Raw genomic sequence first — 279724 nt, 5'->3', positions numbered from 1 at the left:
CTTCCAACTGTATAAAAGTTTTATCCAACCATAAGATGCATTGCATGATATTTAAGGACAAGAAATGTCACAACCTCATTATCAGTCTTACTGAACAGAAGATACTTTCAGCATCAAGCATCATCTAACATCTTATTCAGGCCCACTGAGAAGCGACGTGATGAGTTGCTGGCACCAGATGTGACAGCACATACATTTTTGTCTTCAGGGGTTGACCCAAGACAACCTTGCTTAATTTACAAGATCTTCAGTTCTCTGCTTGAAGTAATTCAGCTTGAAGTAATTCAGAAGGCACAATAATATTATGACTGCAATATGGTTCAGCTAAGAATTCACTCTACTTTTGGCACTTCAGAAGCAAATTGAGAAGACATCCTTGAGTTCCTACTCATGGAGTCCCTCTGCATTTTTTTTTCTGTATTTTCATACAGTTTCTAAACATAATTTGCTGGATTATTAGTATGTTCTTTTTCACATGCAAATATATGTATTCCAAATATTACTTGTGTGTTTTGACACAGTGGCCACGTCTGGAAGGTCAACCCAACTGCAGCAAAATCCAGTGTTTAGGTATTTGAGGCCTTGAGCTAGCCAAAAGAGAGGAGAAAAGTTGCTTGGTGGGAAATGCTGGCAGTGTTCATATAAGAAATAGTGGTTCCTTATGGTATCTGCTGTTGGGAGTTATCTAGAGCCATCTGCTGTTTGGGCAGGAAAAGCTGAAATTTTTTGCCTTACATAGCCTATCTGCTTTGAGACATGCTATGCAGCAGGTCAGAATCTGCTTTACAGTTTCATAACTGTTCACGAGTCTTTTTCCCGAAATGATTTTCTAAGAACAAGACACAGCCCTGTCAATGTTCTTACAGCTGCAATTCCACCTTTTTCCCCAAGAGATAATTAGCAGGTGGGGAGGAGAGGGAGGACTGTTTCAAAACAATGACTGTCTCCCAGGAGAAAAACCCAGTTTCATTCATAGAACAGCAGAAAACACTAGGATAGTGAATATAAACTGAGAAGTAAGGACTACTTAAATTTTATTAGGAATGTAATCTTTTTTGGTCTTTGGGGCTTTCTTTGCACAAGCTACTTAAATTTTTGCCTTAGTAGACTGATGTTTAAACTACCCAAAAAGTATCTTATACATAATCATCACAGAGCGACTTTTACTAATGTGATATCAGAAAAGTTTTTCTGGTACTGTTTTGTATTAAAACCTTTATAGTGTATCCAGCTCAGCTGTGGTTTAATCCCTGAATACTCATTGCTGCAACTACTCTCTCTCCTAGTGAGAAGAGTTCTTTTACTCTGAAAAACATTTTGCATGGTTTAAAACTCCTCTTTTTAAAGGTCACTAAGAAGACTCAGAAAAGGCATCATAATTTTGTTTTGGTTTGTGCTTTTTGCTGGCAGAACTTTGTAAATTGTAAAAGTAAATTGTGGGCATAGGTTAAGAAATGTGAAAAAAGTCGGGAGAAACTCAGTGTGCTGCCCTAAGCAAATTTAAGTGAAACAAGAATACAAGTAACAATAAGGAAGAGGCAGGTGTTAAAATGATAATAAAAATGCAAAATGAAACAGTTACAAGTAACTGCAATACTCATAACTTTATGAAAACATCTGGTTTCTTTCCATTGTAAGCTTTTGGCTAGAGGGGCTCAAACTTCTTTGGACTTTGCAATATCATTCAAAACAGACTAGATACTAGAAACGTAGGTTTAATTATTTAATTTCTTGAGTCTCCTGCAAGAATTATCTTGAATTATGATCTTGAATTATGATCTTGAATGCGATTTTCAATAATTTTTCATTTTTAAAAGTGTCATTGGTGTGTACACTTTCTGTAGGAGGCAAGTTAACAAAATTAATGGTGAATTCAAAGTGCAATAATACTGATTTATTTCCACAATAAAATATTTTAACCCCTTTTGTAATATAAACAATTTATTTTGTGTTGACTTTGTGACTTTGAGTTCATCGATCCACTTATGTACTATTCATTCTTCTACTAAAGACTGTGCATCTCTTAGCAACAACTGATATTAACAAACTTAGTTCTAAATCTTTCAGAGTTGCAGCTGTCATGTATTTGCAAGGTATTAAAGTATTGGTTGAAAATATAATCTAATTCTGTCTCAGTTGTGTTTGGTAGCTGAAGTTAAAAATATCTGTTTACGCCCACAGGGGAAAAATCCCGTAAAGACTTTTTCCTCCACTTTATGTTCAATGTCTGTGCAGCGCATTAATTTTGCATAGGATAATCCTCACATATGAGAAAAAATCATTATAAGAAATTTTCATATGCTGTTTCACTTAAAAAAAAATCTCAATAGAAAATAGCAATGCTAGAGTTTACCATATTTTTTCCTGTGTTATAAGCTAAAGATTAGGTTGACTTCTAGGTAAGCTAAGGGCATTACTCAACATCAGCATGTCCTTGGATAATGAAAGTACAAATCATGTTATGCAATACTAGAGTACCTGAAAGTCGAGTTTGACTTCTCACTGGTACATTTCCATTGTTTGTTTGCTTTGGATACTTCATTATATAGCACAGGAGCTACTGCACAGTTAAAAATCAATGTTGCTTTCCAGTGACACCATGATTGTCCACACCTTCCACCTTTGAAATTTTTGGAGAAATAGTTATTTTGAGATACTTTTATATGGCATTTTATCCTGAGACCATTGTTCAAGCAGGACTGAAGGAAAGAGGTACAGAAAATTAGTTCAGCATTAAAGGTTTTTAAATGCATGCTCACACTATCTTAAAAATAAAATTGATAATATTATTTGATTTTTAAGACTTCTTAGAGTTTCCCAGTGTAATATTTTTTAGATTTATTTCTCTTTCAAATTTCGTGATTTTTTTTTTATCAAGGCAATATTTTTTCTGTGACCATCAGGGACAGTGTTTTCCTGCCCATGACCTGATCTCCATTTCTCAGTGCCAAGATTTCTTCAGGTTTTATATCTTGTTTAAAATGCCACAACTAATACTTAAACTGCTGTCTCTGTTGGAGTGCAAATATCTGAACATCTGACAGCTTTTATGTAAGAAAAGCAACAAGGTGTCTCTTCAACATCAGCATCACTGAACTCTGTGATGGGGCATTTTGTCATGAAGTTCAAAGTAAAGTAAAGTTGAAAGTAGAGTAGTACCAAGATTACTAAGTCTCTTCAACTCCAAGCTACTTTTATCACAACCTTCACCCTGAGATGATGGAAAAAAGGTTTTGTAATCTCTTCTCTTGTTCTCACACTGTCTGCCTGTAGCTGCATAACATTCAAAGATGGCTCTATACATGACAAGATAGCATTAAGTGTTATACAATAAAAGTGCAGCTGCCTTTGACTCCCTGCTCAGCTGCTTCCTCAGGAAAGCTAAGCTAGACATGGAGTGGGAGAGGACTAGGTGGGAGGAAATTGATGGAGAAAATACAGATGGAAAAATGGTTATAAAGAGCTCCAAAAGTCAAGAATTGAGAAGAGGAAAGCACCTGGCAAGTAGGGTCTCAACACCTAAACATTAGTTTCCTGTACCTAACAATGAAACTTCCAGTATCCTACAGAAATTGGTTGGTGTTTTGGTTAGATGTCAGAAAATAAGTTATCTGTAAAAATGAGCTTCCTAATGTATAAGTTTCAGCCTACCATTTTTTCATATTTTTCAGGTCCAGGGAGCAGAGTTGAAATCCCAAGTTTAGAGTATCCAGGGTTTTATGACTGAATTTGCATGTATTTGCAGTATGAGTTGTCAGTCATGCCAAACCCAAGTGGAAATGGAAATTTCTGCTATAAGAATTTTTAGCAATCAAATTTGCTATAAATTGATTTTAATAAGTTGAAGATGTCAATTCAGCAAGAACATTTCTATTATGATAATACAAGAAGATATATAGATATAGAAATGTAGATATGTATAGATATGCATATATACAAGCTTTGTGCCTAAAATCAGGTTTTGAGATCTTTAGATCTTAAGGCTCTTGCTTCTGGGAAACACCTCTACTCAGAAGAGAATTCAAATGTGTTAGATTTGAACATAAGAGTGTTTTCTGAGTTTAGGCAGTAAAAATCACAAAATCACAGAATGGATGAGATTGGGAGGGACCACAGTGGGTCATCTGGTCCAACTCTCCTGCTCAAGCAGGGCCATGCCAGAGTACATGGCACAGGATTGCATCCAGACACATCTTGAGTATCTCCAGTGTGGGAGATTCCACAACCTCTCTGAGCCCTGTTCCAGTGTTTGGGCATCTGCACAGTAAAGAAAATCTTCCTCATACGCAGGCAGAACATTCTGTGCATCAGTTTCTGCCCATTGCCTCTTTCCCCATTGCTTGGCAGCACTGAGCAAAGCCTGGCTCCATCCTCCTGGCACCTCCCTTCAGATACTGACAGACACTGATGAGCTCCCCTCCCAGTTTTCTCTTCTCAAGGCTGAACAGGCCCAGCTCCCTTGGCCTTTTCTCATTAGACAGATGCTCGTGTCCCTCATCATCTTCACTGCCCACTGCTGGACCTGCTCCACGTGTCTCTCTTGCTCTGAGGAGCCAGAGCTGGACACAGCTGTCCAGATGTGGCCTCAGCAGAGCTGAGCAGAGGGGCAGGATCCCATCCTGACCTGCTGGCAATGTTCTCCATAATCACCCCAGGGTGCCATTGGCCCTCTTGGCCACAAGGACAAAGCTGGCTCAGGGACAGCTTGCTGTCCACCAGCACCCCAGGTCCTTCTCCACAGAGCTGGGGTTTCCAGCAGGGCAGCCCCAGCCTAGGCTGGTGCCCAGATTTATTCTTTTCCAGATTAAGGCCCCTGAACCTGCCTTTGTTGAATTCCAGATGGTTCCTTTCTGCCCATCTCTCCAGCCTGCCCAGGTCCTTCTGAAGGGCTGCACAGCACTCAGGGGGATCAGCCCAAAGCTCCTCCCAGCTTTGTGTTGTCAGTGAACTTGCTGAGGAGGTGTCTGGACCTTCATCCCAGTCACTGATGAAGAAGTTAAGCAGTCCTAAAACCAGTATTGAACCTTGGAGGACACCACCAGTGGCAACCTCCAACTAGACCCTGTGTCACTGGTTACAAACCTCTGGGATCTGCTGTTCAGCCAGGTCCCAATTCACCTCACTGTCCTCTCATCAGTCCACAATTCCTGAGTTTGTCTATGAGTAGGTTGTGGGAAACAGTGTTGCAAGCCTTTCTGAAGTCAGAGTAGACAATATCCACTGCTCTCCCCTTGTTCTTCCAGGCAGCTGTTTCCCCATACAAGGTTGGCCAAGCATGATTTATCTTCAATGAATCCATGCTGACTACTGCTGATCACCTTGTCATCCGTGTGAATAGAGGTGTTCTCCAGAATGACACACTTCATTACCTTTCCAGGGATAGAGGACTGGACAGTAGTTCCTTGGGTCCTCCTTCTTGTCTTGTTTGAATACTGGGGTGACATTTGCTTTCTTGCAGTCCTCAGTCACCTCTCCTGATCTCCATGACCTTTCAGAAATGATCAGACTGGCCTCACTATCGTGTCTGCCAGCTCTCAGCACTCACAGAAGCATCCCACCAAAGCTCATGTGTTCTTCAAAAAGTTGCACCTTCTGTAGGACTAACTAAATCAATTAAGAGTTCTGGGACACTAAGCTTAGATTTCTATTTGTGAAAATCATGGTTCATTTTGTAATTATACTTGCATGTGAAAACCACGAGCTATAGCATGCATAGTAAAGGAAATGTATTGCTTATGAATGTAGGACTAATGGCTTTGAGACCAAATCTTCTGTCATTGTAAGTCAAAATAAAGTCATGACCCTCACTGGACTTATGCAGTGTTCATGAGTTTGAGACTGGTTTTGGTTTTGAAATACTTGAAGTTTAAAAGAAGAAAGGTTTTATTTTTTAATTGCTATTTGTTATCCAAACAATGCTTGAATAGGTACACTTAATCCACTGTGTGCAATATAATGAGGGTGAGAAACTTTGTACAGAACTGCTCTTTATGAACACACGGATTGTTTTATGTATATAGACACACAATAGTTTATTTACATATATATGACCACAACATACTGAAATCAAGGTCAACTTTAAGTATTTTCTAACATAAAAGATGTTCTAAACTCAGCCATTCTCTTTCAGGAAGGGCTTCGGTGCCATGTTTTAAAAATAATAATAATTATCCCTTTAGATAATTTTTTGCTGTATTTGTTTTGTTATTAACTCTTGCAATTCTGTTGTCAAATATGAGAACAGAATTTGGATCAAATTCAACTCTAAATTAATTTCAGTAACCCAAATGTAGTCTGTGTGATCTTTTATGTGTTAGTGTGCATGTGTAGAGTTTTGATACATTTACAAACAAGGTCTATCAATATATCAAATTGTGTCTATCAACAGCATAGTTAGAGCATCAAGGGAGTGATTTCTTATGTGCCAAAGACCCTCTGTAGTAGCTTGATGAGATAATGACACATCATCAACTGGAACTCAAAATCTCCTGTCCTTTTTTTGCTCAAGTTTATATTTTAAAAAGGCAATTTTAATTTGGCAGGCTCTGTACAAGTCCAATTATCATTTGGAACTGCAGGAGTATTGCTCTACCTTGATGAGTAACAAGATCCACTGGAATGTGTTGGGATTGCTCTTGCAGTCCTGACAGTTCATAAATAAAGGCACTTGATACTGAAAATGCTTGATATTCCTCAGAGTAACCCTACCTGCCCTATATTTGAATCAACTAGCACAAAAATAAGTAAACATGTTTTTCCTTTCCATTTCCAAATTATTATTGTTGCGAGATTCTGCAATTGTCAACAGTTTATATGCCCCAGAGTTGCATTTTGAGTTGACAGAACTCATAGAGAGACATAAAAAGTAAAACTTGAAATTCTGTTTGTCAGTTGCTGAGTTAACATTTGAAATACCAGAACATATGTATTGGGGAAATCATCAAAGGTTAAAGAATCTAGCAATTTAATTGAAATAAAATGAAATATATACACTTTTGGAAAATGAGATCACATTTTCAAACACAGGCAGATGACTAAGGAAAAGTTATGTAAGTGATGTATCTAAACACTATTACATTTAAAGTACTGACAACATTCAAGTTAGCAGGATTTACTGGGGAAGTACCAGATTAGCTTCTATCTCAGCTTTATGAATATATGCTTCTTTACATTCTAATGGCTTGTTCTGGCCTAAAAATCTTGCACCAATATGCATTGATATTCATGTTTGTTTAGAGCACCTGCACACAGAGATGCATGTTCACCTGACCAAGTACCCAATATCCCATGGAGCTGTTGATGAAAACAAGCCTAGACAAGCAATTATCCAACCAGCTTGCATAAAGATGACTCCCATGTATATGGATATTTTTGTGGGCATTAGTCAGTTGTTATGATAACTTGATCCAAAGTCTGACTCTGGAGTTATTTTAGTGACCAGGGTGCACTATTTTAGTTCTGTATTATAAATCCCTATAATATAATTGCTGACAGAACCTTTATCACAGCATTGCTAGCAGGTCATTTATGATCATTATGGTCTGCTAGAAGTTCATTTATTCATTCAACCCAGGAACAAAATGCTTGATACATAAATTTTTATAATTGTAGCCCTGCCCAGTCAGGATGACCCTTTCCGAATGACTGGAAATTACATGACTCATTCCCTTGTTTTTATATTCCCAACTGGTACATTCAGTTCCCTCCCAGTACTCCTATATTTCATGATCCATAACCATCATTCTCCCATTTCCTTAAGTGAGATTATTTGAAAGAAATCAGGAGATTTATAAATTGAAACAAGAACAGTTGAATGCCTGAGTGTTGCCTCTTGGATGAATGCAAAGCTATCATCCTAATTGAAAGCAGCATACTTTATGGTAATATACAAAGTATACCTTCTGATTATCCACAGAGCACAAGTGTACGTTTAAATTGGAGTCCCTGATGTGGACTAAGAAAGAGATAGCTGAGAATTAAAAGAAAAAAAGTAAATTATTTTCACAGAACTACTGTGCCTTCTTACTTTTTCCTACTCATAGCAAGCTCTTAATTTCTGAGGTTGTGATTTAAGATTACTCATGATGTCAAATCACCTTTTTTTTTTTTTCTTTTCTTTCTACAGTGCCTCTGGGCACATCTTGTTTTTGCCCCCTTAAACATGTTTTGCTCATTTCTTTGGCAGCCAGACTTTACAACTTTGCCTGAAAACTATTGTGGACTTTCCAGACCTCTAACCCAACTTAAGTGAGCACATTTAATGCCTGTCTGAATCAGCCACATGATGAGCACCACAGTGTCCAGCAGGCAAGCCAGGAGCTGCGTGTTTCTCTCTGGAAAATAACTGGTGTCCTGGGAGAGAGGAGCACCCTCTGTTTGTTTGCAGTGACCTCTCAAACACTGTTATGCTAGAAGCCTTCTGTTCTAGGAAGTTAAGGAATAGACTGATCCTGGGCCAGCTCTTTCTGTGCAGCAAAGCCCAGTTTCTATGGGATTTCAGGGATCATTGAGCAGATAATTCACTGCTGAGAAAGTGAGAGCACTGTGTGCTACTGGGTTAGAGGCAGCTGGAGGTGGCAAGCAGTTTTGCAAAGGAGCCATTTGTATTTAAAATTTTAGATCTGTGTTGTACAGTGTAATTTTAAATACACAGGCTTCAAACTTTTGTAACTTAAATTTAGGTGTTGGTTAACAACTGGACTTCATATCTTGTGGGAAATGGATTTCCAGGTTGGGAACTACTCTAACAAGGTAGTTTTCCCATTTACTAAATACAGCTATTAATTTTAATTTGCATAAAGAATATGGATGTATAAGTCCCCAATTACTTTAAAAGCAATGATATGATGAAGTAATTCATTCAATGAGGAAATGATATTACGTAGTGGAAAGCTTGGTTTGCCAAGGATCAATTTGTTGACATTTGAATCCAGCTAGAAATGAAATGCATGGAACAAAAAGTAGAGTATTTGAGTAAAAAGCCATCTCATCAATTTGGTTACAAATTAAAAACATCTCTGCTTCCCAGCCAGAGGGGCTAAGTAAGGGATTTCTCTGCAGTAGAAGACTGACAAATGACCATTTATAATAGAAGAAGAATAGAACAGTGTATCATTAAGGTATAAGGAATGAACATGTTTCTTTATTCCAGATGTAGAATCATTATAGCACTCTTTTCCTATGCATAAAATGAGTATACTTCTACATATGCCACCTTTTATCAGAACTGTGGTGCTTGATCCTGGAACATAGAATTATAGAACAATTTGGGTTGGAAGGGATCTTAAAAATCATCTAGTTCCAATCCTGCTGCCATGGGTGTTTGTGTGTGATGTGCATAATGAATGTTATATCCTCAACTAGGAAGTAAAACAGGAAGGGAAATACCATAACTTTGGTTTACATCTGGATTTCCTTTGCATGATGGCTACAGTTGTGTATAGAGTCATATCAATTCAGTGCATTATCCTTACAAATAAAGCACAACAAAATTTTGTTCCAAGAATTTTCCTGCCTGAAACGGAGATTATAATAAATAAAAATCAAGTGATAACAATGAAAAATGAGTGAACTGCAAGGAAAAGAAGAATATAGCTGTGAGAGATAAAAAAAACAGTTACCATGATATATATATTTTGTTAGTTTGTCTGAGAAGCAAAAGGGAAGGACAAGGTGCTTTTTACAAGCTGGGAGGTTTTCTTTCTGAATTCAAGATAGATGTGAGGGTTGCAGATGTAACAGGCAAATGAAAGGTTACATGAATTATCCAAAGCACAATGCTTTTAGTTATTCTTGAAAATAATAAAAGTTTTAAAATCTTTTCTTTAACTTCAGTTTGAATTGAAAATATTTCACAAAATTTTACTTTTGTGTTACTCCTAGAGTCATATTGCTATAATAAATTAACAAAAGCCTATATCTAAGATAATTCATGTCAGTGTTGGATAAACACCTAGCAAAAGGCTAGCAATGGTTCACTTTGTCATCTAGAGATTGGGTAATCATGTCTGTCAGAAATAAATACATTTTTATATATACATATATAAACCCCCACCCTGCTAAAAACATTCAGACTGTCTCTCCAACTGAAATTGAATCAAAATAGGGATAAAGAAAAGCTCTTTTAACAGCATATAGGTATGCTGCTCAGCAGGCTCAAATAGGAAATGAAGCTATAATATCCAGAATTGAATTGGCAAAGATTCAGTTCTGTTGTAAGAATTAATTTTCAGTTTTTTGTACATTAATCAAATTTTAACTGATGAGAGTTAGAAAAATCTGCCTATATGACCACTTTTTCTTCCAGCCTGGTATGCTTCAGGATTTCTTGTTCTTTCCTCAGAAGAAAACAATTGGGATTGAAGATAGCCTGCTGGAGACAGGATACTGCCTCATCCAAGGAGAAATCTCACCAGCCATGCTTATCTGTTTATCCAAAACATGCACAGATTTTGTGCATTCCAGTGTGATAGGTCTTTTTAGGATTACACAATGAGCAATTACCAGTAGAAAAGAATTCTCCACTTAAAGCCAGAAGAGGCCCCCAGGTGACTGAGTGCTGCCTTTCTGTGACTGCACTCCAGTGGATGAGCTAGGTCAAGTACTGGACTAGCTCTGGCTCACCTCATGCTTCTGCTATATTCTGCTTTCACCCCTTTTTGCAGCTTTGACAAAATTGTCTCAGAAGTGTTTCAGGCTGACTGAGATCATTCATGTCTTGCTGGTTGGTGGCTTCTGGTCTCTACCTCACACTGGAGGCAGGACCAGAGCACTGGGCTCTGCCTGGGCTTCTGCTTCCATGTGATCCTGGTGGCTCTCTTTGCATCAGCAGTCAGAAAGGGAAGATTGCTTCTGGGTGGCTCATGTGATCCTAATTTGTCAGTTTTCTAATTTGTCAGTTGTTTAATTTCTAATTTCATGTTCCTAATTTGTCAATTGTGAGTTTATGCCATTTTGAAGGTGAATAACTGGGGACTGATCATGCATGTGGTGAAGAAATTCCATTGAGTCTGTGTGGATTAGATGGGTATTTAGAAACATTCAACATTCAACAGCCTGTTGAATCTGCATACCTGTAATAATGGTAACAAGCCCACAATCTCTGTTGACATTAAGTGATTAACACTCTTAGTAATAATACAAAGCATTGTGAGCTGTGGAAACAATCAGCAATTAATTGTATTTTGTATTCTAGAGACTTGCCACAGCTAGGTTAACAAAGAATGACTGCATGCCAAACCAAAAGGCTCCACAACACACCTGTGCAGCTGGTGGTTCTGACACAGCACTTACAGAGCCACTGCCAGATGTGTCAAAAACTGCCTCGGGGGAATATTTGAAGTAGGAGAAAAATATGCCCTGGGTAGTCTATCATTCCACCTGTGGCTTGGCTCTTGGAAGTTCGTGGGGGGTGGTGGAAAGCCTACAGCACAAATTATGGGAGACATTTAGATTAGGCAAGTGTACTCCAGAGGCTGCCCTCACCTGTGGTAGCATATATCCTCTTTAATTTATGTATTTTCTTGGCTCTCTGTTGATCTTAGAGACTTTCAACTCACAACTCTGTTCACTACTCTGTCTTACTGATGTGTCCAGTTATTTATGAGTAACTCCTTGAGTTTTAGAAATGCATCTTTCACTGCACTTTTTTTTTTTTATTTTCAATAAATACCTATTTTTAATTTCAATTGACTTAGATCTACATAGTTGCTAGTGAAGAGCTCTTGCCAGGAAATGAATTATTACTAATTCTCTAATTCTGACATGGATATAAATTTTGTGTTCTTGTCTGCTTGTAAGAACAATTTCTCTTTGAAAAACTCACTATGGAGAAAATCAAAAGATAAACAGATTTTAAAATGTAAGTAGATTTTAAAAGAAAGGCATGAAATTCTTTAGGAAAATGTAAACTAAATATTTAACTAGACTTTTATAAAATATTTAATAAATTAAGGGTCAAAAATAAAGTGTTTTGGACACTGCTGAAAAATCTCACTCTCTTTAGTGTAAATCAGCGTTAACTAAATCACATAAGCTCAAACCCAAGGCACCAGAAATCTTTAATTCTCTGCTGCCATCTTGTGACCTGCTGGTGTATAACCAAATCCGAGATACTTTTTCCCAGGGAAGTGCACCTGTAGTGAGGTGGAGGAACTTCAGTTGGAAGAATTTGTGGCAGGTAGCTCTGGTTTGGAAGATTGCATAGGGAAGAGTGAAAAGTTTGGTTAGGACAACACCGTGGTATTGAATTGCTTTAAGTATTTTCCACTTTCTTTGTTCACCTTCAGCTTTGATCAAATAGTGCATGATCATGGTGGATTAAGAAATAATGTTTTGTAGAAAGTAGGTGGAGCTGGTTTTTTAGCACATGCAGCAGGTCAGGTATGTTGCACTCTGTGTGCAGGAAAGTATGTGTTTTATATACACAGATGATGCATGTATTACCCATGTTTCATGGCTCACCCATTTGCTAAACTTCAGTGAATGCAGGGGTGCATTTCATGATGTATCTGAGCTGACATACTGAGCACATTGTGTACATGGGCAGAGTGGCAGTTCTTTTTTTCTTTTAGAAGGTGTTTTCAGACAGCCTGAGGAAGGCATCTAGTTAATTGAGTGGCAGAGATGAAGACTTCATTGAAGATTAACCGTTGAGGAAAGTAGAGGGAGCCAGATGTTGCTATAACAGATATTTTGAAATTATTGAGTTATAACACAGCAATATGTAAAATCAGTGTAGGAGAGGTGTGACATTTAGAAGATCTTTTGAATATTCCACTGGATGTAGTAAAGTAAAAATACACTTCCATTTACAGGTGCTCAGAAAGCACAGCAGGCTGGAGATTGATGAGGGATGTCAGACAAAGGAAATTAAGCTCTTGAACCTGTATGTACCATAATGTTCCTGCTTTCTCATACTTTGCTTTGACAAATTCTAACAGAATTTGCTTTCTCTGAACTGCAGTGGGCTAGTGGTGAGATACATAGCTCATATACCAACTATAGCTTCATCCTTTTCTGAACCTACTTTGTGGTTGGAAGGCAATGCCATGTGGTAATAAAACTGAGTTGGTTCTATTTATTGAGTCCTCATGGCTGTGGAACCTTTTCTTCCCCCTGTACCATTCTCCAGGTAGCTCTGCACACCTCCTGCATTCTTAGAGATGCCTCAATAACCCAGCTGGAAGGTGACATGCAAGTTGCAGCCATCTCCAGAATCCTAACTTCTCTGCATGTGCCCTGCAGTTCCCTGCATCTTTGTCTGAACTAGGCTGTGCTGTGTCTGGATGTGCTGCACCTTGGAAGAACTGGGGAGATTCTGCCTTTGCTGCTTCCCTAACAGCTTGAACAACAGGGCTAAAATAATTGCTTGTTAAAGTAGTATATCTTTTATCAGCCATAAGGTTTAAAAAAAAATAAAGGGTTTTAAAATGTATTTTGATCTGTTGTTTTGAGTGGAATGGTTAAGTTTATTTCAGTTTTTGAGGATCACAGACATTAGTGATACCACTTAAGAGCAGGCTACATACTCATAGTTAAGTGTGACAACTTTCAAGAAAAATACCTGGTTTGCCTGAGGTCATGCAGTTATTTCAGTATCACTATTTCATTTCTTTTAACTTTACAAAATAAATGTCTTTTTTTTTTTTTTTTTTTTTTTAATAATTCCTTTTCCTCTCAAGTTTTCTGAAAGTTTTCAATACTTGCAATACTGACCTGTGACTCATTTAACAGAGGAAGTTGCTCTGCTTTTACTGCTTTCTCAAGTTAAGGATTTGTCAAGACTTGTCTCTCATTTCTGCTTGTGTTTGCCTTTCCTTAAAACTCACTTTCATAACCTGAAATTTTCCTAAAGTCTTCTATTGCTGCTTACTCCAGCTGTCTGCTTGATAATTCAGAGTATAAGCGGTCTATGTACTTTTCCCTTTCTAAAGTCAGATTCTGAAGTCAGTTATCACTTTCCTTTCTCTTTTGCTGCCTTACTGCTGCTTCATTTATGTTCTCTTTGTTATATCAGTTTGCAGGAGACAAACACTGTTATTTTTTTCCTACTCTGTACAATCCATCAAACACTATCTCCTCTGCCCAGATTCAGAGGGGTCAGCAAATAAATGCTTGTTGGTGAGATTTCCGTCTTCTGCTCAATGTTAATTAAAATGAGAGAGGGGATGGCCTCAGCATTAGGGTTAGGAAGAAGAATGTGTGAATATGCATTAATCAAACAACATTTTTCCAATACAAAATCCTCCTATAATACAATAGATACAGCAAAGTTCTATGAATGTGTTCTTCCCTGGTTTAGGTTATGTAGCCTGAATACAGGTGGATCATAGGCAATGCAACAGTTTTTCCATGAATCATTTCCAAGCAGTATTTGCTATCCTGCAATGTGTGTAAGGAAAAAAGACAAGACAAGCTTTCAGGCACATGATTATTCTTGGGATGTCCTGCACAGGGCCAGGAGTGTGACTCTGTGGTCCTGGTGGTTTCCTTCCAACTCAGCATATTCTCTCATTCTGTAAGAGCAGAAACCAGGCAGCATGTATGAAAATTAAGACAAAACAAAATGAGAAAAAGAGAATAAAATTAATATTTATTTAGTCAAAAATCTTCTCTATTAAAGCTCACAAGTACAGCTGTTAGGTTTCAGGCATTATTTCAAGTAGCAATTTCTGTCTCTTATCCTTTCCTCTCAGTATGGAAATGAAGAACTAAACCCAACCATTCCTTTTACCTCTCTCCACCCTCATCTCCTTAGTCAAGTATGTAACCCAATTTTTGCATCCATATTTTCAGAATTGTGGTGATCCAGATGGCCTCATCTGGGCTTGTTTTGACTGCCATGGTGCTTTCTCTTCCACAGTGTAAGGATCCTGTGGCCTGCATCTGAAGACAGGATCAAAGACAAAGCATCAAAGACAGGAAAATATAATCTATGAAGCAGTAAAAATCAGTAAGCTTCACCGTGAATCCCTCCACCCCTTGTTTACACTCTTCCAGATAGCCAGGAACATCCTGCTAGATAAGATATTTTAATGTTATCTCCAATTTGTATTGCATTAGACAGCAAGGTAACATGGTCTGATGTGTTTTTACATGGTCTGATGTGTTTTGCTAGGGATACATTCACTGCTTATTAACTGGAAAAAACCTGATATTAGCTTGGCTTTGTTTAATTTCTAATGTTATTTACTCTGTGATAACTGACTAGCCTCAGTTAACATTGTGAATTGTTTGCCCTGTAATGACCAGATATTCCATTACATTATGTAAATTATTTGCATAGTGATCAGGATTTAATGATATTGGTAATTAGAATTATTTGTCTGCTGGTAATGCTGTATTAATGATCTGTCATTAATCACAGGGCACACCTTACCAAGAGCTCTAATGAGGAAAGCTGCAGTTTAATGTCACTAAACTATTGGTCTCATCTGGGCCAGTGTTTTACATCACAAGGAAGTGTTTTTTGTATTTATTGATCATTCATTGACCATTACCATAAAGACTCAGGGCTTTGTAAATGTCTTTATTCTGTGATGTAAAATATCACTGGACTGAGTTGCAATTATTAAAGCATGGAGCTGATAAAACTTGAGAAGTTTTCACACTTGCAGTTTTAAACCACATGAGAAGTTCTTTCTCTTGAGAAGGAAGAAGTTCCATAATCCACACCTCTCCCATTGGTACTGGTAGAGCCAAGGACCCACCTTTACCAAAGGAAAATTAAAAAGATAGAGGCTGATGAGGCCTCATGTTAACATGAGCATCATGTTAACCAGGACAAGACACTGCCAAGGGGAAGTTCTTCTGCCCCTGCAAAAAGCCAACTGAGAAATGTTATTGCTCACTTTTATTAGGAACCACTTTGATTTACTGTGTATTCTTCTTGCAAGAAACTACTAGTAAACTAGTTAGTGTGAAGAGTAATAATAATAGACTTAACCTCCTTCCTACTCCTATTTAGACTTTGCTATGCCAAGCAGAAGCTCCCATACTCTTGTAAAGCTGAGTGGCTGTTTAAAGCTGGGTGCTGGAAAGGCAGAGCTCTGAGCCCTGCAGGGTGTAAGAGCAGCAGCCACACTGCAAATGTGTAGTGATCATTTCTGTGTATAGAAAACAGAACAGAACCACTAACTGCCAGGATCTCATGGGTAGGAATTAGATGTTAGGGCCCCCAAATCAGGATTTAAGGTATATTTCTATATCCTGGAGCTCCATGCATCTCAGCATGTCATATGAAGTTATATGAGAAGTTTGAGGAAGACTTTTGCACACCCACAGTAAGTGTAAGGCTTGGATGTTTTATCTTCTCAGGCTCTGAAGTTACTTAAAATCAGAACTATCTAATTAACTAATGTTAGATAATGAAGTTCTCAATCATCATTCTCAAATGAGACACTTTCTGAAATAAGAGCCTTTCCTATGACTTAACTGCAAAGTATTTCATGTAAATACTTTTCCTGAGTATCTGAAAGAGCTAGAACTGCATATGAAAATGCAAATACTTGTCACAACACTTTCTGTAATTTTTATGGAATAAAGAACTGTTTACCTATATAGTGATTCATTCAAATTTCAATGCCTGTTTATCATGCTAAAAGATTTGAATAGTTTGAAAGAAATATTTGTGCTGAAAAGCTTTATTTAAAATCAAAAGGAAAATAGCTGAAACCTACTGAAGCAGAAAATGTATGCTAAGGAAAATCAATGTAAATAAAATATGTCTTTTAATATTTTATCAGGGGAAAAACAGCTTAAAAATGTTATTTTTAATTTTGACCCTCTTTAATGGTCTTGATTCTGCCTGGTAAAGTGAAACTAAAAACTTAATCAATTGTACAAGGGAAAATGGATAATAGAGGAATATGAAGAAGAAATTAATATATATAAAAGGCTAATTGAGGATTTGTTGATGCAAATAAATATAGAATATGAATGACTTTGATGAGCTTTCCTCATGAAACCTGTATGCTTCATAAAAGCTGAACTATTAAAGTCAGTAAAAGATTTGGAAGACAAGTGTTCTTGCCTTCTTAACAAATAAATACAGAAAGAAAGGGGTGAATAAATTTCAAAATCTTTGGTATCATTTGCAACAGTCTCATAAGATACCTAATGACAGAATTAAGTAGGCAAATGGTGAGATGTGCACACAGCAATATATTGGAAACATGGTGGGTATTCAAAATATAGCAGCTACCTTTTTTGTGTAACCAAAAAAATAAGCAGTTTGTCCACTAATATTGTGCTTTTATCACATAAGAACATTATGTTTCTCCAAGTTTTTTGGTAGACATGGACCAATTGTCCTATAATAACAGGAAACTGAGGAAATACATTCTATGAGTTCTGTGAGCATTTTGCTAAAATAGCAGCAAATTACTTTTTCTATGAATGTAGGGATGAAGGTGTTTTGCATTTTAGTTCATTTCATTTCACTTATTTTTTCATCAGCAAATGAAACCATGGAAGTGTATATTTTTAAATTTAGAGTTAGATTTTTTTCCTTACAGTGATTTGCACAAATGTATTTCAATTTAGGTTAGAATAGTTCCATCTATCAGACAGTGCCTTCAGCTAAAAAGGAATCCCAAAATCATGGGCACTAGGGAGATGCAATAGGTAGCAACAGACCTGCTGCAGATCAGCAAAGAACAAGAAAACCAAAGACACAGATACAATTTAAAATGTGGAAATCCAGACTCAGATTTTAGCTTTATCAGTGTCTGTGACTTTTTCCCCCCCTAACTTGGTCAGTTAATGAGATTGGAAAATGCCTTTGTGGAATCCTCTGAGTCTTTGCACATAGGCAGAGAAAAATAGCAGGGAGCATAAAAAGGCATTGGAGAGGAGGGGCTCATAGTTTCTTGAGGTGTTTTAGAATGTGTTTAATTGGGAAAACAGTGCAACTACACCCCTGTATTTATTCCCTTCCAAACCTGAGAGTTTACTACCAGGAGTTTGTATACAAAAAGCATTTGAGAGGGAAGAGCCTTATGGTCTGGATGATGCTGTGTGTGCTGCATCCACCACATCCCAGACCCCTCCTGATGCTCTTGGCAGTGCAGGACCAGTCTCTGTGCAAACTGGGGCACAATGATTCATCCTGCTGAAAGTCTCTTTTGCTCATTCTCCCTGAAGAATCTAGAGGATTTCTAGCCAAGCCTTTCTTCTCCAGGCTGAAAAGACCAGTTGATTTTTGCTGCTAGATTAATGTCACACTGCAGAGACTGAAAAACTCTGAAAAAGCAGCAAAGGAATGGAATTATATATACATATATGCTAAAATATAGCCTGTACAGAAACTTGCATAGCACAATTAGGGAAATAAGTGCAAGAAAATACTGACAAATTTACTCCATAAAAAGTCTTGAATTTACTAAAAAAAAAAAAATATGAAGTTATTTACAAGTACAGGCACGTGTGCATGTTATAGAACATATGGCACTCCTCTAACTGTTTGATTCTGAGAAATATTGACCAAACTTTGCTTGGCCTTCAACTGAGAAGTAAAAAAAAAGGGAACATCTTAGTATTATTTGTAATATTACCTCAGTGCCTTCCTAATCCAAAACAGAAGCATTAATCACTGTGTCTTTGTCATGGCAGCAGGGCAGTTTGCAGTCTCTCTGAATACTTGATTTATGAACAGCTGATGGCCATTGAACTGCAGCAATCCACCTAACAGTACTTGCTCCTGCTTTGAGTATAAATGTAACAGAGCACCAACATTTTATTCTGTCTGATATATTCAAGGTTAAATTTGTAAGCTCCTTAATTTTTGCCTCTCTTTGCTCTGGTTTTCATGTCTTGTTTTTCCTCCTCCATCACAAAAGGCATTGTTAATCTCAGACCCCCAGCTCACCACCTTGCTTCAAAGTCTGCACTTTGCTGTGCTCAAGAGCACGATCAGCACTCTTCTACCTTCCAGTACAAGGTGAGCTCCTGCTTCATCTGAGAAAGAAATGGCATGGTCCTCCAGCTTATTGTCCTTCACCTCTCTGTAGGTTTCCACTTGTCCCATGAGTTTCATACAAAATTTGGAGTTTGTAGTGCAGATCCTTTTGGACATAAGTGCCCAGTATGGCCAAACTACATAGTTCCTTTAGAAGGAAAAAGGAAAGGGACTAGATTTGCTTGTTGTTCTTTTCCAGGTCCCCAAGACACTCAGCTAGAGCTGCAATTTAGAGCTGCATTCAGAGAGTGCCCTGACCAGCCCCCAGCTCCCATTCCTTGCATGCAGAGCATGTGTCCTGAGTGCAGAAACATCCAGCTCCAGTCTCAGCAGTGTGTGGAGGGGAAGTGCCTCCTTACCTGTGTGCACCTCTGGCGGCACAGCAGCTGTGGGAACCCACACAATTCATTAATGTGCTTTCTCTGTGTGTCATTTCTGTTGTGGTCTGCCCTCCAGAGAGACTTTACCCATTTTTGATGAAATATCTGTGCCCTCCCTTTTGTGATATTGTCTCATTCCTTAGGCCTCCTCTGAGCTCTTGTCTGCAATTTTAAAAAGCCAAGGCTGTCTCCAAATTTCTATTAATTATAAAACTGACATAGCAGAGGTTGCTGCATTTGGTAGTGCTTAGGAGGGTATTGCTTTGTAAACTCTGCATTTCTATTCACCATCCCCTGTAACAAAGCATTTTTTGTTGGTTAATAATGCCTGGAAAATAATGGTTAAATTTAAAGCCTCTCCAATTCTGTAGAGTGTATTAACAAAAAGAAAAGAAAAAGGCAATCACTAGAAAAGCTTAGGTTTTTAATGCTTTATCTCATGTCTCTTGGTAAGAGAATGAGGGATGTGTTCACAAATATTTGAAGAGTGGCTTGAAGAGATAGTGCTGCCCTACAGGAACTCCTGGCATCAAAGGGGATATATCAAGGCATAATGGGATGAAATTAGGCAATAAAGCTAACCAGATAAGTAGTCTTTCATCCTGCAAGTACATTCCAAGTGTTGCATAAATGAAATAGCAATTGCAGACATTTTTGGGGGAGGATTCCTATCAGTGAGATCTGCCAGGTGTGGTTTGGGACAGAGCAAGGCAGGGGAGGCTGAGCAGAACCCTTGTCCTGGCCAGCAGCCAGGGCTGCCAGCCCAGGCAGGTGGAGCTGAGTTCATGGGGTTCATCTCCCAGAGCCCTTCTGCCAGCCCTGATCCCTGTGAAGCTCAGCTGAACCAAATCTCTGTATCAAGGCTCACACTGGTGGAAAAATGCCTAGGGTAGGACCAGAACCAGGCCTTGGACCAGATAGCTCCATGAAGCCCTTGTGGCTCCATGGGAGCCCATCGCTACCCCATGGGCACCGTGGCAGAGGCAGGGAGAGCAGGGCAGGGCAGGGCAGGCAGGGTCCCCATTCCCTGCTGGGCACACCCATGGGCAGAGCTGGGCTCACAAGTGGGGACATGGTGCATGGCAGCCTACACTCTGTCCTGGTTTGGAGGACAGGTGCCTGCCAAGAAATGCAGTAGCCTCTTTTTGAAATGGAGACTGTAAACCCCCTGTTGCAAATTATTATAATTTTGAAATTAAGGGGCTTTCAGGCAAAGATATGGGAAATAGGAATAACAGTTATTTGCTAGGAAGATTTAAAAAAAAAAAGTACAGTATTACAAAGAACAATCTCAAAACACTGACAGAGTCAGAATACAACCTGACACCCCGTCAGTCAGTCAGGGTGTTGGCAGCAGTCCCATTAAAAGGTGGCTGCTTCCTCCTGCAGTGGCAGGTGTGGTTCAGCTGGAGCAGTGCTCCTGTAGAAGGTGCAGTTTTCCTCTGAAGGTCCAGAGATGATGTGGAAAGATCTAGTTTTCCTCTGGAATCCAGTGGAAAGAAGGCTGCTTTGGTGTTCAAAATCCCAGTTTTTATCTAAGTAGGAAAGGCTTGGCTCCTCCCCCTGGCTGGAGCATCTCCCAATGGCATGATGTAATTATATCAGTCACACAGTGGGACTCAAGGGCCCATTAACAGAAGATACTTTCCTGAAGGAAGGATGGGTTGTGAAAAGATAAAGATGACTGCCCCACCCAGTTTTAACAGGTGCCCCTTAGCAGATAATATCTCCCACGGAGATAAGGATCACTGCCCCACCTCCTCTCAACAGATGGTAATTGAATACATACTTTTGGTCATATCCTGTGTTGCAACCCAAGACAATTCATTTGGGCTATAACCACGAGTGATGAGAACAAATTACTGGTCCACCTCTAACAAGAGAGTTTGGGAGAAGGCGTGGGATGCAGCAGAGGCATGTCAGGTCTTGAGGTTGCAAGAGATTGTGCTAGTTTGCTTTACCTCCGTCGATTTGCTGTTATTTTTCAATAAAGAGCTTGTATTATCGTATTTAAAATGCCTGAAAATTTAAGGAATAACAATATTGTGGTGAACACAAAACCACGGCACCTCCATCACGCCCCACTAGATGGAGCTCGCAGCTCAGGAGCGGGGCGATGCTCTTTGTGTCCCCGAAAAATGAAACGGTTTCACTCTCACCCTTTTCTAATTTTTATCTTTTGCTAATATAATGCAGATTGGTCTTATACATTATTTATGGAGCCCAGAACTAGTATAGGGAATGCTGTCACTCATTTTAATGATTTAGATATGTTTTTTATTATTATTATACTGTATAGGCTTTGGAAAACCTTCATTTGGATCCCATTTAGAACACAGGAAGTTGCCCAAAGCTTGGATATGAACCTTAATTTACTGAAATCCTTGTAAGGCTGAGAATATTTACTGCTGGCATTTATTGCTCCTGTGAGAGTTAGAGCGAGAGAGTTGGGGGGAGAGAAAGAGGAAGGGAAAGACAACAGTAACTTCAGCCAAAAAAGCAAAGAACATATGTTGGAGTTGTGCTCAGCTGCGTGCATGCAGAGCTGGGTGATCTGAGCTGCTCTGCTGGGACAGGAGGAGCCTTTCTGCCTCCCAGATTCAGCAGAACCCCACCAGGGCTCGTCCTTTGAGGAGCTGAATCTGTTTATCCTAAAGCTTCTCTTTATAAAGTGGGGCTCACAAGCAATTCGGTCATGCAGTTTGATGCATCCCATAAAGGACTGGGTCCTTTTTGCACTGCAGCAGGAGTCTCTTTGGACTTCCCACTGTGCTCTGCAGATAAAAACCACAGGGATTTTAGCTGAGCAGAGTTGCAGAGGTTCCAGGGGTGCTCAAGGAAATTATGATGCATGACCCCAGGCAACCTTGGCTGGAGACTAGGGAGAGCTGCAAACCCACCACTTTCTTGGAGAAGGTGACCCAGCAACCAGCAGTAATAGAGGCAGGAAAAGATCTCTTAATTTTCTTCCTCTTCCCAGTTACTTTGTGCCTGCACAATAATAAATAAGCCTATTCAACCTTGGTTGTTAAAACTTACAGAGAAATATATTCCTAGGATGGGTCAGTCTTTGTTCAGGTTATGAGTGCAGGCGATTTCAGCAGTCTCCAGCCCTTCAGAAAAATCAGAGTTCTGCACTTCAGGAGAAAAAGCAGGTGCCTCAGTAAATCACAGAGCATTTTTTACTTTAAAGAAAAGCAGAAAAAAAAATATTTTTTAAAGGTATTTGTTTTATGCTCCCCTGTTCCTGCAGCCCTCTTTCATTCAGCTGTTTAACCTGCCTTTCAGCTGGTCTCTCTGGTGGCTTGTTTGTCCTGCACTGCAACAGCTAAAACAGCTAATAAAGTAGCTGGCAGGAGGGTGAATGAAAGGACCATGCCAGCTACTGCCCCTATTGTAGAAAAAAACCCAATAGCAAAGATTTTATATGTCTACCTTGAAATTTCCTCAAAAACCTGTATGTTATGAAGAGTTCTTAAATGGAAACATTGTTTTGTGAATCTCTAAAAAATGCAATATATTTTTTGAAAAGCGGCATAATTTAAAAGATTGCCCATTTACATGAAATACCCACAACTGTTTGTTACTATTATTATTGAGAAAAGCTTTTGATGATATATTGTCACTATTTTGTATTTAGTTCTGCTTTGTTAGTATTTATTGCTGGCACTGTGAAAGGATCAAGGTGTTACTCAACAAGGCACACCAGTGTGTGGTGAGGAGACAGCTTTTCTCCAGGAGCTCACAGCCAGAGTTTAGTCCTGAAGGAGGCAGGATGGGGTGAGCAGCACGGAGAGGGCAAAAGCAGACAAAGTCAGTCTGTGGAAAGTTGTCCCCCTCTTAAGGGCTGGGTGGGGCCCAGAGACACAAGATTATTGCCAAGGTCTCAAATAATAGTGAAATAGAGAACATGATTCAAAAATCAAGTACGTAAAACTGGAAGATGTGTGTTCATGATACACTATCTGGATGCTTAGTGTATAATTCTAATCTCAGCACGAGATTTCTCCCGTATAAACATCCAACATCTTCTCAGTAAAGGCCTCCTGGAGAATCTTGAAAGACATGCAGGTAGTTCAGATATGCAATGCCTGCTCATAGAATTAGGGAAAGGGAAATGAAGAGAAGGAATTTGCAATTTCTTGTAGAGCTGGAAGGTTAGGGATCATTCTTTATCTCTTGTGTGAGTGAGAGGGCACCCATCATGAACAAACTGCTAGGCACAGTTGTTCATTTTTGCATTAAGATGTAATTTCACATTAATTTAAAGGACTCCAGTGCAATATGGTGGTGGCATGGTTTAATTCTTAATAATCTCATAAGAATTGCAATTTTGAGAAGATATTTAAGTGTTGGAATAGATAAGGAAATTGTTAAAATTCAATCATTAGGACTGTTTAGAACAAGTTGGACAAATATCTGCCAGGAATGACATAGGTATGGTTGATTCCTCCTCGAGGCAGAGAAATAGACAGGATGACCTATTTACTCTGTTTTCAAGGACTTGTGTGCAACAATCTGCAGGTGCTTAAGAGCAGAAAATATTCTGTGTCAAGTAAAAAGACCGATTGCATTGAAATAAAGTTAAATTTAAGCTCAAGATGAACAAGAAGTTTGTAGAAATCATATAATTATGCAAAATCCAACATACATAATACCTAAAATTTCAAAGGAAATTGACCCTTTAAGGAAGTACATAGAAGGTAGCATGGGAAATGCTCAGAAACAGCATCCAAGAAAGCTCTGCTAACATTATCAAATAAAATAAATCATTCCAGTGAGGGGCATTTTGTGTTTCTAGTTCCAGATTCAAATGTTTGCCTAAAAATAGAATTTATTTTTTCTCTTTGTGTCATCATAATGTTGCCATTAAGAACATAGCCAGCAGCTACTTTCATTAAGAGCAGCCTGTGATCTCAGCTGCAGGAAGAACAATGGAAACATGCTGTTCTTCTCAAAACGCCTCTGTGGATATAAGCTTCTTCTGCTCTGCTGTTTCATCATGAGCTCTCTGCACACCAGCAGAGCTCAAAGCAGCCAGGGAGGAGCAGGTGAGGCTGGTTCCTGGGTGCCTCTGTGCTGGGGCTGTGCTGCAGGATGCCCAGGCTGCTGCTCTGCTCTGCTGCTGCCGCGCTGGTCCGTGGTCTGGCTGACAGACCTGCAGGCTGGACTTCCTGGCACCTTTCCTGGGAGGAGACTCAGCTGTACCTCACACCATATGCTACAGAGGTGGCTGGCACTGATGGGCAGCCTGTTTCCCACTGGGACAGTGGGGGCTGAGCTGTAACCAGCCCCATGCCATGGGTCTGCCCTCAGAGAGCCAGGGAGGGCAGTCTGGTGGCCTGTGCTCTGACTCTGAGCATTGAAGCACAGAACAGATGCAACTACATACTGGGAAGTCACTTCCATTAAGGGAAATGCAGCATTTTGAATGAGAAGTTTTCCCACTACCCATGAAATTTTCTGCAGAAGAAATTCTAAAAACAACATTTAAGAGGGGAAGTGGTTGTTGATCCTACAATGCTGTGTTAGAGGATAGGGCACAGTCTTTCATAGTTCTAAGTACTTTGAGAGCATAAAGAATCCCCTATTTTACTAAGATCAGAAGAACAGAGCATTATTTTTACTCAAGATAATCTTTTAAATGAAAATTAACTCCCAAACTGACTGTCCTGGTTTATTTATAAAACCTTAAAAATGTGTAGTTATTTTGTACTTTCTCTGTTAGCAAGGTGGGTTTATCTGGCAAGGCTGTGACCTTCTACTATTATTTTTTGAGATCTTCATTGGCTGCTTGATGGACCTCTGAGTTGACACTGTTTTACTTCAGGATATCAATGGCTAGAACGACATTGTCTTGTTGGCTTCACTTGATGAATTCTTGCAGGTGGGATTCAATCAAATGTGTAGCAAGCAGTGTACAGTGACCTGATTATTTATCTTGTCAAATGGAGTCCCTGGACATAACTATCAAGCTGCCATTGACACTGGAATGTAACCAGCTCTGTATTAAACTGTCCAGCTGTGATGTGAAGAGAGCACCAATTTACTTAAGAAGCATAACACAGAGTACTGTGGACATTTGAGAGACTTGAGAGCCTCTATAGCAATAACTGCTGCCTCAGTAGCCTTTTTGAGGATGGTCCAGTATCAAATTCTCACAACACTGCTCTAGAAGGTCACGCTTATATCATATTTAGCACAAATTCATGGAACATGCTCACAACTGGTGGGTTTTTTTTTTTTTCATGATTTCATCAGTTACTTCATTCAATGTAGCAGGGTATGATCAGCTAATGGAATTTCTAGATCTTGCCCAACAACAGCATTCATCAGGCTTCTTTAGCACAGTTGTGGTACCACTGCAGCTTGAAGGGATCTGCTGCTGGTGCAGCATGCTGCAGTTTAACCTGTCAGGCAGCTAAACACCACACAGCTGCTTTCTCACCCTCCTGCTGTGAGATCTGGGAGAGAGCTGGAAAAAGGGTAAAACTCACTGGCTGAGATAATGACAGTTTAATAGGGCAGAAAGGCAAGGGAAAATAGCAATAATGATAAAGGGATACACAAAACAAGCTCTGCACAATGCAATTGCTCACCACCCACTGGCCAATGTCCACCCAGTCATTAATGTCAGCTTTAGCCAGTGAGACTGGTGCAGAAAAATGTACTGGTACAGGAGACTTGACAGCCCCTCCTAGAGCTGAATCCCTTCATATCCAGCAGTTTTGGTGAAGACCAGCTGTAGAGGAGGAAGGGGACTGGCTACATTGCTGAAGTAGCTCCACTTAAGGGTTAACCCTTGACTTGACCCTCTTGGCATCCTGCATATTTACAACAATTAGATAAAACAATAATTAGCAACTTATCTTAACTACAATCTATTTTTATACAGTACAGCTTGTGCACAAGTTTTTGATAAATTTTAACTACATGGAGAGTTGAGAGAGTCTGTAGTTTTAAGATTATTCAGGTCAAAGAACAGATGTTAAATTTCTTTAAATAACCAGTTTAATTTTAGCCCAAATTAACAGATTTGTTTATTAATGCTCAGAACGTTCAACCTGTTTTTAACGGATGAGAATTGTAAGATTGGAGAGGTGCACTCATTTTTTGTCCATAATAAAAATGGTAAGTCTGTGCTCTAGAAGCAATAGAGAAATGTCCCTAAACCATAGGGTTGTGACCAAGGTCTTAAGAGCACATCTGAGAACCTGTTAACTTTGTGAGCAGTTGGGGCAAGTGAGCATTTTTCAAGAAGATTCTTGAAGCTGAGACATTTTTCAAAGGATTTCTGTGAATTGGACTCAATGGAGGGAGTCCCTGCAGTTGCACATTGTCTCTTCTCCATCCTCCTTTTTCTGACAGGCAGCCCAAGAGCAGGGGGGCTGCACATCCCTCCAGTGCCACACTTCATCCCTGTGGTACCTCCACAGATTGTTTTCTGCTTATCCTTTAAGTACTCTGGTCATCATAAACTGGTGTGTGATCCCAAGCTATGAAACCACATTTCATTTCAGACACAAGAACCAGCTTCTGGAGGTCCCCTAAGTTTGCAGAAAATCATCAAAAAATGCTGTATATTAAAACCTAGCAAAGTCTGTGATTCCTGGTATTCATGGGAATTAATTGGCTGTGTGAAATTTGAGAATTATACAGGTTCACTGCTAGGAGTAAGTCACAATTAGTGCCAAGTGCTTTTACCACTAAAAAAAGCCCCATGGATTAGGCTTTCAGAAGAAAGAAAATCTGCTTCTGAACTTTTTGCTGCAGTTGGATACTCAGTCATAGAATAGTCTCCATACTGCCAGTACATTTACAATGTAAACGCTTTCTTTTCAAGGTCAGGGTTTTAAAGCACTAGACTGCTATTGAAACTGCAGGGGCAGAGCCTGAACAATTCCACTGGTTTTCTAAAAATAAGGAGCTTTATAGCTAAACTGCGGGATGTATTTTAAAAGAGTCTCAACATTTTTCTTTTTACTGCTACTTGTATCCCTTCTCTAGCAATTTTTACTTCTTTACACAAAGGCACATTTATTGCAAGGCATGGCATAAAATCAACACTCTTCCATTCTAGCAGTTAAGCCCCATCTTATAATGTTTGTGATGTGCCACAATATTCAAATGCATTAAAACAAAACCTGACCCACCAGAGGGAATATGGATTTATAAATAAATGACAGAAAGGGAGAATGCCTACTTTGCTAGTTCAGACTTCTTAGCTGCAACTACTGTGTTGAATTTTGCATTTAAAAAAATCTCATATTTTCATTTAAAACTTGCATCCCTCAAATTCCTCATGAAATACTGCAGGACTCTGAGGTGTGAATGGTCAGTTCTATTATAAATGCTTAATTCTAATCAATCAGGGCTTAGTATTACCAAACCTTTGGAGCCCTCCTGTTTAGCTTTTGCAGTGCTTGAAAATATTTATTGACCAAAGGATAAAATGCTGTTTCTTGTTATTGGAAAAGATTTTCTGTTAAAATACTTAGGACTAATCCTGTGAAAATACTGAGGACTAATTTCTGGTCAGTTTGCAGCTAGGTGTACTGACAGAAAAACAGTGAGGTCTTGGCACCCACATAAGGTTACAAAAAGATTGTCCAGGGTTGCAAGTGGAAGATCACATATGTGCTCATATCCATACTTTCCTGGAGGCTGTGACAAAGGGTCCTGTGCCTTCAAGTTTAGAGGGCAGCTCAGTGTGCACTTGGTGTCCTTGCTCTGGGTTTCAGGGTGAGCTGTTGTGCCTGTAGCCCAACTGCTAAGCACTGTCCCAGCCAGCCAGTGAATTTAAGTGGCCTTAGTTTTGCCTTCCTGGTCCTCACTGAGCAGATGATGGTGAAAACCCACTCACATGGATAACAAAGACTCATCTGTCACTCTCTTTTGCAATGTTTTCTCTTTGGCTTTTACTACCACATTTAAAGCTGAAATACTTAACCTCTCTTTTACAGACATCTGAAAATCTTATTCTTCAATTCCAAGAAAATCCAATACTGATGCTGTGTTATTTGTCATTAGCAAATGGAGTAAAAGGGTAAGTTTTACACATAAGCTCTGTTTTTTCTTTTTTCTCTTCTTTTCACTTAATCAAAAAATAGAGATATATATGGAGATACTGTACAAAAATTTTTTAAAGTCAGACAAAGTATGGTAATTTAATTGTCCCAGTCCAAGTATGTCTTAGCTGAATTTGGGTACTGGAGTGTAAAACTTCATTTCCATTTTCTAAACATTTTCAGTCGCATCTGTATCTTTCAACCCTTTTTTTCCTCTTTAATTGATTCTATTAAAATATAAAAAACATAAAATGGGAAAATTCTACCCATTCTTTTAAAAATAGCAGAATTGTAGTTGACAAAATTGATCCAACTCTTAGGACAAGACTCAACTAGGAAATATTCCCATTCTTTAGCATATAGAAACATACATATGGTTTGCTATCACTGCTGCCCAGCGCCAAAGCCAACATCTCAGTCTGTGCAAAGAAACAGGAGGACAGTCAGTGGGTGGGCTTGAAGCATGAAACAGAAGGAGGGAGAGGGAGTGAGCGGGGGAGAGACTGTGTGCATATGTCCAGAGGAGTTGGGTAGCTAGAGCTTCTGTATGGGAGATGAGGAACCAAGATTCACACTCTTCCTCCCTGTGATCCACAAAATGTGCTTAAATTCAGCTCTACCAAATCCCCATGGGCAAGTTATTTGGTTATTCTGCACCTTCCAAAGTCACTTCTTAGAGATATCCTATTATGAATAAATAAGAGCTATCCCCTGGAGCAGGAGTATTGTGTTTATGTTAATTAACAGTGTTCTGTGTGTTCTGCCTCTCTTCGTTCCTGTGCTAACTACACCAAGTGAACAGCAGCAGTGGGACAGCTGGAAAGTTTTATCCTAAAGTGCCCCAGGGGATGGAAAATGCTGATTGAAGTTTGGGCTGTGAACAGGGGCAGAGCCTGGTTGCAGGATGTGTCTCATTCCTTGGGATCCTACAGAAGGGGCACTCCTGATCTGAGTTAGGTGCCCAAATCCAGGTGCCTCAGCCTCTATCTCCTGGGGCTGGTCTTCTCCTCTGGACTGCAATTGTACCTGGCAAAGCAGCTCTCTCTTCTCCCACAAGTGCTCTCTGCTCCTACCAGTTCCTAAATCAGGAAAGGAGATGGTCTTAGATGGCAATCATCTATGAGTAAGATATTTTAGTGGCTAAGTTACTTTGAGGATTTATTCATAGCTTTTACTGAAATCAGGGGGAAATGCTCATCTAGATTCCTCTGCAAGTCAGCCCTTAGGATTTTCAATGGGAAAGGAATGTCTGGGCATCATCTGTGCTATAAAATTTTATTTTTGATGCCTCCATAGATTTTATAGTTTTGCAAAAAACACGTAACAAACATGGAATTTATTGCTCATAGTTCATCCAGGAAATGTGTCATAGTACAAGATGGACTGAACATAAAAGATGGTTAACAAGTATACAGCAATGGTCTGTAAAACTGTTAAATAGATCAATAAATAATTCCAGTGATAGCATATTGAATTTCAATAGTCAGAGAAAAGCAACAGTTTCAAAATGCTGAATTTTGCTATTCTAATGACTAAATCTGTGTCACTTTACCATAAATACTCAACTTTAGTAATTATCATCAAGGCCCTATTTAACAAGTTTCTAATTTTAACAAATGTGATTTACTGTGAATTGTTGATACGATACCTAGTCTTTATTCCTTGATGAGTTTTACCCATAAGTTGATTATATAAGTTAAAATGTCTGCAGGGACTTTCTCAGTAAGCCTAAGGAATAGCATGGGGGAGTAAAGCAGTGTTTTTATACTCTGGGGATACAGAACTGAAGATTCCCTGATCAATGTAACAAAAATAATGAATAAAATATGTAAAAAACAGCATAATTTTATAAATGTAATAGAAAGAAGCCTATCACCAAAATTCTTTGTAAAAACCAGTAAAACATAGTTAATATGGCCTAAGTTTTGTCCAAGACTGTTAAGATATGAGGAAGTGAGGATCTCTTTTCTCTGAAGATGAGAACCTTCAACTGTAGAGGACTGCTGCTGTAAGATGTGTAGATCTTTATTATCTAGTCATTAGGTCTTTGTTATACAAACATTAATACAGGCTGCATTGTTACAAGGCAAATGGATGTATTTCCAGACTAGATCTATGTGCATTGGTGTGCATTCTGGGATTAGCTAAACTAGCCTGATTTCAGACTGTGATCAGTCTGGTTCATTCCTTTTTATCACCTTGATTTTTTTTTTAATTTTTTTTTTTTTTGGTCATCTCTTCTGGCAAATTGGGTTACTTTTTAAAACAGGCTTTAAGAAAATCTTGTAAAATGTGCAAACATCTATTATCCTCAGTTATATTCTTTCTGCCTAATTCCTTATGCCAGGATCAATCTCTTTGTTTTTTAAGCTGATATATGTATAGCACCCAGCCTAACAGGGTTGTGGGTTCTGGTTTCTCAGGTGCAGCTGCATGGAGCAGTAACCCAGCAGGGTGTATGAAGTAGACAGGCATAATTTAAAGCCCTGGACAATGAAAAATGGAACGAGGAGCTGAGCAAAAGCAGAAAAAACACTATTACCCTCTGAGGTAGTCAGAATTAACCATCAGACCAGGCACCAGACAGGTTGCCAGCAGGGACTGTACCCATCAGATATGTTCATATTAGGTGTGAAATATATCCTGACAGTGCCAAGAAGCTCAGAGCTCTGGGTGGTGCCTAAACAGCACCAGATTAACTTCTGTTAGAAGATGAGAGTTCACTGTGAGCTAAAGGGACTTCCCACAGTGGGAAAATATTTCTGGTACAAGTTTATAGTGAAAAATAATTTAATTATAAGTTGTTAATTTGGACACAGTGCTCTGCAAAGCTCCTCTGTTCCATGAGTCTATTCTTAGGCTGGAAATTAAAGGGTACAATTATAGCCACCAAAATAGAAAACCTCAAAAACAGATATGTCATGCTTTCTTGTCTTCAACCCACTCCATAGCTTCCACAGGTAACCAGACTGGCATATGGCCTAAAATTTACACTCTCCTATTAGGATTAATTGTCCAATGACAACCTTTTAGAGCTTCCTTTTCTTTCACAAATAATAAATTGATTTGCCATGCAATTCCTCTTCATATCATGCTGTTATTCATCATTCCTGCATAACATTGCTTTCTCTGGATAAATAACATACACCAAGTCTTTATGGTTTATGGAATTAGAGCATTTTTCTAGGCTGACCTGGTTGTTTTCATGCTGGTTCATCCCATTCCCCATCACCCTTCCCAACCCTTCCCACCCTTCCCAGCCCCCCAGACCTTCTTGAGTTTTACAGTAACACTTTAATGGTTTTTTGACCTACTCAGCATTGTGGAATGTGTCTGGAAACTATAGTTCACTACCTATATTTTAATCCAAATGGAGTAATTTAATACAAATATAGGGTTCAACTTCTAGATACATAAAGTATTTTGATGTTGTCAATGAGTTACTAAAATCATTTCAGTCCATAGGGAATTAATTATGTATGTGAAAAGTAGAAAATTCTAGAAGAACCATTTAATGTAGAGAAAAAGTATACCAGCCCAGTGGCTATTGCAACAACTTTTTCATTATAACAGCAATAAATTTTCTGCATGCATGAGATATGCTGATAAGGCAGAAAGTTTAGTAACTTATACTGCTGAAAGTTGCATGACCATCTGTAATCCCATTGCTTCCAGTAAGAGTACTAAGTACCAACTACTTCTGAATAAAAGGTCTATGTGGAAAACTACATTTTTACTTCTTTTTGCCTTACACATTATTTAAACAAGGATTTACACATTCATGGCAGCAATTTCTGTCTCTGAAAGCAGTATATTATTAGATCTCTCTAACAATAATAGAAGAAAAATGTTATTTTTTGTATTTTTAGATGTTTCTACATTATGAAGTATTAATGCCTAATTACACGTTTCAGCAAATAATCAAGTTTAGTTTCACAGTACAAATATTTGTACTATTTGATTTGTCTTCATAGTTTGTCCTCATTTTGCATAGTTGTATCTACCCTATGGTAGTCAGCACCAAGCAACTCAAATTGGCATGGAAATATTACCTCACAGGTACATTAAAATGATTTATCAAATGGAATCAGTAGTAAACCCCAAGTGGACTATTTATCACTGAAAAAGATCATAATTTCTGACATGTTTTTTTGGTTCATTTATATATCCTGAGCTGCAGCTTTAACTGGAACTAACTTTTCTTGCCATCAGCAGAGCTGATCTAGCAGGAACAAATCATGAACCAAATCTTTGGTCTTGATTCTAATTTTGGTGCTAACTGAAACTGTGAGCTGCTTTTCCAGTTGTTTATCTCCATGTTGAATCTGGGGCAGACCTTTAGGAAAGTGGGCATTTCCCTGGAGAATAGAGGTTTCAGCTCCACTCTGGGACAGTTGTAAAAATCTTAACAAAGGCCTCAGAGTTTACTAGTGTCACTCTTCATATAAATATACTTTATTACCATAAATCTTAAAGAGGTTTCTGTTGTTGGGGTTGTTTTTTTTTTTTTTGTTTTTTTTGGGGGGGTTTGTTTGTTTGGGTTTTTTTTACTTTGTTTTTCTCTGTAGGTGCTTCTGCTACTGAAAGATCTTTTTAGGGAATCTGGATTAGAAGATATTAATTCAGAACATGTTGAACTTTTCTGCTCTACTCAGAAGTACCCATAGCTGTATAAGACCATGTCATGTTCTGTCACCCAACACCACACAGAAATTTCTGAACTTGTGGGGGGACATTACTGTGTTTGTGGCATGTTCTTCTCACTTCTGGTCCTGGAACAGGCTTGGACTGGGGCTGATTTGTGCATTGCTTGCACTGTAATTCACTGAGCTGCATAGAAATATCTGTATCTTGGGATGATCCAGGCTTGGATATAAACCCAATCTGATCCTTCCAAGAGGGAAAGTTTTCCCATGGACCAAATCCTTAGTTTGGGATTGCCTTCTTCATGTTGCAGCCTGGGTGCTGACCCTTTGATGACCATCTGTACAAGATGACTCTGTACCAAATGTCATTTTCACCCAAATCAAATCATCTCAGCTACTCTTCCCAGCCTGGGTCCCTAGCTAAACCATCATCAGAGGCTGTTCTGCCTTCTCTGTGCTGCCCTTCCAGCCATCAGGCTTGTCAAGTGGAGTCTTTTGGGTTTGTCTTGTGGGGAAGGTTGATGCAGAGGAGCACACAGCCATGGACTGACATTTGAGGGGTTTTGCTGCCTAAACTTCCAATCTGTTCCCAATCTGAACCTGACTCTGACAAATTACTCAAGGGGCAAATCTCAAAGGGAAGGCTGTGAATCTGTCACACTTGTCCAGTTTGATGTGAGAGAAAAGGAGTTGCAGTGCTGCAAGCCCTGGCATTGCCAGGTGCAGTGTGGATCTCCCTGAGGTTGGTTCCAATACCTGAATTCAACCCACGCCCCATCTGCAGTGGAATTTCACTTCACCTGAGTGTGTATTTTGTTTCAGCCTTCTTTTCCTCTTCTGTTTGCTTGTCTTCATGTGAGTATGTAAGGAGGGCTTAGGCAAGGAAAGGAGCAAGTGCCTAGTCCAATCCTGCATGCTGTTTGGATGTGTCCCTGGAAGTGACACTGCTGTTCCCATAGGATGCCCCAGATAAGTCAGCAGTGCTCTGCTGTCAGTGGCATTAAAAAAATACACCTTGCTGCTGCAGCAAGGGCTCCTGCCCTCCCTCACAGATGAGACAGCCAGTGCAAAGGGCTCAATTCACCATTAGTAGGGTGCAAACTTTGTATTCTTTTCTGTGTTCTTTTAGAGTTTGTAATGCATTGCTCACATATACAGATGTTCTCTTCTGCTTTGGGAGTTTCAAGCAGCTCTAAGTTCTATCAGTAGATGAGTTTTCACTGGATCCTTTCTGCTCTGCCAAAATTCTACTGCCCCACTTTGGCCACAAGCTGCTGGTTTTATTTGCTTTTAGGCACATTTGCACAGTTTGTTAATACACTATAAAAAGCCTAAATATTAAATTACACAATCTTCCCATTTCACTTATGCACTCTTTAGCTCCTTACAAATAAAATGCTCTGCATCTTATAGTCCAAACTACCTTTGTGTGTGGTCTCTATATTTGCTGTTTATTTAGGAACAAGCTTGGGGAGTATCAGACCATTTCAAATGCTGGGTTTGAAATATACTCTTGGTATAATTTTTGGATTATTCCTTTTTATCACATCTTAACTTTGAATATCAGAAATTCTTCTCCTGTGGATAAGGGTAGCTATTGCCAACCTAATTTCAAATGGACTTTAAAAATTCAATCTTTTTAGCTCTTTAGGTTTGATTGTGCATGGCTTGTAGGATTATAGCTTCTTAGTTTTAATGTCTATTTTTGAATGCTGGTTTGGGGTCAATGGTTAGAAACTCTTAGTGTCATTTTTAGTTCTAAAATATCCTTTTGATTTACATGTCTGAAAAAAAACCTCTTATTGTTATCATTTTTTGAAAAATTGCCAAGATACAGCCAAACCTTTCACTGCTTGCTGCACAGAACTGGTTCTTGCTTTCGTGTACTGTAGAATTCATTATTGTAATGCCTTGTTTACTTACATTTCTTTCTGGTGATAATAGGCTTTTCAGCCTTCAGCATTCAAGGCCTTTGTCCACAGAGGAAAAGAAAAATCAGGAAAAACATTAGGCTCTTTCATGAAGCTTTTCAAATCTCGTTTTAAAAGTTTGCTGTTAACCATTTCAGCATCACTATAGAGGAACAAAAACCTTCACAATAAAAGATCCAGAATCAGAAACACCTCTGCAGGGAAACAATTTTTGTTCCTAAAACTGTTTTGATGCAAAGCATATATTCCAGATGCATATTCCCCTTTCAGGTGTAAGGGCTGCCTACCTTCACACACCTCCTCCAACATATTGCTTTCAATAAAGGCAGAAAATAATGTAGTAGCATCCTTCCTATTGGCATTTTGTTCATAGTAATAAATCCAGGAAAGTACCAGATTTAACTACTGGTCTGTACTTTCCTAAATGCATGACTTTTCTTTTCCTTTAGGAATGGCAGCCAAGGCTAGTTGGTTTTAAGCAGCTGTTGAATAACTTTAAACCAATTATATTTATTTTTAAACCCAAAATATTATCTGAAAAAATTTGCTGACATTATTACATCATATTTTATTTAAAATGTTTTTTACACTTTTTAAAATAGCAAGGGTTTACAAAATATTATTTTTTAGCTGTAAACATATTTTGTGTGGCCATTAAAGAAGTAAACTGGGCTTTTGTTGCCATCAACAAACCTGACAGCACATGGAAACTTAATAAGTAGGCTTTTGTTTTTCAGGCAATTTTTTAAAGTTTTGATTGTTTGTTTGGTTTTTTTTTTAATAATAACTTCAATGCTGTTCTAGTTCCACAGGCTTTCCTATTTTAATACCTTCTTCATGGTGCCTTGAAGTTTGTGATATCTTGCTGGTTTGATATCATTGATGGCTGGCTCAGAAGAATGTTTTAGAAACTTCTTTTTCATATTAGTGCACACAAATAAGTGCTTTCAAAGGAGTATGCAAAGGCAAATTTGTTCTTCTCACATTGGACCCCATCACATTTCTCCAGAAAAGATCTGCTCACCAATTGAACCTTGCTCATTTGGGCATGGTGGTGGTTCAGTGGGAGGGAGCAAGAGAAGTGTGTCATCAAGAGTTTGAAGATTACATTGGGCAAACTAAAGTTCACCAGTTTTCTGGCTGCTCAGTGCTTGGCTTTGCACCCATGAGCTGTCCAAGCCTGTCTCCATCGTCATCAGTGATTTGTGCCACTCCTATTGTGAGCCCTTATGATTTTGTCAAACATAAAGCAGCTGCTCTGAGGTGTTCTGTGCTTCATTTCTGCCCCATGTGATACTTTTTGGAGGTCTTGGCAATCAGTATTCACATGGCTTTTCCAGAATTGGGACAGATTTCCGGCTTTTCCAGAAGTAAAAATCCCTTTCTAGAGTTGAACCACTACTTTTAAAGAAAGTCTCTAACATATTCATAATTATTGCAGAATTTGAAATCTGTCCAAGAGGGTTGGTTTGGTGTCAGTGACACTCATTTTTTTCAAGCTCATGAAAATTCATCTGTGTTTTCTTCTTGCCCTGTTGTGGCACATCAGAGTTTTGTGACCAGTTGTCAGTAGATTTCCCCTACACTGTGCAACTCCATCTTCCTAAATGTCTGCCAGTTAGACTGTTCTGTGCCTGAGCCCCCAGCCTAACCAAAATTATTCACTGTGAGCTGCCCAGACTTCCCAGCAAGGCTGCAGCTTTGTTGAAAGCATTTGCCAAGTGACAGTTCTGGCACAGTGCATACCAGCAAGGTGCTGCTTCTCAAAGACTCTTTTCTACAGCAATTGTGCATATTCCCATAGATTGATGAGGACTGTCAACTCTGAACCTCTTGAATTTATGGTTAGTTTGGGGTTTGTTTACCTGGTGCTTCAGCTCTGGCTAGACACTTTTAAAATATCCAAGCTCTTCATATTAATACCTTCCCTTCCCCGTACAGCACAGTCCATTTGGAAACATGTCACAGGCCCCATAATTATAGTGGGAGAGTATTTTTCCTTTTCCCATCACTTATGTAGCATTTACTGATGGCTAAACACCATTAGTTGAATATCAGGCTTAAAAAAGCAGAAGTTTATTTAAATACGGAATTTGAGTATTTTAATAAATTGCACACATCTGAAAGTAGGACATGCTCATATTTTACCATAAAAATAAACAAATCTTTGTGAGTTAAGGTAAGAATTAATGAAAACAAACATTACCTGGTGCTTTATAAGCACCTTATCAATGAATAATAAACTCTTTTATTTCAGGAGTTTTATAATAAAATAAGGAGTTGAATCTGTTTAGAAATGTATTCTTTAATGAGTGCATGCTGCAAGCACATCCATCTGTAAAGCTGAACTTTAGCATCCAGGTAATAACTGTGCTGTCAGTTTGGCATCTATCTTATGGTCAGCACTATGGCAGTAAAATAATTGAGAAATATTGAGTGTCTTAAGATCCTCAATTTGAAATATTACATTAGAAACAGTTTTCCTTAGTTGTTTTTCTTTTCAGTGTTGGCAGATAAGTTTCTTTTCCTTTAAGGCTCCTGGAGCTTGGTGAAGTCCCTAAATTCTGTGCATTCCTGTGGATTTTGAGTTGCATTTAATGGGTGAACATATGAATATGTAGAAATGCTTTACCCCCTGCCATAAATTATTCATACCAATAGGCCACTCCTGCTGCTTCTGCACAGGCTGTGGAAGTTGGACACATGGACAGACAGATATTTCTAAGAGCTTTAGCATTAATCATGTTGGAGAGGTGTTAAAATAGCCAGCAATTTCCTAAAGATGGAGTGCATGTTCTTTCTTCTTGGAGCATGTGCTCATAAGAAACTGTCAACTTATTCCCCAAGTAGAATGCATTAAAAAAAAATCCTTCTGTGTACATAAAGTAAAACACTTCAACCTTCATTAGCAGGTCTAAAAGACAGCAAGAACATTAAAGATAATACAAACAAGTTAGATATGATCCTGAGCCTGCAACAAGCAGCTTTCAGGAGGCATTAAATCAGGATGGAGACTGCAGCCTGTAAAACACCAAATTTGTCTGGCAAAGAGAAAGGGAGAGAGGGAGAATGAGTGTGAGGCAAGGCAGAAAGTTCATTGGTGCAAGGATGCTGCATCTCCACAGCCCAGAGCAGCTGAAGCAGGCTGGCTGGGGCAGTGTCCTGGGAAAAGCAAGCAGGGCTCTGCACGTACAGCTGGTAGTTTTCTGGTTATATGTCAAAGTCTTGGCTATAGGGATTTCCCCCCCGTTTAGTTTTGTGTTGTCAGCAGCTCCCCATTCAGCAGAGAACTCTCTATGGATGGGATTTGTACACATACACAAGTGCTTTGCTGAGTTAAGGCAAATGGCACTGATGATACCAGCGTGGGAAACCAGAGTAGGGGTGTAATTAACTCGTGAGCCAAAACTCAGAAAGCTGGTGTTAAAAACTCAAAATTAGTTAGCATTTTGTCTTGGCACCCTCAAGCAGTGGAAGGCAGATATATGAGATTTTAAGAAAGGACTCTAAAGAGGTCTTTAATTGCTTTATTTTTTTTAAACTTTTATATTTTATGTCCTTGCTTCCTTTTTACTCATGTTTTTAAAACTAATAACAGTGTTATTTAAAATAATTTTCTCTTACACTGGAAGACATGAAACGCCATGACATAAAACCAAAATAATTATTTCTGCCATTAGGAATTACTTCTTAATGAAAAAAAACCCAGTATGTTAAAAGAAAAAAGATTGAGTTCTTCAAATCTTCAGTCAGAATCAGAGGAAAAAGCCTCAGAAGTGAATATCCATTGCACAGGCACATCAGTCTAAAGTATAACTCAATGTACTTGTGCAGAATTTACAGATTACTGTAGGAATCTGGATGTTTCCTTTTCTTGGTTTCATGATTGCTCATCTTAAAATAAAACAGATTATAATTGATTGAATTTCCTTACATTTATGTAATTAATATATCCTCATTAGAAATCACTTAGCTCTGATAATTCCCATTGGTGCCATGGCTGATAAACTAAATGCCAATCAGTGTAATAAAAACAGTGAAATATAATTTCTTGTTGTTCCAAGTGATGATCAACTAATCAGCAGTAAATTTAATCAGAACACATTAACATCAATCAGTCATATTAGTGCTGCAAACTGTAATAACCAGCTACATCTGACAAGTTATGGAAGTTTTTCTATAAACAATTCTAGGCCTTATGCACATTTAAGTATATGGTTTTTTTATATATGTTTGCAAGCAGTTCAAACATATAAGAATATAAAACTTCCATGAATGAAGTACTTAGCCCTGTAGTAAATGTCTGTTACTTGAACAGCCTACAGTTCTAAAATCTGTACTGAGCTTTACTGTTAATGGATCCAAGAGACTCTTATAATCAATGCCAGCTTTTCTGCATGCCCTGTGGATGTGTCCAGACTGCTTGTTCAGACAGAAAAGCTTTAGTCTCTTCCCCCTTGCTGCTGGCCAGTAAGTAGGGAGAAAAATGGACCAAACCGATGCATTTCCCTGAATTTCCTTTCCTTATTTAAACAGTAAGCAGGAGATAAATGTGGATCCCCAGCTTTACAGGACCTGCCCATCAGTGGGGACTCAGGGCTGCAACTGAAATGGCTTTTAGGGCATTCCTAAATTTTTATTGGGTGTTTTCATCCCAGCCACCACAATTCAATATATTTAATGGAGAACTTGATTAACTTGATTTTGAATTTATTAATTTCTACAGTGTAAATACAGGCATCACCATTCAGGCCCTGACCTTTAAGATGCACATATTTGCAGTGTTTAATTCTGCACCACACATGTTCATGGTAATGACTGAAGATCTGAAGATGCATTTTGAAGGGTATTTATTTGACAGTAAGAGAAGAACTTTAATTTGTCTTCAAATAGACCACAAGTGTACATCAGAGTAGTGTACATCTGTTTGGGGTTAGTTTTTATGGTTGAATGATTATTTTGTAGTAAATAACCTACTTAATTGTTTTAACCTTTCTCTGTTTGCATATGTTGTGAAGATGCTTTATAATTTTCTTGAATTGGTGGAAATTACTCTTTCAATAGGTTCTCTGAATATTACCTGTAGATTGTTTATGTTTGAAAGACTCACTATTCAAAATTAAAAATGTAAGATAATTTTGAACTTCACTTGCTACATGTCATTATTTCTATTCACAAATTAGGAGAGATTTCTGATGAAACTGCTCTGAACTACGAGTTTAAATTTTCTTGGTGAATAGTGTCATTATTCTCAAATATTCTTCAACACTCCTGCCTGTGAACTCATCTGCAGGAATAGTCACAGAAAGTAAATGGAAAGAAGACAAACAGCCAAGACACATTCACTGTTTTACTTGAGCGAATATTCTTAGAAAATATTTAGAAATATTGGCTCTGTTATTAGTTATATAAATATTCATACAAATCTGTCTATCAGATTGCCTCCCTGAAATTACTCAGGCCTTTTTAGGAACTTGGAGAGAAAAGTCTCTTAAAAATATATTTCTGCACATTTTCCAGACATATAATAGACTGGATATGGCCTTATAAATTACAGGCTTTCCCATACTCATCCAGTCATGGGGCCAAATCTCAAAGTTAACTTTAATGGGATTTTGGCTTAGCAAGGTTGGAGGAAGGGCAGCAGAATTTAGCCTATGATTTATACTGCTTTCAGAAATTGCTCAGTGAAAAAAAAATATACAGCAGTGGTACTTAGGTAGTACAGTTGCATGTAATTTATTTTCTGCATAACCCACATGAAATTTAATAAGATATAAAAAAGTCACATTTTTGACTGAAGTCTTACAAATTCTGGCTTTAGTGAAAATAACTGGCTTCTCAAATGAGTTGATCAAGTAAAGCAAAAAGTGAAAAATATATATTCATTCAAAAGTGTTTTATTTGATTATTTTTATTAAAAAAAAAAGAAAAAGGAATTTCATTTCACAAAATGCATGAACATATGATAGAAATTAGGAAATGTGCTGTAGCTGTGTTCTCAGCAGGGATGAAAAATGAGAACGCTCTGGCAGTTTAGGGAGATAGGGTTCAAACTCCAGGGCCAGGAGCTATATTAGTCTCTAGGATAAAAAGACTGATTTTCATTAAAGACAGTGGTACCCACTGCCTTCAAAAATAAGATAATAATATAAAAACTTTTGTATATGTAGGAACTTCCTCTGTGGAGTATCATTGGTTGGCACAATTACCATAAAGAGAACTTTAGTGGGCTATATCATCTTTGGTAACTTTTCCATGGATTTTTATACACACCTGGGTGTGTTTGATGACCAGACACCAAGATAAGATGGCAAAGATCCTTGATGTCAATTCAGTGTAGTCAATTCAAACAGATTGGTAGCAAATAAATGGAATTCAGTGAATAATATTGTTTGTTGACTTCCTGAGGTAGATCTTAAAGCAAAGCAAACCAAAAAGCAAAGCAGGAGCTGCCTGCAGCCACTGGGGATTGCACCCAGCCTGCCACCCAAAGGGGAGCTGCAGCCACAGAGGCTTTGTTGTGCACCTAAGCAGTTAAGCATCCTCTGTAGAAGAAAATGATACAAAACATGCAATTATTTATATATTTACTCACAGCATTATTTCTTTTTATGGAACACATTTATTGATTACAGACCCAGGGACTATAAAAAAAGCCAAATCGTACCAAACACAAAAATGCCCCAAATTTTAATTGCCAGCAGTTCAGCAAAATTGTGCCTATTGTTCTCTGCATCTGGGAGACACTGGGCTCACATTTGGATGACTCAGATTAACATTGAAACAGGCTGTCTGGGGCATCATCAGTGCTGGAGATCTGTAAGAAGTATTTAGATAAATACTTGTCAGAAATGCAATAGAAATGGCTAATCCTGCCTTGGTGCAGGGGGCTGGCCCCCCATTGGCTTCCCAGGCTTAGGATTTAAAAAACAAAGTTATGTATATAAAGCTGCACCATATATTTAATAAACAATAATTAGGATATACTCACTATTATATTCCTTTGACACCTAAAATTTGTTTTAAATTTGACCTAAAAATTTATTTCTCTAGAGGTAAATACAAGAACAATCACAGATCCCTTTTTTTTTAAACAGGAATGCTGTTGTTTTGTGCTCAGAGGTCTACACTAAACATTTCGAATTCCACTAAGGGCAAAATCTCTCCCTCTCATGCAGTGTTCTCAGAAATGAGGTCAGGCATTTCTCAATCCCTGGCAAGAAAACTTTCTGACTCATTACTTCACCACAATTCATCCAGAATTTCCCCTTGGGTCCTAGTCAAATTGTTCAAATGTTTTGGAAAAATATATCTTTGACATCCCAAGAAAGGGAATTTAGAAAAGATGTCCTCCTAGCGTGAAAGGATTAGAATCCTCTTAGATTTGAAGCAGAATTTCTTGCAGTTTCCAAGATATTATTATTTATTAATTCATGCAGTGGGCTCCACAAGCACTGAGGTACTTTATAGAATTACAAATTCTATTGTAAAAACACAGATGTGGAAGTCCTGTTGATACAGACACTGCTGAACCGTGACCAGCTTTCTTGGAGCACCCAGATATCTCCAGAAATCCCCACTAATTTGGCACTGAAATGGCTGAGCTTCTCAGACTGATTGCTGAGGACTTCCAAGTTCCCCAGAGCTTCTTGCCCTGAATTTAAGACATCAGGTGCTCACTTCAAGCACTTTGAAGGCCTCCAGTATTTTCCTTAATGATTGAGCCTGTGTGCTTGTGTCCTGAAACTAATGCAGCTCATCCAAGCCTGCCAAGCAGCACACAGGTTTCTGGGAGCTCTGGGATCCATTTCTGCATCATGGAACCTCACATTCCATTTTTTGACTGTCCAAGATCTGAACTGGGCACATGCATTGCAAGAACATGTTGATGCATGTTGATCCACCCTCCCTCCACACTCAGACTCCAGCAGCTTTGAAGGGACCTCTGAAGGTCTTCTGGTCCAGGTTCTGCTCAGAGTAGGTCCAACCATAACTCTTGTTTCCTATTTTTCCAAGGAGCCTGGCTTAAACACTAACTTGGTTCCTTCTGTCTACTTCTTCCCTTTTTTTTTTTTTTTTTTTTTTTGTTTTTTTTTTTTTTTTTTGTTGTTGTTGTTGTTGCCAATACATTTACATTATGTAAAACTCCTGAAAGAATTCCTGTGGACAGAGATGGGCTTGTGTCTGCCATGGTCATAACCATGCAAATAACTCAGGCAACTGGCACTGCCACCCACTTTTGTCTTTACAGAGCCTTTCTGTCCTGAGAATGGTTACACAAGAGGTGTCATTCTGAGGGCTCAGGGTTAGTGGGGAGGAAAGACAAAGATGATGAGGAATTAATTTTTCCACATCATGTATCCCTTTGAAGAAAAGGGGAAAAATGGGGTAAGCAAATGTCACTCTCATTCTGTTGGACTAGAGAAAAATTAAAACCTACTGCTCAATAAAATGGCAATACTAAAAATAATTGATAAACATGTAACATTGTGGTTTGTGAGAAAGCAGGCACGATGTCCTGCCCCATTGGTGCTGCAGAGCAGCCACAAGTCAAGTAGCAAGAAGAAGCTTTGCTGAGAAGGGAAGCCCTTGTACCTGTACACAGCTGATCACCACTGCCCTTCTGTCTCTTCTGCATTGCTCCAATAAACTGCAACACTGACTTTGGTACTGGATGAACAAGGATAAAATAAAATGTTTGTAGGATCTCCAGGTGATCCCAGACACCACACAAACCTCTTCAAATATATTTGTACACCTACCTGGTGGTGGTTTCTGTTTAAGCTTGAAGTAAACCTGTACCAAAAATCAATTAGACTGAGATCAATTTGTGATATCAAAAATGCACAATTATCCTTTCACAATTAGCTGTTTCTGTGCTGAATTTAGCAAGGCATAAAGCAGAAGCAAACAGCTCTGCTTCACTTCATGCTGGGGACTTGTCCTGGAGCTGGAATCCAAGGGCTGGAGGGCTTCAGGGGGGCTTAACACCATTTCATACCTCTGTCCTCACACACTAGAAAGGCCAAATCTTACACATGTATCCCACTGTGCCACTTCCAGCCACCACATCGTGCAATCTTGTCTGTAAATTTCTCTCTGACAAAACCATAGCTTTTCCACCCCACTGATTTCATACTGGAAAGCAGTAACAGAAAATCATTCATTTAACTCATGATTTTACATCAAGGGCAAGTGGCAGCACACAGCTTTAGAGAAGGTGAGGTGTCATGCTAGCATTTTATATTCTGATATTAATAATTTGACTTAATATTTAATATCGCTTTTTAGTGTTTAGATAAGAATTCAGCAAGCTTTCTCAGCCAATCTCCCACACTTCAGTGTCTGGAATGTTGCATGCCCTGTCCCTCACAGCACTTATTCACACGTTAGGAAAATATTGACATGGTGTTGTTATCCCATTTGTGCAAAGGTCTCCTCTGCTGCTGCCAAGCCGTTCCTTCAGTCAGCCATGAGAGTGCCCATGTGTCACACAATCAGTGTCAGACATTCACAAGTATGTAAATTGACCCAGTGGCTCTTCAGCATGCACAGATCCCATTGACTGAAGTGGGAAATTTTATATGTTTAAGGGAAGTAGGATTGGAGCAGTTCCAGCAAATAATCCCTGCCTGCATTCACGAGGACAAAATGAGAACTCTTGACTTTCAAATAGTGTCACAGGGACTCCCTACACCACATTTTTCATCCCTTTTTTATTTTATTTTAGTGATTATCCTCATCAAGAAAGGGCTCAACTATTTTTTCACTCAGAGTGTCACAAAAACTTTTATTTTCTTTCAATCTACTACACTAGGAATTCAGCCCCCCCAAGGTTTCCAGAATCAGGCCCCAATTCATATAATTTCAGGAACTCTCAAGACAAGAAAAAACTGGCTTTCTGCCAGAAAAATGATACACATAGATATTTTGCTTAGAGCAAAAAGATCAGGCCTACTGTCCAGAGCTTCCTGATTAGTTAAAGATGTGCCTTTTCAAAGCACTTTTATCCCAAAGTAGCATTAATATTTCCCCCTTTTTTACTGCTCTGTTTTTGCCATTAAAAAGTCTGGCACATAGTTGCTTTCTCTTTCTGAAAGAGCTTTTTTCCTTATTCAAAGCAGTTTAAAAGTGTGCCCATTATCCCTCACTCACACAGAGTACAGCCCAGGCAATCCAGCCAGGAGCTCCCTGAGCTGCTCAGCAGACAGGCTGGACAAACTCTCCCTGTCAGCTGCACTGCTGATGGTTCCTGAAGCAGGGTTTGCGGGAGAAAGCCACCAAACCAGAGGTGCTGAGATGTTACACAGCTCAGCTGCTTCCCCTGCTCTTGCAAAAAGGATTGTTGTTACACTGGGCACTGCACAGGACTGTACTGGTAGTTTGCTGGGCTCACAGTGCTTTTTATAGCTATTGAGAGTTTTCAGAAATTTGTATGAAAACAAAATCTCACCGATTTGTCACTATTCTGGTTTTACTACCTCATGATCAATTCATGAGCCATACCACAAGACAGACACATTACATGTTGTGTTAAAATGACAGGGCTACTCCTCCCACCTTAGGCAGCAAACTGAGGTGCTAGGGTTAATGGACTAATTTTACACTTCTTACCTGAGCAATGGATTCAGGTGGATGTCTCTGGGGCACTCCTTGGATTTTGGGTTGGGCTGAACCAGCTAATAGAAAAGCCTCTTTTCTCTAACAAAGATGTTATCATCTCCAAACTTATTTTTGATGAGAGACTGAATACTTAAAGCTCTTCCCTCATATCCAGACTGAGTGTAGAAATTCTGAAAGACTGGAGAAAACTAAGGGAAAAAACAGGACAACAATGAAGGAGTGGCAAATAACAGGCCTGGGTACACCATTCTAAACAAGGGTTTTCTGGAGGCTGTATTTCCTTTTTATGGGGTGTGTGTGTGTAATTTAGACTTTGTTTAGCTTTTAAGCTGCCAGTGAGAGAACAAAACAGGGAGCAACTTAAAACACAGATTAAGCTGGGCTCATCTTACCTTCAGCACTCTTTTGGTGCTGTGTTACTGCATTTTAAGAAGAAGAGCTACTGTAAGGGCATAAAGATTTGATTTGGAATTGAAATTTCTCAAAGCTTCAGAGTATGTAAGGTGAAAAATGTTCTTCTGAGGGGGTCAAATGTAGACCTGAGTTCTCTTCACATTCTGGCATAGTCAGGGGTCTGGGTTTTCATTTAACCCTGTACACATCTCCTCAGCTCCTCTCTTCTCTCCTGGGGATGCAAGGAATGGAAGGGTCGAGGGGGAGAGGAACTTATTTCATTAAAAACCAGAGAGATTTTATTATATCTTTCTGAAGTGCCACAAAATTAGAAAATGCATGGAAGGAGCATTGTCTATGACATCTTGTCATTGCAGCTCTGCCTTTTCTCCAGCTGCCATGGGCTGCCCTGAACGTGCTGCTATCTGCAGATCTGTAAGGTATGAATCATCTCACACACTGCCGAGGTGGAACCTGGCAACTGCTTAACAGCACTGCTGCAACACTATGGAACATTTTAAGACAGGAAATTAAGAATACCTGAGCCAACTAAAACCACAGGGGGAAGTTTAGATGGACAGAATTTAATTACCCGTTTTGGAATTCGGCCAGGACACCAAAACTTACACCCCAACCCTCCTGTAAAGTGCCATCAGATCTTTAATACTAACAACTGTTCAAAACATCAGCCTTAGATCTGCTCCAAATGAGAACAGCACTAGAAGTCATCCAAAACCTGTTAAGGTATTAATTTTCTACTGACTGACAGGAAGGCTACAACATACTGATTCACACAAGCAAGCTAAAGCACAGTGAGCAAAATATCACTCCTATCAACACTGGAGGCTTAATGTTTTTAGGAGAATGCAGTGTATTTTCAGAAATGCATCAAGTAAAAAAAACCAAACAACTTATTTTATTATCTAAGCAGTCAAAATATCCTTGTGCCCCCTGTGCAGAAGCCCCAAATGTATGTCAGTGCTCAGCCTCTTGTTTGTTGCCTCTTATAGCATGGAAAAGGAACACACTGTAGTGAATAACAGTGTGTCAACTTTAAAGGGAAGATTAAAGCCTGAAAGTCTATACATTTTCATTTCTCACATTTTTCTAAAGCAAGCTGTATACTATTTAATGTTTATTTGTGGTGAAGATGAAAAATTCTTTCTGTGGGTTATCTTTTCAAGAAGAGTAGGATTTCTATAAATCATGGTTCTTGAAATTCCTTAGGCTGAGGAATTATGTCAGCCCTGAAAAGCATGGGTTCATTATTCACATCGTGTTTCTCTGTTGACATAATTCCCTAACAGACTGGGACATGAGGTGTCCCATTTTGATACTTCAACCAACAGCCACTGCTTTTGCCTCCTCTAAATAGTAAACACTTCTGTCTCTGAGTTCCTGTCCTAAAAAATCCTTTGAGCAGTATATCTATATAAAAAAGAAAATCTGGGTTAGCTGTGGTCCACCAGCAATTTATCAAGCAGCATTAGTTATGTCTGTGGGATATTTTTCATTATCTGAGGATTATTAATAGACACACTGTATACATAGTGATTATTCCTTGACTAATAATTGAGATAATATCAATATGAAGCCTAGTTTCATTAACACCTTAGTAAAGAGACTATGATGTGAGGTTTGTTTTTTTTTTTTTTTCTTTTATTCCCTCCAATTTGTAATCAAAAGTTATTTAATAGTAGAATCAGCCTTTACTTATAACTGAGGTTGTGGACTTTGGGAGTTGGCAGAGCCAGCTGCTGGGCTGCTGGGAGCCAGACTCTTTTTGATCTTCATATTGAATGGTTTCCTTTGATCACCTAGACAATAGATCATAAAAGAACAGAGCTTTTACCCATATCTGCCTAAATTTGCAGGTAAATAATGAGATGGTCTGAACTCAGGCTGGAGTGTAAGATTTTTAACAAACAATTCTCCCCTTTGAAGTAGACTTAGTAAAATTAGCATATAAATGAGCAATGCTGCTACATAAGGACATGTGGCTGGAGTGGAGGGATAATTGGACTGAGGGGCTGGTTTCCAAATGAGGTCCTTTGCTGAATGACCAGCACTGGGACTTCAGGTGTGTTCTCTTTGAGAACTAGGACCAGAGCTGAATATGGGGCTTGCTCAAGCTGGGGACCATGGCTGTGTGGAGAGGAGCTTTGTACCTGGGCTGGAAAGTGCAAAGTTAGATGGGAGGCAGGCAGAGACAGACCCTGTCTCTGCAGGGAGAGCCCTTCTAGTCGGTGCTGTGGAGTCAGGCTGGGTCCATCATCCAACACTCTCCTCTGTCACAGTCAGCTGTGCTCTGTGGTGTGATCTCCATGAATCTCCTCAGAGCTGCCTTTGCTGAGCCTGTGAGGAAGGACCATTGTGCTGAAATACTGCAGGGCTGGCTGCTGACAAGAGCTGCATGAGCTGAATTCACCGACCTCGACAATCCAGAACTAGGATTTAGTGCGGTGGGAGCAGGTTAACATTAAGATTTTGAGTTTCACAGCTTTTTATTTCACCAAAGTCAGTGGGATTGCCTGTCCCAGTGGGAAACTGCCCATTGTTACATGGTACTTTGGATTCCCTCCTCTCTGCATGAACAAGGCAGCTCCCCTGGGAGAAAACACCCTTGTCCTTCCATGGCAGGGACATGTGGAGATCTCAGCAGCAGTGCTTTCCAATGTACTGAATGAAAAAGAAATTAAATTAAGTACTGATGTTTTGAGTCAGCTTTCAAAATATTTCTCAGTGTGCTTGAAGGAATCATGCTCAGTTCACTTGCTTCTTTATGCAATTTAATAAAAATTAAACTTGAGATTTACAGAGGACAGTAGACCATGATCCCAATGGCACCTGAAAAGCAAATAGGATAGTGTATTCCATGTGGTACAAAAACCAAGCTCAAATTCCCTGTGACTTGCTTTAAGGATAGATGCAGAGAGCATCAGCATACTCTGGAGGCACTCTCTGTCCTTTGGCCCAGATACTACTGGGATCAGCTTTACCCTTCCACAGAGGTGAGATCAGCCCCTCTCTCAGTGTAACCCTCGTGTAACATGGGAGGCTGAGGGATGAATCCACCCTTCTACATCTTAAGTGAATTTTAGGGACAATATTTTTTTAAGTGACATTTCAGTCTCTTGTGAATGGATCCTGAAAAAAGAGTTTCTGCACATCAGATATTCTCTCATCATAATATTCCTTTGCTTCCCTTGGGGGCCTGTTAGGACAGGACTTTGCACTGCTGGTGAGCACAGCAACCCTCTGGAATCTTTGTCTTGCTGCTGGAGCACTGCCTGAGGCTTTTCCAGGGGAAAAGTGGGCACAGTGGGCAGCAGCAGCCAGTGCTGCTGGAAAGAGCCAGCACCTGCTCTGCACAGATGAGTGAACCAAGAAGGGGCTTTGGGGAGGATTTTTGGAGGTGCTTGAATGTGGGGAGCTCTTGATGGGTTTGGACAAGGGGAGTTTAATGCAGAGCTTTGGAAAGATGTGGGGATGGCAGAGGCTGGGGGCTCTTCAGCTGGCATCTGGGCATGTCCATGATAAGGACCAGGGGATGGGGAAGATTGAAATGGATATGTTCAGAAATAGGAGTTTTGTCACAGGAGAGGCAGAGAGCTGGGGCAAGGGCTGGGGTGGGAGGGCGATGGGCACCAAAGGAAATGGATTTATTAAACAACTCTGACTTGGATGATGTGTTTGGGGCAATCTCCTGACCAGTTTTCCTTCTCCTCTCTCCTTTTTTTTTTTTTTGTTTGTTTGGCTGGTTGGGTTTTTTGTAGGTTTTTATGTTTGTTCATGTGTTTGTTTGTTTGTTTGTTTCCTGCTGGCAAAAGGAGTAGCCTAGCCCAACCAAACAGAGCTGATTGGTTCCAGAAAAATTGATATGAGTTTTCCTGCGCTTCTGAAATCTTTCTGTCCTCACCTCTTATATTTATTAGTTCAAAGTTATTCACCAAAAGTTGACCTGAATTCTCAAGCTAGTTTTCTTCTGGCAAATAAACTCTTCACTAAAAACATATGTGCCCATCACTACACTAAATGCAGGCAGTCTATTTACTTGCAGTTTGGCTGATAGCTGGCCCCTTCCCAGCAGCACAGAGGAGATGGAAGGCATTAAGAAAAGCTCTGAATATTGCTGGCTGAATAGTCTGCAAAAAAAGGATAAGGATGACAGGAATGAAATCCTAGCACTGCTAAGAGACACTTGGAAGATTTTGCTACAGTTTCTATTAAAAAAAATATTCAATGGAAGTTACACAAATAAAAACCACGCACAGCACTTTGAAACCACACCAGTGTGACACTGTAAATACCTGGGAATTAAACAAAAATAATAAAAAAGGACCTTAGTAAAAGGCAATGCGTTTAATGGCTTGGCTCAGTGTGGAATAACCTCAAAAATACATTCCAGAGCTGTTTTCTCCATCACATGGAAGAAAGTGGCAAATGGAGCTGCAAATAGAGAGGCACAGCATCTGCTAGGATTCACTGCCTGGCCACTGCTCCAGCACACTTGCCATCCCAGCTGAGCATGTTTCAAGGTGGGGCAGATCTGGCCTTGGGCTGATGGGCTGTCTGGAAGCTGCAGGCTCAAGAGCTGGGCAATTTGATCACCTTTGTGAAAGCAGGGGAGTGGCAGAGAAGCTGAATGTGGAGCTGATGTTCAGCAACTGTGTTGATACAAGATGTAGGGGCTCTCAGTGATGTTATGTGTCAGCCAAAATATTTTCAATAGTGAACAAAGGGTGAAGAGACAGAGAGCAACAACAGCCTCCAAAAGGAACAGACCCATTGGCCTGGTATGGGCTGGGACAGAGTTAATTTTCTTCATATGGCAAGTGCTGTGGTTTGGATTCAGTGTGGAATCATGTTGATAACACACGTGTTCTGGCTGCTGCTCAGCGTTGCTTACCTTAAATCAAGGACTATCCACTGTCCTGTGCTTTGCCAGCCAGCAGGTGCACAAGAAGCCAAGAGGGAGCATGGCCAGGAGAGCTGATCAAACTGTCCAAAGGGCTGCTCTATTCCACAGCACATGCTGATTATATAAACTGGGGGGAGCTGGCTGGGAGGCACCAACTGCTGCTCAGGGATGGACAGGGTATGGGGTCAGTGAGCAGATGTAATGGGCATCACTTGCTTCTCTTGGATTTTATTCCTCTCCCTCTCTCATTCTCATTAAAATTGTTATTTTTGTCATCAAGATTATTATATTTTACTTTTAATTATTAAATTATTCTTTTCTTGGTCTAGGGGTTTTATTTTTTTTCCTTGATTCCCCTCCCCATCCCACCAGAGAGGAGGTGTGTGTGGAAGGGTTGGTGGGGTGTGAACAAGGTACTGTGGTACCCAGTTTCCAGCTGGGGTTAAACTGTGGCTGTTGTGCTGTGCCAAGCTTGATTTGGAGACACCAGCAAGAATTGTGTGAAGGTCTCCTTGTCTTTAGGGTGATGGAATAGCATTTAAAAGAAGATCTATATGCTCTAAATGCATTTCCTGGGAGAGAGACCACACTGTTGGCTCAGGCAGGTGAGACAGAAGGGGGAGTTTCCATTCAGGGGGGTACAAAGCAGGTAACTCCTGCTCTTGGGGCCTCTACAGATATGAAAACTTATCTTGGGTGTTGATGAAGAGTGGAACAAGAAAGAGCTTTTTTTTTTTTTCCATACAGGGGAATCCATTTGGTGGCATTGTGAGGGAAATATTTCACTGGGAAATAGGAATAGTCATCAAGGAAAGATATAGGAAACAGAAAAATCACAGGATAAAGTAGGCTTAGTAGCAAAACAACTGGGGGGTTGACAAATTACCAGAAAAGTGATATTCTCAAAAGTACAAGCAATATCACAGGCTCCACTGAAAACGAGGTTAGTTTTGGAAATTAACATCACATCTGTCTAGTTCCAATAATCCTTGTCCATTTTAAAATGGAGCTCATGACACAAGATATCTGCTATAAATAATCAAATACATTATAACCTGGACATATCCTCTACATCAAATAATCCTGCTACAAAAACTGAGAATAAAGGAATTTGCTGGATGACTAGCACTCAAAAAATTGTTCCCTGGTGTGTTATTTGCAGCCTTTTCTCTACTTCAGTAGTTTATGTTGAATAACTCACAGCTGTGGAAATACCTCCACAACAGAATTTAATACTGCTAATAACAGGATCCAAATTGGCCCAGCTCCACTCAAGACTCATAAATGTGAAGACATAGAGATATCTTGGGCTGTGTAAAAGGCTGAGAGGCCTTGGGGCAGACTGTGGGTGCTCAGGCAGAGGGGCTGTGCCCAGAGGGTGGGATGGGGCTGTGATGAGCCAGGCAGAGGAGTGCCCTGTGCTCCTCATCAGGGCACTGCTGGCTTCCCACCAGGGACCAAGGGAGTGCCACAGCCCAGGTAAGCTCCAAAGCCTTTTGGTTTTGTATAGAAAGTGAGGTCCTCAAAGCAGTCCTTTTGTGGGAATTATAGGAAACTGTGCTTTTTATGAACTGCTTGCTGTGTTGTGTGCACAGGAAGTGCCACAAAGCCACACGTACACAGTGGGCACAGCCCAGTCAGGGTTATCCAGAACTGGTCACATGTAAAGCAGCAGCTGACATAACAGCACCCTGACACCAGCCCTTGTAAATGGAGAGCCAGAGCTGAAAAGCCTTTGCCACTTTTTGTTTTTGTTTTGTTTTAATTGCAAGTCTCCTGGATTAGTCTATTTTCAAATATTGAAGGGGATTGGGGAAGGAAGGAGAGGAGAAAGATGGAATAACTGATGCTTTGGGTGACCTATACCACTCTATATCATTCATATGTCCTTCAAACTATCTCTCTGTAATGTTTACAAGCATATTTCTGTAGGGAGCTGGGCAGGACACATCTGTGTAATTAATTCTTAAGTGTTGGGGCTTAGTCAGGAGCCTTGAGAAGGGAACCTCATCAGCCAACCCCTGGCTAGTTTAGAGCTGCTTGCATTTGATATTTTACTGCCAGCTCCAGAAAATTTTAACTGTTTGTTTTAAACTGAAAACAAACTTGTGGTGCTTGTAGTTTCATGACAATCACATCTGGAAAGAAAATTATCAAAGTAAAACTTAAAATTTCAATACTCGGAACCAAAAGGAAAAACACATTCCAAACAAATTAAAAAGTTTTGGTTGAACAAAAAAACAACCAACCAACCAAAAAACCAAATAAACCAACACAAAATATTAAAGAATCATTGTCTTGGGTTGCAATACAGGATGTGACCAGAAATGTGTATTCTATCACCACCTGTTGAGACCAGGTGGGGCAGTGATTTCCTTATCTCTGTGACACATACTATCTGCTAATGGACTATCTTTAAAACCAGGTGGGGCAATCATCTTTATCCTTTCCACAACCCATCCTCCCTCCAGGAAGATATTGTCTGCTAATGGGCATCATGTCCCACTGTGTGACTGATAAAATTACATCATCCCACTGGGAGATGCTCCAGCCAGGAGAGGAGCCAAGCCTTTCCTACCTAGATAAAAACTGAGATTTTGAACAGCAAGTTACCTTCTTTCCACTGGATTCCAGAGGAAAGCCAGACCTTTCCACATCATCCCTGGACCTTCAGAGGAAAACTGTACCTTCTACAGGAGCACTGCTCCAGCTGAACCACATCTGCCCCTGCAGGAGGATGCAGCCACCATTGAATGGGACTGCTACCAACACCCTGACTGACTGACAGGGTGTCAGGTTGGATTCTGACTCTGTCAGTGTGTTTAGGTTTGTTCTTTGTAATACTGCACTTCTATTTTAATTTTCCTAGTAAAGAATTGTTATTCCTAATTCCCATATCTTTGCCTGAAAGCCCCTTAATTTCAAAATTATAGTAATTTGGAAGGAGGGGGTTTACATTCTCCATTTTAAAGAGAAGCTCCTGCCTTTCTTGGCAAACACCTGTCCTCCAAACCAGTCATGATTTTGAGAAATCATTATTTCTGTACATCTACCCTGAATATTTCACAGCAGCCATACAGGCAGACATTTTGAAGTGGTAGTCAAATCACCATGAACTTGTCCTGAGGAAGATGCTGGTCTGGAGGAGACTGTGGGGTACTCAGATGGAGGGTGAGGTGCGGGAAGATGGGGATAACAGACCCAGAAAAGCTGTGGCTGCAGCCAACCTTTTAGTGTGACAAAATGACTCTACTGGTTTTAAGGAAGGGCTGTCCCTGTGTTTTCTTTCTTTGACCTCAATGCATTTTTTAAATTAATGTGCCTGTTAATCTGATAAAGGAGGTTGTTACAGTTTAACATTGGCATTGAACAGCATGGTCACAAATGATTAAAAATAAAACAAATGAATAAAACTAAAAACATATTAAATAAGATCCATTTTCCATTTTCCCTTTGAGCCTTGACCTTGCAGCTGTGTGCCCATCCTGGTACCTGGAAGTGCCTGCATGGGGCCCATCACTAGAAGGTTTCCTTCATTACTGATTGCAGTTTTCTTCCCCTGTATATGGCCTTTTCTTGGAAACTACTGTCTTGTAGATTGCCACTTTCAGAAGCCTCAGAGTGTTTGAAGGCAATTATTATACAGACCACTCCTTCCTTCCCCAGCAGTTCCCTTCCCTACTTGAGCCCTGGCCATACTGTGGGTCTCACTGAAAAATCATAGGACTCGACAACTCTCTTTCCATTTTAAAAGCCCATATCCTACTATTACATGGTCTTGAGCTCAAAAATGTTGCCTCCCTGTGGAGTGCCACTGTTCAGCCCCTCATTATAACCTGGCCATTAGTATTTTTTCCTCCCTCTCAGGAATGCAGCCGGCATCTACAGTAAAGCCAAATCCTGCTGCGTGAAATTTGAGTTAGGCCCTGCACAAGGAAGTCCTGACTTCTTTGAAAAAGGGGTCGTATTTAAAAATAATACATTTTCTGGAAGAAAGAAGGCTGATATAGGGTATATTTTTTTAGTTTTTAGGCTGAAATAGCAGCAAAACAAATAAAACCATCTTGAAGCTCCCCATCCCTGTTGACACAAAGACCAGCAGAGGAGATAGCTGTGATACGTAAGAATGAAATTGCATTACTGCTGCAGAGCTCAGGAACCACAAGAAAGGTTTGTGGTTGCTGTCCAGGGACACTGTAGCAACAAGCCCAGCTCCTGCAGCACTTCCCACCTGATTCACATTGGAGGATGATGGTCTAAGCACAGACACAGAGCTGCTGACAAACTCAAATGAGAAGATAGCTGTCTCTGTAGTTCACCCTTTGTTACCCCCCTTTGGAACATGGGCTTAACCTGGAGGGGAGATTTCAAAGAAAACAGCTGAAAGTTCCCTTTCAGAATGCAGTTTGCAGTCAAAGGCAGACACAAGCCCCAGTATCGATCACAGTTCCTAAATTTCACACCTTCTGTTTGCTGAATTTGATCTCTCTTGGCAAGCCCAGAGCAGCCCACCTTGGATTTGATGGGTTTGTCTGTGTGGAGCACATGGGAGTCCTGTGTTCTGTTTTGCACATGGCCAGAAGAAGATGGAAAATTAATGCCACTGTGTAAAATCACAAACAAATTTTCATAAGTTATCAAAGAGAGATGGAAGAAAGTAGAATTGAAAGAAAAAATCCCCAGCATGTGAAAGCACCAAACACCAGTTTTTAAAAGCTTTTTCAGTACTCAGACACCCCCAAGAGATTACTCAGGGAGGATGAAGCTTCATGTGATGAAATGAGAGTTGCAGTTGAATGTGATAAGGAGTGTTAAATGCCTGCTTTATATCAAGCATTTGCTAAAATGTCTCATAATGCATTGCAAAGGAGATGCTAACCTTATACTTTACAGCAGTTCAATACAAAATTATACATAACAACTTAGATGAATTCAGAGTTTTTGAGACAGAGCTATTAATTAAACTGGGTGATACACAACTTGAGTATCTCCAGAGATCATGCAGAGTTTCTTTTAATATAATACAAAATACTGCTACACACACACTCTAACATGTGCTCTGCATGTCACCTTCCAACTGATATGGTCTTGGACATCTGAGAAGTATTTACAGGGCATTGATAAAGATTGAAAAAGAAAAAAAAGAAAAAAAGAAAAAAAGAAGACCCCAAATATTCCCAAATTAAAAATCTTCATCCTCATAAAATCCCCACAATCACACGCAGAAAATGAAGCAAATGAACCTGAAGAAATTTGGACTCCAGCCATGAGCACTGACCTAAAGGATCCTGAATTTGGTTGTCCAACAGGTGTGGAGGCACACTGGGTGGGCATTCACCTGGTTCAGCTGAAGCACATTCCCTTGCTAATGTGCAATAACCTGTAACCTGATTTATCAGGGATGAATTCAGACTTATTCAGACTGAAGCTGATCAATCTCATCCTGATCCCTGTAAAATTGATGCAAACAGAATTGGGAATTTGTTGGGCAGTGTTTGGAGCTGGAGTGTTTGTGCTCTGTTGTAGATGGATGCTCTTTATAAAGTTTTTGATTCTGTATGCATAAGTGAATTATTTCCTGATGTCATCTTTAGTGCATAATGGTGTTTTAAAATGTGCTTATGAATTAAGACTGCCCATAGACCCATTAAAAATTATTTCTTGATGTGAGGGATAAAGTTCTTCTATTTCAGAAGTGATTCACAGGGTCATGGAAGAAATGCTTTTACAGTTAGATTGCTCCATCACTGTTCCTAATAAAACCTCTCCCCTTTAAAGCATTGATACTAGTTGCTGTCAAAATAACATGGTAAATGAGAACTGATTTTAATACAGTGAGCATTCAGTGGGAATTCATATTTTCTCAAGAAATGTATGAGTATGGTCCATAAATTTAGAGACTTCCATAAGTGACTCTCTCTGAAGGTACCACCTGCCATTCTGCAATGCTGGGGTACCACCAGGCTCCTAATAGAGCATAATAACCTGCTGGAGTAACATCAGTTCCATGGGATGTTAAATATTCAGTAGCTCCTCTTACATAGTGGAAGATTCAGGCCTTAGCCTTGTATAAAAATATGCTGTCAAAAAGCTAGAAAAAACATACAAATCATCCAGTCCTGCTCAGTAAAACCAGCTTCTGGGGTTACATGTGCCCCAGGGCAGCTTTAATTTGGACATGCAGTATATCACCATAGGGCTACTTGATCAGAGTTGCAGTCTCAGGAAATATTTTCAGGACTATTCAATTTCCATTAGCAATTTCTCCAGGATATATCAGACACAAACTGGGTTTTCTTCAATATCAATCATTCATGTTTTCTCTTTCATCCTGTCTTTGCTAAAATGGGATTTTCATGGAGGCTGTGAAATTGCAAAATTTAGTCTGTTCTATCATTTAGACTCCTTTAATGGTGTTTTGCAACCATGGCTGCGTAGGGAGCCTCTCTCCACCCCAGTGTTAGAGAACACCCAGTGGTGTTCAGGATTTTGCCTTTCCCTTTGGAAGTTTCCTCCCCGTTTAACCCCTGTGTCTTCCTACACGTTTAGACTGATCATCCTCAGCTCTCTGGTATGGGGTGCTTTCACTCTGTTTCCCAAGGACACAACTTGGTCACTTCCCAAATGTTTGAGGGCAGTAACTTGCCCAATACCAAGGCTAAAAATTACTCATGGCTTTCACAGAGGTCTGTGATGCTGAAAGAATGCAAATACTAGCTATACCTCCCAAGGTCCCTTCCAAATTGAATTATCCTACCACATTATTAGACACATACATATCAATGCAAAGATGATGAAACCTGAGAAGACCTTTCTGAAGAGATTACAAATTTGTAAATGCTGCTTAGTTTTGCTTGTTGTGAAAGAGAGAAAGAAGGAGCTTTAGGAACTGAAATGTTCTCAAAAGGGGCAGCTGGTGAAAGCAGCTTGTGATTCATGGGAGTTGGAAGTTCTTTAAGAAATTGACCTTGCTGAACAAAGACTCCCCCCCAAAAATAAAAATCCTCAAACAAAGCAAGTCAAAGAACAATCAAAACCCACCAATGCTCATTGCATGATTTAAATTCTTTGTAACAGCAACCAGCTTGGTTATCAGTGTTCGTATTTGGTCACTTTAATAATTATGTGATCCAGCTTTTCCAAGTAAACTCCTGGAATTTCCTCCTTCTGATTTGCACGAGCACTTCTCAGGGCCAGCATTTCCCTCCATTTAGCTAAAACAAACAACAGCTTTCTTTTTGAAAGTATTTCAACATCATGAGATAAGAAGTTTCCTTCCTCCTTTTAATAGCTTCAGGGCTCCCCAGGGGGAAGTGCCAAAAACATTATTTCCTTCCAAATTCTAAGAGAAATACAATGTTCTGGTAGGTGGTGAGATTAGATTACAGTAAAATTAACCATTGGTTTCCAGCTTTCATTCTTCAGGCTGCAGCCTCAGCTCTTACAAACCTGTTGCCTCAACTCACCTGTGGTGTTTATCCACCTTTCCCACTGCTCTGTGCCAGGCAGCCATGGAGCACATGGAACCCACAGTGTCACTTGATGACAACCCCCCATCAAAACCCATAAAATCCATTAGTTCATGTGATCACTGTTCTGTAATCCTCAACCCAGGGGGACAATTCCTGAGGACAGGGCATGAGCTCTTAGGATCAGAATGGGATCACAGGCTCTGTCTTGAATCTACCATGTAATTTCAAACATGAAATAAAATCTCATGCAGCAGCCCAGGGCACGGGGTGAAGGATGCAGCAGTGAGGAGAGTGCATGTGCAGCTGCTGCCCATCTCAGCCACTCCCTCAAGCTGGTCCCTTTTGGACATTTCTTTTATGAATAAATAAGTGAATGAATAAAATCAGCTAGCTGTGCCTGTTGTTCACCCTAACCACAATAGGGTGGATTGATAGCTTGCAGATGAGGGTTTTGAGGAGATATGGAGAAAGTGTCCTTGGAGATTAATTCAAGGACAGCACTCTAAGGAGTCTGTTGCCCATTTTTCAAGCGTTCCTGTGTTTATTTACTGAAACAACAGGAGTAATATCACATCATAAATCTTTTAAAAATTGAAATAGTAGTGCCAGTCTTGAAAGATTAATAATAAGGAATGCCTTTTAGAGTGTGCTCATGGAGATGTAATATGAATGATTAGTGTTCTTGAACATTAGAATTACAGTTATAATTGTAATGTTATAGTGGTTATATAGAAGCCAGAGATCCCTTAATGGAATATGTTGTGAATTTAATTATTTACATGGAAAAATCAGGGCTGATATAGACACTATAGGGCTGATAAAACCACAGTTTCCTACATTCTGAAAGTGTTACAAAGGAGCAGCATGGCAATCCATGTTTGTTATTTAGCTAGTTTAAAATTCTAGTTTATATCCTTTGTGCTCTAGAGCTTGGAGTGTCTTTTAGGCTATCTGCCTGCAAGGAGTGCCATGGGTGCCAAAATTCCTTGAACAAGGATTTTGCTTGCAGGAGCTTGGGCTCACATCAGGGGCCAAAGCTGGCTCCTGGGAGCTGTCTCTCACTAAAAAACAAGTGGTCACACAGGCTGCTTTGCCTTGTATTCCTTCTGCAGTGGTGGTTTCAAACCTGTTTGGTAGAATCATATCCAGCAAAGCATGGTGAAAAAAATATGTATGTATGCTAAGGAGATACATATCCCTAGGCTGTCTTCTGGGTATATGTACAGCCACTCAAAAATACCTGAGGAGTTCTTCAGCTGCTCTTACAATGTCAGCAATATTGGAAGTAGCGTTTCAGGGAAGAACAAAACACCACTCCCCTGCACAAAAGGCAGCATTGTGTAGATTCAGCACCTCTCTGCCAACAGTTCTCCCTGTGTCTGCCACTCTCAGGGTGCACCTTGCAGGGCTTCCCAGGTGCCTGGGTATGTGGGTGTGTGCCTCAGTCCTCCAGCTCAGCCTGGGCTGTGCCCAGAGCTGCACCACTGCAGGGGTGTCACCGGTGCCTATGAACAATTGATATGATAGCAAAGCAAAGAAAGGAGGACTTTTAAAATTCTCTCATCACCAGTTGAGGGACTCATCATAAAACTATCAGACAGAATTCAGCAGAGTGGAATCCCTGCTCTCATAAGCCCTGGAAGGCAAGGGATGCAAAGTTCAGCATGGAGCTCCTCTGGCTGGATGCCCAGCACTCCCTCCCAGCTCTCACTGCTGTAACTCACCTGTGGTGTGCACATTGGTATTGTTAGAACAAGAGCATCAAATGGAGCTGCAAGCCATTCACACCAAACCACAGGCTTTCCCTTCAGCAGGAAAAAACTGCAATTCAGTGAAACACTAATTCCAGAAAGTGCCTGGTGCATGATCCTGAACACAGGTGTGTGTGTTGTGCATGCAAGGAACTGTAAATGCACTGTGTAAGAGCACATTTGTTAACACAGTTTATTGGCACACTTATTGGCAAAGCATACATAAAATACAGTTGTATTATATAACACACTGACTCACTGTGTCTTTACATGATGAGTTGAACATATTAATATGTAAATGAAAAAAATTAGTTTCTTTTATAAAGTTTCACATAAATACACCGGAATAAAAAACAAAACAAAACAAAAAAAGTAAAACAAAAAATGAGGGCTTTACAAAAATATTATACAAGAAATATACCATGAAAAGAAATAACAACAAAGCCAACTCAGATACAATAATAAAAACACAAAAGTTTTAGATTTATTAAGCTGCCCACAAAGTTAATGGATTACATGGCTTTAAAATATCTGGATCGACAGCAATTTTACAAAGCATAAACTCTCATAGGACTGGGTGTCTTTTTCCACATAAAAATATTTCTCATGTCTTCGATGAAAAAAAGACATTTCTTGTTTCAGTATTTTTATTAAATGATGGATAGAGTATCTACTGGCATCAGCTAAATGTAAATTAAAAATGCTGGATCCTTTAAATGATTAACTGATGAAAGAAAAGAATGAACAAAAGTTACGTTTAATTACTTTTCCTTAAAAGCTGATCTTTTTCTGAAACAAGAAATTTCAGGTGCAAGTTGAAAAGCAGAAAATATATTACAATTGTAAAAAGTTTTACATAGTTATGTTAATGAGATCCTGAGCACTGATGACTTGTTAAAATATGGCCATTGTTTGATGAGGAAAAAAACAACCCCTTCCAATAAAATGCACTGTCAGAAATTTGCCATGAGATGCTGTTTAATTTTCAATTATTTTAATTGAGGTCAGTGCCAGTATCTAGTTGTATGACAACACTTCCAAGAAATGTATATGGAAGTTTATACAAGAGTTTTCCCTAACAAAAAAAGGTTGGATAGCTTTAGTTTAGAAATAGATACTGTATAATTTGAAAGGTGTTTCTTTTAAATTTTATTTTGAAGAATGCTGTGAAACAATAATTCATAGCCCACTGAGGTACATTGCAGTGGGCACTGCTGCAGAATAACCTATTGGGAAGCTTGTGGTGTGGGGTTTTCAGATTTAGTCTCCTGGTTAGCAGGAGGTTTGCTGTTCCACGGGCTGTTATTTCCCAGTGCAGGTGAATTGTTGAAATCTTCTTCATCATCCATGCCATTTGCTGCATCATACTGTGTGTTCTCTAATCTAGTGATAAGCCTTTCGTCTTCATCCCCAAATTCGCCTCCCATCAGAGTTGGTTCTCCTACCACCATCACATCCTGTGAACAGCACCCAATATTTGTTATATGGAAACCTTGAGAGAGAAAAAATCAACTTAAAAAAATTAGGTTAGAGAATTTGCATCTCTTTAACTTTGTGACATTTGAACAACAGAGTTAAAAGTTCCCACATAGTAGGAACAAGGACAGAGGCTTACACTTTATTTCTAATATAATTAAAAACTATAACACATCTCTATAGCTGCATGCTCATGGCTCTGGATCTCAGAAACCCCAGAACTGAAAAGCAGGTAGGCTGAAAAATATGCCTGATTTTAAGCAAATAAACAGGCTATGAAACTGCCTTTAAACTTCTTGAAATATGTAGCCTTTATGCAGTAAATCCTTCCTGAGCCATTTTCTTTGGAAAGACACCAGGGTGCATCTCAGTTGGAACTTGGTGAAATGCATATTTTAAAAGTACTTTAAAGGAAACCACATTTCTTATCCTCAGACTTCTCAAACGTGGAGCACAGCACTCTAATAAAGATGGTAACTCTCTTATCCATAGCCAGCCAAGCCCTTTTACGCATCCAATATACTTGACATTCTGCTACTTAATTATGGTAATTAATTTAGGTAAAGTTTTCGATAAAAACAATGTTCACACTGATTTGACAATTTGCATAGCTAATTAAGTCATTAGCAAAAACCTGCTGATTGCCAACAAGCCCTGAATTTACCATCTGTTATTTCATGGTGCCTGTCACCTAACTCCATGTAGGCAACCCTGCCGCCAATCTGTGCAGTATGAGGACCAATCTGTCCAGCTGGTACCGTAAAAGCAAGATGAAGACTGCTAATTATAATTACACTGATGAAACTAGTACTCATCAGAAACTAAAGCATGCAGGAAAGAAAGAATTCATCTAATCACTGCTTTAAGTACAAATTGTCCTTCCGTGAAAACAAGTAAACCGCCCACTGTACTCCAGTGCATCACAGATTTGCTGCAAAAAAACCTAAGCAGCATGGGATAGAAAGGTGCAAACTTGAGATTGGAAAGCAAAGGTGCAAAGCCAGAGAGCTGTCTCGTTCTCCCTGTTCAAGGGAGATCAGGCTGCTGTGCTATCAGCTAAAGAAATATGTGGGATGCATCTTTTCATGCAGCTCAGGTGTCAGGGCACCAGGTAGTGCTTGGTAGAAGTGCAGTAATTCCAGATGTGTAGCTTTGTTCCTGCTGATTTAACAAGCCTTCCCAAGAATCCTAGTGAACAACAGTTTTTAGAGGATCTGTTCCTCCTTATGAATGTTAAAAGCAAACAGAAGACAAATGTTTGCATTTAATAAGGTTGCTTTTTAATCAGATATCTACCTCCTTCTCCACAAAACAATACAAATTATTGCCTGCAAATGTTTACACTGTTTCTAGATACCCATCAGCAAAGGCTGGCATGTTACAAAAGAATGTTTGTGCCACATTTTCAGCCTGTGCTATGTAAAAAATTGTGAGTATATGAAAATTGTTACATTATTTATTCTTTGTCTGTTTTATTACTCCATGTATCCATAAACTGCTTGGTTAAAAAGCCTCACACACAGCTTTGTGACATAGAAGTTTAAAAGACAAAGGTGTTCATAAGCAAAAGTTTATTATTCTAATTTATCCCATCTCTCTACACAACAGGCAATATTGAGTGTGCACTGAGCCAGCCCTGATCCCAGTGTGCTGCGAGAGCATCAGTGACAGCAGAGACCTGGCAGAGGACAGCGAGCTGGGTGTGGTGATACAGGGCAGGCAAAAGGGACCACAGTGGCTGGAGCACAGAATCACAGACCGAGGGGGCAGCAGCTCCTTTCACTTTGGCATTCCCAAGGACAGGCCTCAAGCTGCAAGGGGTCAGTGACTCGGATGAGACTCACACAAACGCATCAAAAATCACTATGGGGCTGCAACAGCTGGCTGGGGAGGCCATGTGAAAGAATTCAATATGTTTTATGCCCACAAAATGATTGGGAGGGGAAATATGCTTAGCAGCTGCAAGTGCTGAAAGGAAGACAATCACTCTAGGCCAATATGAGGAGATGTAGACTAGGCTACTAAGATGGCATTAAGTGGACAAAAATGTAATCCCCACTGCTAAGACAATATTCCTGTTCCTGATAATGGCAGGCTGAGGATTAGTGATCCCACTGGAACAGGGCTAGTTTTTACTGCTCAGGTCACCTAACACTAGGCTGGGAAAAAATCTAAGTCTATGGTAGGAAACATTTGTGCATCAGTGGGGAGATGTTCAATGACCTTTTGAGTATTTCTACCTCTAATTTCTCAGTTCATTGCAAATATTATTCCTTTCCTACAATGACTCCCCCTGAGAAAACAATTTGCACTTGTGTTTCCTTCTATGCTATTGAGTCTGTCTCTCTGGGAATTGAACTACAGCTATATTGAGGTTAGTGGAGTTTTCCCTCTATTTAAAAGATAGATATCACAGCACTCGTTACAGGACATCTGAGAAAAAAATCTTGACAATCTTGCCACTTATAGTTGTATCAGGCAAAAATAGTGTCTCAGGAAGCGCACATGCTGTCTCCTCCCCAGAGGATTCTGCTCCTCAGACTGAAAGCTGAAGACCCCACCAAGTGCACCCCATGAACCTCCACTCACTAGATCCCGTGCAATGACCACCAACCTCTGAGGAGGACTGGAAGTGACTCCTTTTAGAGCCCCTCAATGCTTCTCCTTAAATTGGCCAGTGGGGGTCACTGCTGTTGAATGACACAAGGCTCCATCCCTCCCAGGGTTGAGGCTGCAGCTCTGGAGTGCTCCTAGCTCCTGCTCATGGAGTGAGAAGCAGAATCCAAGAATTAAACCCTAGTCTCTTGCATGGCAGCACACACTGCTATGGCCTAGTTATGGTAGAACATATTTGACTAGATTAGTTTAAAAAAATTTAGACTGAAGTCACTCAATCTTATTAATTGACTCTGTGATTAGAAACAACATTTTTGGTCAAGGAATGTCTCATGATAGTAAAATATGGTTGTAGTGAAGCACTGTAAATAAAGCAGTGGTTGTTTTACATTATGTGATAGAAATGTAGTATTTTATAATATAACCACAAAAGCAGCTTTCATGTATATCATACCTTTCATCCTGTAATAACCCTAGTTGCCACCCAAACTTAAATTGATGCATATAAACTATACACAGAGATCACTTCACACAACACTCAAATGCAAGCACTTCTATTTAACAGACTGGTCATTTCTAGGTTTTTTAATTTTTTTTTATACCAAGCCTCAAAATTTAGCTCTGCCCTGCCCAGTTTAGTGACTACACTTTTAAACTTGGGATCATCCTACGTCTAAACAATGTCTTAGTGAAATTTGGAGGTAAAAATATCTGGTGAGCCACCTAAAATTCCACATCCCTGAACCTGCCATCTTTGCTGCTGTTAATACATAGCCTTGCCCAGTGTGTTACAGTGATCAGTCCATAGCTCTGTTGTCAGAGCCTACAAAAGTAGACCAGCTTCACAAGCCTAGGTAATTAAAGCTCTTAAATGTATAATTCAAGTATATTTCATCCTTTCAAGGTCTGAAAGTTGCACTTGTTTTAGCTGATAGCATACATCTGAGTGCTAAGTCAAAAGAAGAGGGGTTCCTCGTCCTGCTTTCCTTCTTATAGAATTGTGTTAGTGGTATTTATTTTAATAATTGACATTTTAGCTCCTTGGCACAAAAAATATTAATGACTGAGAGCCCTGCTGCTGCCCACACCCATAATGGTCACTGCTTCCATGAGAAGAGCATCAGACTGATGTTGGTATTGAAATGATCTTTAGAAACAGAACTGATATTTTAATTAGGTTTCAGAGTAAACACTTTCTAGAGAAAAGGCTTTCACATCTCATCATAATTCTCACTGTTAACTTGACATTCTGTCCTTGTTTGGAATGTTTTTCCTAAAGCACAAGAACTGGAAACAAAGTTATTCTCTCTCATCTCCTTCCTACTAAATCTCAGATTCTGAGTGGCATGGTTTTGAGACATGACACTAATCTCTGGCCCTGGAACTGCAGCTCTGGTTCCACAACATCCATTACAAACCACCTAAACCCACCCCCTTTCTGAAACACATAAGAGATTGTATTGCTCCCTTCCACATCAGCATGTTTATTTATGGATTTGGCTTCTGAGGAGCTTACAGAGAGCTACAGAGAGAAAGAGAGACTATTGAGATATGTAACTTCCTTAAAGAGTGCAAGAAGTTTCTACTTAACACTCTGGATGGAACAAAGAATGTTTCATTTACACAGTGGCATATAGTGATGCTTTATTCTTTCCAACACATGATATTTCACTGAGTTCATGGTTAGAGCACTACACTCATCTTCTTTAGTAAATGAAAGCAAAATCCACCTATTAATTTCTGTGGTGATGACTGGGAGCAGCATAGAGCAATGGTTCTTAGAGTTTGTGAGAGTTATGGATAGCTATCAAGTTTCAAATATAGGAAAATGGACCAATTAAGCTTAACTGTTTTAATTACAATTAACAGAGTAACATTTAGGTGAAAATAGCTGTATGGACCCCTTCTGATGACCTTGCTTAAATACAAATCACTGCTCTAAAGTACAAGGGTTTGGGCTTTGAAGAAAATTTTATTTGAAACAGAAGAATATGAAAAATGCTAAGGAATATTATTTTAGCCAGTAAGAATGCCTGAAAACTGAGCAAAGGCTTGGGAAAATGTTGCAGCTAGCTTCAAACACTAGAGGAAATGTGTAAGTGGTAAGACAATGACACACCCAAATTAGGTAACTAACCTCTTTAAAATGATGGGAAGGCTAACATTAGAAAGGCAGGTTTTCTATGAACCTTGCAGAAGGACTCTTGCCCAGCTTTGCTCTTTGTCTAGAGTAAAGTAGAAATTGGTAACTCCAGTTTCTGCCCAATGAACCTTCCACAGATCAGATGTGATTGAGAATATGAACAGATCCAAGTTTAAATTACTGGCATCTGCTGAGACTAAGGCAGATGAGCAGACTACAGTTTCTGGGTGCCTGTCCTGTCTGTTTTCTTCCTGCACTAAAACCAGTCAAAGCATCCACAGGAAACACTGGCAGTACTGAGCCTGCACACATGAGAGCCTGAGAAAAGAGAATTTCTGTTGAGAAAAATGTTTTTGTACTTTTGCTATTGGACTGGCTTTAGCAGCACTTAGTTCTACTTTCACCACACTACAGTGTGTTGCCTCAACACCTACAGATTTGGGACAAAAGCATCACTGGTCAAGCAATGGGCCAACCTAAGAATGAGTTGTGTGGTGCAATCATGTGGCACACTGGCTTACTGCCTCTGTATTAAGAATGTAGGAAATATATAATACATAGAAAAGGTGTTAAACAAGGGACTTGGGCCAGAAGAGTCATGTTGACAAGAGATGCTGAAGGTCTGCAATCAGAAGCCTGAGAATCAACAGAATCACAGGAACCACAGTTTATCCCACCATCATAAGAGAAAATGGGTGCAGTAGAGTGCATGTGACTGTCAAAAGGAGAAAACTTTGTATTTTATTTATCACAGTTGAGAAAGTATAAACAATAGTTTGAGATAAGAGGACAGACAGAGTGAACATTTTCAAATTCCTGATGAGAGGGAAGATGCCCACCCACTAGCAGAGACCCTCCAGATGCCTTTATGCATTGTCACTAGAGATGGATCAGAATGTGTCAGCACTGTGGAAGTGCTAATAGATTTAATAAATAAACTAAATAAGAAATTTATTAATAGAATTAATAAATTGAAGGCAACACAAGGAGCACAAATGATACTGATTGATTAGGCTTCAACAACTGAACTTCAGGATGCAGTGCCAACCTGACCCATGCATGGAAACACAATCATGTCATTTCTCTTTCTGAGCTTGGCTCTGCATTGTCCTCACTGTCCCTGCCTGGGCAACTGATCAGAAAATAATGCAGGTGGAGGAAGTGGCACGACCTTCTCCTTCTACTAGTAGAGGAATGTCTCAGTGACAAGTAACATTCCCTCATTAATCAAGATTTTCTCAGACCAGTGTATTTATCTGAAGAGCAGGAAGGGGATGTGGGCAAAATGAGAAAACTCTGAAGTTTCAAGTTTTGCCATAGCTGATGTTACTTCTGTTTTCTGGACACTGTCCTAAACATGGGACATTGGCCTCTCCAGGCATGAAGACCTCATCAAAGAAACAGAAGTTAATGGTGTGAGTGAGAAGTGTGGATGAGGTGTATGGTAAGTTCACATATTTGTCAGACTGTATGCAGCATTAATGTAGGAGCAAAATGGAATAATTACTAATGTCCTAAACCAAGAAACATCACATGGAACAGAGGCTAAGAAAACACTATTTAATCAGGATTAATTTACTATCAAAGTTAACACAGAAGCATAAAAGAGACAGGAAATTGGATGTGATTATGGTGGAGAGACTGACTTTGCTGGCAGGGAAGAAATCATTGGAGAAAAAGAGGAAGTTGGAATACAGGACTTCATATTAGTCCAGGGTTGATATAGATATGAGCTCATTGGGGGGGTCTCCAGAGAGGAGGATGAGAAAAATGGAACTGAAACTAGCTCTGGTTATTTGAGTAATCTGGATAGAAGATGCAGTGATTCCATTCCTCTTCTCTAATAAGGAGAGGAGAAATGCTTTTAACACTGAAAGTGAATGATTTCAGTAGGGGTGGGTTTTTTTCTACTGAGCAGGAAAGTCCCATTCATAGAAAACTCTACAGCCAAATGAATATTTTAGTGAATTGAAAACTGCCAAATTGTATTCAAGGATCTCTTGTCTTCTTTGCATGTAAGGGACACAAAATCTAACTACTAAATGATACACTTTAAGGTATAAGTTATGGGAAAGAAACAGAAAGCAAGTTACTGCTACCTGCAGCTATCTTCAGAAAGCAATGGCAACAAGGTCCACTTCAAAGAATGCATAATTTTGAAGAAGCGTGGGATAACATTTCTTTATTAAACTGAAAAGTGTTGAATAGTTTTACACCAAAATATCCTCATGCTAAAATTATTTTGAGTTCTTTCTACTCTACAGGGTGGCCAAACCATCAATTCCATCTGGTTTGCTATCTTTGCTGTGGGGAAGATGGGAAGAGCTGTTAGTATGTCAAATCGAGCAGTTAAGCATTTTCCCCTTTGCAGATGGAAAGGAAAAGTGTCCTAAAAACGGAGCCTGATCCTCCATACAAAAGAGTTTGGGCCATTTTGCTACTCTGGTACAGAAAGCAAAGAATATTGAAAAGCATTGAGTATGCAACATCCTGAAAGTAAATGAAGGCTAAAAATCCATCCCTCATCCCATAATAAACTTCACCAATATGTCTCAGATGCTCAGCTGTCATCTCCATCAGAAGAGCAGCCTTGACTACTTCATCTGTCAGGAGTGGCCTTCAGCACCTGAAGTCACTTTCAATACCAGTGGGAGTGACAGGTGACTATCAGAGGGCTCAGTCACATTCAAACATTCAAGTACACACAGCTACCACTGAAGGCAACAAAAGTCCTCTCTCCAGGGAGGAGCAGGCTGAAGAGAGGCAGGGCTCAGATTCTGGTCCTGCTGAGCTCTGAGCAGGGTGTAGCTGACAGAAAATTATTCTACTGTCCTTTAAAGTTGGAGGCAGCAGGGAACTAGCTGGTTGCTTGGTTTTGCACTTCATTGTAGTTTTTTCTTAAATATGGTTGAATATTGATCCAAAGGTTTTTCTGGCAGACACCATCAGTGGGGCAGAGTGGTGCCTGCCACCAGGAGATCAGGTAGTCAGCCTTCTGACTGCTTTGTGCTGCCAGAAAAACACAGAGATGCCTATATTAGGGAAAGAATCTGACTCTGGGGGTGCGAGCCAATTTTAATATGACAAGGAGGAAATATGAGTTTAATGTACTGAAGACCAAAGCTGTAAACTAGTGGATTGCTAAATCAGTTGCTAAACAAAAATCTTCATTTCATTTCACTGATGTTAGTCTACCCCTTTTTTTTTTATTTTATTATTTTATTTTTTAATCTGGATATTCAAGCTTCCTAGGAAGTATCTGCTTTGTGCTAACAAAAAGCCTATATTCTTTGTCAGGTTTCAGAGAAGACCTAACCCCATCCTATCTGCTGATCAGAAATCCAACAAAAACACCTGCATGTTATTCCCAGGATATGACTTTATGGTTCCTATAATATCGAGTTAATTTCCCCAGTTTTAAAATGCATAAGCTATTTCCTTATTGACTAAGGCACACTTTGTCACAATTTGGGGTCTGGTTACAATATAGGGGTCTTACCCCTGTATTGTGACTAAGGCAGTAAATGTGACATTATTGAAGTGCTGAGACAGCTGCTGCTCTGGAAATGACTTGGTGTGTCCCTATACCATTAGATGTCAGCAGTTAGAGCTAGCAGGGTGGGTAAGCTGAGAGCCACATTCCAGAGAATCTGCCCTCTGCAAGTGGAGTGGACAAAGAGATAAGCTCTGCAGATAAGTAAAATCATAACCTGTTCCTGTTCAGCACCTGAACCTGGCACCAATTAGAGGTAAGGTACAGAGAGACCAGCAGCTTCCTCAGGTGCAGCTGTCCTGCACCTCTGGGACACATCCTCACCTAGCACCTGGCAGATGAGTTCTGCAAGGCTCATGCCGTGTCTAAAAACACGAGGAATTTTATAATAATATGAGTCCCACCACTAGGGGAGGGGCTCCCCCTGACAAAAAGGGAAACTGACCTTTAAAAAATCACATCTGATCCTCTGGACACTTCTGTTGGAGGGTCCTGCATTAAAGCCGCACTGCAGAACAGCTTCTTCACACCTCTCCACTAGTTCCCCAGCTGCCACAGCACACTGTGCAAGATTGCCTTTTGCTTGTGATAGTTTTGGCTCAAGAATGCACCTTCTTTACAATGTATGCAAAGATTGAAAACACTGTGAGTGATTCAGCCTAAAAGGAAAGTGAGACTTACAGGTACCTGACTTGATAGACTCAGGTTTGCAGCAGCTGACTTTTTCTTGCTGTTGGTACTGTTTGCATTGTTCCCAGCACTACTGTTGGAAGTGCTGCTGGTAGAGTTTTTCCTTTTTCTCCGTTTGGTTGTTGGTTGTCTTGTGGGTTCTGCTGCAATAAAATGATAAGAAGGAAAGCAAATGGCAGATACTGTAAAGCATGAACTAAAATGATCCATAGGAAATGCTGAAATATTAGTTTTAAATTTCTAAGTTTAATAGTAGCAGTTGTGTTAGATTTAACATGCAAACCATAGAATGATATTTGGACCCAAACCAATGGAATCTGCTTTCATTTTTTTCTAATGGATTAAAAAAGCTTATTGTCCCAGCACTGTCTATAAAGGTATTCAAAAGCATTTTACAGATGGGAGTATAATGATAATGATTAATGTGGTCCAAGTGACTGTGGAACTTGCTGAAGGTCACACAGCAAGAAATGGTGCAACACAAAAAAGCAGGTCTTGCTGTGATGTACAGCCTCAAACATCTCAGCCAGAGAGAAAGGCTGAGAGAGATTTTTACCCCACTGCTGCCATCCATGCAGCAAGCAGCAAACTAACCACCCTTTGAGTTCCTGTGTGGGCTTCACCTCTAAAACTGCAGCTCCCCAGAGAGCCCATAAAGTGTGCTAATGCTACTGCCCTGCAAGCCTGCAACACTCTGATCCAATCAGGACAATTACACAGCTTGGCTTACACTGGCAAAGCACAGAGGGGCAATTGTTCTTCTCAAAATTTGGCCTGGGCACCCATGTGAACGCTCTTAGATATAAAAACCTTTATAATCTGAAAAAGAGAGTTATTATTTTGAGGTGTAAGAGGAAGGAGGTTAGGTCCAGGCCTGTAAATAACTTGATATTAGTCTCAAAGACAATTAATTATGAATTGTAGCTGTAATTTCAGAGTCACAGCAGGAAGCAGGATTACATAAACAATGAATTCTAATGGAGCCAGTAGGCATTTTGCATTCCATCTACACATATTTTTGTACTAAATTATATCCTAGCCACGGTGAAGCCATCTCAGTGTGCACATCTATAAATCAGTTGTGTCAGACTGAAATCATAAAATATCAGAATAATTTTCAGGCTTGCTTTGGAAGCATTGTTAATTTTTATTACTTTCCTTTATAAGTAAACTTTCTCATTGCTTCTCTGTTAATTTTACTAGAAAATAAGTGGAGTATTGGAAGTGAAACATACCTGGTGGGGCCACCATTCTCTGCCATTTTTGAAATAAGCAAGTCTTCAAGCAGTCTCGAGGACTTAGATTGTAAGTTTTATGTCTTGACATCAGTTCCTGCATTGGCTCCAGTATTACACACAACTGAAAGAAAAAAATCAGAGTAGAATAATTTCATCCAAGCAAAGCCTCCATTGATCAGTATTTACATAGCTGGAAATTATAATTGTATTTTTGGATTTTTTTTTTTTTTTTACTCTTGCTAACAGAGCATGTCTCATACAGTTCAGTTTAATCTGCACTTGGATTGCAAAATCAAAACTCTGAATAGGGAAAACTTATTCTTGCTATTTATTATCCTAGGTAATTTTTGGATGCATCAGATAAACTTCAACTCTAGTTTTCCAGTCTACAGAGATTTCAAAAGACTAGAAAATGTTCATGCTTCATTGCCAAAGCTGCAAAGATTAATAAATAATAAAATGCCCATTGTGGATTATCATTCCCCTACAGTAAAATGTGTTCTGACCTGCTGCACACCACAATGAGAACTTCTTATAAATGATATTTTATTTTGATATTGCATGCCAAATAATCCAGATAATTTTGGGCTTTTTTTTGTTATATGAGGACTATACACTCTCTTCCTACCACATGAATGACACTTATGAGAAAAAAAAGAGAAGCATTTTATTTTTCTTGTCTGCTTGGACGCTGAATATATAACACAGAGATTTCTGAAAACATGGAATTTCAAACATCTTTTTTAAAATAGAGTCCTATATATTTTCTATCTGTTCACTTAATAATAAAATTATTGTTCACTGCTTTCTACTCCTGTTAGATCCAGCAGAAAGAGAACTGCTCTGCTTTCTATTCTCTTCTGTTTATAACCACAGGATCATTTCCCCATTTAAACCTCACTCAAAGCCATAGAAGGCTACAAAATTTCACAAGTGCAACCAAGGGCTTACTCTTGTTTGCCAGAGCCTTGTATCTAGTCATCCTAAATAAGGAAAAAAAAAAAAAATCCAGGTTGATCTAAAGATTCTACCTGAAATTTGCAGGGCTTGTATATAGGAGGAAATGGTTCCTTACTTGCAAACTGAGCACATATTCTGGCACAGAATAAGCATGGAGCCTGCATATAATTTTTAGTCACTTTTCAAAGCAAACTGCATTTAGAAGCAGGGACAGGTTTGGCTTTTTTTACCAACAGAAGTAGGACAACAAGTTGATCAAATTATTAGAACTCAGAATGACAACTGAAGAAAGGTATAACTTAAGCAAAATCTTGTTTTAATTATTTATTTAATTTTCTGAAGTTTTGCTGAAGGAGTATCCAGTATATACTTCATCAGGAGATGTTTTCCCTTCATTATTTTACAAATATATAAGACAGGAGACAAATTCTTCTCGCTGGGCTACTTGTTCCACTCTCCCCATGTGCACCCTTCTCTCATTCATATAAATGGGGATGCAAAGTATGCAGGAAAAATAGTTGAAAGGGAGCTGCCATGAAGACTGAGACTAATTCAGCATTTAAATATTACTGTGTATTGGCACTGCTGTTTGATGAGCCTTTCATTAACAGCAGTTAAAACAGAGATAACATAAAACAGCAGGAAGAATGAAGAGCTTCAGAATGAGAAATTATTTTTTTTCCAAGTGTAGAAATTGAATCTGCTGTTGCCTCATTGATGTTTTTCTTACACAGTTTTTACATATTTTTTGTAAATAAATATCTACAAGATAATCTAATAGACAGAAAATGCTATCAGATAGAGCACTCTGGGCTTGGATTTTCATCTAGTTAAATATTCTAACAAAAATTAAGATTACTAGGTCCTAAAATATATGCAGGATCCAGTTTATGCTGTGAAAAAGGTGTTGTATTTTGAGTTCATATTCCTTTATTCTGAAATCTGCAGGTGCTTGCTCAGGTTTTGTGCATATGTGTATGTGAGAGAGAAAGAGATTTGTGATCATAATGGACACCATTGTTTTGACTATCAAAAGTTTGGGTTTCTGGCACAGCTGTCTAAATTTTCTCATTAGGAGCTGATAGCAGCAAGCATGAAGGAGATATTTGTGATGATTCTGAACATACTAGTTACTCTGGGCAGAGCACTAAACTCACATAGCTCTACTGCTGCTGGGACTAAAAATATGTAAATATGTATGTAGGTTCTTCCAACATTTCCTTAGGGACACTTTATTCATGATATACTTACTCTTCCCTAGATATTCATTATTGGCAACAAAGAGAATATTTCTTCTTTATCATCTTGGCAAAGATGTTTGCTATTGTGCTCTAACCATAATGTGCACTGAGAACTACTCTACCCCCACTGCCTGTGGATATCTCACTGCTAATACTGTATATAATCTCTTTCACTTCACACACAAGATTAAAATTCAATACAGACCCAATATGTAGAAATGCTTGACTGATCTCACTTGCATAGAGAAAAAAATATGGGCAGTGAGGTCCCTACTTTGGGATATGGGAAAGACTCTTGTTCTGGATACTTGGGAGCTGTACCCACTCACATGAATTCCTCTGGTTTTTTGGGAATTCACAACCATTTTCTTCCTCTAAAGTCTGAAAATTTTAAGGTCAGCTTTGGATACTTGAGTAATAGGAGGGCATTGAACTCTATAGTTTTAAATGCATCTAGCTCATGTGAATTGGGCATAAGTGTAAAATGAACTGGATTAAAAATGATTGATATCAAATCCCAGAGTCTTTTTCGGTGACCTTTGAGACCTACTTGAAATCTAAAGTGACTCAAACCCAAATCCTTGAAAGAGGAAATGATTGTGCTCCAATTATCTTAAGTCCAAGGAACTTGCCAGTGACAATCAGTAGCTTGGTTTTTTCAAAAAAGCTGGATTAAAAATGTGGGGACAAGATGAATTAAAAGCTTGATTGGCCAAAACCACCTGCTGTCTTTAACCACTGGTGAGCAGGTAACTGGCAGGCTGGGTTGACAGAGTGAGTTTTTAAAACAAAGCTAATGAAATGTTTTATATCTTGCATTCATTGGCATATAGAAGAATTCTGAGGCTTAATCTGTCTATTCCTCACAGATCATCTAGTCTCCCTCTGTGAGATTTCTTCAAAACATCCTTTTTAACATTATTTTTAAAGCACTGGATAATACCAAAATGTACAAGTTTATACTATAATACTATATTAATAATGTTTGGAACACCAACAAAACCAATCTCTTCTACAAGCAGTTTCTTCACAGCTTGAAATCAGTCACTCAAGAAAATAGCCTAAAGACATCAAGAATTTAGTGTGGTGACAATGTATGATTACAGAAATAATTTCTACATTCCTAGGAATACAGAACCTTTAATGGCAATGCTTGACAAGACAGATATTTCTGAGTTCCACACTTAGGCAATACTAGAGGTGGGATCCATATGCCTGTGCACAAGTGTCTAGTACCAGCTGAAATGCCCTGGATGATGCTGGATCTGATCCACCAGATCACTCTTGCTGTCACAGAAGGACACAAAGATCCATGTGGATGTTTCAGGCACTAGAATGTGTCTAAATTGTGTGTAAAGCCTAAAGTTCAAAGAAAAATTATGTTTATTTTAGCATTTAAAACATATTTGATACAATGTGTATAATTTCCCTCTGCAGTACTAAAACCCATTGAAAGAACTCTACATTATGGTTAATAACCCTGTGTTATTAGTATTAGTTTCTAGCCATCTTATCTGAGCTCACTGTGTGATGTCTGACCATTACTCAGAGCCATTACTGTTTCACTGTCAGAGCTGTGGGGTGGAGCACCTCACACTGAGAGATCACTGGCATGAGCAGCCTGCATTTATGGGTGCCCAGTGCACACATTTTGGTACTATATAGACTGGCAGTGACTTTCCTGGAGTTCCATATGGATACTGTGGACAATTCATCAATTAGAGGGCTTGGGGCTCAGGGAAGTGAAAATAGTGAACATAACAAGGCATGTGTGGGGGTTTTCTTTTCTCTTTGGTGTTAGTAAAACATCTATAAGAATTTGATTTATTTTTAAAATTTTTTTTGGAGATGAGGACTAGCATTTACAGGTTTCAAAAACCAGTGTATTTCAAGAAGGAACTTATATGAGAAGACAGGAGTTAAAGGGTTCTGAGAATATGGATCTCACATAATTTCCTGTAATACCTCAGCTATCAGCAGAGAGCAAACTGGCCTTCATCAGTGAGGGGTCATATTCAGCTCTGGGATCAGTCCAGTCACACCAAGAACAGTTTCAGCCTTATGATTTTTGTTCTAATGCTGGGTTTTTATTCTGCGCTGAGAACAGATGCTCATTCTGGGAGCAGCACAGATTAGCAGTAAAGACCGATGAGGAAGCTCTCTTTTACCTTTTGCATACCATAAGCTAATGTAGTCTGTTTCTAATTTAATTAGCGATTTCCAGGAGGGCTCTGGTGGGCGGCGGGGAGGCTGCTCTGCGGGCAGTGCGCTCCTCCCGGCTGAGCTGCAGGTGGCAGAGCTGCCCCAGCCAGCAGCTCCCCTGCCAGCAGCACAAAGGAACGGCTGCCCTAAAGCTGTTCAGAGCTTTCTGCCTTTTAAAGAAACCCTCAGCCTCCAGTCTTGCCACATTTAGCTGGTGACACTACATAATCACCCAGCCAGTTTCTTTAAATCAGGAATCACACCTGGTCAGTAAGCCATGTGGTCAAATCTCATGGGCTACCAAAATAAGCAAGTTTTAAGTCTCTTCCTATGATTGCCCAATTTGTTATGTATGCCCAATTTGTTTTATGTATACATAAAAGTTTCACTAGCTACAATTTAAAAAATGGAAATAGCTGAAGTTTTTCATGTAGATGACACTTACAAATGTTAATGTATAATGTAACATCAGTTTTTCTGAATGAGCTAGCAAGGAAGCAGGCAGCAATGAGAGTGCTCCCTGAAGTTCTACTGAAATGTAGTTTTAACTCTTTGATGCTTGAAACTTCTCGTGGTCAAATGCCTGTATTAATCACTTGAAAATTACAGGAAATGATGCATATTCAGAGCACATGTTGATTTACAACCCCTCCTAAAAGTGACAAAACCCTCACTTGAATGGGAGTATTAATCATTAGCTAATATTCAGGTAGGATGTTGACAGTGGAGGTATACCTGGAATACAATGTGCAGCTTTGAAGAGGTTCAGTTCTTTCTTTTAGAGCTCATTTTTTATCCTCCACAAAGACTCTGAGTTATTAACCAACAAATCTAAACACAACGACATTTTATTTCTATGCTGAAATGCAGTCTTCCCTCTGCACACCCTCTGTGTGCTCTAGAGAAAACAACTCCAGTAAATGATGCTAGAGAAATTCTGGCCCCAGTGCATTTCCCTGGGAAAGGTCCCATTTCTTCAGTTTCTTCTGAAAAGAACTGAATTGTCTCTGCACATCCACATCCACAGTTTTATGCCCATCCACAGGTACACTTTTCCAGATGACCACAATATGTTACTGGTACACCTGCACTGAGGAAGGGAACACACTATGGCTATTTTTTCAGGCCCTGTAAAAGAACTATACCTAGAAGTTTGACTTTCTGGAGTAGTTTCAAAACCCTGTATGAGTGCCCTGAACACCCAAGAGCATGGCACTGAAACAGGAAAAGCATTGCTGCAGTCCTCAGTACAGTTCTTTCTTTGGAGTTAAAAACAGAGAAAGCTTATAGCTGATTTTAAATTTCTCTGCTCATGCTTGTTTTTCAGAATTAATGTAAGTTTCATTCCCCTGCAGAACAGAGGGAGGAATGAAAATTTCCTAGGAACATATTGCTGCTTCTTTCACTGGCCGGCTTGCAATTCACTGCTCAAAATAGCATGTGTTTTTTAAGAATCACATGTGAATACAGAACATTTTCATCTTTAAAACCACCTTTGTTTTCCATTAAAAACATGGAGATATAAATGAGAAATGTTTTGGGGTTTTTACGAACTGAAAGAAATTAGGTGTTTTTTTTCATACTTGTTTTCTAGAGGGGAATGCTTTGGCTTTGTTTTAAGCTCCTGCCCAGTATGTTAACTCAAATACAAGTCTCTTCCATCAGTGCATTAGGCTATATCCACGGTCCTTCCCTGCAAGATAAACTTTAAGCCAAAAGAAGGGGCTTTGAGATTCCCATCACTCAACTTGCTATTCTTGCTGCTTTCCCTTTTTGAAGAGCCATAGTGCACCCCTGCTGAGATGTGGAACTAATAAATGTTCATTCAATTTTGACAGTAACTAGTGTAGCAAGCAGCGAATACAGAACTGCTTCAACTCAAATTATAAACTCAGTTATTTTAACCTGAATATTCAAAATCCAGTCTGCACGGGGTCATTTGTTTTAGTGAAACCTTAGATGATCTTTGGGACAGAATGAAAAGCCAGCTCTTAACCCCAATAGCTTAAGCAGTCCAATACCACAGAGTAATCCCTAGCTTGTTTACTGTGACTACTGTTCTCTCCATATTTCCAACTCCTGTGCCAAAGATTTTTTAAATTGGCTGTATATAAACAGACTGAAGTCCTTGGGTTTGCTAATAGGTAGGAAACAATATGAGTTTTGAAATCTACAAGGAGGTGGGAAACTGCTTGGAAATATGGTATATGCACACTAACTGTGTGTATTTACTGTTAAATTAAAGACATTTGATTTAAATAGATAGTAATGGAAAGGTTTTAAAACTGTCACTAAAAATAATTTCTTTAGGCTTTGACTTAAAATCTCATTGAGATGATCTTTTTTTTTCAGAGATCACACCTCTGAAAGAAAATGTTTTAGACTAGATCAGGGTTCAGCAAGACAGCATTGCATCAGGTTGAACTTGGCTCATATTTTAAATACATCTCCAAAACCATATGGAGTCCATATTTTGTGTTAGCTTTAAAAAAATATAGGATGAGTTTCTGCAGCACAATACCATTGCAAAAGCAGATTCTGGGACAAATTCCATAACTTGAGATTTACAGGGTTTGGGATATATTTAATAGCCACCTCTCAGCACGGGAGAAGGTTCCATGTTTTGTGTTACCATGCTGAGTCAAGAAATATTTGTATTTGCCATCACCTAAGAAGCTAGGAATTAGAATTTCCAGCTTAACACTTGCAATATTAGTGATCATTTCCATCTAGCTTATTATTTGTACAATGACAGAGCTATATGTATATTTTTCAAAATACTGAGCTTCTTCAGTTCTAAAGAGATTCTTAACTGGATAAGAGGTAAAATACTAAGCCAGGAATAATTTGGCAGCAGACAGGTATGCACATAAAAACAACAATTTCATGCACCTATCTAGACACAAGTCCCTTAGGACTACTGATAGATATTTAAATGATTCTCACATTTTGAAAATATGGCTGTTTTGCCTGCTGCATGTCATACACAATGTCATTAATTTCATTGATAATTTGGTTATTTAGGAAACCATCCTGCCACAAGGCTCCTGGCATTGTCTGTTCCTTTGGTGTGTGTTGCCAGCCCTGGAGGAAGCAGTGGGATGACACACAAGTGCTGAAGCTCCATGCTGGATTCACTAACAAATACTCAGCACTCAGTAATGTTTATTCATCCTATGCTATGCCCTGAATGCCAGTCTAGGACTCTCCAGTTTCTCACTAACACCCAGAGGTAAGGAATGATTTCTCAATAATGCAGTATTCAGCTGCTCAATTGCTCCCAAGCTACATAGCTCATCATGTTTTTACACTGTTCTGTATCTGCAGCCATTTCAATTCCCAGCAACAGTGATAATGGGAAGAAGCAGCATTCATTTCAGGTAAGACTAAGTTTAAACTACATGTTTTTTCAGGCAAATAACTACAAGTAGATATGAAACAGATCTTATCACAGCACAGCCGTCACCAGCATTGCAGCTAATTCTAGTCAGAGTGCTGCACCCCAATTAATTTTTTTTTCTTTCTTCCTCTTCCTCCTTTACATAACAGCTAGATAAAACAACTTCCACCATTGTCATCTCCTCCATGCACTCTGGAGCAACTCAGGTGACTATAGAAACTGTTAACTCTTGTGGCTATTAATTCTGCCTTTCCTTGTGTTGGAACCATGACAGCACAAAAACTGTGTGCCTGGTCAGCAGGGAACCCAACCTCCTTTACAGCTCAGAAAGTTTCCTCCTCCCTCCTTGCATCCCAGCAAGGACTGCAGGTTCCTCACTCCCTGCAGTGTGCCCAGGCCAGCAGAAGGGCTCTGGCTTCAACAGTTCCAGAACCAGGAAAGCATTCCTGCCCAAGTCCCTGCTCCTGCAGAGCTGCTGCTGAAGTGCTGTGCAGATAGCTGAGCACATTCTTCTCTGAAAAGAACATAATTTGAGGGCCTACTTAGCATCATATTGTATTAAACTAAGCATTTCTAACAGTGGATGTGATCAGTCTTAGTGACATCTTCAGTTTCTAAGTAATGAGTGGTGTGAAGCACCTTCAAGATGCCACATAATGAATGTTGAACAGGACAGATGTGCTCTCCTTTCCTTGTCCAAGGGGAGGCTGGAGTGCATTTGTGGAGATGACTTTGACATATACCTTATTTAGCTATCACTTCAGTCAGTACCCTCACCATTACAGCATGTGCTGGAAGGAATTCTGTTTCAGAATATTCTTAAGCATTAAAAGCAATATTTCAAGGATCTCAGTCATTGCTGTAACTATTTGATAACCCTCTTCCCTCAAACTCTGACAAGTTTTTCCTTGTGATTTTGCTTAATCTTTTTATTTAAAATCCATTGTTTAGAAAGGGCTTAGAAAGGAGCTCCACTGTCTGTAGTTTTGCTTCACTCTTTGAAGTTTTAATACTGTTTTAAAAAATTATTTCTATTTTTTTGATTCTTCGCAAGAACTTCACAACTTTAAACTCTTCCTCTCATTCCCCAGACATTAAAAGAATGTCATTTCAACTAATGCTCTTTTTCCTATTCACCTTCTGTACAACGGGGAGATGTTTTGAAAACCCCCTCCTTCAACAGCACCACACACAAGTCTTATGGGCTTTTAATCTTGTTTCCATCAGCTGGGCTCACAGTTCTTCCTACACCAAAGTGAATAGTGAAGATTATCTGCTCCCTTTCCCTTCCCTTGATGACAACTCAGACAAAGTAAGGGCACTTGGTTTCAATAACATAAGTGGATATTCCTGGAATCTCAATGGCAGAGACAAACTGCATCCAGTTGCTGTATGTGTTTCCAGCTAATGAAAATAAAAGGACTCATAGAATGAGTTCCATCTTCCTCCTGATGGGCTTAGTTCTGAAGGCCACAAAAATCTACAATCTTAATCACCCAAATCTTGTTTAACATTGTCTAAATCTTCTTCATGGATCTCTTGGTGCAATTTGGCCTCACCCAAACTGTACAGATTGGCATTTTCTTCAATGAGGACAACCTACTCAAGCCTTTTCCTTCAGCAGAGATCCTAGTTGCAATAAAGGACTAATACACCACATCACAAGTCTGTATCATAAGGAAAAGCCTCAGACAGACCATCATATTTTGTGATTCTTCTCTCACAATTATCTATATAGTCAGTGATCAATAGGAAAGATTTGTGTCTTACACATCTTAGATAAGAATTAAGCTCTTAAATGATTTTAAGAGAGACCATAAAATTTATCTTTGTAATTTAATTTAACATTAGTGTTAAATTACATTGCAAAGTGCATCATGTTGACTGCATGATATGATCTTTTATACTGCAGTCAGTATTGCAGTGAGTATCAATTTCAGAGAGCTTGTCAGTACAAAATGAAATTTTAATGTAAATTGGAGCAGATTTATTAATTTCAGTCTATACTAGATGTGGATGGAGTTCCACTGTTAAGCAAGGTTTAAGGCTGGTCTGTAGTAATTAAGGAGGAACTAAGCACTTTGCACCAAATGTTTTGTGCTTAAGCCTTGTCCTGTGAACTAATACCTACTTTTTAAAGTCCAATTACAGGTTATGAATTGACAGAGAAACAGAGTAGCTATTGTTTTATCTCATCGTGTGTCAGTGGCCTGGTGCAAAGCACATGGCATTTGAAAGCTTTCTTAATTTCATTTTTTCTAGATAGTTCAAAAATCATACAGTTTACAATTTTTTCTCATTTCAAATTATTGCCTCTGTTTCTAACATGATCACCAATTTTATTTCTTACACAGTACCAAGAACAAAATAAGGGTGTCATTGGAGACTGCCATGCACTTAAAAGGGGTTCATTGCTCTCTTATTCTTTGCCAAGCACAGATCTTTAATAATCAGAATTCCTTAATAATCCACCATCACAGCCAGCCCAAGCAGTATCTCTAGGAAACAGCATGGGAAAGGAAAGGTCTATTTCCCTGTTTGCCATCTCCCATCATTACCATGTGGGATGTTGCTGCATGACATTTCCTTCCTCTTTATTTCTCCAAAGGCAAACAAGCTCCTATTCAGCAGTTCTGAGTCAAATCCTAACACCTGATATTTCTGATATGCAAACTGTTAGCTTTTTCTATTTGTGCAACAATGAGACCTTATCAGTTTTGCTGCTTTTCATTTTGACTATGAAATGCATCCACTATCACTCTTCACCTGTGTCCCTGGCAGCTCCCTTAGTTCAGATGGAATCAGGTATGCTGTTTGTCTTGTTCAAACTACTGTTGATTCAAAACAAATCACAGCATTATAAAAAAGATCAAGAGTGTAAGGGCTCCATTTGAATGCTGACAATTTTTAGTGTGCAGCTGTATTACAGCTTGGAAATAAGTTTAGAAATGTTTTTGTGGTACAGTGGTCTGCAGACAGCAAATGTTGATTTAAAGTTTCTGAAAGCAGAACAATAGGAGATGCTATGCCTGACCAAAATACTAGTCCAAAAATTTAGAGGTGAGGTTGAAGTTTTTGGTTTGCATATCATTTCTGAGGCTACTTCAAAACACATGCCACAAAGACAATGTCTATATTGAAAAACAAACTTCATATTCACCTTTGATTTTACAAATTCACTTCCATACATTGTTCTATTTTCAGGTTTCCTTGTACAAGAAATCATCTCTCCATACAAAAGATACACATAGAGATTCATACAGACTGAGGCAATACAACAACTGTGATTCATCCTCCAGACTAACGTGTACATAGCAACTCTAATTTTATTTACAACCACGAAAAAAGGAAGCTTTTTCCAGAATATAACCAGCTAGCTCTTCTGTGCCATGAATCTCTTCCCCCATGCACATAAAATCCTCTTGTTTCTATACTGCAGCTCAAGCACAAATGCAGTGTTTTTCACATAACCAGTTCTATTTTTAGCCTGAATTGTAGGAAGTCTGCAGCATTAATAAATGGAAGAGAAGTACAGAAGTACACTGCATGGTAATGTGCCAGTGCAAAAGCTACCTTGGCCTTTAGCCAGTGAACTGTGGTTAGATGTTAGAGCAATGAAAGTAAAAACACCACTTGTAATGGAATGATTAATAAGCTGACAAACTTCCATGCATTTATTTCATACTTTTTGAATGCAGACCTTATAAATACCAACATATTTTTTTTACTAGTGATATCTCTCAGGCTGAAGCAAGGAGGATATATATGTGTATATGTATGTGTATTTTTATACATGCAATTGATGTTTGCTTAATTCTGTTTTCAAATAGAAAGGAGGATACTTTGCAGAGCAGACCTTGAAAAACAAAAAAAAAAAAAAAAAAAAAGGAATAAGGAAGGAGCTTTTTTATAAACTAATATTGCAACTCCAGTAGGCATAAAACCCATTGTTTCATGATTTTCTCTCCTATTGATTCTGCAATTCCTTGTTTGGCATCAAAATTCTGAAAGCAAAAATGCTTTAAAGCTGTTACACAGAGGACAAAAGTTCACAGTTCTTACAGGGACACAGAGTCTTCTGTAATCTCTTCACTTGTCACCCAATCCACAAAACTTGCCCCAGCACCGTTATGCTGTGGACAGATGGATGTTTATATAAAAGACCTTGTGCCTGAATAAAATTCCATTTCAGGGTTATATAAAAACAGCAATTACTGGGAAATGGAACTTTTTAATTAAACGTATTCGAAGAAAGTAGGGATTAATGACTTTAAAGTAGGGAGTATTTAATGCTTGCAGTCATAGATCATCCACTAGTGAAGCTGCATTATCACCATCAGGCAAGGATGCTTTTGAGTATTGATGGTGTGTGCACTAATAAGGCTTCAAATGTTTTCATGACAATATAATTAGCAACACAACTAATGTATACTATACCTACTATTAAAATAATGTATAAACAACCTTAATTTACAGCAACATCTTCAAAATAAATAAAGATACACTTCAGATAAGGCTAGTTGTCCCTTGGCCCAGTGAAGTGCAAATAAACCACAATTGAAACTTTTAGGCAATGCTGATGTGGAAGAGTATGGTCCCTCATAATTACACCAGAAAAATGTAATAACTACCTATCTGACTCCCTGATTTGTCAGTAAGAAGGAAATTATTGCTTTGCACTTCAGTTAAATACAGGCAATAAAACATAGGAAAAATTATTTACTGGATCAGATCAGAGCCTGGGTTGTGCCCATCTTATAAATCCAGCTCTGACTGGGAATCTCATATGGATCAAATACTATTTGGTGAGAACAGAAACCCACACACAGAAGTCAAAAGAGAGAAAAACCGAAACACCAACAATAGCTTTGTTTTTCTGTTAAGAATTTTATTCAGGTACAACAAAATCAATACTTGTCCTCTGACTGTACACAGTGTACTTGAGCTGTTCTGTCAGGATCTATACAGAAAACAGAGATGGAATTCAGGTGGGTGGATATGATGATGAGGTGGAGGTAAAACACAATGGCATGTGTGGCCTCTGCTTCCCAGAATAACTGCATCTTGCAGTGCTGTGGGGACACTGTGTGGGGACACTGTGTGGGGATACTAGCACTGCTCACCAGAGCTCCTGATCTGAGTGTCTGTGCTGTGAGAGCCAGCCCCAGGGAAACACACAGGAAAGTGCCTTGACAGGGCAGCTGCATCTGAAAGGGGAAAGTCCAGCCTCTTCCCACCCACCCCACCCTTGCAGCACAGCATAAACAGAAAGAAGAAATACCAGCAGTACCAGCAAAATGAGAGTTCCTACACATGTGGAAAAATCAGGATGTGCAATTTGCCTGGTCACTTAATAAACTAGATACCAGATCATTCTGCTGTGTTATAGTACATGATGCTGTACCTCAATATGACCTCCCTGCACTAATCTTTTGAGACATTAAAGGACTAAAATCTGTGTTCCCTCTTTGTCCATGTCCAGAGAGACTTATGCCAAGAACAGAGTTAATAAGCAAATAGGAAAAAACAACCTTCTTAACCCTTTCCCTGCTTCTAGTTTTTCCTCCCTGTTTTGTGAACCCATTCATGGGCCCAGTGGTGGTTACCAGAATCATCACATGCTGCTTGGGGTGGCTGCTGGCTGGTCCTGGTGTGTGCCCTGAAATATCTGCGTTGAATTTCTGGGTTAGTTGTACCGGTGAGATGGAAAAAGGAGAGAGCAATAACACACAGTTGTTTCACAAAAGAAACCTGTCAAATTACTTAATCCACAGACTACTTAGATGAATAACTGAGCTGCCAGCTGAAAAGGAAATGTATTTTCTAGGAAGTCTTTCAAATGCATCCATTCATTTGAAGTTCTCAGTAGCAGCAATATTGAGAAAGGTCTTCTGTGCGTGTATCAGTGGTACCAATTGCACTGCAGCACTGCTCTCAAAGCTGCTAAAGTGTGTGACTAAGGTTGTGCTTCAGCAGCACAGCAGCCCTGGTGTTAAAGCTCCTGGGTATCAGTGAGGCAGACAGCTGTGCTTGTAGAAATTAATTTGACCAGTTCAATACTTCTCAAGAAAATGTGACAGATTCCTTTTGTATCAGCATGCTTCATGGCATACAAGGGATCATCTGCCAGTTCCATTCCAGCATCAGATCAGGTATTGCCCAGCACAGGCAACAAAGTCAACCTCAGTTCCACAATGGATGATGCTGTGTTAAAACAACAGAAATATAATTTTGCTCTCATCTGAGCCATTCTAAATTTATATGGCTTGATGATCCAATCACAGATACATTGCTAATGGGTATGGAACCACTTATGGACACATTATAAAGTACAATATTCCCAAATGAAGGAGGTGAGGCCCATTCTTCATCCCTCAGGGAGGGTGCCAGTTCAGCACTTGTGTGCACACAGCTCAGCCCTGCCTGCTCCCAGCAGAGGGTGATCCCACTCACACTTACTGAAAACCACCCTCAGCCAGGTTGCTCTGAAAATGACACCAAGACAGCTTGGGAGACAGTGAGGGGGCATGGGATAAATTGGGAAAATGTGCCAACAGGGCAGATATTTAAATGCCAGCTCTCAATGCCATAGGTCCATCTCATTTACTAGTGGAAATGAAGGTAGGGAGAATCATCTACCCAGTGACAGCTACAGGTCTGGTGACTGGAATGTCCTGCTTCTCTTCCATAATGAAGAGGAACTGGACTAATTGGACAGACTGACATTTCTGGATGAGGAAGCCAAAATCCGTGGTTTCTTGCAAATAGCACTGCCCATATATTACTGATGCAGGTAGAGGGTGTGCAGTGGTGCCAGTGCTGCTGGGGACAGTGCAATTGCTATTTCCAGAGTGGTCACAATGTCTTTGGAAGCTCACAAGACTTGGTGCCTGTCACTGAAAATTCTGACCACAAAAACTACAATTTGGCTTTTTAATCTATATTTATATGAAAAACATATAATTTACACCTTCTTATGTGAGCAAGGCAATGTGAATTTCAATTCTGGCACAAGGTTTGAGTAATCTTTCCTATGCTAACACATCTATTTTCTTCAGGCAGTTCAGTGCTTTTAGAGAGCAAGGAGAGATCTTGAACTTTTTTTGCTAGTGTGATCACAGTAATGTATCCTCTGTCTTCAAAACAGCTTTTTAATGTGTTCCAGCCAGGACCGAAAATATCACACAAGTCACAGAACAATCGTCAAATTCTCATTATCACCCCTAGCGTCAGGAGAAGTCAGTTTTATGGAGAAGGAGTTAGTGAGACCTCAAGATTCCTGTGGTGTTTTCATTTTTTTTTTTTTTCCATGAGAAAATAGCCTCTTGGTAGAGCATATAGCATCCAGAAAGACCTTTCAATGGTTCCCCAAACTACTCTGTGTCCCATCTATATAATAAGGAAACTAATAATTCCATAATTTGAAATGGGTACTCTGAGGATACTTTCTGCTCTTGCCAAGCACCAGTTATGTCTCAGTGAAATTGAAGCCACTAGGCTCAGTTTGGCAGTAATTCAGTGAAGTATAACTGCCCATGATATACACAAAGTTGGACTGAGTTCTATTCTGATTCCTTGTGCCCTTTAACACCACCTGTCTATGAATCAGTGATGATTTCATGAGTATTTTTGAGGTGTTCTGACACTATAAGAACTGAAATTTGAAATAAATAATTACTTTCTACTGCATTTTAAAGGGAAAATATTTTTCCTCTTATTTTTCTTTTTTTTCCTTTTTTTTTCTTGCAGCTAAACCAGAATTTTCCAAGTCTTTAAAGATGAGACTGCATTTCCAGCTCTTATGTGTCATCTCACACAAGGAAGCCATTTATCACCAAGTTAAACTTCTGTGCAAATGCCTTTTGACTTTCACAGCCATTACCTTTTGCAGCACAGATTGTTAAGTGTAATTATTATCAATTAAATAAGTAAAAATTAATTTACATTTCTTGTAGCAATTTATATTACACGGGAAAAACTGTAACTTCCAATATTTAAGCAGTCTTGATGAATAGAAATAAACACATATTTTCAGGGTTTGAAATGGGTTGGTTTATGCTAAAACACCATATGACATTCAGAGAGATGCACCAGCACTTCCCAGACTTCTGGAATAATGGGATCTTATTCCCCATTTTAGTGTTCCAGTGTTTGGCAATGCAGAAATCCAATATCATCTTTTGACTAATACACATATTTTACAATAATATCTGAACAACATAATTTCTCAGCTTTTGATCATATTTTCTAGGAAAGCATTCTCAGTAATATTATTGATCTGAAGGCCAGCTGAAGGGCTCCAAATGTCTCTCACATGCTCTGGTGAGCACAAAAGATTCTTATCAAGTGGCTGCAATGTCTAAACCATCTAAACACAGTCAGTCTGTGACTGTATCCTGGTGACTATGTCCAGCCCAACTTTGCATGTACTCACTCACATTTGAAAAATTTGTGCTTCATGTTCTCTGCATAATAGGAACCATGCTTGTGGTTCCTTTAGTTAAATTGCCATTCCTGTCTGAACTAGACTCCAGAGTAGATTATATTAAGCTCCACAACCTTCCCCACTTCTAAAAATGGTAAATGAAAAAAGCAAATCTCTGTGGTCTATGAAGTGACATCATTCTTTCTTCCCTCTTCTGGCTGCAGATTCATAAGCACCTAGATTTTTGTTTTCAGAGCTTTCTGAAGCAATTTTCTTTTTCCAAATCTATTTCAATGCATGGCCCCATGTGTCTATTATCCTTTCCCCTTCTGATATTTGGTTCAGCAGATGGTGCAAATGAACTGACATATACAGTATTTGGTTAATCCTGTGCTCCACTGAATTGCTGTTTTGAGACTAATGCAGATACTTTATTATTGTGAATTGTCTGCATTATGTCCTTGCCTATATTTTTTGATTTATCTTGTTCTTCCTGAATGGGTCCAGTCTGAAAGGTGCTGCTGAAGAATCATATAACCTGAAGTGCTCTTTAGTTAACTCCAATGAAAGGTGGAAGCTCTTACTAAGAAATTTCATGAAGTCCAAGAAATGGCACAGGGTATAAAGCACAGCCAGAGACAGAAATTTCCAATCATTAAAAACATTCTGAGATTGAATGGGAAGAGTATGAAACCAACTGATCAAGAAGTGAGGATAAATTAGTCTGCGAACACCACTGACCAGTAAAGGTTTAGTAGGAATATGCTTTTTCAGATCACTTGTTTTTAAGCTTTAACTAGTTTTGCAGATGGCAAAGGAACCCTAGTTTGGGTATTCTGGGATGTGCACCACGAAGTGAACATTTAGGGTGTGGAGAACATAAAAAATTATGGTGATGTCTTTATGTTCTCTAAGAGTGCCCCAGTGTCCCCAGCCCTTCAGTTAATCTGAGGCTAAGCAGAGAAATGAGTTAAACTTTTCTTCTGAAAAGACTGCAAGTACTTGTATCCAGCCTGTGATCGAATGGTCCATCTTATGTTGAATAAATTGCTACTTGGGAAAAACCTTAATTCAGAGATGTTAGTACCCATAGACTGTTTTCTACTCCTTCTCCCCCTCTCCTGGAAAGCAAGGCCAAAAACATTGTGTGGAAGGTTTAGGAAGGGGCAGGATCCAAAGGACTCTGCACTACAGCTGCTGTTTCTTAGGTGGCAATGCCAGCTAAAGCAGCACCATGCTGTCCCACTGCTGTGCAAGCACTGCTGTTTGTGTGGCTGTACAGCAAAACAGCTGGGGGAAGAGATCTGTCCAAGAAATAACTAAGGAAATAGGCAGCATGTGGGCAGAAATGTGTGGCTGAAACTGGTGATGTGGGACCAATGCTGCTCAAGAAACTGCACAGACAGACAAACCAGATGTGGGTTTCTGAAAGGAATTGGAGAAAGCTTTCTGCTCGGTGATAGACAAAGGCATTTTCAGGATTGTGTTCTGAGGCAGATTCTTGCTGGCTTCTTTAAGGAAAGCTATCTTGTTTTAGCTCTCATCATTACTGCTGACTGTCTCAGCTCCCCAGAAAGGGTCATTCTGGAACAGGGGATGATGTCACTGTGGAGGCTCGTGGCTCTCAAGCCCAGAGTTGGACAAGCTTTTGGGGATCACCCCTACACACCATGAGTAAGATGACATAACAGCTGGGTACCAAATATCTTTGGCCAGTAGCCAAGAGAGATGACAATAGAAAAAAACTACATTTAGTTCTAGATTACATTTAAATTACTTTTTATCTGTGTATGACTCTTCTGGTTTTCCCAGTAGCCAAGTATGATGAAGAGGAGAAAGTGGTGTTTAGAAGAATCCTTTTCCTGATGGAAATGCAAGGAATGGTCATTTAACTGTCAGGTTCAGCCAAAGCATTTCTGCCTATTGTTATTGAAGCTGTCCTCTGATCCTGGCAGAGTAGCAACGCTGGGTACTTACCTTCATCTAGGGTTTGGTATTAGGGTAGCATGTAAAGTGCTAGGGACATGCAAAAATACCATGGTTGTTCAGCCATTTAAGATTCAAGAGAGCATATGAGACTATTCCCTGAGCTTTGATGCTCTACAAGCTTGTATTCTGTATTCAGAATTTAACACACCACTGGGTTCCTGTGATGCAAAGAGGCTGCACCTGGGCACAGATAAGGTTAAATCTTTAATTTTTATGGCTTAACTTTTCATGCTGAAGGTTTGTAACCTCAGGTATCAGTCCCCTCCACTTGTTGAGTACCAAGAAGGCAAATTGAAACAGGCTGGCCATGGGTGGAGCATGGGCAGATCTGAGGACACACAGGTTTCTCTCCCAGTCCCTGGGTTTTACTGCACAATGCTGCATCCAGTCCAGAGAGGATCAATCCCTCTGCCAGTACCACTGACCCGTGGGGAAACAGGTTTGCACAGCCCCTGATGTCTGGCAAAGGAAAGTCCATCTTCTGGGAATGACCATGTCCAAAGACTCCTGGGGGAATTCCTGGAAACTTTCCTAATGAGAAAAGGTCAGGCTGTGTGCCAGGGCAGGATCCCACCCCTACTGAGCACTGAGGCCACAAGTGCAGCCTCACTCCACCTGCACAGCAGGACCCTCAGCCAGGAAGGCCACTGTGTTTGTGACAAGGGGTCTAATTCAAACATTCAGAGAAGAAACTAAATTACAAATGCGCCCTACCATTTTATTTGGGAGGATCAAGCAACACTCTGCTGCTCACAAAAGAAAAAAAATACATAGAAACATTGCATGGTCTCTAGGCAAGGGTTTGAGCCACCTAACAGCCTAGCTGCAAAAAGAAGCACAATCTTTTTCACCTCTTATTGACTACAAAATAGCCCAAGGTCACCAATAAGTAAAATGAAGGCTCAAAATACCAACTCCATGTGCAGGCTGGAAACAAAAGTTAAAATTATATCAAATCAACAATTACTCATTCTCATGGTGTTCCACCTGCCCTCATTAGGTTATAAAGAACAAATGTCAGAGATAACATTCAGGAAAAAGGTGTTCTTCTGATAAGGAAAATAGCTTTGTAGCAGTTCCTTTGGGGGGAAATAAATAGTCTTCCTTCCCTCCTTTTAAAAACAGACCAGCTGATCTATTACCAGATTTGTACAAGTTTCACACAACAGTGTCCTTAAACTGCTGTGTCTTGGTAAAAAAACAGTCATAAGATCCCAAGATTATTAACTCAATGATTTCCAGATAAGACTTGCAGTTTGCATGTACAAATATCTTCTTCCCAATTGCTAGTTCTGCAAAGTCCTGCTTGGAGTTTGAAAATCAAGCCATGTTCCTTCTGTTTCATGTATTAACACTGCACTTGGCCCTTAACAGCTCTGCTGTAAAACGTGACTCAGAAAGGAAGAGCCCCTCTAATCTGTGAGAGCTGCCTGACTTTGCAGCACCAACAGAAGACATCAAAGGTAATTTCTTACTTTACTCAGGCAGACATGCAAAGACCAGAGCTATTCAAGAAGGAGCTGTTAATTTGATTTTATTTTTTTTTTCATATTTTAGCCCCATTTTTTGTACTCAGGTACACATTTCCAAGGGTTACAGGTTCTCCATGGCATTCAGGAGTTGTGCTCACATCCTGGACTATGCTCTGTGGAGCACATTCTGATCAGCTGGTCACTCTCCTGCTTGGCTGCTACCTGCCTGCCTTCAGTCCAGGCAGCAGCCCTCTTCCAGAGAGACAAGCTTCTTTCACTTCTACAAGTGTATGTGGGAGTGGAGTAAAAAGAGACTGCCATTTCTCTTGCTAGCTGACAGGGAAAATTGTTATTGCCTACTGTGATCCAAGTACACAGGAGAACAGTAGCAGCATTCTCCTCTGACAGAAATAAAAGATAAACACAGGCATGTGTTTCTGTTAATACAGAAGAAATAGCCTAATGAAATAGTGATAACGGTATCAGGAAAAAAAATTAGGAGAGCTGGTCTTAAACGTCATTCTTGGTCTGTGACCTCTGTTGTAGCTCTAAATCAAATACCAGAAAAAAGTACCAAAGTACCTACATTTAAGCATTCAACTCCAAGAGTATGAGCCACAAAAGTCCTGTGTTTCATCTGCCTTGGTTGAGGTGAGCCTGGTACATACTCAAACAACTCAGAATTCAAAAACCATCATGCTTAAGACTGTTAAGACATAGCAACTCCAGTAAATGATATGTGCCAGCACTGTTCCCTAGCAGTGAGGCCAACTGGCAGACTGTCCTACCTTCATAAAGTTAAGCCTTGTTAAGCACCAAGACAGAAGACTACATACAAATTTCCTTCCAGCAATGGACTGACTATCATGCCAATTCCTGAACTGTGCCCAGCAATTCTTTGAGAGTTAGCAAAGTAGGCAGGAAGAGCTCTAAAAGAGTATGGACAGTGCATTCAGATGAACACCAAGAACACCACTTGATGCTGTTTAATATACAAAGATGAACATCACCTGAGGGTCTTGAAAAAGCAAATGAGCCTTTTCAATGGGTCTGACAGACGTGGATGGCTTAAGCACACAGAAGTGCAAGTTGTGTATACAGAAGAGCAAACACTAGCATGTTCATTCCAACCTGCTGTTCAGTCACTCTTCAGTTAAAAACAAAGAATCCTGAGAGCAGACTGGAGAAGGTAAGTCCTTGTTTCACTTAGCCAGGCTCTTCAGCAGCTGAAATAATCTGGCTCCTTTTTTGACCCATGGAGCCATGCCCTCCTGGTTGCATTGTGCCCCAGCTTCAATAAGTTGCTCACAGCACCCACTGGTTTTTTTTAACCTGTTCTTGGTGTATGTGCACACGAGGCTTTCAGCTCCCTCAGGTTTAGTGGGATGTTGACCCATATGTCAAGACTTTGGGGCAAGGGTTCTGGAATACCAGATAAAGCCAGGCATCTGCTCCCACCTCCCATGCTTTGCTATACAAATAAACAATACAGTGGCTGGCTGAAGCCAGGATGGCACAGATGCCTGTGGTGTCCCAAGCAATGAAATCCAAAAAGATAAGCCTCTAGCTGAAGGCTGCAGTGAAGCCACTCTGTCTGACTGTGGCTTTATGTCCTAAGCATCCTCAGCTCCTCAGCTGTGCAATGGATAGAATGGCTTTTACAACAATATTGCTAGAATAAAATAAAATAAAAATGCAAAACCATCAGATACTATGATGAGTCCAGGTAGATCTAGATTTTCAGAGTCCACAGAAAATGAGAAAGCATAACAAAATTCATTATATGAAATAGCTTTACTATGCTAGAACTTTCAGGCACATTTTCAATGATGACATGGACATATACTTTAGTAAATATACACAGATGAACTTTTTCCCCCTCTCCATAATTATTTCTATTTTATAATAGTGGCAAGAGGCTGCAGGCAATGCATTTTCTTGTATTTTTGGATGGCTAAAGTAATCTGGTTTTCCTGATGCTATGCTATTTATTCAAGGTGTTTAAGACTGATAACCAGGCACAGATGCACTCTCTAGACTTTCCCATTGCTGCAGGAACACACTGCCTAAAACGGCCAACAAATATAGGGGTGGTTTTTTTTTAACTAAATTGAGGAAAACACAAAATTTTATATTCATATAAAAATATCTATATGATAAGCAAAACCCCAAAATAGTCATCACAGATTAACCCCTTCGGGGTTCAGTTTAAGTTTTTTGAGTGCTCCTGATGGGAAGTTGAATTGTTCATCACCAAAAGTGTTCACTGCACAATCACAATTCCTGTGATATTCTAGATTCATACAACCTTATTAATTAAAACACAGAAAGCTGAATATCATTAAATGGAAGATTCTAACAGCCCTTGAAGATAAGAATGAGGTATCTAATGAGATCCTTCCATATTGCCTTATTCCTAAGGCACAGACTATCTTTAAACCAGATTGCAGTGTTTCCACCTTTGTATACATCACCTTCCATGATTACACATATAGATGAATAGTTTTTTGGACTGTATCTGTAGCTGACCTCAGACACTGTTTCAAGAACTTGATTCCAGCCTTACTAGCACGAAAGATAAACTGCATTAATTATTTGGAAAAGCATGTTTATGTACCTAAAAGAAATGAGCATGAGCAAAATGTAAGCTGATCACCTTTTAAAAGCTTTGCCATAGCAAGCTTGAGAATATTAAATGCATATACTTCTTTAAGTTTTCCCCTGTTTTGACCTGATTTTTTTTATAACTTGGTATAATTCCACTGAAATCAACAACCCTCTTGCAGCTGATATCCTTTGAAGTTCTTTCTAATCTAATTTTTGTTCAGAAAGAAACTAAGGAAAAAAATGAATAAAACTTTGAACAATGAAATCAAACACTAGAAGTTCAAAATGTAAGCTCCCTTTAGGTTTGCTTGAGAATATAAATTAAGGGTAAAAGCTGGCATGATACATCCATCTTGAAATATACTAAGCAATCATAACTTCTGCTTACACAAAGGCATTATCAAGGACCAGTAACAGCTTTCATAGCAGATATCAAAAAAAGCTGCTTTCCTCTTTAATTTCGCTCAAATGAAAAGGTGAGGGAAAAGCCTAAAATATCATTCCAAACCAATCAGCATTAAAAAAAATATGTTTGATATTATGAACCTTTCAATGATTTCTCTGGTATTCTTTGCTCTTTAAGGAAGTGGTCTTCAGTAGAATTTGATGCAAGAAATGTGGGAGCAGAGTGTAAGCAGGAAAGGGAGAGCACCTCCATCGACAGCATCCTTGTCACATCCCCTGGGGGCTACAGAGCTTTTGTTTATGTGGGTAGATTTGGTTTCTGCTGTTTCCTCTTGCTTCATGTACTTATAATTTCTGCTCTAGTAGTCAATGAAAAGGACAATTCTTGAAGCTCAGTGATGGGTTTTTTGGTCCATGAGGAAGGCAGCCTTTTCCCTTTAAACAGGGTTTGTACTCAGAGGAGCATTGAGAAATGCTCGACTGGGCCCTGTGCTCTCAGCAGAACTGGGCTGATGAGCAGAGGCTTGGGAGCAAGCCTTGGAGGTCAGACCATGACAGTGTCCACATGGGCTTTGCTGCTGTGATTAATCTGATGGTGTTCATACCTTGCATTTCTCAAGGTAAGGAATTATGTAACTACCACAGGAGAAGCTTTGCACCCACTTATGTCACTCTGGAGAAAGGTCACTGCTTTCCAAGATGTTGTTCCAGTTTGTATATGTGTGTGATTGAAAGCAGAAGTTTTCCTTATCATTTATTATAGCAACAGAAAGCTTATTTAGGTAGTAAAGTGACCCACAGTAGGAATCTAAATATTAGAATAAGACTATAGAAATTAACCTATCCTTAAATAAAACTAGCAAGAATTCAAAGGAACTGAGAAATAAAGAGACAGATGGTCTTCATAATACAATTAGACACCAAGAAGATGCCCAAAAGAAACAAAAAATGAATATATTTGGTGATAACATTGAAAGTCTTCAAGAATATACATTTTGTTCTGAATCATTAGTCATTCTCCTTACACTGTTAACTATCATAAAGAGCAAGCTGTATTTCATATTCTGTTTTTTACTGCAATTGTTTTAGTATAATTACTTAATTTTTAAAATTACATTGTTCAAGAGCACTTAGCAATAGAATATATGATATACTGTCCTTTGTATGGCTGAAAATCTCATCTCACACACTGCTAAAGAAAATCAGTAAGGTATCCATGATGTTGGGATAGTTATAAAATACAGACTTGCTATGAAATAGGCTATAATATTTCAAATTATACCATAGCTCTAATGCACCTCATCAAAAGTTAATCAGTGAAAAGGTCTGGTGTAGTGTTTAGAAGATGGAAATTTACTTCCTTCCTTTGCATATTACTATTAAAAGATTATTCCCTTTTATATTTCATTACTGGGATTGGAATGTCTCTAGAAAGAAACCTCTGCTGCCTTGTAGACATGGGACCTACATTCCATTGTGGCATGCAGCAGTAATACTGAAAAGCTGGACTAGTAAAGCACCAGAATGAGGCAAGGTCTCCTGCAGAGTACTGTGATCTCTGCCTAATCACCAACATAATATTGTTTAGACAAAATGGTGTTGCATGTGTTTTCTGTGAAGGTTTAGATCCAGCATGACTGAGTCCAATCCTGCTTTATAAATTAAATGCTATGAAATCTTAGCCAGGGAATACAGCTGTGGAATTTTTTTTTCCATGTGACTCATACTTACTTTATGTAAAACCATCTTATCATGGATAGAAATGGTGCACAGTCCTTTAATTAAATCAGCTCTAAGTTTTGCCTGAATGATTAATAAAATGAGAAAATTCTCTGTCTTGCTATGAAAGCTCTATTTTTTTGTATTCCTCCATTCTTTTCTATGCTTAAAGTCTTTCTTCAAATCAGATCCCCAAGTTGATATTTGTTCCTTTGGGCTCACCTTTGAACTATAATCTGTGGTTAATCAACCTAATTTTCTTTTGTCACAAAATTTGAAAAGAAAAGAAAAACAAAAAAGCAATAAAAATAACCATTTGTTGTTGCTGTTCATGAAGCATGACATTTTCATGGCTAAAACTGCCTAAAGGAATAGAGAAATTAATTTCAATTAATTGGATTTTATGTGTGTAAAATACCTCAGAACAAATGAAAAACTAGGAGATGACATTTGGATCAAAGGAGATATGCCCATTGACTCTAATGGATGTTGAACTGGATCCTTGATTAACAAACTTCCCTATTATGAGTAATTGTGAGGCAGCAACACCAAGTAGAAAAGGTAACAAGGCACAAGGTCAAGGAAGCAATTCAGAGTAGGCAGGAATATTTAACACAGCAGAGTTTTCTAGCTGTGCAGAATGCAGCACCAGAAATGACACAGTTCTTGGGTCAGGTCTCAATGTCCTCTGCCCCCTGTGCTCACAAGCTTTATGTGCAGGTTTGGTTCAGCACCTCTGCTCATTACTGCTGCCTATAGATTCTCCACATTACATCCCATGGGTCTACCTGAAGCAGGGTAAATACAAAATCATGGGCTTCCATTTATGAATTTGATACATCTGTTGATATTCCCCTTCAGTATCAATAGAAGGCATGCTTAGAAATCAAAAGGAATGCACAGATGGACAGTAATATTCATCTATGTGTGCATACAGCAAGGAAATGTTTTGCTGAAGCTTTCCAGGAGGAGAGTAAAGACAATTAATCCCAAAGTTAGTGAACAGTATGGCTCACAGGATACCTACAGAAATGGGTGTTCCATTTATATAGATAAATATGTGTATACAGATAGAATTTTCTTTTTCACTCAGAAGTAGTGCCAAAAACCAACCTTTCCTCTTTATGCTTATTTTGTTTTCAATTGAAGTTTTGTAAATTATGGTAGCCTGTTCTGAGCAAGTGCCTATTCTAAAATCTATAGTTCAAAGTCAGTGGTCACTCTAATGAACACATTTAAGAGTGAGAAAAAATAATAGGTCAGACACAATCAGTACAATGGTCCAGATCCAGAAGAATAAAAGGGAAATTTACAGCTTTATGGAAATCTGTAGGATTCCCCACCATTTTCTTGTCTTTTTCTATCAATGCTGGCAAATGTGAGATGAGGTCCGTCTTTGACAGGAGCCATCTGATACAAATCCATACTGCTGCTCTGTTCTCTGCCCAGCCCAAGTGGCACTTGGGGGGCTATTAAGGATGGTCATAATTTAGCTGAAAAGAGTTAGATTAGTTCTTTCATCAGATCAGTCACCTGACCTGGCTCCAACAGTGCTTGCACCAGTACCAGGGAGGTAACTGCAAGACAAATTTAGCTTTCTGTGTGCCAGTCTCTAATCCAGACTAATAGTCTCTGAACTGTTTTACTGCTTAGAGTCAGATTTCAGTATTTAGGGGTTCTGTTGAGAATATAGAATGGAAAGACTACAGAGAGAGATTAAAAAATGGAAGTGTATGGACAGAATAAAGTTACAAAGTGGGTAGGTATCCTTCATAAAACAAGGATCAGGGCATCACACAAGAAAGGTAAAGGCTTTTCAGAAAGATCCTAGAAGTAGGATCAAAGCCCAAGGAAAACCTTCTATTGAAAAGTCAAATTTTAGCTTGAAATGCATCAAAGAAGATCTCTCCAGCAGAGATGGGTAAATAGTAATGCTGTTTTACCATAAAGAGAGTGGCAGGGGAAGGGAAGGGGATAAGCAGGCTAACCAGTAAAGTTAACTTTGTATGGAAAATTACTTTACAAGGTTATATGAGCTATCTGCTTTTGATATCACAATAGATAGACTCAAGAAATTATCTTTAAAAAGATTAAAAACATGAGTGGGTAGGCTACAGGATTCCCTTTCTAGATGAATAGCAGACCTTAAGGTTGTTATAATCTTTCCACAATAAATATTTTAAGTTCTAAAACAACTCCTTCCAAGAACAAAGGTTTGAACCACCAGCTTTGCATTAAAGCCTATTCCTTGACTGCTTGGGAGCATTCACTCCTCCCTGCATAACAATTCATACCAAATACTGATGGATATTCAATATTAAACAACTAATTAAAATTTTTTGCTGTTTTCATTGCTTTGAACAAGAAGCTGGTTTGGGCATTTTCAGGTCTTCATACAAATTGTACCTCTGCAGGTCTCATTCCTAAACTTAATTAATAGTTATTATTATTTATGACTGTACTGCATACTAGTCCAAATTAGTCTTCTTAAAAGAGAGCCTGTGGCTGTGTTCTTGGATTTTTTAAATCTTTTTTCTTTTCTGAAATAACATTATTAGTTCAAATCTAGTAGCTTGTTTTTATATGACTAGTGCTTTGTCTTTATCTTTCTTTTTCTCCCTTTTACCCTCCTGACATTTTTAATTTTAAACTGCTCCAACCTAACTTCATTCTGATTTCTTACTCATGGATGCTTCAAGGACTCACATTACTGATTATCATCCTTCCATTCTCATTAGTCCAGACCTTAATTTTATTTCAAAGGTCATATGGTCTGTATGTCCAGTGAGCACAGTAACTGGCTTGTGTCCATACACACACATCTTAAACTGGTACTCATGAGCCTTGGTGTGAAAACTGGCCACTGCCACTTCCAGAATGCTGGTAAAATCTGCCATTTCTGCTGAAATCTCAATTTGTATTCTGATGTCTGTTGTCTCTTTTTCTTTGTTCCCATTGCACACTTTTCACGGACTTCTGAAATTTCTGGTATTCACAGACACTAAAATCTATTTCTGAGCCATTAGGAGCAGAATAGGACACTACTGCACCAGCTCACTGTACTCTCCAGTCTGGTTTAGAATTGCCATCTGATTTTTTTAAAATGCTATTGCATTTGCTCCACTTTTTTGTTGTTTCTTATGTGCTGCAATTTTCCCATTTGTTTTAGCAAAATACTTAAAAATCAAGAGATGAAAAACATACCAGTATTATTTTTAACATTATGAATATTATCTTTCCAATCCATGTCCTATCCAGTGGTTGCTTCAGATCCTGTTTTTGCTTTAGAAAATTTCTAAATTGGTGCTTAATTCTCCATCTGCCCTATCTTCTCCAACTTCCCCATCCCTGTTCTCTCTGATATTTCAAGCTTATGATGAATTAACTCCTGATATAAGGATTCTGTGATGTTCTGTCTTTATTAAAAAAGTGAAAAGCTAACATTTGACTGCATGAGCTTTTGCAAATACATTTCTTCTCATTTATTATTCTGAAAGTAACATATAACACTATCCCTAAAGCGTTAGATGTATAAAAGAGGGGAACAGAAACCACTCTGATCACTACTAAAATAAATGCTAAGAAATTATATTACCAGAAAACCTTGGCAGAATCAGCTAATTATAGTTGGCACAGATAGATCATGGATAGCCAGCTACAGTAATCTGAACCCTTCTGTGAGAATCCTCTGGTTTTGGCTGTATTTTCCTGTGGAGAGCTACCCCAAGATCAATTGGTTTAGGTTGAAAAATTCCATTATTTACAGGAATTAAGACTACAAAATATTGTGTCTGCTTTCATCATCTATAGCACAGAGGTTCCTTTAAAATTTTGGCAGCTTTCATTTGAAAGTAACCAAAATGATTAAATGATCTAAATCCCCTCCTTTGAGTGGCTCCTTAGTGCCCTTAATGGAACTTCTCATTCACATCCAGTAGGATACAGCATCATTTCTCTAGCACCCCTCATTCAATGCAGAACACAAAGCTAATGAAGTTCCTTTGTGTAGGGGTTCACTTGTAGCTACTGAAGACATGGAAATGTGGCAGAAGCAGGGGACTGGAGAACAAGAAAGGATAGGATTTAGGGTACCCCAGTACTGCTTTAACAAACTGCCCCTGTTCCCAAGCTTCACTGTGATACTCAGTCATGGAAAAAGAATTTTCTCTAGTGTGTTTCCAGAAACACCATCTTCTTTTTCAGATTCATAGCCAGCTTTGGACAACAGACTGCATCCAATAGCAGTTATTTTGTTGTATATGGGGCAGGATGAAATCACAAGTGCTCCTCAAAATCAGGCCCTTGCTATCTCAGAAAGGGCACTTCCCCTTAGCTGCCCCAGTGCTCATCCTTGTGCCCTAATCCCACACGTGTGCACTGGAATGACAACACCTCCTTAGCTGGCAGCAGCCATGCAGCCAGGAATGTTTGCAGCTGAGATGAAATCAGAGTCATTCTGGGTGGGAAACACTTCTAAGACCACTGAGTCCAACCATTGACCCAGCACTGCAAGGCCACCACTAATCCATGTCCCCAAGTGCCACCTCCACAGGTCTTTTAAATAAAGAATTCAGGAGCTGGGACTCCACCACTTCCCTGGGCAGCAGAATGATACTGGGGAAGGCCCTACAAGAAAATGAGTAGCAGTGGAGCACTTGCCCCTGAGTGAGGCTAGTTAGCCCATGCACCACCTGCACTGCCTGATGATGATGACACAACTTACAATGGAAATGAGTTCATATTGCATGTGTGACTTTATATAGCATTTCTTTTCCCTCAAGCATCTGACTTTGCATCCTCAACATGTATGCATGGAAACTTGCTTCTTCCTCACTGAAGATACACCAACAGCCATAAAATATTGACCAGATAGCTGCCATAAACTGTTATGGATTAGGAGCAAAATAGCTCCAAAATTATTTCAGCTCATATCTTTCCTGTGCTTGAGACCATATTAAGAAAATCAAATTTCCCTGCACATTAAAGGAAAGCATTACATGTGTGTCTATTTTGCATATGGAAAAGAAAATTTTGTGTACACAGTGGGGATACATACAAATGGCTTTTAACTACAGTGTAAGCAGTGCCTTTAGAAAATTGTGTCCATTAAATAATTCACATTATCCTCCCAGGAGAAGAAATCCAAAAGTGTCTAGTGAGGAACTAAATTAGTGAGAGGGAGGACTTAGAAAATATTGTCCTCTGTGTAGCAATAGTAACACTTCTTTATTGTCCTATATAGAGAACAAACCAATTGTATAATTGCTAGCTCAGATAAGCAAGCCCTGGTTAACAGTCATACAGGATGTAAGGGGAAGTGGGAATGTGCATTCCCCTGCCTAGATACCTCTCCTGACACAGAGCAGGAGTGTTCTGCCATGCTAACTCTAACTTAGCAAGGGGCAGGTGCAGATTTATGGCCATTAGCATCACTAAACTGGCCACCAGAGCAGATGCAACAGATACATCTGGGGATGAGCTCTACGAAATCACTCCAGCACAGCCAGTGCAAGAAAGCAGAGACAAATATTGAAAACCAGCTGGGCAAAACACAACTATCTCTCAAGGTTCAGGACAGGTAATCCTGCCTAACTGACAGCAAGGGCTGACTTTTAAATAATGTCAGAAATGTTAAGAGAATTAATCATTTTATAGAAATAGCTGAGCTCCAAATTTTGAATAGTGCTGCTAGTATAGAGCTATTGTTTTAAGAGTACATTCAAATCCATTATGCATTGAAGATATAGATAAAACATCTCAGTGAAAAAAAAAAATAAGGTAACATGGGGACTAAATTATTGCAGTTTGGTGGAAACTGTTCTTCTCAATGTTATCCTCACCTTCAAATTTTGTACAGGATTCCTGTTTGTTCCTGGACTAATACTGACTAAGACTAGGTCTTGGCCTTATTATCTGATAGTTAGTAATATCTTCTACTTGATGACTTGATAAGAAATTACATTTTAAAAATCTTGATATTAATTTAAAACCTACAAGGTTTTGCTCATTATTTCTGAGACAGTCTATTCAACTACTAGTCAGCAGCTACAGCAAAGTATGCTGACCCCATTGATGAGGTAATCAATTATGCTGGAACAAAACAAACTTGTACCTAGAAAGAAAGGAAGCCTATGGTTTTATGCAGAGCCAGAGAAAACAGAGAGAAAGACCATTTGGCAACTGACATAGAACAAAACATTTCATTTCCAGGTTCCAAGAAGATATATTTTAAATTTGTATTAAATACGATTTACAAAATCAATGTTCTTCTATGCTGGACAGCTTTACTTGGAGTGAATGAAGACAAACCAGGGCACACGTCCAAAGCTCTGGCTCTACAAGCATGTGGCACTCAGGAATGGAGGTTTACATGCCAGCAACTGCAATTATCCCAACTAGCAATGATTTAGCATTCTGTGATGTCTAGAGCCCAAAAAACACAGGCTATGCCTTTATATCACAACCATCTGAAATCCAGGTTTAAATTCTGCCTTTAAAGAAACTGCAGCACAGCTTGCTGCTATGTGCACACTGGAGAATAAAAATGATTAATTCCGCCCATCAGTGAAGTTTTTGCTTATGAGTATCACAAGCCTTTGCTGTGTGCAGCAGGGAAAAAAAAAAAAGAAAATAATTTTTATGCTTAGTTTCTGATCCTTATTCAGAATCATGCAACAGTGCTAATTATTAAACACTGGGAAGACTGAATAAAATATCATAGAATGATTACTTAAAAACCAACAAAACATAACACCTTAAACCTAAGTACATTTACCACATTGTTTTAGTACACGATTTTTAGTGCAGGAGCTCAGAAAAGATTTTAATGTTAAAATTAACAGAGGAAAGTAACTGCAAAGGAAGCAAATCAAAATGGAAATACACCATGTAATACACGCTGCCATGATGAGCAGAACAGCTGAAAAAAGAGCAGAATGATCAATCCCTCACCACAAGAAAAAGAGACATGTAAAGACTGGCTTGAGAAAAAAAAGATTTCCTCTTGGAATCACCACAGCAGGAGCCAGAGGAAGCTTTGCACCCAGAGACCTAATGTCTGTTAAGCTAACAAAACTAGTCTGGAAGAAGAAAAAAATAAGACTTTATCTTTTCATCCCCTTCCACTTCACTGCTCATCTCCCTAGTGCTTATCTTGATCCCAGTTTTCTTTTTTCTGAGGTTTTTTTTTTTCTTTCTCTCCCTCTTCCTTTCTTGCTTTTTTTTTTTTTTTTTTTTTTTTTTGGTGCTGCCAGAGGGAGCAGCACGGGTGCCTGATGCCAGAGCCCTCCTTTGTCATTTGGTTGTCACATGGAGCAGTCACAGACTGCAGCAGGGAGGATGCAGAAGGGGTCAGAGGCAGGGTGGTTGGTGCTGAGAATTCCCCCTGGCCCTCAGAGCTGAGGGCAGCCCAAGTGTCCTGTCACACCCAGGGGACCAAACCCCCCAGAACTGGGCAATGCCTGGAGCCACTGGACAGCTTGCAGAGAAACCATGGAAATCCCCTTTCTGCCCAGTCTGCCCATGCTTGCAATGCATGACATGTAATGCCAAACTTGCCATGGCTGAGGGGGAATCCCCAGTGGGATTTTCTCTAGGAATGCTCTAGGATGCCCCACCACACAACAATGACAGCATGGCTGTAGGGTTGCCAGAGCACAAGAGCTGCTCTCTGTACCAAATCACAAACTAAACTAACCACAAGAATACAATGTGCATTACACAGGCATGTTAATCTTACATTTACACATGGAAAAATCCTAATGCAATGTATTATTCCTCTGAGGTTTTATGCCATATTCTTCTTTCAGTTACAATAGAACAGACCTGCCCTGCACGACTCAGGCTGTAATTTGAACAGTAATTTTTACATTAACACCACATAAGCAACAATCAGCAATGGCTTATGCTGTTGGGGAATCTATAAACTATAGGGATAGTGTGAGAGACAACTCACCACACATCTCAGTTCTGCACACTGTCTCCCTTGGAGTTCAAAACACTCTGGGGACAGGTGTCCATCCATCCATAGGGAAGGTATTACAAGGTTTATAGAACTGAATGAAGTACAGCTAAATTACACACTTAGGTACAGATCTACATTAGGCAGAAAATAACTGCATTTTCTGGTGTTTGTGTTATCTTAAAAAAGTACCTTGAATAATTACTCATAAAATTAAAAATAATAAAACCAGATAGTCCTGGCCAAGTTAGCCTGGTGTATCATGGAGTAATTTGTCTCATTTTATGCACTGATGGCAGATCTAGAAATAGGAAAAATCTGAATTTTAAGCTTGAAGTATGAACTCTACAATCTGTATTTCTGTGTATATACTGTAAGCCCACACCAGGGAATAGTTTCAAAAATAAAAATAAACATCTAAACTTTGAATGCACTTTAAGGGTCAAAAAGCAATGGGAACAAATGCATTATTTAATCTTAAAAACCACACTCGATTCGGTGCAAGGCTAAGGAGGAAGCTCAGGCTCCCAGAGGCATGTGAAGTGAGGACTGCTTTGAGGGACTGCTGCAAACAGGGCTGGAGCTGAACTTTCCCTCAGCCCTGCCTCTGCCTGGGAGAGGTGGCAAGGTTGAAAAGCTGAAGAAGACAGGCAGCTTTTAATAAGAATTAGCTGCCATTTTCTCAGGCACATCGAAACAGAGAGGAAAAATACTGGGAATTTCTTGCTTACAATAAAATAAAGGCATTACTCAAAACTGAGAAGAAAGACTGTTAAAAAGAGGGGCTACTCACACAAGGCTTGGAGTGAATTATAAAATTCTTGACTTTTTAATAGCTCATTGTTATCAACTACATCTCTACTACAGTGTCTTTGTTTTTCCTCCACCCTCATTAAGGGTTAGGTCAATTTCTTACCTGATCAACACAGACTCTGCTCCCATTACCCTGACTCAAAGCCTACAGTATATTCTAGAAAATGCTCACAATGATCATCAGCTATGTGCTTACCCTGAGGTAGTTGAGGGTGAAGTTTGTCAGACCCATTCGAGTGATGTTTTTGGACAGCTGCTCCAGCACCTGAGGGTCTTGTGCCTAAACGACAAAGGAAAAAAGAATTTTCACTTTGCTTTTCATGGGGGTATTTTTTCTATGTGCTTAGTGGAATGTAGGGAGGGTTCCCTGAGAAGCACTGCCACTGCTATGGAAAAATTACACACTGATGCTAAATTTATGTAATAAGCTACAGTTCCATATGCACAGGAAAATGTAAAGCATGATGAAATTGGGGCAGACTAAAGATTGTTTTCCTATATGTTCCTTTGATCCCTGATCATCCATTCAAAAGATGGACCTAAGAGGTCTGGTCATGCAAGTGAGCAGTGTCCCACCAAAGAGCTTCCCAAGGGTCTGCAGTACACTTTGAGCCTTCTATTTGTTGGCTGTGAGTCCCAGGAGACTAGACAAAAAGGCAGGAATAGAAAACGTATCATTTTCTTTTTGTGGGTAAGAAAGTGCAGCAGAAAGACCTCATGTGACATTAAGCACAGGCTGGAGAACCCTTCTGATCTAAGTTATTTTCCCAGAATTAAAAAGGGAAAAATGCAAGTATAGTACTTCCCTGACCCTAGCCAGGAGCTTTACCTGTGAGACCAGCCTCCTCTTTAAAATGAGATTAATCTCATTACTAAAATTAATACCTGCTGCTTGCTGTCTAACCTGTTTCCACTCTGAATTTAGCAGCCCCCTAAATACAGAATGTTGATCATGCCATCCTCATTGTCCCTAATGGGATACTGCTGAGGAGTTCAGTTGATCAGCTCCCTAAAATAGCAGATAATCCTGGGACAGAAATGGTGGGACAGGTTTTCAAAGGTGTTTTCTTAAGGCTTGCAATAGCACTGTGAAAAAAGGTCCAGCTTAAGCTATATAAAATTCCTCACTATTAATATATTTTATCTGTTGATACCTAAGTAACTTGTTGTCAAAATATAGGAACATCTTTGTGTCTGTGTTCTTACTCTTTATAAAACCAAAGTCCTGCAACTTATTTTGTATATTAGGGTGCTACTAATAGGAATGGGTCTATGGTGAAGAAATTCAAGTATCAATAAAAGTATGTTCTTTGTTTCTCTATAATTCACCTTACTATATTTTGACTTAAACTTGTGGAATATTGAACACTCTAATGTTTCATTGTGTGCCTTTTCATTCAATAACAGAAGAAATTTGTGAAATGTGGAACAAAAAGAAATTCTGGATTAAAATTCTAAAGGTTTCCAAGTAAATATATGGCAATTTCTTATCTTCTGTCTATGCAAGGGTAACATTGCTTTGCTTCATTTAAAACTTACCATTGCTACCTACAATGATGAAAATTCACAGACTTTGGTGTAGTTCAGGTTAATAAGAGGAGATTTTGGACCCAAATCACACAGACCACCAAGTGGGATTAAAAAGAAAATTATGTGCTAAAATAGAATGAAAACATAGCAACAGTGGCAATAATAGAGCACTGAGAAACAAGGGAGACATGAAAGAACTTGTGAATAGATGTGGTTGCAGGCAAACCAAAATATTTATAGTTAATTGCCTTGGGTGTGAAATTTGCTGGAGTTCTTCACAAACCTAATCTCATCTCTTTGCATTAGGTCAAATGAATAAAGGATTACTTACATGCATGGCTAGAATGCTGCGTGGGACTAATTCTCTGTATTGTCTAATAGTAAAGTGCCATGTTTTTATTCTCATAAGATCATCAAAAGTAAACTCCAAGATAAGACGTCCTTCTGTGCATACCTAGAATACATAAAATGCATGAAATAAATTCCCAGGAATTTTGTTTTCATTGGCATTGCATCATCGATTAAACAACATTCAAAAATATCAGAGCAGTATTCTATTGTTCATCTCTCCTAGATTAATTGTTTTTCATCCTCTTGGGGAGAAAAAACAAATGTGAGAAAATTACTTCATAGGCCTTACCTCAGAGACAGTAACTTATAATGCTATAGATTTTATAGCATTTTACAAACATAGAATATTGTGTGCTAAATCTTATTTATTGCATCAATTCTCTTTTCCTCACAGTTTGCTGCTGCTAATTAATGACTGAACCTCACAATGGAGGTGACTGTGGTGCAACTGAGTGCATTTGATGGCAAGTTGCTGAACCAGCCATTCCCAACCTGTTTTAGAATTACTGTAGCTTGGTATATAAACCTTTCTATCATGTCCAGTTGGAGTAGGCAGTGCCCTGAATGTCTGTGGACAAACCTGGTTTTTTCATTCTTCATAATTTTTTCCTATTTCTTTTTCTTTTCCAAGCATTTTCTCCTGTTTTTTTTTTTTTTTTTTTTTTTTTTTTTTTTTTTGCATTTTGTGTGGGTTTTTTTTTTAATTTATATTTTGTTCTGTTCTTTTTTTTTTGTGGGTTTCTTTTGGTGTTTCTTTCCCCCTCTTGTCTAGTTTTATTAATCCCCCTTCCAAGGAAAGCCAGATGGGTGTCTGCCATGGGGCTCCATGAGCTGCACTGCTCACAGGTTTCAGAGTGAAGGGAGCAAAGGGGAGCCAGGACAATGGAGCTACTTCCACAGATAGTGGCTCACACAGCTTTGTGAGGAATCTTGTCTAAGAAAGGACAGAAATTATAGGAGGAATAAATGCAGCAAGTGGATATTACCTACACATGAAAAATAAAATATATTACAGGGGACTTTTAAACAACTCTCTACAATTTTATGTGGAAAAGGTACATGGTTGTGATCTTCTTTAAGGTGAAAAATACAAGCCCAGCATGGTGTCTTGGCTGAGGGTACTGTGGAGTACTGAATATTATATCTGATTTTAAAATTAACTACCACTCTTGATTTTTTAAAAAATTGTTTAGACTTACAATCCCTGTTCATAGTAAACTTGCAAGTGCAGGATACAGAGATATTGTGGAAACAGGGTGTAATGGCTTTCAAAAGAAAGGGTTTCTGCAACCTTAATTTTAATACAGCTAGTATTTGATTGAAAAATAACCATCCCAGATTCAGCTGAGTCTGTTGAGCCTTTTTAAAAGCTCCAGCTTAGACTTGGCCAGCTCTCACTTGGTCAATGTGTGGCTTTTCTGGTTAACAATTCATAATGTCCTTGCAGTTTTTCCTCCTTATTGTTTCTGCAAAAACATGGGCAATTTTAACAGGCATAGTACATAGACAAATTCCTGTAGACCTGTGAAGGAGAATCTTGCAACAGGTTCTCATCTGCCCTTTACAGCACACCTTAGTGATGCCTTCAGATATTTAATGTGCCTTATGTTTCACCTTTGATTTCCCCATTACCTGCACTATGATGAGAAATTACACAGTACACATGCACATACATAAAGATTCACAGAAGGAAAATATTTTCTATTAATGTTACTGTGTTGAGGCCAAAGATCCTGGTTACTGATCAGTTAATGTGAAAATATTTCGGGTTTAAAACAATTTTTTAATAATAATACCTGTGATTTTTCGAATGTTTCTTTTCTTAAGCTCACACTGCCAAAGCTCTTAGCAAATTCTAGGCACTGGCATTAACAGATTTTAATAGAAAAAACTTAAACACATTCCTCATATTGCAGTGGTAAAAATTTATACATCTTATAAAGGAATTTAATTTCCTTATGTAAAGTAGAATTTTACACATTGCTTTTAATCAATAAAATTGGCACAGTTCTCATTTTAAAAGGGCTATTTTTTTTCCCCTGAAAGCTGCCTTTTACATAGAATCCAAAAAATCAAAAGGGTCTCCAATTAAGAAAACATTTTCTGTTGTGCTGAATTCATGTTACCGTACTGTGAGCTCTGACATTTTGTTTCTGTGGTAACCAAAATCAGCTGATTAGTTGGCATGGCAACAGAAAAGATGTAATCCCAGCAGACACACTCTAATCAATGCCCCCAGCACAGATGGTCTCCGGAGGATCAACAAGAAAGAGGCTGGCAGGCATTCAGTGTGTCACGTGGCTGCTCTAGACTAGGCCAGGAAAAAACTAAAAAAGAACATTTCTCAAACTAACCAATAGCTTTTTAACCCCTTCACTGCACTTATTAATTGCAGGAATTTCAACTGCTTGTGCCTATGAAAACCAACTTTGGTCCTGTGCCTTCCTGCTCACAATCTCATTCTCTTAACACGTGGCTTCTTTAGAAGTGCTCCCCCTTTATTAACTACCATTTCTCAAACATGAGTTGTTGCTTTAAAAGAAACCTAAAGCTTATACAAATCTGGGCAATGCCTGATATTATTAGTAGGGATTAAAACTGCTGAGTTTCAAGGGCTTCACCAATAAAATCCAGCTGATGTCTGCACTCCTGGGAGAGGGAGGTGAGTAGTGAGCACATGGGGCACTCTCTGCTTTAGTGGTGAGGGCAATGCCCATCTCTGCCATTCCATTGGGAAACATAATCACTGATAACTGTAAAAAAACAATTTGCCTGCATATAAAGTGGGAGTGCCAAAGCTGGAGTAAACACAGTGGAAACAGAGACTTAGGAGGACTCCCAAAACTTTCATCTACCTGAAGAAAAAGTGGAGCATCTCCCACGTAAAAAAACATAGTGGTCTTGGCTTTGGTATTTTACAACAGCTTATTTATGCCATTGAACTAATATAAATTCTTTATATTATTTATTTGTATCTTGATAAACAATTTTTAAGTGTGTGGCATTTTACAAGGACCTCTTAGCCTCTAAAGACAAGCTAGACTATTCATGTTCTTACTGCTAGGCATGTTCCGGCCATATTTTTTTCAAAAGAATTTGAAATGCCATTTTATATATTCATCCAATAGTGCTGTATGCAGTGAGTTGCTCTAACTAGCAAAATGTTGAAATTAATAAAATACATTTGATTCTTGATTCTGTGGATTCCTGATTCAATACATAATGAAAAATGTTTCAGTCTGTTATATTAGAAGTTAGTGAATTTGCAGCTTAGAAATTGGTTGTGAAACTGAAATGGCTTATATTTTTGCATTAAACACCCTCATGATAGTTTCATTGGGTAAAATTCGGCTATGATCCAAGCAGCTACACAGCCCATTGCAGTGGTGCTTATTATGGGAGGTTGCTTTGTTCTACCACCAATGCTGTGAGAGTAGTTTACCTTTGGATACAAGATCTGTGCCTTGGTATATCTGCTAGAAGTTAAACAAGCACAGCTGAGACAACATTCAGCTCTAACTTATTTCTGAGAGAGTATTATTTCTTCTCCCCTATTCCACCAATGACTCTGTTTTATTTCAGATTTGCTCTTACTAACAAGTCATATTTTAAACATGCAGGCATTAAATCCTCCTAATTTTTCTTCTAGAATCCAAATCACATCCCCACCTGAACTTGTCTGCCAGGACCCAAAGGTTTATATTGGAATCTGCCAGAGAAATTGGCAAGTCAGTCGGGGCTGATGTGACCTGTGCACTGCCAGGGCTGCAGGAGACAGACAGACAGACAGACAGACCCACAGCACACAACAGCACAGTGCCACAGGAGGCAACTGTGGACCCTCACACGAGGTGGGCACCCAGCCCAGACCATACTGCTCATTCATCTTTGACTTGATGGGTGTTACCTCCTTCCGAATTAACAGCACTGTCATGTGCTGCCATGATAAGTAAAAAAATCCAATTGAATTGAGAAAAGTGTCCTGTATTTACTGGTTAACAAAACCTCAAACCAAACCCCTTTAATTTGCTATTGCATGGAAGCTAACACAAAGGGAAATGACACAGAAATGGCTTTAGGGAGCTCAGCAATGAAGCAGCTACTGTGTAACTCTGGCACGTCTGCACATGGCCAGGACTTAGCTCCTCACGAGCAGTGAGGTGGCAAAGAGGTGCTAACAGGAATATCTGGACTCCTCTCTGCCTGTGCCTGTGTCAGCCCCAGGGGCTGGACTGGGCTCACAGGTCCTGGCTCACCAGGGCACCACACCAGCAGCTGCTCCTGCCTCTGAGCCCACCCCAGGGGAGATGGAGACAGGACCTGCACAGGGATGGGACTCACATGCTAAAACTGCATAAGCCTGTAACTCTGGTCATGATGCTGTTAATAGCCAGTGACTTAAAACTAAAACCTCCACAGTCCTGCAGACCAAGGGCAGCACAGATCAGCTACCTTCTCCTGCTGCCCCTTCTCATTTTGTTCTTTTCTTTGTGAAAAAGTTAATGGTGAACTGTTACAAGATGAAAAATCACTATTTACTGTTGTCATAATTTACTGTTAATGCATTAAAATGTATTCACTTCCATTTTGAAGCAAGCTTACTGATTTGTTATAAATATTAAAAAATTCTTGTTTTAATTTTATTTTTCACTCTTTTGGTACTTTTTTATACACAAATATAACACCCATTTTAATTACAGGACTAGATGTGCCCTATGCATGAAGATAATTCACTATTAATTGTAAATATTGAATATTCACTAACTGTTTGATCCAGAGCATATTTCAATCCATTGACTCCTTCCATTGACTTCACTGCCTTTTGGACTGTCATCCTACTGTATTAAATCAGTATTTTCCTAGAGATTTATAGTCCTTGTACCAGGTAAGTATCACATGTAATGCATACCATCCCAAATGGTAGGTACTAGCAATGTGAAATCTCGCTGCTGCTTTAAAATCAAACCCAGAGAAAAGGAAACGGGCAGGCTGAATTTAATTCACATAAAACTGATAGTTCTGGCCTGGCATTATGTGCTTCTCTTGCAATCTTTCTGGGAGAATTACAGGAGATACTCACACAATCTTCCAGTCACATAATGAATATAGAAAACAGTAATTAAATGGCTCCAAGGGTTTTCAGTATTAGAAATAATCTCAGTCTACCAGAAAAAATTCAACAGCCAATATTTTTCACACTTATACACACTGAAAAAGAAAACCAAAAACCAACAACATGCTTTATTGAGACTTCCCTGTTACCTTGGTAAACATGGGTTTTCCATGCTGAGTGACCATGGTGCATTGATCACAGTCCACTGTGATGGATGAGTTGTGGTATGACTCTTTTGAGTGCTTGAGAATGTAATACAGATCTGTTACACCTCCTTCAAAGACAGTGCTAAAATAACGAGGAATGAGGGTTCTTCCAATTGCTGTGAGGAAAATACAAAGCAGAATTCAGCAAATGCTCTAGGTTATAAAATCTCTAACCATTTGCTAAGAGCACATGAATAATTTTAAGTGCAGTGAAATCAAACTTTCATTTAATGAATATAATACATTTTCTCTCCCTTTTGTAGAGACAAAGTTGTGCCTGCTCCCACTGAAATCAATGAAAATGGCTGACTCCATTCAGAGGGAGTGGGCTCATCATATTTAATTTTTTTACATTGATGGCAAGTTAGAGTCACTCTTGAAACCATCTGCAAGGTTTTTTGTCCCAAAGTAATTATTACACAAAAACACACGTGATGTCAATTACTACTGAAAGCTGAATATTACCCATAAGTGTATAAATACAAGTGGTGAGTATTGACAGAAATATACTTCTACACCCAAAAAAGCAAAGCACTTTTATACAAGGGGGTTGTGTACACGTATGTTTTTGTGTGTGTGTGCATGTGTATATTTATTTATACCCACCCATCCATGCACACACACACATGCACATGCACTCCTGATTCAACAGGAGGGCTACTACTGAGAATTCAGAGTACTGGGGATTGAAGGAGGACCTGAGAATGGAAAACTAGAATATTTTACAATATATGACTACACACAGATCTCTCTGAGATCTCTTTTTAGACCAGTATTTATGTCATAGGCTAGAAAGTCTGAGTAGACACCTGAACTCCCTTATATGCGCCACTTAAACCCCAAACTGTGGACTGAAGGTACTCAATTCAGAATTATTTAGTAGGGCAAAACTCTCACTGAAGTCACATCTCTCACTTCAGTAGTAGTGTCAGGTAAGTTTTATAAGGTCTAATTCCAAAAATGAGCTGAGTGTGCTTCAGATGCACAAACTAGCAGCAGCACTGACATCAAAGGCAATTACCTCATATGCAACTGATGTTTTCCATCTCCTTCTCTACAGATAAATTTGAATGTAACCACAAGCCTGGTATAAGAGAACATTTCAGTTTATAATAGCTGGATACTTCCATACCAAATGACTCATTGCTTTGCAAGCATTAATCAATCCACAGTAATTTTGAGTGGTGGATACATAAAAATTGCCTCCATTTTACAGGGAAAAACCAAGCAATCTAAATGGTCTCTTGGAAGAATGAGGTAGAAAAGTCACCATCCACAGGCAAGATTAGAGTTTATAAGTTCCTAATTCTAATTTGTCTGTTGAGACTGTGTGGTGACTCATGCCTCCCTCATTTGCTGTACACTTTTGAGAGTGATTTCTAAAAAAACAATTTTAATAGAAATTTTGCCAGAATATGAACAAAGGCTCCAGAACCTAAAAATGCATTTGCAAATGGGTGTTGCAAATTAAAAAATAAAGAATTTTCACAGTAGTTCTGTGAATACTGTTTTTTGTTCCGTGCATTGCAATGTGAAATATTGTATAGGCAGTCATAATCCATATTGTAAAATGAAAATATGCAAATATAGAAAATTAGGACCTGTAAAAGCTTTTGCTGTAATATCACGAATCAATGTAGTTTAATGTACAAAAATATACCACACTCTGGAAGTGGCTGATAATTCAGTGAATACATTGAAAGTCTGTTGTACAACTGGAGATCCTAAATAACCCCACCCACTAACCATGCATATAATATTTTTTGCAGTCTTTTAATTTAATTTAGAAAAAACAAAGTCCAGTTTATTAGTATAGAATTTAATTCATGGTTTAACTCAAATTTCTTCATGTTGGTGTGGTATGTAGTAAAAAGTGAAATTTACCCATCAAGTTAATTTCTTGCTCCCCTAAGGCTAATTAGTGCAAATTAAATTTCCTGCTAATCATCTTAAGCAGCAAATGGGTGATATGAAAATCCAGCATTCCTACTGATTGTGATAAACCTCTATTCATGTGACTTATGCACTGCATAAATATCTTGAAACTATTTAACTGCAGTTTACAGACTGTTCCCAAAGTAGCATGGTCATGTGGTGCTGCTTTTTGCCCTGTATTTACAGCTACAAAACATTAAAGAAGGCTAGAAATACATTAAATAATTTATTTTTATTACTAGTAAGCATTTTTAATAAAAATTATTTCCTGGTAAGTGTTATCTATGTTTGCCACAGGGATATGCTGCTGTTAAGAACAAAGTGGGAGACCAAAAGGATGAGGAGGAATCGAGGTGCACACAAGGATGTGCTACATGGAACCTCACTTGCCATGACAGATCTGCAGAAATGAAAATAACTGATGCAAATATCCACCATAAATTTTTATTGCTAAATATTCAGCTCCAGAAGGAACAGTAATGGAAACCTGTGCTAATGAGCAGACCTCTCCTCAGCTCACTATTTTGCTTTGCCATGAAAGACTGAAGCATGTTCAAGGTTTTAGTTTTCTTCCTGAAGCACTCAATGGCTTAAAAAGATCATTCCATTTCTAGGATAAACATGAAACTCTACAGCAGCAACAAGGGGTTTTTGTGCAGGAGATGGAATTTCCAAGAATAACAAAAGGCTGTGGAATAACTCTTATGAGGCCTAGAGGTCATCCCAAACTTTGTGCACTTTCTAGTGCAAAGGACTATTTCTTGAATTTCTCTCTTCCAAGGCATAATTGTGCAGATGGGTATGCAAGCACATATGTGTGTGCACTCCCTGCTCTGCTGAATGCAAATATACAGTCCTTTCCTGAGAAAAAGAATGGGAACATGGCACCAGTGCTTTTCCTGCCCTCTTGCAGTAGATGGATGTGCTCACATGTGGATGTACACACTCTGTCTGTGCCTGCAGGATACTTTCTAGGAGGACCCCAAACAAGTGAAGGCAGAATTATGGAACAACTGGATACTTGTGGCCACTTCAGGATGTGGTCCAGCCATCCTTATGCCTGTGAGATGAACTCACTCCTTGCAGAGCACAGAGCAAGCTGCATGCCAGTCTGGCCTTGGGTTTGCAATTCCTCAGTGGCAGTCACAGCAATAATGGAAAACATATCTAATAGCACCAGTGGGACTGAATGGAGTTTTGTGTGCTACTGCAATTGGAATTATTTAATATTTTAGAGCTTTTAGTCCACATGTTCAAGAATGTGTGTCTGTGCACGGTTTTGTAGGGCTCCTCCCTACCACACCACACTTCCCTAAAGGAGCATCACATGGAGCCTTCAGAGCTAGCACACAGACCTTAGCCACAGGGGGTCCAAGCTGAGCATTTGCAGGGGCAGTTTGAGCATGGAGAAGGTTTTGTAATTTCCTTAATGCCAGGGCTTTATTCTTTCTCCAGTCTTTTTGCTCACCCATGCCCATGGTCTAATTGTCTGTTTTCTCAGCATATGATTGGCTGCTTATCTTCTAAGATCACTGTTCAACTCTCCTTCTCCTCTCCTTCTCCTCTAATGATGCCTCTTTTGCTCAAGGAAACTCAATAACCTACCCTAAAATCTACATGATTTTTTCATTCTTCTTAATTAAGAAGGCCCAGTTATTTAGTCTCAGTTTCCTTGTTCTCCTCCATGCTGCCCAAAATGCCAACTTCACACACATTTTTCAGTGCCCTTCCTACCCAGCCAGGCCTCCACAGCTGCTTGTCCCAGCCTCCCTCCCTTAGCAGCAGAAGCACTCCTGGATCCTCCTGACTTTGAGGGTTACTCCTGCCAAATTCTCTCTCTGCACTTTTTCCACTCTGTCTCCTTGTAACAGCAGATTCTTTCTCCAAATTAATCCCATCTTTCCTTCCTTCCTTCAGCTTCTCATCAGCCAGAGACCAGTCAAGATGATGTCTTTCCTCTTTGTCCCCTACCCAGCCAAACCTACCCCCATTCCCTCTATTTTTCTCATTGACTTCCAACTGTCCCTTACTCAATCAAACTCCATCTTCTCCTTTCATCTCCCACTTACTATTTCTCTCTCTTCTATCATATCAATGGCATCTGGTCCTGATTTTTACCCTGCTTTTTTCCCTTTCCTCTTCCCATTTCTTTCCTCTACATTCAGGTCAAGTTCCTTCCTTCTTAAGGCTGCCTGGATCCCAGGCACATCTGCCAGCAGTGCAGAAGAAAGGGTTTCCTGCTCTTGCATGCAGAACTGGCTGAGCCTTCCCTGTGGGTTTTGTAATGGAAATGACCATGGCTCCACACAGCCCTGACCTGCAAAATATCCATGTAGTTGGCATGTGGATGCCCCACTGAGTGATGTTCCTGGGAAGGGAGACCTTGGAAATTTTAGCTGTCAAGCTCTAGTAAAGCCTGCACTGAATATCTGAGAATGAGTACCTTTCTTTTCCCCAAAATATTTCGAAATCTGTTAAATTCAGTCAGATTTCCACAAAGTGGACAAAGGGGTACCCCTAACACAAAGGTGAGAAACCTTACTTCAAAGCATACAGATTTTTAAACATTTAAAAAACTAACTTGCAATACTTCCATAACATGGAAAAAATGCCTTCATCTATGCAAAAGACCATTTAATAGTGTGAAATGTGACACCCCCCATTGCAAGATACTGTATATACTAGAAGGAAAAATCACCTGCTCCTCAGGCATTAATTCCAGATCACTGGAATGCTGCTTTAAATTATAATTTTGTCCTGGGCATCATTCCTCCCTACTGAAGGAGGATTTCTTATGAGAAGTGGGCACTGCCATTTAATCTTTGCTTGATTTTGCTAGCAGTTGCCCACATAGCAAAGCAAAGTGACAAAGATCAGCTTTAACAAAAAATAGCTATTTATATGAAAATGTCTTTAAGAAAGGCATATCAGAAATTAATATTTTGCACAAAAAATATTGCAGCATGGCTTAAAGTCAGCCTACGTAGTAGCATGACAGCTTGGCAAAATGTGATTCCATGTAACTTTCCCATGCATCAGAGACAAAAAAATAGTTTTAGAATTGAAGAAAGATAGATTTGTGACCCACCACCCCCAAATATGAGTGGTCCAGAAATCAATTAATTCAATCTATGAACATAGGCAAGAAGCTCTATAGGTCAGTAACAGTTACATTATACATAATTCACAGCTAGGGAATTCTAAAGAATAGAATGAAACCATCTGACATATTAAATGGCCCAAGGCCTGCCTCTCAAGAAGGGATGAACTGAGGTCACACTCCTGCTTTTTGGCCTGGGCATGCAACAATGATGATTAGGATGCCCCTCTCACACTGTTCCTTTAGTTTATTTTCCCTTTTAGATACGTTTGTCTGAGGATAAAACACTTTGTTCAGTCAGGAATATGTTTAACTCTAGAATTATTTTTCCATCCCAAACTGAGCCAGAAAGTCCAATGATCTCCAGATGGGATTGTCCATAACTTGTGAAGTTCAGGGTTTTTCCAAGCCTCAGATGAGCTATGGGTAGAAAGCCAGCTGAAACAATAGTTTACAATATAATTTTGGTACTACCACACAGTGTGTTGGTGATGGTGCTGTTCAATGGTTGGGGGTTTTTTCCCCAAGGAAGATTTGAGTAAAACAAGAAGTAAACATGTTTTTGTAGTTCACAGGAAACTGGTATTATTTGTGGGCTAGGAATAGAAGAACATTTTCTCCCTTTGTGTGCCAAAGATAGGCTGTCAAAATCTCAGTGCCCCCTCTGCAGAATGAAGTGTCATGGCCTCTTTGCAGAAGCAGGGCTTGATAGCAAACCCCTCCTTGCTCACTGAGCTGCTCATGTGTTGCATTCACTAGAAGCTCTCAGGATCAGACATTTGGGTTTTAGCATATATACCAAGTAAAATAACAGCCAAGTTGGTGTAGCAAAGAAATGATGGAAGTGTTAATCAGTGAAATAAAAATATTGGTTTTATTGCTTTCAGGCTGTTTTTTTCTGCAGATTGAATCCTGTCAAGTCCTCTGTCTTTAATTAAAGCCAGGTTATAAAATAAGTAATAAAACAGAAAAAAAAATAAACCCAAAAATATAAAAGATAAAACGCCGTTAAAAGTTCCACAGAATCAGCAACAGAATGAAAAAAACACCCTCTAAAACAGCCTATAGCTCAAAGGAGCTCTGGAAGCACTGGTGCAGCCTGCAGTTGATTATCTCATCAACATGCCATAGATGGGCTTGAGGAACTCTGCTGGTTGGGGCTGTGGGGTTTTTTTTGGCTCCCAACACAAAATGTTGAGCTGTCCCATAAAGCTCTAGGCAGACTATGAGAGTCTCTTGCTTGAGAGATTATCACAGTTGGATCTCAGTAATTAAATGGAGATGTAACTAACTCTCCTCAGCCAGATGCAGCAACTAGGGAAGCCAGGAGACAACAGCCCATTGATTGCAAATGAACCTTCCTGGGCACTGAAAAAGAGAACATGAGCTTTCTGTTAATTGTTAATTGACATCTGTGGGCATGACTAACTAACATCTGCGTGGGTCAGAGCTTGGCATGTTCATTTACATATGTTTCTGGAACTGAAGTAAACAAACCAGTGCAAACAGAGCAAAACTTCATGGACTTACACAGTGATATCACTGCTGCTGCTCTGCCTACACTTCTATTTTCTCAAAATTGTCCCAGTGAAAGAGCTCATCAGCTGTGTTCTCTTCCAGACACAGTCCATCTGGCTGGGATGGGGAGGGAGGGATCCCTCTCTGAAGATGGACAACAGCAAATCTCCCATTTTTCAGAACTGTGGCCTGCTCTCTGGAAGAGCTGCAAGGCAGGATGCTCATGGGACTTCTCCTCCACCTCTGCCCAGTGGATTCAAACCCAAACAACACAAATCTGTCAATTCCTAGGAAAAGCTACTGTCAGATTTGATAGTGTGGCACAGAAGGCAGTGAAAAGGCAGTCTAATAATCCAGATTCTGTCTCAGAGACATGTGGGCCATGTTGATTAAACCACCCACATGTATCCAAGGCAGAATCTGGCACACACAGACCTGTCCTTTCTTAATCCCTATCTAGTGTGTAAGACTGGGCTTCTAACGTGTAGGTTACTTTTAGAATAAAAATTAGAATGTATGATTAATTACAGAAATTTCTGTATATTTACACTAATTAAATATTAAATGAAAGTATGGTATAAAATCTATACAATAGTAACAACAATAATACTATTTAGGGTACCCTAGTGTACTTTTAATAGTATTATACTAGCAATATGCTACATTGTATTTGCACATTCAGAAAACATCTGCATAGTCTACACATATAAATTTTAAACATCATGAAATTTGGAAGAGAGTGGAAGTAGGAGCCTCATATTGCTAAAGCAACCTTTTGAGGAGTAAAATTAGTGTATTATATATATTCTTCCCACATACTTAAAGTTATGTTTTTATTTTTAACTATCTACACAGCACCTTCTGGATATTGTGGAAATCTAATGTTTCTAACCAATTTGCCTTTGTTCTCAATTTGGAGTCAAAATTACAAAGAGGAATGGGTAACATGGATCAGTACTGTTACTGAGTCAACTGAATCCTTCCCACAACCAGAACCCAAGGGTTTTGTTTAGATCCATGACTCCTTCATGGTATCTGCAGAATCTCATTTGTTTTATATCAACAACAGTGCCTACAGTTAAAGGCTATAACCCAAAATATTAAAGCTTATAAAGTTGCAAATGTATAGTTTTCTTTCTCTCCAGTTCCTTCTAGCATGTGTAATTCAATCATTGTGTTAGGTCTGACTGTGCCTTTTCCCCAGTATTTTTTAACATTTTACCCTGGTGAGGATTTGCGTGTAAAATTTGATTCACTTGACAGTGTATTTCCTTTTCTCAAAAGAGTGTAACCAACACTTCAATCCTATAAAACACACTTGAGTCAAGAGCAAGTAACAGAAACTATGACAATGAGAACTCAGCTTTACTCCCTGCACCTTATGACCCTTATTCTCAACAGACACATAATCTGCAACTCAGTCTTAAATCCTTGATCCCTCTGAAGAGAGACAATATTTCACTATCATTCATTTTAGAAAAAACATTCAGAAAATAACTACAAAATCCTCAATATGTCTCAGCACAAAGTTAAACTGCATGAGAGTAATTTTTAATTAAGGTTCAGCCAGCCAACAACAAAATCTCCTCCCAACCTTTTTAATATTACACTGGCAACTGACCACCAGTCTTTAAAGAACTGCTCAGTACAAAATTAGTTCATCAGATCTTGAGTATTTCAGTTTCAGGCTAAGAGAATCTAGACCAGGGAATGCAGTGAGCAAGCAGCAGAGTCAAGATCCCTTTCACAGGGTAGAGCCTGGACTTGGAGAGCACCTCTGGAAGTCATCCCACCCTCCACTCAGAGATCTGCAATGGCTCATCAAGGGTTGTGCCCAATTGAGTTTTGAGTATCTCCAAAGCCTTCACAACCTCTCTGGGTAACTTGTGTTTGACCACCTTTGAAAGAAAACTGTTTTTGTTGTGTTTAAATGGAATTTTCTGAGTTTCACTTTGTACTCAATGCCTCTTGCATTACACTGCAATACTAAATAGTCTGATTCTATCTTCTTTACTCTGTCCCCACATATTTACACACATTATAGGCTTCTCCAGGCTGCAGAGTCTCAACTCTCTCAGCCTCTCCTCATATTGTAAATCCTCCAGGCCCTTAATCATATTCACATCTCATTTCTGGACTCACTCCAGTATATATATTCATGTCTTGCTTCAAAATGGTGAGTCCAAACTGACTGTCCAACACCAGATCCAACTCCAGTGCTGAGGGAAAGGTCACCTCCATCACCTCCCTCAAACTCTCCCTCCTGCAGACCAGGAGGCTGTTGGTTTCTTTGCTGCAGTGGCACATTGCTGGCTCACAGTCAGCTTCAACTCTGGGCTCCTTTCCTGCAGGTCTCATAACCAGTGTCTCAAGCTGAAGCACAAATAGCAGAGCACCAGCCCAGCACAGTTCCAGCTTCAAGCCTTAATTTTTTTTCTCTGTATCCATTGACAACACTAAGTACTTAGAGAGCCTGCTACTCAATCCTAAAATGAAAACTCAGAGTGCATACAATTTATTGTTTAAACAACTGAATTAGATTTCTAATAGTACAGAGCAGGCCAGACCTTGTGTGACATTAAAAAATGCAGAATTTCTCATGGCAGGCAGATTTATAGCCTAAGCTGATTTTTTTAGTCTGGAGGTGAGAAATGGGTGGGTTACCCATTTTCTTGTTCCACAGACACAAAGACATGCCTTGATTGAGGAAGCTCCAGTTTTAACTCTAAAACTTCCATGTCTTATAAATCAAAACCATAACTCCCAGGTGGAAAATTTAGAAAAGAGAGTATTTGTGTTTGCATAAAATTTCTACACCCTGAATGCAAATAAAGCCAGAACAAATGGTTTCCTGCTTGCAGTACACAGCCACTCACATTTCTGTCTGTGCTAATCATTCAGTTTGAAGAAAGAGTAGTTCAGTTAACTTTGTTCAACAACTGCAAAGGAGAAAGTTCTAAAAGCAAACCAAAGAGGTTATTCACAGCTGTATGACAAACCACTGTCAAAACATAACAAACCACAACCAAACTCAAGCAGAAAATGACAAAATGTAAGACTGTAAAAATGATGGAAATTGTGCAGGACAGGCATTTTAGATGAACAAATGCAATCTGTACCAGCATAAGACCAACGCAGCAGAGAAAATGATACCCAGAAAAGTTGTCTCAAGAAATAAAGGCAAAACCATAAAATTCAAATGACAGGACACCAAAAGGAAGGGACAAAAACCAGGGAAACCATCCAGTTGTATTAAATCAAGCACACCCCTGACCCCTGACTTCATCTGACCTAGCAGAATGCTAAACATGGCACAAGACAAAAAAAAGACTTATGTAAAAACATAAGCAAAAAGATGCTAAGATAAAGTGATATTTGCCATACCCTCACATACTGCCATGATCTTTTTAGGCAGGTAGCCAAGCTGGTCTGTTCCATAACCTAGACAGAGATAACCAAAACCAAAGCTTGGTTTGCAGAAAAAAGGTGTTTGTCTTTCTGTGGTGTGTTCATGCTGATGTGGGTTAAGGCACCAACCCACATATTTCACAGCCATCGACTTGATTAATCTTTTATTGGTCTAAATCAAACAGTTCCATGAAAATTAGGCAATTCACTAGAACCACACCAATTACCATGTGTTAAGAACTTTGTAATTATGCTGGGATCTCCCTACCCTTCCCCCTTCCTGCCCCAAATAGTATAAATATTCCAACTATTGCTACAAAAGCACATAGGAAGATCTGTTGTGCTATAATTTTTGGAGTGAAGTCGTTCTGGAGACAGATGTCTACAAATATAATTCTTCCAGTTTCTTATCTCCATTCTCTCCACTGAGCCATGTTGGAATGGGAAGCTGAGGCAGAAAAAAAAATCTTACATATATTCTAGAAATACTGTTAAACATATGCAGCCTATATGAGGGAAGATTAAACAATCTGATCTGAAATGCATGTCACTTTCACCCTTAGAAACATTGGAAGAGAAGCTGTGAGTGACTGAGACAGAGTACTAAGTGTAGTGGAGGACTTGTCCACTTCTAAAGTCTCTGATTTTCATCCAGGCAAAATCAGCAATATCACACACCTTCAATTGGCTGCAACTTTGATAAATTCTGTTTTTGGTTTCAGTCCAGTTTGTGTCTGCCAGGATAACACCTCGTGTCATCACCACCATGCCCATGAAAAGCCTGGGGACATCATTCATGATGTGAAGTCTGAGGACAAGCACGGGCTGCTGAGACCTCAGAGCGTTTAGCTCAGAATTTACTTTTCTTCTTGGATGCTTTCTGCAGCTCTCCACAAGCTCCCTTCCACTGAGAAATAGCAACAGCAGTACTTATGGCAGCTAGTTTAAGTAGTTGAAGGTATTCCTGCACTGTGGTTAGTACAGTGCAAACATAGCCATGGATGATTCTGTAAGGCATTTTGTAGGCAGACATCAACTTGCTCTGCTAACACTCTGAGTAATCCCAAAGCTACATGTTTGCATAGCTTGGCATCATGTCTGAGGAAGCAATTCCTGTGAAGAAGGAGCTTATATTGGTTTGGGCTCTGAGACAAGAAAATGGCCACACAGCATCTGGTCAATTTGGTGTGTGTGGGGAAAAGGGCTCACAAAGGCATTTGCCCCACAGGTGCAGCTGGCCTCCTCAACACTGTAAGAATTCTTTTCCTGGCAGGACTGAAACCCACAGGCTGGCCATGTGAAGGAGAAAGGAGTTTGCACTCAACCACTGTCAGTCAAGCATCACAGCATGGTCCACATTCAGGTGAAAAATATCAGAGGTGAAATGGGTTGATATGTGCATCAAAGGGGAGATAACGTAGTGGGGAGTGTGTCTGGAGAACTGGTGGGAGGTGAGGGGTTATAGTGACATGATAAAAGGTATACATGGCATTCTCCAAATCCTCAAACTGTATTGAGCACATGTGGATTGATAACCAGCATGATTTTTCTGCTAATGTTATGCTGTAGATGTATGAACAATATCTCACCAGTGGATAATATCAGTTGTCAGTTATATACATGTTTTATAACAACCAGAACACTCTTTTTCAAAAAGCTGTTGGTGGTTGGCTTTGATTTTTTTTTTTTCCAGCAGCAAAGCTTGCTTTCCCATTCTCTTTCTCTTTCAAGCTCATGGAAGCTAACTGCAGAGAAAGTAAAAACGGCATTGAACACAGTGGACAAGATAATTAGAAAAATAGTCTACTATTTAAAAATATTTTGCTGGTTTTAAAAGTTTGCCTTGTTTATTACCCTTAAAATGAAGGCAAGTGCCCTGTGTTCAATTACACAAATCAGATGTCTGACAAAATAACATGAAATAATAAAGAAGCACTTTCAGAAAAGGGCAAGCAATGTAGCAGGTTTATAAGCTTCCATCAGAACACACATTATACGTAGATTTTAATAAAATTTTATGCAAGTAATGCAAAATCCTCTTAACTCAAAAATGGTAATGTCAGTAATAAGTACTACAACAAATCTCTGCTGAAGTTGAAACAATCACTTCCTATGTTTTCTGTCCTTTTAGCTGCATGGTACATTTTTTTCACATTTCCCAGGGAGTCATTTATTATCTTCTTGGAACAGTTTTTCTACAGTGACTCACTGTGATTTCTGGAACTACCATAGGGTAAGATACAGCTCCCATGACAGTCTTGAACTGCCACCATTTGGACAATTTTGGGGACTGCCTGACCATAAAACATAACAAGCACCATACAGGATGAGCCCAAATGCCCACCCCAACCAATATCATTGCTTAACAACAAACTAGAACTTAACAAAAAAAAAAAAAAAAAAAAAAAAAAGGAAATGTGGTACAATCCTTGCCCTGGTCCATCACACCTACTTCCAAAAATAAAGAGGTGGAAAGCTACAGAAGTGGTGGCTGCATACAGTCAGACACTGAAGTCAGAGCTACTAGCAGCTATTGACATCCAAGTACAGTGACAGCACGGGGAGCCCCATGCTCCAGATGCCACCCTAAAACCTCTTCATTTAAGTATGGAAAAATATATACAGACTCCATTATCTTAGGCTGAAAGCATGCAAAAATTGTCTCTTGGAACATGTTTTCCTGCAGAACTTCAAGAGAAAAAGTCAAGGTGGGAAGCTCTTTTCTAAAGGCTTAGCAACAGCAGTGCTTGATAGGGTTACAGTGCAAGTCTCCCAATAAGAATCCCTGCTGACATCCAAGAGAAGGATCTCAGACAGATAACTTGGTGTTCTGAATCCTAATATGTATATGAACATGCAATTCAAAGTACTTCTTAGAAAAATTAAATGTATTTTTTTCAAAATCTACCAAATTTTAAAAGCGTACAAAAATCATCTAATTTGGGAAAACTAATTTAATTTGGTATATTTCAAACTCATTCTGTCAACCATGACTCTGCATTAAAAAAAAAATACTTCACCTTGCTGTGCAAACATGCAAATATATTGCTGTATTCATATGTATTTGAAATATCTCCCTGACTTTCAAATAATTTGTACCTATCTCACAATGAAGAATATATTTTTTAACTTCAGCATTGCAAACTAAACTAAGGATCTGGAAACAGATTTGTGTGCCAGCTACTGCAGTGAATAGAGAGCTGACTTATTTGTTTACAAAACATAACACCTTGTAAGAGTAAGCTTGGTAGGAACCAAGGAATATTGTTATATGACAAATACAAAAGGTGCTGGAATAAAATGCAGAAAACACCAGACCAAAATTGTTCTGTTGTGAGCATCCATTACACTAGAGAGTAACAGAAAAGAACAATCCTACAAAGTTTTCTTTTTTCATCACAGAAAAACATCTTTGCCTAAACCCAATGTTTCTTCACTGCATTAATACACTAACATATTAATATTTTCAATTTAGTCCCCACCCATTAATAGTGATTTTATTTCAGACATCATCCACAAATACTGGCCTGTCATGGATCTCCACTTAAAACAGCAGACATTCAGTTTGCATAATGATGAGAAGAATTAAAGAAAATAATTTTCATTTATTAAAGTTAGTCACCTAAGAGGTGAGGGCAGAGGAGAAGTGCTGCACTCTTCTGCAGGCTGGGGAGCAGCACTGTTTCTGGATTATGCCAACAAAGCATGAACACAACCTGAAAACACGAGCTCTACTCTGCAACTGCTTTCTAATACAAAGTGAAGCTTGCATATTTTTTTTCAGCAAAATTGTGGATTAATTCAAAACTAAAATGTCATTTTCTACAAAAAATAGGAATGGAGGAAAAATTGCCCACAGTGAAGCACAAAGCAATTTAGATAAATAGGAGTTACTTCCAGACCTCTCCACAAGCCTTGGACTGAACATGACATTTAAAATTTTTTTGATCAGCACTCTTGTATTTCATACAGTACTTTAGCCACACCACTCCTATCCTCCTGTTCCTGGAATCAGCACAACTACAAATATAAATTAAAAGGCTGTCCTTGCATACCTCACATCTGGTTAGAGTTAGGAAGTGCTAAAAATCACGTGAGGAAGTTTATTCTTTCAGGCTGTTGAGCTTGAAATTCTTGTTGTTTCCTGCTTTTGCAAGAACCTCAGAGACAAGTGGGCCTTAAAAAGGGATGGGTATTTTGCTTGCCACTGCAAGAGACTCAAATTATCTTGATGGGCTGAGCTATGGCTTTGAACTTAGAAATAACCCATTATATATTTGAATGTATGCAAGATAACAGAAAACAATTCACAGCAACCAGTGTGATACTAGAACCTCTTCTCCCCAGGCTTTGTACCCAGTAGGTGCCCACACTGACTGCACAGTGTGTCACAGAGCTGCAGACAAGATTCAGGGGCTGGTTTGGTTTTGCCACACCATACATGAGTCTCCCCTGTCACTGCCCTGACACTGGTACGGGGTATAGGGCCCCATATTTCTGAAAGAAGAACATACCAACCCTCTCTTACAGCATATGCTTTGTGTCCATAATGTGCCCACTTCAGGAGCAATACACATTTAGCAAAGCAATGCTGAATTTCTCCAGGATAATCCTCTATGCCTACACACCATGCAGTCCCACTGGGGCGGAACAGGAGCTTCCAACCACACACACACTTTGTCAGCAAAGCAGCATGAGTCTGATTCCCCAGAGCTATTCCCATGAGGTGGTGTGCAGCATAGTCACAGACAGTGGCTCTGAATGACTTTTGTCACCTTTAATGTTTCCTAAAAATCCACCACTTCCAAGGCAGATGGCAGGCTACATCCCCAAAGAGCAGCTTCACAGGAAGCCTTTGCTCTGCGTGGGGATGCTGCCTAGGGAAGCTGAACTTTTGCTCCTCCTCTTCTATTTCCACCTGCTTTTTTCCCCTTGAGTTTCATCACTTGTATGTCATCCCATTCACATTTTACTCTCCCATGTTGTAAGCTGTCTGCTCCATTCAATGTCCTTCAAAGGGGTGCTCACATGGAAGTCACTCACAGGGTCACCCAAAGCATTTCCATTGAAGAATTTGTGTTTGCTGCTTGCTTGCTAAGTTATTTGTGCTCTGTATGTTCTGAGTAGTTAGTGATAAATGCACCCAAACCTTCAGAATCATAAGAAAGGTGACAGGAATGGTTGAATTTCAAAACACAGGTTTTCATGCAACTGTGAGAAGATTTAAGAGCAAGTGGTAGTATTAACGAAACAACATTTTTGTTTACTGCATCAGTTACAAGTTACACTTGAGGAATGACACTCTTAACAGTGTCAAGAAGAAGTGGTGTTTACTTTATAAGGAGTAAATTTTAACTCAAATAGGATCAAAAATAAAGAAAAATTCTTATTTTTTTCTTTTTCTTCAGAGAAATGTCCATGTTTACACTCCAATGTAATAGAAAAAAATTACAATAGCTATGTGGGTGTCTTTTTTTGTCTCCCCAGTGATTCCAGAAATTAAGAATATTTTTATACATTCTATAGTCATACTTTTAAAATAAAACAATCCTTTATGTAACTAGACATGTGGTGTGCAATAATCATCTCCTTTCCATACATCATGCTGCCTGTACTGACTGTGGTAAATTGGGGTGACATGTCCCAGGCAAATGCAGCAGTTCCCCCTGCCTCATTTGCAAACTAGTCCCAAGAGAGTGACTGCCAGTGCATGTTTCTTAAATGGCACAGTGAGATGACAAGTACAGAAGATTCTTCCAACTACCTGCCCATCTATGAACCATTCTCTTAGATTTACCAGGAATTTCTACCTTGCCTTTATTAACTTTGATTCTAAGCAGAAGTCTTGCTGAAACATGGAATAAAAACTGTACTGCTGGTGACATTAGATATGCTGAAGGGAAGAGTCATTGGCCACTTGTCTGCTAACCACAGGAAAACACTACTGCAAGATGGATGATCCATATTATTGATATCACAATGGTGTCACTGTGATGGAAAACTGTACAGGTTTTCTTTTTGTCTTTTTCACTATGTTTTCAGAATGCATCACAGACAGTAGTAATATGAAACTGCTCTTATTTGAAATGTAGTGGCCTAGAAAATACATAAACTGATGCCAGTGTGTCTGCTACAGAGCAAAAGGATCCCAGGGGGCTCCTGTTACAAGATTATTCCAATACAGGTCATCTGTTGCAATATTCAGCAACTGAAATATCATTAAAGTAGTTATTCCCTACTATGTCCTTTCCTATCTAACACCTTTTTGAGCAAAGACTTTGATGTCTCCTCCAATAGATGTTTTTCAATATGCTGATTTGGCTTGTTCTTGCAATCACATGGGTGATCTGCAGGAATGAATCTCGTGTTTTCAATGCTACAAAGAGGTGTGTTCATGTGGTTCACTCTGCACCACAATTTTGCTTCCTGGCTCCTCTGCATGGGTGCAGGAGACTTCATACATTATCTAACTGGTAAAATTAGGATCTTCTTTTCCCCCAAAATGTTCCAGAAATGAAGGCTTGCTTTAAAAGCGATTTTCTACATCACCTGGCACGAACTTTATTGCAATGGAAGGCATTGACAGCAGGGAATGATTCCCTTCTAAAGTTGCAAGATATACTTTAAAACCAGGAGAGCAAAAATTGTGTTCATTCATTTATGCTTTTGAAGTGTGCAATATAGAACCCTCCCCATCCTCAGCATCACTGGGGGCAATCAATGGTAGTTCATTATTTCCTGAGCCTTTGAGCAAACTTTCCTGAAACTCTTACAACTGAGGCTGACTACATGCAATACCATTTGCTGCTGCAATGACTGTCAATTAACATATGCAAATTACAAATTAAAATATGCAAACCATATGCAGATTACACTTATTTTTAAAAGGCTCACCTAAAGAGGGGGATGTAGCTGTCACTTTTAACAATAGCAAACACCTAATAGCAAACGCCTACATGTAAAACTGCTTCAAAAGACACATCCCTGGTGCAGCACTGAAGCACATCTGAACTTACATCCTCTTTCACAACGCAAAATAAGTTTTTAAAGGATTTTTTTGGTATTTGTTCATGATGTATTGCATGCATATGCCTACTAGAAAATGTTTTTAAACAGGATATCTGGAAATATTGAAACAGATAAGCCTGCACAGAACAACCTTTCCACCAAATATGTAAGAGACCACATAATGCTCTATGAGACAGACAGCAAGTACTAAAATTCCTTGTACCATAAATAAAAAAGAATTTCTTATCTTGGATTATTAATTCACTGCTTTTCTCTGAAAAGTTGAGCCCTGAAATGGAATCACAAACTCATAAGGAGGTCCAAATTCTTAATTTATAATAATTTTCCCTTGAAAATCTTGAAAGCAAATTTCAAAGCCTCTCCCATGTCCTCTATAATGTCCTATGGCACACAGTAAACTGGGGGCAATTATTTAATCAAGAAGCAATTAATTATTTTCACTCATGTCATAAAGATGGGTACTGAACACGTGGGAAATTGAAAGCCTAAAATGCTTTCCCTGAAAATACTGCTCTTACAGCCTAGTTCCTAACCTAGGCACAGAAGTGCAATTGTAGGACAATAAATGTTACCAAAGTGCTTACAGCAGCAGCATTCCAGGAGCAGTCACAGTAGCACTGGACAAACACATATTATTCTGGCAATCCTTCTTTACAGGCAGACATGAGAGATGCCATTACAAATGTGTCACCCTGAAAGGGTTAAGGACCACTTCTCCATGTGGGCAAACCCAGTGCTCACAGGCAAACCCCAGGGGAGGCAGAGTGGGAGCAGGGCAGGGTGAGCAGCCCTGGCTGCTTGCTGTCTCCGTGCTGGGAGCCACAAGCCCAGGAGGAGACACCAGGTGAAGGCTCTGCCCAAACCAGGGCTTGGCGGTGGCTGAAGCTGCCTGAGCAAGGCAGTGACCACAGAAATCCCTCCCTGACACCTGTGACCTCCAGAGGAAGAGCCACAGAAAACAACAGGGATGGTCACTGCTAAAATAACTACAGTTGTTTCCACATGTGACTGTGCTCTAACAGTATGGTTTGCAACCATTATTTAATTGTAATTTCTGCTAACCATTTTGCAGTAATTAATGGCTGAACAAGAAATCCAACTACTGCCTATATGTCTGAACAAATTATACTCTGCTTATAATATCTTCTTAACTCAGCCACCCACTATGGCTGAAATATTTGATTGCAAAATTGATTTTTCATTAATTTAATTTTCAATGGTGATTATTATTCTGAAGCTGGACCACACACAATAAAAATAGGCATTTTATTAGTCATATAGTCACAGGGCACATAAGGAAAAAGGCATGAGCCCTGGCTGATGTATAATTTGTTGTTCCAATGCCAACTTGCAGAACACCATTACCTCATCACAGTTGGTCTGATAGAAGCAAAAAGAAATTTAGGTCCCATAAGTCTTTCTAAAAATTCTTGACCTTGAAAATATGTAAGGACTTAGAAGAGATTATTAAATAGCTGTAATAATAAAGAATAATCTTAACACTGAAATTTTAAATTAAGGAAAGCTCTTTCTCATTTCAGAAGACATTTGTTATCAGGAAGACAGTGTGCCCTGAAAGTACTCAGTAATAGTTTTACAGTAAATAAATGTTTATAAAACCATGGAATGTCACCAGCATAAAATACATCCTTGTAAAAATTATAATCAATTATCAAAAGGTCTTTAATGGACTCAACAAATACATGTCACTGAAACTACTCACACAAATGCTTCTGGATGAGCAAGAGGGAGACTGTAACACTTTACCCATGAAAACTTGCTAGGAAGAAACTACTTCTACTCCAGTGAATAAAAGATATGGTAAACAACATAAATTAGGGGTCACTGCAACCATCTCAAAATTCCTACTTGCTAATGCTTTCCAATTACCTCTCTTTTTTCTGGCAGTCACCATTTTGCAGTTCTTAACTACCCCAGCAGAATACTGCTGACCTCCTCATGGTCTAGAGAGGCCAGTTTTATTTCTAAGGTTAATATTCTCCCTTTTGGCAAGATTTTCATTTCATTTCTGGAAGTAACCCAGACCCAAAAGGCTTCACAACAGTATGCTCATCAACTAATGAATTAATCATCTACACCAAAAATGCCTAAAGCCCTGGACTGACCTGAAATTAGTAGTGTCTCAACCAGACTGGATCCACCCAGGACCTCTCTTTAATATTGGATCTTTAAAAAAAGAGAAATAGAGAATAAATGAGGAAAAACTAACTTCTCTGTAATTTCCCTCCTTATTCTGGGCACATAAGAATTATAACAGCTTGTGTGATGAAGGTGTGATGAAAGGAAGTGTACTAATACAAAAGATATAGATGTTTCTTGACATATGTCCTTTTTGCTGCTTAGCAACATGTCAGTGTACTGCATTTTCTGTTTCAACTTTCTGCAAAAAAGGATGTTTATACTGGAAGAATTGATTTTTTTGCAGAACCGTATGGACAACCTTCTGCAGAGTTTGCAATGGTAAAGCAGTGGATACTGTGTCCTGGAAAGAGCCCAGAGGGTTCTGCAGTTGAAATAGTAAAATATTTTTCAAACAAGAGAAGTGTTCTGCAGTAGTGTGAGCCAGGCACACCCAAGATGCTCACATCCCTAAGAATTTTCTTCTCCTTTCTCTTAGCAACTCTTGTCATTTAAAGTGCTCTATTAAGGAATGCTGTTTTCCCTCCCCCACCCTCAATCCATGACTGTAAAGAAATAAAGTGAAGAAACACTTCATGGTTGAAATTAGGTAACCTTTGTTCACCAGATCCCCTTTCTTTTCTTGCAAAAATTTTAAAACTATTATTAATTACTAAGGTTGGATTAGCTCATTTCAAGTATTTTTAAGAGGAAAACTCTCCTGTTTTTTGCTACTGACAAGCATCTGAGGATCAATATTTTTATCTAATCAGAGCCTTTGCATTTATTATCCTGATAGAAATTATTACCTTGATAGAATTTCTACTGTTGGAATTCACATTGCAAGGATCTTAACATTCAAGAGGTTCCTTTCATATTCTATGTCAAATTCAATCTCCAACTTCAGTAAAGCTTACTACTACATTTTTCCAGTGAAGTAGTTGTAGAATTTTGCATCCAATAGAGAGAACAGACACTATTGTTTTTTGTATTTTTTAAGATCTGCACTTGTGTCAGAAAACAAGCAAATAATATCAGTAAATTTTACTAGTGTTAAAGGTGTTTTATGTCCTCTTAGAAGCCCAGAAGTTTTGTTTGCACCCATTACCTGTTTCTTTTGCCAAAATTATGAAACGTAGGTTTCACATAAATAATTCCACACTTTTTTTTTAGACTGTAATGTGGCATTTATACAGCCTATACTATATCTAATAAATACATAAATATTCTGAGTACTCAGACTGGGCACTGCTGCAAGTATGAATGAGAACATCTGAGTACTTTTGAGCAATGTAGTTACAAATAAGGATCCTCTTTCTGTACCTCTCATGGGAGTTTGTCTCACTGTTGAATAACAATTTGAGGTTGAATAAGTTGGCACAATCTAAGCAAGCTGTCCCCATCACACATGATGCATACACAGGTGATTAAGCAACAAAGAACATAAGACTGTAAATCTGCAGATTTAGTTCCCAACTGACTCAGCAAATCACATGGTATGAAAATCACACCACAAAAACCTTTCCATGAGTTTGCTGAGTTCTGTCTTAAAACTGGTCCATTTCTCTCCTCACTGCTGCTACTGATTCAAACCCTATTGGTCTGATCACTAGAAATGTTTTGGTTTTTTTTTTTTTTTTTTTAATTTACAGCCCGTATTTGCTCATGTCCACTTGTTTTTAGTTTCAAGTGCCACTTTCCTCCAACTCTGCTGTTTCCCCCCAAAGAGCACGTGGACAGCAATCTAGTCTCCTCTCACTCTTATATTACTGCCCCAAACAAGCCACCACCTTTCATTTTGTTTGCAGTACATTTTGTTTGCTTCTGTATCATTCTAATCATCCCTATAACCATTCCTAACACTCGCATCACTTGGATTTAATCTTCCTTAAAAGCAGGTGTACAGTTTTTCAAAAAGCAAGCTCTCCAGTGCTGCTACAACATTAACTTTTCCCCATCTCCACAGGAAATATCTCATCTGATACTTTCTAGGATCACATTGCTTTCTTCACAGCTGTATCACATTGGTGACTCATAGTTATTCTATGACTGATTGTTACACACAGGTCTTTTTCCTCCTCTGTCGTTTTCAACTGATAAGTCTCTAGCAGAAATTCTTTCCAGCAGCCCTTAAGTGCCATCAGTATTCTTAAATTTCATCTTATTTCTATTACTTTAGTCCTCAAGGTCAGAACATTTCTCCTGCATAATATTCTGATCATCCTTTATGTCAATGATGCCTCACAATATTTTGCCGCCACCAAACTCCATTCCTCCAGTTCTACATTTTGTGCCAAAACCATTAATTAAAATGTTAAGTAAGTCAAGTCCTCAAGATTGATCCTCGAAAAATTCCACTGATATGTTCCTTCTACTGTGACAGCTTTCCATTTAACAAAACCTGTTTTGATGGCTTTTTTACTCAGCTCTATTCCACCCTGTAATGCTACTACTAACATCCACCTTGTTCAGCTGGACTGATAATTTCCCATGTGTGAGCCTGTATCAAATGTTGAACTGACTAATATCAGGCATACCACATTTTCTGAATGTCTAGTTCCTCAATGTAGACTGGGATAATAACTTTGATAAATCTATGTTGCATTTGCTTGAATGTTCTAATACTGTGGTTGCATAAAACTAATTTAAAGGTCAGACAAAATGAGACTGTAGTAAATCACCTCTTAGGAAAATTGTCATTAAACAAACTTTATTTCATAGCAACCTATGAAATAAAGGCAACTTATATGCAAAAATTTAAAATCAGCTATTAACCAGCAGTGATCTAAAACAGTTGTAAGAAAAAGTATAATTTATAATGTAGATTTGATATAGAGCCTTACAATACAAAGTGCAGCAAGAAACAAACATTCTTTTATGAAACTTTGTTTAAAACATAACTATCCTTCTACATCTATTAACAAACTAAGCATTCAGCATACTCACAATACAGGAAAAGAACTGAAAACCACAGATCTGTGAAAATCTATCCAGCTTCTTTCTCATTGACTATGGAGCACTGCAAGAAAATAAGTGCTAGGCAGAAAAATTAAAAATTACAAATACATGAATTTTTGCTCTTCAAACAGCACATTTTCCAGGCTGGTTACAGACTTGATTAGTGACTGATTAGCATTGTACTCTAGCAAGGATTTTCAGTTTTCTATTGCTAGAAAGTAAGTGAACATAGCTGTTAGCCTAAATTCAGTAGTTATTATGTGGCTGTGGAAAGAGTTTTTGGAAAATGTTCTGCACCACTGGACCCATTTTTTCCTGGAGCGTTTTAGATCTTTACTGGGGAAGTGTACTTGCCCAGAAGGCAACCACTAAGCACTGATAAAAAGAATGTTTCTGAGAGCATGAAACGAAATTAACACGCCTATCCACAGCTGAAAGGAAGGTCTGACCAGGCTGTAACACTGCAGCTTGCCTGAGCTTTACACATCACATTGAAAGCAACCACAAATAGTGAATATGGCAGTATTCTATCTCATTTGAGAGGATGTTCTGGATGAATGACTGCTCAGGCCCAGACCAGAGGGCAGCTGTGCCTCCTGGGATTGCCTCACTGCCTTCTCCTGCTTTCTGGAACTCCACAGTGTCCCATCTGGGACATGCTGGGGGAGTTCTTGCCCTTGCTGATGTGATGGAGGCTGCTGAAATGACCCAGCATGACCCAGGAGGTCAGTATGACAGCTGTGTGGCTGTGCACAGTTGAGTCCTGATGTACCTGGATCACGGGACAATTACCTCTGCAGTCAGACAGACAATGGGATGGGGGCTACCAAACACTTCTGAAAAGAAAGCCTGCAGGGTACTTCAGCCATAAGTTTGGAAATATTGCCAAGAACATGTCAAATCACCAGTTCCCTCCAGAATATTACATTAAGGTCAGTCTGCAGCCTAAGCTCCAAGTGACTTAAAGATCTGGATGTGGGATGTTTCAAATCCTGTTCAAAGCTCAGGAGTGATGACCCTTTTCCTCTGGTGCAGTGTCTATCATATAATAAAGTTAGTTTCTGCAAGAGCTTTCTTCTTTCACTTCCACACTTTTAAGAACAGGTTTTGACTTTATTTCCTTCACCTTGGAATTTATGAATATAAACCTGTAATGTAAAATGTTTCTATAATTTAAATATGATCTATCCATGATAGTGAATGGATAATCCTGTTTCCCAAAGTTTTTACAGAACACTAAGAAATGCTGCTACCACCTCAAAGATTGTTTAGTTATTGAAATTAGTAAGACCTTCTGGTACACACTGTAGCATACATGGAGGTGAAGTTAGAGCTAAGTATGGAATGATGGGAAGAAAAAATCTAGCCACACATTTTATCCAAGAAGGAAAAATAAAAAAAATTGATTGCAGAGAGCAACAGTGGGACAACCAAAAAAAAGAAAAAAAAAAAAAAAAAAAAAAAAAAAGTGGTCTGAAAACTGAATCAGGTGTCATTAATTAAAAAATGAAAACTATTGTTTCCTGAATTAAGTTATTAGTCAGGACTATCAGGCAGAATACATTTTCCCCTACACTCTCAGTATCAGAAATGAAAGTTCTAAGGTATAGTACCAAGCACATTGGTAAGGAATGGCTGAAAAGATTGAGGAAAATTAGCCATTTCCTGGATTACCACACTACCTTCTCTTACTTTCTGTTAAAATGCTATTTATGTATTGCCACAGATACAGTTGAATAACAGAATAACTCATGTTTTTCTATGTGATGAGCTAGACTGTGCATCATTTTCTAGAGCAGCAACTTACATGACTGTGGTACTGAATTTCTCCACAGCAGTGTTTTTGCATGGAGCTACAGTAGTCTGAGCAGGAAAGTCAGTGGGGATGGGCCCAAATATTTCACATTATGGAAAGTAGCAACAAAACAGATAAGAAAACAGAGTTCACTACAGGATGAGCTGCTTCTATTACTACAGGAACTGCAGGTGCCAGAATAATTCCTTGTTTGCTGTATATATACCCCTGGAACTTGCATTCTCTAAGGACAAAGTTGTCTTTGTAACCCATCATGTGGGCACAAGAATTTTACTGATCTCTCTTATGGACAGTAGTACGTTTTCTTGTTCTTTTGAAGAATTCCTTTCCTAAAGAAAACCCAAGCAAATGATGGGAGTACAATCCTGTTCTATCATCTTAAGAAAGGCTCCAAAGAAAAAAGGAATCTGCTCTGTAACGTGTTGCCTTCATTTCTGTGAAATGAATGAGAGAGTCTCTCCCCTGCTGTGAATGGCAGAGTTTTTCCACTGTGACTGCAGGGTTTCTGTTCACAGCACTGCATATCCCCATGCCAGAGCAAGGCAACATGGCACAAGGTAGTGCTGACCTGGTTCCTGATGAAGCACCTCAGCTGGCCTCAGCTTACACGGCTCACATCTGCCAGAGCAGATTCTCTACAGATGCTCTTGATGGTATCTGGTCTCCTGAGTAGCTTCCAAAGGCTCTGGCATGTCAAGCATGCAGAGATGCAACATAATCTACTGGACAAAATCCTGTGTTTAGATTAGTCAAAAGCAGGTATAGTGCAGGAAAAGGCCTGCATGAAATTCCTTCACACCTCTGCACAGTGGAGTGGATATGAATTAAATAAAATTTAAGTCATTAAAGTGAACTTCTGTTAACTACTACTTCTACCTTTTAATTGTTTTAATTGTTTTAATATAGGTTTAGTTTGCTATGGAAGAAGGACAATTCATGGTTTATTCAAAAAGATATAATGATGTCAAACAGCAAAATGAATCTAAACCAATGTTTAAGCTTAAATAGCTCACTATTGTCTGAACAGTTACCTCATTATTTTATACATATGTCTAAGCCAGCATGTCTGTATACACCTACACAAACATATTCCAAATATAATTAACAACAAATCTTGATTGCAAAATAAAGGGAAAGCTTTAAAATTCTAACAAATATTATCACATAAATTTTAGAAAAATTACATACAACAGGGCAACATGCCAAATAACTGTCTTAACAGTTTATATTTGGCACTCAGATGAGTACCTTGTACTTAATAGTCCATGTCACCTAAACAAAGTGCTCTTGAGACATTTCAAACTGTGTAAAACTTGACCCTTTCTAAACTACAGCTTTTTTCCAAGCTATGTGACAAATGTCTACACACTTTAAATAAAATAAATCTCAGCAAATCCAAAGCTCTTCTGAAAATTCTTAAACACTGCTTTTGTCTGCATACATAATATGCGAACATACATATTGTAACTGCCACCAAAAATATTTTTATAGGATTTTCATCCTTCCCAAAGGACTTTCAAATCAAAATTCAGGATCTGAGTTGTACATCCTCACTTTGAAAAATTTAATGTTCCTTGCCATTTATGAGGTTTTAACTTAAATAATCAAGAAATACATTAATTAAAAATCATATGTAGAGGAGTAGCAACATGTACCTAGACATGATCTAGAGGATGAATTGAAGTAAAAGTTGAAGTATAATCCACACTCTGCACATTTTGGTAAGTCAGTGTCAGATTTTTCTCTCAGAGAGAAGCAGTTCCTACTGGGATGTTATTTAATATGGTAGAACAGATTCTAACCAGCTGCTTCTTTTATATCCAGGGAAACAGAAAAAACAGACTGGAGATGTCTTACTATTATTTTTGCAAGCTGTTACTTTGAACAAGCTACTTACAATACCGAAAACAGCTATTGATTCTTTAATGAGTGGAGTGCCTAGCACAGTATTTGATCTTGCATGCAAGGCACTTCTAATAGAAAGTTATTCAACAAGAGAGTACAAAATAATAAACTATTAACAGGAAAAATCAACAGCACACAGATGCAAAGGTAAAAACCAAAAAATAAATAAACAGATAATACTATCACAGGTATATTTGTGAAGAACCTTGCCTGTGTTATTATATTAACTGCATTAGCAATGTAAATCATAGCTAGGTGAAAAGAACAAGTTTGGGTTTTTTTCATACAGTGATAGCCTTTGTATTAAACAACCTAAAAGGCAAACTCCTTCAAATGGAACAGTAAACCACGTGCTGATCCATAGTGGCAAATTTTGATATCCAAAGGTAAAAAGTCTCAATTTGTATATATTCAAAATGTTCTTGGCTATCATAATTTTCCATATATCAAAGATTATTAATTTTATTATTACATTGCCTCTTACAGCCTTACATTCTCAATTTTATCAACCCAATACAGAATTTGACTCTGATAGTTAGAAGCTGAATATTGCCATAAGTATCCAGTGTCTCTGCTGACCACTGCCTTGGCAGTCGACCAAAAATTTTCCAAGGAAACCCAAACCCTTCCAGTTTTAATTAGTAGACTGTACTTAGCATTCTTCCTGACCAAGGGTGTAAAGAATCATGTTAAATAGCTATAGCAATCAGATAAAAAATGGATGTATTGACATTGTTTCCTCTCTTAAAATACCTCTGCTAACAGCAAAACTCTCACCTGGAGAAGGGCTAGAAAAACATCTCATAGAGCACTAATCCTCAATACTTTTCTGCACTTACGAGCTATCAAATGGTATTAAAAATGGCCAACTACTACACTAATGTACCTCCTCCTAGAAAGACTAAGGGGTTTATTTCCACTTTTCTCTCACAGTGGATCTCATGAAGAGTGCTACATGCTTCAGTGCTGGATACACATTAGCCCTGTGGCAATTTTCCTGGAGCCACACATTTGAGAGACTCACATAGCCTAGAGATAGACTTGTGATTAACTGATATTTCCTATAAAATCCTGGGTTGGACTGGTTAAATGTTGACAGCAAACAGATTTGTACCTAATGCAATGGAGGAGATATTATTTGAATATTTAAACTGTAGTTAGCACTACAGTTTAGATCAGCTTTTCATCTGCAAACCATTTATTAATTTATGTTTCCTTTATAAGAATATGGGATATTCATTGGCATATCAGGTACAAACCAGAGAGGCCAAATTGCTAAGGGACATCTTTGTCTTATTTCTCAGGGACAGCTCTGACTGTCAGAGGGTTTTGTGCAAAAAGCCAAGTTTAGCATGTTTTGGGGCACACTGCTCCACTTCAGTATGTGCAAACTTACCATCTTCCTCCTCTGGTTCCACAGAGAAGTGACATGGGATTAGTGTGTGTTTACAGATGTTCTCATAGTAAAAGTTGTTTGGAGGAAAATATTCAGCTTTTCAAGTAGGATACATATAAGTGTGTATTATCTGGTATTAAGTATGAACTCCAACAATAGCAGCATACAATTCCTGTTCAATTATATGAGGTATCAGGTGTCATTCAAAGAACAAAATCCAGCACAGAACATGACAAGTTGAAAGTTCTGGGATATTCTAGTGAAAAGCTGGGTATATCAATTCGATTTCAGCTCAGAGATGATGAAGGTACTTTCTAACGCTTTTGTGCAGGGGTGAAAATCAAGTTAGTAAATGATGGCAAGAAACCCTTCTCCAAGCACCAAAAACATGGTGTTAGGAACTAAGGATCCTATTCTCTCAGTAATAAGATTTTTATGGCCACCTTAGTGTTTTGTGGCTGTTTTATTTTCATAAGACTTTAAAATTAAATGTAATTTCAAAAAGTTAAATACTCTGCTGTGGGTTTACATTCTGTGTACATCCAAAACAGCTGCCCTGTACATTCCCTCATTAAGCACCTAATATTAAATATAAAACTGACATATTTTCTTTCTCTTTCAAAAGTGCGAAGTTAAAAATAATAAACATTTTCTATTGTTAATTAAACAATATATGCAGTTATTATTCAAATCAATTTTCAAAGCACATTGGCTGACTAGAGAACCACATAACTGAGTCACAGACATCAAGACAGAAGTCAGTAAAAACTACAGCTGTCCCTTGCAGCTGTGGTATCCATTATGCTGGGATTTAACAACAGCAAATAGAAATCCCACTGAAGGCCAGGAAGAATGAGACTATAAATCAAGCAAACATATTGCTGTTGCACTTTTAAATGATACCCATCCATTTGAGATATTTAAGTAATGGATAGGCAAATTGTGACAATATTATAAAAAAATTCTTAAAACACACCACAGAATGTCATTGCAGTTTTTAAGGATACAGTTAACAAGAACATCACACTCATGTGACTTTTTGTACATGTCTAATTTTAACACAGAGATGCTGGGCTGGTTTTTCCTTCTGATACTTATCATCTTTGAGATGCACAGTGCCAATAGGTGTCTTAACAAGGGCTGGAACTGTGTCTTGTTACATGAAACTGAAAAGGCTGGTGGGTGTATCTGGCCCATGTGTCACCCATCAGGCAGAGAAGGGCGGAACAAGAATATGTCCTTTAAGGATATAGTAAGAGAAGGTTCTTCAGTTTTGTTTGATGGCATATGCATGTTCCTGGGGATATAACCTACAAATAGAAGCACCTTAAAAGTAAGGTGATGCATAAATGAAAATTTATATGCCTGCAGTTTAACCTAACCTTAGTTGGCTATTTTTGTGAATCGGTATATGCTCAAACTAAAAACATCTAATATATTGGCACAATTCTTCCCAGTAGAAAATTAAGGTGTAACCTAAGTGCTGTCTTCAATTTTAACCTCCCTAAGAGACAGCAGTTAACTTGACCCAGCCTGAGAGGAACTTCTAATTTTAGGGGCCTAATCTAACTCCTTCATTCCCCCTAATCTGTTGGAGACTCTTCCATTCCCATTTTACCAACAAAATTGACCTTTAAGCTAAAATAAACCCACCAGTCTCCCAAAATTTCTTCTTGCACCATTACAAAATACAACTTGAAGGCTGGGGGAATTGAGAAAGGTTTCCTGTGCTGTCACCAAATCTGGCTGAACTCCCAGTGAAAGCCATGGGATTAGCAAGCACTGGCTGTCAGCTGTACATCATGTCTTCACAACTGGGACCTCACAACAGCTCCTGTGTGGGCTGATCAGCACAGGGAGGGTAGTACCGGGAAGAAGAAAATGACAAATTGTTAAGCAGTTGAATGGAAGTCAGTTTCCCCTACCAAATCTCTGGGTCTATGTCAGGTCCTTAAAATTACATTCATGTATATGGCTGATTCCACAAGGGCTCAGCCTGTCCTCCAATTAATCCCAGCTGGATTGTGCCTGAAACATCCTGTGATACCTCCAGCAGTGTGGAATGGAGTGGCCAAACAAACCACAGCTTTTCTTTCAGCTGTCCAGCTGCCTGGACAAGGTTTCAGCCCTGAAGGACAATGCCATAGGGGAAACTGGATGCCCAAATAAACAGTGCATGTGCTTTTAAGATGGTATTTCTAGGGACTTATTTCAAGCACTACTTCCAACAACAGCTCTGCTGATTAATTCTGCCTGCAGGCTGCAATTTCTCCTCTGTAATTTCTGTTATTTACCTCCTGTCCTATCCAAAGGTAGTTTTGTACAATTTTATTGTGGCTAGTGGCTCTGTTTCACATGACTCAACACAGCCACATGAGACAGGGACACTTGCTCACCTTTCTAAGGGTGGCCTAGCCAGTGTAAAAGATTCAACTGCTATGAGAGTCAGCTAGCAACTGCCTGGCTGAGTGGGAGGTCATAACTACTTCTTATTTTTTAAAAAATCAAAAATTACTTTTATTTTAAAATAATTTGAGTTATTCTAGTTGGGTTTTTTTGTTGTCAAAAAATGTAGGAAATACATAAATGCTAAGAAAACTACTTCCATTGAGGAGCAGATACATATTTCCATTTCAAAAAGACTTCACAATTTAAAGACCTGCTGTTAGTCCTTATTTTTTATGTAATTTCATATTTCTCTTTTCCAAAACCATAGTATGGTTTCAGCATGACAGCAAAACCTCTAAAATTTTATTTTTTGTTTCTATGGAACAAAAACTTTTCCCAGTTCTCACCCCTTCCCATTGATCTGAAAATGCATTGTACAGAGAATTCACAGTCACTATGAACTGCAGCATAATAAAGCTCTTCTGAGTTTCTTTAGAAAAGTGTCTGGAACTTGTAACTTTCTGAAAATAAGTTCACTGTTGTATTCTGTATAATTTCAGCACCAAATCCCAGTCCTGGCTGCGCATCCATGCCCAGAGTTGAGTTTTTTCTTTAACTTAACAGATGAGAGAGTTCAAACAGATCAGACTCTTGGTCACAAAACAGATTCTCAGAGCATCTGCTCATGGAAGGCTCTTTATGCAAGTAGAGCTAAGTCAACACATGCCCCAAACCAGCCTCCTTAACATCTGCACCTCAACACAGCAGCAACTGGGACTTCCACCCCACCCTTTCTAGTAGAGAACTCATGCACCTAAATACTCTCTAAACAAGCAAAATGTACAATCTGTGTTTGCACATATCATCTCTTCCCCTTCCAGGGAAAGAAAAAACAATGACAAAAACCCTATAAACCACAATAAATTTACAAGAAAAAAACCAAACCAGGAGTTACATGTTGTCTTCTTTTTTCAATATATGCAACCATTTCACACACAAAAAAAGCATGAAAATGTAGAGTGCTAGGGTTTCTAATTTTATTGTCAGTGTGTATGCAGCCATATTTTAAAATACTCTGGATCTTCAGGCAGGTAAATTCATAATGTGAATACCACATTAATATTGTAGGATATGATTTTGCAAAAGAGTTATGCATGTATTAAACTTTACATATACAATAAGCCCCATTGAATTCAGGAGCTGGCTTGAAAGAGTACTGCAAATGATACAGTTCCAAAAATAATGAACTGCATTATTCATTACATGTATAAGAAAATAGCACGGTATATACATATGTATGCTTTCCTACATTTTTATTATAGACAAGAGCTTTGGTTAAGTTTGCCTAATATTTTTTATTTTAATACATTGATTTCAGTTGCTTATGTCTTTGCCAAGCTGTAATTTTTTCACTGAAATTTTCCAGGCTAGATGGTTGCTTCAGACGAAATGTTAACTTTTAACTTTCAAAAAAAGCAGTTTCCATCTCTCCAAAAGAAGAAAGCATGTTAGGAAAACATGTTGTTTGCTTGTGTTTAAAGAAAATAAAATTAAAAAGTCATGCTCTTTTTCTTTACTCATATGTGATGTATGAAGCAAGAATGGGAAGTATGGAAGGATGAAGAGAAAGGGTGAAATACAAAAGTTTCCCTAAAATGTATGGCTGTCTTGTGATTGAAAAATCACTTCTCAAAATTCTGATTACTAATGTAATTCACAGACACACTATGCCTGTCCTTTTTTATCTCTGTCTATATTTCTCTCTGTGCCTTTATATTACAAACACATGGTCACTTCCTCTGCTTTGCACCAACTCTAGAGTATATGCTGCCAGGTGACAAGTGAGTTTAGGGAGCTGCTATGGCAGGACAATAACCAGCATTTAAAGTAATTAAGCTTCTATGGACCTGAACTTTGAAAGATGTGATGTGCATGAACCTGGAAAAGAAAATATGGGAGAAGTAAAAGAACTATTTAATCTAAAAGAGAATTTTGATGTGACCAAAAAGAATACCTGTAAGCAATCAGGGAGAAATGTAAACTAGGAATTACAAAAAGAGTTTTTAAGCATGACCACCTTGTATTCTAAAATAAGTTTCTGACAGCAGTACTGAGAAAACAATCCTAAATAATGGAGCTTGACCAATTTAATAAAGGGATTGTATGGCCTGTGGTACCTTCTGGACTTACTGCATTTCTCTGCTATACCCCCTTAGTGGTTGCATTCAGAGCCAACGCCCTGATCACAAAAGCAGTGGCCCTTGATGAGCACCAGTGTGATCTGTCAATGCCCCCTAGAGCACAGGAGAGCTCGTGTGGGCTCAGACAATGTGTACCCTGCTGCAGTGGGAGTGGGTGTCTGCAGATGTTGTAACCTGGGAGTGGGTGTCTGCAGGCATCATAACCCACCACAGGAGCCTCCCACGCTCAGAAAGTCACAGGTTACTGAGTGGGTCACACTTTGCCCTTCTTGCACTTACCACTCAAGTGCCTGCAATTGATGCTAATCATGCAGGAGGACCATCTCAGCATCACAACAGAAACTCAAAAGTTGGAAAACAACTGCGTTTTTCAACACAGATCAACACAAAACTGTTTTTTTTTCAACTCTAAATTGAGGTCTTGTCCTTGTGTGCAGCTTTTAATTACATGAGCTTCAGTTATTTTTGCCACTGATGTGGGAAAGGATCATTTAAAAACCTTCTGCTAATATACTATATATGTCCTGACTTACATGTAAACGTAGTTACTACCTGTGAAACTCTTTTCAATACGCTTCTTTAGGCTGCCATGAAGGTAACTCTCTACTTCAGTTCCTCATTTCACTGCATGCTATAGTTCATGCATTCCCTTAGGACACAATTTTTATTTTTAGAGAAGCCTCTATTTGCTGACTGTTGTGAAAGGAACACTCAGGAGATGCGATTAGCAGTCACTTGTTTCAGTAAACATTGAATGTAACATATGCCTCTCAAGTAATGTGTATCCAAACATACAATTTACAAATAATTAACATCATGTTAATTAGTCACATTAATTTATGCCACTTTGTGGAATTATTTCCTCAGAGTCTTTAGGAATGCTGCCAGCAGTTTGAGCCAAAGAGTGTGAAAATTTGCTTGAAGTAACTGTTGTGACTGGCTGTGACACGCAGCTTGAACAACAAGCGACGAGGGGCACAGAGCCTGACTGAGGAGCGGGGAGGCGCCGGGCGGGCTGGTGCTGGCAGCGCCGGGCAGCGCTTCCTGCGCCCTGCCCCGCGCCTCCCTCCCAAAAACACACACAGGAGCGCTCAGCAGCATCCCCACGAACTCCTGTCATTACTGACGGTTATTTCAAATCATGTATCTTAGAAAGAGAAAAAAAAAAAAAAAAAAAAGCTGTTGAAACCGAACATAACTTCAGAACTGACAAATGCCAAAATTAAGCCTTAACTTCCCCAAAACAAAAGAGAAGCCATTTGGAATACTGGCACAATCTCAAAAAAATCAGGCATGGCTATTCTTAAATGTGTGAGAATGGAGCTACTAAACACAGCTGTACATTTCAGTAATACAATATGAAATGTGCCTTGCATAGAAGAAGAAAAAGAGTTGCTGTCTGAGAATTGAGATGGTGAGGCCAAACACAGTAAGAAACAAAAGAAGCTATCTGCCATCACTTATGTTTTGTAATCAATAGTTCTGCTTGCATAAGTAATGATTAGTAACATATGTATTGGGATTGCAACTGTTCAATTTTTAGGAAAAACAAAATTACTCCAGATCAGTAATTGTCTGGGCGAAGAATAGCATCATGAATTTCTCCTAATGCACCTGAATTCCAAATTACAGGTATATTTGAAACATCCCAGCTCTCAGTATAAATTCATTACATTTGTACAAGAAAAAGAGCAGACTGAAAAAACACTTCAAATGATAAATACATGCAGCATTCTAGGAAGGCCACGCTATGACTGATAATTAGACACCCAGAGAGTCAGGCAAATACAGGCCCTGAGAAATGTATTAAGAATCTTTTTTTTTATCAATCCTTCTTCCTGTGCCAAGGACCGTGAGCTATGATGTTAATACAAACTGACTTATGCAGAGGTTAAAAAAACTACAGTGTTGTCCCAGACTTGGGGTTTCAGTGCAGGGAAAATCCCCAATGGTGCCTATCTTGCCTTACTGCAGCACAAGCACTTTTGCTCTCCCTAAGACAGACACAATACTTCAGTGAATGACTTTAACTAGCTGCTGAGAAATAAAGATTTTCTGCTGCTGCTGTTTGCACACCTCTTCAGAAGCAACTGCTAGGACTTTAAGCAGAAATGATGACGAATGGTATGGGCCTGATCTGTTGCCCACTGAAATCACTGGACAAAATCCTCTTTTCAAATGATCCACATTTCAGTTTGCACTGTGTACTCCTGCACAGTACTTGTATATATGAGCATATTAACAAACTGCTGCCTCTGCTTCTTAACAAGCTGTATGGAGAGCGACAGATAAGAGTACCATATACAGTGTACATTAAATGCCAGCTGAGATGATACATAAAGTTTTGAAGCTCTCTATCACCTTTTACACACTTTTCCCACATTCAGCCATAGACAAAAGTATCCATATGCATTCCACTGTATGTAGTACAAGTAAAGAATTTGTTTCCCCAGTCCATCACGGATACTGTCCCAGAAATACTGGAATCATTGTAGGTTATCTAGCACAACCAATTCAGCTAGCTACAGAAATAAATGAATAAGTAAAGAAATACTGTATAATACACATTATATATATATGAAACCCACTATGTTCCAAGCACTACAAGTTGTTTTGGGGGATGTTTATCTGGCTTATTTTTTCTTTTTCTGTCTTTAAAGACAATTAACCAGACTCTTGTAAAACAGTAGAATCTCATAGAACAGTATCTGAACAAATGAAAAATATCCAGTAAAGCACAGAATGCCACTGAGGATTTGAAAGCAGGGTATTTTTTGCAGAGTTTAGGAGGTTACCTTCCAAGTGATCAGGAAGAAAGCAGTGCAACGCTTCTCAATCTAAAACCTCATTTAGTACACTGCACCTCCACTCCAAATTTATTTTAAATGCTAGGAGACATATCCTGTCTTTTATTTGAGCTGATGATAAAACAACCTTCACTGCCCAGATACTTTTGGAAGAAGATGTCACAGAACAGAAGTATATATTTCAAGACTTCTCAAGGAATAACTTTAATGACTTAGTTCAGCTTCTCTAAGGATGCCAACATCCTCTAAAACAAGGATATTGAAAATATTAATGTAGGCCTAGATTATCTGCAGGTGGCCTCTGTATTTGCAGGGTTGTGGTACCTTCCACTGTTGAGTTTGATTTTTTTTGACAATTCAACAAAATTTCCCCCTGATCATTTTTTATGCTAATTGTGAGCCTTTTGCTAGAGCAGCCAGACTTGCTGAAAAGCCCCAATAACACATTCAGGCATGTCTGACCATATGGCACCTTCTTGCACTCAATAGAAACTCTTCAGTTCTACCTAGTATTGTACCAACCCTCAGCCCCCTTCAGTGGGGCTATTCAGCCCACCTGTCGTCTCTCATGTTTTCTTTTGAGTGTAAGTTCTTTCACAGTCCTTTTTCTATATATAATTCATTATATATAGAAATATGCATCAGTGTATACATCAGCCACACAAAATGAACCTAAGTACTAGATGGCCACAAAACAGACCACATTAGAAACATGTGCCACTAATTAATAAAAAATCAATGGCAGTTATGCTGGAGACATTATCAGAGAGAAGAGTCTAATGCAGGAGACAGTAAATTAGTTTCTAGTTTGGGTTGAAACATAATTTTCTAAATTAGTTTGAGTTTAATTTATAATTTATACATGCTGTGCCCAAAAAGAACTGCTCTGATCATCTAGTCTGACCTTGTCTATACACAGAATAGAATTTTCCTGAGATGCGACTCTTTTAAGAGTTATCTCATTTCATCTTAGTTTCCAACTGATGAGTCTGCCACCTTCCCTGGTGAGCTCTTCCCATGCTAAATTACCTTAATACAAGGGAAATCTATCTCCTTTGAGGCCAAATTTGTTCAAGTTCAGTGTTTACCCACTGGACCCTCATGTGCTTTTGTTTGTGATCTCTAAGCTTCCAACAAGCCTGTCTTCCACAGGTAATTATCCATGTCCACTCCTAGAGTTATGTCTCAATTGCAAACTGACTCAGCTCTTTCTGCTCCTTGGATAATTCCTCAAAGATTTTAATTGTACTTCTCTGTGCCTCTTGATTCTATGGCATTTAATTATAGCAGATACTGTTTCACATTCTCTTTCACTGCAGATGGTAAACTTATTTCATCCACTATTTCATCTCCTACTTCTCTTCAAACATTGAACAGAATTAATAACTGAATGTTTCTGTATTTTCTCATTTTTTGTATTATTTGATTTTATATTCCTCATATTGCAATGGGCCTAGTCTTGGATAAAAGCTATTTTCATTCCTAATATCCTTTAAAATCTTTCTTACGATTTTAATTCTATTTCTACTTATATCTCACTGCTTTTTTTTAGTCCCTCTTCTTTGCTGCCTGCATTTTTAACTTGCAATTTAAATTCAGTGCTTATAGTTCCACTTTTCCCCATTATTTCTATATTTATTTGTATTACTTTATAAGATAATTCTATATGTCATCTATCAGGGACTTTTCAGAATGTTTTTCATGTTTTTAAAGCCGTAGCTTTTGGATCCTTCAGGGCAATCTCTTTCAACAATAAGAGAGACTTACAATTCCAAATTTTAATATAATATTGCCATCATTTATGCCAGGAGACCCTTCAGTTTTGGTTAAAAAGTGTGTTTTTTCAAAGTATGAAATGTATACATTACTTGCTGGTGCAACAATTTCTATTCATATATATAATGATCATGAGTTGCATATGCAACAAATGCTTTTCATTTATTCAGTGTTAACTCCTGGTTCATCTCTAGAGCTCCCTGTCCTGAGCAGTATTTCCAGTGCTAAAGAACAAAGATCTTTGCTTCAGAAATTCAAAGGTACCTCTGATTCTGCCCACATCCAAATTCTCCATCATGCTGCAACTTGGGAATCCTTATGTTCACTAGGATTTATGTGCCTAATGGGGAAAGCGTTTTCTTAAGAGTGGATCAGGTTTAACAATGAGTGCCTTAGCTGGAGAGAAAGAAAGAATCTGGGATTTCATTTCTGTTATCTATATACACTGAAAAGTGATGAGCCATGTGCCTCTTTAGAGACCTGGAGAGCTTTTGGCTCATATTAAGATGAATAACTGAGATAAGAATGAAGGTATTATTTGGTCATTTCCTGAAACCATGCAAAATAATTCCCTGAGGTACATTTCTTTGACTTTTCTCAACCTCTTATTTACCTAAATTTTAATCCAGCTCAACTGTTTTATTTAACCACTCCACAGTGGAGAGCACTGTTGGGCCCATATGACATTCTCCCATTACATTCAGTCTAAACCTGCTCTTTTTCATTTCTCTCCCTTTCAAACAAATGGACTTGAACTTTCAAGCAATGCTGGTCAGTCCATACTCTCTCAATTACAGTGCTCTTGAAAAGTCTCCCAGAAGCAGATTCCTTCTTTGTTAAGCAGCTTTATGGTTATGCTGTGGCAAAGACAAGTTGTGGTAATAAATCTGGGGGCAGAGACAAAATATTTCTCAATACTTTGATAGTCTAATATCTAATGTTAGATATGTTTGATAATCTGAACATGTAAGAACAAAAAATATGCTATTGGATAGAACAGTGTGCTTCCTTTGTGGTGTTTAGAGCTAAATGTGTTTCTCAATGTTTACATATAGATGCAGAAAAGATAGCCTTCAAATTCTTAAGTAAGCAGAAGCATAAATAAAGCTTGGCACATGCAAGGAATTCTTATGAGAAAGGATTCAAAACAGAGATATGAAATCTCTTACGGGTTTTCATTGCTGTGGTAAACTTTCCATCTGATTATCACAGAAACAGGTAGATGCATGCAAAATCATAGTTACAGAACAAATTTAATTTACACAGCCAATCCTCGGAGCTGTATGTTTGCAAGTGCAATATGCACTATTTGCCTGGTAGTCAATCACAACTAAACTTGTAAATCCCTATTAAATATATTAAAAATACAATATTTAAAAGCTTCTACATCTGCCTTGATGCAGATGCTCTATAGTCTATACTGATGGGTTACTAACTTTATTAAAGTCCACACTGAATTGAGAGCACAAATTTGTTGTAGGCATTGTATATTTATTAGTTTCCAGGAGAAGTTATAGTCTAGAAATAAAATATATTTTTCTGTTCTAGGATCCTTATATGTGTCCTCATGCAGGTTTTTCTGAAATTTTTGTTTTATTCCATTTCAGAGAGTTTTTTTTAAAATTGAGAATTGGATCCAGTTTCTTTTCAACTCTAACAGAATCTGTATAGCAAGGTGAGAGTGGATTCCATGCAGGGGGGTACTAACCAAAAAGATTCATTCATTTAACAAGGGACCGTGTGCCTATGTGAACAATGTCCATGTAGAATTTGATACAGGCTAAACTTACTTTAGATTTTAGGCTATTAAGCTATCTTTGTACAAACTTACAGTCAAGCATAAATTGTAGGAAATAGTTTATAAGAAAGTCACAGGCAATGGCTGCAAGCATAACCAAAGAGGGCAAGGGTGATCAGCAGTGAATAAGGCAAGCAGAAACATATACCCAGATTCTGCCCTACTGATGTGGAACCACACAACCTGGAATGTAGGTTACTTTTTAATAAATTTCAATATAGAATTAAAGAAGTACTTTAAAAGGCATTTATGCTGCATTTTCTTCTCTTCATACTGTTTTACCTGTACACGAAAAATATATAGTCAATGGAGTGAAAACAACAAGGGTCTAAAAGAAACTTGGGTTTTTTAAAATCTGCTTTGAAATCCTCCTTAGACATATGTTTTTGCTTAAAACAAACAGAGGTGAATAAATCAGTTGATCAGCATTCCCCTAGAGCTGCCTGCATTAACTTTCTTGGCATGATTTCATCACTTAAGTCAATATGACTTAAGAGTTTCTCTAACAGTTTATTTGCCTCTAATTCTATACTGTTCCTGAATCTAAATTTCAGTCTACTGAACAGAAAAACGGATAGCCCAGATAATTATTATTACAAGAAGCAGAAGTTTCTTTTGCAGACCTGAAATAGTGACCTGCTCTTCTTCAGACACTGAAAGTTCTCCTTATGGTCAATTTTGTGTTTAGGAGTAAATCAGAAGTATTCCAGAAGGAACACAATCTTTGTACCTGTACCTCAGTACTCCATGTTACTAAATCAAATACATCCATCTTTCTTCTCTCTAGACTTCCCTACGTATCATTTGGCTGAAAAAGCCAGACAGTCTGTTTGAAAAACTGTATTGTGGGGAAATGCCACGTGGACTTGTTTGAAGACACTGGCTCTTTTTCTCACCACTTGTGAACGCATTCAGGGAACAAGGAGATGCAAATCACCAATTTGTTCACTCAGATGTTTACTTATTGACTTATTTTCCTAAGTGACTACATACTTACAGCCAATAATGAGGCCTTCGTTTGCACCTAACAAAGGCGCATTTGGAAATGAACAGATGTAGGATGCAATTTGGCAGCCGCTGCCTGTCCCCAGTAGCGGGTTGTACAAGCCAGGCAGAGAGAAAAGAAGAAATGTGCTCCGACTCTAATCCTTGCATCGTCCAAGTGGGGGGCTGGGGGCACCCAGACGAGTGGATCAGCTTTTGTGGAGACACAGGAGAGTCGTGGCTGTAAAGCAGCGGGGTGGCTCTGTGCTCTGCAGCACTGCCAAGGCTGGGCACTGGGCCGGAGGTGGTGCAGCGCTGCTGGCAGCCAGGGCTGTGCTGAGCTCCAGGACGGCCTCAGGGGTGGAGGCTGTGCCCCTTGGGCCATGCTGAGCTTCAGCAAAGCCCCACAGATGGAGACTGTGTCCCTTGGGCTGTGCTGAGCTCCAGCACAGCCTCATGGACAGAGGCTGTGTCCCTTGGGCTGTGCTGAGCTCCAGCACAGCCTCAGGGACAGAGGCTGTGTCCCTTGGGCCATGCTGAGCTCCAGCAAACCTCATGGACAGAGGCTGTGTCCCTTGGGCCGTGCTGAGCTCCAGCACAGCCTCACAGACCGAGGCCGTGTCCCCCAGGCCGTGCCCCATGGGCAGGCAATGCCGGGACAGGCAGCAGGCTCCCGGTGGTGCCCCAGCTGCCACAGAAGGAGCCTTCAGCCACTCTGGGAAAACAAGACTAAATGAGCCGGGGGCACTTCGCACAAGAAAAGCCTTTCTGCATCAGTGAACAGATTCTTTTCCCCCAGAACCACTCCTGGCAAAGGCTGAGCTTTCTCCCAGGTCTGCCTCAGCCTGCTGCTAACTAAGCACGAGCAGGTAACAGCACAGCCTGGCGTGCAGTCTCCAAGGGCCCTTCCTTCCCACAAAAACTGGCCATCAGCGAAACAAACAGCAACAAATATTTTTGCTCTAAATCAGCACTCCCTGATGAGATGCCTGGTGAAAAGCATTTGTGCTGAAGCAGTGCAGCAGCGGGAGCTCACCGCGGCCCCTCGGCCACAGCAGCACACGGTTCTGTGTCCAGCCTTCCCTCTGGGAGCCCAGCAAGCTCAGCCAGCAGGGATGGCATTCACACATCTGAAAAGTACCTGAAACTGTAGTAAAACACACTTTTTAGCATTCATTCAAAGAAGCTAACAGCTTGATTCTGTCCCTTTGATCAACACTGGATTTCATAAAACAGCAACATTTCAGATCTACACACAGAAATTTAGTTTTCTAGGCACACACCGTTATCCTCTTCTCGTATCTCGTATAAATAGAAATGCTTCTAATTGATTTTTTGTTTTGGTTTGGTTTTTGGTTTTTTTTTTTTGTTTTTGTTTTTTTTTTTGTTTCTAGGGTTTTTTTTTTAGTTTGTTTTTTGGGTTTTTTTTTGCTGTTTGATTTACTTTCCCCCTGTTCTCTTCTAATTCACATGTGTTACTCCTGAACATGCTGGTTTTCTTACAAGAAATAAATCTAAGGTCTTGACCACTGGGGACATTGGAAATCTTATAAAAAAAATTGAGGGTAAAGTGTTAGTTTTGCCCAGTTTGCCAAAATCTAATTTGGGTTGTCACATTATGTCTTTGTAACCTTCCCCTGTAATTTCAGCTGGATAGAGCTGCACACTATTACCATCCTTTGTGTAAAATCTGCTTTCTGTGCCAGCATTTCTGGTGCAAGCAATTTCAACCTCTTATAGATTGTGTCAGACCTTCAAATTTCCGTTTTGTTCTCATGAATTCTTTCTGAGACAGAATATCCCACGACATCAAAAACAGTGTTACCAAAATAGTGAACAAAATCTGCAAAGAACAGTAAGAGCACACTTGAGCAAAGTAAGCATGGACACAAATTAATGCATCTTTGTGTTGAACTGCTATACTGAGTAGAACTGGTAAAATGTAAATACAAGGACAATATTATTGTCCTATTTTTTCTCATCAACTTCTGTCTCATATATAAGAAATAAATCTATTAAGACATGATCAATAAGAAAATAGACTATTAGACAGACAAAATAAAAGCACAGTCTCTTGATATTCTATCTAGCACAAAAAGCAACCTGTCCAGAGAAGAATATTTGATCTCCTGGGGAAGAATTAAGAATAGCTTTGAGCTTTGTTCAAGAATTTGTAAAGAAGGATTACATATAGTTGATTATTTTAACTTCAGTATTTCTGAGAAAATTCCCCATTTCCCACCAAGAAAAAAAAAAGCCCACAGTATTCATCTACTTCAGTGGTTCTATACTCCAGTTTTAACAGAACCAAGATACATATTCCAGACCAATACTCCTTTTGAAATTTAGTCTCCTTAGCTACAAATACAGGAGTGTTTGGTAAAAGACTGCTACCAGTTGCTCTGTCGTACATTTTTGGGGAGAGCAGCTGCACTTTGGAAGAGGCTTTCGTCAGCTGCTTGCCCTAATAAAGCTTTAATCTACAAATCCCATTGTGTAGATCAGTTTGTATAGCTACAGTTGCATTTAAAATGACCCTTCACTTTGTATTGGAATAAGTAAAGGACAGGAACAAATATTTTCAGATTGCTTTGCAAAGTTTTAAGGCTTGCATTTTCCAGAGTAAATTACACAGGAGTCACATAGTTACAGTTGTTACCACACAGAGATTTGCCAACACTCTGCTTAGAATCAAGTTGATCTCACATTGTTCAATAGAAATTTTTTACATTTTTTTTTTTAATCCCTACTTTATTAGTAGACTTCATATAGCCAGCAAGGCACATTCCTTCAATTTTAAGTGCTTAGAATACATTGCATCTGAAACTTTTTTTTTTTTTTAGGTCAGAATAACTGCATGGAGGAGATGGGTCCACAATGTATCAGTACAACAGGAAAACAAAAATAAAAATGGATACTGCTTTCCAACAGCTTGTTTGACTAAATCTATTGCTGAAACAAAAACCACACAGTTCCTCTGCCCATCTTCTAAATATTTCCAAACACTTCACAGTAACAGTTTACAGTGTGTATGTTATACAATTCTTACAAACTGTTGAAAGCACAAATGAAAACAACCTCCATTTAATATTGTGTGGTGATAATTGCACAGGAATGCAGGCACAGGTGGAAGGCACAATTTGCATGAGGTGTCAGCACACTTCCTCTTGGTTGGTATGCAATCAGTAGCCAAGCAGCAGTAATCATTTGAACCCCTTTTCACCTATATGTGCTTTCAGTCTATACCAAACAAAGATCTATAGTCAGATGAGTAACTACACACATTTGTGGTGGAGAGAGTGGTGCTATAACTTCACCTCTAAGAGGGGCAAGGGAGGTACTTTGCATCATGGAATTAGGAAAAGAGCTGCAGATTGTAGAGCAGTTGCCTCTATCTGCCTCCTCCTAGCTGAGCCAACAAAGACCACTTCTGCAAACTCAAAGGTATGAGTGACAAAACCAGTGATAGCTCCTATAGGTGTCAGATACACCTTTATGGACTTCTCATACAGTATACCCTCAGTTTATTTTCCCATAAATCACATTGAAACATCACAGGCAGCACCAGCATCTAGGAAGCCTAAAGGCAGCAGGAGAGAGACTGCAAAAATCAGCAGAGGCTACTTCCCAGGAATCAGGACTGCAGGCCTGTTTTCCTCCTGCAGTGCTTTGGGACATCAAGCTATTGATGTCAGGAAATGTAGAAGTCACGACTTTTTGAAAAGCCATTCTAGAGAGATCAGGACCCCTTATACACAGATTTTTTTTTCCATGGGATGATAATGCTACTGCTTTTACTGAATCACTCCAAAAGTTTCGGTGTAGAGACCTTCCCTCCCCAGATGTCCTGGATCCTGCATTGTGCTGCTTTTCTAAGCACATTTTAACAGTTGTTGCAGTTCACTCATGAGCTGGCTACTATGATTAAGATTTTACTCTACAAAAATAAAGAATCCTACCTATTCTCCAATAACAGCCCAAATCATTTCAGTAGCACTAACACAATCTGTAGTGTTTCAGACCATTACTCTGAAAACAGCAATTGTGTTCTGTTTTATAAGTGCCATCTATGTAACAATTTAAGTTTGTAAATCACCTCTGAATCCTTTGTGTTGGAAGGTGCTATATAAACTCAAGCTATTATCATTCCTACATTTCATTGCTCCATAAATGAGATACTACAGCAGCTCCTTCCAGCAATATGTTTGTGATCACATAACTCTCCATCCCCAGTATTTCATTTTTACTGGAATTAGTGATTAACGTGAACATCACACCCTTTCCTATATCCTACTTCTCTTTGGGGTTTGGACATTATGCCTGGCAACAGTGAACTGTCTTTCTGTAAGTGGAATCAGAGAAGAGCAATTAAATTGGCTATTAGGATGCAAAGTGTGCAGGTCAGTGCAGCTTCTGCCAGGCAAACACACCTTAAATACACAGCCCTTAGATTCCCATCTATTTCTGAAAGATTCAGGAGACTATAGCAAAGCACTTCTGAACAAATTGCAACAAATAGCTCCTTTACACACAATAAGATTATTTCCATTTTAATTGCTTTAAATGGGCAAAAGTAAAGGAAAACAATTGGTGATTTCTATAAAAAGTTTAAAACAGGAGGTAGTCAGTGTCATGGTCTTCATTCTCTTCTGCTTTCCCCACAAGTTTTCTTTTTTGTTTCCACAACAGATCCCATTTGAACAGTTTGTTATTTCCCCTCCTCCTTTTTGACATGCCACAGCAACCTGAGGGAGCCAATACTCAAAAGAGGTAACAAGCTATGACAAGTAATGCAAGAAAAAAATGCAAGGTAAAAGTCATTTGACAGCATCCAGTTGATATTTCTCAGCAGTGAGGGAGAATGAGGTGCGCCAGAAACATTGCCAAAATCTCTGTCACCAGTGTAAATTAAGCAACATGGCAAAAGCAATCAGAGAGTTAAAAGAATCTTTTCTTTGCCCTTGCTTGCCTTATTTCTTGTTTTTCTCTTAAACTGCACCACTGGGATGAACTACAAGACTTCCCTTCTCCTTATTAAAAAGGCAGAAACTGCTTATGCAGCAATTGCAGCAGGGCTCTGCTGTTAGCAGATAGAAAGGATGCATGGAGATGAGCTACAAACGGTATCCAGACACTTATGGAGAAAAAATTGTTCTGTGACCATTACAAATTCTGGCTCTAATTAAACATTCATCTCTCGCTCTTCTGGGGGTGGAGAAGAAAATCATTGTCCTTTTATACTGCAGTTAGAAGTAGAAAACATTGCATCCAGAAACAAAAAGAAGAAATATTTTTCTATTCTGTGATAGCAATGAACACTGAGGGTTATGCTGACTGAAGGTAATTACTACAGCTCTTTGCTTGTTCTTTAAAAAAATAAGAAGAACTGTTCATGCCTTAGAATACTGCTTTTTAGAAAAATCTGTAGATCATTCTGTGATATAATTTCTTTAAACAGTTGGTACAAGTGCAGCATGATTCTCCCCTTGCTGAGCTTCCTGGCCTTAAAAAATATGCTCAAAGATACATATATATGAAGTTGAACAAAAAGACACAGAGAGGTGTCCCAGCTGAGATCAGGTTCACTGAGGGAATTAAACACTCCTCCTTCCCAGGTCTCTGGTGAGGTAGATGAAAGCCATTACACGTTTATTAAGTGTGGAAAGAAGAATAATCCAAACATTAGATAGGAAACGACCAAGGAACCAAAAATGACCAATCTCACCTAAGTCTCTTTTTTGCTTTCTCTGACAAAAACATTGGATGAAGAGTGCCAAAATGGAAAGCTAAGCTGCTTTATGAGAATAAACTTAGTGACATTTTGGAAAGGCTTATACACTGATTTGGGAACTTCTCCAGTTTGTTTTTCCTCTTGCCTGTTTAAATTCTTTTTCTGTTATCTGTGCTCTCTTCCTTTTTTCACATGGTGATCCTCTAGGGGTTCAGTGAAGCCTGAAGCTCTTTCTTTTGGCAGAAAGGGGGAATGAGGGGGGTGAGTTTGTATCTATCTATAGTAATAAATCATTCCACGATTGATATAAATGTTTCTGACTTTTCACATGCACTTGTGAAAGGCTTCAGCTGCCCACGCCCATTGTAAATATTATGCTCTCATTTGGCTTCAATCTATAGGGAAGGGGAAAACTCACTCCAGTGTTTTTGAAGATCTGATGGCAATGCACTGGAGCTCACTTCTTCAGAAACACGTGGAACCATCCAAAGCAGAAGAGAAGGAGGAGCAGTCAGTGCAGAAGCAAAGAATTATAGATCCTGAGTGGGAAGGAATCCACAAGGTTCATAGAAGTCCTGAACAGGACAGCCCCAAGAGTCACATCACACCCTGTCCCTGAGAGCATTGTCCAAACACTTCTTGAACTCTGTGAGGTTGGTGCTGTGACCACTGCCCTGGGGAAGTTAATCGACACAAAACAATACAAAGTGACCACTGAATCTAAAAGATGGGTGTAACTGCTTTCACAGATTCTCACATCTGCAATGCCACTGAGGAGAAACACAGAAATGCAAGTCTGAGAAAAAGCTGAAATCTAAAACACTTTTACTGAATTGTGTAATATCAGATGAAAGACCGAGAAAAACTTGACTGCAAAACATTCATTGCAGATCATTTGTTCGTGATGCCGAATCACTACATTCAATTTGGTTTCTTTTTCAGCTGTTTTCTCCTGTCAAAAACTTGGTTGTCTTGTTTCTTACATGCACTCTAAATTTCTGACCATGGAATTCTAATGCCCATACAACTTATACAGCTTCTATGGACTAAGACCTAGATGGAAAAATCACCAATTTTCTGCTATTGCAGTTGCTAGATGGTAGTGAAGCCTTCTAGTTTGGAGGAACTAGAAGGAAGCAGAAACCTAGATTTTATTTCTAGCTATATGAGAAGCATGTATTTTAGTGCATATGGGGAGGACAGCTGAAAAGAAAGAACATGTTTTTTCCAAACAAGTGCATAAAATTTGGATGTCTCATCTTGATTCCTAGCTCTGACTGGAGAAATCTCCTGCAGCCTTTCAGATTATTATTATTATCTACAAAATGAAAAGGAGCAGTTTGTTTACCTTCTAGGTCTTTTAGTATTTGTAGCTAGCTGAAGTGTTACTCATACCACTAGTCTAACAAATTATGCATAAAAAAATGATGGGATTTCACTGAACTAAAACTGCTAAAATCCAGATTGTTATACAATACAGAAACCTGTCCTGGGTCCTTTAAGGACCCACTATTTAATTCCTGGAAGAACTACTAGTTATTTTCCTTTTTAAAGGGAAATGAAAGTAAATACATTTTTAAATAATATCAAAAATGAATAGGTTATTTTGTCACTGAGCAGATCCTAAATATGCATGTTTCAGAATACCTTCGAACTTTTAGCCCTGCTTTGAGAAAAAGCATTGAGCAGATGGCCTTCCAACACCTCTAGCAACCCAAATATTTCTGTGATTCACTTGACTGACTAATTTTGGTTTAAAAGGGTAGAAAGCCTATGCCCATTTTTCCTTACCTAAGGATGTCAATCCTCAGAGTTTGTAAACTGAGCTATTAAATGAAGCATGGGTATCATAATCCCATCATTCTTGAATTTTCATACCACACTAGGAGGTGAAATTAGCTCCCCAAAATTGACAAAAGTGATTTTTGTATGTTTGTGTATCAGAAAAATACTCAAAAATTATTTCTATAAATAACCAAATTCCATTTAAACATTAAATCAAAGATGATGAAAACTTGGTTTTAGTTTAAGGTACAGGATAAAATAATATGAGCCCAGACATTTATTGGTATTACTAAATTGCAACAAACCAGTATGTGAGGTAGTGGAGTGTACCATAAAAAACAAAAAACAAATGTTACTTGTTTTCACTTAAGCAAAAGATAATAAGATTTACTAAATAAAATGTCCTTCTATAACACAGAATTCTGTGTGGTTCTTTGCCATATTACTATTTTCTCCTGTTAGATAACCAATATTACTTGAGTATGAAATACCAAGAGACAGCTATAATCTTCTTCACTCTCTAACTCAGGTCAAATATTTGTGGAAGGAATGCATCTTCAAATTATAAAAATACATTTGCATTACAGTTTTCTGTCATTTTGATAGTAGAATGAAGAAAATGTTAACCTGATCACTAAAACTATGTTTTTATTCAAAATGTTACCAGAAAGGTTCATTTATCTATCTGTATCTTCTGACATGATAGGCAATTAAGTAAAAAAATTATATTTTATAATTTGAATTATTTAATTTCAGGGCTAAATATTCAGATAAAGCTCTTCATCATGTAACTTCTACTACTATTTCAATTGTTTTGATGAAAAGGAATTGGCAAATACAACCCTAACTTTGTGAAAATCTTCAAGGAGAACTACCACCATGAATAAATATGTAAATGTAAAGACTCTCATAAAATAAGACTAGGAGTTTCTGAAAAACCTAAAAATTAATCATGGCAGAAAAATATTCTACAGGTATTATGTTTAATAAGTCTCCAAGTTACAAAAGCTTAGGTCTGAGCTCAAATCTAAAATTAAATCTAAACTAAGAGTTTAGTTCCTGATCATTGTTTTAATTTATAATTTACTCCACCTAACTCTGATATGTATGCAGTAAGTAGAGTGTTGCTCAGGTTTTTAGTAAAATTCATGCTCTGCATGACTGTATCAATCTCCTGGGAGTCAGAGATGGTGGCCTGGGTGTGAGAGCACATCTGGCTCATTGAGAGTGCCCTGTGGTTCACTGATAGTGCCCTGAAGAATGCAGTCTACCACAAATGATTAGCTGATAATTTTACTGAGTTTAATGATAGTTGATGACTTTCACAAATAGCAGGTCCTGGAATAAGGATCAGCCTTCATATTATTAAAGGAAAAGTCTTAGAGTTAGCAGAAGAAAACCAAAAGTGAACCAGCACACATACAAAATATTTGAAATTAAGTGGCCAAATGTAAACATATTATGTTCTTTAAAGCTTATACTATTTTGATCTATCACTTATAAGCAGTTAGTTTCAGGCATGCTGAACATTTGAGAATGAACTTCTTTTCTGGAAAAGTTCATTAAATTGATTAATTTTTGTAGCTCAAAATCCCACAGTTTTGTATTCTCTATACACTGGCTGAGATCTCCCATATTGCTTTCACTCTCAAAAATAATCCCTTTCTGACAGATTGCCCTAATCTCTAAAAACAATGCAGTAATAAAACCACTGTTGGTATAACATTCACATATATTCCCTTCCGCCTTTTTTCAACAGTAATGCCCTGATTCTTAGATCTTGGGGGTTTTGTATTTCATCATTTTGTTGTTGCTGCTGTTTGAGGGTTTTGTTTGTTTCTTTGTTTTGGTCTTTCACAGGTAATCTGAGAGGTGTGCATCAACAGCCTTCAGAATCTCGTTACAGCTTTCTTGTTTCAGCTGACAGAAATGTCTGATGGACACTGAGGATGCTGCTGACCAGCTCAGACAGAGATATAAAAACATAGACATTGCTACTTGTAGGCTACATAAATGCTTTTAAGGCAACCAGGAGCCTTGTACTAGGGTGCCCTCTTCTTCCTGCAGGGCATTAAAGCAGTAATTTCTTACCAATGGTGTAGTTGTGCTAGGCCCTGTCACCTGCCTGAGCTACATCAGGAACCAAAATTTCTACTTCTTCAGCCAGAGGCTAACACAGAAATGCCAGAAGAGTTCTAATTAAGCTGTGCTATAAACAAGGCACATAACCACGCAGGCAATGCCATTTGCCCCAAAATGACAAAATGATCAGTGAAAAGCAGCATTAAGAGCCGTTCCAGAAGAAACCCGAATTACAACTCCTGCTCTTTCTGAGGTGACTTTGCAATGGTCTCACAGACTTCAGTCTAAGAAAAATGCATGTATACCCACCAGAGAGGGTTGTCACAGTCTGTATTTCAAGCAGTGGCCCAGAGATGTGAAAATCAAACTGAAGTTTGGTTGAATAACTCAACAATTTTACAACACTCCTTGCTGTCCCAAATTTATCACATAGGAGAAATATACTACTCACACCTGGACTGTATTGTATGTGTAAGCAATCAATTTCTATTAATGCCTTTCTGTAGTCCCTCATTCACTAAGAATTCTTTATGAGACAAATGTAATTGTCATTATTATATATACTGTTATTGTTTCATTGAACATATTGTTATTGCTATATTACTGTTATATTCACAAAATGATTGCTAAACCACATTAGAGCAGTATTTATGGCTTAGCATTCTAACCATTTCTTTCTCCCAAAATCTGCTGGGAAAATAATGGCAAGGAAGCTACACTGAGGACTCAAATCCCTTTCAGGTCATCAGGATCTCTACTGGAGGACTGAAAATAAGATTATTATCATAAGTATATTTAGCACATGTGAATTTCTCATCAGATAGCAGTCAGAGGCAAAGTTAGCTTTGAAGAAAGTCAATACTTTGAAGAGATAGACACATTGGAGAATGTTCAAGTAATATCACATAAATTATATACAAAGCTTAATATATTTTCAAATTGTTGGTCTGTCTATGATACAATTAGTAAATATATATAAGTTTATCCATAATGGTACATTTTTCTCAAATATCACTGATTCTTTCTGCAGAAGAGAGAAAGAAGTCAATTTAAGATCCCCAAAACATATAATTCTATATGCAAAAAAGATCCACTCCCGAAACACTAATACACAAAAGAATAATTACATTAGGGATGTCCTGTCTATGTTAATACCTGACAATCTAATTAATATATTTATTTATTTCAATAGGGTAACATTTCCCAAAGTTATGGGAACATCAACCAGCCCAAAGACAGCTGAAGATTATGATCAAAATGAAACAACATCATTATTGTTGGCTATAAGCAGCTTGCCAAATGAAGACTGGAGGCAGGCACAAAGGTGCTAGTGTGACTGAGGTATTATGCTGAAAAGGAAAAACAGACTTTGATCCAATGAGTAAATTGACTGGAGTATATGGAGAAGCAGAAGTGAAGCAGCTTTAAAAAACTATTCAGAGTATCACAAGAAAAAAAAAAACAAGAATGAAGGGTATTATTTTTGACTTTGGCTTAAGATGGAAGTTCTTCTTAATCATTGTCATCTGGACAGTATAGGCTGAGTTACAGATAGATTTTATGTAGGAAGATGTTGCAAATGGATTAAATGAGGACATAGAGAGCCTGTCTGTGGCTTATACAAGACCCAGCAGAAAGCTACAGATGTGTTCTACCCACAGAGGAAGGATACCTGGGAGCATCTCATCCCCTGCAGAGCAGTACTGAGCTAAAGTGAAGGTCATGACTGAGTGAGTGAATTCCAGGCAACATCCAGAGCCTGACTGGCAGTGCTGCACAGTGCCTGTTCCTTGCCCAGATCAGCAGGAGAGTCTGCTTTCCTGCACGCTCCATTCCTGCTTCTGTGGGTCTTTCAGACTGAGGACATCTCAGCCAAGGAATCTGGCTGCTCCAATTTCCTTCCATCTTATATTACCCTTCCCAAAGGAACTCTCAGAGGTTCTCCTTAAACATGTCAGTGAAACAAGACGGCATATTTGTCTCAGTCTTTGAAAAAATCAGTATAAGTTCATAATTTTCTAAATCCTGCATCCTGCTGCTGTTGAATGTATATGTATTTAATATAGAACCCATATTTACATTGACTAATCTCTAATATTCAGTAAAATGGAAATAATTACAAAGCATCAGAGAATCTGGAATGAAGACATTGGGTTCCATTTCTTGCTTCATCTCTGGCTTGTCATGCAAACTTGGACAAGTCATTATTTCTTTCAATGCCCTACAGTCCACTTCTACAAAACAGAAGTGCAAACAGCATATATACAAATACCACAAACCTTTAGGATAGGATACTTTCTCCTTAGCAGTGTAACATTTGCCTAAGAATGAATCCTTTCCTCCCAACAAGCAGTATCTATAAAAGGGTTAATTCAAAAACACCCTCAGAAACCAGAGAACTACAGGTACTCTTGATACCCTGAACATGTAATATTTATAACAGTCATACAACTTTAATTTTACTTCTTTGCCTTAGAAAAAAAAAAAAAAAAGAGCGCAATTTTTCTAAGCACAGCACTGCAGAAAAAAAAAAAATGAAGCGCTCGTTAGTTTGGAATTTTCCATTCCTTTTTGCTTCTGCCTGAAAGGCAGAGGACTGTGGGGGTTTCATAGTGGAAAGAATTTAGGCCTGTCTCCCTTTGACTTGCAAATTTTAGAAAGAGTGTGCTATCCATCTAACCAGTTGGCAAGGATTTAATATCCCTAAAGCCAGTCATGAAGCATTGTCTCCTCTACCTCCTCCCTCCCTCACCCTTCAACTTGTGAAAAAAGCTCAGTGCATGCAGAATTTACATTCATAACAGTGGTGGTCACTGGTGGCACTATAAAGTGTAAGGTAACAGCAGTTAGAGGTCTGGTGGTGATACTGCCATAAACTCTGTATTCCCTTGGGCAAAATGATGCCTCACCTGTTAAAACTCATCCTGGTCCAAAATATGGTGCTTATGCATCAAGTACCACAATTAAATAATAATATTTTCCCAATATGGATTACCAAGTAGTAAGATATGTTCCCATCAGCACTATATCAGTATGTATTTATATGTCCTCTTTTCATATTTTAGTTTAAAGTAGGTAGTAAAATAAGAGACCTAAAATACTAAATAAAAAATATGATTAAAAGTGTCCTATCATTGAGTTCACTTAAAAAGCTCTTCAGAAAAAAAAAAATTCGGAAACAATTCCATCTGTTGTCCTCAAACCATGCAGGAGATGTTCTATTCTGCTCAATTATATATTAAAAAACCACTTGTCCCAGTATATGCTTGTGGAGTTTTTTCCTCCTTTTGACTGACTTGTACTTTGAAAAGCAGACTTTTCTGGTGAAGGATCTAATTAAAGACACAAGCATGTCTAAACTCAATAGTGTACATTTTTAAAATTGTTTGATTAGTCACAGGGACAGGTAGGACTGAAGGAAAACCTGCATATTTATTGTGTCACAACCCCCCTGTACTTTCAGGGGCCAAAGGTAATGTGTACCTAAAATCCCATTTGTACATGTTGCTCTCTCAAGTGGACATGACCTCTGAATGTAAAAAGGCAGGTTGGTGCAGACATCATCTCCCACAGGGGGAAACTGTGGGCTGCTTATCATCCCATCAACCTCAAAGCCTAAGTCACATTTGACATCAAACTAATGTCTCTGGAATGAATGACATTCACTGTTAGGTGGTACTCAGAACCACATTAACTAGAAAACTAAGGTAGGAAGATGGGGCCATAGAGGAAATAGTGGCACTTTGTTTAATGGCTTCAGTCCATGTAACAGAAGGAAAATAATATTAATACTGCAAAATTCATGTGTCATTTCATCAAAATCCATATAAAGGCAATAGGAATAGTTAAAGACAGAGTCTTTTCTATTTCATTATCTGTGCTTACACACTAGAGTTTTGTATACACCTAGTTGTTACAAAATTAAACAAGATTTTTAGGACAGTGATTAGAAAATCATCCGAAATGCACAGCATGTTTTGTGTAAAAATACACTGTAGTTTCATATTAGGTGTCACAAGTTCTCTGTTAAAAGGTATCAGATAGGCTGCTCTCAGTTTCTTTCAGGGGATGAAATAAAAGTCCTACAGCAGAATCAAACCAAGCTCACAGTCCCACTTTGTAGTCATGTTAATGGACAAGGTATAGCAAATCAGCAACAAATGGATCAGCAGAGCAACCTTATCAGTAAATCACTTGTTACACTCTAAACAGTTGCCTTTCAAAATGTTGCTTGCATTACTTGAAGAGCTATATTGATTTTATATCTATCCCTGAACTTGTCTGTGTTTAAGTTTAGAGTCTGGAAATAACAGTTAGCTTTTAATAAAGTGCTATTTATACAATCATACTGCAAACAAGGCTGAATTTCACACATTCTCAAGCAATAACCTGCCTTCCTCCCTTCCAAAGCAAGAAGAAGAGTACTGACAGCTATGAAAGGATATGGTTCGGTTTTTTTTTTCCAATTTGGTGATATTGCCTATGTTTTTATTTCCTGCTATAGATCAAAGAAGGAATACCTATTTCTTCTCTCCTGTTAGCAGAAAAGAGTAATCTTTACATAACCAATAATTTATTTACTGACATTTTCAAGTGCTGGGGCTAAAATGAGTTGCGCAATTTAATTATGTTTTATTTCTTTGCAGCACATTTCTGGACATGCTTTATTTTTGGAAATTTTTTCAGTTTGGTTGTGGGCTTTTTTTTGTTTTTTTGTTTTTTTTTTTTTGGTTTGGTTTGGTTTGGTTTTGGTTTTGTTGGGTTTTTCTTTTGTTGTTGTTGTTGTTGGTTTTTTGGGTTTTTTATGGGGTTTTTTTTATGCTTACAGTGGCATCCTGTCCTGCTAGAACAGGACTCAAAGCCAGGATCCAGCTGTTGAGTTCACTGTTTCAACTGGCACCACCCTATTACCACTTTGTGTCATGCTGTCTGTACACCAGGCAGCCAGGAGAATGGCAAGACAGCCAGTTAAGCATAAAAGATAGAAGAGATACCAGAACTACTTACACTCAGTCCTAAAGTGTCTATGATTTGATTCTAGAGTGCTGCATATTCAAATAATATTAGCAACATTTTACAATATTTGACTGTTCATCATCTTCCAACGTTTTACAATGGAAACATCTCATTGTCATAATCTGTGCATCTCCATGGCCCAGCTCCATCCACTCTTGCCAACAAACACATATTAAGCATTTTTTCCATACAGTCTGCACTAGGTTGACCAATTAACAGCATAATTAATTTAGTAGTGAATAAGATGGCTTGGATATTATGTCTCTCTGTACTGGGGAAGCATGGAAGCTAAAGGCCTAAGGAAAAAAATGCATCCCTTCGCTAAAATCTCAGGGGATCAAGTCCAAGGGGTCAGGAGCGTTTCTGGCTCTGGCAGAGCAGGACACACAGCAGGCAGCAACAGGCCTGAGCAAGCATGAATGATGGGTCTATTTGGCAGCTTTTCTGGAGAAACAGCTCCCTAATAGAGACAAGGGAAATATGAAAATCACCATATCCTTCTACAACAGGTCACTCTATGATGGATTTGCCCTTGCTCTGTCTCTCTGGTCTGCACGGACATCCTTTGGTGAGGAAGCTCTGGGGAAGAAAGGTTCTTCAGGGAGGGTTTGTAAACCTCTCTGCACACAAGGGAGAAGTTGCCTTGCTCCCCAAGCACTGGCCTGATTTCAGAACCCAAAATTTCCAAAAATAAAGGTTTGTGGGCAGGGAGTCAAGCCAGAGCTGCTGGAGGGAAGTTTTAGGAGACTGGATCTGACCCTGTTGGAGGGGGTGTGTCTGTCAGCGTCTGTCAGAGGAATTGCAATTGTGTAGGGCTTTAGACAGTAAAATTGCACAGTGTAAAGTGCTTGGACCTGCCACAGAGCTGCCCTTTTAAGCACATCTTGGGTTCAACAAGATAAGGATTCATGGATGACAGAACTGAAAAGCTACTTCTGAAGTAGCTGCACATGAAAGGAATCTCAGGACCCAGGCAGGGAGAAAGGCAGGAGGTGCTCAGGAGCTGGAGCCATGGTAGAACCTGTCAGAGCTCAGGAGAGCTGCTGTCTATCCAGGCAACAAAAGCTATTTTGAAGGAACGTGCCACAGATTCCTTCTTCTATCCTACATCATCCTATCCTGAGGACCAGTTTGAACATTCCAGAAGAGAAAAATGTAGAGACCCTACTGGAAGGCTAGTTAAATTCATAAAAAATTAAAATTAAGCTGTGGTAAAGGACTGGGTACAATTTACCAATATATCATCCTTGGCAAGATGGCTCGAAAAAAGCCCTACTAATCTCTAATGTGAGGAAAATTAAAAATATGCAAGATACCTAAAGATGGATTTAAATGGGGGATTGATATTATCTAGAAGTGAAGAAACATAGGCAGAAGATATAGATTATGGCAGCTGGTAGATTAGATACAGACTCTGCTACATGGATGATGGTGTATATGGCAGGATAGATCTGCTGGGTTTTCTGTAGTGCAACCATAATGTCATTTCAAAACCAAAAGGGGCTAAAAACACTTATTAAAGTCTCCTCCTTCTTTTGTTTCTCTGGGATAGAGTAATATTACTGAAGGAGAGCCTTCTTGCTTGTTAGGAGTATTAGGAGTAATTAGGAGTATTAGTAAGGAGATCTCTGAGGAGAAGAAGCTGCCTTTGCCTTAGCATCTAAAAATGGAAAGTTCTTTCTCCCTTGTACCTTATAAAGTCCCAGCCTCAGGTGCCTCCACCCATTTTCAGAAGCATGTTGCACTATACTCTGCCCTTTCTCTAAATTAACCATATGCACAGTCTTTCCTCCACTGCATACCCTGTAAGCTCAGAAAATAAAATTTTACTCTACTTCCCAAAGGCTTACAGCTCAGTCAAAACAAAAGCCATTTTCTCTAGAAAAACAAATAGCACTTCTCCTTCATGAGAGCTATTTCCATGCAAATTTCAAGTTTCTACCTACAGCTGAGCAAGCTGTCAGAGTCCACAAATACTCTCTGTAAAAGTGGAAAAGTGTGTTTTACCTTGGCCCATACCATGGCTCAACCCATGTTCAGGCAGAGGGTAGATATACAGCAGGAGTCTTTCTAGCCTCCAAGTGAACACTCTGGCAAGTTTTCACTGACTGAAACCAAGAAGTTCATATGAAACCTACTATGCAAGTTCAACATGCAATGCAGTCCATAAGAGTCTATAATTGCATCTGAAAATTTGGTAGTGACTCTTGCTTCAAATAATAACAGCAAACATTTAAGAAAATGAGCTTTGTTTTCACGTTTGTTTTGCATCCATGGCAGAAGATGTACATCAGTTTTACTCTTCCCTGTGCAGAGGCATTCACTTGCTCAGCTCCTGCCATTTGTTCAGGCATTGCAGGCAGTAACCAGGAAGAAAGACCTGTTTTAAGGTTCAGGATAAAACAATCTAAAGCCACAAAAGGCAGCAGCAAAACAAACTGATGAGTTCTAAAAATCCTGCAGTCCTCGTGGACCTTGGATTGCCATTGCTTGCTCTGCAGTATTGAAAATCAGGCCACCTACTTATGTCCTAAAGAGAATTAAAAACTAATTGAGGAATCTTCTCTGGAAAATCCTTGCCATCACCTTTAAATCTGTGATTCTACTCCTTAAAAAGCGAATCAAACCAAAAAAATGCCAATCCTAACCTAGTAAATAATAAAAGTATCTTGCCTTTTCAGAGACTGCTTGCACTCAAGTCCTGTCTGACATTCACCTCATGCAATGTGGTCTAAGGTGAAGAAAGGAATTTATTTTTTTCCCCTCACAATTTCAGTTTTCCATTTTTGTGGAAAAAAAGTTATAACTAAATTTCTGTTTCCATTGAGTGTTATACAAGGTTTTAAGTGAGAAACCAAAGGAGTTAATTTACATCTAAAACCGAATCAGCATGCACAGGAACTAAAGCATGTGAGAAGTCTTGAGATACTTGTTTGTTTATGATAAAAATTTTATTTATTTATTTACATGGTCTATATGCTCCCTCTGGTAGACAGAGTGAGGACACAATTTATAAGTGATGCAGCATGGCAGAGTCCACCTATTCTTCTCTGATAAAATAATAGTAAGGATACTTACAACCTTCTCTGCTTGGTCATTTTCATTATTTCTGATGTTACTGAAAGCCTAAACTAATATTAACTTCTGTATTACATACAGTTATTCCTAACATGGTATATTACAAAACCTTAAAAAAACCTCAGAGAGCTATAAGCCAGAAATAATTAAAAAACAATGTAAAAGAACCATAGCATTGTTCTGGATTAAATTGTTTTCTTATATTCAAATATTTTAAATTCTAATATCTAACAGGAATATGCACAACTTTAAGAAAATACACGTGTACATATGTGCATATATATAACTAAAAATTAAATTTATGTTCCTAAAATTAATAAATCCATCTTATTACTGGCAGTTTACAGAATTTGCTGGACTTGTTCCTTTCAATGGCAAAGCTGAACACACTTTCAGAGTGATAATTTCTAGGGTTAATTGTCATAGTTTCCTTGACGCAATCTTCTCCACCAGCTTTATTTTATCTGCCAGAGAACCAATATGCCATGATTAGCATAAATTAAACTAAATAAATTCAGTGGGTTACTATATTATTTTATGCTAATCCATTTATTTATTTATTTTTAAATATTTCGAGGTTAGGGATGGGTGAGCACTGCGATGGAGAATTCCTAAGCCAGCTTGTTCAAATTCAGCTCAGAAGTGCTTAAAAACTGTGTGATTTTTTTTTTTCAGAAATGTTAAGGAGAAAAGATTCGGTGTGAAAAATGTCACCAAGTACAAACTGCTCTATCATTACACAGTGACCTTTTACAGCTGTACTGGTGGCACACTACTGTGAGGCAAGGAGCTCAAAACGTGCAACTCAACAGCACCGAGCAAAGGAAAAAGAAACTCCAAGTAAATTTGCTTGCATGACTCAAATGAGAGGCTTTCCTGCTGGTAATAGATACCCTGACCTCCTATTACCCTAAGCAATGGTCTTGCAGATTTTGGAAAGGAGTTTGCACATCTCGAACAGCTGGCTCATTCCAGCTGCCCACAGCATCACTCACTGCTCACAAAGGCTCTCCTCGTGGATCTGCTGACAGCAGGTGAACTGGACACAGCTGGAGAACAGGCAGTGCACATGATCAATCAGTTGATCATTCTGCTGCCTTGCTGACTCTGTGGTCTGACAGGAAATTTTCTAAATCACATATGAAGAGCACATGTAGCAAGGTTATCACTGAGTGACTTTCTCTTCAGGAGAAGATCTAACCCAAAAGTGTAGTCAACCAATGTTTGAAAAGACCAGTTGTTCAAGGTAAGTATACAGTATTCCATCCTGTCTGTCAGCACAGCCTGTGCAAACACACTGTACCACATCATGTAGAAATGAAACCAACTGTGAGATTCACAAAATGCTTTAATTTGCTTCTTGTGCATGACAGCACAGTAAAGACATACACTATTCTGATTTGTCAAGTGTGCATCAAATAAGGGGTGATGGGTACAGAAGTAGACCTTTAAGGAAATGGAAAGACAGGATGAGATTATTGTCAGAGAGTTTTAATAAAGTTGAGGGGTAGAATAGTGAAGTAGAAAAAAGATGGTGAGTGAAATTGAAATTGTTCCAACTGCTCTTGCACAAGCATTTCCGTTTTTCATTTATTGAAGATGTTAAAATTATCTTTGTACTCTATTATCAAATTTAAAAGTATCTTCTTGTTTGTCCAGTCATATATGAGACAAACTATGACTCTAACTTCTGTTCCAAAGAAAATGAAGAAAGAGTATGACAGTACAAGTAAAGAAGAGACACAGTCCCTGTGTAGGCAAGGACAGAATTAAACACAAGAGTCCAGCCACAGCAGAATAAAGGTCATGTCTAGAATGCACAGTTAAGATAAGAAAATGCAAATTTTAAGTGTCTGGGATAGAGAACAGACAAATTGATCACTTAAAGTATGTCTTTATAGTCTCTGCCAAATTAACTAATAGCCATAGGCATCTTTTATGGTCTTTGCTTAAATTAAGTGCCAAAGTGGCAAATGATCTGTACATGCTCTGAGCATGTCACAGTAACAGAAAACAGATGAAGAAAACATCAAATAAGAACCGTATCCCACTAATAACTTACAATTTCTACTAACCATTCAGTGTTACTAACAATTTCAACTACAGTGTTCTTACAATTTCTACTAAGCAACCAGGGTTGCAAACTAACTAGTCCTGCTGGTGGACTGGCTGGTCTTACCATATGCTTCCTTTCTGTAGATCACAGGAGCTAATGTTTATTGGGCAGGAAAAATACATGACAGCACCTTCTGCCATGCAGAAGTGTATGCCAGGAAGAATTTGAACTGAAAGGCTTCAGTTCAGAAGTCAGAATGGACAGGAAGGAAGGGTTAGAGCCTTTACTTGAATCTTCATTTTCAGGGTTTATATGCTGTGGATGCCAAGTCTCAGACAGGTATCTTGTTTTGCTGTCCATGAGGCCGCTCCTTTTCCAAATCCAGCAGCCAGATGTGAGCTCTCCCACTGCCAAGTCAGTGGGCAGCTGAGATGAGAGCTCTGGTTAAAACTGAGGTAACCCTTGTGAGATCAGCATCACAGCAGTCAACACCTTGTAGGACCCAGAGCTTCATAAATAACTGTTGACTACAGAAACCAACTTAGAAATATGTATGAGTTTAAAGCACTTGAAAAAAGGGCAGTTAAAAAAAAAAACCACAAAAGCAGATACCGGATGCATTGTATCACATAAATCGTAGTAGCTTTCCTTCACCATGATTTTCAAGATGATATCTGAAAAGATCAAAACCTATAAGCATTTTGAAGGGTGTTACACGCTGAAAGCTATCAGAATCCCTTGCTCTATCACTCTGAATAAATTATTGTATCTCCCTTTTTAATGCTGAAAATTGATAGATTTTCAGATAAAAATTAGGAGAAGCTGAATTGGATTCCTTGTCTGGATTCTTGTAATGTATGCATTTTTATAATGTTTTGTGTAAAGCATTCAGAGAAAAAAATCACATATATTTATGGCTAAATTACTGGCAGCTCAGCCTTGCAAATGCTGTAATTTAACTGTTTAACAGTAAATTAAATTTACAGTTTGTAATGTGAATAAATCCTTTTTGATTCAAATAATAGTAAACAATAAGTGTATAATAGAAATTCTGTTTAACAATGACAGAATATTTTCACAACAGATGAAATTTACTTATTTCAGCTTGTATTTGTTACTAAAGAGTCTCATGATAACAGATTGTTTCCAACTATAAATGTGTGTTAAAACATTTAAGTTTAATAGTGGAATCTTGTCATATTCATGTACAGTAATAGGCTGTCATTAAATTCTATTCCAAATAGCAAATCAAACACAAAAATTAACTTTATATACTAAGGAGGGCAGGTTGAAATTACTGTTATATGGTCAGAAACTAAAACAATGGTTAAAATTTTAATTCTGCTTAACATATTTTTAAAAAGAAATCTTAATTTTTTTCTGGATATTTCTAAAAGAACCAGAAAGAATTTAGGTTTCAGTTCTGCCAGGATGATCTCTACTAAGAAATGCTACTACTCTATCCAGCTGTTCTGACTTCAGTCCTCTAGGGCATGCAGAGGCGGACAAGTTTGTAAGATAAGGGCCCTTATGTTAAAAATTCATAGGAAAGGTCATGTTTCTACCATTTCTGAAGTGGTGAGCAGATCAATGGAATGCACAAAACAAGAGAGTAATACACAGAAATTGTTTCCTGCAGACTGGCACTCCTGGAAGCAGCACTTGGGAAATACAGAGGGTTAAGTATTGCCACCACTACCCAATTTTGGGGGCATTCTTTGCTTCTAGCCTGTGACAAAGTGAGGTCTGGGGACAGAGACTCCCTATTCCACTTGCAGGAGCAAGCACATGGATACCTTCAAAGGCCCCTAATGAAGTCAACATGCTGAGCTCAGCTGAGATAACCCACTTCTTAAAAAATAGGACACAGTTCTATGAGAGCCTTCTGGCGAGCAAGCGAGGGTAAATCTCTGGTAATTAATTCCCTCTGGTGCTGGCCAAAAGCCTTTATGCCACAGAGAGGCCATGCCCAGAGCAAGGGGTTCCTCTCCAGGCATGGTGGGCAGAGCTTAAAGCCCTCACTGACCAACACAAAAAGAACACTGAGCTGTGCAACACTCCTCGGCTTCAGGTCCTATGGCATGAATGGGGCCATGCTAACCCCTGCCTAGTCTTGGGCTGCAGCCAGTCCCTCTGGAAGCTTTTCCCCTTGGATTAAGTCCTCAATGTACCTTTTTGTATCCAGCACAACCTGACTCTGAATTCTAATGGCCAGCACTAAGAAAGTCACAGCAACACAGGGTTTATCTCACACAATCACAATTACCCTTTTGATACTTCTCTTTCATTTGTACCGGAGACTCTTAGCTGCCTTTCTATTTCATCTGCTTCCCAGAGACCAAATTTACCTCCCTTAGCAATGTTTTGCCCCATAAATGAACACTTCATGATAGATGCACTACTGTACCTTACACGTGACATCTCCTGTAGAGCTAAAAAGGCTCTTAAAGGGACTTTGTGACTTTACCCTACTGCAGCTGAAGAAGCCCAGATATAATTAAGGATGGCAGTTGGCTGGCAGTCCCTCAACAGCAGCCGCACCACGTCAGTCCTTTTAAAATCAGCAAAATAAAAAGAAGGTCATTCAGAACTGTGTTTTGGGGCCAGGCACTTGCAAGAGAACTGAGAATGATCTAAACTAACAGCCTGGTACCATTCAAAAAAGTATACTACAAAATAAAGCACACTTATTGATGATTTGGAAGTAGGGGTCATAACAGTTGTATTTCTGAAAGCTCTGAATGTTATTTTCTGAGATTTTCCTCTTCCTAAATAGCTAATGGTTTTATAAAAGCATTTTAACCATATCTATTATATACTCATAAGAATTCTTTTGAGGATTACATGAGCTACCTTAACTCATGTTGAATAATATTGCATTGAACACACATCCCCACTGAAGCTGATACAGGATTAGGTACTAGCTAACATGAGGACCAGCATCAGAGTCTGACCCTTACTACTGGAAAACTCAGCATCTTAACCTCACAAAGAACCCAGAGTGCTTTACAGATGGAATATGCAGCAACTGATCACTCAGGCTGAGGTGTCCTCAGGAATCTCTCATCAGTTGTACATGAGGTATGCTAAGACTACAGCTAAGATGGCACATTTTCAAACATAAGCTGAAATATGCAGAAGTCTTCTAAAATGAGGGACAGTCTAGCTATTAAGAGAAAAATCAGCTCTCATCTTTTAGCTGTTTTAAGTCACTGACAGCTGGTTCAGTCTTCCCACAAGTAGCTCTACTTTATTTAAGAATGCTTCATTTTTCCTGTACCACCACTTTCCATTTGCTATTTCCTGCTTTAAAAAAAATAAATAAAGGTAGCTCATTGAAAATGTAAATTATATAAATCGTGTATCAGAAAAAAAATTAAACTCTTAAGTTAAAAGCATTGCTTTATCTGTTTCACGAATTACAAGATTTGAGACCTATATCTCCACATGCTGCCCCAGAGCTCTGCCCACTACATCACAATGCCTTCAAGAATGCTGCCAAGTTACTCCTTGCAGGTTTTTTCTGCAATGGAAATATTTCTTGCAGATTCTTTTCCATTTAGTCAGTTTTAAGTCAATTGAATTTCCAAGCGGTCATGTTCTCGTGGATGAAAAAGCTGTTTTCCAAGTGCTGCAGGGAAACATGATTTTATTTCTATATTTGTTTCCCTTGGAATTTAAAAATAAATGTGACCAACATCTCTATCACAGGTTCTGAAAGAAGCTGAATTCTAGACCAAATTAAAAATTAATTTCAAAAACATCCATTTCTTCCAACAGTGGGAACAACAATTTTGACAAAATATGAAAGTGAACAGTACCACTAAAATGATGTGTTGTCCTGCCACTCCGCCTTGTGCTCGCCTGGCTTTCTTCTGTGCATTTAAAAATAACTCAGATACTTTCACACAGAGCATCTCTGTGAAGCTTTTCATTTATCTGGTCCTTTGCACTTCCAGCTAGCATCTAATGCAGCAGGTCCCAGCTCTGTTGTGAAGGCATCTGGTTCAGCTTCACAAGCGAGCAAGCTGTGAGCTGCAGAGTTTGTGCAGGAGCCACACTGCTGGACTTTTACAGCAATTTTCACTTTGCTCCCAGCATCCAGAAGCCACTTTGCATTCAAGTGATCCTAACTCGAGCAAAAGGTATACAATGTACAAAAGAAATAAAATTAAAAGAGGGGAAATGCTACTCCTGCCTGGACTGAGAAATCTGTTGGCAGGGCTGTGCCTTCCACTCCTGTACAGAGACAAGGCAGTACAGTTTTCATTAAGCTTTCTAACTGTGTCACAGCAAAACTGGAGCCATGCCACCGACTTATATTCACCCTCCAGTACGGGCAGAAGCTTGCTCCACCTCTTTTTTGACTTCAAGGATTTTATCCAATAGTGGCATTTTTGCAGTGAGAACTGTGCCTGCTAATGTCATGGTGGTCTAAGTTCAAAACCTGTTTTTATGACAAAAGTCTGAGTGTCTAATTATGGCACATTCCCAAATACAATGAATCAACCACAATCAAGGAGCAGGATTTGATAAAGTTCTGCCACAAATGCTGTTTTAAAACTCCATGTTTTCATGTGGAGTGGACACATAAAAATCGGGCTCTGTGGGGAAAAAATTAACAAATCTTTGAAAAAAACCAAAGCTGCATAATCTGTGGTATTTCAGTTGGTCTTTATCCGCAAAATCCCAGATCTTTGTTTAAGCTACAAACAGACTATAAAAATCAGCTTGCTGGCCTCTCTCCTTATTATCCACATCCCTGCACAAATCAAATGAAGCTTTTGCTGTAAAGCTGATAAAAAACACCACACACATGAGCAAGCTGATGTATTTAAAAAGTGGTTATCATTTCTAATCCTTTCCTCTCTCTCCAGGGAATATCATATTTCCAAGGAACACACAAAACTCCACCACTGAGCACACATCAGCACTTACACTTGTTTTGATTAGGGATTTTCTAAAATAACAATGAATGAAGTACTCTGGCATTATCGTTGATTTTTAGCACCTAGGGAAGCAGTACGACAGTCATCCAATTGTTTAAAATCAGTAAGTAGCCAGGACCAGTTCTGACAAATATTTATACTCACATAATCTATTTCAAAACCTTACAAAATGAGCTACAGTACCTGGTTTGATATCAGGCTAATGCTTTTGCCATTTCTTTGTAGATAACCTTCTTTGTAGAGCCCCACATGTAACCCAGATCAAGACAAGTGGTCACAGATGCTAAAATTCTGCCTGAGCTCTCTTAGCAGGCACTGGGATTTGTTTGAGATTCAGGGTATTGACTGAGATGCTCTCCAGTTCCACTTCCTTGCCAAACAGAGCAAATTTTATTTTCTAATTTAGACATATCCAAATGATATATCTAGATCCACTCTAGACAATCAAGTTTAGACTCATGAAAGGTCTAACGTTCATTTCACACAGATATAAGTCTAGCCTTGCAACTTCCTGCAAGCTCAGGAGTGACAACACTGGGAAACCAAGGTGGTGTAAGATTCAGGTCCCACCTCCTAGAATTCAGTTTTTCAAACTGATTTGCTACAGACTTGAGACAAAACTAGGAAGTCTGACTTACAACTTGTGCAGAGAGGTTTAAATATCTCTATGTTGTGTAATGTAGAACTTTGTCCACACAAGACTCTTATAAATAAAACTGCAGCCATGAATTATGATTTTTAAACTCTTGAAAATACACACACACACACAAAGAATATAGAACAGAAACAAGCACTTAATTTAACTGACAAATTTCTGATGGCTTCAGAATGGAGAAGGGTGCTTCTTCAGTGCAGGCTTGAGCACAGTGAGTCTTACATTCACGACAGGTTTCTGTGTCAAACATTAACATTTCATGTTGTCTGTGTTTTTTAACTTGTGTAACACACCACATGCATTATGCTGCTTAGATTCTATCAATTTAGCCATGTCCTAAGAGCCTCACCTTTTCATGAAGGCAGTAGGCCATTTACATTTACAAGCATCATAGGGAGCAGGGTGAGGTAACAGCCTGCTCCCTGCCAGACAGTGGGTGACCTTGAAAACAGAAAAGAACAAGGAAATGGAGATGAATCTACTAATGTAACAAGTCCTTGCTCTTCTTAAATTTTTAAGTGTTGGTAAACAGCAGGAACAGCAGAAGTAGCCACAGAAATTTGGGAATTATGAAATATCAAAATAAAATTTACTCACTGGATTTAAGCCAGTAACATCTGTAGGATTTTCTCCTGTAAATAAGGTCCTTCTGTTTCAATTTGCTCTGATAACTCCTTTTTTTTTTTTTTTTACATTAAATATATAAAGCAAAACCTCAAGCTTAATTTGCTTCCAGAAGCAGCACAGACAAGTAGCTGCTTGATAAAAATAAATTTAATTGAACATGGATATGTAATTTAAAGAAATGGAGACAAAACTGACATTGGAGAAGGAGTAAGCATATATTCTAGCAAATTCTCCTCTCTTTAGCTAAAAGAAGTTGTCAGAGTTTTGTTTTTTGTTTTTTTAAATGCGGCAATTTCTGTTAAGTGAATAATCAGATAAAACAAACAAAAACAGAAGTTTTTTGTGTAGTTTGACATGAGCACAGACTTAAATCAGATTCAACTTTTAACAGCCGCCCTCAGGTGCCTGAGGAATCATAGCAAGGTAATTCAAACACTGTTAGGCCAGGTTTCAATGGACTTCTGTCAGTTGAACAGCTGATAAAAGCCATCTGGATGATCAAATAATGCATAGTTCAAGATACAGAAAGTGGTGAATATATGTAAGCCAAATCAGTCTGAATGACAGATCTGCCTCCTCACTGCCTTGTTTTTTGTTACTGTTTTTGACAGCTATATATATTCCATTTTCAACAGAGTTCAGAAGTCCAGGCCCTATCTATATGGCATTTTTAATTCACATCTACACAAATGTCATGGTATTTCTCTAGGGGGAAAAAAAGTGTAGAAGCTGATTTTTGTGTCAGCTAATAAAATTATTGTATAGTTCATTCAATTATATTTTCTTAGCCTTGTATCTAAAGGGATACCTAACAGTTACAAGACAAATGACAGACAAAGATAAGATGATGCAGTCTACACAAGCTGTCACTACTACCTGAAAAGATCTGACTGTAAAAGTGGTAGAGGAGAGGCTTGGTCTTTCCCAAGGACCTTACAGGCTACCCCTCCTACCCCAAATGAGACAGCTATGCATCACTAACAGTTTAGCCACACAAATCCAATGCACAACTGCCATGTGATTTGAACAAGTATTGCCATTTTCTATCAGATATTTAATAACAGAGAGAGACCAGAATTTATCTTCTGTCTCTAAGAAGCTTTCTCACCTATGAGAAACTTGGAATTACCAACTGACAGTATCCTAGAGGCTAAAAACTTAACAGATGAAAATGCTGGCTATTTGCAGGACCAGCTTTTTCCTTGGCACAGATTTGCTCTTTAAATGTGCTTTGATATACAGATCTGCATTTTCAATTGCACTAGTAATACAGCCACCTAATCTTACAGTGGCTTGCCACACACAGGAGGCATTTGTGCCCTCTGCAAGCCCATGACAATCCTTCCCTCAACCATGCAAGTGACTTCCACTGATCTTGTGGAAAATTAGATGTGCTGGAATTCTTAAAATTAGGACAATTTTTATGGCCTTAGACACATGGTTTAGAACCTATTCTAGGACCCTGTTGTAGACACTTGTCTGTGTTCATCATCCTGAAAAGCACTTGGTAATAAGGAATGGAGATACAAGAACACATACAAGTAGAACTGGTGTTGCAAAGACACTTTATTGCAAACATCACGTCCAAAATTCACACCATCTAATTCCATCTAAGACTTCTGGATTCTGTTTGCAAGAAGGTCACCTAGAAAGTCTTTGCAGTTGATTTGTGCAGAAGGTAACTCTCTGATGAGCCTGGAGGCTCCCAGAACCTGTGCTGTGGAAAGAGAGTTTGAGCTGTCTGATACCCATCTCCCATGTGTGGAAGTGTTTAGGATAGGCAATCAAAAAAAGCATCTGGACTTGTCCAACAGAAAAAAATCTACCTGAATTAACTGTCACAATCTGGATAGACAAGATTTTGATCCTGTTAGCTGCATTGCATAGACCTCCACTTGTTGAGGTGTAACTTCAGTCACAAATCACAGCAGAAGGCAGCAGCTTTATTTAGCACATACAATATATGTGCTAATACATTGTTTGCACAGTGTTATCTACAGATTTTGGTTCTCACTTAAAGAAGAAAAAAAGTTTGCAAAAGAACAAATTTTCGGGACTGTTACTGGACAGGAATCACTGTGTATAGAATTTTTTAACCTCTAGAACAATAAAAAAGTCAGATAAAATAAATGAGAGCATGGTAATTTTCCTCATAAAAACCAGAGATTATAAAAACAAAACAAAACAAAACAAAAAACAGCAAAAAACCAAACAAACAAAGCTGAAAAAGGCTATACTTTAATGGAAGCTGTCTCTGTCTCTTCTCCACTGATAATATGATGCAGCCAGAGATGATACAGATTAGAAGTAACTTGCAAGGTTTTATTACCTTTGATTTTTAGCTCTGTGCTACATAAAATTAATTTGCATTTTGCACTAGAAAATGCATGGCAATGGAATAATGATGGCAGTGTGGAAGAGAGGATTCTTTTTCTCCTGTGGAAGATCTGCAAATTCTTCTCAGACCTCAAACAGTAGTTATAGCAAGAGAAAAATATTTGCTTTGCAATTTGTGGTGCTATACAACTCACAAAGGCCCAGTTTAGATCATGCATGCTTTCAAACTTCTGGTTACACAGCTAGACCTCACTGAGCCTGATCTTAGAACCAGATTTGATATCTTAGAATGATAAGTAATGTAGCATGTTATTTGGCAATTTTCCAGATCCTGAGAAAACAGCAGTTCCCATGCAATTTCAGCACCTTCTATCTAAAATCAGGCAAAATGTGGCAAAGGTGACAATACCAGAAAAATAGCAATAAGTAATGATAAAAGAAGAAGTTAACTAGAGAAATAGTTTTCTAACTACACAGCATCTTGTCCAAAGCTCCAGGAAGGGTGATCTAAAGAAAAAAACCTGATCTTTTTACTGAAATTTCAGGAATTACAGCTCAGAGGATTTATGTTTTCTTCCTATCACCTATACATAACCAGAGCAAGATAATTCACATTGCCCTCATTATTTCCAGAATTTTTAGAATACTACTTATCCAGGTCATTTGTTGTCTTTCAGAAGACATAAGAAAAATTAGAGGAAAAAAAAATCCATCTTGATGTCTACTTTAAACAAACTCCACAACATAATCACTATGTTATTCAGGTGATAGGTTTCCCTGTGCATGGCCTTCATTTGCTCTAAGCCAAATATTAACCCTCAATTACATCCTAGCAATAAACACATTAAAAAGAGCATTTGTGGTCTGTCCTTCTCCTATCTCCTTCTTCTGAGTTTATCCCCCCACTGGCAGATACTACAAACTTTTACAACCTCATTTTTCCCTGCACCAGATACCCCTCAAGGTCTCAGATCCCATTTCTCTGGCCATCCTCAGCAGTGACCTTGTATCTCCAGCTAGAAGAAGAATTTGGTCCCCTGGTAGAGCCCTTGCTTTCTCTTTTCATGCACTGGAGAGGAGGGGATGAAGTAAGTGGCAGATAATGGGAGCTTGGAGGAGTTCCAATCTCCAAATTCTACAGAAACAAGAATAATAAAACTGTTCCCAACTGTGTTAATATTGTAGACCATGACACTTTCTGAGATTCTGAAGTGTGGTACTCTTTTAACTCCAGAAGACACTTGTCTAGCCACACAGATGTAGTACTAATGAACACTTGTGTCCCAATAAACTTTTAAGAAATAGCACAGTCTGATCAAACTTCAAGGTCTTCAGTAAAATTCTGCATAGCAGTGTATTGCTGTTTGAACAGGAAAAGGTCTGGACTGAATCTTTCAGTTTCTTACTTTAACAAAATTTTTTAAAAAAAGAATCCTAAAACTCAAAAAAAAAAAAAAATCCAGATACCTTCTAACAGATGGCTCAGTTAGGTGGGATGAATCAGTAAAGTACTAGTTTCAAAGCATTTCAAAGAACACAGAATCATATAATATCTAGAGTTAGAAGGGACCTTAAAGATCATCTAGGGATTCTTACAACTTCAAGCCTAAAAGTGCATGGTGAGGGGAAAGTAGGCTCAACACCTGGGATGTAAACATTCCCAAACAGGAAAAACAGATGGTTCTTTCTACTAAGAAGCAGGGAACAGCTCCTAGAGCCAATTGAGCTTCCAGCCACCTGGGAATTTCAGTCACCCTGGGGCTGCAGAGGCACTGCTGTGTGTCACACAGCACAGTGCTGTGCACTGGCAGCTCAGCAGCTGGTGAGGGTAACGAGTCCCTCTCGGAGGGGATCCAACAAGCCAGAGCCCCTCCTGCCCTCTCCCACTTTTATCTTCTCAGATTATGCAGGAGGTCAGGATGTGAAAGTCTATGAGGGAACTGGGCACTCAACTGCTGTACAGAAAGAACTGCCAAAAAAGAACTGACTACTTAGGATGTCATGTTAAGTAAAAGCAAAGGAGGACTTTGAAACATCACTACCCATCCTCCCATATCTTTTTATTTTTGTTAGACAGAGCACTGGACTATCCTACTCTGCAGCATGTCTAGAGCACTGGGTGGAGGACTCTGATGAGAGATACACCTTTAGCTAAGCATCTTAAGACCTTTCCACCATCCTGAACTAATTTTCATTGCACTTTTGGCAATGGATAAAATTGAGTAAATTTCAAATAAAAGGATGTTCTTATGTGGTCCATAAGAAAACAAATAAGAACTTGAGTCACTTGTGACATGTCTTTAGGAATTCAAGGCATCAGATTTAATCGTCTATATTAAATATATTATCTCTGAAATAACTTCTTGCAGTTTTGAAGCACCTGAGAAAATGCTGTGGATTGGAAATTGAGGAGGATCATCTTTAGTGCCCCTGCAATTGTAAATAGCAATGATGGCAGACAGATGAAAGATCATCATCATGTCTGCTGTTTTGAAAGATAAACACATTCCAGAAATCATAAAAGCATCTTTAGTGACAGCAAAGGAATCTATACAAAAGCTCTGTTAGAATAAACAGGATATTAACTGAGATTCATTATTGCTGCCTTTGTAGATGTCTATATTTAAGCTAGTTCAGCAACAGGAAAAGCCTGATTGGTGCTATTCTCAGTCACTAGGCATCTGAGATGTGAAACAGGAAGTCAGATTTCTTTTGGAAGAAGAAAAAGAAGGAAATGTAACTTTTAAGAAAGGTTTCCACTGATCTAAGCCTGTTAATGGTTCTCAGCAATCCCACTAAAGATGTCTGAACTACATTTGAAACAGGAAAAAAAGAAAATTCCATTTGAAGATTTGTAGACATTTTCACATCATCCAAGAAAACCTTTACATATTTTGTTAAAAGATTTTTGTGTTATCTGTCATCCCTATAATATGATCCACGTCTATCATTAGTCTGAAAAATAAGAAATGAGTTAAAAAGTTGGTACATGTTTCTCCATTTTTAAAATTTTACCAACTAGACATAGAGAAAAAATAGACAGGCAAAAAAAAAAAAAAAAACAAAAAAACAAAAAAACAAAAAAACAACCCAAAACAAAACAAAAAAATAAAAGCCAAAATACATACTCTGGTTTGTATTGTGATGGAATTCTTGCCTTTCTGTAGTGCTGATAGCACTGGGCAGAACTCATCAGGCACAGGCAACTATGATTTACAATGCTGGTGAGGATGGAAGGCATTTGACCCAACACAAAATCTTTGTCTCTAAACTGGAGAGACGTGGATTAGGTGGATGGAGCACTCAGAGGACAAGGAATTGTGGGGATGGTTGTACTCAAAGAGTTGTGGACAGGTGGCATTCCTCAGGAGTCTGTACTGGGACCAGGGCTGTTGAACACCTTTATCACTGACGTGGGCAGTGGGATCAAGGGCATCTGCAGCTGTGCTGAGGACACCAATCTGTGCTGCAGCAAGGCTGCAGGGAAAGGATGCCATCCAGGGGGACCTGGGCAAACTCAAAAAGATGATCTGGGGGCTGGAGCACTTCTGCTGTAAGGACAGGCTGAGAGAGATATGTTGTTCTAGCCTGAGGAACAGAAGGCTCCAGGGAGACCTTGTAGCACCTTCCAGTACTTAAAGGGGGCTACAAGAGAGGACATTTTAAAAGGTGATGTAGTGATAGAACAAGGGGTAATGGCTCTAAACTAAGAGGGTGGGTTTAGATGAGCTATTAGGAAGAAATTCTTTACAATGAAGGTGGTAAGATGCCAGAAAAGATTGCCCAAGAAAATCCCTGTGATGCCCCATCCTGGAAGTGTTCAGGGCAAGGCTGGGTGGAGCTTTGAGCAGCCTGGTCCAGTGAAAGGTGTTCCTGCTCATGGCAGGGGGTTGGAACAGATAATCTTTAAGGTTTCTTTCAATAAAAACCATGCTATGACTCTATAACTAAATATGGTGTAATTTGAAGTATAACAGTAGAAATAAATAATGGAAAAATAGTGTCAAATGATGAAGAGCAAATCTAACAAGGAGCTGCTTACTTCAGTCCAGAAAAATCTCAAATTAAGTCAAAATTTCAGAGCAATATTTTGATGAAGAGTGCTGGAGCTCTGCCATGAATTAGAGAGAAGATTATTATTCTTTAAAATATACAGAGCTATCTAGACACTAGCTTAACGAGGTAATTATCAAATGAAAGAAAACTGTTGTATTGCTGTAAACCTGCATAAAGACTTTTATAATTACTGATGTTTTGGCCTACCTTTGTTTTAGAAGACCATGCATTTCAATATTTTTGCATAAAATGTGTCCAGCTACATTGTCTGGAATAAGAGGTTTACTCATAAGTAGTCAATCAAATGTTATCTTTCCTAAACTGTTTTTCAAATAGGAAGGCTGTATATGCATGACATTTCACCAAGTTTGTTGTGCCAGAAAACTGGGTACACTAATAATTATTTTAAGAAAAAGCAAAAGTAAAACTTTCATAACTGATGGTAAGACTCTAAACAAATAAACCAATGCTTCTAATAATGATTTTTCTTTTCCTCAAATGTCTGTATATAATGGCAAGTATGGATATATTAATGAGCGATTTACATGAACACTTGTAAAAATGACTGTAAGAATTAGTGGCCTCTGGTAATTTTGCTCTGTGTCCTTTTGACTCATCATTGCATAGATGAGGCACAAGAGTATATATCAAAACCTGTTTTTTTCTAAACACTGTTGACTTGAATATAATTGGTATATTAGGATGCTGTTTTCTTGCTGTTCTTTTCTTCCTTAATAACTAAACTAGCTAGACATACCAAACATCATTTCATAAATTACCATTGACAAAAATAGTATAGCTATGATGGTATAAAGAAGAAAAGTAAGATATAAACAGTTAAAAAGCTTACCAAAAATCAGTTTTTCAGTAAGAGTGAAAATCATATAGTAATGTGCATTTGAAACACTCTATTGTGCTATTGTAACACAACTGATGTAGGCTCCCAGCTCTTTTCCTCTCATATTGAAACTGTTCCAAAATTTCATGGTAAAGGACTCATGGTTGTCCCCTTCAATCCTGCCGACTTTTGCTTTCAAATTCGAAGCACACAGAAGAAGTAAAGTTGAGATCCTATCAACAGGTCTAGATAAATGTGTCATGGTCTGGTGAGTAAATGCATCAGTTTCATAAAGACAAATTATATATATCCTGTGCATTTCCAGTAAACCTTACTTTAAAACAGAAGTGCCAAAAGGGGAATACTCAATTGGCAAGGCGTGCAAACCAGAAAATTCTCACATGCCAATATTATCTCATTAAAGCCTTGCTTTTAAAATCCCTCTAAACAATATCTCTTGTTTGCTGTCTCTGCTATTAACTAGCACTTTCAGTAGATACTAAAGATATCTTTAAACAAGCATTCATCTTAAACAGACTTGAATGACTATCTCATAATACGCTATACAAACGAGGAAAAATAAAATAATGACATTCTTCTCCTTTCTAGCAGGACACCTAAAAGTTGGGTAATGATGAATGCTTGTCCTTGCTTACCCTCTTGCAGGCCACTCCATTACTTTCTTGTAGCAAGATGCACTTGTGGTGGCCCAGCCCATGGGAAGCTCTGTTCTGTGACTGTGCCATAACTCTCACTGACTGCTTTTGCTGAGAGGCTACATTGCCATTTCTGTCCTAGATAATGGACATCCCCCTCATTTCTGTTTCTTCTTTTGTGTGCTGATGATGACAGTGCACTGATCAGAATGACCAGGTACACACACCTGTGCTCAGGATAGCAGTAACTTGCCAAAGAGAAGAAGGCATTGATCCTAATTCCAGCAGCTGCAAAAAAAGCCACACCAAAAGCTAATGTTCCACTGCAGGGTGCTCAGGTGCCAGGGGTTATTCAAATTGAAGCTGACAGCACAATCTTAATCCTGCTTCCCTGTGCATCTGTATTGCAACAATACAGAGTGTAATTACATGATCACATATATTTGCACAAATGAATTTGATAGTATACAAATTTACTGCAATGTAGATATATGTGTGCACCTTCCTACAATCAAGAGACACATCAAGGTATATTAATACTTATTTGAAATCATGCAGTTCACAATATATCTACTGACATATTGGTTACATTCTGTTGAAAGTTATTGCTAGGAGCAGCTAAAGTTATATTTATTATATCTGAGCTCTCTACTGTAGAATCACATCATCAGGTCCTAAATAGGTCTTTTGTCTTTGTTAATATTAAAGAGAATTGATGGGGGGAAAGAAGCTTCAGAAGAAAGCATTTTGGGATTTAAGACTGGCTTTCAAAGTATACCAAGAGCATGCATGATGACCTTATTCCCTGAGGGATGTAGTTTCTACACAGCAGTCTAGGACTGTCAGATGGGGCTGATTCCTTGACCCAGCATGGAGAAAGTGGGTCCAAGCAGCAAAAGACAAGCTGCTGCCAAGCCTGGCCACTGGCTCACTCCAAGGGAGGTCAGCAGGACTGGAGTGGCTGAGACAGCTGTAGAGCAAGGATGCACATCTCACAAAGACTAAAAATAAGTGAAAAGGGTGGGAGTTTGTGTGGTGAACAGTCTGTCTTCTCCACATCTCTAGAACAAGAAAAATCAAGCAGGTGTTTGAGGAAGGAGAATTGTCATCAGACCAGAGAAGAGCATTGTCATAGAACATGACTGGTGCTGAATATGTAGAATAGACTCCTCCAGGACTTGTATGCTTTTCATGGAAGTAAGGGAGAAGAGCAGAGGGTTATTAGGTCAATGGTATAAATGATACCAAAAGTAAAATTAAATGAACTTTTCATCTCAGGGTGGCACACATGGCTCCTGGCAGGGTGCCTAATGAAGGCGTTATCACAAAGGAATTCCTGCTCCTTACCTAAATTCACCCTCACTTTTTGGTTCAGTTAGCTTCACTTTTCTGAAGTCAGTGGCTGAATCACCTCACTTTGGCCCATGATGTGGAGAGGCCTCCAAGCTCACAGACTCTTTACCCTTCTTGAGAAAGGAGTCAGATGCACTCCAGGAATGCACTTAATGCATGCCAGCCTTTAACAGGCAGGTAGTTCACTCAGCTGGGCTGGACCTAGGCTGAAATAAATCTGCAAAACATGACTTGTGTGGAAGTCATGCCCTCAATACTGCAATTCCTACTGCACTGCACTGCCTGCTGATATCAGTGTAGCAACAGATTATAAATTAAATCAACAAGCTGGCCCTGAGAGTTCTAACAGTACAAACTCTACCTTTCTGAAGGTGGTTGGAATGTATTGTCCAGACATTTTCTGTCTGCTTAGCCAAGAATCTTCTCCCTACCATAATACAACTCTCAGGTTGTACACAAATTCACACACAGGCTTTGCACATTTCACTAGGCTAAGTTTAATCCTTCTCAGTATAAGATACCCTCTGTTTCATTTGCATTTTCAAACTATTAACTTAATAATTCCATTAGTTATGCATGCATAATGGATAAAAGAAAAATACTGAACAGAAACAGTCTGGAAAGGAAGGACATTCCTTTGTTTTACAACTTGATATATCTTTTCTTGGTGCAAGTCCATGTTGTGGCTCAAAATCTCTTTGCCTGGATTTTTTTCTTTTTTTTCCCTTTTTTTATTTTTTTTTTTAAAGACAATGACCTGGAGCATCCCTTTGGATTACAGAATTTGATGCACAACCAGCCATGCATGTGCAACTGTCCCTAAGAGCCAAGCTGTAGCAAAGCTGGTGTGCCTACAATCTTGAAACAAAAATAGCTGTCAAATCAAAGCTAATTTGTCACAAAATAAAGCAAAGATCCACAGTTAGAAAATACCAAACTAGTTTGAGTTCAAAATTGCTTTAAAAAATAGAGACCTGATTTTAAAAAAGTGCATTTTTAATCCCTATAATATAATTTAATAATGGAGGAATTGATTTTCCTTAAGGCTGAAGGTGGGGTTAGAGTGAGGGTAAAAACAAATAGAGGTAATATCAATTTTTGAGAGGGAAAAAAGTTTCAAAGTCTGTTAGCAACTAAAAGAAGGGAGGGAAACACAAACAGTTACACAGCAGACTGCTGTTATCACATGTGACACGAAAAATATGTTAGTTTAATTAGTTAGTTGCTAGTTAGTTCCCTGGACCAGGGTTTAATTTTACCTTATTTTAGTGAATTAAATCATGTACTACAAAGGAATTTGGATCTGAATGAAAGGAACAAGATTGATATCAGGATGAAGAGTAATGCTCTATTAATTCAAGTTCAGACATTAAAGACAAAAATAAAATTGAATTACATAGTGTTCTAATATTTCTGGACTAGATAAAATTGTATATAGAAACCTTTATCATAGCCAAATGGAGTTGGGAGTAATGGATTTTTAATAGATACAACAAAATGGTCAACATCCACTCTCAGGTACCCAGTGAATGCATGGATGGAGCTGACTCAGAAGCTGGCATTGGACAGACAGCTGTGCACTGGTGCTTCTCTGCACATATTCCTGTGCTATATCCAAAATGGTAAGCTAAGGTTAGCCCAAGTCACAGATTAAAAGCAGATGTTTGAAGCTGAATGGTGTGGAAAAGGTAACACTGATAATGAAGGAATAGCACTTTCACAAGCCTGGAGTCAAGGCAGGAGCCTCTTTGGCTGAAGGAGCACTTATGTAAACACAATTCTTCAAAGTGTATCTGGAGCAATGGACCTGCACACCCTTTTATCCTGCACAGGCAGAGCTGGACACCAGTGTCCTTCAGGGGCCAGGATACTCCCAGCAGCTCAGTAGAAAAGTAGCTCAAAACTAAGGAATATCATAAATCTTAGTCCTATACATATTCCTATGAACTGTCCTCTCTAATGTAAACTTTTAATAGTATCTATGTATTGAGTTAATTTGTGTTGAAAAATCCTAAGCAAATATTTCACAGAGACCACTTCTCTGTGAAAATAAGGAGAGAAGAAACAAGAAATGCAAAGCACTGCTTACACTGCTATATGCACCAGAATGAACTTAAAATATTATGGTATAAAACCTATGTGGATCAGAATAGTGGAACAGCAAAATGTCAGCAACATTTTAAAGGTAATGTAATTTGGAGTGCAGAATTCAATATGATAAAGAATGATAGTCACTGTATAATATCTGAACCTTCCCATATACAGCAGACTTTTAAAAAATCATAACTACATCAATTCAAAGAAACTTTCAATATGGAATTGGGAATAGTACCTCAGTGTTCAGAATCAGCTTTTGGGTCTATTTCTACTAATCATGGAGCTGCAGCTGACCCAGTTTAAATGTATTACTATAAAGATTCCATAATTTTTGGTGATGTTGCATGTTGTGTACTTCTAAGCCATTTAAAATATTGCAGTACAGTAAATACCTAGTGCCTAAAAATAAGGTACATCATGTGGAACAGCTCTGCTGCATCATGAAATACAATGTAAAAGCCTTAATAAAGCTTTATTATACATTAAACACAAGCATGCACCTTTTGTGTAATAGAACCTACACTATATTAGGATGCATGTTTGTATATTTGACTATGTTCTATTTGTGTGTGCAAGAGGTCTGCAAGATTAAATTTGTAGGTAGAGAAGCAACTATTTTATTATCTGAACTTAAAAAAATCATCTGCACCTACAAGCCTTGTCCTGACAGTGTGCTAAAGCCTTGAAGTATGCAACACCACTAACTGCAGTGGGAAGAGTAAATGAACCAAACACAATTTACAAATTATTATAAAGTTATCATAACATGAATAAACGTCCCAGAACAATTAGGAATTTTGTTCTGGATCACCTGTACCTGAGAATTCAAAAAAAGAAAGAAAAAAATCTGGCCCATAATTTAGTTATTCAGTGCTCTATAAAAGGAAATTTGTTTCTAATACCTTCATGCAATCCATGAGCTCTGAAATGTTATAGTTTATACCAATTGTGGATAAAACTACTGTACTTAATTAAAAGCCTCTGTTTGTTTTAGAAATGAGACAAAAATATGAAAATATCCTCTACCACAAAACTTCCATATTTTTTATGGTGTTGCTTAGGTAATTCATAAAGTGAGGCATTTCACTTCTGAAAAAGAAACAACATGAGTGTAACAAAAGAAAGAAAAAAAAGAATAATACAGAATAAAAAAATTCTTGACTACTAAGGGAAATAGGAATATTCTAATCCAGTCTTGTTTCTTACAGGAACTCTGTAATAACTATGTTAGAATATTCTTCTGCAAGAACAAAAGATATATTAATTGATCATCTTAAAAATCCCTTGATCACATGAAAAGCTGAAGCAATAACCACTGAATAGTTACAATTTAATGGGAAAAAACCCTAAAATACCTCTAGTATAGGAACATTTTTATTTCTCAATAAAAGAAAATTAATTTAATGTACTGACAACACTTGAAGCCAGACACAGTTATTCAGCAAAACAGAAAAAATACTGACCAATTCCCCACAATTGCCATTACACTATGCACACAAAACAATAAAGAAATTATTTAACTGGAATCTAAAAATAGGCAAAATTTGGTTAATATTTCGATGTAAAAAGCTATTAATTTCCATTATTTTGCATGGATTTCCATCATTTTATTAACATCATATCCTGCAGAAAGAACTGAATGCTACATAAATTGGGTGAACAAAAGCCAACTACAACAAAGGGATTATTTGTATTGGGCAGGGGAAAAGCCCATAAGTCACTGTGATTCTTTTATGCTAATTTTGCCTTTATTCTTTCTGCTTTCTGATCAGACCCAAGACACCTCTAATGTATCCTGTCCTATAATATTAAGATTTCTCCCAAAGAGGACTTATCACTTAATTTGTTTATACAGCAGCAGAACCAATCTGATTGACTGGGGTTTCAGAAATTGCAATTAGAGGCTCCATATAATTGCACAATATTCACATTAGGAGTTAGTAGCCCTTATTACATTAGTAGCCCTTTTCCATGTACCACTTTACAGACATAGGGCCTCCCATATTGATTTGTACAACATGCTTATACAAGCAGAAGAAATCTGGGATCCCCCTTTGTAAGATATCTGAAATACTTCATTATTTGTTAGGATAGTTGAGAAAGAAGCTGATGAAACAGTTTTCATTATAAAATTTTCCACCTAACTGGTGTTGTGTGTGTACACACATGCAATAAACACACGTGTTGCATGTGGCTGGCACTTTGCAGTGAAGCCTTATTTTGTATTTTGAAGGTATTGATAACTCAGAGGTGCAAGAACACTAAGCTAGTTAACAAGACTGAAGCTGGCAAAGGTGAAAGTCTAATTCATATCTGCTAATTGCAAATCAGGAACTAGCAGGAATTATTCCTTCAACACCTGTCAGTAATATGGAGAAAAAGAAAAATGCTCTTTCTGAAGGAAATTGGTGGAAGATGCATGTGCACGGTCTTGCTTAGCCAGCAGTATTAGAAAAAACATTATTTCTACACTCAAAATTAGAAATAGTAAGGTCTTTTCAATCACAAAAAGTTTAGCATCCTGTTCCTGAACTGGTTATGATGGCTGAGACTGAACTGAATGGGGGACTGAAAGTTGGCACCAGCTCTGGAAGCAGCAACCTCAGGGAAGCAGAGGTGAAGGTCAGACAGCCCCCTGATTACAGCTCCACATTCTCCACATTCTCCCTGGGAATCTCTACAAGCACCTCATTTTATCACTGAGTGAACCCCTCTTTTTTTTTAAAATGCAATTTAATTTAATGCATCTCTTCTCCTGTTCCTCATGGCTATGGAAACAGACCACATGCCTTTCCTTGATATGTCCTGTTATTATGTCCCATTTTCCTCTTTCCTTTTTGCTGTGTCTTCCCCTCTGCAGACTGACCAACTCAAATTCTTTGATTTTTCTCAGTAAGTCTCATTTCAAGACTTTTGCTTTTCCCTGGACACTCTCCAATCAGACCACATGTTTCTGTACAAATGCCATCAAAAACATGCATTCAGTACAGACAAAGAAAAGGCAATCCCAGTCAGTAGGAGAGATACAGCTGGTGCTTCAGAATATTGGATTCACCACAGTTCAACTGACAGGGAGAAAATACAGAAAAGAACTATGCATGAAAATTAAGAATGTGTTAAAGAGACTTCCTAAGATATCTAAGAGATGCAGCTATAATGTGAAAAGGAAAACAGCTTTGGTAAAAATAAGTTAGTAGGAAAAAGAAGGCATTAATTAGAAGGGAAAAATCCTGATAATTATGATGCCTGTGGAAAATAAAAGCAAAGATAAAAAAAGGGGAAATGTTCTGTAAAAACATATTATGACATACAAAATATTAGAATGAGATGCTGAAGTTGGCAGTGAAAAATTCGTATCTGTAAAAACTAGAGAAATAAGACCTACAAATGTATCAAGACTTAATTTAATTTGGGAACAGAAAAACTTTCAACATCAATATATAAGAAGCCTTTTTGTTCTACTTTTGGAAAGAATGTTGATCTTGAGTGAAATGTGCTTTCTAGCCCATCAGCAGCTAAGATGGATCTTAAATAGTATCTGTAAGTAAATGTTTTGAAATTAGCAGTTCTGAGGGTCTTTTTCACATTTCTATCTCGTGTTATAAAATATTAACTAACAAAATAAAAGAACTACTGAGGGAATTTTAAAACCCCACCACTGCTGTGCTGATATTTAAGGGACACTATACAGTCAGGGAACAGCATAACCTAACACACTTGCTTAATACCAATCCAGACAAAATAGTGAAAAAAAAAAAAAGGATTTAACTGACAAAGATTGAAGTGAAAGGGATGTAATTAATGCCAGTCAACATGGGTTTATGCAAAATAGATTTTTTCAAACAAATCTCATTTTATTCTTTGATGAGCTTACAAAAGTTTGGGTGATAAAGATAAGTGCATGGCTGTAATACACTTAGACACCTGTAAAACATTCAACTTAGTGCATTACTTATAATCTTACTAAAGTTTATTAATTTACAATTTTCATAGTGCATATGTAAAATTGATTGAGAACTCTTTAAAACATCAATTTTAGAAAGCAATTGTTAATTAGAAATCATTAGCTGCAGGATGGAGGGGCTAGTAGTGATCCAGGCAATTGTGAAATGTTTATGTATGTTCTGAAATTAAATTCAAAAGTATTGCCAAGAAACTTTGAAAAAACCCAAATCTAGAATAGTGGTACGTAAAGATGAATACCAGGGAGTCACACAGAATAATCTGTCTCACAAAGCTAGGCCAATTTACTGTGTTATAACTGGATGCTCAAATGATGTTTAATGACTGTGATTTCTTGGGGAAAAAAAAAAAAATTAAGGGAAAAAGAAAGAAGATGTTCCTGGAAATAAAACAATCTGTTTCCCTAGGCAAATTTAATTTCCTCTCTAAGAGCTATAGAAGGGAATTTAGACGACAGTTTTAGAGAAACCTGGGGTGATAATGTAGCATGCTGGCCCCTAAAACCATCTTTTTTGAAAATAGTTATACAAGTGGGTAATGTGTGATGAACTTTTCCTGTTTATTCCCAAATTATGCTTGTAAGAAGTACCCACTAGATGTAGCTTCTCACCATTAACCCCTGCAAAAGTTTTTCAGTGAAGTTACCTGCACTGCACAGGTTTTAAAAACAAGGATAAAATCACAATGAATCTGTTGCAGCTTCGTTGCTGTGCATTAATTGAATAATTTGTAGTAAAATCTAAAATACACTTATTAAATATATTCTAAAGGCACACAAAAAAACCTCAGATAAGCACTTCAAAGTGTATGATTCTGACACTTGACCCAAAGTTCACTCTGAAATTATTGTCCAGTAAACCCTTCCTTCCTTCCTTCCTTCCTTCCTTCCTTCCTTCCTTCCTTCCTTCCTTCCTTCCTTCCTTCCTTCCTTCCTTCCTTCCTTCCTTCCTTCCTTCCTTCCTTCCCTCCCTCCCTTTTTATATCTATCTATCTATCTATCTATCTATCTATCTATCTATCTATCTATCTATCTATCTATCTACCATCATCTGTCTATCTAGAAATTAAGAAAATTCAAATAGGGTTCATAAGCCAAGTAAAGAAAACAGAATAAAAGGGCATAAAATGCAAAGCCTGGTATAGTTACCTTGCACATTCCAAACACAAACTGCAGTAGAAATTATAACAGAAAATACATATTCAATTATCAGCTACAGATTCAGAGCAACAATAAAACTGAAATCACTATATTTTCCTAAGGATAGGGAGAGCAAAGAGCACAAATTGTTCCTTTTGAAATTTCTACTGTGTAACATTATGCAATGCCATATAAAATTGTATGATGAAAGCCTATAAAAAGTGCTTGAGATTCTCAATATATTCTACATCTATAAGCTTAAATAAATCCATTTTGAGGACTCCATCATATCTACCACACATGAAATTTTTTTATAGCTACAAATGTAATAGCTCAGGCTTTTTCTTCCTCACAGTATTATAGCCTCTCCATGGACAGAAATAATTTAGTGAACAGAAGAGAAATATAGACAAGCTCTAATTTTCTGTCCAGTGGCAACTGCATTCATTATGCATTAAAGCAGCACTTTCCCTGAAAGAGTTAACTTTCTAGCTCCTATTCTCTGCAGTGCTGCATAAACACTGCACATTATTCTTACTGAGCATGCTTCATCTTTGCTGTCTGCACAGTCCTGGGCTGTCAATCACCTGTCAGTCCCCACCACATCAGCACAGTGTGCATCACCAGGCTGTCAGCACAGCAGCTGATGAGACTCTGCTAAGGGCTGTCAATCAAACTTGTTTCTCTTATCTGTTCAGGAAATATTTTGTCTCTGAGAAACAAAGAACCTGGGCAACAATGGATCAGAGTCTAGTATTTACTCTTTTACAGGGATAGAAGCCTTTTTGAATGCTTTACTCACAACAAGGAAACAAAAATTCTGCTCCATTAGGCATATTTTCTTTTTTCGATTTTGTTTAAATCCTATTTATTTCGTGAACAAACAAATCAGGGAATAATATAATAAAGCAAATTTCTTTTTGCTTTCACTGTAGAATGAACTTCATGTGTTTACTTCTTAGTTTCTGTTGACTATAATTCAATGCAGTGTAAGACAGGTAGCATCTCTGCTTTTGGGAACCTTTCCTTGTCTTTAAGCTTTGGAATGTGTGAGGTTTCTCTCCATCTCAGTGTAGCCAAAAAGCCAGACTAGAGAAATGCATAATTTACACCTTTGTTAACCTAAAATATATCTTCATTTTCTGCAGCATTTTAGTTAAAATTTCAACACAGAATTCAGTAATATGAGTAGGGTTCCTAGATAATAGCAGACCAAAAGAATAACTGGGGGAGGTATAAGCAAGTCAGAGAAAAACATATTTTCAGTGGCTGTTTGAAAGAAGGTAGTATCTTCTTTCTGGAATGCTGTGCCAGGGAGAAAGGATTGCAGAAGGTAAAGTTCTTGCATCTACAGAAATCAAATACTGAAGAAAGACAAAAAGAGCTGCAAAGATGGGCACAGCAGCTATTTCTGGTCTGACACAGAATCTCTGCATGAAAAAGTTAAACTGGGCTTTCAAGTCACATCTATCCAAGGCAAGATGTGGTTCTGCTCAGATAACTAGGTCTAGGTGTAAAAACCTTGCAATCAAATTAATTAACACCAGTGGATCACTGAACTAACAAACCTCTGCTCTTCCCAGGGCATAAGTTAGTTTTATATCCTTACATGCTGGTCCCTGCAGACATAGGGACATTTAAAGCCAGCTCGAGTACAGTACAATGTGCTGATGTACAAAGTGTTGCCTGATATGAAGCAAAGTAAACATAACCCAGTGACTTAAAATCCCCACTTTGAACCATCTCTATTTCTCCCTACAAATGAAAGAATCTCAGAGGTGACAGATGAAGAGAAACATTGAGAACAGCAAAGAGAAGAAAACTGCTTTTCTCAGTATAGAGAGGAGAGCTGTAAAATATGGTAATATGAATGAAAGACCTAAAACAATTTTGGGTTCTTCATAAAGCTTCAGTTTTGGGCCATGAAAGTAAATAAGCATCTTCAGTTTTTGAGAAAAAAAAAACAACAAAAGGTGAGCTCACAATCCTTACAATCTCTTGGACATAACTATAAATTAAAACAAAAGGGGAGGCAAATAAAAGTAATTTTTTAAAAAGCATCTTCTACCACTTACACAAACACTACTTTACAGATCTGCTCTGTGCATTTGCATTGGCTGTAGAATTGGACTGTTCAGGTAAGAGCAGAGGACAGAGAGAGCCAGGCTATGACACGAGAGGAAAAGTTTAAAGCAACTACAGGAAAAAGCCCCCAAAGGAATTTGGGAGCTGCACTCAAGATTAGTTCTCAGCAGCCTCCCACAACATTCTCGAGGGGCTTTGAAGAAGGAACCTGGGGCAAACCATCATGCTTCTTCATCTCTCTGATAGCTTAACACAGGTTCTGGATAGCCCCTGAGAAGAAGGAGGGAAATGGACTGGGAATTGCCATAACCCAGAGAAAAATGAGGCCATGGACAGCAAAAACGTTTTTGTCCTTCACACACACACACACACACACACACACACACACACACACACACACATGGTTTTTTTTAATTTGTTTGCTCCAAAAGAGAATATTTTAGTTCTCAGAAGAGGGAAACCATTGCCCAAAGGAAAAAAATAAGGTGGTGGCCCCAGCCAATGTCAGAGATGTAAGCAAAGCTCTCACAGGCTGAAGCAAGACAAAGGCAGGCAATTTTGACCTGAACCCTAGAGCAAAGGCAAGAGGTCAGCATCCTTCATCACTTTCTGCTTTATAAACAACTTCTCAAAGGATGCCCTTTTCTCTTTCCCTGGGACTTATCTTGGTTCCCTCCATTACTGTCTGTGCCTGCAAGAGTAAGAACAAACAATTTGTCTTTTCTCTTTCCTCTCTGCCAATTCTAATGTGTTTAATGCCCTCTCCATCTCACAGAGCATACACACTAGGCAAGGAGGCAGATGTCTTGCTGGAGACAGCACAGATGAAGAAAAGGGCACTATTTTTCACCACTTTCAATACTCCATGCTTGGTGCTGCAGCCACGTGCCATACTCACCTAACAGGAGCCACAGCCCTGGTCAGCAATTTCACCAGCTTGGGATAGAGGTACTGGGTGTCATTATGGCTTTTGGGAGATGCCAAGAGCATCCACAGGGGATAGCAGAGCATGAGCGTGGCTTGGGCAAGCAAAACAGAGACTGTAAGGGAAGAAAACTTCTCTGTTCTCAACTCCTGGACATGGCTTTGGACACAAAGCTTCCAGCTAGGAAGAGAAAGCTATTCTTAACATGCAACCTCCACTCTGCACCACCAACAAGGCTGAATGTGTCCCCAAGCAGGGACTTGGACAGCACAGAGCCCTCAAGACTGCTCTCAAAGCCTTCTCAGAAGGCAATGGAAGTCTCAAACCAGAACAGTCACCAGCAAGCTCTTCAGAGTTTCACTGAGCTGGAATACTGCTCATGTCAAAAGGCATCACTAATACTGAAGTTCAGTATTACATAAATATTAACTAACAAAAAGGAAATATGAATTTACAGCAAAGAGCCTTAAATGTGGAGCTTTAATTCCAGATGCTGAGAAAAAAACAAAAGCAACAACAGTTTGTGCAGAGATCAGAAATTAAAACCAGAGGAAAAATTCTGTCTACAAGTCACTTTTAAAAGCATGACTACAGTAACTTGATCTTTCAATCATTCTTATCAGCAGCAATGCTAAGAATCACAGCATTACCCCATGCCAAAGTGTCCCACTTACAGACAATACAACCATTATCAAGCATTTGTGACAACAGGAGTATTTTACACTTTGACAAATACTTTGATATGCAGCACTGTTTTCCAGAATCACAAGTCCCTCTGATCTAACTGGACATTAATTGCTTTTTTGCTGATTTATCTGTGCCTTCTGGACTGATAACACAACTGGCAAATCTGATATCTGACAAGTTGACTCAACCTAATCAGGACAGATCAGCTGTTACCAACGTTGCTATAGGCTGTAATTTGAGGACCTTTAGAGAGTTAGCACTTGCTTTGAAAGGCAAGAAACTGTAATTCTGTCAACACTAATCCCAGAAACCTGCATTCAAAGTGGTTGTTATTTTTTCTCCAGAAGAAGGTAAAACTTGTCAAATAAATACCTGAGATAATTGATAATAGGAATTAGAAGTGTGTGAGTGATATGCTGACAATCAGTCACTCTCATGAAAAAGAAGAACCTCACAAGATTCAGAACATTAAGTGGAGAGCACAATCTGTCACCATGAAGCAGGGGTCACTCTGAATGGAGTCAAACAATTGGCAATGCAGTTTTTCAATGTTTACTTCTCTCTCTGTTGTACGGTGCCAAATCTGAGTGAATTACTCACTTTGAACAATTTGTTTGATGAATTTTATCCCTTTTTGCTGCTCAGGGGGTGCAGGCAATGGATTCCAATGCCGTCAGATTTATTCACTTCACTTTTATTCAAGCTTTCATTTAGTGCTTGACTGAGAGTATTCTAGACTTCCACTGCTGCTCAGACAGCTTCCAAGGCTGGTCCTTAATGTGTGCAGCACAGATTCACACAGTTGATGGAATAATGATGGAATAACTTATCTACATCAGCAAGGATATAGATTTTAATTTGTTGTTTTTCTGATTCCTCTTTAATTTTGGAAGACCTTTCAGCAAAAATACTGATATTTGCTACCAAGTTCCCTTTCTGTGAGCAATTTTACCCACAAGACTCAACACTTGAATTTTTGCAGAAGAAAAATTACCAAAGAGTGCAAGCACAGCCACAAAGCACATTTATTTAAAAAAAAAAAAAAAATATTTTATTATTCACTTCATTCCACTAGGAAATAATATATTTTCATGCAATAAAACTCACAGGAATTCTGTAAAAATAGAATTCCAATTCATGGAATTCTTTAATGTAACTTAATAGTCACTGAATATACACAAGTGACTTTGTCATTGCCAGGGCTGCATCTGTCTTGTACAGATAAACTGTTTTTAGAAACTCATACTTAACATTAGAACAAAAAAAATACATTTCTTACTGTATCGCTTTGGTCCATCTTCCAAACAAAATGAAAGTGTTAAGGTTGCATCATCTTCAAAAAATTCAGTTGCAAAGGCATCCCACCAGAGGTTGTCACTATCCTAGGAAGCAACAGATCATTCACTTAACAGAAGGCAAAATGAAAATATGTTCATCTGTTGTAAAAGAAATTCAACAGGATCACACCTAGTTTGGCTTCTTCACCTATGGTTTTGGAGTGCAGATGTCTATATGACATTTCAAACTAATTTTCCTAGATAAAGTTCTATTTCTAATTTAGGAAACAACCTGAAGTGTTTAATTTACTGTATAATAAACTGTCTTTCATTTTAACCAGCATATTAAATATGTAAAAACTTTCTTTTCCATAACATTTTTTTCCCAAATGTTAGATATGGTTTTATAAATCAGTTGCAAATAAAGCAATTTTGAATTTTTTCTCCATTTCTGAGCTGTGTGTCTCAAATGCTTGGTCCTAGTAATGAAAAATCCTTTAGTACTTAATTCTACAATGCTACATAACCTCATCATCAGCACGAGATTACAAGAAAGTTGTTTAGAAACTAAATATGATGGCCATTCCACTCCAATGCATTTAATATAAATACAATGTTACTTCAGGCTGATTAAACACCAGCTAGTTAATTAAATGTAATTGTTGTGAAAAAATCTTTACTTTTACAAGAAATAAATGTGTTAAGATGACTTGTGCATACTTAGACTCACACATAGCTGGAACATGGCAATTATTAAAATAGTGAGCAATGTAAAACATATACCAACACAGCACTACAGGTGGTTTTTGACTTTAACAGTTGAACCAGGAATTTTCAGACCTAGATGATCAACAACAGGCACTCAAACCTCAATGTCTAGCATAAAAACAAGTGGCCCAACTTGCAAGGGTTTTCACAGAAGTTGGGCAACACAAAACCCACGAAATGTTTTATTCAAAAGCTGTGGATATATCTAATAGCTGGATTAGAAATTTTTGGTTCAGTCTCTTCTGCTCCTTTGAGGCCCCAAGACTGAAATCACTTGTAGCACACAAGGTGAGTAACCAAGCTGGAAACACACTCATGCAGATGCCAGAGCCACTCTATCCCACTACAGCACCTCCCTTTCCAGAGTGCAAGACCAGCTTCACTCAGCACAGTGAGGCCTGAGCACCTCTTAATGCCTGACCAATATAGACCTAAGCCAGAAAACATTTGTTTGCTTCACAGGACAAAAATCCTGAGATAAAATGCCAATTTAAAGGAAAATATGTATCTATCATATTCCTTATGTACACATGCAGAGCAATTTGGAGATTTTAGTTCTGCTGCTGTTTTTCCTGATGATGCTACTTTTGGATTTCACTACAAAATGTTAAGCAAGGTATACTTCCCACCTCTCAATTCACTTTGATTTTTTGTCAAACATCCAATGGAGAAATGGTAAGGACAGGTTTAACAATCTGGTTCCTACAGGAGAGCCTAGAGAGACTTCTTGTCTGAGTCAGAGCCTGTAATACACTGAGCCAAGGCTCATCCCACCTGGCAGGGACAGGACCATACAGCCCTGCCTTCAGTCACAACAAGAGGAATCAAAGCTGCCCCCACATCTCAGAAATCTGCTGCCACAGAGAGTAGTTGTTCTTTCCTGGTGTAAACCTGATGAATGTTCCCATGTGCAAACTCTGCTGTGTTGAGTAGAAAGCATGAAATGCACAGTGGTGAGCGTGGAACACACACAGGGGCTCAGACAGCTCTGCACCACAGCCTGGGGGCTGCATGACACCCCATAAAGAGTGTAGTGCCCAACAAGTAACTATGAGCTACCACTCTGCCACTTGACTAAAGGGAGGCTGCAGTGCCATTTAACATTGGGACATACTTGTCATGGGGAAGGAAGAGTGGAGGGAAGAATTTCAGCAGTGCCACATGCCACACTTGCAGTTCTTGTTAATGCAGTAGCTGAGTATCACTGGAGCTACTCACGCAGCATCCAATGACATGGGAACAAAAAGGAGAGCATTGTATACCCAGGATGAAACTGCACATGGGAAAGACAGAGAAGAGCAGGGACAGTGCAGGGCCTCACCTCAAACCAATATCTGCACTCACACTGGCTCCCAAGGAGCCCTCAAAGCAAGGAAAACGTGGAAATGGAATTACTGTGGATGCCCTCCCTGGTTAGATGAAACATCCAGATTCTCTAACACTTTGAACACAGTCTAAGGTCATTATCTGAAGTTTTGAATATTTCAGGTGATGAAGAAGGAAAAATATAAAATGCAACACGCTATCCTCTGAAAGAGAACCCGACCTTAAAAAAGAGTGTATAACTCCTGTCAACCTCAGAAATGCTCTGCTGATTAATTTTCTGCCCCACCCTTGTCACAGGTGGGCCCATCTACTTACTCTCTAAGCCAAATGTGAACAAAACCAAATGAGGTGTCCTCAGCCAAACCAAAATAGGATCCAGTTATTAAATTTTTTTTTTTTTTTTTTTTTTTTTTTCTGCGAAAAGGGGATGGTGAAGGCAAAGCTGCCCTCAGGCATCTTTAACTTATGCTTTGACAGGTTACGGGGGATTTTGCCAGAGTAATTATTTTTCTATTCAACAATAATGAGAAATTACCATGGCAACCTCCCTTCCACGTAGTGCACTCACACACTCAAACATTGAAATAATGGCCTAAACATAACCAAAAAAAAATTAATTCTCTAAAAAATATTTTGTATTAAAATAAACTTAAGGAATACGTCACAAGAGAGGAGAGGGCAGAGACAGCCAGCAAGTTGGGTCAGAAGTGAAGATGCCTTGCTGCTGTGGCCAGGTACCCAAACAGCAAAACGACTTCTTCCACAACTGCCACTGTTCCCTCTGATCCCCTCCACCCCTGGTATTATTTGTAATTTGAACCATGGCTCAGCTCTGAATAGGGTCTCCAAGTAAATGGAATCCTACCGTTTCAATATTTTTTCCTGCCTCTGATTTCTTTGGCAAAGGTAATCAGATTTTAAGTACAATGATGTTCTTTTTCCCCCTCCATCTAAAAGTCCCGTATGTTCACTGTGTGATCTGAGAGTCATGCTGGGTTCTTCTTTACACCTTACACACTTCCATGATTAAGAGTCTGCAAGCTAAATGAGGCTTTTCCACTTGCCTGTGATAGATCTTGCAACTGGAATATGAGGCCAGCTGAATCTATGGCATTTTCTCCAAGCTTTTTATTTTTGTTTAATGATTTGGAAGGCAGAATGGAGAGATGTAAAAAGTCAGTGCATGAAATCACACTTGAAAGGATGTAGATACCTTGCAGGATAGAACTGGAATTCAAAATGATTTTGATAGATTGGAGAAATGATCTGAAATGAAGATGAAATTCAATAAAGTGAAGTGACAAAAGTACAAAAACCAAATGGGGAATACTGGCTAAGCAGTACTGTAGAAAATTGTCCAGATCATAAAGCAAATATGTCAGCAATCAATTGCTCTTGGAAAGAAGGGAAATGTCTTAGAAACTTAGAAATGTCTTCCACTCCAGCAAACACATCTCTGGAAAGTCTTCAACTGGAATAGCATGTCCACTTCTGGAGTACTATGGCCAAGTCTGGGCCACCCACTCTTAAAGGAATTAGCTGAGAACCACAGGAACCAACGAGATTAAAGACGTGCAAATAAAAAACAACCTAGCCCAAAAGACTCAAAGGAGGAAAGGCAGAAGGATCTAGCTGTGTTTTGTATAAGACAGAAGAAGCTCACAGGGAGCATGATGACAGTCTTCAATTATATGAAAAGATTGCTATAAAGAAGAGTGAACACTTGTCCTTGGTGGCTAACACAGACAGAAGAATAATGATTGGTTCAGTTTGCTGCCTTTGCAGGTTAAGTGGTTTAATGCCCTGTTACAGGTTTCCAGGCTCATGCTGCAGAGCACAACTGCTGTGTTCCCAAGGGGAGTGGATACAGGATCCTGCTGCCCACGAGCCTCTGGCTGAGCCACCCCTGTACAGCAGCTCCACAGCTCATGCCCAGGGAGAAGCTGAATTTGGTTTCTCTCTCACATAGCTTTTGGCTGCACATGTGTAACAGGTGTAAATAGTATATTCAAACAGAATCATGGAAACAAATAAAAAGATTCTGAATACACACACGAAACACATCTGTTCTGAATTCAGACTTTTTTTTTTTTTTTAAATAATCACTTTTTAGGGAAAGACTGAATTTTAAACACCAATCTTGGCATTGGACAAGGCAAAAATAAAAAGAGAGAGTGCGCTTGGGAGCTTACATTTCTCTTCTGGCATCTGCAGCCCTTCCCTATTGACACTTACTATTTTCAGAACTCTATACATCTACATTCCTGTTGGCAACATATATGTGTCGCATATTCTTTTAAGTTAATGTTGCACAAGGAACTGCTGTCTCCCTAAGGAAGAATGGCATTCCTTCCCTCCTCCTGTTCCAAGCAAATTAAACTACACTTGAGCTTTCAAAATGCAGTTCAAGATAAGATTTCGCCATTAAATACAGCTGGAAAAACTCCACAGCCATTACAAATTACAAAACTCACAAGTATCAAGAAACATCTGACATTGAAGCTTATACACGAAGCACACAGACAAATAAAATGAAAAATAAAATGTCCAAATACAAGGAACCAATAATTTTCCCCATTAGTTTTAAATTAGACCAATCTTGTCTCTCTACTGAACATATTTAAGATTCTGACACAAATTGCACATGAGTAACAAATTATTAGGAATCTATATATCTTAGTTCTGTAGATTTGGAAATTTGAGTAGTCATCTGTAAATCTGCAAAGCACAGTGGTTTTATAATCTGTAGGGTTTTTTTTGATCTGTATACATTCAATGTGGACTAGAGATGCTGAGTCCTAGGTTGAGTCCTAGTATGAACAGAGTGAGAGTGGAACACTCACATATATGGAGGTGGGAAACCCATAAATGGCTGTCTGTTATACAAGAAGATGCATACATTTTTTATTTTCCCAGTATGCTTGCTTAGAATATGTGGTACCCTGTAGTTAGTAAAAGTACTCGAAAAAGAGGATCAATCTGGTTATTTAGGGTTGGTTTTTAGGAACCACTTCTATTGCTTTTCCATTTGCTATTCTATCTCATTTATTTTATTTCAAACATGAAGCATGTTTTACACAGAATTAAATATACCTTTAATCTTGCACATAGTGGTATCTTACAGAATCTCCATCTCCCTTTCCTTGTCAGGAATGCCCAACTCTATTCCTTCCATTTGTTATTTCACACATATTCACAGTTTTAATGGTGTTGCATTCTTTTATTTCACTTACTAGTGTGGCTGGATTCCATCTCTCAAACAATGTGTAATAAAACTGGCTGAAAGATTTTAAGACTTGGCTTTGGCCATAAGTATTTTTCTGTTCCATTATACACTTGCAACTTCTTGCCAAAACTCAGCTCAATGCCCAAAACGTATCAGTCTCTTCAGCCCACTTAATAATTAATTAAACTATTGTTTACATTCCACTTAGGAACTTATCTTCAATTGTACAGTAAAGAAACAACAACAAGTTTCTGTTTTATTGAAAAGGCAGGATATAGTCATGCAACAGATCCTCACAGCAATACCTCCTCAGAGAGACTGACTGGGGTGCAAAATGGGGGCAACATCTCTGTTTTTCATGTAAATCTGGAGTAGGTTTAAAAATCCAAAGGAATTCCAGGGAAAGGTCCATAATAAGGAGTTACTCTTACAGATTCACTGGAAATGCCTAGTATATCAAGGGTTCTATTTTTATTGCCTAAAAATCAGTACACTATCAAGCAACAGAAAATCAAACATCAATTATTTTGTTTCAGATACAAATGGGAGAAGTAAAAAAATAAAAAAAAATTAAAAAAAGAAAAAAAGAAAAAAGAGAGGCTTTGCAAAATACACAGATTGATTTATGCCATTTTCCTGTTGTACTCTGAACCCAGGCATATGAGAATCAGCATCATTTTGGCAAAAACATGTAATGACATTGGCCATACAACTCAGCTTTGCAGATAATGTCACTTATATGTCACAAATAGCAAGTCCACACTGGGAAATTTTACCAGGGGTTCAGATTAACTGAAATATGCTGGCACTGAAATAAGGACAACAAATATTTTTCTAGTGTTCAGGAGGATGGTTGACCCATTCCACAAATGCATGCCCAAGTTAGATACCTTTGGTTAGTGTATTTGTGGGAGATACTCACTAGACTGGAAAATAGCAAGACCAGTCTACACACAGCTATAAAAGAACAGTTATTCCAATACCTCTAAGCCACCCAATTTTTCCATCTACACAGATGCTACATGTATAACAATTTGGATATCCTTTTAAAATTGCAGTGCTTAAAATTACAGAGATTTTTAACTTAAGTTGTCAGGAAAGGATAAGACAGAGACTTCAGTCTAGTAACAGAATCAGAGAAGAATGCCTGGTATAAAACCTATTATTTGTCAGTCTTTAAATTTTACTGAAGCTTGTGGACAAAAAAGAAATGAATTCTTAAATATGCACTCTGTGCATGTTTGACTATTCATCTGCAGCAGACAGGAGATTGCAGTTTAATACTTGTCTGTAAGCTGTACAGAGCGGAAGGAGTTAACTTATGAAATGTGTCATTTCACTGGCTTCTTTAATTTCTATTCATTATTTCTGTTCCTGAAACTTGTGCACAAGAATGGATAGGAGAAAGAAAGGTGGGGAAAGAGCAGTGAAGCTGGGCTCAAGACACACTCCACTACCAATTCCTTACTCCTAATGTGGCATCAACCTTGAGATTTCACAGCAATATCATCATTGACCAGCAGAAGATGCTCTTTTGTCCTTTTAAAATATATGGGATAAGATTAGTCTCTAAGGAGAAGACCTGTATTCTGGCTGTGAGAACAAAAAGACTGGGCATTAACAACCAAATTGTGCAGTTTTTAACAGAAATATACACTTCCACCCACAGCAGAGTATCTGCTAGTACTTGCTATAGATACAGTGCATATTAAATCCATATTCAAAATTGTTTTAAATTTGAGCCCTTTTTTTCAATAGGCATAAAAATATCTCTAGCTGGCTGGAAACAGTAATAGATTTTCTTAGCAGCATTCTCAATCCATGATCATTGCAGACAAATCACAGACCTGAGTTTTGTGTTTATCAAAAATGAACCACAGTTACATTTCTCTGTTCTGCCAGAGAATACCCCACAGCCTCTGCCTTTGAGAATAGTTTATAGAGATGGAATATTAAGTGTGTCTATTATCTACTATACTACCGTCAGCCATACAAATGTTCTTATTTTATTCTGACATTTTGACCTGGTTTCTTTTTTACCTTGTTTACTTCCATCTCTATGAGTAAATGGAAGCTGCTATGCCATCTATCCGAATGAAAAGGCAATAACTAGTATTGCCATGAGTGAATATAGAGCATCAAATATTATGTGTCACTAGGGCACAGAAAAAAAACTCATATTCCCAGTAATATTAGTAAATGAGTCTCTCTAGGTCTGTCTATCCAACTGCACCAACTCCCAAGGCTCTAAAATTTAGTGAACACAAATCCCTTTATCATTTATTACAGTGAAAATAAAATTATTACTGACAGCATACTACATTGGAACATGATGAAGACAGTCCTTGACACCTCCATTCCACGCTGGACTCTCCTCACCTCTTTGGTTACTGAAGCCTCACAAAAGCACCATGTGTGTTGGAGACAAGTACAAAGCTGGGACCTTCAGAGGTCTCTGATACTGAAGAGCTACAATCTAAACTATGATCTAACAGACTGTACTTTGAGAGGTCACAAATGGCTCTTCAGCTGAGTTAAAAAACTTATTCTGCTATGTGTTGTTCCTTATTCTTGTGCAAATCTGGTGATCCAGGTAGGAAAGGGAATGGTTTGCAGGTAAAACAAACCATCCTTCCAGTTACATTCTGGTCTTGCAGAAGTATCAGATAGTGAAGCTAGGGTAATGCAGCTGCAAAGAGTTGATTTTATCATAAGAAAAGATTAGATGGATTGAAAAGACATAGAGGTGAGGAGATATATATCTCTATATACACAAAGAAAGCCTGAGAGGGATTATTTACAAGGGCATGTATTGATAGGACAAAGGAAAATGGCTCTGAACTGAAAGACAGTAGGTTTCAAGTGGCTGGAGCTCTGAGCAACCTGGTCTAGTGTTGGAATCAGATGATCTTTAAGGTTCCCTCCACCCCAGGCCACTATACACAGCCCTAGCACAACTCTACCCTACAGGACTTTGAGAAAACTCTTGCTAAGACTCAGCAAGAGACTTTTAAAATTAAGGACATGCTTAAAAGTTTTGCTAAGCTGAGATCCAACAATGTTTTTGGTAGTCTGCAAGTCTAATTAACTCAAAATTATGACTTCCTATTAGGCTTTGCAACCAGGTAAGAGCATATCAAAATCATGGACAGCTCTGAACAAAGAGCTGTTATTTCTTGGAAAGGTATAGGAACTGGACAAGGTCAAGTATATTGTATGTCCCTTCTCCTATGGAGGACAGGAAATGTCATGCACAAAAACTTAATTTAGCAACAGCTAGAGAGAAAAAGAGAAAACAATTAAGAAAGAAATAATGAAGAAACCACTCTTGTTAAATTTTACAACCATATCTACACTTTAAATTATATATTGCTGCATTTAATTGTTTAATAATACAACTGTGGTTTGGCATGTCCAGGTATCACCCAAAGAAATTATAAAAACACTGTATAATTCCAGACAGTACAGAGAAGTAAACATTATGGCACCTTACAGAAATTTTGGCATGAAGCAATGACAAAGCACAAATATGAGTTCTTTGTTATGTATAGGTAATAAAAAACCCCTCTATATCTTTGCTACATAAGCAGTGCATATTCTTTAAGCAAAAAACAAAAACAAAAACAAAACTCCACTGTTGTAATTAACAAATAAAACATGACATGACATAACATAACATAACATAACATAACATAACATAACATAACATAACATAACATAACATAACATGTTACAGTGACCTGCAAATTGTGTCCCTTAAAAGTTCATTCACATTTTTTACTCAACCCATATCAGAAGCCCCAGTCTTGTGACCATTTTAAAGGATTACTTCTTTAGTATAGAAAAACTACATTCCAAGTTAATTCCTGTGTGCATTCTGTACTTATAAGTACTAGTAATCACAGTCATTTTTGTCAGCTGGTAATGTCACTCTATCCACAAATATTATCTGTGTTAAATGTGTTTCAGAATCTAATTTCTACTTAAGAGAGAGATAAGAAAAAAATAGTGTTGAGATATTAAGTTATTTAGCCTATATTTTAGACTCTACTTTTCTTGTTCTAGTTTTCAACACTACAGCATAGTATCCTCTGCAGTGGCCATTTGAACCACTAATCAGCTGCAGTTATCAGATGCTCAGGTATTTGAAAATAATACAGCTACATTTATTGCTTGCAATTTTTAAATATACAAACACATGTGCATTCACACTTAATCAAACATTAAGGCAGAGATTTTCAAATTAAAAGACTTAATTAAAAGACTTATGCATTCATTTTCTATTAAATTAAGTGGAAATCAGATGTTGGAATATTCTATGCAAGGCTCCAAATCCCAGCATGGAAATGGAACTTGTTACATTTGTTGAAGCAAAGCTAGAGGGTGACAACAGGGCTGGGATTCATCTCACCCCAAGACAGTTGTCTAAATTCATGTGAGATAAAAAGCCTCCTGCAGGTCTCTGTCTCTTCACTGTCTGTAGAGGGAGCCTAGAGAATGGTTCAGTCTAGCCATGTAACTTTTTTAGGGATAAAGTAGGTAAGACACATCCTATTCTATATATCTTCCAAGAATTTAATAGTCAGGAAGAAAACTAGTTGAGGCTTTGAGAGCTTAGTGAAGGACAAAAATACGTGAAAAGCTGGGTGAAACAACTGTATCTACTTTGTCTAGATTTTTACAATCTTGGCAGGAAAACCTATAAATGATGTTCAAGATTTTTGCTCACAATGCTCAAAGATCTCCAGGCTGCCAGGTTCCTGCTGTTTCATATAAAAAGCTCCAAGTGGCAGACAGAAGTTGGAGAACTGGTTAAAGACTTCTGCCAGTATGAAATACTTTAAATGAAGAAGATGTGATTATTTGCCTGGCTCCCTAACTTCACTCCCCAGCTAGCAACTGTTGCAAATAAAGCCCTGTTTTTTATCTCATGCTGTATTTGGATACAAAATTCCTGTACAAAATACAATTAAACTGGACACAGAATTGCTCATCTGTATCTTCCTACATCCTGGGTAATCTGAAATACACGGAAATCCTAGGTCAAGACAACCCATATCAAATACTGACATTTCTCAGGCTTTATCCTGTCAGATCACTCAGTGGCTCATTCCTATGGGGTAGCACTGTCCTGCTCAAGCACATAACTCACACTGGGCATTACAGCCAGGCCTGATTAACAAGGGAACAGTGATCAGCAGCTCAGGTTGCTTTGACAAAGTGAGGATGAGTTGGGCTCCAGACATTGCATATGCTCAGTGTACACAATGGTTTGCAAGTTTTGCTGGTGAGAAGCACAAGGCAGTGCACTTCCTAAACTGACATTTGCATCTACAAATTAAAATTCTGATTCAAATGGAGATGTCTGAATCACCTGCTTGCCATGAAAAATCTACTTAGAACCAAAACTTTTACTGTTATTGCTGCTATAATATTGTAGAACAGTGTAACAGATCACTGACAAGGCTGTTAGGGCTGCTAAATCAAAGGATATACTGTACTGAAAGAAATATAGGGAGAATGAAGCACAGAGGTTGTGATAACAGAGTGGGTTTGTGTGTTTGTTTTAATTATTAACTTTAAATTTTCACTTCAAAAGAAATGGGAGAATTTATGCATGCCAAGAAGTGCTCTCTTTCAAAACTCAGTCTTCACTGAGCAAAGTAAGTAAAGCTTTCTTCTAAATGGCATCTCTTATCTTGTCAACCTCATTTAAAGTAAAAAGGCATCAATAGTAATAATAAAATTGCATCTTGGTGAACAATTCCTTTACAGAAGCCAGCTACTATATACTGTAACAAATTAAAAACTCCAAAAGTCTATGCAGGTCCCCAGAGAAATGCTATTTAATAAAGCAAACACTGATATTGAATGTGACAGAATTCCATTTGCTTCAGAATCCCATCCAACTGAGTTTGGCTGCAGCTGAAGCAATTAGAGAAAGCTGTGATTTAATGATTATGCTAAAACCCTGGACAAACAAAGCTCTCACCTACCAAGTGGCCACTTAGCTGTATTACTACCACTAGTATGTATAAAAAATCCTTACAGGATTTCATTTGCTGTCAGTCAGCTGGTAACAAGATGAGCAATTATTTACTAAAAATGTCTATTTACCAGCTACCCTACTGCTTAAACATGAAAAATGTATAAATCTAAATTTAAACAAAGTAAGCAAAGCAAAGTGTGAGCTACACATGTCAAGGAAAGCACCCACCAAGGTCATCCTTGAGCTGAGACTTTATATGATCCAGTTGAAAGCTCATAACAGGTAGGAATTTTTTTTAAAATACATCTTTATATTGTATATGATAATCTACTGGGGCCTCACCTCTGGGTCTGTAAACATTTAATGAAATTTTAAACATCTTTTCATTACAACAGCAACCTCCTATGAACTACAACCAATCACTTCAGACTCTGTGGAGCTGTTAAATCAGTAAAAGTAATTCACTTAAGATTTCTTAGTTTTCCAGAAGTGATATTTGGCCTTTCCTGTTTTCTAATGCCATAAAAATTTCTCTGTGTAAACTTGCAGGACATATAGAAGTAAAAAAAAGTGACAATTTGGAAAACTTGCTTACAGAAAACTTGTGAATTTGCTTGGAAACTCGGGTCTGTCTTGGTGTGTTCCTGCCAGCCAACAAGCTACATTGTGAGAAAATGACTAATGGCCTTTCTGACTTTTCATTTTCACATTAGTCCAAGAGCCAAGTAAGTGACACCTTGGACTGCTGATGGAGATTTTTACCCTCAGTGCCTGCCAGGTGAAAGCATCTCCTGACTAAGAGCCAGCAAAGCTTTTGAAAAAGCAGTTTCCTTCCTCCCCAGCTAAGGAACAGGATCTAGAGACATGGTGCACCTACAGCCTAAAAAAACCTACCAGTGTTGATACTAAATGTTTAAAACCAGAGAGAATATGGATCTGTGAGAAAGCTCAAACACACAGAAAACTATTTTAAGAAAGAAAACAGTTTTGCATAACATGGATAAGTATGGACAAAGTTGCTGCAGAGGAGACTGAAATAACTTAAAGAGCTCACAGAAGTGCACCCATCGAGCAGCTCAGACCTATTTTCAAAAATCTAAATCCTCATATATTAACATTAAAATATACTGTGGGCATACCATTGTCTGTCTGTTTTGTTACAGTTGTGCAATTCTAACTAAAATATACAATGATCATGTTCAGAACCCTATTTTTTTTTCTAATTACAATGTGTTTCCCTAGAGTGCCATAAACCCAGAGCATCTACTGTTTCAGAGCTTTCCTAAAAGATTTGTGTTCATACTACCCAAGAGCCTGAGACAGCAGCAATAGCCTTGACAAAGCCAAGAAACTATACAGTCCCATTTCTGGGAATGTGTTAACTGCCAGAGGAGCTGTCAGCTGAAAGTGAGACTGAAAATCAGAAAAGATTCAGTGCTAATGTCTTCTTAGACTAGAAGAACCTTATGTCAAGCTCAGCCCAGAATATATGGATTCACATCAAGCAGCTTGTTTTCTACTAGTGCAATGACAACCACTGTGAGATGTTATCATATTTCTTTGCACTATGTTGTGTCAGAACGTACAAAATTAGTTGTAGCTGGATCCCTCTCTAGGCCCTCAAAGAAATATTATATCAAAATAGCACAGATGCTCTTTGGAGGTGCTGGTTTCAGGTGCTGACTGTTCTTAGGATTGTCCTCCTCTAAATGAGTTCTTCCCCAATCATTTGAATTTTACACCTGATTTTGTTCTGGCACACTGAAGGATCACCTCTCTGCTCTAGAACAAAATTACTTCTTTTTTTTTCCCCTCTTGCTTTCTTAGTTCTACTTTTGGATTTGTAAAGTTTTTTCTAAATCAGGTGCACTGATAGATGTGCACAGACACATTTTTGTTGATAATCTCAGCTTCAGTAGTAGTGCCTCTTGCATTAGATCTTCTGCTTCTTAAAATCATGTATCAAGTGCCCTGGTCTTAGACATTCTAGAATGAATGTGAACCTTTTATGATGTCTACATGTGAGATTTTAAAGCAGCAAGAACCCCTTCAGTAACTGTCAGGTCAGCACAGAGCCCACCACACATCTTGTGGCATATCAGAAAAATAGTGCACTGAGGATCACATATGCTTTGTATTAAGCAAGCAGGTCCTTGTTCAGACTCCTGTAAATCTACTTGTTCAGAAAGGCTCAAGTTCTGGCAGGAGTCAGGTCTGGACTGAGTTCCTTCTGACTTGATTCAACCCTCTCCAGTACAGCTGACAATCACACCCTAAAGTCCCAACAGACTTGCAGAACAAGTACAGAATCAAAGCAGCTTCCCTGTCTCTCCCTGCAAACACTCATGCACCTTGATCTGAAGGGACCACAAGCAGGATTACACTGACAGTACTCTCCTCATTCCTCTGCCAATATTGCAAGCACTCATCATAATCAGTCAGAGGTGACACCAAACTGCCCAGGCCACATGGCCTAGAAACTGCAGAGATACTGAATATTTTCAGCTGTATTATGTAGTGTGCAGCAGATGAAAGATCCTAGGGGTTGTGAGCTGATACACAATGATATACATATAGATGATATAGATATAGATGATATATATATAGATGATATATATATATAGATTGTATATAGATATAGATTTAGATGATATAGATAGATATAGATATAGATATAGATAGATATAGATTATATAGATATAGATATAGATATAGATATAGATATAGATATAGATATAGATATAGATATAGATGATATAGATATAGATATAGATATAGATATAGATATAGATATAGATATAGATATAGATAGATATAGATATAGATATAGATATAGATAGATATAGATATAGATATAGATATAGATATAGATATAGATATAGATAGATATAGATATAGATATAGATAGATATAGATAGATATAGATATAGATATAGATATAGATATAGATATAGATGATATAGATATAGATAGATATAGATAGATATAGATAGATATAGATATAGATAGATGATATAGATATAGATGATGTAGATATAGATATCCAGTGGTCAAGATGGGACATGAAAACAGAAATGCAATCTATGTTGCACATGATGAGTCTCACAATAAAGAATGTCCTAGGGAATAACCTAACCTATCAGACCATCAGCAGCAGTGCCTTGCAAACATAAAAGGAAACATGTGGAGCACCCACAATGTTCCTATGATAATAAGCACAGCAGTCAGGGATAATAAATATCTCCCTAGGAAATGCAGGATGAAAAGGTGATATGGTATGAAGTAACCATGCTCTAAGAATTTATTTTTCCTACTTGAAAAGATCTTTTTGCACTCCTAGAAAATGTCCACTTGCCAGGTATACTTAACAGATTTAATCAAGTAAACCTTTTAGTATTTCCAAGGTATCCATGTTTTGGATTTTAAGACAGAACAGCTCAAAAGTAACTTAAACTCATGGCAAAATAAAGAGAAACAAGCTACAATTTTTTCCACTTTGACTACTACTATCATAAATAGCTCTAAGGAAACTACTATGCATTGTGCTTCATTATAATTTTTTTTTTCCATCCAGATAATGACCAAAATAATCCTGGGTACCTTCCTGATCTACAGGGTCTACCTGAGGTGAGACACAGTAGTGTCTGTTCTGCATGATATAGTGCTTGGAGCACACAGATAGAATTGTAGGTCTTTGAAATTGTCAGTGTTTGGTATCTGGTTTCTTGAAACAAGCTCAGAACGACTCAGTCCTCTATTCTTCTGCTGCAGACTTTGCACTCTGTAGCTTGTCCTATCAAAAAACTGACTTGAAATCAAGCTCTCAGGTCCTCTAGACAAAGTGTGGGTTTTTTAAGAATAGGGTTCTACCCTAATTGTAGCTGTGGTTGCAGAGAAAAGTTAGAGTGTCATGAAATGCATTTAAACATGAGCAATGGAAGAAAGGGAATTCTAAACTCTTTCTTCTTCAACAGGATGACATTTCAGCCAATGGCATGATCCTTCAGAGCCTGGCTCTGCTTTGGGTAGAAGCACAGAATGGTTTACATGTTTTAATTGTGGATGTTCATTCTCATGGCCACAAATATCAAATAACTGGAAGCTCACTTGGAGGCAAGGTGTTAAACAGAGTATAAATTTCTCATACGGAGAAGAAACCATGATCATCATTGATATTCTCTTATCTCATTCAGCTTCTTTGATTTGAGTGTTGGTATCAAAAGGAAGTGACCTGAACATATTAAAGATGATGCAAGTTTCACTATTCCCTGTTGCATATAACTTAAAAATTAACAATTCATTAATATCCAAACAGATCTGCTTAGGGGAGACCTGACCAGAATTCAACACTAGATTCACAAATATCTGAGAGTGTGCCTATGTGTTTTTAAAAAAAGCCCAGAAGCAGCATGTATTCTACATTATTTCCATTGCCTTCACCTGCAAAATGGTATCTCTTCTTCAGTAACTGAATAGCTAGATAGAAATTTAATTGTTTTTTCTCCAGTTCTCAAAGGGACTGTATTTTGCACCAATATAAGAAAATATCAGCTTATTTTATCTAATTCGTGACATACTACCCAGTAGTAGGAAGAGAAAGATGGCAGTTCCCATTTCCTTCATGCTTTGATAGAGAGTCAACAAAGAAGTAATACAAACTGACAGGTTTTTATGACTGACCTCCTGATACCTACTGGTGCATAAACATGTAGTTGTTAGAACTTATCACTAGGGCCAGGGTTATCCCCTCCTGACTAGGAGTCTGCCAAGTCGTAAATAAATAAGCTAAAAATAGAGTTCCAAAATAATATGTTCTATTTAGTGGATTCTGCCCCTAAAATATCATGTCCCAGAAAATCTCTGAACAGGAGAGTTGAGATTTCAGCATTTCTTGTGTTTAGTTCCCAGATGTTGCACAAAGCTTGGTAGGTAGGAGTGCCATCAACTGCGTGTCTCTCCAGTGCTGAGCAGTGTCCCTGAGGGGTCTACACTGGGACCAGCGCTGTTCAATCCTCATCAGTGACACAGGCTGGGGGATTAAGTGCAACTGCAGTGAGTTTGCAGACAATGGGAAGCTGAGTGGTGCAGCTGAGGTATGAAATGGAATTCAGAGGGACCTGGACAAACTCTAGGTGTGACATGGGAATCGCATTAAGTACAACATGGCCAAATGAAAGGTCCTGCACCTGATCCCACAATACATGGAATTTGGAGGGCAAAGAAGGAGGAGGGAATGGCTAAATTTCAATGGACTTTGAGACCAATCTCATGGGCTGAATGGCAAGGAGAATTCAGAGACCTCAAAGTCCAGTTCCCACACACCAAGACTGCTTTGCAACATCCAGTGAATTGAGATATTCACATAATTTACTTCCAAAGTGGCAATCTAAGTACAATTAAAACATTAGCAGGGGTGAAGAAGCATCCCCCCTTAACTTTCCCAGACAAAATTAAGGGGGAAAATAGAACTCATTTCTGTGCCTGTTTTTTGAGAAAATTTTAGGTCCCTACCCTCAGGGATTTAGGCAGGCAGCTTTGTCTGTGTGAATCTCAGCTCTGACAGGATATTGAACTTGCACAAAAAACCAGAAAATAATCCCCATTTCTGAAGACCACACCACCAAGAGTTTAATGCTCACCTTAGCAAACAACTAGTTTGAAATTCAGCTCTGAGCTGCCTGGCCTCACACTGCACTACACTTCACATGGAAGCAGCCTGTGGTTTCATTTCATTCTGGGGGCCATGCACCTAGCTGGGAGATTACTAAATCTTACTTTTCTTCAAACCTAACTGGTTTTAGCTAACATCTAATCCTCTCTGAACATGAGAAATAATCACCAAAATAAGTTAGAGTTTTCAACATTGAGTTTATGACAATACATCCATTCCTAAGAGAGATTTGTGGATGATCTGAGGACAATTACACTAAAGAAAACCCCACTGACTTTGGAGAATCTTTTCACTTTCTGTGACAGAATCTATGTGACAGAAATCAGAATTTGGCACTTAGGGCAAATTTGGAACTGACATGGCTCAGAAATGCTTGACAGGTGCTGCCTGTGAGGGGGTCTTCCTATTAGTCCCTTCCAGGGGGAGAGCAAGAAAACCTCTCTGATGGCTTAGCTCTAGAAGTCTCCTTGCCAGGTACCTGCCATTTGCCTAAAGGCATTAGAGAAACATGATTACATTTATTGTCATGAGACTAGTTGGCTTTGTTAGAATATCCGAAACAAACCCCACAATTTTTAATGGCCTGATTTGTTTTTGCAGAAAGCTGAATCTTGGTATATGAGCTGTCATATCAGATTCTATTTTATTCTTTTATGTTTATAAAGTAGTGCATAAACAGGAACAGCTGGTGTTGATTTATAAACACAAGAGTTGTCTTGAGAGTTTAGGTATTATTTTGCCAACATTTAAGTCTAATCATTTGCAAGCAATTTTTCTCAACCATAGTGGACAGTGGTTCTTCTGCTGCCTAAAGACAAAGGTATTTTCTAATAACACTAATAATGGAATGCTGAATTAGACTTAGAAGAAGCACCTTATGTGCACAGGTTTATCTATTTATATATCTCTGTATGTTTCTTTGTTCATCCAGAATTTCTTAGAGAACACACAATAGTCACTGCTCTAACTTTCTGTAAAATTACTGTAGCCTGCTGTAAATAGTCAGGCAAGGGCCTTGGCCTCCATGAAAACCTGCACATTATTTGCACATGTGAGCACCTTGAAGTAAGATGTGGAAATGCAACCAGTTGTTGGACTTAATGTTTAACTGCCTTAACCAGGGGATATTTTCCTCAATTTCACTCACAGTACAGTTGCCAAGTTCTGAAATAAACATTCTCCTGACAACAGTCTTTTCCTTTCTGTTATCCTGATTTGCTCCCGTTACAGAAGCATGCTGTGCACTGAAGAAAGCAGGAATCACATGATCTAATACTGTAAGATCAGTTAATTAAAGAATTTATTATAAGCTAAAAAGATGCCCATTAAAGTTTCAAAGGCAAATTGAATTCCTGTATCTCCAAGTGGTGGCATTGAGGTTTTTGTTGGGTTTTTTTGTGAAACACAGACAATTTTTATCTTATTCTAAGTTTTAATAAAGGGAAACCTAAGACTTGGTTAATAAATCATTAAAAGATAGCAAACAAAGGGTAGAAATAACCGGCAATCTTTTGCAACAGACGAAAGCAACCCACCCAACTCCCAAGGACCTGAGATGTCAGGTAGAGTCTTGTAGGCCATTGACAGAAGATGGATAACAGCATGAAAAAATTTACCAGGCATGGAGAGTCACTCTGGCTAGCTGATCTGAATGCAAGAGTTGTGGGAAGCTTAAAATACTAAACAACAATAAAACAGCAGAGGGTATTGATGAATGCAAAGTAATGCATATGAGGGAAAACAATCCTAATTAGATCTAAACCACAGTGGACCCTAGCTATTATCATGTGGCACAAAAATCTCTGAACCATTATGGATAATTCCATGGAAGTGTTGGTTTAATGATATGTAGTAAAAAAAAAAGGCCAACCACATGCTTTCAGATCAGAAAAAAGGTAACTGGGGATGGGTACAATGGAGGTTTGCAAGTCATAAAAGTTCTGGACTTTCTTCTCTGTGATTAGAGAATGATTATTCAGTGTAAAAATTATCACTGTAATAAATAAATTACAAAAAAAATCTGAGGACACAATAATATTAGCTCACAGTTTTAAACCCAGTAAGAGGAAATATTTTTTCATACAATGCACAAGCTGTAGAATTCATTGCTGCTGGGCTTCAAGTCACAAGCATAAACAAATTTTAAAACATATTAGGTGTATGAGCAAGGCAGAATACACTGGCAATTCCTGAGTGCAGTGCTCCAGGCACAACCTCCCATTTGGGATGAGCTGATATCTCAGTAAAAATGTTTGGTCCTTCCCCAGCTTTGCTCACTTATCCTCTCCCAATCCATCTGCTACTGGTGGCAGGATAGTTGACATCTGACCCTTCTTCCCCACAAATCTTCCCTTCTGGAAAGGCTGATTCCAAGGCCTGATCTTCTATGTAGTAAATATTAAATCCTGTAACTCCCTTTGACTTCCAGGTTCATATCAGTGTCTCATCCTCAATTAACTGTTTCTCTGCTCATATCCCTTTCTCCCTTGCTTTCCACCAATACTTCCAGAGACAGAACGATTTCTTTTCTCAGCTGATTCCACTCTCCCACCTGCCCTCATTACACTTTCTCAAGTATTTTTAAGTTCACACAGTGTGATGCTTTTCATAACAATTTTGTAAGACAAAGAGCACCCTCCTGCCAAATTTCAAATCCTTATTCCCAAACAATAGGATGGGCAGCAGAGGGAGGGAGGGAGAGGAAGTTACAGCTATTCAGTGCAAGGTTTGACAGGATTTTTCAGTGTGGTAAAAAAAAAATATATATATTCCCATTGCCTAATGCCTGGAAATGTTTGAATAATTCTTTCTGAAATTTTCCAAAACAGATTCAACTAAGAAGAAAACTAGTGTGGAAAGCTGCACCTCACAGGGATGCCAAACAGTTAAAGTCTGGCAAAACTATCAGGATCTGCAAACTGGAAGTTATCATGAATAACATTAGGCAACCTTAGTAAAACCACATCTGTTTCAGCACCAAAGAGAACAAAATGTATCACAAAACATGTGATTACTGATGCTTTTGACATTATGAAAGCATAGATTTCATTGATAGATTTTGGTAATCATTTCATTGCACATTATTTTAAGAGTACATTATTTTATTTTGCAAGTTTTCATCAAACTTAAAAAATCCTTTTTTGTCATGGGCCAAGAGGACTTTTAAACTAGAAGTAATTATAACACCAGCCTGGGCAATGACTGCACCAAATAATTCCTTACAATTTTCTTTGTTTGCAAGTATCCACAATTTTTAAGATTATGATTGATTTTCAAGTAATGGGAAAATAGCCATATTTAAAATGAGCCCAGTCCAGGGGAATCAGCTGCAAGGACTTGCACAAAGTCCCTCCCTTTTCTCTGGCCTCTCATATGTGACTATCAAGAGGTGCTGAATACATATAACCAAAATAATAAAAAATAGATTTGCATATGTAACTTCTGAGTTTCCTGGCTTTCTACGTTTTTTTAAAAAATAGTGGTCCATTAAGATAGATCCTTATAAATTATATCTAAGGTGATAATTACACTCCTAAACTAACTGATAATGGCCATGCTCTTAGTTACTTGGGAAGTGGTAAAAAAAATCTTGTTTATGGCTCTGTAGGTCAGAAGAACTTTATTTTTCACTGATCAAGAAGACTTGATTGAACGCACTGGTTTATTTTCTGAATGCAAACAGAAACAGTTTCCAGATGAGAGAATGGCTACCACCAGTTTACCAGATCTGACCATTAACAAATCTGCTGTTTTCAATCCAGAATTCTTGCAGATCACGTTCACATCAGGGCCCATGATGTACCTCCCTGAATTTATGACACAGGGACCCTTTCAGAACTTCTCTGTCACTAGCCTAAAGGTAAAGGCAAGCTATGTGCCATGTGCATCTTCTCCCAAAAAATTCTTCCAAAGGAAATTCCACAATTAACTGAATTTTACAGGGATAAAATATTTAAATCTTCATGGGTTCACTCTAACTGGACTAATACAGGGGTGATTTGGGCTATCATATGAAGATGCAGTGGACAACTGGTCTGTGATGTGCATTTGAAACATGAGAAGTTATTCTGCAGGCTGAATAAATGACACTGGAAAACAGGTGACAAAAATATTTCTCAGAGGAAACCCCAGGTCCTGCCCCACTATTTACAGTCCTGCCTTCCCTATAAACCAGGCAATATACTAGCATTCAAAAATAACCTTGCACTGTGAATTTGCTGTCAAGTAGCTTCATATCTTTTCAGCTTAAAAAAGAATTTTAAGTTCAAACACAGCAGAACCATTCTCAGCTGGGTTTGATTCCTTTCACCAGAAGAGATTCTGATTCTCAGACTGAGGAGAGAGAATTCAGGTTCTCTGCTCAAAGAAGGTGTCTGCTGGACAGGTAATCAGAAATTTTATTTCTTTTTTTGTTGCTTTTTTCCTTCCCCTTTTGAAACAGATAAAATTTCATACCGAGAATCATGGAGAAACAATAAACATGGAAGCCTAGAATAGCATTTTTGCAGAAACAAGTTTCAGGATAGAATAACACTTTAATTTTTTCCAGGCTTCCCACAGTATTGCTGGCAAGCCTTGAAAGCTGTACAAAAGCAAGCAAACAGATTCCAAATCTCCACCATAGGCCAGATTGCATTCAGCCCTACATGGGGCTGCAAGAAACGAGCCCAAGGGGAGAGCAAACAAAGAACCTCCTCCTGTGCTGGGGCATAAAGCAGCAGGGAAACATGAGCACTGTCTCATGCAAAGATGAATCACGACATCAGTTTCTCCCAAAAAGGGCTGGGAAGAGTTCAGGAGTGACTGGCAGTTGTCCCTCCTTGGCAGTGGCCACCAGAGCTGTTCAAACATGAGAAAACATTTTTTCAAAGGACTGCTGTATTTCACCTGCCAAATTTCCTTACAACTCCTGAGAAGACCTCAGCCAGTGTGCACACCTTTAAAAGTAAGCTCTTCCTCTTTTAAGCTGTGTCCAGCACAGGCTCCAGTATCAGTCATTCTATGGAAGGGATGCCTGTATCCCAGGAAATAAGAAATTACCAGGAGCAAACATGTAATGTGTGGACTGGCTACACAGACTCAGCTTCTAAGAGATTTTTGATAACTTTTTTGGATTTCAGGTTTTTTTTTCAAAGTATTTTACATCTATGAGCCTAGAAGCTGAGGAAATATTATTTCCAGGAGAAAAAAAAAATTTGAGTTTTTTAGAACACCAGCATCATATACTTGGAAAGAAGTAAAATATTCTGTCATTCCTTCTGCGCAAGGCACAAAATGAAGAATGGGTGGTACTTGTCACACAACAGTTGAAGGTAAAAACAAAATGTGCTTGTTGCTCCTCCATCTAGAAGACTTACATCTTATCCTTATTTCAGATAAACATTTGTCAGGACTTCTGAATTCAGTGTCTCTACTAGCAGATTTACAAACTAACTAAAGCAATTTACAGAGTCTTTCTACTGAAATATAACCAATTTTTGACAAAACACTGCTACATGTTTAGCACAGGTGCTTTACTACTGCTCACATAAAACAGCTAAATAATTAAAGCAAAGAAAATGGATCAGATTGGAGAGTGGGAATAAAACCATTTTGCTGACCACCAAACAAATCCTTGACTCTAAACCCTGTCTCTTGCTTCTTCCCATTTGTTTGTTTGATAGTTAAAACCTCTAACTTTGCTCCTAGCCCAAATTGTCAACTACAGAGGATAGTTGACAGGATATGGATAATAAGGAATAATAAGGAAAAGTAATTTTTTCAAGAAACTTCATGGTCATGCAGCAATGCTTTTTTTTTTTTTTTTTTTTTTTTTGGCACAGATTTCTTCCCCTGCATCTCCTCTGCAGGAAAATCTGATCAAGATGGGCATAATCAGAAGACCTACAAAATTTTTTCCTACTTTTGAAAACAGCAAACCATGTTCCATGTAATAACTTATCAATTTACCCTCATCAAAAAAGTTTATTTTCAACAGCATTAAGAATTAACAGTATTTTTACTAGTTGTGCTTTTAAATTATAGGACTTTTTCTTTATATAAATAAACACATTGGAAATTAGTTCATCAGCATCAAATGAAGATATGCATAAAATGATTCAAACAGTAGAAATTATCCTGCAATCAACTGAAATTTGCAATTCACTCAAATTATATTAATATTTAAAATAGCTAAAATATCAAAACACCATGGTAACACATTTTTATTCTGTACAACTTAGTTCACAAGTGTTTGACTCTTGTTGATATATTGTGACTTTAAAACACAGGGTACATGGTAGCCTATAACAAAAACACCACAAAGCAATCTTCCTCTCAGCTGAATATATGGGGTTTCATTCAGGTGGATGCAGTAGCATGATCATTTGTTATAGCCAAAGAAATGCCAAAATTATTATATGATATAAAAACCATGCAGCCCTGACAATTTTAAAGCAGGATGCTTTGATGCATCCTTCACAAACAAACAGTCAAACAACTATTTTTGGTGACATAGAACTCTTGACAGTTTCTTAGCTTATGTCTCTCAGTGAATACTCCTTTCCTTCCCTTACACTGGCCCCTGGCATGTTTTATATGAGGATATTTAATAGAGCCCATCAGCTCATAGTACACAAGGCTCAGAATTGGTTGCCTTTACTGAATAGGCTGGGAAAGCTGCCTCAACAAATCTGTTCATGCTTAAGGTCTGGTCACTGCCAAGTGACGTGCTCAAGACAGCTGCCTTTCCATCCTCTGCTCTCAGCTTAACTGCACACTCACAGCAGAAAGGACAAAAGACATACTCTACAACTATGCCAAAATGAGACTGCTCTTAGGCCCAAAATTCAACCCTGCTGGTGCAGAGCTGGTGTCTAATTTTCTCTGGCCCAAGAGATTTGAAACAAACAAACAAAGAGTCCTGAATTTCATCAGTCCTCAGGAGTCTGAGAGACTTGAGAAAGCTCAAGCTTACTTAGAGATATTCCTCTTTTAGTCATAGTAAATACATTTAAGCAATAAACACATGTGAGCAGAGGGAAAAAAAAAAAAAAGATGTAAAATAATAAATAGATGCAAGGTTGACAGTGGGGCAAAACTGATGAAATTGCTGGAGGATTCTGTCCTTATGTAAAGACCCAGTCATGCTGCCAAGGTCAGCTGGAGCTTGGGTTATCTGTTGCCTGAGGCTATTCTACCTTGTTTTTCATTCAGGCATCATTGTTCTTCTGTTGTTTACACGGATTTTATTCCACCCTTTTCTTCATACTGTCTTCCCTTTTCAGCTTGCAGTCCCTGGGGCACACACCAGAAGCCCATCCTGGTTGTGCACCAAGAAATCCAGACTACTCTAATAGGAAAGAGCAGCATTAGGTGAGAAGAGTTTTCCTCTTCAAAGAAAGAGACAGAGAGAAGGTATTTTAAAAATCCTTTGTGAAAAGTGAAAAATTCACTTATTACTTTTAAGGCTGGTCCATGTATCTAAATGGTGAGGGGATATAATTTCAATATCTTTATCACCATAAACAAAGTAGTTAAACAAAACAGTTTTTCCTGTATTTTAATGCCATTTAATACACTACATTTATCCATACTTAGATTCATCAGAGGGAACATTATAAAGGAGAAATGATGGAGGGGAGGAAAATAAAGGGGAGAAAGAAAGGCAGATAACAGAGTGTACATTATATCATGCTTATAGCAGAATAACTGAGATTATAGAGCGGAGGTTTTCTGTAAGATTTTTACAGTGAAATTTTTTTTACATTGATTCCTGAAGTTTTTACATCCTCCAGGACAATTAGAACTTCCTGGTGAAATAAGTGATGTATACAACTTCAGGATAAAATTACTGCCTACACTTGGAGGACAGAATGCATAGAAGGAACCCTGTAAAAATCTAAATAACCTGTTACTTTGACATGAAAGATAACCACCATTGGAAGCCTAAGGAGCCTAGATTTTTCAAACATTGCTTGACATTTGAAATCAGATAGGATCAGTTCAAAGTTCCTCAAATACTTCAGAAGAACCAACTAAAAATGGTTCTACTCTGCCTAGACTATACTTTCCATTATAAATATATGTGTTGAACCTATTTTTATAATGCAATAAAGTTTGTATAGCAGAATAAGTACACAGCACAGCCTTTGGTGATGGATCTTGTGTTGTAGAAAATAATTTAGTGAAACAGAAACATCTGGCAATTTTTATCAGCAGAAGAAACTTTTTTTCTTTGAGAAAAAAAGCACCTAACATGGTCTGTATGCACACAAAGTTCATTCACTCTCAAAAAGGAAAAAAAGAAGGTTCAGTAAAAGCTTTGAAAATCACTTTCTAAACAGCGAACCTCATCAGAAATGGGTTTATATCCCTTATATGGGATTTAAAAAATTCTTTGTGTGAACAGCATTAATCAAGGTCACTATTTGACTCAAGATCTGTCCCTACACCATGTCAGTTGTACAGCTTTGGGAAAAGATCTTTAAACCTCTGTAGAGAAGACTACATGGAAATAGCTGATAAACTGGTATTGATTTTCACATATCGCCCTTGTCAAAAGGATTTATTGATGTGTCAATGCATGTTGTGGCAAGGATCATAGCAGGATAGCTTTAAAGGATTTATGGTGAATCTACAGGCTTTAATACACTCTGTGGTAAATAACTATCAAGTACTGTGTATATTGATTCTTGTCGTGTGGTCAATGGAATCTTTAGCCCACTAATTGTCCGTATTGACAAAAGGTTCATGATCTAAATGAGCAACAGAACATCACTCCTAACCAACGTTGCTCCAAAGATGCTTTTCTTCACCATGCACCCCCACCAGGAACAATGCTTAAACACAGAAGTATTTATCAGGACTCTGCCTCACTAAATTAACTGGAGCCTGATTAGTGTTTAGCTCCCTGTTCTCCCCCCTGCAGGGGTTCCATGCCCATTTAAGCATCTGTACCTCAGTTTAAAAGTTGCAGGACAATTAACTGTGGTTACACCTTTATTCCTCATTAGGACTTCTAAGTGGGCATCTTACTCAAAATTCACTTGGATTTAGAACTATTAGTGGTTTATTATTTTCAAGATTTTAAAAATTTAATATTTCAATAAATGTGGGTACAAAGATCAGACAACGGTTTGATATCAGCAAAGAATTTTCTGAGAAAAGTATTATTTTTGTGTTTGTATAGGTATGTGGTCATTCTTGGCAGCTCAATGTCTCATCTGGGACTTTTAATTTTATTATCTACAAACAAAGAAATAAACAATTAAATAGTTGTAAAAAGATTTATCGAATTTACTGCTAGTGTAAAATCAATACCCAGAACTAATATAGCTGGTAAAATAATTATTAGGTAAACAATAAGTAAAATTTCCATTCAGACTTAAGCAGAACTAGGTAAATGCAGCATGTGTATAAAGAGCACTACCAATTCATTCCATTAGCCTTGTGTCTTCCACTGAGTAATAAATACAGATTACAAAGTTTTTGAATGTCTGTCTGATCAACCTGTCTCTCACGGAAAAAAAAAAAAATATATAGTCATAAAAACCCCAACACTCCAAGACAAAAAAAGTAGGCAAGCACTAAACTAGCTTTCTAAAGACCTGAAAACTGGTTTGTACATCTCTTTCTCCTCAACCACTTTGAAAAAAAAGTAACATTAAGTTTATCAGAGTCAGATTCATTTGTGCCAAAGACAGAAGAATAAATTAAAAACTGAAGATTCTGAAGAGCAAAAACAGGTTTTTTTCTTCTACAAACCAACCTGTAGGATTCAAGAATAGAGATGGGATTTCAAACTTAAGTTTAAATACTGACAGACCATATTGAAATTTAGCATTACCTTCTTCGTCAGTTTGGTTTTTTGTTTGTGGTTTGTTTTTTTTTTTTATTTGAAGTTTTAATTGTCTTTGTGTTTTTCAATGTTTGCAAGTCCATTTAAAAGGTGTTTTCGCCTGAGCAGTGCAGATTATTATTGCCTTAAGTTTGCTTTCCTTCCCTAAAAGGGCAATTTGTGGCTTGTGGGGAGCAAGTTTGTGGTAAAACAGATGGACTCAGTGTCTAGCCTACTTTAAGGAGGGTTGACTTGAGATGGCATTTCTCTTCACATCAGACCTATCCTAGTCACTCATCAGCGTGATATCTCCAGAAAAACCCAACAACTTCCTAAGTAAATATTCACCAGCTCAAGGCATGCAGCCAGCCTGATACTCATACATACATCAAATGTATGGGCAGAGAAATGTTTCTAGCACATTGCAACAAATGCAAAATCAAGCAATTTTTAGTGAAATGCCTGAAAGTTAAATCTATAAATGCATTTAGTATTTGTGCTGTCTTGAGAACTTGAGCCAGTCTATGCTACTGAATTCCCTTGGACCTTTTATTCCAAATAACTTTTAGGTAAAATGATGTGATTGAAAATACAGCTTACAGAATCCACAAGTCAGGGAAAATGTGCTCATACATTTTATCTTGAATAAATTAAAAATCTCAATAAACTTTCTGATCCTGACTAATAACACTGGGGTATGTGTTTATGTATATGCCTAAATGCCATTTACTTTAGCAGATATTAACAGCTGTGCCTCAAACAGAACCTTCATTATAGGGTAGCTACTGGCCTAATTTCCTTTTCTTACAAGTTCTTACCATTATATTATAAAATTATCTTTTTGCCACATTCAGGTCATGTGTCTTAGAAGCAGTGGATATGAATGTAACACACAGCCTGAATATCTTATATCTAGGGTAACAACATCAGCAAAAGGGCAGAAAAGGAAGCTCTTAAATCTTTCCAGGATTTATTCACCCAAGGTCTCATTTAAAAGAAAAAAAGCTACCTTTTCAATCATACACACTAATGTACCAAGCAATGATTTAGTTTATAAATAAATAGATTTTAACCTGTTCAGACAAATTTTATTTTTTAATTCACATACTAAGTTCATTAAGATCCAGCAATCCTTCTTACATCAGATGTAATATAGGAATTTATTAATAAAGTATAATATGAAGGGTAATATAACCAATATGTCCTGGTTTACAGGGTTAGAAGGTATGACTAATTATTGGTATTGTTCTTTACAACTTCCTGATGAGATTAATAATAAAATACCACATGGGACTTCACCATCTACTGCTCAATTCAAAATGTTGCTGGCAATTTAGCTTTATCTGAATATAATTTTCAGCATCTCCTTAGACAGCCAAATGTTACAACTCAGCAATACAAGCATCCATTGCAGGAAGTGTTGTGCATGCTTTGCAAGGAGCAGGAAAGGTACTGGGTAAAAGTGCTGAAAAGGCAGCACACAGCAAGGAGATAAGTATCCTGCATTTAAGATGTGGCATTCAAGCATGTAAAATGCAGCCAAAAAAAACCCCAGTTCTTAAGTTATTTGACAGGCAGAAGTGTAGTTGGAGAATGATATATGACATTTTGCTGTGATTTCTGCAATTTTATCATGGCTGTGTACAGTGCCCCACAAAACCCTCATATTTTCTCAAAAACACAAGCTAAATAACCAGAAAGTTGTAATAAATGATACTTAAAAGCAATGCAAAAGAAAAGGTTCTAATTAAGAAATTTTTTGAGACTTCTTAGTTAAGTGCAATAATTCACTCTTCAAAGAAGAAATTTTCTTCTTCATCTTGTTCCACTTCATCAGAGCAACATTGAGTCCTGTGGCACAGGATATCAACAGGGTGGCTAAATTAGTAATATAATGCTGATCAAGGGGAGCAAGGTTTGGAAAGCAGGTTCATAATCTGGTAGATAATTAATATATCTGCTTCCCTCTGGGCCAGAGCCATCCCAGCCAAAAGCAACATAGGAAGGATGACTTTATCCATCCCTCTTACACTTCTCAATTTCATTAATGTTCTGCAAATTTTAATATATACAGTTGGAGAATATTTTAAAGACCAAGAAAGGGACTGATGTGAGAGTATTTTGATAAAATGCAGTTGGCAATGATGCATATGGTGTTTGCTGGGGACATTGCCTAGGCTGATGACAAAGACACTGAAGCTGCATGATGAGATATTTCATGTTTTCAGTAACTATCAGCCCTGTCACTAAAGGTTGATCTGCAAGTGTCTCCTGTGTCTAATTATCACAACCCATTTTGGTAAATGACAAGCTATCAGGACAAATCTGTCTTCCAGACTCCTTCTGGGTATTTAAACATAGCACATTTCCCTGTTGCAAGCTAAATCTGTGGGCATAAGCACTATAAATGCTGTTTACCAAATTTATGGCAAGACTGCCTTTCTTCTTTTGAAGAAACCAAAACCTTTTTTATGGTTTGTGTATAGTTTCTCTCATTTCTTTTTTTTTAATATAGAGATTGTTTGATTATTTCTACACCACATCAGGTCAAATAATGAAAGCAGGACTTCAGAGGAAACAGGTAAATCAATCCACTTTCAAAGTGACTGTAATTTACAGCAATAAATAGGATTTTACTAAATATGCATTTCTAGTTAAATATTCCTTTTCCCTGCAAATCAGCCCAACATGATAACCCAGTCTCTTCAAACTACACAGTGTGCCACTCCTGGCTGGCACAATTTGGGCTCAGCTTCAGACTAGTTGGGCAGGACTGTGAGCTATTTCTTAGGTCAGACAGAAGAAAAGCAACATATTTCCCAAAGAATCTCCAAACCTAGATGCCTTTCCCTGAGAATGCTGTCTCCACTGGACAGAGAGGCTTTTCCTCTACCATACCAGAGATTTTCCCTCTTCACCCACTACTATTCTGACATGGGAGAAGAGGGAAATAGTAATATAGATTTTCCTCCTTCAAGGCCTTGCTGCCAATGACAAATGTCTGTTTTTAAACATTCCCAGTGTTACAATCTTAACTGTAATCTGTAATGCATTCATAATTAGATGTGCCCTTAAAGATGTGTGTGAAATTCAAGTGTGCAATCAATCTCACTCCACTGGAACATGCTGTCCTGAGGTGGCTGCCAGGAGCTGTAAGGCTGGTTCCAGGAGCACTCCCATTGCTGCAGTGGCCATGCTGGGGGAAAGATGGGGCAAAGGAAGGAATTTCTACACAAGCCTGACTGTTCTCAGGGTCTTGGTTACATTCTCCTGTGTCAGCCAACCAACAGTGCATAGAAGACAAGCAGCACCCTCGAAATATTCCCCATCTGTGTCCTCAGGCAAGCCTTCTCTGCAAACAGCAGGCATCCCAGCTACCTTCCCAGGCTCCTCAAAACCATCAAGGAACAGATCATTTCACACTTAGACTCCAGTCACAAGTTTGCTGTGCAAGTTCAATAGAGAGACTCCAGTCAGAGGCACAGCTCTAGGCAGCATCACAACAAGGAAAAGCTGCAAATCAAGCTACCAAAAGTACTCAGGAAGTCACAGAATATCCCCAAAAGGTCAAAAAAGTAGTTGAACCTCTGGGATACCAAGTTCTGTGCCACTCCTGCTTAGCTATCCAAGCAGATTGCAATGTTTATTTTTCGTGAAGTACATTTCCAACTGTTTTCAACTTGAAAATATTTTCCAAACCCCTCTGGCCCTGCCAGGAGCAAACGTTTTTGTGCCTGTCAGGATTGGGGCTCATTGCTCAGCTCCTCTCACTTTCTGGTACTTCCCCCGTGAAATGGGGAGTTACTGCTTCTTCCCAGCCCTGTTAACCTTGTTTATTTAGATGGAAAACTTGTTGGGAGAGAAACTGTCTCTCACCATATGTATGTAGACTACTCCAAACAATAAGGCCTTTGCCTCTCCAGGCACTATCAGCATTTAAGTAAGTAAGCCAAGTGATGATAATTCTTAGAGAAAAATGCAGGAAAAATAACCTAAAAATCACCAGAATTGACATAAAACTCTCCAGCAGATGGGGGCCTAGCACTCCCTGAGGGCCCTGCTTATGTGAAGACCAGTAACTTGTAAACATTTATAAATTCTGGCAAATATGTACAGACTTCCACAGAAGCAATTGCATTCCCCTTCTCTTGCATCAGAGGCAGCTGGTGCTGTCTGAAATGCACCCCATCTTTACACCATAACTACATGCACATATATGTCTGTAAAATGAATTCTTGTAGGTGCTGAAGTGTTGGGGGCAAGGAAAAACTCCCATAAAAAGATGGTTCTAGGAATCATTGTTTTTATTTAAAGTATCATCCATGCAAGACATACAAAGCAAACCTGTTGTCCTACTCAAGTTACATCTCCCAACCAGGTTACACAGTTCATTTGCAGGTATTTTATCCTAAAGTTTGCTTGAAAAAATAATGAAAATCTGTTTTCCAAAATATAAAATGACAAGCTATAATGTCCCACTCACGTGTTTCAACTCATAAGTCATTTATATTTATAAAATATAGTGGCTAATGAATACTGTAATAAAGTAAGAAAAATCAGATTCAAATTAACAGACTGCAATAAAATCAAATAGCAAACATAACCCTGTCGTGGTTCAAAATTAAAATGTCATAGGAAGATAATTATTAAAATTATCATTATTGATAGCAACAATCACTAAACAAAATCAGTACTTTAACTTGCATATAACAACTATAATAGCAAAAAGGACACCCAACAGGATCACAGTTGCAAAACACAAAAGCCAAAGAAATCTAACTGGAATGAGACACCTGGCTCCCATCTGCTGCTCTGAATGGCTCCTGACCTGACAGAAACCTGTGGCAATGAGATGTTCATTAGGGAGCAAGCACTGAATAACTACCTGAATAAATATGACTTACCTGTAAAGGCATATTTCTAGAGAATACAGATAGAAAGAATACAGATAGAAAGAATACAGTGAATACAGATGGGGCACAAAAGTCACCACACAGTCTGAGAACAAAAACACTGCCCTCATAGATTTGGGAATACACATAATAAGGAGAGTGGCTAAAAGCAATCAAGTATTTAGTATTTACCTTACACTGCCTAGTGGTGTCTGTCAGTGTGCAGGGTCTGGATCCCTGTCCATGGCTCAGAAAAGCCCTCAGCAGTTTGCAGGGCTACATGGCTGGAGCTGGACTGGCAGCCCCTCAGCTGCACAGCTGCTCTCAGGATCCAGCACTCCTGATCAGACACATCACCAGCTCAGCCCTTCCTGGCACAGTTAAATCAAACCTTCCAGCACCCTTCTGGTTTTGTACCTTCACAGCCCCTGACAGCTCACAACAATCCATCAGAACAACACCAGGTTGTTATTTCCATGTTTGCATTCCCAGCCCTTGCAGTGCACTGAAGGCTGATGAAGATTTCCCAAAGCATCAGCTGTGATCTGAAGAGAAGCACCTTGATTAGAGAGGCACTGAAGAGCAGCTACAGAGTTATCCAACTCTTGCCACTCTAAAGAGTGATGGCTGTTATCTCTTCTCCCACCAAGATGAAGAGGAAACTCACTTGGTGTTTCTAAAGTACAGTTTTGCTTAATTATGCTGTCTGATCACTTTAAAGCCCTATTTGCACACAAACATTGTACAAATTAACTGATAAGGGTGGCTATGCAGGTGGGTTTGAATCCCTTTCAAGACAGAAGTTATTTACATCTGCTTTGAAACATTTGAAGCATCTGAAGCTGAGCTGTATCCTTGCTTCATGTCTGGATCTAACCTGGATAGTCCCAATTTCAGACTTTGCATGAAACTCAACTGCATCTCAGAGTGCTCAGAGAGCAGCCAAGCTGCTCCAGAGAGAAAACAGCCCCCTCAAAGCCAGGGAGAGCACCTAGAGCTGTTCTGCTTTGTGTCCAGATCAGTCTGGTGGGACGTCCCTAGTGAAAAGCAGCCGATGCAGCTGTAAATGCAGTGTGCTAAAATTTGCCTGTAACTTTTGGGTGTTACTCAACCTGCCGAGGTAATGAGCTGGCTGAAAGGAAAGGCAGCAGGGGAGGGAGGAGAGGAGGCAAACAACCACAGCTCCCGAGGTACTTGTTGGTACCAGGGGCTGTTGCTTTCCTGAAAAAATGAAGCACGTGAAAAATTGAGGTAAGAGCAGGAAGGGAGAGCACAGGTAGGAAGGACAGTATAAGAAGAGAAGGAACAGCCAAGAAGGCAAGACAAGCCAGAGCAGGGAACACTGCCAGGAATCATGTTGATTACTTATTTTTAAGCAGTCTATGGTTCACAGTTACAAGCTGTGCTTCTACAGACAGGCAGTGATGGCTATTGGAAAGTTTGTACTCCAGATATGCAGAAAGCAGAATCCTTGAATGGATTCATGTATAACTTACATATTTTATTTTCTGTGTAATAGTTCTCTCCTGCATGCTAGAATCTATTTGTTCTAATGCAGGTGATTCCTAGTTTGCTTTCTGGGCTACAAATATAGTCTGCTCAGGGTCCAGAGAAGCTCATTCTCTCCCTTCCCCCCACCTTCACTCTTATTCCAAGTCAAGCCAGTGCAGGGGATTTTACAAAAAGAGGCAGTAATAAAGGAGTCCATAACACATTACATTTACATTTTAAGGAGTTTTAGGAGAGGTATACAAGAGTATTGCTCATCACAGTTTGCTCTATGTAGGGAGGCTCAGAATAACGTTGCAAATGACATGTCTACTCGGATGAAACACTAGAGGGCTTGGATGCCATCTCGCACCTCGGCAGAACAGTAAATACAAAGAGCCTTACTATGGGAATATGAATATTCACCAGCAACAGGGAGAGGTGAATTGTTATGCAAGTGGCAATATCTACTGCATACACTGAAATTCCTCTTGCTTCACTCTACTGCACAATGTTCCTCTGATTTTAGATGGATGTATCTGAATATACTTTGTGCTGTTAGCATTTTTATAAAATCTGACATGAACTGATTTAGTTTAAAAAAACCCCAAACAACTGAATACCACATTATTTGTAACACGTTACATTAATCAGCTCGTGATAAACAGCTCAGAGAAGACATGTTTTTCTACAAGCTTAAATATTTTCTCTGCAGAAAGTAATAGATGAGTTAAATACAAATATGAAAGCTTAGTGAGGTGTAAAGTCTTATAGTAGAACTTCAAGTGATGTAATTTTAAACTGACCTAATACCATCTTAACTCTGATTATTTGAAAATCTCAATCATAATATTTGTTAAAGTATCTTATAATATTAAAGATCAGGAAATGGGGCTAGAAATTCTCTGAAATGTGTAAGGGAGGGTCAAGGTCCATATCCATCTTCAGTTTGATACTCAGCACAGCTATTACCGAACCTCCAGGAAGAATTTCATCAAAATAGCAGTAAAACCCTCAAGTAGATCTGCTGGAAAAGTGTCCACAAAAGACATTACTTCATCACTTGGACATAGTAGGAAAGCAAAGTTTGAAGTCAGCCTATAACCACTGGATGGACTTTACAAACAAATAAACCACTGAGAATGGGCTAATGGAAGAGAATAATCTGGACAGAAGAAGTAATGCAGAAAAAAACCCCAACCCATTACTAAAACACATTATATTATTAACTGTTACCACATAGTATGACAAGGCAAATAAGGAATAATTTAACTGAAGCATTTAGCGATTTCTCCTGCTTGCAACTGTCTGCAAATAGGCTCCTATTATTATTATTACTATTAATCTTCAGAGTTGCTCAATGAACAGTGTATTGAACACATCTCAGCATATAATGTTTGCAACTGTTCACAGGGCATTTTCCTTAGATAATTCATTAGATGCAGTTCAACATTTGCACTGTAGAACAGTCGGTGTGAAGCACAGAACAAAGTTTATGTTCCCTGACTAGCTAATATAAGCTTATAAACAATTTTTACCTGCAACCTATTGCAAAAATAATCTTGTTTAATTTAATTTTGGCTCTATCTAAAACAATAGAATTTTGCAAACCTTCACTTCAGCAATTCCTTGGCAACATAATTTTTCATTGAAAATCATCACAATGTCTACAGTTGTAAGAAAAAAAAAAGCCTGCAGGTGCATTGTGATGGACTTTGCATTCTTTACACTTAAATTTGGAATAAAGATAAGCCCCAAGTAAAGGCTTCAAGTGTCTTTTTGTTGTGTTAAGAGACAGCAAGGAAAAACAATTGCATAAGTGCATTGAGTCCCAAAAGCCACTTATGTGCCATGTTCTGCTCATGGTAGCAAAGCATTCAGAAGTGAGGCAGATAATATTCTACAGAGATGCATTAGACTACTTCTCAATTTAAATTTCTCAAGACCTCCATTACAGCAATAAAACTCACCCCAGTAATTTTACCCTTCTGAATAGGCTAAACATTAACTAAATCAGAATCAAACCACTGTGTGAAGCTTAGAAGATAATGAAAAAAAAAAAAAAAAAAAAGAAAAAAAAAGCTAAACCAAAGCTTCTATGAAGGAGCAGCTTCCAATAACAAACACACCTTTTCTGTTATTGTTTCCCAAAACTATGACTCAAATACAGGGAAAATTAATGTTTGAAGTTTAATTAATTAAATTACTGTGGTTTTCACCTGTTGCTTCATTATAATTGATACCATAGTCACTATAAAGCAACTGTCATTTGATTGAAAGGTACTGTAGTACACTGAGATATACAAATACAGAATACTTAAATTTGATTAGTTGTTCATTACTTAATTTTATCTGATGTTTGTAATAATCAGTAACTGTCTTTCCTAAAACTTCCAGCCCATTTTTTTTTACTGAACCATTTCTGTTTTGATAAAAAATGCAAATGCTGATTTTAAACTTAAATTCTGAATTGGAGAATGATATTGATAGGAAAATATCACAGCAATGCCACTGTTTGTCACAGCCCATGAATAATTAGTGGAGGATAGGGAAGCCTTTATTTGCCATTAGTATTTGGTCCTGTGTAGAACTTATTCATATGTCTATTGACATATGAACTTATTCACAACCCCTATTGGATCATGGCCACACCTGTTATATGGGTATGTTTATGTTTTTAAGACATTTGGATGTGAAAATCATTGTATTCTGGGAAAGAAAAATTCTATCCTGTAAGGTATCATGACCTAGTTCCATTAAATTGCTTTGAAGGTGATAGGAAAATTCAGGCAATAGAATTTGAAAGTGTTCTCAAAATACCCCTGAATTCTTCAGTTACCTTTTGCAACATTTATGTCAACCAGGCTCCTTTGGTGCAGTCATCTACATGTAGGCTGCTTTTCTAAATTCCTTGTGGTTTGAGAGAAAGATGCTCTGAAGCTGCAATTCATCGTGTCTATTTCAAATATCCACAGTGGAAGGAGAGTTGTTTGTTTTCTATGCAAACATATTTCTCTCCAGTGATCATATATGGAGACCAGAAAAGTGACTCAGAGGATTTGTTCAGGTGAATCCCACTCCTCTTATTTGCAGAAATCTCCTCTTCTGCACATAATCAGAGCTGTGGTCAGTGTGCTGGGAACAGGGCTGAATCCCAGATTTCCCCAATTCAGGTGAGTGCCCTGCTCCCTAACCTGTGGTCTAGAGTCTCTTCTCCAGCCCCACCCTGCTCAGTAAGCAGAGCTGTAGCTCTCCAGGCCCATTAGCTCAGCACAAGCAAGACAACTGAGAAACCTCTTCATCACCAGCACCTTAAGCAAAGAAGTAAATTTGGAAATAAATGACTGCTCCAGGAAGTGTTTGAGCCAACAGCCTAATGAAGTGTTTCCCTGAAGACCAAAGCAAAGAAGATTTACAGGTCCTGGTTTTCCTCCTGCCTTTCTTGGTGACTAGAGTGGCAGGCTCCCTGCAGAGTGATGCCATAAATCCCATTTTGAGAATGTGGCCAAGCAGCACAGATGAGCCTGTCCAACAGTGCCTTGTTCCAAAGGAGCAGCTTTTCAGCCTCCTTCCCTTTCTCTCATGGTTCTGCAGGCTCTCCACCTCCTGCTTTTGGGTTCATCTGGCTCATCTGTGGGCCAGGTAACCCATTCACCTGGCAAAACTGCAGGGATTTGTCTGTTGGCTTGCTGTGGAAGCTTTCTGTTTCTTTAGCAAAGCAAATCAATTCATGGAGGGGTTCAAGATGTGCCATTGCAACTAAGAGTGGGCATGGCTGGAGGGAGACCATGAGAACCAGGAGCTTGAGAGGTCATTGATGGAAAGTCCAGCCAGCAACAGGGCTGGGTGAGCTCCATCATTCCTGCACATTCCTGCACATTCCCCCCAGCCTCACTCAGCCCCCTCTTTTCCCCACCTGCAGAAGCACCACACAATTGTTGCAGCTGGCTGGTGTTTGTTCACTCCCACCCATTTCTGTGAACTGATTCCAGTTAAAACCAAAAGCCATCCTTTTTATAAGAGGAAATGGTTTCCCAAAGAGGGATTAGAGACCAAACATAGAGTTAAATAAGTATAACCTCCAGCTGGGGCTAAGGAGTTAACCAATTTGCTCTGCATCCACAACTGCAGTCCCAAGTAGGACAGAAAGAAAATGAGCATCACTGGGTCTCCCTCCTGGCTGTCTTCCTTCCACAAGGAAGAAGGAATGATGGAGATACTCAGTGCTTTGACTGAGCTCAAAATAGTATTACCTAGCCTGACCAATTTTGGCATATTTTTCCATTTTTACCACTAGAAACCACAAGATATCCTCCAACAATTAAATACAGTTAGCATGGGAAGTTACATATTTCTTGGCAGAGCAAGTACCCTGGAAAGTTACACTGAATTTTATTTCACAGAAACATGCCATCCATACACTTGTTAAAATTCAACTGAACTATAACTAGCTCTTGCATTTGCATTTAGGAGCTGACTTAAATTTACGGGAAAGCACCCCTAAACAGAGAAGATTATTTTGTGCTGCTTCAAATGTTTTAAAATCTGGTTGAATTTAAAAAAAACAAAAACCACCATGATGATAGCTATAAATATCTATTATGTCATAATTCTGAAACGGGCAGTTATGCAGTTTGGAACAAAATATGGTCACCTCAGCTTTTTTGGATGATATATTTTAGCTTATTACAGACTACTTACACCCTGCTGTACTAGGTGTTTTTTCATCTAGCAGAAAAACATATTATTAGCTGTATTTATGAAACAGTGTACACATATGCATAAATACATACATATATATATATATATATATCACTGAATATTTAACTTTTTGGACCCTTAAATATTTTTATCTGTTCCAACTGTAAGTTTTCTGCTAACAGTTAAACACTGAATACATAAACTATATCAGATACACAATTATTAAAAAAAACAGTTTTGAAAGTTAAGTCAAATAAGGAGACTAGTTTGGATTTAGATGGAAACAAACAAGACAACTTTTATCCTGTGTTCTAAATTATTCTCAAAACTACACTGTTAGCTACAGTTGCTAGAACCTTTTGTGTAAGAGTAAATTCTGTTTCTTAAATGGTATAGTAAAAGAAAAAAAAATCTTTTTTTTTTAATACATTTGTAGCTGATATGAGATTTCATTGGAGACCTGGGAAATTCCCTATGAATCTATAGTTTTGGCAGGTCTCTGGCTACCACAGGAAAACCTTACCAGATATATAAGGTGAAATTCTGCACATTTTCTCTGGCAGTGAACACAGCATTTAGGTAGTCTCTATCATCACAGAATCCATGAAAACAAAAATTGGAAACAATTAATCAAAATTCCTTAAAAAGAAGGAAACAATCAAGCAAAAAATATTTGCATTTGACAAACACAAAACCAATCGAATTAATCTTTCATTTTCCCCAGTTGCTCTGACAGAAATCTTTTCCTGATCTGGTAAAGTTATACAAATGCTTCTTCTGCCATAAGGAAAAAAGTCAGGGTGAGCAACAGGGATAAGCCCAAAGAAGAAAAAGTCACCATCTTCAGTGAGAGCAGTAGCTTATTCCTGCTAACAGTGTTTCTTGGGAGCTGCAGCCTCTCCCTGCTCCTCGAGCTTCACAGGCACTAATTTTGTATGCTATGAGTCACAAAAATGAAAAGTGTGGGCACTGCTCTGTAGCAAAGAGCATGCAATGGAGCCAGGATTTTATTCCTCCTAGGAATTAAACTGGGACGGGGGAAGAGAAAAGCATCCCAAAATTGGAATTTGGAAAGAGGCAGGCTGTTCATACAGAGGGAAAAAAAGGTGAGAACTGGCAGACAAATTACAGTCAGAAGCTTGAGGATTTAAATCTCTGTGTGAATGTAGGTGCAAACTACTGCAGTTTCCTTGGCTTGGCTTAGAAAAGCAGTGAGTTGATGGATGAAAAATCATAACTGAAAAGACAACAAAAGATATAAACAGGCAAACAAGAACAAAAGAACATCAAAGGAAAGCAGAGTAGAAGCAGTCAAGAAGACGAAAAGCAGAGAAAGGAGGTGACTTGGGGGTGGTGCTACAAATAACTTAGGGGAAGCTAATATAATAGTAACAATTGCTCTCATGGATCCTTTCTCAGGAATCAGTTGCCAAAACAAACAACTGGAGATCATTTCTGCAGACTAAAAAAATAAAAGGGAAATGAGGATAGTAGTTCTTTCTCACATATTTGAAGAAAAAATAGAATGACCAGCAGAGGAGGCCACTTCCCTCAAGATGTGCAGGTAGAAAGGGAGAACACGATCTCTAGGTCAAGGAAAGTAAAGCAACCCACCCAAATCAGCTGAAAGCAGCTCCTTCCTCAAAACACATGTTGGTGAGCTCAAACACTTATGGCCATGAGAAGAAACCAGTCAATGCAATCCAGGACACAACTACCACAAACATACAAGCTATTCTCACAGAACATTAAAAAACTTTTCCACCTAGTCAGAATAGATTGTATTATTGCCTTGCATGACAAAGTTTAGCAGCATAGACTTATTTCCAGTAATTCTTCAGCACCTTCTTAATGGTATAAATAGTGTCCTTCAAACTTGTCTAATCCAATGTTAGGGCTGCAGCCTGTGTCCAGTATGCTGATAGCTGTGATTCCCTGAACAGCCATCCTAAATGAGGGAATTGTATCATGTAATTGCCTGTACCACGAACAGCTGCTCTGAAGTAGTGTAGTATTTCAGACAGGGACTGAATCCTTGTTTAGCCACCCTGAAAGTAAATAGTGAAATAATGAAAAACTTCATTTTTGAAGTAAAGCTGACTGAATATTCTGCAATTTTGTTGCAAACAAAAGCTTTTTTAAAGGGTATTTCCTTTGTAGAATTGCTTTTTAATACTGATGAATTGATATTTGCTAGACAAAAATAGCTTCTGTGTCTGAATGAGCAAGAAAGCAACAAACTTCCCTCCCCTTTGTTATCCATTTCTAGATCTACAGCCACTGCAAGCACAGCATCTCCTGTACCCTCCTATATCTTCCTGACTCCATACAGGATATCCACTCCAAGGCAGTCTGCTTTCCTAAAACAAAATGTTTCAAGATTCTTGTATTTATTTTATCTGTCTATAAAATGCCTTTCCGCAAAACAATGTGCTCTCCCAAAGTTGGGACAATGGCCAGGGCATATCTTTGGTACCAGAAAAACACATGTGCAGAAATCTACCTTTAAGCAAATACCAGACTATGTAAGTGAGGCTGAGAAGAGTATATATATACATATCCTCCTAGAATTTAATTTTCCTCTTGATCTGATTCATATACATGAGAAGTCTCTGTTCCCTAATGACAAAACAGGAAATTATAGTAAAATTATAGTTAAAATTAAGCAGTACGACCATCCTTGTAGCTAACAAGAAACTACACTATTACTCTTCCAATCAGTTTAAACTGCTCATCTCTTGCAGATTTTTTTGTTTACCCAGGGCCACCTTGCCAGCTCTCTTATTAATCTAGAGAAGTTTTGCCAGTCACACTGAGCATGGCATTGCCATCTCCAGCAGGACCTTGCAGGGCAGGATTATGCAAGTAGCAACACCAGCAACTCTACTGGGATAAACTGCAACTAATCACTTAGTGCTCACAGATGGATTATGAGAATTAAATAGTTAAGGCTTTCATAGCATTTTCAACATATCTATGGCGCTACAGCACTGCACAGAACATCGCAGAAATGCCTTTTCCAATAAAAAGCAATCATGCTGCATGTTTACAAGAAGTCCCCACAAGGCATTCCTCTCATCTTCTACTTTAATGTATTCAGCATCTCCAGTAACACTGCAAGGCAACACCTCCTTTCTGGATTTAAAAAAAAAAAAAAAAAAAAAAAATAGAAAAAGAAAAAAAGAGCCAAGAGGAAAAAGCTGTTTTCAACATCTGCAGTTATACCTACTGCCTCGAATAGTTATTTCTAAGGTGAAGTAGGCTGGATTATGGGTAATTAAAAGCCTGTTATGGAAAGGCCAAAATATGTAACAGAATCAACTGCATTTTGCCCTGTCTCTATATAATTCAGTAGCATTAAATGTAAGGAAACAATACTACTCAAATTACAGCATCACAGAATCATAGAATGGGTGAGATTGGGAGGGACCACAGAGGGTCATCAGATCCAACTCTGCTGCTCAAGCTGGGCCAGCCCAGAGTACATGGCACAGGATTGCATCCAGACACTTCTTGAGTATCTCCAGTGAGGGAGACTCCACAGCCTCTCTGGGCAACTTTTCCATGTATGGCCCCTGCAGAGTAAAGAAATTCTTTCTCATATTCAGGGGGAGCTTGCTGGGAATCAGTTTCTGCCCGTTGCCTCTTTTCCCATTGCTTGGCAGCCCTGAGCAGAGCCTGGCTCCATCCTCTTAACACCCACCCTTCAGATACTAACATGATTACTGTGTTCTCTTCATCTGCTTGAAAAGAGATTTTGATAGATTACCTAAGATCTGTGAGTCTATCAAAAATACAAAGTCTTAAAATCACTATCCATTAACCTGAAGGACAGAACAATTAAGAGTGCTGGAAGGAGCAGGAATACAGATTCTGCTTCTCTAGTTTGCTTAACTCGCAAATATATCTTCTTAATGTCATGACATTTTGCACAAGCAGATACAAAAACATTTGTAAAAATAATCCTTTGTATTAAGATATTAAAAACATATCATCCAGACAATACAAATCATAGCTAGGAAACAACCTTCTGTCAAAAGAAAAAAAAAAACCAACCAGTTTATTCTGACAGTTTCTGCAGATCTTTGATATCAAAGTCTTTTTATAAGACACTGACAGTCATCAAGTGGATGTTTGTCAAAGTACATTTTCCAGATGTCTAAATAAAACTGGTTTACTTTGATGAGTTTTCTACTGATAGCTAAAGGTAGAATACAGCAGTTGCTTCTATTTGCAGCTCTTTACTTCAATGGCTTGCAAATTTGCTTTAATGCTCCATCTATTTTTGTTGTGTTTTTTGACAATTAATTATTAAAAACATCATACAGTGCTGAATTCCCTCACTGTATACTTCAGAAAAAATCCCCCAAACTCTCCTCTGGCTTGCACACTTACAACAGCAGAAGTAGCAACTGTGAGGATGAGATGGCTCACACCAGAGGACAAACTCCAGGGCATGTAATGAACAGTTTAGCCCTGTTCATTTGAAATACAGGGAAACCCTGGCAGCCCCTCTGAGAGAGGCTTTAATTGAGACATTCAGCAGCCTCATTCCCCCAGCCCCACGAGCTGAGGGGCAGGGAGCTGACCTGCACACCTGCACTGACACTCCTTGTTTCCTGCAAAATTCTGGGTGCACAGAACATCTCCCCACATTCCATGAAGCCCCTCCTGCCTGTCTTCTTTAATTCCATTTCATTTGGGGACAATTTCTGGCCTTCAAGCATGACATTTTGGTTTTTTTTTTAAATCAAAATATATATTATGAAAATGAACCTTCTTCTGACAACTTTACCTTTTTTTTTGGCAGTTCACAAGTTCTTTTCTTATGCAGCTCAAATAAAATACAACATTTATTTTAGAACTTAATAGAAGGCATTGCTGTACAAAGTAAATCTACATGCAAAGGTACCAAACTGTGTTATCAATAGTTACATCTCACAAGCTAATCCAAATAGTTTTAAAAAGAGAGTTGCTGTGTCCAGCTTTTTTTATAAATATTTATCTCAGTTTACATAAACCAGGATTTAGGGAATGGAAAAAAAGCAAAACCATCTCCATGTGGTGACATTTTTACTCCGTTTTCTCTGTATTTATAATTTAACTGATGAGGATAAATTGACTTATTCTTCATTAGTAGCCAGTCAGAAAAAAAAATAACTTGGCTGCTAAGTACAGGCTGAAGCATAAACAACCCTGCAAAATGCATGTGGAAATTAACTGAGTGAGTTGAGCTAAAAACAAGGGACTAGAAATAATTCCCTATCTGTAAGGAGAAGATGAAATAACTGTGTGTGTGTGTTGATGGGAACCACAGCCAGGCCCTGTGGAACCCAGCATCACTCACACACACCAGAGAGGCTCCTTCTTGCCCAGCAAGGATTTCTCTGCACCTTGATGTCACAGCCAGTTCCTAATCCATGCTGCCCTTCCCACAGACATGCTTGCAGAGCACTGCAGTGATGGGGCATTTCATCTAAATACCATTCCTAAAGAGAAAAAAGTGGCTTCTTTCTAGGCAAGACACCAAGGACCTCTAAAGCCACAACTCGTGTGCTGCTCCAGCTCCACCCTACCCAGAAACAGAGGGGGACAGTAAAGCACAGAGATGCACAGAGAATAGGAGGATGTCCATAAAGGTATATATACAACCCCAAAAGTTCACATATAGGGGACTACATCTGCATTTTGAACACTGTGAGGGGTCTCCCTAAGTCACACGCAATTTGAAAAGCGTTATTAGCAAATTGAGCTGTTACATGAATACTCAAGTCCCAAAGAACTGTAAAAGCTAACTTCAAGTAATTTCTTCTTAAGCAGAAACAGAGATGTACAACCTTCTTATTCAATCACAGCTAGTTATGAGATATGAATTTACAAAATGAAGTAATTTTTTTGTCCTTGTCCTACTGGAGTAACACTCACACTAAGAAATTAGGCAATTTTAATGTTACAAAGACGTATTTTAGCTGAAGAGCTATAAAACTGAATGTCAAAAGAAGTGCTATTAAGATTCATTTTTAACCAGATACAAATTTAACAAAAAAAAAAAAACTTTATTTTTATTTGGCACAGGATCCAGTCTGCAGCAGTCAGTTATCTCTGTCGCCTGGAAGGAACTCTGGGTAAGTCACAGGAAAAAGGTGGGAGCATTGTCGTGGTTTCCTGATGGCCAGAACACTGCAGTATTGTTTTGCTTTGCTTTTTTCCTTTTCTTTTTTTTTTTTTTTTAGGAAGGGGTTATCACATCATGTCATAATTATTTCTGCAACATCCTCTCTCCATACTGGAGCTGAAGCTCTATTTATGGACTTTGAAAACTGCATCAATATGTATGTGCAATTCAGTACTATTAACTCTAAAAACAAAGTCAAATCTCCCAGTAATGCTGCTTTTTAAAGATGCTTCTTGCACAGCTTTGTCTCCTATTTCACTAAAAAATTCTATTTTAAAAGGTTTTATTTTTTATAAGCAGTATCCTAAAGTTCCAAGCATTTCACTTTTTGTTAAGATGCATTATTACCTCAGTTTTACTGAAGCACAGAATTCTATCATTTACCTATAAAAGAGCTGAGTTATTTATCAGTAAATTAAATGTCTCCTGAAGAGGTCCAGGAGACCATATAAACAGAGTTTACAGAAAGCTAATAGGCATATTGGTTTTACACGAGCTCTGAGCAGAGACACAGACAGTGCCATACACTAAACCTGAAAAGATACAGGGAAGGAATAGGCAGTACATGTTATACACAATTACTGTGAGTCATGTTGGCTGTTTCTCTCCCCTAATATTTGTAAAGGATATGTAAAGCTAAAAATAATATAGTACTTTAAGGAACGTTTTCTTTCAACTGTGTCAATGGAATTTTGTCTCAGGCTCTAGGGGTTAATTGAGCTTTGTTTTTTGGGTTGTTTTTTTAAGAACTGAAGCATGGGGAGAATCCATGTGATTCAATAGAATTTCAATATTTTACTGTTGAATTGCAATCTGTGATGAGGACTGCTGCTCTGAGTAGGGGAGAGATCCAACACTTAAGGAGTATAACAGATCCAGAATTCGACATATTCCTTTAATGTGTGAAAAACTGCCTTGTTAGCGAGAACAGATTCAATATTTCACTGCAGTATGAACATTATGGCCAAGATATTTAAATCTGAGTGCTGAAACTTACAGCTAATTCTGAATTAGACACTTCAAATTAAAGTAACCAGTTTAAGGGAAAAAAAAAAAAAAAGCTAAACAAAAAAAATCAACCAAACAAAAACTCAAATATAAACACAACAGAACACTAATAAAACCAATTAACATGATCCAGAGGTGGCCTAGAGAAGGAGGGTAAATGCCAAGAGACAAGTAGTGTAACAGATCTTCAAACATCATCAACAGGCTGAAGGTTTAAGTAGGGATGCCTAAGAGGGATAAAATTTCTATACATGTTTCCTCCTGCTTTTTCTTTATCACTCTGGGTTGTTTAATGTAGGACCATAGCAGGATTACATGAATGATGCTATGTCTTCCTACTTCATAATCTGTCATCCAGTCCTAAAGGAGGAAGCTGAATTTAAAATGCTCCTGTGTGGCAGGTGCCTTTCTTGTTTCTATTGGTCAGATATGTATTCCCTAATTAATCTGGCCAGTGTAGCATCAACATTTATCAACTCTTATCAACACAGACTAAGAAAAGCATGTTTAATAGAATTATACACCCAGGATTTTCTTCAGTTCTTTGTATGTTTTAGAAGACTATTTTCAAAACTAACAGAACATTATTTATTGTCACAGGAATGGTTTCACTGCATATCCCCCACATCCAAATGAACAGGTGTTTTTCCACCTGGGGAATGCTGAGTGCTGATTAGTGATCAGGCTAGTTTATCATGATATATATGGGTTTAGCCTAATAGTTATGGGATAACAACTGCTCTCAGGAGAGGAAAACCTCCTGTGGGAATGAAGTGTAGGAATAGTCCATCATGGAAAGAAGGGTTAAGCTGAATCATGCACAAGAAAAAAAGCCTGGACTAGCATTTCTATATAGTGTTATTTATACACACACACTTAGTATTAGTATTTATTAATACTAATAGACTGTAGAAAACATGTGGCTTGTGTGAGGGAATTATATTTATTATTTGAATGAAATTCAGTCTGCATGCAGTTTATATGAACATAAATAAATGTTTGCTGAAATTACTAAGGAGAGCTATTTTCTGGATCATCCTCCTGAACTATTGAGCCAAAGCTAACATGTAGATAGGGTGAAAATGTCTAGATTGTGTTATTCAGTGTAGCAAATAACTGCCTGTAACTGAGTCATGTTAAGCCTTTGGTACTTTTATTCTTGGTCTCTGAGGCCAAAAGGATCAAGGCAGCATCTCAGTCAACAAGTAATGGCCAACATTGTTTTCAAGCACATGAAAATAGAAGTGGTCAGGAAACACTTCTTTTTTTCTGCCATCAGCAGTTTTGCCCCAAATACTGCACAGGTTACTTCACACTCCCATAAGAATTCTGTGCTATCACAGCACACAGATTTCTATACAAAGATAAATTGTTCTTGGGCTGTATAAATCAGCTTTCCATTTCTTTCATGCTATCACTTGAAATTATGGAGGTGGAAGATGGGCTGGCTTAAAACTTTCCATTCCAAGCCAAGTCTCATCGGCACCAGGGAGTTTCAAGTTTGCAAAGTGCAGAGTTCAAGAGAAAATACAGAAAGGATAATATCAGCACAATGTAGAGAATATAACCAAAGTTTGGGTGCGTGGAAGCTGTTAAAAGTTGCAATAACATTAAACAAATACAAACAATTATCAGATTAGGGGCTCTGCCAGCCCGCCAGGTTGTTATGGTCATGGAGGGGACACTAACACAGGAATGATGTGGGAAGAATTGCCTCTGATACTGTGTTCCAGTTTATGAAAGAACAAATATGTGAATCAAATCCAAATTCAAAAGGAAAATGGGAGAACAGAGACAAGTCTAGGTTGCAAAAATCTCAGCAAAGGCAAGAGATGACACCACTGTGAAAAAGGAAGGCTTTTTATTCTCTGACAGCAGAAGCCTAGAAAGAGGCGGACACCAGCTATTTTCTGTCTTTTTTCTTTTTTTTTTTTTTAATTGAATGAACATTGTTTTGCAGTCTGAATCCCAGGATGAAGATTTTAGGAGATATTCTGCCTGTTGTATTCATAGCACAGGTGAATAGTTGTGCAAGTTCCCAGGGTCCAACTTCAAGACAGCCTGGCAAAGCTGTTCCTTGTGAAAGTTGTTCTCTTTCCCATGGGAAATTCCCATGGGAATTCAAGGAAATTCAAACCCTATCAGAAAACAAGAGGAAGACAAAAGCCCTCAACAATTCTTTCTCCCTTTCCAGAATTCCCAAAATACCTAAATCTGAAGTATTTTTAAAGCCACAGCAGAGCCAAAGACATTCAGTTTGCAAACCACTATATTGTCAAAGGGAAAATGAAATGAAACACAGTAAGGGAAGGGGATAAAGAAAGACAACAAGGTTCAGTGCAGGACCTATCAATCACCAGCTATCATTGGAACATCCTGTGCATTGACAGCTTCTAAAGACATCAACTTTTTTGAACCAAAGGTGAAAGAAGCCAAGGAAGGGTTAAAAATAGAAGAAGGGGAAAAAAAAAAAAAAAACAAAAAAACAGAGAAAGAAACAGAGAGGGAAAGAGACTTTGCAAATGCCAGGCACTTTGCTTCCAAAAAGACACAAAGCAGATATGGACAAATCCTGTACTACAAAAACTGGGAAAGCAAAGAGCTAGTATGGACAGATATCAAGAAACATATGTGGCAAATTGGTCATGCATGAGGCAGTCCCTCAAAACTAAAGCAGTTCTCAGATTTATTCCAATAGTAAATTTTGACCCCTGGTATTTTTAGCTCTCTGCTGTTTGCAGTTCTAGCAACAATGTGCCTGTAGTTCTGGCAGCAATTCATACTGCAAATACTCCCTGCATTAAGAATTCTGTCAGAATTACTGAGCACAGTGGAAATATCACGCCTAACACTGCACTGTTACACATAGCTGTGTTGCTGTTTGTACAAAGGGTTGGAGTGAACATATAGTGCACAGACATATTATCTTCGTAAAGAAGATATGCAAATCCTCTGCATTTCACACAGTCTGTAAAGCCTAGCAAGACCTAGAGCGTGAAGATGCAGCATTTCTTTGATCTGACCATGCAGCCAGCAGTCTGACATGCTTGAGCCAGTGTTGTCTCCTGCCTTGATGAGGCAGAATGCTCCTATAGTCCAGTCTCCTGGCTCTGAGCTTCTCAGAACCACCCTGTCTTTCCTCTTCTACTTCTCTTCTTCCATCCAAACTATCTCAGAAGATTAAAGGACGAAATCTATCACAGCTGTCACACAAAGGGTACAGAGACACTGCTAAAAAGTTTTTGAGATAAATAAATAAATAAATATATATTGTCAGCAATGGATTTTTAATTTTTTTCTCTCCCTCACAATATTTTCAGTCACTTTCTGGTACATGAGTAGTCTACTAGAAGGATCCTGTAAAGTCACTGCCTTTGGGAGAAGAAGGTCCTAAACTACAGCAAAGCTGAGGCCTGCCCTCAGCTGTACAACTTACATATTTACCCATACAATTCAGTGTATGACTTCCTCTCCACTGGTTTGTGAGACAAAACTAACTCACCTTCCTTTACTATTAGGCCTGTCACAGAGTTCTCTGCACTCTAGTCCATTCCTATGGGGCTTCACAAGAGAAAAATACATGACCTCTTTCTACTGCAATAAATCTTTCTCAGCAGGTCTGACTTTAGCCTTTTAAAGCTCCTGTATCTGATCGTGTCATCAAGCCTCTTCCTTATCAGTCTGTTTCATACAACATCTCACCTCTTCCCAGCCTCAATTCTGCACCCAGCCCCTTGAGCCTTCCTTTCCTCTTTTGAGTTGTGCCAATGACCGGGAAGGGAAGCTGGCAAGTGAGCATGCAACCACCACAAAGCAGGAAGAAAGCAACAATGGAGATGAAATCCACCCATCCAGCTAAGTTACAAAACCATATTGTTAACCATCCTGCCTGCCTGACCCCATCTGAGTTCCCTTACGAGGAAAGAACAAACTAACTGTTTCCATCCCCGGCGGGGAAGGGAGAGAGAGATATCATTGTTGTTCTGACACTTGGGAAGTACTCACATACAATGCAATGAGTATTAATACAAGATCCTAGGCAGGCAGATTAGGACATTCTTCAAATATTGTTCCACTGTAAGAGAGTGATATGCCAGCCCATGAATGAACTTTGACTGGGGGCACAAGAGTAGTTAGATGGGCTGAAGGAAGAAGCAAGTAATTCATATGTTAAACTTTCACTGCCAGCATTGAGAGCTTCACTCCTTCCATTCATCCACTCCAACTTATTTCTTAAAATTTCATGCAATGAAGGAGGCTTGCATGCTTGTGCTAGCTTGTGACACCCTAAAAAACAAAACTGCAAAGCCTTTTCTGACATGCCAGCCTGTGAGAGCACTGACATGTGAGAAAGTGTTCAGTCTATAGATGCTCTTTCTGAGTTTCTATGCAGATTTCACTCACTCTCTTTGAAAATTTAAACAGATAATGTCTGGCAGTTCAAGCCAGGCATCCAGCCCTTTTTTGCCTTTTTTTTTTTTTTTTTTTTTTTTGCATGTGTGTGTGTACGTGCGGGTGAGGATGATCATTTTAAGTCTTTGTTTACTATTTTTATAAATTAGCAGACAAACTTGGGAGCTATAGTCAGAACTAAAGAAGTTCAATGGATCTGTGTGGAGGTCTCTAAGCCTGCATATCAGGACAGAAGTAGAAGACAATGAGCTGGTTTATTTGTAATCCAGATACTGCAGAGATACAGAGTTGGTGTTTAAAATACGACAATACAACCACAAAATGCATCTATTTTCATTTCTGTATATGCAGACACCTACCAATTTTAAACAGAATATATGCTGGCATCTCTAAGGCAAATAAAGGCTTCCAAAAAGGAGTTTTTCTTCCTGGTCACCTTTTATGAAACCCGTATCAGTAGTCTTGTCAACCAGTCAACCAGTTCCAGAAAATCCCTTCAAAAAATCCACCACAAACAGCAAAAAAAGATAAAAATATTTTCACTACCAGGTAGAAAACACTATGCAAATTTGAAGAATACACAATAAATGGTGCGAGGTATAGTAGACCTTTTAGAAAAATGTTCTATTTATGGCACTACTGGCAAGGGATTCTGGTGTCTTATTTTTTATATAAAGCTGATAGTATCATTTTTAACAAAAATTTCAAATATTAATCTTAAACAATGTCAAATGGGGACTGTGGATAAAAAAGCAACAAAGAATTTTCTAGGGGTTTGACTTGGGTATTTTCAAGTGCTCTACATTTTCCTAAGTGATATTAGACAAAATTGTGAGAAATTCACAGGACCTGAATCTTTTATAGAGAATTAATTAATTTGCATCTTTTATAGAGAATTAATTAATTTGCTCTTTTTGACAATATTCTCCTGTTGGGAACACAAAACCTATATTATTTTGGTAAGCAGGACTGCCACTTTTAATTTGCAGATAATGCTAGAAGTTTACAATGTTTTGTTTTCTTTCATGCAAACATTCTTTTCTTACAGAAAAGAAGAGAGGGGGGCAGAAGAGGATCCTGCAGTATCACCTCCTTTTACAGCTACTTACATCTATAAGATATCAGATATATTTGTAGCAGAGTCTGTCCTTCACCTTCTCTTCTCTGTATTAGAGCTCACAGAAAATTGTCAAGTAACATATTTCAAGCTATTTATCAGTTTTGGCCTTTGCATAAACATGATGATTACAGGCCAGTTGTGCACACTCGTGGTATATTTTGTTGATGAAAAAAACTGTATTGATCATCACTAGGTAACTCTTCTTAACACTTCTATTAAGTCCAGAGGAATATTCCATGAAGAAAAAGAAATGAGATTTATTTAAAGCAATCCTGAGTATTAGAAAGAGAGCATCAAAGCTGAGTAATCTAAATAGCATCTATCTACTATCTTTCCTCTTACTGACTCACAAAAACAAGAGCCTCCAATCCAGGCTGTTCTAAACCCTGTTCTAAAGCTGTTACTTTGCCAATATTTTCCTTACTCTGCTATCTGGCCCCCAGTGCTATTGAGTTTGAATCTGTTTTTCATGGTGTTCCCAGGAACTGAGCAAGAGGGCTTATGCCAATCTGTCTTTTCCTGATCTCTCTTTCCAGGCAGTCTGGCCAAGCAACACAGAAGAGATGGCACCATATCTTCATGTTTGTGCCCACACAGCCAGGACAATCAGTTAGCTTTAGCATCTACTTTAGTTTTCAGAGCTATGCTGGCATTCCTGTAAGTGAAATCGCTCTGGCTAGTTTAAACACCTATCATGTGTGATGCCTAAAGCTTAAAAATGTGCTCATTTACTGAACTGACAGTCATGCAAATGGCTTCCAAAGAGACCAAAAAAAAAAAATAGGAAATTGCACAGCTATTTTGGTGTTCCATCTTTGTTCACAGTTTGCAAATAAAAGCCTAGAGTGGTTGCTACCATAAAAGCAAACAGACTGTTGAGTAAATATTTTGCATTTTCCACTTCTTTTTTGTCAGTGCATATTACTGATTGCTAAGTAGTATCAGTTGTGTGGGCACAAATATTACCTATTGGTGAAGCAGTTAGTCTTTTTTCCCCCTCTCTTTCCTATTTTTTTCTCTCTCCACTTAAGCAGCTTTTCTCCGCTGAAGATCACCAGATCACCAGATAGCAATCACTCATAAGCAGTCAAAAGATGCCCTAGATAAAAGATTTGGGTTATGATTCACAATGTGTGCAATGAATATACTATTCAGGACATCCTTCACTGAGACCATTGTATTGCATATTCATTTTGAAACACAGATATATGATGAATATGACAATTATCAGAATCATACTGAATGAGGTTTCTTATTTACCCATAATCCAGAACAAATAAAAAAAAATCCACAAAAAAATTAACATCAAAATTGGAAAATTGAGAATTGTGTTTATATTGTTTTGTTGGGTGCTGCTCCAAAAAGGCTAAGAAATGATCCAGAGAAGTACAATATTACTGAAGTACAATCATTACTGAACTTCACTAGAATAACCACAGCATTGTATTATCAACAATCTTTCCAAAGCCACAGAAGAGGGGCTGGACCAGAACATGGCACAGAGGAGGTCTAGGTCTGAGTCTGAAAGCAAGCTGGGAAAGAAATGGTACTGCTTAACAAGTGAAAGACAACCAGCATGGCTCAGACAAAAACAGCAGCAACCAAGATTGACACAGACAAGCCAGACACACTTTTAACAGCTGAATTGTAAAATAGGTGAGAAGTGAGCAAATTAATCTTCTGGTCATGGCCATATTGGCTCCAGTGGTTCCAAGGTCCAAATTTAATATGGTCTGTGGAGGAACACAGCAAGTTACAGGAACTGCTTCAGTCTCCTGGCACATGAGCCAAACTCCTGATAGTTGTAATAAGCAGGTAATTATTTGCTATTATTTCATTCACATGTAAAATGTAAATGTGAAATGTAAAATGGTTTGCCAGTTGAGTGCAGGAGAAGAAATGTAATTGTGACCTTTCAGGCAAGCATTCTGAGTAAGGTGTAATCTAACTTTGCATTCAGTCACATAACTTATTAAAATATAGTACAAGACTCATGATTATGAAAGTGTTTAGTGAGTCTGCATTAGAACTGCAGGAGTTATTTATGTAGGAAGTAGAAGTCTTGTAGATGTAGACTATAAAGTACCAATTGGGTAAGAGAATATATATATTTAAATAAAAGATTGCAACTATAATTTTGGACTTTCTTTTTTATTACAAAAGCAAAATAACATCTTTGCTCTGCAAATAAATTCTTATAAATCGAGAATCAGTCCAAGTGATTCCATAAATCACCTTGGGATGACATGCTGTAGCAATAACCAGAAACAAAGGGAATGTCACAGAGACAGTAAAGTCACTACAGTCTTTTTCTTAACTCACGAGTAGAATTTTAACAAGGAGATTGTACAATTTGTCAGTACCTATTTCTAGACTACAGACAGCTGATTGGGTCTCTGGCACCGTTTTTCAGGGCCTTTATTATTATTATTACTACTACTACTATAATACAATTACACTGTGATATGAAACTACAATGTTTTCAAAACATAACAAGAATCTAAAACATATGTTGATGAAGATGTACTAGTATGCCTTCAACATTTAATTACTGACACTTTATTAAAAAAGGACAACAGTCTAAAATGGGGTTACTTAATGGCATAGATTGATGGCTAAAATTGCAACTTCAAACCCAAGAATTTTTAAACCAGACTAATAATGAAGTTAATGATTTCCCCAAATTTTCCTTGAAAAATGTCTCAAAAATACACAGCTCTTTGTTCCTTTCCTTTCTAAAAGCACCTAGATTTCACAACATGATAGGCATGGTCCTACAAGTATAAGCAAATATTTCTTAGAATCATAAAAAAGTGGGGTTGGAACATTCCAATCCCCTATCATGGGTAGGGGCAACTTTCACTAGACCAGGTTGCTCACAGCCCCATCCAACGTGGCCTTGGGCACTTGCAGGGATGGAGCATCCAAACCTCTCTGCTCCAGCACATCATCACCCTCACACCCTCATACCTAATCTAAATCTGCCCTCTTTCAGCTTAAAGCCATTCCCCCTTGTCTTACCACTACATATCCTTTTTACAAAAAAGGGGGATGGTTTTTTGGTTTTTTTTGTTTTTTTACAAAAATGTCCCTCTCCAGCTCTCTTGCAGGCCCACTCTGGGTACTGAAAGGCTGCAATAAGATCACCCCAGAACCTTCTATTCTCAGGCTGAACAACCTCAAATCCCTCAGTCTTTCCTCAGCCTTTCCTTTCCTATTTAAACTTTTCTGAGCCTTACCTTTCCTGTTTAAAAGAGATAAAGTTGTGGGAATTCCATTTGAGAAAGAAGTAATGCAAAAAAAAAATCTATACACTAAAAATGCATGTATGCCAAACTAAACATTACCAATTATTACACATAAAGTAATGTATAATGATGATAGTAACAGAAATATTTAAGAAGAATGACTCTAAAATGGAACCTTAAAAGGGACTATGATAGGTATACAACTTTACATGAAATTTGGTACTTGATTTTAGAAGAGAAGCCTATCCAAATTCAGATCAAGCACGGCCAAGTAATGAAAAGTGAAAATATTAAGCTCTGAAAATATAACATTGTTCAGATGTATTTTTAATGTATTTTTGATGCTTTTATATCTATTTCATTAGCTGTATTCCAGTAGAATAAGGTTTACATTAAAAGCTTTGCAGTGTTTTTTTGATTATGTGAGTTCCTTCAGATCCCCTGCAGCAGCATTAAAATTTAACCATTTCTTGTTACTCATCTAAAGAGAAGTTGGCCTAATTAATATTGGTAATTGATTATAATTATCACAACATAGCATAGTTAATATGACAGTGGCACTGATGTTGGCTCCTTATTCAAAAATTGCTCAAAAACTAAACACAAGGCATGAATGATAGATAGGATTTCCTAAAACATTTGCTCTGTTTGATTGTTTTTCTGTTGTGAATCACTTCACTTAAAATATGCAAGATGTCTAATGGAAGAACAACTTTACAGGAAAAAAATATGACAGGGCTGGGGAGAGAGTTGTAATGTACCCTACAAGATGTGGTGGAACAACCTGGGGACACAGCAGGATGGAGGAGAGAGGAGGGCACCAGAGGAGAGATGAAGCAAGAGAACTTGCAAAAACTGAACATTAACTGAAGGCACCATTTGGAATTACTTCAAAGCAAGTCTATGAGACTCTGCAGACATCACCATCTATCACACACTTCTAAAGATCTGAACTCTCAAGGGGCTACTTCCTGCAAGACATGAACATCTTCACAGAAGAGATTAGAGATACATCATGAACCATCTCATCCTGACTATTTATCATGATAAACCTGCCAAGTGCATTAAATTTGCATAAAAGGATGTGGTCACCTTTAATAAGCCACCTATTTCTTGATTTCTCAGTGACAAAAACTGAATTGAAACACATTTAGTAAGAGTGCTGCAACTAATCATTGAGCAGGCAATCTTTCACAGAGCTGCCACACTATGATCTAGCTCCAAGATTTTGTAAATGTGCTTTTTCATTCATAGCACAAATTTAAGTTGCTAGGTATTACAACATAGTGGATCTCTCTAAATGAATGAGAAATGCCAATTTAAACTTGTAAAACAATAAATCTCTCTTACAATGTCACTTAAAAGGAAAAACCCATAGCACTGGTATTTTGAATGATAATCATTAGTGGAATCATCTGTATTCATTGCAGTTCCCAGCAATGTAGATTCTGGGTAAAACTTCAACAAATTTCATTTTTCTTTAAGTTTTTCTGCTGATGTATCTAACATTTTTATGTGTACTTGTGACAAGACCCAAAGGGAAATCCTGAAGGGTATTCAAATCTGTGCAACCTAGTTAACATCTGTTGATAAATAATAGATTAGTTTTCCATGAGTTACTACTTCAGTATAGTTTTTGAGATACATCTTAAGCAAGTTTTAAATGTAGCTCATCAAGGTAACATAACTAAACTAACTATGCCATCTTTGCTATAGGTTATTATCTGATCTTGAACTTCCATGTCAGGTCACAAGAAATTTCAAAATGTCCTTTTAAAGATACTGTATGCTACACCAGGAAACCCTTCTGCTTTTACTGTTGCCTTTGGGTTAGTAATGTGTATAAAAATGGTATTTAAACATTTGGCTGTAGATAGTCACTCAGACTAGTATATTTGCTGGAATGTCACTTCTGAAATCCTATCCCTTCCTAAAGCTAACCCTATTTACTGTATCATTCTTCCATTTCCCTGAATGCAAAGGTAATGTAAAGCATGGAAAATTCTGGTGAAACTCACTAAGGGAAGCATACCTGGAATGCACCTGTTCTCTGAAGAATGCATCCTTTTTCCTTCCTCCTCCCTAAAGTGACATGATTTCCAGTTAATTCTTTCCAGATGCTATTTTCAGAGTTTTCAGTGAAATCAGCAAGCCACAGACAAAATCCCAAATATATTTTACAGGAGTGTTTCTCCAGGATGGAAGAGGCTTGGCTTCAGCTGAGGGATCACTACCTGGTAATCCCTTCTCTTTCCATCAGCCCCTATAAATAGGGCTTGCAATATTCCTCCAAAATACCTGTGATGCTCCAGGTTCATTAACTCAGATTACAAGATCTGCCCCTCCTAGTGACTGGCCCCAGTGAGAAGGGTGCAGTTTGTTCCTGGTGGCTGGCTGGAGCCCTGCCTGCAGCTGTGCAGGTGCTTCCAGCTGTGCAGGTGCTTCCAGCTGTGCTGCAGCATTGCAGCTGTACATGCAGCCCTGGACCCTGCCCTGCTGCAGCCTGCCCTCTGCCATGCCTCATTAGCAGCAGCAGCCCACACCATCCCCTAGCTCAGGAATCAAATGGATGTGCTGAAGGAGGAGCAAGGCAGAGATTGTATTTAGGAAGCTTTGAGGGTCTGCAGGCCCAGATGTTTCATCCTCAACACAACAGCTGCCTCATTCAGGTGGTGGTGCTGCCCTCGAGGTGCAGGGCTATCCTGTAGGAAACCTGTCTGCATTCCCAGCCAGGCCTTTCCTTCAATGACCTCTGAAACAGCCCAGTAGCTGCCCTGCCTGTTGTACATAGGTCAGTCTTTAACTCCTATTTACAGTCTGCTGGGTACTGTGGTGACAGAGCATCTCAGAGGCTGCAGCCCCCATCCTGCAGCCCAGAACTCCAGAGGAGCACAGCAGAGTGGAGCAGAGTTTGTGGAAACAGCCTGAGCCCCTGGCCCAATAGCCTCCTTCCCAGCACAAAGACAAGCTAATAACCAAACACATCGTTGGCCCTTGATGAGGGTGTGGGTAGGGGTGCATTTAACAGCAACAAAACTTCATGCCATCACCTACCACTGAAGGTGCTGCAAGGTTGCACTTCAAATGCATACCATATTAGAAGGGAGATAAATGCAAGGGTGAAGCATTTTCTGCAAGAAACCTTGAGAAAATTGAAGAGTCTTATCTTTGGGAAGGACTTGGTGAAGTCTTTCTGTCACCCCAATAAATAGACAAACCAATGCTCACCATGGTCATCACCTTCCTAGCGATTCCTCTGCAATTACATGGTGGGGTCCCAGCTTTCCAGCCCAAATCACTTCTCCTTGCAACTGTGTTGTGAGACCTTTCTTTAATGGATTCATGCTCAAAGAGTAAAAGCCAAGCAGCCATGCACACTTCAATATTTAAAAACATAAATAAAAATCTTAATAGATCCCAGATGTTTCATTTCCTCCAGCCCTTGTCAGTGATGGAGTTGGTGCTGATGTAGATGATTTTTTTTAAGATCAGTGGTCAGTTTGATGCTGAAAAAGCTTTAGATGTCTGGGAATTTCAAATGCAATTCCTAGAAATAAATAAATCATTAAGTACAACTGTGAATGCAAGCTGCTGCTATTTTGTAAACTTATTTTATGGCCTGAAATGCACCCACAGGTTTTAAATACAACTGAGTGTGAAACAGACAGTAACATTTTATCAAAATATATAAAAACTTGTAGGTATAATTATTTCAATCTCATTTTCCTAGCAAAAGAACTCAAAGGTTCATACAAATAGCAAAGTAAGAAATCCATATTTTATATGGTGCTGGTGATATTGAAGCCAATGAAGAACTTGCTATTTATTTGAGCAGACCTCTGAATTGGTAGCTGCATCCATTTTTCACTTATTAAACCAGCAAGTTGCCATTTACCATACCAAGAATATAAAAAAGCACTGTACAGAAAGCATGTCTACAAAAAAGCTCCTGGGCCCAGTAACTCAGGTCACACTGCCACACACAAGTTTGCAAGTGCAGTGAGCAGCTCAGCTCTCCCTCTCTCTTATTTTTACTGGGAGAAGTCCTTAGTCCCCCAAATGAAAACAAATGGGCTGGGGGATGTAGGGAGGAGGCTGAACCTCATTTTTAGCTGGTACAGACCCATGATGTGTGAACTTGACGTCATAAAAATTCTGTAAATCTGCCAGGTCAGCAGCCACAAACCCCAAATGCTGCCAGTTGCAGGCTGAGCAGAGCAGACACTAAAAGGCTATGAATTTCATTTTATCATCCTTCCCCTTCCTGATAAAGCAGTAGAAGCCTGCAGCTGCTGGAGAAAAACATTGGAAAATATTAACTATGGATGTCCAGGATTTGGTTTTGATCAGAATTAGAATAACCCCAATGACAAATTTTGCAAAATTTGTTTTTATTAATACAGCTAACAATGTAGGCTTTGTAGTCCACTTCCAAAGAGTGTTGATAAGCTCAGCTAAATTATGTACTCCATTCAGCCTGCCAGATCTACCTACTATTCTGCTAATTTATGAGCCATACATTTCTCTTCAGCTAAATTTCTGATCAAGAAAAACTTCACTCAGTTTCTGCTATTTGTTTTGCTACACAATACTCCTTAATAATGAGTGCTGCTTGCTCTTAACCATGCTTTATATTATATCTTTTGCATTTTGTGAAATTGTTAGTGCAAGCATAATACAAGTCCCTGAACATGTAGATTTATTGCAGAGCCTACTATGGACAACACTGAAAAGCTGAGAATTTCCAGTCCTTTTGGTAAATCCATTAGAAGAGGTAGGTTCCACAAAACCAAGTTTTTGCTTTTCCAGTTTCTGCACCTTGTTCTAGCACCTTCATGCACAGGACTAAATGCTCATTTCGTTGATTTAAAGAAGAAATCTTTACATGGGATGAGAAGATGCAGTTACAAGATCAAACTGAAGCAAACCTAAGATCCTTCTGAAGGAGAAAAAGATTTTTTTTTTCCTCTTTTTTTTTTCTTTTTTTTTATCACAACAGCACCACTGGCCTACAAATTATGTTATTTGCAATTGTGCATCTGTGTGCCATCAATCTCCAAGGAAGGGAAAGACTGCTGGGCTGAGCTCTCAATTTATGTTTCTCAGTTGACTCTTATAATCACAACAGTGTTCTCAACCTCAGTGCAGTTATTCTGGTAACAAAATTTGCACACCAGGCAGGTTTATCCAAGTTCCCATGGTCCTAATAGTTTCATATACTTCCTAAAAATAATCTTGAAAATTATACAGGTAATTGTGTTTCTAAAAAGCCACCTTCTGCAAAATTGGGAGAGCTCTTTCCTCTCAACAGGAAAAATATTTTAATAAAGTAGCCAGTATATGCCTATAAAAATGGCAAGAAAAAGATGCAATTTAAAAATTTAACCCTTCTTTGATGCTGCCTTTAAATGTGGCATTAAACCAAGCTAAGGGAATTCTGGGGTCCACAGGTGATGAAAGGTGCCAAAATAGCATGGATACAGAGCAGGATCCACTGACAAGGATCCCTTGGTCCTGCAACACTGCAATCTGGATGAGGCATTAATATTCATAGTCCAGACTGTGATCAGGAGGCAGGAGCTCTGTGCAGGGGTGGGTCTAACCCAGCAGAGGTGCAGCGAGCTGCTTCGCTGCATCACTGAAATTCAGTCCATCTAACTGATACTGCAGAAGGCAGCAGCAGCATCAAACAGAGCAGAGATCACTTCAGTAGTTTTATCAACCTGTGCTCTCCTGCTCCTTACCAATATATAGTCCCACACAGGACTTCACTCTTTCCAACTTCAAGCAGTCCTAGGAATGATATAAGTTTCTATAATATGGTAACCATTAAGATATTTCTATTAGATCACCATTCAGAAATGTATCAAGACTGACTTCGTTTGTATAACACCAAAAATGCATTGGTTTTGCTTAAGGTAGCCCAGTTTCTTTCAAAATGACATTTTAAAAAGCACCTTTTCTTCCAACCTGGAATAAAATACTTATAACTACCTCATTTATTTGTGAGAAAATACAGGTAACGTCTGTTAAAAAGCAAAATCCATTAGACTCTGGGTAGTTTGGGTACTGTAAGTGTCTCCAAAAGGCAACAGATGTGGGGAAGGGGGAGGGGGAAGTTGATTTTGTCTTTTTAATATTCAAAGTGGGTCTGTTCTCACTGGCTAATTAAATCAGTAGAGTGCAAACAATAAAAGAAAAAATAAGTGTTGCCTTTCTTCCCTAGAACAACCTCCCTGATTCATCTCTACTTATTACAAGAACTTAATTTATTACCAGACTTTAAAATATTCCCTCCCCAAGTCATCATGAAATAAGATACATATTCCACAGCACCAATTCCCATCAAAAAGAATATGCTTGTCCTGTAGAATTTAAGATAAGATGTCTTTTCCACTATTGAGAAAATATGGGCTTAGAATGAGCTTCTTTGATTGACATGAAACTACTGAACAATCACACTTGAAAAGCAATAGATTTAATAACAATATCAGATGTACAAATCAATCAGCAGAATGCTGCCTTAAATATATTTGCAGTTTCTTGGCAAAACCAGTAGATTTGCATGGGTGTGCTGAATTACTTGAGAAGAAACAAAAAGTGTTAATAACATTAAACAGTCATCTTCCAAGAACTTACACTATTATTGTACTTTCTATTCAGACAATTCTTTTTAGTACATACATACATATATACATGTAATATAAATCTTTTAAAATTTTATTTATGACATCAAAATGACAATAGTGTATACAGATGTGGGTTGGAAAGTATTTTAAATACTACTACCAACTTTCAGCCTTTAGTTAGTTACAATACACAGCACAATAATAAAGACATGCTGCAGACACAGAGCAGAACTCCACTGTTCTAGCACTGCACAAGGATAGAGAAGGTGGTCCCAACCCCAAGAACCTTATAGTAAAGGTGCACATTGTGCAGACAAGGAAGTGAGCATCAGTAACCTCCTAATTTTACTAGCATAAAGCTCAGCAAAGGATCAATATACCTGTGCATGAAATAAGGCAGATTGCACACCCTGAGTGTGCAGGCTGCTATCTCTCCCCTCACAACAACAACACAGTTCAGCAAAAGTTTAGACATGTTTGTCTATTTATTATGTTTAAGTGACAGCACTATGGACACACCTGGAGATAAGGGACAATAGAGGGATGTAGACCCTTTGCTTCATAAGGGTGTATTCAGCAATAAGGTGGTCTTTGGCAACAGAAGGTGACTATTTCAGCCCAGTTGTTGCCCAGTTTTTGAAAACATCAGAGCCAAGAAAATTGTTGTGGGATATAATGCATGAGTTTACAGGCAACTCCCCTCATGTTCAGGAAGAAAACATGGACATGCTTGTTTGAAAAGGAACAAGTGACAATCAAGACACTAGTACAGTAATGTGAGGTCCTGAGCATTGATAGATGCAGGGTTTTTTCTAAACTCCACGCGTTCCTGGCCTGATCTTAAGTTTAATGGTAATTTCTCAGCAAAATACAACTTCATTGTAGTTAATGAACTATCCACAGCTGAAAGACCGAGCTATTTAACCCCAGATCCAGGGCTGTACAGTTACATGCTCATTGCCAAATGCTAACTATAACTTAGTTGAAGCTACTGTTTAGCTACCATTTAAAACATATTCAGTATCTAAAAGTACTTTGCGCCCTTCAAGCATTCTTCTGGTTAACCAAATTAGTGGTCTCAAAGAAATAAAATATTTACTCTGTACTGCATCCAAAACCAGTGTTTTGACTGATAAGCAAACAGCAAAGCCACGGAGATAACAGCAGCAGGTCAGACTTAGCAAAATGATGCCTCAGCTTATGCCACTTAGCAGTAAAATACATGCTAGAAAGGCACAAACAGAAATGAGCCCACTAGCATCTAATTTAACTATATCTTGAAAACACAGTAACCCAGCAAAGAGATTTCTGTTGGTATTTATATGAAAGTACATTTGTCAATACCTGTTAACCTCTGGCTTTTACCTGTTAGTTTTCAAAGGACGCTTGTGTTGCTTCACAAGCCACCAGGTGTCACAGTGGCTCAAGTGGTTGGATTCTTGTCAGTCTAGACACGCAGGTTGTGGCTTCAGGTTACATTCCACTAACACTGCTCTGCACGAGGAAGTCTGTGCTACACTGAGTATTTAGAAGTGCAGGCCTTTGGATGCAACTATCAGTCAAGGTGCAACTCGGTTGCCTAAGGATGTTTTTTATATGGGCATTAAATAATCTTACAGCAGTGTCAGGGAAGAGAAGTACTTGGTGTACTGGCATCTTGGCCAATCTTTTTACTTTGTGTTATTAACCCTGCCACTGTTAGGAAGTACTGAAAAGAGTTGAGCTAATAATTCATATCAAATAAAAAATTTTATGAATTCCACTTTGTTCGACCAAGGTTTTCTAGGAATTAGTAATAATTTATTTGAATGCACTAATTATTCAAATTTATGACATATTTTTGCTCATCTTTCATAACAAGCAGTGTGCTATAAGCATGTAATATTCTGCTAAGACTATATATTGTAGTTGGTCATATATTGTGTGTTAGTGTTTTGCATCCTTGACTGGATGAGCACAGATGGAGCTAGAGCTTAAAAAGCCAGGAAGCTTAGAAAATTTTTACCATTTTTCTAATGTAACTGCATACTAAGCAGCGTTCCATTCCATGAAAAAAATTATGCACATACATCATATTTACTGACTTGTAATTTTCCCATTGCAACTAGCCATTGTTATTAATTTGCTTTACATTCATACACCAGTCAGTCCTCACTGCAAAGCAATCAGAGATTCTTCTCTGGTGTATTTAATTTCTAAGTATCATGATTCTATCTGGGATGTAAGCTCAAAACAGGAAACATTGCCTCTCAGCTTAGCCCGTATAAAATACACAAATTCTTTCAGTAATGTCTAATAAATTGAAATTTGCATTCTGCAATTATTTGCAAGAATAAAACTCCATTGATCAAACATTCACAGAAAAGCATAAAGAGCACGAACATAGCCAAAGCAAATTCACTGCTAAACTCAAGTGAATTGTCACGGAAATTTTTCATGTAGTATTTGTTGCACTCAGGTAATGAACATTTACCCAGTGTGTTGGCTTTTCATGTCCCATTATTCATGCCAACATATTCATTAAAATGGGCCTATGCTATTTAACATAATCAGCAGTGTGCTTAGGTGTGGCCTTCAAAGAGTTATTACCACAGTTTACAGTCATGCTGTTCATAAATACAAGCAGAACCCCAGTCAGTGCACAATGCCAAGCTTCCCAAAAAACATATGGTAATTTTTGCTGTGTAAAATGGATAGGTGCACTATACAATGCATAATTGCATCACATTATATCTGAACTTCTAATTGCTTAAAATGATACTTCAAATCACATCAACAACATTATTACCTAATTACCACAAGGGTTAACTGATACTCCAGTGATCTGGTCTAGGTGGAAGTGATAGAGGCCACTGCATTGCCTTCATCCACTGCAGCAAAAGCTACAGTTGCAAACACATCTCAAATCCATATTCTGTGAATTTTTTCAATATCTTGGTATGGGGAAAAAGGGTGGAGAAACAAGTGCCAAAATGAAGGACGCCCCTCTTCCAACATGCTGAACAGGAATTATTTTCATTTGCTCTAAAGGAACTGTTATATAGCAGTTATTTTGTTTTCACATCTTTGTTATGCAAAATAGAGTAACATGGTAACATTTTTGGTACTTAAACAGGCTACAAGAATTATGGAAGATGGTGAGTGACAATCTGAAAAGGCAAGTTACTGTCAGAATGTGGGGGAGTAAAATAGACAGTAGTAGTCCTTTCTCCACTGCCAAATGACCCATGCATGAGACTTCTGTAAACTGCAGGAATAAAACATGGCATTCTAGGTGTGAGGTATTTCATCATCCCTTTTTCCACTTATTAAAGGCTGTCCTGGTTGCAAACCTAGAGGCTAAGCAGGTGTCAGCCTGCCTTGCCCACCTCACCCTGGAGCATGTCTAGTCCACAGAAGATGGTTAGAAATGCTGGTGCTGCTGACTGCCTTCCTAAGGGATGAAGTATGCTGAAGGTGCTTCAGCATAAGAAGAAATAAAATTGAAAAGTTTCAGTCTATTTACTTTCCTGTTTTCTGAGCATTTTCCTCTCTTCATGTAACTATTATATTTAAAGATTTAGAATATTTCTTTTTGTATAACGTAGTCATTAATATCTCAGAAATCTTTTTGTAACCTGCTCTAGGACAGATGGCAGCTATTTGTCTGATAAAATCTTCTGCTAATGGCTGAAGCAAAACTACACAACTGGTACAAAAATCACAATAAGGTACATTAAATACTTCAAATGCACAATGTGCTTAAAGACATAATTTTCTCAATTTACTACTTTAGAAAATAACCTAATAAAAATGTAGTTAGGAAAAAAACAAATGTTTGAAAGTCCAAAAGGAAAGTAAAAATAGTCCACTGCATATGTAATGTAAGACTGCACATAATACTCAAACATGGTCAGTTGGTTTTTTTCCAGGTATTTAGTTTTTCAAGAATAAACACAGTGAATCTACAATCCAATCTATTCTTGAGTCTGCTTTAATCAGGAGGTTCCAAATATGATCACTTTTATACACATATAATGTTTCTTTGTCCTTTGAATGCAACAGATAAGGTCATTCAGACAGCAATTATTTTGGATGTTCTAGTCTACAGCTAGCAGTTGTGTAAAATGTATGGGATCCAGATAAATGTGAGTAATCTGATGTCAAAACTATACTGATATTAGATTATCCCCTCCCCTTTTAACACATGTACAAATGATGCTCCTGCTCTGCTAACTAGGCTTGGCAAGCTTAGAATCAGGGAAGATGGGTATCAACAGGTACTGCAGAACATGTGTGACAGATCTACAGCAATGTTCCAATTCACTAGGTGCTCCAAAGGATGCAAACTGTTTGGTTTGCAGCTGACCAGCTGGGCAGTAGATCTAAGCACATTTAGAAACCTACATAAAGCTATGGGCTTTTAGTGCACCAGTTCTGAGTTTGCCATTCTGCTCTGGACAAGCACCTGAATGTGAATATTGACAACAGAAAGACTTCAGGGAGAAGTTCTAGTGTGATACTTTCATTTGGCTGTAGTTATCAGAGTTCTTTGTAAAGAAGTAGTCTCATGCTTCAACCTAAACCATTCTATGAGTCTGTGATTCAAGTCTGTATGCTGAGGATGGGAACAGCCCCTGGCCAGAAGCTTCAACATGGGAATGCCTCCTTGACAATACTGCAAAAACTTCAAGGTGATGCCAAGATGACCTAAGTGTCACAGACAGGACAGCCTGCTGCTGTAAAATTTATGGCCTTTGCAAAGACTCTTCAGTACCAGCAACTCTCAAATCCTGAAGAGGTGATAGGTTTAGAAACACACAAAGTCCTACTTCATGTTTAGTTCTGAAAAGGTCTCATTCTTCCAGAGCAGTTGTTTTCTCACTAACCTTTTAAGGCATGAAAGTACTAGAGCTGTTTCCAGAGGTATCAGCTGTTCCCATACTGAGGTCTAGTTGATTCCCTGTTACCTCAGAAGGACCAAGTGGACTATTCAGCCAAGAATAGATTTAGATTTAGATCAATAATTTACAGGTTTTAGTTTAGTAGGGCATGGCTGTCAACCACACTGCGACAGAAACAGTATTCTGACCATAAAGTGCCTTCTCTATGAAATTCTGACAGTAATCAAACACAGAAAGAACACACCAGGGAAAAGAAAGATGCAGGCTTAGAGGAGAAGATTTTAGCCAGGGGTTCAGTGATGCTTCTTTCACTACTAATTTTGTCTAATAAATCAGACCATCGAGAACTGGCCAACAGGTCCTGTCCTACCAGAGTCTTTTTTGGAGACTGATCATCACCCTGTTTGGGGCAACCTTGTTCCTGCCACGATCACCTCTCTAAGGCACCAAGTAGCCCAGCAACAATTTCTGGAAAAGAGCACCTGGCAAAAGTGGGGATCTATCCAGACCTGTTTACACAGAACAGGGCAGGAAAGAAGGCTCTTCTTGTGGAGGAAACGACTGAACAAAGTACCGGCATGGCTGAAACGCGTGTTTAGAGTAGATATGCAACTTCTGGCAAAGAGATGCAAAAAAATACCATTTTAACTAAGAAGTCTAGCTGAAAAATACTGCAAAGAGTTTAGCAATCTTACCCCTTTTTAAACAAAGTGCATACACCAAACCCAAATTATTTTCTTTCTTATCTGATCTTGCAATCTTACTGCAGGCGAAACTCCAGCTAAAATAAGAGCACAGGACTAGCTCCTTGTTATGATCTCTATTTTGTTCTTTCTCACTAACCAACAGCTTCTATTTTCGAGACTGGATCTGCATAGTAAATCTTGTTTACATCAGGGAAAGACGAAGTTTAAGGGTTTTTTTCTAAGTGGATTTATGGCTTAAAGAGTAAAGCAAAAAAAGAAGAGTTGAAAAGGTTTCTTTATAGAAAATGATCTAGTAAGCATCAGAGTGATTGCAGGCAAGACCCATGCTTACACTTTTTGCAGTGACTCTGCACCAGCCCCTATCCTCAAATGCAGCATGCATTCATTTTCCACTCTATTATATGTTTTTTTGGGGGAAGGGTGGGCAGGAGCAGCAAGATATCCCTGATCGTAAGCTAAGGATCAACATGCAAAGGAAGTGGAGTCTTTTTTTCTCCCCTGGCCTCATAAGAATTGTTAGTTTGTAACAATTTTAATTGAAAGCAGCTGCAACTGAATTTTTAATGGATAAAAACATGTATGAAATAAAAGAAAATCAGTAAAAAGAGCCCTGAAATCCATTCTGAAGTCAGTGTCTGCCTAAAGGCATTCAAGGGTTTTCTTTTAACACTGACCTTTCAGTTTCAGCAAAGCATGGTTCATAAATACTCTCAAAATACTTTACTCATGTTCCTAGAATTGCTAAGTATTAGTGTATTTGTGGGTGAAATAATATTTCCTCAAAATTACTTTGAGACAGAAGTTTATGTGTTTTCCCCTCAACAAAACAAACTCATTGGACAAACTCAGACTTCTGTACACAATATGAGAGATCTGTTTGCCATACTAAGTTGCTAGGCGAACAAATGTGATGTCACAACATAGATTTTTATGACTAATCTATTAAAAATGCATCAGGAAAAAGAAGATTATTTCATCAGATAGCAATGTGAGGAAGAAAAATAAGAGACTTCCATTAAACTGCAGAAAATTTGTTTTGCTTTGATTTGCTTTAAATATTTGGTTGTGTATGAATATCTTTGTAAGCTTCCAGTTCATTTAGCAGCTTTAAAATAATCATAACACCCTCTTTTATTTTCCTTTTAATTTTCTTTATATATTTTCCCATCACGAAACCTTTGTGAAATTCACTATACAGTTTTATAGGAGTTTGATATCATTTGATTAAGCTGATTGTCTTTAAAACAAATATGCTACTAATCAAGTTCTCTAGTCACCCTTAAAACACGGCTCTCTTAGCCAGAGGGGAAGCTGTGTTTTGCATCCAATGGTGATGTAAAGCATAATCTCTTGTAGTGACAGAGAGAGATACAGGTGAATTTAATGTATTGTGATACACAAAAGTTCTAACAATACAGGGTACTAAATAAACAAGTGAAAGGCTTGATACATTTCTTTGATTACTGACAATAAAGCAACGCCTCAAACTTTAAACTGTCAGCAACTTCAAGTGATCTATTCACAGCACACTGTAACGTTACTGAATAATTATATACAAGATATAATCACCTTTTTTCTTTTAAGTGTAAGCAATTTCAAATGATTAAAAATTAGAACAGAAAAGGATTTACAACATCAAAGAGGAAAAGAGGTGCCTTTTTAAACATCAAGTTTTATGAAAAACAGAGACATTTACCTATGTTGTGTATTGCTACCTAGAACTTCAGAAACTGCAGAATATGCCACAACAGGATTCCTTCTTGAAATATTAAACTAATACAGATACAAAAATATTAAGATAAACTGAGTATGAGTGAATGGGAATGAAATCTGAAAACCACACACAGAGCAAGGAAACAGCTGCATTTTGTTTAACCAGAAGTTAATCAACTATGAGAGAAGTAAGATTTATCTTTATATCTGCCAAAGATTATTAAACATTTAAATATTCATTTTACTTCTTTAAATAGAGATTGTTGATGCATTACGAAATGGCACTGGATGCTCCTCAAGTATTATTAAGAAAGCATGTATTAATTTAGAAAAATGTATTACCACATTAGATTTCTTTGAACAACTTCTAAGGAAGGTACGGTTTTCCTGTACACTGTTTAGTAACTCAGACTCCCTAATTTACTTTAGATCACATAAGAATTAGCTAGGTGGTGGACTTCTGCCAGTACTTACATCATAAAACCACCCCCTGCCTGGGTGTGATTGGAATTCTTCGCCTAAGACTGACCCTGAATTTAAAAAGGCAGTTGTAGGTTCTGTCTGAGGAGCCCATAAAGTTATAAGAAGTTTGGAGGGCAGAAATTTGCACATCTAGCACAGGCTAAAGCTGCTAATTCTTTACTTTCATGACTTCCATTTCTTCCTAAAGAAAACAAGGACAACAAAGATAGCTATGCTGCATCTAAATGACCTTTCTTTATCACTCTGTACTTTGTCTGCTTAATACACTGAGCACATCCTTCACACTGACTGTTATTGCCTTCCACTCAATGCTGAAACTGGAGTGGAACTGCAGTGGATTTTGCAGGAAGGGTCCCCAAGCCCTGAGCCATTCTGAGGACACTTCTACCTCCCTCGACATACCATCAACCCTGATGCTGGGAGAGCAGGAGTAGGAATGGCATTTACTGGTGGATTCCCCACTGGTGTTTCTACCAGCTCATTGTTTTGTCGTTTTTGGGGTTTTGTTTTGTTTTGTTTTTTAAAAAATTTCTCACCTACCTCCAAGCTTTGGAGAACTGCAACAGGAAGGGAGAGGAGAAAACAGACAGACATGACATACAGATACTCCTTCCATAGGCTCTCCATCCATCCCCTGTACAACTTTATTAAATTATGTATGTTTTGCTCTGCCTTGGAACTTCCACCTCTGCAAGAGACAGTAGACAATCTGCCTCTATAGGGTTATTAAGAACTTTTTTATGAAACCTAAAAATCCCAAAGGCTTTTCATGGATATATTTGGGATAACGGCTGTAGTTTCCCTTTTTTTTTTTTTTTTAAGGCATCCTCATTTGCCACTGTCTCTCTGCACAAGTTGGGTCCACGTGGAATCTGCCAGCTTGCTACCCCCAGCCTTTTGGAGAGTTTCTTTGTAATTCCTCTCGCCTTAAGCTGCTTTGCCTGTGCTCACCTACCCCCTGGGGCTCGCAGAGCACAAGCAGCCTCCTTCAGAGACCAGTGCCTACATTATTCCAAAGACTGCCTGAAGAGAAACGCTCATGCAGCAAGCCTGTATCACCCAGAGCACAAGCACATTCCTTCCATGACATACAGGGCTCTGGATTCAAAAAATGTACAGCTACTTACACATGCACCAGAAGCCTTCAACCTACCAATCCCAAACATGCTGGGAAGTGCAGAAAATTAATTTGAAACTTCCACTTCTGACCTGCCAAGAAGCCAGCATAATTCTTTACAGACTGTCCACACCTAGTGTCCCAGGAAACTAGGTTAATATTTTTTGTTTGTTTATTATGAAGATGTTTTACTTGGAAGATGAATGAGATGAACTGAAGTTAGCTAGAAAACACATTTCAATGAGCAACAAGGCTTAGAGCTCATAAACTAAAAAACAGAGAACCAGAATGTAAACACTGAACAGTCACAAAGCAAAAGAATTTTTATCCTGAGCAAATAAAAGAAATGCTGGAGCATAAGGCCTTCATTAACTAAATACTGTCTGTCAAGTTAAAATGCTGCTGAAACCTAGCAAGGCACTCCTAGCAAGAAAGAGTGGGTTATTGCTCTTTGCCCACAACAATCCATCTGAATTTGTGCAGCAAAGATTGCAATTAAAGGTGCTGCACCTCAGCAATGAAGGAGGGGAAAGTTGTTTCACAAGTCCCCCAAAAACTTTTCTAGTGTAACATCTGTAAAGGAGCTACAATCAGGAACTGGTCAAGTATTAAAAGTATCGCTAAAATAATATGTAAAAAGGCTAAGTTAGCACTTACAGCTTTTAGAGCCCGTTGTATATAAAGCCCTGAAGAAATCACTCAATGATATATATTTACTCTTCTCACTTGAAAAAGTCTATAAATTATGACATGAACATGTACAGGAATGCAAGGAACAGAGTTGCAAGACACTAACAAACAAGCAGCAGCACACAAACCCCACAAACCCCCTCATTCTAAATGGCAGCAACCCTCTGCAGCCCACAACTTGGGGCAAAACCAACAAACACTTGCCATGATTTTGGGGGCAAAGAGCTGCTTGGAGTTTTTATCCAGCACAAAGTGTATCAGCAACCCAGCAAGGTTCTAGGGCTGGCAGTGGAAACAGTGGTAGAAAAGCAGTTACCCCGTGGCGGTGCCCAATCAGAAAGCAGGTCACATCTCGTTAGCTGTATCATATACATTAAACGTCACAGATTCTCCATGGCTTAGCTGACAATTCAGGCATGTGTGTTTTATTTTATGATAACCTCCTGTTATCTTAAAAGAATCACAGTACAACAAACAGATCAACCTGAGATCCTTCACCATGCTGTGTGTCATAAACCTGGCAGATATAAATCTGTTTACTATAAAAGATTCATACTTTAAAAAAGTCTTTTCAGGGCACCACTAATAAACTACTATGAAAAATTGCAGCACCAAGAATGTTTGCTGCACAAACACAGACACATGGACAGAAATGCAGCCTGATTCACTTTCACTTCAGCAGACTTGAAAAGTGTGCTTTACTTAACCACGTAAATAACAATATGCAGCCCCCACTATTTCTCTTCCTTTTTTTAAGTGACAAAAGCATTTCCCCCTCCCATTCAGTATGTTCTCTGCAGTGGCTGATCTGGATTTCGAAGCCAGGGTGTATAAACCACAAGCACATTTTACAAATCATAACCAACAGTGAATGTAGTTTACATTACTGGGTACTTTTGACAGCTATATGATAAAGTAGTGAACTGACCATCTCTCTTGCTAAATGCAACAGCATTCTAAACGTAAACACAAATTTCTCTTGTCGCTTGTCCCAAACATGTGTTCTTTAAGAGTAGCCATGGAATAAGTTTTTAAAACTCCGCTCCTCTTTTCAGTTATCATCCATTTTTAATTTTAATAGAGTTTACAGAACAAAACCAAACAAATGTTCGTCTCTCTCCCTGAACCTGCGACATTCCAGAATTAATTTTGTGCAAAAGACGAAGCAATACTTTGCAATATTATAGCTGCAAATGCCAGCAGGACAGATCCTGAGCAAACAACACACTAAGGCAAAGAAATTTCCTGAGACCAGCGTTATAATCAATCCTGAAGTGCTGTACTGTAATTTCATAATTTCAGCCTAAGCTGGTATCTCCTCCAAGAGTTGCTCTGCGTGGAAACATAATGAGGGATTACCCAATTAAACTACTAAATTAATTAGGGTTCATGCCTGCATATACGGTACTGTCTAGTGGGACGCTTCAGCTGGAATTCGGGCTGAAACCTACCACGGTCCATGCACAGGAAAACAAGGCTGGGGGACTTACCTCCGTCCGCGACTGCAGCCTCTTGTTCATTTCATATATTCGGTACTCTGGTTGCACCATGTATGGTGTGTGTCTCCTATAAAATGGGCCAAAAGGAGAAGAATAGAAAGGGTCATGTGGTGTGCTGGACATCTTGCCTGCTTGCAGAGATTCAAGCTACACAGAGTATCATCAACATCCATACAGAGCACATGGGCTGTGTGTTCTTCACAGTACAAAGTAGCGGCGCGCACACACACACACACATCCAGGCTGCGCGCACTGGCTGGGGACTGCTGTGGGAGCCCGCTCCCGGAGACGGGCGGGGGTGGGGGGAGCGGGAGCGCTCCGGCTCCAGACGCGGAGAGAGAGGGAGGCTGGATAGCTTCAGGCACCGCCGCTCCGCTTTAAAGCAGCGCTTTCTGGAGGGGTCATTTCCTGTCCGCGCTGCCGACTAGTTCAGCAGTGCCACCCCCTCCCCGCCTGGCAGAGGTGCGGGCTGGGGCTCGCCGTCCCCCGCAGGCCCCCGCCGGAGCCGCGGCGGGCTCTCGTTAGCATATAGGTGGTTTAAAAGCTGCCTGAGCCAATCACCCCGCGGGTAATGTCAGAAATGTGATTGCTACAAAATACATAAGCACAGGCCACGGCCATCCCGCCGGCGCTGCCCCCGCTGCCCGCCCGGGGCACCGCTCGGACGGCGCCCGCACAAAGAATAACCCGCACAATGGAGAGCGCTCGGGTTTCTGCCAGCGCAGGAACCTCCCGGAAAATGGGAAAGCACAAAGGGGCGGGGGGCAGAGCGGGACCCCGGAGCAGCGCCGGCAGTGCCCTGCGGCGGGGTCAGCCGGGCACGAATGGGTCAGTTTAGACGCCGCTGTCCGGCGGAAAGGCTTCGGCAGCTACGTGGGAGACTGCTCCCAGGTTTTAGGATCATTGCTGGGCATCAATCCAGCAGCGGTTGCCAGTGAATATCCAACATTGGGGAGGGGGTCCCGAGGGAGGAGGGCAGGGCAAGGGGAGGAGATCACCCCTTGGAGGTGAGGGACTAACTTTATCTGTTGAATCATACTTGCAGCAAAGTGCTGGGAGCGGACACCACGTGAAAGAAAAGTCCTCAAAATACAGCATAAACAAAATGGGCTCATGTGCTCAATGGGAAAGTGCAAGGTCTAGGAGGGGAGCCTTCGAATTACCTGTACGAGAAAGTCCTCGAAGCACAGACTGTCCTCATACACAGCTGTAAAGTATCAGGCATTATTTACAGTACTGAATAAATGTAAAAACAACAATAAACAGCGCTGAATTAATCTCTCATGTAAATTCATTCAAGCAAATGGAACCACTCTAGGAACAGATTTAGTTAACTAATATGATTAAGAGAATAACAATGAGCTGCAGCCACAACTGTTCTCAGTCGGGGCGCTCTGCATGAGCGCTGCAGGATCGCCCATTTCACAGATGGGGAAATCAAGGCACGCGCCATTACTTTTTCTAAATTTTTGTAATAATCCCGAAAAAGATTTGAGCATGATATGGCTTTACCCACTGTCAAAAATTTAATTCAAATCTGACCCAATGTGGTAATATTTTAAGAGATATTTGAAAAAAATTCACTGGCATTTGGCTAGTTCTGGAAAGTCTGACCTCTCTTTTCAGGATAAAATATGAAATTTCGTGCTTTATATTCTAGTGACCACTGATCGGAATCATAATTTATCTTTCCCCTACTGGTAGTTGTTTAGCAAAACTATTTCTGAATGTTCTTATGGAATAACAGTTTCCATAAGAAGTGACGTATTGAGCTGTTTTTATAGACTTCCCACAGCTTCTGTCTCTAAACACAGAGACAACAGATAATACACGAGGAATGTCACTTTCCTATTCAAGAGCACCCCAGCTATGCAGCAATGCTACACTGCCACTCCAGTACCATTACTGGAGGTGCTGAGTTTAATAAATAGCATGTGCAATGTTGGGCTCAGTAGTGCTGCAGTGACTGTGGCAGTGTTCTGCCAGGGTTTGCTGACACCATGAAAAGCCTGCAACATGACTTTCACACCTATGAGAAAACTTCCCTGCATCTACCTTGTACTCTAAAAGATCCCAACAAGATGACCTTAGAACCTAAAACCAAAATTACCAGAAAAAATAGAGTTTCAGCATTAATAAACACAATATTTATAACCAAAGTGCAACCTACTTTTTTAAATGTCAAAAAAAACCCAACCAGAAATCTACTAGAAATAAAGTTATGGATTTTACCTTCTTTATAAAGCAAATTCAAAATACAACGTTTGCCCAAGAAAGGACACAGTGCTTTCTGTAATTAAAATGGTGGAATTTTGCATAGCTTGTAAGCTGTTTCTGTTTTAAGGAATTTAAGCTAAAATTAACAGTTTCACTGAAGTTAAGCATGGCAATTATATTAGAATTTTTATTTTGGCAGAGGTGAAGGGAAAGGAAGGAACAATAGGATTTGCTTTCATGAACAGGAATCCCAGATACTCCCCTCAACCCCCTTATAAGAGCTTCTGTGCATGGGTCTAGCACAAAGCAAAAATATGCAGTGATATTTTAATAATTCCCATTGATTAACTGGCAAATTATCCCACACCTACAGCCCACCAGCAAGAACCAAGTCCCAGGGTAGGAGCCTGCTAATTACAGGCTCCGGCAGCTCTTCCAGTTGCCTGTTATCATCTAGACTAGTGTGATGTGCAGAACAGTAAAACAGAAGGCAGAATCAAAGGAACATAAAGTTACAGGGATCCTGACAGTGTCATCTCGATTCCCACTTGGATCTGCCGCCTTTTAAGTTTTGTGTGTGCTCTAGGGGAGTGGGTTAGGGGGCATGCAGCCAGCCCCACTGCCTGGGCTGCTCCAAACCCTCTGCACCACTGGCATCAAGTGCTACCCAAAGTGACCCAGGGGCCGAAGGCAAATATCTCACTCAAGATATAGGGTGGTCAATAAACTCCTTAATCTGGAAAACAAGTTTGACTTGAGCAGAGGAAAAAAAAAGAGGTGGAGGAAAACAAGAGAAAGAGACTAGTCTGCCCAAATCTGAAAATGAGTCTATTCTTGTGCCTGTGCATTATGCATGGCTTCCAACAGATGAGGAAACTATGCAGAGTTGTCTTTACGTGGGTGTATGCACATGCAAATCCTGCTGCACCCCAAAGTGGTGAGACTTACACCAGCACCAGAAAGGAAGTACTGGGACACATTCTTGGTTCCCCAGTCCCCAAACTGCACACTGCATTGGCTTGCCCTAACCCTGTCTGGATGCTGCACATGGACACGAAACAAGGCACCAGAGCAGACAGGGGCCAGGACACAGGCTTGTGGTTCCCAGCTGGCTGGAGGTTTGTCATTAGACCTCACCAGCAGACACAGAGCCACGTTTTGTGTCTCTGTGGCGAGGCACTAACCACCACATAGACCCCTGGCATCCCAAAGGAGGGCTGGGATCATCCGGCTGCTGTCTGGGTGCTGGATTGCCCTCTCCTGGGCAGAAACAGAAGGACCCACGCAAGTCAAGGATTCGCACTCAGACAGCTCTGGAGGACAATTTCCCTTCGTTTCAGGGAAAGCATGGGGCTGGTGGAACAGATGCATGTCCTTCCTCTGCACCCACCTGGGTGACACCTGTAGCACCTCTGAGTAGCCAAGCTGAACTATGGTGGAAGGACCAAAAACCAGAACCAGAAACTTCCAGAACAAAAGCAGGGAGCAAGAAAGGACAAAGAAGTTGGATCATCTGTCCATGCTGGAGCTCCTGGCACAGGGGTCCTGCACAGGCTGCACGGGGAGGGCTCTGGGGCTGGCACTGCCACAGCACACAGATTCCTTCCCTGTCACACAGCCCTGCCAGAAGCACCACGAGCAGCCCAGCACAGCCCTCACTCCGCCAGGCTGACAGGAGAAGCAGCTCTGAAGGCTGCTCTATTTTTAATAACTGCTTAGTAATAATAATAATAATGTAGAAAAGCGATACAGCTGAAAATAGGTGTAATTGCTGTATTTATCCCTAGTAAGTGTTGACTGTTCAGTCTCTGTCAGAAATCAGGTTTACAAGGATACATTTAAGGTGGCTTGTGGCTGTTGAAAGACAGTAAAGGAGAGACTGATCCTAAAGACACATAGCATATGAAGAGATAAAAACTACAAGTACTTGAATAGTGAGAATGCTGAAGTAAACAAGATTTGTTTTCTAAAAACTAACAACACTACATTTTCAAAATATTCTTTGTTTATACTAAGGCCAAATAGCACTGAAGACTTCTGATGGAGTGGCCTTAGGTAAAAGAACAAAACTGTTTTCCTGTGGATGCTCAAGAGTGACTAAATGAAATATGCTTATCAAAAGCCTGGGACGCACAATGAAGAACCACCAGCAATACCCAACCATCTGTAACATATACTCAACTGCAGAGCACAGACACAGGTTTTGACAGGCTTCAGGTTACTTCCATTCATTTCTACAGCTATAGAATAGGGTGTACCAGATGCTTGCAATTTATAGCAAAACTAGAAGCTGTAATTTGTTTGCATTAAATATTAGTACATTGAAATAAAAATATATTCCAGAAAGCAGTGCCCTTTCACAGATAATTTGTGGACAGGAAACCAAATAAATCTGTTCAATCCATTGTTAAAAAAATTGACTGAGCTCAGTGTACACTTGCAGACTTTTTGCATGTAGATTGCTTTTTTTTTTTATTGTGATAATTTTCATTTTAATTCATTTTCATGAATGACATGATTGTTTTTATATTAAGGGTTTTCAAAAAATCCATGAGTGGGACCCACCAAAATGACTGTGTTTCAGATTTTGTAGTGTGGCAAGAAGGGTTCACATCTTTTAAATGCTTCAGGCTTTTTGCAGACTGAAGCCTATCTTGCATAAATTACATATAATTATAATTCAATACAAATGAAAATTCTAAGAATTCTCTTCCTCTATTTAATCCTAGTAAATTAGAGTTACAGCTCTAGCACTCACTAGTGATGCTAGAAGTACATCTAAATTGATGATAACACAGAATGGATTTTGAATATTTTTGAGTTCTCCAGTGTACACAACGTCTTTGTCCTCAATCAAAATGGGTATTTAATTTTGTCTGGAAACTTTATGAATGCTCAGCTGAAAGCAGTCTTTGAGGAGCCTGCCCATGTCTGACTGAGCAGTGTGTCTGCTTACTCATCCAGAACCTGCACAGTACCTGAAGGAGACAGAGCAGGGAAAGTAAACATGGAACAAACTTGCAGTGGTGAAAATCTTACCTTGATGTTACATTGATTGGCCTTCTAAACCCACCAAGATGCAGCAGACAAACTGGCTTACCATCTCTCTGATTAAGCTGTGGCAAGCAGTGTTTTAAAACACAAATGCTGTGTGTTTTGTGTTCTCCCTTTGTGCCATTGCAGAGGGAATCTGGTCTGTAGGAGCTCCCAGCTGCAGTCCAGCTCCTTGGCTCACAGCAGACTCTGGCTTTAAGCCTAAGTGGCTTCATTTTGCTCCTCAGCACTGTCAGTGCAGCACCTGAGTGGACAGTGGACACGGGCAGCCTCCACCTACCCTGCATCACACCTGGCAATGCAACTACAAAATACTTTGTACCATGTGAGGGGGGCTGTTGTTATGGGAATAGGTGCTGGGAGGAGAGGATGAGGTTTCAGTGTGGTATATTCAGCCCTTGACCTTCAGGGGAGCTTCTCTGGGCTGCAACAGCTTCAGGAGACCAAGGAATATCTGTCCATTGACAGCATCTTCCAGACTAGTAAAGCAGCAAAGAGATTTCATATACCTTGGTTTTGTTGAATCTCTGAGGACACCATGAAGGCTGCTTTCAATAATCCAGCAGCTTCAAGAACATTTATGTCTTGTTTTATTCCATCTCCCCATTTTCCTTCATATTGCACATACCTGCCCAAAGCCCCTTTTGGAGCAGAATTCCTTTTCCATGAATCATACCTGCCTTGGTAGCTTCCCACCCTACATACTGGGTTTCCCCTCCCCCACCCCCTGCATGGGGCTACTTTCTGCTGAATTTTGGGGTGGATAATCACTGGAGACTGGTGCTGGGAAGGGCTGTTTGAAGAAACTGAGATTCTCCACTCAAAGTGCTCAGCAAGTTTTGCTGGGTGTGTTTTCCCTGAAGGAAGTGATGATGAGGATGGTGAATCTAGAGCACTCAAACAGGGGAAAGAAAGGGATGAAATTCCTGTAATTTGCCTTTTGCAGCCATCTCCCAGCGGCTGAGGGAGAAAACAGCCTTCAGCAGCAAAGACAGTGCTGCGGTTTATAGCATTGGCAGACAGCCAAAAAAAATCTCCAAAGAAGGGTGGGGGAGGCTACAGGAGCAGACTATGGTCTGGCAGACTGACCCTCCAGCAAAACATCAGACAGGTCAGCAGAGAGGAAAGGGCCTGAAGCATCTGAGCCCCTTTCTGATATACTAGTTTCCCTTACAGACAAGCTAAATATTAATCAAATGCAAGTGGCACAGTCACTCAGCTTTAATATATTAGGCAATGTTTTATTTCAAATTTCTCAGTCCAAAGCAAGAATCGTGATAACTACTCCTCAATATAGTAAGAAATAAGCAACACTAGGCTTCAATACACTCTTTAAGCAAGCCTTCCTCCCTGACCTGGCTCTTAGAACAGATATGTGAATATGACAAAGAGATTCTCATTTTGGCTAGTGATTCACCTGAGATTTTCATTTTGGCTGCTTTTCCTACCTGGTAAAGCTTAGTATTCCTCCTACATAACCAACTCCACCATCCTGATTTACCTGTTACACACCTCACCCTCTGCTCAACTTTCAGCATATTTCAATTAGTTGAAAGATTACTTTTTAAAGGACTCAACTGGGAGCACTCAGCTTTGGAGGCATTTCAGTTGAGTGCTAATTAGCAACTAGCTGACTGTCAACTTTTCTTCTTCGAAGAGAGGGTAGGGCTGGTGATTCCCTTCTGAATTACCTGGCAATCAAATACATGTTGAAATTTATTCATTAACTTATAATAATCATCCCTAGCTTATTTGGCAATTTTCATCTTCAAAGCACTTTCTAAACATTCATAGAGACATTGTGATGATTAGCACTATGATAAAACTGTGCAACCTCCTCCATATAGATCTCTCTCCCTATTTTACAGGTGTGGAAGGTAAAGGAGAGGGTGAATGACCAAGGAAGTCAATGGCAGAAAAGTAGTTACTCCTCAGGAAACTATGACTTAAGGATCTGCGTTTGTATCTTGCACAGCAGAGATATACATACTAAGCAGAACAAGTCAGGGATGGACAGGAGAACTGGCGTGAAAGGGAATGATGCACAGAGAAATTCTGTGCCTGGTACCAAGGTGGTTTAATTTAAGAGCAATCTGGAACTTGTAACTATGTCTTTATCATGTAACTGAAACAAGGTCCCACCAAATCCTGGGCTGCATTGTTTTGAACCAGCAGCTATGCCTTTCTACAAAACATGCAGTGCCACTCTGTTTTATTTATTCAGTTATTTTAACACAAAGTCCCATCCAATTGCATAAAGAAATGCATATTGAAAAAATAATATTTACTACACAGATTTTTGAGTCTTTTATTTCATGTTTATAATTCATGCTCCAGTTTTTGTAAATATTTGGTCATAAGCATTTTGATCTTAATTTGATCTTAGACCCTTGTGCTTGCAAAACACAAGCCAAAACTTGCCAGGAAATGAAAGCATGCAGGATATGATCCATTATGATTCTGGATATCTTCTTTCAGGTACTCTTTTCACTGCTTTAGATTGTACACTCAATACATGAAAAATGCAATCAGTTACCTGTATGCATATTTTGTAGACCCATCATAATTTTTTTTAATTTGGCCTTTAAAATTTAAGTACATCTTATCATTTTAAGTTTTATAGTTTGAAATGTTACTGTGCTCTACTGTGCTTGAATTTTGCCAAGGCCTTGTGTGGCTGCATAAATGTGAGTGAAATAACCAGGAGTTTTGCTTGGAAAATCTGATTATGCTGCAAGAGCAAAATGTTCCAGCTCATGAGGACGAAAGACTGGCTGTGCCTCTCCTTTAAGTGAATAATGAGTTTGCACAGAAAAATAGAGTATAAAGAAAATATATACTGGATACATCTTTATCTCCTCTATATCATAGATTCTGTTGTTACATCTCATACTTTCCAGGTGTGCTACTCAGTGACCTATATCCAAACAATGACCAAAAAAAGATCATGTATCTAATTCAGTATTTAAAACACACCAGATGCATTTTAAGCAAGTCTGGCATGCACATATAGCAGGAAGATGCATGGAAAGATGCTGACATCTCTGGAGAAGCTGGAGATCTGAGCTCCCTCTGGACTGAAGCTTGGCCCTCAGGAGCTGCTGTCTCTCATGGAGACAAGACACCACCAGCCAGCTGCTCAAAGGCAGAGCTGCATCTCCCAGCTTCAACTCTCGTTGCTAGATTTGGTTTCTGATTCTAAAAGTGCATTCTGCTCTCTGCTGTCTGCTGTCTTCCCAGCATCATCCCATTGCATGTATTCTGCAGCCATGCCTGGTGCATTTTATAGTGGTGTACTAAAACCCTGTAGCTTTAGCAAAAACACAATATTTGGTGCAAGTACAACAGCATGCAGAATACTAGTAAATTTGACCATATCTCTTTGCTTGTGGAGTTTGAAGTTTGAAAGTTATGGATTAGAAAGCTTTGTTTATAATTAGACAAACAGAAAAAAACTTTATTTTTGCTTGACACCCAGGGAACTGGCACAACACTCGGTAGCATGCCTTCTTCAGTGCAAGTATCCTAGTAAATGTTGCCTTCGTTTCAGCATCTGGTTCACATTAAATAAAACTACAGATGTGAATCCAATAAAGATAGAAATTTTGGAGGGAAGATAAAAGGCTTTAAATTAACCAGCAAGACATTTGTGTTAATTTGCAAAAGCCAAAAAAGCATGTACAATTATCACAGGACCTGCATGTCTTAGCTAGAGAGGGTAGCACAACAATGCCCATTATTTTAAAAGCAACTCATCCTTAATGTGATATGAAATTCTGTATTGAATTCATATATTAAGATTCTAAGTCACAATATTCTAGTTTTTTTGCATTTTTAAACTGGTAACCTTAAGATTTGAGGAGAAGAGTAAATGAAACTGTGTGAGAAGGGGAATTTAGTCAGCTAAAGAATTATGAACATAACAAGGACAATTACAGGGCTGTTTTACAACATGAGCTCTGAAAATTTTCTGTCTTCGTACAACCTTTGCATTTCATGTATATACATACATTATAATCACACCTTATGCATTGCACAGAGACCAAAACAAAGGAGTTACACACCTGGAGTTAGGTCTACATTGAAATATGCCATTGAAAAAACCCAAATATTTAAACCATTTCACATTTTGATGAACAGTTTTGA

At 38.6% G+C, this 279724-nt stretch overlaps 1 protein-coding gene across 13 annotated transcripts; it reads right to left on the bottom strand.

Moving 5' to 3' along the window:
* Positions 1-60315: 60315 nt before the first annotated feature.
* On the bottom strand, positions 60316-271015 carry LDB2 (LIM domain binding 2). 13 transcript variants are annotated; one of them, XM_056489522.1, is made up of 9 exons: positions 270483-271004; positions 270299-270374; positions 198747-198849; positions 112139-112311; positions 106857-106979; positions 105192-105275; positions 71800-71923; positions 70562-70707; positions 60316-61603 (listed from the first exon to the last, which is right to left on the bottom strand). In XM_056489522.1, the coding sequence occupies exons 2-9, from the start codon at positions 270356-270358 to the stop codon at positions 61373-61375; spliced, it is 1044 nt and encodes a 347-aa protein (XP_056345497.1). In that variant the 5' UTR covers positions 270359-270374; positions 270483-271004; the 3' UTR covers positions 60316-61372. The 13 variants fall into 13 exon arrangements, with proteins under 13 accessions (XP_056345497.1, XP_056345496.1, XP_056345503.1 ...); XM_056489521.1 differs by having other exon boundaries at positions 70556-70707; positions 270483-271003; XM_056489525.1 differs by adding an exon at positions 64237-64379 and having other exon boundaries at positions 61516-61603; positions 70556-70704; positions 270299-271015.
* Positions 271016-279724: the final 8709 nt, after the last annotated feature.

Source organism: Oenanthe melanoleuca, chromosome 4 (assembly GCF_029582105.1).
Source record: "Oenanthe melanoleuca isolate GR-GAL-2019-014 chromosome 4, OMel1.0, whole genome shotgun sequence".
In the NCBI taxonomy this organism is placed as follows: domain Eukaryota; kingdom Metazoa; phylum Chordata; class Aves; order Passeriformes; family Muscicapidae; genus Oenanthe; species Oenanthe melanoleuca.
Note: the sequence above shows the minus strand (reverse complement) of the source record. Positions and strands in the feature narration are given on the sequence as shown.

What these genes read in the sequence shown, in the direction of transcription:
- LDB2 (XM_056489517.1), bottom strand. Translation starts at nt 270,430, where the DNA reads ATGTCCAGCACACCACATGACCCTTTCTATTCTTCTCCTTTTGGCCCA. An exon ending in GGCTGCAGTCGCGGACGGAG is followed by an intron (nt 198,850 to 270,298) that starts GTAAGTCCCCCA and finishes GTTGCTTCCTAG; the next exon opens with GATAGTGACAACCTCTGGTG. An exon ending in GAAAACCCATGTTTACCAAG is followed by an intron (nt 106,980 to 112,138) that starts GTAACAGGGAAG and finishes TATGTATTCTAG; the next exon opens with GTATGCACAGAAGGACGTCT.